The 288358-nt window shown below is 43.3% G+C and overlaps 9 protein-coding genes, 2 long non-coding RNA genes and 2 other non-coding genes across 26 annotated transcripts; 5 read left to right on the forward strand and 8 right to left on the reverse strand.

Moving 5' to 3' along the window:
- Positions 1-8007: 8007 nt before the first annotated feature.
- spag9b (sperm associated antigen 9b) lies at positions 8008-62790 on the reverse strand. Of its 7 annotated transcripts, none has more exons than XM_029764812.1 (30): positions 62167-62790; positions 48578-48698; positions 38413-38483; positions 36416-36507; positions 30885-31029; positions 25662-25730; positions 24303-24906; positions 24008-24095; positions 23603-23739; positions 23204-23261; positions 22826-22978; positions 22649-22709; positions 20869-20999; positions 20563-20619; positions 20203-20206; positions 18699-18880; positions 18379-18511; positions 18174-18269; positions 16500-16667; positions 16166-16337; positions 15834-16043; positions 11862-12030; positions 11650-11778; positions 11418-11566; positions 11127-11275; positions 10829-11000; positions 10478-10591; positions 9980-10153; positions 9771-9908; positions 8008-9460 (listed from the first exon to the last, which is right to left on the reverse strand). In XM_029764812.1, exons 1-30 carry the CDS (start codon positions 62464-62466, stop codon positions 9348-9350), a joined length of 4359 nt encoding a protein of 1452 aa, XP_029620672.1. In that variant the 5' UTR covers positions 62467-62790; the 3' UTR covers positions 8008-9347. The 7 variants fall into 7 exon arrangements, with proteins under 7 accessions (XP_029620672.1, XP_029620671.1, XP_029620674.1 ...); XM_029764811.1 differs by having other exon boundaries at positions 18699-18878; positions 20204-20206; positions 24008-24098; XM_029764814.1 differs by lacking the exon at positions 25662-25730 and having other exon boundaries at positions 24008-24098.
- Positions 62791-64592: 1802 nt separating this feature from the next.
- On the reverse strand, positions 64593-80489 carry LOC115201303 (sn1-specific diacylglycerol lipase beta). Its single transcript, XM_029764820.1, has 15 exons — positions 79750-80489; positions 79116-79267; positions 78713-78887; positions 68537-68804; positions 68317-68439; positions 68090-68217; positions 67762-67888; positions 67552-67635; positions 67389-67466; positions 67202-67282; positions 66991-67118; positions 66808-66876; positions 66264-66336; positions 65904-66151; positions 64593-65760 (listed from the first exon to the last, which is right to left on the reverse strand). Exons 1-15 carry the CDS (start codon positions 79842-79844, stop codon positions 65565-65567), a joined length of 2025 nt encoding a protein of 674 aa, XP_029620680.1. The 5' UTR covers positions 79845-80489; the 3' UTR covers positions 64593-65564.
- Positions 80490-80984: 495 nt separating this feature from the next.
- On the forward strand, positions 80985-86866 carry LOC115201304 (uncharacterized). Its single transcript, XR_003879727.1, has 3 exons — positions 80985-81024; positions 86390-86510; positions 86695-86866. It is a non-coding gene; the product is annotated as an uncharacterized LOC115201304 (long non-coding RNA).
- Positions 86867-87296: 430 nt separating this feature from the next.
- Positions 87297-120350, reverse strand: LOC115201302 (zinc finger protein 14). The gene is made up of 7 exons (XM_029764818.1): positions 120200-120350; positions 94439-94641; positions 94227-94328; positions 93977-94072; positions 91201-91311; positions 90972-91095; positions 87297-90866 (listed from the first exon to the last, which is right to left on the reverse strand). The coding sequence occupies exons 1-7, from the start codon at positions 120225-120227 to the stop codon at positions 88387-88389; spliced, it is 3144 nt and encodes a 1047-aa protein (XP_029620678.1). The 5' UTR covers positions 120228-120350; the 3' UTR covers positions 87297-88386.
- Positions 120351-138826: 18476 nt separating this feature from the next.
- On the forward strand, positions 138827-152430 carry LOC115201305 (zinc finger protein 420). Of its 2 annotated transcripts, XM_029764821.1 has the most exons (7): positions 138827-139028; positions 146236-146438; positions 146549-146650; positions 147191-147286; positions 147422-147532; positions 149237-149360; positions 149478-152430. In XM_029764821.1, the coding sequence occupies exons 1-7, from the start codon at positions 139001-139003 to the stop codon at positions 152210-152212; spliced, it is 3399 nt and encodes a 1132-aa protein (XP_029620681.1). In that variant the 5' UTR covers positions 138827-139000; the 3' UTR covers positions 152213-152430. The 2 variants fall into 2 exon arrangements, with proteins under 2 accessions (XP_029620681.1, XP_029620682.1); XM_029764822.1 differs by lacking the exons at positions 138827-139028; positions 146236-146438; positions 146549-146650 and having other exon boundaries at positions 147199-147290.
- Positions 152431-152991: 561 nt separating this feature from the next.
- LOC115201306 (ER lumen protein-retaining receptor 2) lies at positions 152992-159259 on the reverse strand. The gene is made up of 5 exons (XM_029764823.1): positions 158924-159259; positions 156357-156457; positions 155826-155984; positions 155119-155371; positions 152992-153787 (listed from the first exon to the last, which is right to left on the reverse strand). The coding sequence occupies exons 1-5, from the start codon at positions 159012-159014 to the stop codon at positions 153753-153755; spliced, it is 639 nt and encodes a 212-aa protein (XP_029620683.1). The 5' UTR covers positions 159015-159259; the 3' UTR covers positions 152992-153752.
- A 7475-nt stretch (positions 159260-166734) lies between these two features.
- LOC115201309 (uncharacterized) lies at positions 166735-169113 on the reverse strand. Its single transcript, XR_003879728.1, has 3 exons — positions 168706-169113; positions 167718-167851; positions 166735-167545 (listed from the first exon to the last, which is right to left on the reverse strand). It is a non-coding gene; the product is annotated as an uncharacterized LOC115201309 (long non-coding RNA).
- Positions 169114-177621: 8508 nt separating this feature from the next.
- LOC115201307 (zinc finger protein 888) lies at positions 177622-190858 on the forward strand. 3 transcript variants are annotated; one of them, XM_029764826.1, is made up of 7 exons: positions 177622-177984; positions 186251-186453; positions 186568-186669; positions 186781-186870; positions 187077-187187; positions 187305-187428; positions 187539-190858. In XM_029764826.1, exons 2-7 carry the CDS (start codon positions 186283-186285, stop codon positions 189869-189871), a joined length of 2931 nt encoding a protein of 976 aa, XP_029620686.1. In that variant the 5' UTR covers positions 177622-177984; positions 186251-186282; the 3' UTR covers positions 189872-190858. The 3 variants fall into 3 exon arrangements, with proteins under 3 accessions (XP_029620686.1, XP_029620685.1, XP_029620684.1); XM_029764825.1 differs by lacking the exon at positions 177622-177984 and adding an exon at positions 182952-183213; XM_029764824.1 differs by lacking the exon at positions 177622-177984 and adding an exon at positions 185428-185668.
- A 1884-nt stretch (positions 190859-192742) lies between these two features.
- LOC115201310 (cerebellar degeneration-related protein 2) lies at positions 192743-203550 on the forward strand. Its single transcript, XM_029764827.1, has 6 exons — positions 192743-193233; positions 194234-194346; positions 198205-198353; positions 198616-198786; positions 201195-201420; positions 201595-203550. Exons 1-6 carry the CDS (start codon positions 193152-193154, stop codon positions 202237-202239), a joined length of 1386 nt encoding a protein of 461 aa, XP_029620687.1. The 5' UTR covers positions 192743-193151; the 3' UTR covers positions 202240-203550.
- A 16735-nt stretch (positions 203551-220285) lies between these two features.
- Positions 220286-231273, reverse strand: LOC115201311 (DNA-directed RNA polymerase III subunit RPC5). Its single transcript, XM_029764828.1, has 20 exons — positions 231126-231273; positions 226686-226772; positions 226515-226565; positions 226337-226414; positions 226094-226209; positions 225898-225980; positions 225620-225777; positions 225417-225536; positions 225236-225321; positions 225046-225090; positions 224867-224958; positions 224616-224736; positions 224316-224397; positions 224075-224134; positions 223738-223895; positions 223565-223626; positions 222982-223475; positions 221585-221662; positions 221195-221320; positions 220286-220870 (listed from the first exon to the last, which is right to left on the reverse strand). The coding sequence occupies exons 2-20, from the start codon at positions 226722-226724 to the stop codon at positions 220814-220816; spliced, it is 2106 nt and encodes a 701-aa protein (XP_029620688.1). The 5' UTR covers positions 226725-226772; positions 231126-231273; the 3' UTR covers positions 220286-220813.
- Positions 231274-231507: 234 nt separating this feature from the next.
- On the reverse strand, positions 231508-231589 carry trnal-aag (transfer RNA leucine (anticodon AAG)). The gene has a single exon. It is a non-coding gene; the product is annotated as a tRNA-Leu (tRNA).
- A 12810-nt stretch (positions 231590-244399) lies between these two features.
- On the reverse strand, positions 244400-269065 carry LOC115201312 (eukaryotic elongation factor 2 kinase). Of its 5 annotated transcripts, none has more exons than XM_029764829.1 (19): positions 268594-269065; positions 265112-265390; positions 264364-264435; positions 262684-262784; positions 261428-261488; positions 259760-259797; positions 258584-258755; positions 258345-258494; positions 257021-257153; positions 256750-256877; positions 255084-255315; positions 254697-254764; positions 254513-254590; positions 253863-253937; positions 253295-253429; positions 252994-253182; positions 247288-247412; positions 246922-247100; positions 244400-246776 (listed from the first exon to the last, which is right to left on the reverse strand). In XM_029764829.1, the coding sequence occupies exons 2-19, from the start codon at positions 265358-265360 to the stop codon at positions 246661-246663; spliced, it is 2301 nt and encodes a 766-aa protein (XP_029620689.1). In that variant the 5' UTR covers positions 265361-265390; positions 268594-269065; the 3' UTR covers positions 244400-246660. The 5 variants fall into 5 exon arrangements, with proteins under 5 accessions (XP_029620689.1, XP_029620691.1, XP_029620692.1 ...); XM_029764831.1 differs by lacking the exon at positions 253863-253937 and adding an exon at positions 254145-254204; XM_029764832.1 differs by lacking the exon at positions 264364-264435.
- Positions 269066-284537: 15472 nt separating this feature from the next.
- trnal-uag (transfer RNA leucine (anticodon UAG)) lies at positions 284538-284619 on the forward strand. The gene has a single exon. It is a non-coding gene; the product is annotated as a tRNA-Leu (tRNA).
- The last annotated feature ends 3739 nt before the right edge of the window (positions 284620-288358 follow it).

Raw genomic sequence — 288358 nt, forward strand, 5'->3', positions numbered from 1 at the left:
CTAGCAGCCTTTGGCTCGGAAACAGCCATCGGAAACAGCGTTGCTCCTAACCATGCCTACCTACTCCGATGTGGTTGAATATACAGTCGTTGGTTGATCAAAAGCATCTTATTCACACACAGGTATCATTATCAAACGGTGACCATCTGGCTACTTTTAGGGTTTCGATGGTATTTTTTGGATGGTTTGTATTCTGTTATGAACCATTACCCCCAGCAGTAAACGTAGTTTGACATTCTACTACATATCACCATGAGTGTGCTAAATGCCTCGCTATCTGTGCTCACTGGTTCATTTTAGGAAGTTAACAACTTTCACAACACTGTCTGGGGAAATCCCATGAAGAAAGTTTCAAGGAGTCTTGGTTCACTTTCGGTAAACCTTGTTGTGTTAATAGGCTTAATATGTTGTTCTAACTCACTATGGGTTGCATGTTTCCTCACAATATTGTTTTGAACATTAGTTTTAGGACTGAGCCTTCTACTCAACACCTTCTCAATGAGCACTGATGAAGATTTCATAAAAAGTGCAACACAGTGGCTTGGAAATACAATGACATTTCAAAAGGAGGCTAATAATTAGTAAGAAAACCTTTTGTCATCATTTTGATGTCGCCAGATTGACATTAGATGCAGTATAACGTTAGCTAGCTGGCTAAGATTGAGAGGAGACCACTGGATTTAGCATGGTTAACTATTTTTGATTAACTTTGCTAGCTAATGTCAACATTGCCATTTGTCTAACATAAATTTGACCACATGATAATGATGGCAAAGTTGTTTCTTACTAAATATTTGCCTACTTTAGCAATGTCATGGTTATTCCAGTCCACTATAGTGTAAATCAGACGAAACAGTCATTAGCCTGCCTTCACAGAATGACTGGGTTTATCACATAGAGATAGAGGACTCATCTTTATATCAGTGCCGTTATAGCATCTGTGACAGCACAGGCATCACCACTGAGGCTACAATCCATAGGAATCCCCACCCAGTCTTTGATTACTTTAAAATGACAGAAGCATAGTGGGAACCCTCAATGGTGCTGCCCATGCTAAAACTGCCAAGAGGCCTCTATCATTCAAATCAAATCAAATCCAACGTTGTTGCATGCGCCGAATACAACAACTGTAGACCTTACCATGAAATGCTTACTTACAAGCCCTTACTTACAAACAGTGCAGTTCAAGAAAGAGTTAAGAAAATAATTATCAAATTAACGAAAGTAAAAAAAATGATAAAAAGTGACACAATAAAGTAACATTAAAGAGGCTACATACATTCTCTATGGTTATCACGACTTTTGGGCACCACAATGGCAGAGGGCAGCTAGAGAACATTCATAACAATGGCATGACGCTACCGAGTGACGGAGGTGTGTTTCTCTGTAATCGTGAGGTCATTGCAAACCCTAGATTGCTGATGCTATCTAATGGTCAATGAGAGGCTTTGAAGCCACCGGCTGCCATATTGGTACTCCTCAGAAGGAGCAGTACTCCATAGTAATGAATGGAATATTACATTATTTCAATAAAATGTTTCAATGACAAAATTACATGTTTTCAAGTATGTATTTGTTTTAGTGGGGCAGTAGCATTGGTACTCTACAAAAATACTTTAAGGAATATGTTTTATATATTTGTTGATGTTCAGTTCACATTATATAATTTAAAAGTAAGCATTTAGTGGTAATAGGATATACTTGTCAAAAACGAATGTAGACATTAATAAATTAAATTATATAGCTACCAAAATGTATTTATTTATTGTTTACTATGGAGGAATACCAAAATATACATATATTGGGTCATTGTGACTCAGCAGCACAAGTGGCAAAGCATTCTGAACATTTATTCTCAACTTTTGAAAGAGCTGTTCTGGAACATTTTCTCCTCAAGCGTAATTGTTTGCATGTATTAAATTACATGAAATCGAAGCAATTTATCTTCAAGTTTCCTTATCTGATCATTGAATTTATGCAGATTATGTTTTCATGCTAATTTCCCCTAGTTATATGCTACTGAAAATAGTAGCTGCAAGCATGAAAAACACAAAAACAAACATACCTAAGGTTCTATTATGAATAGTATCTAGCTTCTAGTCTCATTCAATGGTCCTTGTGGTACCTAGAGATCTAAGCAAATTCTTTCCATGATACCTTTTTTACAAATCCCTTGGAACATCTTTGAAGTGATTAATCAAAGACAGCAGATTTGACTGTTACAGCCTTCTGCATAGTTACAGGGTCTGAAATTACACCTCCAGTAGCTCCTCCAACCGCGTGGCTATCTTCTCAGCTACTGTATCAGGGAAAACATGTATTTTTAGAGTTTTAAACTTATTTGCTCAAGGGCAGGGCAGCGTAAAAGACCTTGAAATAAGGACATGACAGCTGAAATTGGATACTGACTTCAGATGTTAGCATTATCTCAAACCACTGAGTCTGTGCAGCTTTGAGTGGCTTTAGGAGCCTCTTTCACAAATATCTGAGTGTATGGAAGAGAGGGTATTCTATTTCACAAACCCAGCAGAAGCAAATGGCAGGCAAACCAAACCTGAATTTCATCTGTCTATGGCATCCATTTTCAGGTCCAAATTTAGGAGTTGGTCAGCAATTGCTGATTCTCCACTACGGCAGAGGAAGGATGTTTTGGACAATGGATTCCATCACCTGACCTCTCCTTTCAAAATGCCCTGTGTATTCTATTCTGAAATGTCTGTGTTGTTGATTCTATTTTATTATTGTCTATTCTAAAAATCGGTTTTGTTCTCTGCCAGACTATGTCTAAGTCTGAGTGTGTGCGTGTGTCTAGGCCGAGGGCGAGCAGCCTGCATTCTGAAGCTCATTCTCCCAGACACCATCTCTAGCAGGCCCTTTGATGTGCTGTGTCAGCGTGCACACACACACACCACACACACACACACACACACACACACACACACACACACACACACACACACACACACACACACACACACACACACACACACACACACACTAGCAAATCCCCTTTGGTGACAGAGCTGGGGAAGGAACACTCAGACATCACAGAGGAGGAAGATAAACACAGAGAGATGGAGAGAATAAGAAAGAGAGAGAGAGAGACTGCAGCTGTGTGTTTGGGTCCAGTGACACCTATGATCTGAAAGACCCGATGATGACTGTGACACCCAGACACAAACTGCACTCAGCAGAGGGACATAGCTAATGATGAATTGATATGGGCCCTATATTATAGGGTAAGAACCCAAGTCTTTCTCTTACTCCGACCAGTGTAATGTTTATGAGAGGGTAATGTGGAGTATTTTCTGTATGATAATGACAATGAGTTATACCTTGTGGTAGAAATCACCATTCAACGGACTCAGCACTCACCTCATTGCACCCATCTGGCCCTGCAATGAAACATATGGGCTGCCAACACAGACACGCATGCATGCACTGCAGCCAATGCAGAAGGATTGTTTCAGGCACCTGAGATTATACCCTTTCCATATAATAGAAAGAGTGATCCCCACAGTGTTATTGGTTGGACCGTAGACAGAGAGGCCTGGGCAGCGGGTGATGGTGTGTACCGAGACATTCTAGTCATTTAGCAGACACACTTATCCAGAGCGACTTATGGTAGTGAGTGCATTCATTTTCGTACTGGTCCCCCGTGGGAATCGAACCCACAACCCTGGTGTTGCAAGCGTCATGGGGCCAAGGCCAAGCCAACCTCCCCTAGAGACACAGGGGAGCAGGGAGAGGGAGGTGTGTATGTTCTACTGATATGGGTGGTGTAAATGTGTGGGCCAGGGGGGCAGCGCAGCAGGCCAAGGATGCGTGACCATTACTATCACCCCCTCCATGTGTCCTGTCCAAAGTCACCATCCATCCTCACACCCTAATATGCACTAACAGAAATGTTATGACATCCTTATTGTCTAGCGGCAAAGTGAAACAATTGTGGCTTTTGCGATAGAGGCACCACATTTCACACATGGCTATAGTGCCATCGCAGATTTAGCAAATTATTGGGGTGGAATGGAACATTAAATCCATGAATAGAACAGTTAAAGCCAATTAGAGCAAAGGGAGAGGTGTTTCTATTGGCTTCTAGCAATGCCCCCATCCAGACGCCACCAGACTGTGGGGCAACACTGACACCTGGTGGCAAGAAAGAAAAGTGAATGTGTTTTCTTCAGTGAAGGATGATCTCTTTTCAGATAGAGCCTGTGCTATTTTTTTATTTATTTTACCTTTATTTAACTAGGCAAGTCAGTTAAGAACAAATTCTTATTTTCAATGACGGCCTAGGAACAGTAGGTTAACTACCTTGTTCAGGGCAGAACGACAGATTTTTACCTTGTCGGCTCAGAGATTCAATCTTGCAACCTTTTGTTTACTAGTCCAACGCTCTAACCACTAGGCTACCTGCCACCCCTCTAGTGCAGTAGGCTAGGCTACAGGGGTGATATTATGGTATGATGTTATATGTAAAAAGTCAATACTTAAACACTGCATTGAAATCAAGGTGTTTCATTGATTACAGGCGCTCTGTCTGGCCTTGCAAGGTTATCATCTATCCAGTTAATGTAGACACACATACAGCAGAAAGATACTATTTCAGGGCAACATGAGACAGAGTTGTGCTAAATGTTGGTTTCTGCCTATCCTAAAGCAATCGATACTGTGGCAGAGCATGAGAGAAGAGAGAGCGAAATAAAGAGGGAGAGAGAGAACGAGAGGGTGTTTCCAGAGGTATTCCTTGACCTTCACCAGGCAGCGCTCCACAGCCATAAAAGAAAACCAACCCTCCATCTCCCTGTAGAGTTAACCTCTGGTCAGTCATTCTCCAGGGTCCTTGCTACTGCTGAACATGGACAATGTATACGAAACGCTTCAGTCTGGTTTTAGACCCCATCATAGCACTGAGACTGCACTTGTGAAGGTGGTAAATGACCTTTTAATGACGTCAGACCGAGGCTCTGCATCTGTCCTCGTGCTCCTAGATCTTAGTGCTGCTTTTGATACCATCGATCACCACATTCTTTTGGAGAGATTGGAAACCCAAATTGGTCTACATGGACAAGTCCTGGCCTGGTTTAGATCTTATCTGTCGGAAAGATATCAGTTTGTCTCTGTGAATGGTTTGTCCTCTGACAAATCAACTGTAAATTTCGGTGTTCCTCAAGGTTGCGTTTTAGGACCATTATTGTTTTCACTATATATTTTACCGCTTGGGGATGTCATTCGAAAACATAATGTTAAATTTCACTGCTATGCGGATGACACACAGCTGTACATTTCAATGAAACATGGTGAAGCCCCAAAATTGCCCTCGCTAGAAGCCTGTGTCTCAGACATAAGGAAGTGGATGGCTGCAAACTTTCTACTTTTAAACTCGGACAAAACAGAGATGCTTGTTCTAGGTCCCAAGAAACAAAGAGATCTTCTGTTCAATCTGACAATTAATCTGGATGGTTGTACAGTCGTCTCAAATAAAACTGTGAAGGACCTCGGCGTTACTCTGGACCCTGATCTCTCTTTTGAAGAACATATCAAGACTGTTTCAAGGACAGCTTTTTTCCATCTACGTAACATTGCAAAAATCAGAAACTTCCTGTTCAAAAATTACGCAGAAAAATTAATCCATGCCTTTGTTACTTGTAGGTTGGACTACTGCAATGCTCTACTTTCCGGCTACCCGGATAAAGCACTAAATAAACTTCAGTTAGTGCTAAATACGGCTGCTAGAATCCTGACTAGAACCAACAAATGTGATCATATTACTCCAGTGCTAGCCTCCCTACACTGGCTTCCTGTTAAGGCAAGGGCTGATTTCAAGGTTTTACTGCTAACCTACAAAGCATTACATGGGCTTGCTCCTACCTATCTTTCCAATTTGGTCCTGCCGTACATACCTACCCGTGCGCTACGGTCACAAGACACGGGCCTCCTAATTGTCCCTAAAATTTCTAAGCAAACAGCTGGAGGCAGGCCTTTCTCCTAAAGATCTCCATTTTTATGGAATGGTCTGCCTACCCATGTGAGAGACGCAGACTCAGTCTCAACCTTTAAGTCTTTACTGAAGACCCATCTCTTCAGTAGGTCCTATGATTAAGTGTAGTCTGGCTCAGGGGTGTGAAGGTGAACGGAAAGGCTGGAGCAACGAACCGCCCTTGCTGTCTCTGCCTGGCCGGTTAACCTCTCTCCACTGGGATTCTCTGCCTCTACCCCTATTACAGGGGCTGAGTCACTGGCTTACTGGTGTTCTTCCATGCCGTCCCTGGGAGGGGTGCGTCACTTGAGTGGGTTGAGTCACTGACGTGGTCTTCCTGTCTGGGTTGGTTATGAAAAAGCCAACTGACACTTACTCTTGTGTTACTGACTTGTTGCACCCTCGACAACTACTATGATTATTATTATTTGACCATGCTGGTCATTTATGAACATTTCAACATCTTGGCCATGTGCTGTTATAATCTCCACCCGGCACAGCCAGAAGAGGACTGGCCACCTCTCATAGCCTGGTTCCTCTCTAGGTTTCTTCCTAGGTTTTGGCCTTTCTAGGGAGTTATTCCTAGCCACCGTGCTTCTACACCTGCATTGCTTGCTGTTTGGGGTTGTAGGCTGGGTTTTTGTACAGCACTTTGAGATATCAGCTGATGTAAGAAGGGCTATATAAATACATTTGATTTGATGTATGCTCTTACCTTTTAAAGAGGTTAATTTTAAGTGCACCTCATGTATTGGAAAGATCCATGTCTGGTAAAGTCAAAGAGCACCTAGGAATGATTTCAATAAGTTGGAAAAAGCCAAATAACGAGAGGACACAAGAGTTTCCCCAAAAAAGTCAGTTTAATTGAATGCTAAAAGAATAAGGCTGAGATGCTGTATCAGTACAAAGGTGATGCATCACGGGGGGGGGGGGGGGGGGGGGGGGGGACACGACTGTGACCTGTTCATCAACCTCCAGGGTAGAGAAGGAAGAAGCTGATCTGTTTTACACATTTCACCTTAGCCGTAATGAAGCATTTTGTAAGGATAAGCTGTTCCTAGATCTCTGCCCAATGACAACTTCTACCCAGAGCACTCAACCTTCCCCTGTGGATGTAGTGCATAGCTCAGTAGCTTCTCTAATTCAACCACTCATGTATTCACCATTCCAATCATTCCAATAACAATCATTGTCAAAATAATAACCAATGTAAAAAAACACTATTTCTAATTTTGCTACCTAAGACCGAATCAAGTCGGTTGCTCACATATATTGTGATATTTCATATTGTACAAAGTTACATTCTGAACTGCAAAAGCTCTTTCATAGAAATAAATACTGAAATGGCTAAACTGCAATATGAGGGGTCTTCTCCTGGAGAGAAAAACACACACTTTCACCCCTCAGGACAGACACCAGCTGCATCTGTTGATGCGCAGACCAGACACCTGCCGCATATGTGAATTGAAACCTTAGCCCCTTTCTAGTGCACTTCTTTTAACTAGCCTGGCCAAAATAGTGTACTAGATGGGGAATCAATGTGTCATTTTAGATGCAACCAGAGACTAAAAGACAAAATGTACAAAAAGTTAATAAAAATAGGCTTAGAGTCTGAAAAGTTCAGTATCATAGTAACCCATGGGAGGAGCCTGTCTGGTCAGAGAACACAGCCACCCTGCCCTCTAGTGTACAAAAGGTAGAAGAAAGAAGTTGTTCCTAGATGCTGATCTAAGGTCAGTGTTGAGTTGTTCCCCTTAATGGTTTATGTTGGGATTTAGAGAAAATAAACTGATCCTAGATCTGTGCCTACGGGTAACATCTACTCTCAGCGTACAAAAGATTCCAGAAGCAGAGAAGCCGGCTATTATACACCAACATCGCTGCTCTTGGAGAGTGCTCTTAGTTCATTTGCAGAGATGACAGCTTAAAAATATATCTCTATTCTATACACCATGATCCTTTGAACAAAGACTATCTGGCAAAATGTTGTTGTATTTACAGAGAGACGGGGCTGAACATGCTGCTACAAGGCCACACATTACACATTTACTTTATTTGGTAACCGGCCATGTAACATTCTTTCACATAGGAATAAATAAATCTGTCACACTTAAAGTCCATAATGTAGTTTTCAATATATTTTCTCAACTTTCAAACATAAGGCAGCCGTTGATTTTTGTAAAGTGTCTGCAAGCTCTAGCTGGTGGGAGGGAGAGAAGAGCAGCGGCCCAGAAACTAAAGACGGAGGCCCTGTTCCAACACTCTTGCAATGCAACACTGCCTTCCTTCCGTGAGGTAATAAATTATTAATCTATATGTATCCATCATCTTTAAATCCTGTCAATCATGACCCCTAGAAAGAAAAGGTGCATTTGGAAAGTATTGAAACAAGGCGATTCTCTGCCCCAGCAGCTATGGACATGATTGATCAGAGATCTGTTAGGTTAGCCTAAGCATAAGCCCAGTCATGAACTGTCTTCCATACAATCAAGAGCCGTGTTCTCACAAAATAAAATCTATCACGCAAGAAGAGCACGCCTGTGTCATTCAGGACACACAGGATTGGCTCACTTTCTGGATTGTCCTGTAATCCCTTCTTTCATATTGGACGATGTGAGACATCAATGGGGTTGATTTGGTTTTGCATTTCAAAACACAACATAACCAATAAACCATCATTATTCTCCTGTGAGCAGGTCTCTTATACAGTATTGTCTCCTCTCCGTCTATATGAAAGAAAGCACAGTGGGGGAGGCCAAAGACACACCCTGCCCCTGCATGGGGCGGCAATGTAGCCTAGTGGTTAGAGCGTTGGACTAGTAACTGAAAGGTTGCAAGACCGAATCCCCGAGCTGACAAGGTACAAATCTGTCATTCTGCCCCTGAACAAGGCAGTTAACCCACTGTTCCTAGGCCGTCATTGAAAATAAAAATGTGTTCTTAACTGACTTGCCTAGTTAAATAAAGGTAAAAAAAAAAAATATTCCAATCACCACACAGTATCTGGACAGAGGGGTTGGACTCTAAGCTTCCAATAGAAAACCAGGTGCAAAATATGATCTAAGAAAATTAAATCACAATTTTTTTTTGTTTTCACTAAAAATCATTCTCGTAATAATAATAATAATAATAATAATAATAATAATAATAGAATCGCGACAGGCTTGTATCAGATTTAAAATACAATACAATCAGTAAAATAAAACATTTAATAAAAAAAAAAGAAAGAAATAATAAAAAAAAAAGAAAGAAAATAAATAAACAAAAATAAACATGCAGAAGAGTGAATCTGATTGGACAGCTTGTTCCTGCTTTAAATAGGCTCCTCATCACCGTGGCATGGTCAGAAGTCAGGGGTTAAAGTTCAGTCCTGGCTGTCCATGACCTGCCAGACGATCAGGTGACTCCTCTCAGCTTTGGCCAGGAACGGCTGCAGCTTCAGAGTGGGCTCGTCCAGTGGCTCTTCAGTGTCGTCACCTACACACGCACACACACAAAGACACACGCACACAAAGACACACGCACACACGCACACACGCACACACACAAAGACACACGCACACACGCACACACACAAAGACACACGCACACACGCACACACACAAAGACACACGCACACACACACACAAAGACACACGCACACACGCACACACACAAAGACACACGCACACAAAGACACACGCACACACACACACACACTTCAACTCATACTAATATCTATGTTTTCATGCCCTGCCATATACTGACTGTACTTGTCAGTCTGATGTGATGGTCCATGCCAACTCACCCATCCTGAAGTCGATGTATCCCTCTCCTCCACTCATCACCAGAACAGACTTGCCCAACTGCTTTTGAGGGTGCTCCTCTGCCCCGTTGTCTCCCCCCGCCTCCGCTGCTCCACCTACACCTGACGGGATCACCTGACCTGGGGGGACCTTCATCAGTTAAAAGGCAGGACGAGGAGGAGAAGAAGAGAGGGAAGAGAAGTGATGTTACCTGGGACAGCGGTGAAGAACTTGACTGCGTCTCGGTGGCCATGGAAACAGAGCTGAGCGTGCGCCATGGAGCAGAAGGGTACGAAGGTTCCAGCCGTCACCTTGTCACTGTTCTCATCACCATACACACGGATCACTCCGCCAGGTTTACCTGGCCCTGCCATCACCTTATTGGCTGGAGAGAGAGATGAATAGTTAAATAGAGAGAGGGTGGATAGATGGAAGGATGGAGAGAGATTTTTCATTAAATAGAGATTGGGAGGGGAAAGAGGATGGAGAGAGATTTTTCATTAAATAGAGATTGGGAGGGGAAAGAGAAGGATGGAGAGAGATGCATCATTAAATAGAGATTGGGAGGGGAAAGAGAAGGATGGAGAGAGATGCATCATTAAATAGAGATTGGGCATAGAGAGGGGGATGGAGAGAGATGCATCATTAAATAGAGATTGGGCATAGAGAGGGGGATGGAGAGTGGGAGAGAGACATTACTTCCCCTTACTGTCAGTGAGAGGTATAGAGATGATGACTCCATTGCCAGTGCCGACCCAAAGACGGTTACAGGACACCATGAGAGCTGTGATCCTGACAAAGGAGAAGCCCAGCTTCCCCGTACCTGAGGGAGACCAACATGAAGAACAACATTAAGAAAAGAGGAATAATGAAGTATGGGTCTGTTTTTCCTGTATGCCGCTTGGGCTTGCTAATGCTGTGAACCCCTGTCCCATATCACTCAAAACTAGCTAACAACAAGGACACAAACACCACAATCAAGTTGCGTTAGAAGCATAGAACGTAGAACACACAATAACTACATCAACTGCAACAGGTGTAAATGGCCTTGGTTCCTCACCCAGCATCTTGCTGACGTAGGGCTCTATGTCAACGTCCTGCAGGTGTTGGTGTGTGTGGGAATGGAACAGTCTCAGAGTAGAGTCCAGTCGGATAGACACCCAGATACCATCTCCTTCCCCCGCCAGCTGTCTCACCTGGCTCTCCTTACGGGGGTGGGCATCAAACGACTTCTACAGTGGAGGAGAGGGATGGAAAAGGAGAGGAGGGTTACAACTATAATCTGTGGGCTGAGTCCGTGTGAGTCCGTGTGTGTGGGTTCTTGTGCGTGCGTGTGTCCATGAACGGGTCAGACGTACCTCTATCTTCATGGCTTTGGGCTGGACCACGTAGATCTTGTTCCTGTAGCCACACCAGACCTTGTCGTGAACCACGGTCATACAGCGGACAGAGTGGTGGGGTCTGCCCAGGTCTAACAGGTGGTAGTTGGTCAGGTCCCACTGACCATCTGGAGAGAGGGAGAGTAAGAGCGGTGTGTAAGCACCAATGTGGGAATCCTTTAAACGGACACAGTCACATAAGAAACTAAGAAAACAAATTAAAAGTCACACAAATGTGTAAGAAAACATATGAAAACACATCAGCCTTACCCACTCCTCTGTGGAAAATAGCCAGTGTTCCATCAGCCAGCGCCACCAACACTCTCCCCTTCACATGGACAATGCCCAGGATAGAGTCCTTCAGCTTTATAGAGTGTAGACACTTCCTCCACTGGGCCACTGACGAGTGCACGTACACACTGGAACACACATTTGACTGATGAGATCAATATGAGATTGATAAACTGATCTGATTGATTGATTAAATCGAACGGCGTCTCACCATCCGTTCTGTGCCCCAAGCCACATGGTGGGTAAAACACTACTCATCTTCTGGGCTTCTTCTCTCATCAGGTCCTGTTCCTCTGGGTTAGGGTTGGAGCTCACACCATCCTTCACCAGATCAGACTCCCTGAGAACAGAAACAGGATGTTAGTGTGTGTGTGTGTGTGTGTGTGTGTGTGTGTGTGTGTGTGTGGTGTGTGTATCCCATACCTCTGTGTGTAGTTGGCTGGCGTCTCCCCAGGACTAGTGCTCTGTACTCCCAGAGGGTCAGTGAAGACATGTTCAGTGTAGACTCCCCTCTGACTTAAGTCATGCTCCGGGTCTGCAGGACCCGCACTGGCCTCTGTAGCTTCAGTAGCCTCCTCTGCTGCCTTGGCGTCTACACAGAGAGGAGAGAAGGAGATACTGTAGGTGTAAGAGCAGAGTATTCACTAGATAATCACGTTTGACTTAGGGAAGGACAGGAGAAGCAAATATTATTGCTTTTTTTGCCATAATCACTGATCTGGTGTATGAAAACCCCCTTTTTGTTACACATTTAACCAGAACCATGCAAAATGCACATTCACTAATAATGACTAACTTCTGGTAGCAGGCGTTAACAATCTCTCAAGCACAGGCCCACCTGCTAGTGAGTAGCCAGCTAATCTTTATATTTAAAATCTAGCTTTACATGGATCTATTTCATTGCTAACAAGGTAGAACAGTTGAGCTGTTACAAATACACCCTCCTGTCCGTCTCCAACTGTTTGAACAACATGGCCTGTTCACTTAGTTAAGGATGTTGAAATCCAGTGGCCTACCTGGATAAGAAGATGCTTATTTCTCAGAATGAGAACGAGTTGCCAATTCCGTATTTAAATGCGTATTTTTATGCTCTTTGCACATTTATAAAAACACAGGCTAGCCAGCTAGCATACGGTCTGGATAATATGCTGCTAGCAGAACATGGTGCCGCGCATGACAGAAACTGAACATTCATTTTCCACTATCACTTTAATGGATACCCCTGTCTTAGTAGGATCTGCTCTGTTCTACATTTTGGGAGTTGAGACATAAAAGGGCATCGTTACAAAGGTTACGTTCTCCTCTATTACGGTAAAATAATGTCTCAATGTGTTTCCATATGAGTTGACTGCTTGTTGTAAGAGGGAGACGATCTTTCCTCATTGTTGTGGTGAGTGGCTGGGGCTTGGTGTCTGGAGCGAAGGATACGAGACCAAAAAGACAAACCCACATTTTTTATTTATTTTTTATTTATTTCACCTTTATTTAACCAGGTAGGCAAGTTGAGAACAAGTTCTCATTTACAATTGCGACCTGGCCAAGATAAAGCAAAGCAGTTCGACAACATACAAAAACACAGAGTTACACATGGAGTAAAACAACATACAATCAATGATGCAGTAGAAAAAAATAAGACTATATACAATGTGAGCAAATGATGTGAGACAATGGAGGTAAAGGCAAAAAAATGCCATGGTGGCAAAGTAAATAAAGTATAGCAAGAAAAACACTGGAATGGTAGATTTGTAGTTTGAAGAAAGTTAAAAGTTAAAATATAAATAATATGGTGCAAAGGAGCAAAATAAATAAAATAAATAAATACAGTAGGGGAAAAGGTAGTAGTTTGGGCTCAATTAAAGATGGGCTATGTACAGGTGCAGAGATCTGTGAGCTGCTCTGACAGCTGGTGCTTAAAGCTAGTGAGGGAGATAAGTGTTTCCAGTTTTAGAGATTTTTGTAGTTCGTTCCAATCATTGGCAGCTGAGAACTGGAAGGAGAGACGACCAAAGGAGGAGTTGGCTTTAGGGGTGACCAGAGAGATATACCTGCTGGAGCGCGTGCTACAGGTGGGTGCTGCTATGGTGACCAGTGAGCGGAGATAAGGGGGGACTTTACCTAGCAGGGTCTTGTAGATGACCTGGAGCCAATGTGTTTGGCGACGATGATGAAGTGAAGGCCAGCCAACGAGAGCATACAGGTCGCAGTGGTGGGTTGTATATGGGGCTTTGGTGACAAAACGGATGGCACTGTGATAGACTGCATCCAGCTTGTTGAGTAGGGTATTGGAGGCTATTTTGTAAATGACATCGCCGAAGTCGAGGATTGGTAGGATGGTCAGTTTTACGAGGGTATGTTTGGCAGCATGAGTGAAGGATGCTTTGTTGCGAAATAGGAAGCCAATTCTAGATTTCACTTTGGATTGGAGATGATTGATGTGAGTCTGGAAGGAGAGTTTACAGTCTAACCAGACACCTAGGTATTTGTAGTTGTCCACAAATTCTAAGTTAGAACCGTCCAGAGAAGTTATGCTGGATGGGCGGGCAGGTGCAGGCAGCGATCGGTTGAAGAGCATGCATTTAGTTTTACTTGTGTTTAGGAGCAGTTGGAGACCACGGAAGGAGAGTTGAATGGCATTGAAGCTCATCTGGAGGGTTGTTAACACAGTGTCCAAAGAAGGGCCAGAAGTATACAGAATGGTGTCGTCTGCGTAGAGGTGGATCAGAGATTCACCAGCAGCAAGAGCGACATCATTTATGTATACAGAGAAAAGAGTTGGCCCAAGAATTGAACCCTGTGGTACCCCCATAGATATGGTACCCCACATCAATCAATCAATCCATCCGTATGTACAGTTGAAGTCAGAAGTTTACATACACTTTAGCCAAATACATTTAAACTCAGTTTCACAATTCCCGACATTTCATCCAAGTAAAAATTCCCTGTCTTAGGTCAGTTAGGATCACCATTTTATTTTAAGAATGTGAAATGTCAGAATAATAATAGAGAGAATGTTTTATTTCAGCTTTTATTTCTTTCATCACATTCTCAGTGGGTCAGAAGTTACCATACTCAATTAGTATTTGGTAGCATTGCCTTTAAATAGTTTAACTTGGGTCAATCGTTTCAGGTAGCCTTCCACAAGCTTCCCACAATAAGTTGGGTGAATTCTGGCCCATTCCTCCTGACAGAGCTGGTGTAACTGAGTCAGGTTTGTAGGCCTCCTTGCTCGCACACGCTTTTTCAGTTCTGCCCACAAATGTTCTATAGGATTGAGGTCAGGGCTTTGTGATGGCCACTCCAATAACTTGACTTTGTTGTCCTTAAGCCATTTTGCCACAATTTTGAAAGAATGTTTGGGGTCATTGTCCATTTGGAAGACACATTTGCGTCCAAGCTTTAACTTCCTGACTGATGTCTTGAGATGTTACTTCAATATATACACATAATTTTCCTACCTCATGATGCCATCTATTTTGTGAAGTGCACCAGTACGATATTTGTCCCCATGTGCAGTTGCAAACCGTAGTCTGGCTTTTTTATGGTGGTTTTGGAGCAGTGGCTTCTTCCTTGCAGAGCGGTCTTTCAGGTTATGTCGATATAGGACTCGTTTTACTGTGGATATAGATACTTTTGTACCTGTTTCCTCCAGCATCTTCACAAGGTCCTTTGCTGTTGTTCTGGGATTGATTTGCACTTTTCGCACCAAAGTACGTTCATCTCTAGGATACAGAATGCATCTCCTTCCTGAGCGGTATGACGGCTGCGTGGTCCCATGGTGTTTATACTTGCATACTATTGTTTGTACAGATGAACGTGATACCTTCAGGCATTTGGAAATTGCTCCCAAGGATGAGCCAGACTTGTGGAGGTCTACATTTGTTTTCTGAGGTCTTGGCTGATGTCTTTTGATTTTCCCATGGATGACAAGCAAAGAGGCACTGAGTTTGAAGGTAGGCCTTGAAATACATCCACAGGTACACCTCCAACTGACTCAAATGATGTCAATTAGCCTATGAGAAGCTTCTAAAGCCATGACATCATTTTCTGGAATTTTCCGAGCTGTTTAAAGGCACAGTCAACTTAGTGTATGTAAACTTCTGACCCACTGGAATTGTGATACAGTGAATTATAAGTGAAATAATCTGTCTGTAAACTTCTGACCCACTGGAATTGTGATACAGTGAATTATAAGTGAAATAATCTGTCTGTAAACAATTATTGGAAAAATTACTTGTGTCATGCACAAAGTAGATGTCCTAACCGACTTGCCAAAACTATAGTTTGTTAACAAGAAATTTGTGGAGTGGTTGAAAAAATGAGTTTTAATGACTCCAACCTAAGTGTATGTAAACTTCCGACTTCAACTGTATGCCTGCGTGCGTGTACTAATCTTACCTGTGTCGGTGTCATTCTCTGCTCCTGCTGTCTGGGGGGTAGCCACTGCCCCCTCTGTAGAGCAGCCAACCACATTGATCCCTGCCAGCACTCCAGCTTCGCCCATTGAGCAACTACTGGTTGTGCTGGCTTGCAGAGTCCCGCCCTCAGCACCCGACCCCGCGTCATGGGGCACCTCCTCCCCTGCCGGATAGTCTGTCTCTCTGGCACCTGACACACACACACCATATATAAACATGTATAAACAAACATGGTATGATTAGCTACAATCAAAACAAAAACCTATTTTGCCTCGTCTTCAGTTTATGTCACACAAACGAACACATGCAGACCTGGCACACTGGCGATGCAGAGGACATGGGAGTTGCAGACAAAGAAATTCTCCAGGACGTTCCCAGGCTGGTTGGCGTCGATGACGATGACCTTAGTGGTGGCCTGAGTACTGGTACAGATCCACACCAGAGAGGACAGCTCCTCCTGGTGGAGCAGCTCCTTCTCCTGCTCCTACACACACACACACACACACAATCAACGGAAAAGGGTGGATGAGTGTGTGTCTTTACTGTACGTACACACGTGTGTCTTATGAGCCTCTGTCTGTCTATTGTATGAGTGCAAGCATGTGTGTGCTGTATGACCATGTGACTGTGTGTGATGTATATGTACCTTTAGGTCCTGGTCCAGTTTGTCCAGACTGCTCTGTGATCCTGTCTTCCTGAGAGGGCTCTCAGGACCAGGGCTGGTCAGGTCATTGTAGAACACACTGGCTCCTACTATAGACCCGCCGTCACGAGTCTTACCCCCCGATAGGTTCACACCCGCAGCACACCACAACTACAGGAGATAAATACACACAGTTAGCAATACGTAACACATACAGTGCATTCAGAAAGTAGTCAGACCCCTTGACTTTTTCCACATTTTGTTACGTTACAGTCTTCTTCTAAAATTGATTACATTTGTTTTTTTCCCCTCAATCTACACACAATACCCTATAATGACAAAGCAAAAACAGATTTAGAAATGTTGGCTAATTTATAAAAAATAAAATATCAAAATGTGCATATGTATTCAGCCCCTTTACTCAGTACTTTGTTGAAGCACCTTCGGCAGCGATTACAGCCTCGAGTCTTCTTGGGTATGACGCTACAAGCTTGGCACACCTGTATTTGGGGAGTTTCTTCCATTCTTCTCTGCAGATCCTCTCAAGCTCTGTCAGGTTGGATGGGGAACGTCGCTGCACAGCTATTTTCAGGTCTCTCCAGAGATGTTCGATCTGGTTCAAGTCCGGGCTCTGGCTGGGACACAAGGACATTCAGAGACTTGTCCCGAAGCCACTCCTGCGTTGTCTTGGCTGTGTGCTTACAGTCGTGGTCCTGTTGGAAGGTGAACCTTCGCCCCAGTCTGAGGTCCTGGATGCTCTGGAGCAGGTTTTTAATCAACGATCTCTCTGTACTTTGCTCCGTTCATCTTTCCCTCGAACCTGACTAGTCTCCCAGTCATTGCCACTGAAAAACATCCCCACAGCCTGATGCTGCCACCACCATGCTTCTGTAGGGATGGTGCCAGGTTTCCTCCAGACGTTATGCTTGACATTCTGGCAAAAGAGTTAAAGCTTGGTTTCATCAGACCAGAGAATCTTGTTTCTCATGGTCTGAGAGTCCTTTAGGTGCCTTTCGGCAAACTCCAAGTGGGCTGTCTTGCATTTTGCTGAGGAGTGGCTTCTGTCTGGCCACTCTACCATAAGTGGAAGGTCTCCCATCTCCACAGAGGAACTCTGGAGCTCTGTCAGAGTGACCATCGGGTTCTTGGTCACCTTCCTGACAAAAGCCCTTCTCCAGCCGTTTGGCCAGGCAGCCAGCTCTAGGAAGAGTCTTGGTGGTTCCAAACTTCTTCCATTTAAGAATGATGGAGGCCACTGTGTTCTTGGGGACCTTCAATGCTGCAGAAATGTTTTGGTACCCTTCCCCAGGTCTGTGCCTCGACACAATACTGTCTCGGAGCTCTACAGCAATTCCTTCGACCTCATGGCTTGGTTTTTGCTCTGACATGCACCGTCAACTGTGGGACCTTATATAGACAGGTGTGTGCCTTTCCAAATCATGTCCAATCAATTGAATTTACCACAGGTGGACTCCAATGAAGTTGTAGAAACCTCAAGGATGATCAATGGAAACAAGATGCACCTGAGCTCAATTTTGAGTCTCATAGCAAAGGGTCTGAATACTTAAGTGAATAAGGTATCGGTTTTATATACGTCAAGGGGTCTGAATACTTTCTGAATGAACTGTATGGAGAGAAATACAAGGTAAGGAAAGGCGCACACACACATACACACACCTTCATGGTAGCATCTTTCTCATCCAGTGGTCGGAGGTAGACAGGTACAGGTAGATTCTTCATCTTGTTCTCTAACGTCTGACCGCCATTGGCCACCTGTAATATAACACAGTGGTCAGCATACCTGGAGTCACTGAACCTTAACGTGCAGCCCTCGTCTAGAAAAGGTCTAATATGAAGTAATGCACAGAGACACTTGTCCTACCTTGAATTTCTGCGGCAGGCTCCACCCGTAGGCCTGCACCCTGCCGTCGTCCTCCTTCTGAACGTGGGCCTTCACCTGTCTGTACTGGGCTCTCTTCTGCTCCCTGCGAGACACCATGTTGCCTGACTCAGACCTGAATTGGGGAAGAAAAAAAAATCCAATCTATTCTGGACATACTATCCAGTGTAGATGGGTAAATGAATTGAAGAATGGATGGTGGCATGGAGGTGGGGCCAAAGGATGATTGAATCCTTGATGCGTGAAAGACTGGCTGGATCATGAGTGAAATGGACAGATGGGTAGACGTCTCCAACACTCACTCCTCATTGAGGAAGTCAAAAGCCTTGCTCTTGTCGCTGGGTAGCTGTTGCAGAGCTGCGCTCCTCTTCTTCACAGAGGGCTGGACCTGGGAGGAGGGGGCGTTGTACTTCACATTCACTGGCGCAGCCTCCGCAGGCTTCTTAGCAGCTCCTCCACTCGAACTGAACAACCGACTGAAACTGGAGGACGGAGGGAGGGATGGAGGGAGAAGGAAGGAGGAGGTGGAAAGAAAGAACACACAGACACATATAGAGGGGCAGACAAAGCAGCAGCAGCAGGGTTTAAGGGATAAATAATGAAATCAAGGTTTGATTATCTCTCCCCCCCCCCCCCAAATCGCACCCATTTGAGTTTCCAAATCACAGCCAAAATCAGAACCATACAGAGCTTGGCAAACTGTCAAAAAGGTCAGAACAATGTTTGTTGTTCCAGTGCCATGATGCAAAGAGACCTTTCTCAATCAGATTGGTTGGATCAGACTACACCGACCTAAAGCAGCGAGCGAGTCTCCACTTTGTGATTTTACAGGGGATGGGAGAGCAGGGAATGCATTGGTTAGTACTGTAATACAAACCAGGCAGTTAGTAATTCAACACACAACACAGTTACAAACTATTTCTGCTTATTCCGGCTCTAGAGATGATGCTTGTTTAGTAACAGAGTGATGAAAAGACTTGGTCCATAAATATCAGGATTCTTTCGGTTGAAGATCAAATAGCTACAGTCCATCAGGTCAAAACATAGATGACTGTATGACCCTCTCCATCTAGCAGAAAGTAGCCTCAAGCGTAAACTCAGTGAAACAGTTTAGAAATCTGTCCAACCACAGATGACATTCTGATTACAGTATCTGACTCTAGAATACAACTATCCATTCCACTACTTATACCCTCTTTCTCCATCCCCATCACCCATCCCAACCACTCCCAACACACCTCCTGCATACAGATAAGACAACAACAACAACATCAGGCAGGATACAACAGAGAGAGGGACCAAAGGAGCAGAGGGCAACAGGAGAGACAGGGGATTTCTTCATAAATAAACATGCATTCAATACACGCAACCCCTCTCCAACAGCTAAATGCTTTACCCCCTGCCCCAAATACAAATTCACCATTAGTCAGATGCATTACACACCATAACCATTCCTGCAGAAACCCTACAGGGGAGCCTAGATCAGGAAATGGCGATTTATAAGACATTTCAGTAAAATATATGTAATATTTGTACTAAGCTGAGGCACACTGATACGCGTGCACGCTCACACACACAAACACACTGTCTTCCATTTGTAGGTGAATAGTTTTAAAGCAGATGAAAAGTGTTGGTTTCCCTTGGGAGATTTCGCTCAATTTGAACTCACTCCAACTTACAACAAAAACAAAATGACACTTCAACTAAAAAGCCATTCCCTGATCAGGCAGGCACTCCCTGGTTTGTTGATTTGTTTGTTAAGAACCAAAATCAGAAAGACCCATTAGCCTGTCAAAGGTTTACCTACACACTGGAGATCAAAACGTGAAAAGAAAGAAAAAAAGGGAAATCAGATTAAATTATCATCAACAATCTTACAGTGGTTTTAGCTACAAGTATGGTATGACAGCTCCTAGATGTGGAGTGTAAAGAGAAAAGGAGAGCATGCAAAAAAGGAGAGATGTTTGGTAAATGGGAAGGATTACATTGAAGGAGTGAAGAAAAGGAGTGATAAAAGGAGAGACGATAGGAAAGGAGAGACGGTAGGAAAGGAGAGACAGTAGGAAAGGAGAGACAGTAGGAAAGGAGAGACAGTAGGAAAGGAGTGACGGTAGGAAAGGAGAGACAGTAGGAAAGGAGAGACGGTAGGAAAGGAGTGAAGCTTACAACTGCCAGATGCTGGATTTCTTCTTGTCTGCGGTGGCTGGATTCTCTCTCGATGCTCTGAGGGGAAGATTACAACACATTTAATGACTTATCACTATTCAGCTGAGACGAAAACGATCTTGTTACTCAACGAGCTAGAATCGCCCAGGAGAGAAAATACAAAAACACAAACTAGAAGGGGTGCATGTTTATCAGTAAGCACATTGTGTGGTTGGAATTCAAAAAGACAAAAACTCTTCAATATGCATAATTTTGATTTGGACTAGCTCAGCTTGTCATATGATTCCTCTCCTCCCTCCTCCCTACCGTATCATCTCTGTCCATCGTACAGCTTCCTGTAGCTCCATCAGTCTCTCCTTGTACTGGTTCCTCTCCATCAGGACTCTGGCCATCTCTACCCTGGTGAACCTCTTCCTCTGGGCCGTGGGAACATCCGCCTGCAAGAAGTGGTATCAGCAACCTCAGACACACACACACCTCAGCAAACACACACACCTACATACAGTTGAAGTCAGAAGTTTACATACACCTTAGCCATAAACATTTCAACTCAGTTTCACAATTCCTGACATTTAATCCTAGTAAAAATTCCCCATTTTAGGTCAGTTAGGATCACCACTTTATTTTAAGAATGTGAAATGTCAGAATAATAGTAGAGAAAATGATTTATTTCAGCACATTCCCAGTGGGTCAGAAGTTTGCATACACTCAATTAGTATTTGGTAGCATTGGCATTAAATAGTTTAACTTGGGTCAAACATTTTGGGTAGCCTTCCACAAGCTTCCCACAATAAGTTGGGTGAATTTTGGCCCATTCCTCCTGACAGAGCCGGTGTAACTGAGTCAGGTTTGTCGGCCTCCTTGCTCACACACGCTTTTTCAGTTCTGCCCACAAATATTCTATGGGATTGAGGTCAGGGCTTTGTGATGGCCACTCCAAAACCTTGACTTTATTGTCCTTAAGCCATTCTGCCACAACTTTGTAAGTATGCTTGGGGTCATTGTCCATTTGGAAGACCCATTTGCGACCAAGCTTTAACTTCCTGACTGATGTCTTGAGATGTTGCTTCAATATATCCCCATAGTTTTCCTACCTCATGATGCCATCTATTTTGTGAAGTGCACCAGACCCTCCTGCAGCAAAGCACCCCCACAACATGATGCTGCCACCCCCGTGCTTCACAGTTGGGATGGTGTTCTTCGGCTTGCAAGCATCCCCTTTTCCCTCCAAACATAACGATGGTCATTATGGCCAAACAGTTCTATTTTTGTTTCATCAGACCAGAGGACATTTCTCCAAAAAGTACGATCTTTGACCCCATGTGCAGTTGCAAACCATAGTCTGGCTTTTTTATGACAGTTTTGGAGCAGTGGCTTCTTCCTTGCTGAACGGCCTTTCAGGTTATGTCGATATAGGACTCGTTTTACTGTGGATATAGATACTTTTGTACCCGTTTCCTCCAGCATCTTCACAAGGTCCTTTGCTGTTGTTCTGGGATTGATTTGCACTTTTCGCACCAAAGTACGTTCATCTCTAGGAGACAGAACGCGTCTCCTTCCTGAGTGGCATGACGGCTGCTTGGTCCCATGGTGTTTATACTTGCGTACTATTGTTTGTACAGATGAATGTGGTACCTCCAGGCATTTGGAAATTGCTCCCAAGGATGAACCAGACTTGGAGGTCTACAATTTTTTTCCTGAGGTCTTGGATGATTTCTTTTGATTATCCCATGATGTCAAGCAAAGAGTCACTGAGTTTGAAAGGTAAGCCAAGACATCATTTCCTGGAATTTTCCAATTTGTTTAAAAGGCACAGTCAACTTAGTGTATGTAAACTTCTGACCCACTGGAATTGTGATACAGTGAATTATAAGTGAAATAATCTGTCTGTAAACAATTGTTGGAAAAATTACTTGTGTCATGCACAAAGTAGATGTCCTAACCGACTTGCCAAAACTATAGTTTGTTAACAAGAAATTCGTGGAGTGGTTGAAAAATGAGTTTATTACCCCAAGCTAAGTGTATGTAAACTTCCGAATTCAACTGTATATCTCAGCAAACACATGCACACACACACAGAACTCACATCTTCCTCATTGTTCTCACTCTTTGTCTTTGTTTTGGCCTCCTCCGCCTCAGCCCGAACCCTACGAGAGAAACACACACACACTAGAGATGAACACACACTGGAGATGCCTGGGGATCCTATATTCATCTAAACAGGGAAAGAAAACAGACAGAGAAAGGTAGGGTAGAGACTGACTTCTTGAGTTCCTCCTCCAGTTCCTTGCTCTTCTCCTCCAGTCTGGTCTTGGCCTGAGTCACAGCCTCCAGCTCTCCTTGCAGCACCTCCTTCTCACACGACAGCTCATCCACACGCGCCATCAGGTCATTCTTCACCAGGTTCAATGCATTTCTGACGAGACGGAGGACAAAGATTAAACGGCATTATCATTAGGACCTACACATACTTCCTCTGGGACCTGGGTGAACTCTCTCTGGTGAAAGCTAAATCCCTCCGTGAACAACAGGTGGCAGTAGTGTGCTGTCTACTGCACAACATCGAACATTGTTGCGCTTGATTAATTCATGTTCCGTTGATTTCGTGAGCATGGACGCAGGTGATTTGAAAACAACTTACTTGGTCTCCAGCAGCTGAGTGTTCTCGTGGATGAGATGCTCCACTTCACGGCCCATACCTTAGGAGGAGAAAAGGAAAAAAAGAGAAGAAATGGAAATTCCTCCTGTCTAAAATGGAATGATATAAACCACATGACACACACAAACTCCTTCAGTCTTACCCAGGAAGTTAAGGTCTGAGACCCATGCTGGCAATGTGACGTGGAAAACAAAACAGATTATCTTGACGATCACCTAACAGCACATGACTCTACGGGGACTCCAACAGGTCAAAACGCAGCTTAAAGAACACTGAACCTACAACCTTATGAAGAGGGAGATCCCACTGTATATTTTAGACATCATTTGGGAGTTTGGGAGCTAAAAGGGGAGAACTAGAGGGAGGGTGGGAGTGTCTTACCCAGTAAGTCGGCCCCCTCGTCCATGTCTGCTATGTCTATTTCCGTGTCGGGTCCTGCCGAGGACAGCTCCGCAAACAAAGACTCAGTGTTCCTGTCGAACGCCATGTTTTCTATACCTACTCCTTTAGTAGGAGTACTGGAGAGGGATGTGAGGAGGGAGAAAGGGATGGGGGAGGAGGGGGGGAAGAGATGGATAGGGGGAGCGAGAGAGGTCATCTGAGTGACCACAGCTACAATACATTCCATCATAAAATACAATTTGTACAGATTTGTTTTATATATCCGGCTCAATAGGACCAAGCTGTTAGGGATTTTCTGTACAGTTTGACACATAAATGGAGATTGAGTGTTCAGGACAGAGATGCAGACATCGAGATAGAAACACTACTTCCTGTTGACTCTACCTGGCGTCTCTGTAGCCGCTAAGGTCCATGTCCAGTTCCGGAGTGGACTCTATGATGGCCTGCACCTCCAATGACTCACTGTTATCATCTGCTGCGTGTGGAGAGGAAAGAGAATAACATGTTAGATTACTGTTCTTGTGGGACATACGGCACGTTGGACATAGTGAATACATTAGCGAGGTCAATGTGATGCCAAACACATTTTTGTTAGGTTTTACAATACAACAAATCCAAGTCCCCAACATAGCCAATCTCCATGTTATCCCAGTTTATGCACTGGAGTTGCAGTACTGACCTGTGCCCGTGAGAGGTCCGGACCCTCCTCTCAGTTCTAAGTTCTGTCTTTCTGGACCCTCCTGACCCTCTGGTACTGTGGTGTTCTTACTGCTGATGTTCTCTGGCTTCCTGTTGCTTCTGTCCAGGTTCCTGTTCAGACCCTTGCCCACTTCTTCAAACTCTTCCTGGAGTGGCGTGCTCACCGATGCCATGGAAACGTCAGACTCGGAAGTAGACATGGGACTGGCCGACATAGACCCACCCCCTTGAGAAGACAGCGGAATGACCAAATTAGAGCCCCCGTTTTGCGTGGACATTGGGGTAACCGACTTTGAGTCCCCTCCTTGAGAAGACATGGGGGTGCCTGATTTAGAGCCACCTTGTTGTGAGGACATTTTGGAACCTCCTTCTTGAGTGGGAGCCCCAAATGGGGTCCCCGAGTTGGAGCCTCCACCATGGCTAGACATGGAGGTCCCTGACTTGGAGCCCCCTTTAGGAGAAATGGGCGTGTTGGACTTGGAGCCCCCTATAGGAGACATGGGGGTCCCCGACTTGGAGCCCCCTTTAGGAGACATAGGCATGTTGGACTTGGAGTCTCCACTGTTCGCATTAGACATCTCATCCTACGGAAGAGAAAGAAGTGGAGGAGGAAGAGGAGGAATAAAAGGAGGAATATAAATGAGATCCTGACAGATGGTCAAGGACACAAGGGCTATATTCTAATAGTCTTAGCTTCTTTCCCTCAAAAAGGAATAAGGATGTTTGAAAAAAGGTTAGCCAATCCAACACAACCACTAAATACCCAGTCAAAATCAACCCTGAACACTCACACATTCACAAGGCAATGGTATAAAGTGCATAAAACAAAACCAATAAAAACACGAAGTCCCCCCAAACCCAGTAAATACAACATCTTCCACTGAAACAAAAGACAAAGCAAAAACCAACCGGAAAAACCACCTCAATTCACATCAAAGTTGTTAGAGCACACAACAAAATCAACAAATATGTTTTAGTCAATTCTACAGCTAAGGCTAGTTGATTAGGTCGAAGTAGAGGGAACGGTCTATGCATTAGTAATCCTAGCAAGCCGACTAACCCTGAAAGTCTGGGTTGCATCTGAAATGGCACCCTACTCCCTATATAGTGCACTACTTTAGGTAAGTAACGCAGTACATAGGGAATAGGGATCATTTTAGATTCAGCCCCACAGTCACACCATTGGCGTCCAGGTGAGTTAGCAGCTTGGGTGGCATACAGCTGGCAGTGAACTGTGTTCTAATGGTGGCACAAAGGCTAGATGAAGCTTTTATGGAGACGACATGGTCAACAACACAGCAACTACAGGCCATAACAACAACAACGCGGTAGTTTGGACCTGGTTCTGTTCAGCCTGCTGATTGGCCGAAAGCCTCTGCCCTCTGCTCTGGGAGTCTGGCGCCCCCAACTGGTTTAGAGAAAAATGACAGTGAAGGTCTGTTTTAGAGCCTTGATCACAACTGGGGGGGGAGAGGGGGGGGGCAGCAGATTTATGTTGAAAAAAGATTATTGCAAATCATGAATTAAGTATAAAGACAGTGGATCAAGTGAAAGGACCGGTGGAGTCAGACGTGTTGGACTGACGGTGACAAATGGGTTAGACGTTCTGATGAGCAGCCACTTCCAGAGGTAGTCTACCCAGGCTTCCTACTGCAGTCAACCATTAAACTGACTGCATTCCATACTTTATATGGCTTTTTAGAATAGCCTCAGAAAAGACCATTGGCAAAACACTGGCTGACATCCACGACACCAGAGTTTCTCATGTTCTGTCCTTCACTCTCCTCTCCTTTATTTTCCCTTCTACCCTTGGGAGTACTCCCCCGCTTTCCCTCGCTGGCGTCATCCTCTCTGCCGTTGCCATAGTATCACCTGTCAGCCTATCAGAGCCTAGCTTCTCTTCTGTCCATCAGACTGATAAAGCTGATGCTTTCCATGACAAAAAACTCTAAGCTCTGCTGACACTGTGTGTCTGTGTACAAACCTGAGACAGAGAGAGATATAATTGGCGGGGGTGAGAGAAAGAGAGAGAGAGAGAAAGTGGGAGGGGGGACTGTAACCGAAAACTATAAATCTTTGGGAAATGTCGAGTCAGAGGCTGTAACACAAAGGCGTCCCTGTGAGTCTGAACTGGGGCTGTGTGTGTGTGTGTGTGTGTGTGTGTGTGTGTGTGTGTGTTAAAAAGTCAGCTTGAGAGATCCACCGTGAAAGTAAGAAAGGGATAGTTTAGTGGGATCAGGGATAGAGAAAGAAAAGAGAGGTTTGATGGAGAGGAGGATTAAGTAGAAAGATGACTTAGTAGCAGCCAGGGCTGAGCTGAAACATCGGCAGTTGAGTTTCATCTACTGGTCTCATATCTTATGTCAAATGTTGTCTTGTAAATTCTGACATGAAGCCCCCTCTTCCTGGTCTCTGAATCATTTCTATCTGGCAACGAGGAGTAAAATATCAAAACAAATGAATATTTAAATCAGCCCAGCATTCATTAATATTCATGACGGAACCTTGCTCGCGGCAACCATGGTGAGGTTCTCGTGTGGCCCCAGCTGAAAGCGTTCCTTTGGTCTGCTCAGACACTGTCCTGTTCCTCTGTTCTCTCCTCTGTTCCCCTCTTCCCCTGCTCCCGGCCCCGAATGGTACCACTTCCATGGGCCCTCAGACACACACAGCCCCTCTGCCCTCCCTCAATGCCTTCTTAAGCATTCCAGGCACACTGATCCAAGTTTACCTCTCAATCGTGCTTTGGTACCACAGACACACTGAATCAAACGTCCTTTTCAATAAGCCTTCCCGTCTGCTGACAGAGTGAACGGTTGAAAGTGTATGTTTCCACACAGACTATCTACTCCGGGCCAAATGACCCGTCTTATGTCACCCTTCAGATTCCTGAGAAACGCTAAGAGGAGGCATGGTGGGTTAGCCCTGCTCAATATGCCTTAACCAACCATGTTGTTCCACCTCCTACATATGCGATGACATCACCTGGTTTAAACGTCTCTAGAGACTATATCTCTCTCATCATTACTCAATGCCAAGGTTTACCTCCAATGTACTCACATCCTACCTTACCACCTTTGTCTGTACACTATGCCTTGAATCTATGCTATCGTGCCCAGAAACCTGCTCCTTTTACTCTCTGTTCCAAACGTGCTAGACGGCCAGTTCGTATAGCCTTTAGCAGTACCCTTATCCTACTTCTCCTCTGTTCCTCTGGTGATGTGGAGGTTAATCCAGGTCCTGCAGTGCCTAGCTCCATTCCCAGGTGCTCTCATTTGTTGACTTCTGTAACCGTAAAAGCCTTGGTTTCATGCATGTTAACATTAGAAGCCTACTCCCTAAGTTTGTTTTACTCACTGCTTTAGCACACTCTGCCAACCCGGATGTCTTAGCCGTGTCTGAATCCTGGTTTAGGAAAACAACCAAAAACCCTGAAATCTCCATCGCTAACTACAACATTTTCCGCCAAGATAGAACTGCCAAAGGGGGCGTTGTTGCAATCTACTGCAAAGATAGTAATACAGAACTCTGCAGGCTATCCAAGTCTGTACCCAAACAATTCGAGCTTCTACTTCTAAAAATTCACCTTTCCAGAAACAAGTCTCTCACTGTTGCCGCTTGCTATAGACCTCCCCCTGCCCCCAGCTGTGCCCTCGATACCATATGTGAATTGATTGCCCCCCATCTATCTTCTGAGCTCGTGCTACTAGATGACCTAAACTGGGACATGCTTAACACCCCGGCCATCCTACAATCTAAGCTTGATGCCCTCAATCTCACACAAATTATCAATGAATCTACCAGGTACAACTCCAAATCCGTAAACACGGGCACCCTCATAGATGTCATCCTAACAAACTCGCCCTCCAAATACACCTCTGCTGTTTTCAATCAAGATCTCAGCGATCACTGCCTCATTGCCTGCATCCGTAATGGGTCTGCGACCAAACGACCACCCCTCATCACTGTCAAACACTCCCTAAAACACTTCCGCGAGCAGGCCTTTCGAATCGACCTGGCCGGGGTATCCTGGAATGACATTGACCTCATCCCATCAGTAGATGATGCCTGGCTATTCTTTAAAAAGTGCCTTCCTCACCATCTTAAATAAGCATGCCCCACTCAAAAAATGTAGAACTAGGAATAGATATAGTCCTTGGTTCACTCCAGACCTGTCTGCCCTTGATCAGCACAAAAAACATCCTGTGGCGTTCTGCATTAGCATCGAACAGCCCCCGTGATATGCAACTTTTCAGGGAAGTTAGGAACAAATATACACAGGCAGTTAGAAAAGCTAAGGCTAGCTTTTTCAAACAGAAATGTGCATCCTGTAGTACTAACTCAAAAAAGTTCTGGGACACTGTAAAGTCCATGGAGAATAAGGGCACCTCCTCCCAGCTGCCCACTGCTCTGAGGCTAGGAAACACTTACCACCGATAAATCCACTATAATTGAGAATTTCTCTACGGCTGGCCATGCTTTCCACCTGGCTACCCCTACCCCGGTCAACTGCCCGGCACCCTCCACAGCAACCCGCCAAAGCCCCCACCATTTCTCCGTCACCCAAATAGCTGATGTTCTGAAAGAGCTGCAAAATCTGGACCCATACAAATCAGCCGGGCTAGACAATCTGGACCCTCTAATTCTAAAATTATCTGCTGAAATTGTTGCAACCCCTATTAATAGCCTGTTCAACCTCTCTTTCGTATCATCTGAGATTCCCAAAGATTGGAAAGCTGCCGCAGTCATCCCCCTCTTCAAAGGGGGTGACACTCTAGACCCAAACTGCTACAGACCTATATCTATCCTACCCCGTCTTTCAAAGGTCTTCGAAAGCCAAGTTAACAAACAGATTACCGACCATTTCGAATCCCACCGTACCTTCTCCGCTATGCAATCTGGTTTCAGAGCGGGTCATGGGTGCACCTCAGCCACGCTCAAGGTCCTAAACGACATCATAACCGCCATCGATGATTGCCTTGCCTGGTTCACCAACTACTTCTCTGATAGAGTTCAGTGTGTCAAATCGGAGGGCCTGTTGTCCGGACCTCTGGCAGTCTCTATGGGTGTGCCACAGGGCTCAATTCTCGGGCCGACTCTCTTCTCTGTATACATCAATGATGTCGCTCTTGCTGCTGGTGATTCTGTGATCCACCTCTACGCAGACGACACCATTCTGTATACTTCTGGCCCCTCTTTGGACAATGTGTTAACTAACCTCCAGACGAGCTTCAATGCCATACAACTCTCCTTCCGTGGCCTCCAACTGCTCTTAAAATGCAGATAGAACTAAATGCATGCTATTCAATCGATCATTGCCCGCACCTGCTCGCCCGTCCAGCATCACTACTCTGGACGGCTCCGACTTAGAATACGTGGACCACTACAAATACCTGGGTGTCTGGTTAGACTGTAAACTCTCCTTCCAGACTCACATTAAGCATCTCCAATCCAAAATTAAATCTAGAATCGGCTTCCTATATCGCAACAAAGCATCCTTCACTCATGCTGCCAAACACACCCTCGTAAAACTGACCATCCTACCGATCCTCGACTTCAGTGATGTCATCTATAAAATAGCCTCCAACAATCTACTCAACAAACTGGATGCAGTCTATCACAGTGCTATTAGTTTTGTCACCAAAGCCCCATACACTACCCACCATTGCGACCTGTACGCTCTCGTTGGTTGGCCCTCGCTTCATACTCATCGCCAAACCCACTGGCTACAGGTTATCTACAAGTCTCTGCTAGGTAAAGCCCCGCCTTATCTCAGCTCACTGGTCACCATAGTAGCACGCACTCCAGCAGGTATATCTCACTGGTCACCCCCAAAGCCAATTCCTCCTTTGGTCACCTTTCCTTCCAGTTCTCTGCTGCCAATGACTGGAACGAACTGCAAAAATCTCTGAAACTGGAGACTCATATCTCCCTCACTAGTTTTAAGTACCAGCTGTCAGAGCAGCTCACAGATCACTGCACATAGCCCATCTGTAAACAGCCCATCTATCTACCTACCTCATCCCCATACTGTATTTATTTATTTATTTATCTTGCTCCTTTGCACCCCAGTATCTCTACTTGCACATTCATCTTCTGCACATCTACCATTCCAGTGTTTTAATTGCTATATTGTAATTACTTCGCCACCATGGCCTATTTATTGCCTTAACTTACCTCATTTGCACTCCCTGTATATAGACTTTTTTTGTTTTCTTTTGTTCTACTGTATTATTGACTGTATGTTTTGTTTATTCCATGTGTAACTCTGTGTTGTTGTATGTGTCAAACTGCTACGCTTTATCTTGGCCAGGTCGCAGTTGTAAATGAGAACTTGTTCTCAACTAGCCTCGCTGGTTAAATAAAGGTGAAAAAAATGTAATAAAAAAAAAAGATCTGAGTGTACGGTTATTCATCTCAGAATGCTGGTCCAGAGTCAAACCACCAAGTTCACTTTGTACTCCCACAGTGAATTCCTGAAAAGTATGTCCAAAACAGTCAGCGAATGTTAGAATAACTTCTGCATCAGTTTAAAGTGACTGGCAGGTGAGGGGTATATTGATACCTTGAGGCTGGTGTTGGAGCGAGCGTGGCTCAAGTCCTTACATCTCCAGGCTTCAGACGGCGTTTCAACAGCTTCCCTCTGCGACTCACTGGTCAAATCATATCCTGGTAATGGGAATAACCCCATTGAGATGGGACGCTCCTTCCTGGATTCAGAAAGATAAAAAGGAGGGTGAGGTGAAATCCACAGAGAAATGTGTGACAGTGTTGGATAGTGTAAGAGTGTGAGGTGTGCCCTGTAACAAAGGATTTCATAATGGAGTCACTGAGCTGATTTATAAGCCTTACAGAGGCTGGTCAATACGTTGTGATTAAAAACGCAAGTCAATACTCCTGCTGCAGGCATGAAAGCTAGCGAACATCATGAAGAAATTTCACACCCAAAACATGGCAACAAAAAAACAAGACATGAATCATTTGAGACTTTGCAAGGAGGCACTACAGCAGTTTCTATTTGGTGCTTTAGTACGAGGGGTGACATCACTCTGGTCTCTCAGTAACCTCTGTGTCTCTATATCAGGCCAGTGACTGAAGAGCTGGTAGATTCCCACAGTGGTGGTTCTTCTTTTCCACACATTACGTCCTTTCTCTAGCTTCCCCTCTAATGACAAAACTAATCCTTCATGCACAGCGTACACACTCACCTGCTAGCTTCCACACGTCCATGCTCTCCCTCAGCACCCACAGTTCTCTGATGACCCAATACATCACACACTTAAGGATTTTCAAAGTCAAAAGTTCCATAGACCCTATAGGTCTCTGAAGTTAACAAATATTCCCTTGCTTTAAGCATCAAACATTATCAGCCTCTGAAGATCAATGGAAGTGGAGCACAATATCAACCCACCCACATCAATAAGGAGCTATCAAAAAGGTACAGTAGGCAGAAACAAAGGCTTCCATGTTGAAAAGAGCAGGCTGTATGGAATGGTAGCAGTCCATAGACAACACAGAGAGTTTCCCATGCCAATAAAGCCCCTTAAATTGAACTGAGAGAAAGAGAGAATAACATTTGTTTATTTCACTTTTGTTTATTATCTACTTCACTTGCTTTGGCATATGTTTCCCATGCCAATAAAGCCCTTAAATTGAAATTGTGGGACAGACAGAGAGCGAGAGAGGGACAGACAGCGAGCGAGATCGAGCGGGACAGAGAGCGCGAGACAGAGAGCGCGAGAGCGGGACAGAGAGGGACCGAGTGAGCGACAGACCGAGGAGCGACGGACAGACAGAGACAGACTGAGCAAGCGACGGACAGACAGACGAACCGAGCGAGCGATGGACAGACAGACAGAGACAGACCGAGGAACCGAGTGAGCGACCGAGCGAGCGACAGACGGACGGACCTAGCGACAGATGGACGGACCTAGCGACAGACGGACGGACCGAGCGACAGACGGACGGAACGAGCGACAGACGGACGGAACGAGCGACAGACCGACAGACGGACCGAGCGACGGACGGGCGGAGCAACGGACAGGCGGACCGAGCGACGGACGGGCGGAGCAACGGACAGGCGGACCGAGCGACGGAATGGCGGAGCAACGGACGGGCGGACCGAGCGACGGACGGGCGAACCGAGCGACGGACGGGCGGACCGAGCGACGGACGGACCGACGGACGGACCGAGCGACGGACGGACCGACGGACCGAGCGACGGACGGACCGACGGACCGAGCGACGGACGGACCGACGGACCGAGCGACGGACGGACCGACCGAGCGACGGGACGGACCGAGCGACGGGACGGACCGAGCGACGGGACGGACCGACGGACCGAGCGACGGACGGACCGACGGACCGAGCGACGGACGGACGGAGCGACAGACGGACGGACCGAGCGACAGACGGACGGAACGAGCGACAGACGGACGGAACGAGCGACAGACGAACCGACAGAGCGACAGACGGACCGAGCGACGGACGGGCGGAGCAACGGACAGGCGGACCGAGCGACGGAATGGCGGAGCAACGGACGGGCGGACCGAGCGACGGACGGGCGAACCGAGCGACGGACGGGCGGACCGAGCGACGGACGGGCGGACCGAGCGACGGACGGGCGGACCGAGCGACGGACGGACCGACGGACGGACCGAGCGACGGACGGACCGAGCGACGGACGGACCGACGGACCGAGCGACGGGACGGACGGACGGACCGAGCGACGGACGGACCGACGGACGGACCGAGCGACGGACGGACCGAGCGACGGACGGACCGACGGACCGAGCGACGGACGGACCGACGGACCGAGCGACGGACGGACGGACCGACGGACGGACGGACCGAGCGACGGACGGACGGACCGAGCGACAGACGGACGGACGGACCGAGCGACAGACGGACGGACGGACCGAGCGACCGACGGACGGACCGAGCGACCGACGGACGGACCGAGCGACGGACGGACCGAGCGACAGACGGACGGACGGACCGAGCGACAGACGGACCGAGCGACAGACGGACGGACGGACCGAGCGACAGACGGACCGAGCGACAGACGGACCGAGCGACAGACGGACCGACTGAGCGACAGACGGACGGACGGACCGAGCGACAGACGGACCGAGCGACAGACGGACGGACGGACCGAGCGACAGACGGACCGAGCGACAGACGGACGGACCGACCGAGCGACAGACGGACGGACGGACCGAGCGACAGACGGACGGACGGACCGAGCGACAGACGGACGGACGGACCGAGCGACAGACGGACGGACCGAGCGACAGACCGAGCGACAGACGGACGGACCGAGCGACAGACCGAGCGACAGACGGACGGACCGAGCGACAGACGGACGGACGGACCGAGCGACAGACGGACGGACCGAGCGACAGTCGGACGGAGGAACGGACCGACAGACGGACGGACCTATCGACAGACGGACGGACCTAGCGACAGACGGACGGACCTAGCGACAGACGGACGGACCTAGCAACAGACGGACCTAGCGACGGACGGACGGACCTAGCGACGGACCGAGCGAGCGACAGATGGACCGAGCGAGCGACAGACGGAGAGAGAGCACAGACTGCACAAGAGGGACAGAGAGAGACAGGGAGAGGCCTCAGAGGTCAAACTTAGGGCAACAATGTTCACTGTCAATGCCTGCCATTTTGACATAAATTGGATGGTAGCTGAACTAAAATCAACTTTTTTTTTAACTCTCAAAGAAATATCCAAAATAACCAAAAATAGCATAAAGCTTTGACAGGTCCCTCTGGTATAGGATATTTTCCCCCCTCAATGGGAACAACTGCATAAATAAAGGATAAATGAAAGCAAATAAGATGTCATGTTATCATGGATATGAGTATTGCTGTGATTTACTGGCTGAGAAGGCTCTTTCTCCTAACCTACTTTCAGCCTGCAGAACCATACTGCCTGGCTGTCTGTCTCCAACACAGCAACAGCATGGTAACCACATGTTAAAAGCATGGCAACTGGGCTTTACCCCAAGGCAAGTAAACAAGCAAGGGGAAGAGGGATGAGACAGAGTCAATCGGAGGGGTAAGCAACCATATAAAATAACAAGTGATTGAAGCAGAGATTGGAAAGAGTGAAGAAAGGAGGAAATGAGAGATGTAGGAGGAGAGGGAAAGAGAAGAGACTGGAGAAGAGGACATGTAGAAGAGAGAAAGGAGGTAAACAAGCACACCCATCCCTTTCACAGAGAGTTACCTGCAGGAGTGGGGGTGACTTACAGTAGGCTGTGATTCATTCTCTCTCACACACACACACACACACACACACACACACACACACACACACACACTACCTGCTGGGTCGTGGCAGGGTGGGCAGGGCAGGGAGGCCAGTGGAGACAGAGTAGTGCACCAGCAGCAGGACAGACAGAGAGACCAGCACGGCAGAGTTAATAACAACGGCGCCCCCAACAAAGCCAAAGACAAACAGCAGCATACACCTCGGGCTCATGACCCCCCCTGAACATGGCCCAGCGCCTCTCACTGCCGGGGCCAGGGGAGGGGGGCGACTGCCAGGTGGTTAAAACACACGCCTCTGGGGCTTTTACAAACTGTCCCTTGGATGACGACGCGAACTAGGAGTATACTCCTCCCTCTGTCGACAAAGTACTCCTCACATACACACTCTGTTGCCGTGTGTTGAAGAGAAGAATGCTCAGGTACAGGAGATCTGGAACTCAGGCTGGAGAGTAGTGTGTGTTCAGACCAGCGGGCCAACGAGTGACGGCCACAGAAACAACAACAGCAGTAATCCCATGAGCAGCAGCAGAGGTGGCAGAGAGAGACAGAGCAGCAGCTGCTACTGTAGAGTGATGCCGGCTTCAGTCAACACAGAGAGGGAGAGAGAGAGAGAGGGTGGACACTGGTCTTGCAGCAGCCTTCTCCTCGCCTCACTTTTCTTGATGTATTGTATCCTCTTTCTGGCAGACGATGCTCTTTCTTTCCTAAACTGCGACACTGATGTCGCTGAGCAGTCTAGAATTGTCCCCGTCACTCTCACCCTCCCTTTCTCTCCCCTCCCCCTATCGGATGCTGAGGCAGCATCAGAGCTGGTAACATATGCCTCCCCTCAGCTCGATGCTGATTGGCTGAGCCATGGAGAGACTGGGAGGAGGAAAACCCTGTGGGAACTGACAGCGTCTGCTGCTACTGAGTGACTGTAGAGGGCTGCTGATACACACACACACACACACACACACACACACACACACACACACACACACACACTTCTGTTAGGAAAAACACAGAAATCACAAATAACTTCCTTGTGAACACAAACGCAAATGCTGTTTAAATCTAAAAAGCTACACAAACTGCTTTGATCTGAAGTACTAGTCAAACTAACAGCACTCTGGACTGTTCAAAATGAAGGTTTGCCTAGCAGGAGACCATGATTACTTTTTACTGCTGTTTCACTCACTAATCTGATCAGTAAAACACTACAGCGCTGAATCACTCATCTCCATCACACAGATTACTGCAGCTGACCACTGACTGCTGCCAAACCTCTGATTTATATACAGCTGATCCCATGGCATAATCCCACTCAATATCTATCCCGATCTCCTCCCCCCACTTCAACTCATATCCCCTAAAAGTTCATCCCCTCCTCCTACCACCGTCCTCTTTTTTCCATCCCTTTCGCCTCCTCTCCTCCCCCCTTTCCCTTGCCTCTGCCCAGCCCCTCATGCCTACCTCACATCTCTCATCTTCTGTCAGGTTTCTGACCTAAAAGGAAATCGTGCCTATGGAGAGCAGAGAGCGCAGGAGTGGCGCCTGCAGTGATGAAGCACTTCACATCAACATACTCTCTCACAAACACACTGAGCCAGGGTGAGGAGCCAACTAAGTGGATGAATGTTAGCGTGCCATACTGTATAATAAAATACAAAAACACCTACACAGTACCCAGGATGAACTGGCCACGAGACACTATTAATACACCATTAAGGAAGCACTGTTATATGAGAGTGTTTGTGTACAACTTCAGATACTGTCCACGCAGTGATCTCCGTATGGGACTTGAATAGTTGTATGATCTTACCGGGATCTGCTTGTGTCTGTAGGCACCTCTTGCACCGCCGCGTGCTGCTGGTGTTTGGTACGTTCCAAGTGCTCCATGTAGCTGTGGATCATCTGCATGGGACATACCACACAGGGAGATGGGGGGGGGGGGTTAGCGTGGACAGGGAGTGGTCCTATTCAAATAATTATTTGAACATGGCCATGATGCCTGCTGTTTCTTAGATGAGGTTTTTTGTGTCGATGTACAGCTGGAACAGACAGCCTCCCGGCCTGTGGGATATTCAGCTGTCACCGTGCGTTTGTGTGAGCTTCTAAAATCACGTTTCCGTCCATATTTAAAATGTCATGGTCTCTACGCAGGCTTGTTTGTTTTGGCGTCTGGGCAGACTTTAGGCAGACTGAGTTGAGGCAACTTGACAACATACTTAATATTGGGGAAATTGCTCCAATCTCCTTAAGCTGACCCAATTCTAACTCCCTCTTTCTCCTTCCCGCTCTCCTGCATCTTGCATTCTCCATCCCTCACCATCCTCATCCCTCCCTCCGTAGTAGTGTGAATTCCCTGAATGTAAGCTAGAAATAGCATCTTGTTTTGGTTCACTGTCGGTCAAACATCAATGGGATCCACTAGTCTGCCGACCTATGTAACATACAAACATACATACATAGTAGCCATTTAGCAGACCCAACCCTCTTAACCGCTAGGCTACCTGCTGCCCAGGCAACCTGCCATCCAGGTGCGTGCGTGTGTGTGTGTCTGTCTGTCTTCAAATCCCTGTTCACCCACGAATGCGTGGCAGCGCATGACTCCAACAGCATCATTCTGTTTGACAAATGTCAAACACTTAACAATACTAGAGTTTGTCTTTTTTTTACCTCCAATTTTGTGATACTCAATTGCGATCTTGTCTCATTGCTGCAACTCCCCAACGTGCTCGGGAGGCGAAGGTCGAGTCATGCATCTGAAACATGACTCGCCAAACCGAGCTTCTTAACACCCGCCCACTTAACCCAGAAGCCAGCTGCACCAATGTATTGGAGGAAACACCGTTCAACTAACGATCAAAGTCAGCCTGCAGGCGCCCGGTCCACCACAAGGAGTCCCTAGAGCGCAATGAGCCAGTAAAGCCCCCCAGGCCAAACCCTCCCCTATCCCGGATGACGCTTGGCCAATTGTGCGCCCCCCCTATGGAACTCCTGGTCATGGCCGGTTATGACACAGCCTGGGATCCAACCCGGGTCTGTAGTGACGCCTCAAGCACTGCGACGCAGTGCCTTAGACTGCTGTGCCACTCGGGAAGCCCTGAGTTTTACTTGATTTCTTCTGAACAAAAATATAAATGCAACATGAAACAATTTTACTGAGTTACAGTACATTTAAAATCAGTCAATTGAAATAAATAAATTAGGGCCTAATCTATGGATTTCACATAACTGGGCAGGGGCACAGGTGCAGAAGCTGGATGTGGAGGTCCTGGGCTGGCTTGGTTACACGTGGTCTTCGGTTGTGAGGGTGGTTGGACGTACTGTCAAATTCTCTAAAACAACGTTGGAGGCGGCTTACGGTAGAGAAATTAATATTAAATTCTCTGTCAACAGCTGTGGTGGCATTGATGCAGTTAGCATGCCAATTGCACTCTCCCTCAAAACATCTGTGGCGTTGTGTTGTGTGACAACACAGCACATTTTAGAGTGGCCTTTTATTGTCCCCAGCACAAGTTACACCTGTGTAATGATCATGCTGTTTAATCAGCTTCTTGATATGCCACACCTGTCAGGTGGATGGATTATCTTTGTAAAGGAGAAATGATCGCTAACAGGAATGTAAACAAATTTGTGCCCAAAATTTGACAGAAATAAGCTTTTGGAAAGTTTCTGGGATTTACTTTTTCAGCTCATGAAACCAACACCTTACATGTTGCGTTTATATTTTTGTTTAGTATAGTTTGCCCAGTAGGCCTACAAAGGAACAGTCCCAACACACACTTAAATACAAAAAAACACTTCCCCCCATACCTCTGTGTGTCTCTGGTGGAGGGCATTGTACTCTTTCTTCAGCTCGGCTTCTCGTTCCTCCAATCTGCCAACTGAAAGAGAAAAGATGTGTGATCTCAGTCAAACAGAACTACATGGTTAATGAGGGGAAAGAACCCTAAAAAACTGTTAAAGGGTCATTCCAAGGGTTGCAAAGCAACCGGTAATTTGCAGAAGTTACAGGAATCTTCAGTAATTTGGGTAATAAACAGAAAATCTATGGCAATCTATTGTAACTTAGTTAATTTATACTTTGAATAACTTTGAAAAAATGTATTTACATTTTTTTTTATCTCTATTGTCCACGAGTTTCTAGTAGATAGACAATATGGTTCAAGAGAAAATTAATGGAAAAAGCATCTAAATCAACAATGGAATTATTTTCAATCACCTCAACTCATCCAACTATTGAATTTTGTTTCCACAACTGCCACCTGTTTGATGCCAAAACATCGACAACAATTACATAGACATAGTAAAATAAAGTGTAATTTTTGGTGGGGGAAATTTGATATTTCATGCTGAAACCCTCATTACAACCAATTGGTATTCACTAAGGTTATGGTTTATATTTAGGATAATGTTTAACAGCTTTGTCACTCAAATGTTTCTATTTTTAAATAACCTTATTTAATGACTTCAGATATTTTACATGTGGTAAGGCCACAGAGGGCCAGAAAATTGCAGACACCTGTGATAATCTGAAGTACCCAAATTTCGGTAGTTTACTGGTAAAATTTCCAGTAATATACCCTCCTTTTGCAACCCTAGTCATTCCATTTTATTTCAAACACTTTTTGACCGCACCCCTTTTGATTTGAACAAAAACTTTTCATACATACAGTGCCTTCAGAAAGTGGAGGCAGTAGCCTAGCAGCTAAAACCCTCTATGGTCGATGTCCTTGCTCCAGCGTAAATTCTTTTTTTTTTTAAATTAAGTTTAAGAGTGATGTTTTTATTTTTTCCATTGGAGGCATCTCAATCCACCGCATCCGCCTATGCAACACTTCCGCATCTGCGGTGAAAGGTAACAAAGCTAGAGCGGTGTTTGTCAGACCATGAGACATCCCGACAAGCAGTCTTCTCACAAAATCGTCTTTAGCGTCTGAACGGTTTGGCCTTCAAACTATGATGACCGCTCTATGGAAAGATGAGACTCACGAACACGCTGGTGTTCTCCGACTCCCACATGCGTATTGGGATTCGTCTGAAGTCGGTGCAGCAGATCTGCCAACTTCTGTCTGTAGCCTTCTGTGTAAAGGTGAGACTCTCACGAACATGTCGGTTGTTTTGCTCTAGGAATGCTCACAGGCCTTACAAGACTCGTCTGAAGGTCCCCAGTCAATTTGTTTTATGGAAGTATGTATATGGAGACTGTTAAGTGACAAAAATAAGGTGTTTAATACAAGTTTAAAAAAAAAAGAGTATCTCAAATATAGGATAGAAACTTCAGAACAGACTATTGTTCCATGTAGTGAATCTGTTATTCAATGTGTTTGTATGGGCTAATAGCAGTAAGGCCAAATATATATATATAAATATATATATATATTTTTTTATACTTCAAGAGTCTTAAAATTCCAAATCAAATAGCAACATGATCCTTGGTATGACCTTCTTAAAACAATTCCATATAGCTTAGTAGATGCACCTTATGTCTAAACGTATTTACAGTGAAATGATCTTGATTGGTGATCTCAACTGGTGTTGGTTAAAGCCGGTGTCTGATGATTAAATTTTTTTGTTGTATTTCTATGAATCTTACCCAGTTGATTAACTCACCCACTCGCCCAAATCTCAAATGTCCAGAGAAATCTACTCTGATTGATTTGATATTCACAAATGTCCACATAAATCATGACAAAAAAACAAAATCCGTAGAATATTTAAGTGACCATTGTGCTGTTGTTGCTGTTAGAAATACTAAGACAAACCCACGCTTTACTCATAAGAGACATTTGAAGAGTTTTTATGAGCAGGCTCTTTCATGATTTGTTTTATTTTGACTGGAGCAAGATTGAGCTCATTCCTGATGTGGAAACTGCCTGGAAATTCATTCATGATATTTTTTTCCAAATAGTAAACAAACATGCTCCATTCCACAGGTTCAGGGTTAAAGTGCAGGATAATCCATGGTTTTCTTCTGAGCTGTCTTGTATTATTCACAAACGTAATCTAGCCTGGGCTAAAGCAAGGAAATCATGTTCTGATGCTGATTGGCTTATTTTTAGGCAGTTAGTTCTATTCTTCTCAGGAAGACCAAGTCTGAATATTTTATGTCTGTTACCACTGATAAACTTAATATCCTTCTAAAACTTTCTAGGGTCATTCAGGTTATGTCTGGAAACCGTAATGTTAATGAATTACCGTCATCTGTTTTGAAGGACTTTGTTGCTGAATATGACAAAACTGAAATGCAGAATTGTTTCAATGAGCACTTTGTATCATCCGGTAGGCTGTTTGATTCAGAGTCCTCTGTCTCTGTACAATCCTGTGTGGATGAACCAGTGAGACTTGGTCAAACGTTTAGCTTTTTGCCATTCTCAGTGAAGGAGATACATAAAGCCCTGAAATCCTTAGATCAGAGAAAGCCTGCAGGTCCTGATTTCCTTGATCCCTGCTTTTTATATCTGGCAGCTGATTTCAGAGCTGAACCACTTACAGTGAGGGGAAAAAAGTATTTGATCCTCTGCTGATTTTGTACGTTTGCCCACTTACAAAGAAATGATCAGTCTATAATTTTAATAGTAGGTTTATTTGAACAGTGAGAGACAGAATAACAAAAAAATCCAGAAAACCGCATGTCAAAAATGTTATAAAATTATTTGCATTTTAATGAGGGAAATAAGTATTTGACCCCTCTGCAAAACATGACTTAGTACGTGGTGGCAAAACCCTTGTTGGCAATTGCAGAGGTCAGACGTTTCTTGTAGTTGGCCACCAGGTTTGCACACATTTCAGGAGGGATTTTGTCCCACTCCTCTTTGCAGATCTTCTCCAAGTCATTAAGGTTTCGAGGCTGACGTTTGGCAACTCGAACCTTCAGCTCCCTCCACAGATTTTCTATGAGATTAAGGTCTGGAGACTGGCTAGGCCACTCCCGGACCTTAACCTCTATGGGCTAGGTGGGACGCTTGCGTCCCACCTACTCAACAGCCAGTGGAATCCCGTGGCGCGATATTCAAATACCTTAGAAATGCTATTACTTCAATTTCTCAAACATATGACTATTTTACACCATTTTAAAAGACAAGACTCTCGTTAATCTAACCACACTGTCCGATTTCAAAAAGGCTTTACAACGAAAGCAAAACATTAGATTATGTCAGCAGAGTACCCAGCCAGAAATAATCAGACACCCATTTTTCAAGCTAGCATATAATGTCACAAAAACCCAGAAGACAGCTAAATGCAGCACTAACCTTTGATGATCTTCATCAGATGACACTCCTAGGACATTATGTTATACAATACATGCATGTTTTGTTCAATCAAGTTCATATTTATATAAAAAAACAGCTTTTTACATTAGCATGTGACTAGCATGTGACTAGCATTCCCACCGAACACTCCGGTGAATTTACTAAATTACTCACGATAAACGTTCACAAAAAACAATTATAGATACAGAACTCCTTTATGCAATCGCTATGTCCGATTTTAAAATAGCTTTTCGGTGAAAGCACATTTTGCAATATTCTGAGTAGATAGCCCGGCCATCACAGGCTAGCTATTTTGACACCCACCAAGTGTGGTACTCACCAAACTCAGAATTACTATTAGAAAAATTGGATTACCTTTCCTGTTCTTCGTCAGAATGCACTCCCAGGACTTCTACTTCAATAACAAATGTAGGTTTGGTCCAAAATAATCCATTGTTATGTTCCAACAGCGACGTTTTGTTAGTGCGTTCAAGACACTATCCCAATGGTAAATAACGGTCACGCGCACGGCGCATTTCGTGACAAAAGATTTCTAAATATTTCATTACCGTACTTCGAAGCATGTCAACCGCTGTTTAAAATCAATTTTTATGCCATTTTTCTCGTAAAAAAGCGATAATATTCCGACCGGGAATCTGCAATTAGGTAAACAGCCGAAAGAAAATACAGCACGGGGTCGAATCGGGCACGCGCCTAATTTCTTTGTCCTCTTATCGGCCACTTGGCAAAGGCGATTATGTGTTTCAGCCTGAGGCTGCCTCGTCATCGTTCAACTTTTTCCCGGGCTCTGAGAGCCTATGGAAGCCGTAGGAAGTGTCACATTACAGCTAAGATCCCCACTCTTCAATAAACAGAGACAAGAAGAACGACTCCTTGTCAGACAGGCCACTTCCTGCATGAAACCTTCTCAGGTTTTTGCCTGCCATATGAGTTCTGTTATACTCACAGACACCATTCAAACAGTTTTAGAAACTTTAGGGTGTTTTCTATCCAAAGCCAATAATTATATGCATATTCTAGTTACTGGGCAGGAGTAGTAACCAGATTAAATCGGGTACGTTTTTTATCCGGCCGTGTAAATACTGCCCCCTAGCCCAAACAGGTTAAAATCAATTTTTATGCGATTTTTCTCGTAAAAAAAGCGATAATATTCCGACCGGGAAACCCTGTTTTCGTTCAAAGACGAAAAAATAAAAACATGGTGTCGTCTCGTGCACGCGCCCCAGTCTCATTGTTCTCAGATCGACCACTATCCAAATGCACTACTGTTTTTCAGCCTGGGCCTGCAAAGGCATCATTCACCGTTCTGCCGCCTTCTGAGAGCCTATGGGAGCGTTAGAAAATGTCACGTTATGCCAGAGATCCCCTGTTTTGGTTAGAGATGATCAAGAAGGCCAAGAAATAGTGCTTCCTGTTTGGAATCTTCTCAGGTTTTGGCCTGCCAAATGAGTTCTGTTATACTCACAGACACCATTCAAACAGTTTTAGAAACTTTAGGGTGTTTTCTATCCAAATCAACCAATTATATGCATATTCTAGTTACTGGGCAGGAGTAGTAATCAGATTAAATCGGGTACGTTTTCTATCCGGCCGTGCAAATACTGCCCCCTATCCCCAACAGGTTAATGTGCTTCTTCTTGAGCCACTCCTTTGTTACCTTGTGTTTTGGGTCGTTGTCATGCTGGAATACCCATCCACGACCCATTTTCAATGCCCTGGCTGAGGGAAGGAGGTTCTCACCCAAGATTTGATGGTACATGTCCCCGCCCATCATCCCTTTGATGCGGTGAAGTTGTCCTGTCCCCTTAGCAGAAAAACACCCCCAAAGCATAATGTTTCCACCTCCATGTTTGAGGGTGGAGATGGTGTTCTTGGGGTCATAGGCAGCATTCCTCCTCCTCCAAACACGACGAGTTGAGTTGATGTCAAAGAGCTCCATTTTGGTCTCATCTGACCACAACACTTTCAACCAGTTGTCCTCTGAGTCATTCAGATGTTCATTGGCAAACTTAAGACGGGCCTGTATATGTATTCTTGAGCAGGGGGACCTTGCGGGCGCTGCAGGATTTCAGTCCTTCACGGCGTAGTGTGTTACCATTTGTTTTCTTGGTGACTATGGTCCCAGCTGCCTTGAGATCATTGACAAGATCCTCCCGTGTAGTTCTGGGCTGATTCCTCACCGTTCTCATGATCATTGCAACTCCACGAGGTGAGATCTTGCATTGACAGTTCTTTTGTGTTTCTTCCATTTGCAAATAATAGCACCAAATGTTGTCACCTTCTCACCAAGCTGCTTGGCGATGGTCTTGTAGCCCATTCCAGCCTTGTGTAGGTCTACAATCTTGTCCCTGACATCCTTGGAGAGCTCTTTGGTTTTGGCAATGGTGGAGAGCTGGGAATCTGATTGATTGATTGATTCTGTGGACAGGTGTCTTTTTTACAGGTAACAAGCTGGGGTTAGGAGCACTCCCTTTAAGTGTGCTACTAATCTCAGCTCGTTACCTGTATAAAAGACACCTGGGAACCAGAAATCTTTCTAATTGAGAGGGGGTCAAATACTTATTTCCCTCATTAAAATGCAAATCAATTTATAACATTTTTGACATGCGTTTTTCTGGATATTTTTGTTGTTATTCAGTCTCTCACTGTTCAAATAAACCTACCATTAAAATTATAGACTGATCCTTTCTTTGTCAGTGGGCAAATGTACAAAATCAGCAGGGGATCAAATACTTTTTTCCCCCCACTGTACATATCTGTTCAATCTAACCCTGGAATGTAATGAAATTCCAAAGATCTAGAAATCAGCATTTGTCCTACCACTTTTAAAAAGGGGGAGATCCAACTCCTAAATAATTTTTGGTCCATCCCAAAGCTGTCACCCCTGGTGAAAATACTTGAAACCCTTGTGAGTGAACAGCTAAAAGAGTTTTTATTTACTAACTTTATTTTATCAATGTACTAAATCGGGCTTCAGGAAGAAGCGTACCACAACTACAGCAGCCATCTCTCACGTCACCCCGCTCCTCCGCTCTCTCCACTGGCTTCCAGTTGAAGCTCGCATCCGCTACAAGACCATGGTGCTTGCCTACGGAGCTGTGAGGGGAACGGCACCTCCATACCTTCAGGCTCTGATCAGGCCCTACACCCAAACAAGGGCACTGCGTTCATCCACCTCTGGCCTGCTGGCCCCCCTACCTCTGAGGAAGCACAGTTCCCGCTCAGCCCAGTCCAAACTGTTCGCTGCTCTGGCACCCCAATGGTGGAACAAGCTCCCTCACGACGCCAGGACAGCAGAGTCAATCACCACCTTCCGGAGACACCTGAAACCCCACCTCTTTAAGGAATACCTGGGATAGGATAAAGTAATCCTTCTAACCCCCCCCCCCCCCCTTAAAAGATTTAGATGCACTATTGTAAAGTGGTTGTTCCACTGGATATCATAAGGTGAATGCACCAATTTGTAAGTCGCTCTGGATAAGAGTGTCTGCTAAATGACTTAAATGTAATGTAAATGAAGGTTTTAAATGATATCACTGAAGCCCTTGACAAAAAACAGCACTGTGTCTCACTTTTTATTGATCTCTCTAAGGCTTTTGATACAGTTGATCATGCTATACTGGAGGCAGAGATTGTCGAGTGTAGGTCCTTCGGAGCATGCAGCTGCATGGTTTGCTAACTAACTGTCTGATAGAACTCAGAGCACTCAATTTGATGAGCTCATGTCTGTTAAATTGTCTATCTGTAATGGTATACCCCAGGGCTCTGTACTTGGTCCCATCTTAACATAAAAAATGTTGACAAATGTGCAACTTCACTTTTATGCTGATGATACTGTTATTTATTGTTGTACCTCGTCTCTCACAAAAGCTTTCCAAAACTTGCAAACTGCTTTTTATACTGTTCAACATACCTTGTCAATTGAAGCTTATCCTCAACACTGACAAAACTAAACTAATGGTGTTTTCTAAAGCAAGAAAGACCTTTGAACCTTTCACCTATTACTACCCGTCAGGGTAATGAGATTGAGATTGTAACCTCATAAAAATCTTGGAATTTTAATTGATGACGGCGTCTTAAATTGCATACTCAAGAACTTACAAAAAAATTGAAGCTGAAGTTGGGATTTTATTTTAGGAATAAGGCCTGTTTTTCTTTTGAAGTCAGAAGGAGGCTAGTATCAGCTACATTTATACCTTAACTAGACTATGGGGCTATTTTACATATGAATGCTTCAGCTCAGTGTTTGAGATCAATTGACACCCTTTACCATGGCGCATTGAGATTTATTTTAAACTGCAAAACCCTCACGCACCACTGCACTTTTATATACCAGGGTTGGCTGGTCTTCTCTAGTCACTCAGGCTCAGTCACTGGTACACTTTTATTTACAAAGCCATTTTGGGTTTAGTACCATTTAATTTGGGCATTTTTATTGTTCAGTAATGTGGTGGGTACTCTCTTCGTTCGCAAGACTTCCTGCTAACTGTTCCAAATGTCTGAACTGAATTTGGTAAAAGGGCTTTTATGTACTCTGCGCCATCGGCTTGGAACGCCTTACAAAATACTTGTAAACTGGAAGAAATTGTCCCGGTTGATGTTTTTAAATCACTGATGAAGGATTTTGAGGCTGATTCCCTGACCTGTCAATGTTTTTAATTTGCTGTTTTATGATTTTGTTATACTCTTGTGAATCCTATGGTTTTTACTAGATTACTTGTAGTTTTTCATGTTGTGTGTCTGAAATTGTGTAACAACTTGGTGCTGCCCATCTTGGCCAGGACACTCTTAAAAACGAGATTTAAAATCTCAATGAGCACTTCCTGGTTAAATAAAGGTTAAAAATAAATAAAAAAAAGCTCCATTCATGGTATTTCTATCCACAACATTCAACGTTTTCGAACTGCACATGGCTGAGGCATCAGATGAGAAACCAGGTACGGTTTAAACTGCTGTCAGTTGTAGTAGCAACGCATGACCACCAGGCGTCATTAGCACACTAGTAAAATACACTGGCTGGCTCAAACACTCAAATATTTTGGGTTATGGGTCACTGAGTAACCATAATCCTATGGAAAACATTAGGAATTCTAAGCCATTTTGTCCAGTCATCACACACACACACACACACACGCCATGTTTAAACTTTAAGATTAAAAAGCACAAGCAGGAACCCAAACACACTAGAAACAGACTTTAGGATCCACTCTATTTGAGTAAAGGATAGGTCTTGAGCCCTGTTACTTATTCCACTCTGTTGGCAACTTGGCTGGCATGGACTGTTCCTAGTGAAAACACCCTGACAACATTCTGTGTGTACACGCAGATGATTGCCCAGCCTAACAATATCCTCTCACAAAGGCAGTGTGTGAGAGACTGAGACACTAACCCAAGCAGGCCTACCATCTGCTCATTGACAATGACCCTTCCAACACAGCATCAGGAGTTAATGTCACTAACTGCCAACACAGTTATCTAATATAATCTGCTACCTCCACATATCTCTATGGTAGCCTGGCTAACACCACCAGACTGTTGTCATTGGACTTTTGGAGTTGGCTTTTAGTAGAATGAGACATACGACAGGGATTTGATTCAGAACAACAGAAAAGAGACTTGTTAGGTCAGGCTTTTAACTCAGACCGTCATAGGTGGTTTAGAGAATGCCTAGGAATTAGCTCAGCTGGCTATTTGTTACCATAACTAATCAGTAAACAATGAGGAACCAACTAGAGAAGGTACAGACTGAAATAACCCTTTAGGAAACCACCTGGTGTTTGTGTGGGCTTTTATTACTATCCTCATGGGTACTAATGCTAAAAAAATAAAACTCCCTCGGGGACACTTCACAGGTCCTCATGAGGACAAAGGTTATTTTTAGCTTAGGGAAAATAGGATTGTGAATGGAAATCAATTTTAGGTCCCCTCAAGGATAGTAAAACGTGTGTATTGGGAAGTACTCTGTTTACGGCTTGCGGTCTATTATAACTGTTCAGTTCATCAGCTACAGTCTACACACACCTGCTGAGCAATCTGGACTATGAGCTAGCCTAGATTTCACATCTAAATGACTCAACAAGAGCATTACTGCTCTGCCTCTCCCTATCTAGTTTAAGGAGAGAGAAGACCGAGAGTGAAAACTGTTCAAGCAGGAAAAAAAAGATGTAGTGAGAGTGGAAGAGAGAAACTGAATAGGAAAGAACAAGAACTGTGGACTTGGCTGTGAGCACTAGTGAATATCAAGTCAGGTGATGCATGTGTGTACTCAGTCAGGGTCAGCGGGCAGACACTCATAAAGTAGCTGCTTAACCCAATCAGAGTCCTGATGGTTCACAGTCAAACACCAACTCAGCAGATCAGAATAAACTGAGTTTGAGGTGTGATGCAAGGATTGCAAAATGAAATTAAAATCTCCATTCAAGACTCCCTTAGACTGCACATACACAGACACCTCCAAACGGTCACCTTTTGAGTTTATTCCTTATGTAATGACCTTCCCACGGTTCGCGAGGTGTGTTTGGTAGCATCGTGTGGGTTGTTTGTTTCTATGGCCTGCAGATACCAGTATAACCCAGTAAATATATTGGTATTCCAGCCCCAAGTGATGTGCACCTTCCTGAGCCCTTCACTTGTAATGCCTTCCTCAGTATTCCTTCCACTAGGGTTCACCCCTCCAGTCCTAGAAGCCATAATGACTGACTCACTCTGGTCCGAGTAGTTCCTGGTCTTGAGCTCCATTTGACGTGTTTGTGACTCCAGCATGACCAGTCGACTCTGAAGGTCCTTCTTCTCCGTCTCCTGACTGTCCTCAAACACCATGTACCTCTACGGAGACAGAAACAGAAAGATATTAAAACACTGAATAACACAACGGCATGTCTCTGTGTGCGTTAAAGGCCCAGTGCTGTCAAAAAACGTGATTGTCCTGTGTTTCATGTACAGGTAACTGCCAAAATAAATGGAAACAACAGTAAATGAGGGATACAAAGTATATTGAAAGCAGGTGCTTCCACACAGGTGTGGTTCCTGAGCTAATTAAGCAAATCACATCTCATCATGCGTAGGGTCATGTATAAAAATACTGGGCAGGCCATTATGTCTACCATGGCCCCATAAGGTGACAATGCCCCACCATCCACAGGGCACAAGTGGATACTGAATGGTTTGATGAGAATGAAAACGGTGTAAACCATATGGCATGGCCGTCTCAGTCACCAGATCTCAACCCAATTCAACACTTATGGGAGATTCTGGAACGGCTCCTGAGACAGCATTTTCCACAACCATCAACAAAACCAGATGATAGTCCCACTAAGCGCAACCCAGATGGGATGGCGTGTCGCTGCAGAATGCGGGGTTAACCATGCTGGTTAAGTGTGCCTTGAATTCTAAATAAATCACTGACAGTGTCACCAGCAAAGCACCCCTACACCATCACACCTCCTCCATGCTTCACGGTGGGAACCACATATGCAGAGATCATCCGTTCACCTACTCTGCATCTCACAAAGACACGGTGGTTGGAACCAAACATCTGAAATTTGGACTCAATAGATCAAAAGAGATTTCCACTGGTCTAATGTCCATTGCTCGTGTTTCTTGGCCCAAGCAAGTGTCTTCTTATTGGTGTCCTTAAGTAGTGGTTTCTTTGCAGCAATTCAACCACGAAGGCCTGATTCACGCAGTCTCTTCTGAACAGTTGATGTTGAGATGTGTCTGTTACTTGAACTCTGTGAGGTACAATCTGAGGTGCAGTTAATTGCTGATTTCTGAGGCTGGTAAGTAATTCAATTATCCTCTGCAACAGTGGTAAGTCTGGGTCTTTCTTTCCTGTGGCGGTCCTTATGAGAGTTTCATCATAGCACATGATGGTTTTAGCGACTGCACTTGAAGAAACTTTCAAAGTTCTTGAAATTTTCCGTATTGACTGACCTTCATGTCTAAGTAATGATGGACTGTAGTTTCTCTCTGCTTACGCCATCCCATCTGGTTTGGGTTTAGCGGGACCACCATCTGTTTTTCAACAGGACAATGACCCAAAACACACCTCCAGGCTGCGTAAGTGCTATTTGACCAAGAAGGAGAGTGATGGAGTGCTCCACAATCACCCAACCTCAACCCAATTGAGATGATTTGGGATGAGTTGGACCGCAGAGTGAAGGATAAGCAGCCAACAAGTGCTGAGCATATGTGGCAACTCCTTCAAGACTGTTGCAAAAGCATTCCTCATGAAGCTGGTTTAGAGAATGCCAAGAGTGTGCAAAGCTGTCAAGGCAAAAAGGTGGCTACTTTGAAGAATCAGAAATATTAAATATATTTTGATTTGTTAAACACTTTTTTTGGTTACTACATGATTCCATATGCTATTTCATAGTGTGTGTCTTAAATATTATTCTAAAATGTAGAAAATTGTAAAAATAAAGAAAAACCCTGGAATGAGTAGGTGTCCAAACTTTGGACTGTGACAAACGCCGGGATGCTGGCCTTCTAGGCAGAGTTGAAAAGAAAAAGCCATATCTCAGAATGGCCAATAAAAATTAAAGAACACAGACACGAGACAGAGTAACTCTGCCTAGAAGGCCAGCATCCCGGAGTTGCCTCTTCACTGTTGATGTTGAGACTGGTGTTTTGTGGGTACTATTTAATGAAGCTGCCATTTGAGGACTTGTGAGGCATCTGTTTCTCAAACTAGACACACTAATGTACTTGTCCTCTTGCTCAGTTGTGCACCGTGGCCTCCCACTCATCTTTCGATTCTGGTTAGAGCCAGTTTGCGCTGTTCTGTGAAGGGAGTAGTACACAGCGTTGCACGAGATCTTCAGTTTCTTGCAATTTCTCACATGGAATAGCCTTCATTTCTCAGAACAAGAATAGACTGACGAGTTTCAGAAGAAAGTTATTTGTTTCTGGCCATTTTGAGCCTGTAATGAAACCCCCAAATGCTGATGCTCCAGATACTCAACCAGTCTAAAGAAGGCCAGTTTTATTGCTTCTTTAAATCAGAACAACAGTTTTCAGCTGTGCTAACATAATTGCAAAAGGGTTTTCTAATGATCAATTAGCCTTTTAAAATGAAACTTGGATTAGCTAACACAACGTGCCATTGGAACACAGGAGTGATGGTTGCTGATAATGGGCCTCTGTACGCCTATGTAGATATTCCATAAAAAAATATGCCGTTTCCAGCTACAATAGTCATTTACAACATTAACAATGTCTACACTTTCTGATCAATTTGATGTTATTTTAATGGACGAAAAAAAGTGTTTTTCTTTCAAAAACAAGGACATTTCAAAGTAACCACAAACTTTTGAACGTAGTACATTATGTTGCTCTTGCCTTTATTTAGGCAGTTACTTGTATATTTCCACACCATGAGGTTGGAATAATACTGTGAAATTGCACAATTATGATAATGTCCTTTTCGTGTAAGAGCTTGTTTGAAAATACTGCCTGAAATTTCAGCCTGTTTTGGTAGGATGGTGTTTTGGCCTGCCTGGTGACATCACCAGGTGGTAAATTAGTTAATAGACCAATAAGGAAGCGTTCCAAACATCTCTCCTAATACGAGCTAGTTTTCACCTCACCACTGAGACAGTCCTAGCAAAATTCTTGCTTGATTTTTGACAATTTTAATTGAAAATGGTCACAGTAAGGTACTCGTTACCCAGAAATGATTTGATATCGAGATTAAAAGAGCTGCATTGGACCTTTAAGTACTTGTAAGAAAGATCATTGACCTCTAGCCAACAGACAGGAGGGTGAGCTGTACGCATGATGTTCATGTGAGATTCCTCCTGTCACCACTTCCTGTGATCCTTAGTGTCACTCACTACTACACAGTGAAAGAGCGAGAGAAGAGATTAATGGGGAGAGACTCTAGGGACAGCTCTAAGGTCTTGCTAACTCATAAAGATGGACTGAGATCAATGGGACAAAACCCACCCGTCTGCCTGTGTGGCTTTCTGCAGCTCCATTGAGCGCGTGTATCAGATCTGAGATCATCATGACGAGTCAGTCCGTCTTCAGTTTCATTCACTGGGTGTCAGACAACAGGTGCGGAGCGCTAACCCCTTGGCGCACATGTGCACACACCCACAGCTTTTGAGTGTGTTTATGCGTTGTACCGACATATCAGTGTCAGGCAGCGAGTCTTATTGTTGTCCGTTAGATCTCAGTAACTTCTTTCAGATCAAAACTCACAACAATTTTCCATGGGAATGAGAGAGAAACACACATCACCTAGCTTATTAGAAACATACAGTAAGAGCTGAACCAGCCGGTGACTGTTAGAGACCTGTTAGAGCAGTGTTGCAGGCTTTCGTCCTAGCCCGGCACTAACACACCTGACACTAGACTGAGTTGAATCTTGTGTTATAACACTAGGCTGGAACTAAAGTTTGCGCTCATTAGCCCGACACACGTAAAACAGTCGTGAGTCTTGTGATCATGGCGCTCAGCCAGCCTGTCGGCTGGGATGAGCAGTCATCTGCTGGTGGAGACTATCACCCGAGACCCTTTCTCCGCCGGAGGCCTACTGGAACTAATAGGCTCTTCTCTACATGAACGCCACTTTCTGTGTGTCAAAGAGCAGATGTAAGCTAGGCCAAAGGCGCTCGGAGAATGTCTATGTGACTTGCTTAATTGCCTACACTGATATAAAGCTAAACGTTTTGGCTGTAGGCGTAGTCAAGGCCCTGTTGAAATGGTTATGAAAACATAAGCCTAGCGAGCGAGAGAGAGAGAGGGATAAAAAAAACTATGAGGGAACGTGGGAAGGTATGAGAAAGGGTCTGAAAGGCAGTAAAGGCACAGACTTCACAGTAAATCTAATAAGAGTATTAAGCTACATGAAGCCTGGACTGAACAAGGGGGCTGGGAGAGGAGGAAGGGGAGGGGGTATTGGGACTTAATCTGTCAACAGCACTAAAGACAAGGCTGAAAATCACACACAGAAATGACTATCATAAAAGCATAATGCCTAACATCCCTCCCTAGAACCTAACTGCCTTCTATTGACACACACACACACACACACACACACACTTTCTTCGTGCTGCTGATCATATGACCCATAGTTGGGTGTTCATATGATAACGAGTAGAACTCTTTCTCTGGTGTGCTATCTGCCTCTTCTCTTCCCTCTCTCCTCTCCTCCTGAACACACATAATGCTCCCTTTGTCCCTTCACACAGACACAGTGCCCCAGTGTATGAACATTCTATTGACAGGGAGTTTTATTAAGTGCACTGCGTCTTCTTTGGGTCTCGCCTGGGTATAACTGGGCAGCTGAGATAGCAAGATGGTTCTGACAAAAAGGGTATGTGTAACGCCCTGGCCATAGAGAGGGGTTTTTTGTTCTTTGTTTTGGTTAGGCCAGGGTGTTACCTTGGGTGGGCGTTCAATGTTCCTTTCTCTATGTTTTTGTATTTCTTTGTTTTGGGCCGTGTGTGGCTCCCAATCAGGCACAGCTGAAGCTCGTTGTTGCTGATTGGGAGTCACACATAAGGAGCATGTTTTTCCTTTGGGTTTTGTGGGTAATTGTTTCTGTTAGTGTTTTGCACCTGACAGGACTGTTTGGCTGTCGGTTTATCTTGTTTTTTTGTATAGTGTTCTTACGTTAATTAAATACTATCATGATGAACACTAACTCTGCTGCACCTTGGTCTACTCTCTCTCATGACAGCCGTTACAATAGGAGATTGATTGGCCAAGATCAGATATCACATACTGAAAGTCACTAAAAAGGGCCATGCATTTGTGGTAAGCAAGATTGTAAGGTTGTCAGTCAGGGTTAGATTTCAAATCAAATGTTATTTGTCACGGGCCGAATACAACAGATGTAGACTTTACCGTGAAAAGCTTACTTACAAGCCCTTAACCAACAATGCGGTTCAATAAATAAATAAAACTAAAGTTAAATGTAATCAATCAAAAAGTAACAATACATTTATGAGGCTATATACAGGGGGTACCAGTACCAAGTGAATGTGCGGGGGTACAGGTTAATCAAGGTAATTGGTAAAGTGACTATGCATAGATAATAAACAGAAAGTAGCAGCAGTGTAAAAACAATGGGGGGGTATTCAACCAGAGAAAGGCAGAAAAGTATGTGTGTCCAAATCACAAATCCCTGTTCACTCACGACTGCATGGCTGTGCATGACTCCAACACTATCATTATGTTTGCAGATGACACAAAGGTGGTAGGCCTGATCACAGACAACGATGAGACAGCCTATAGGGAGGAGGTCAGAGACCTGGGAGTGTAGTGCCAGGACAACAACCTCTCCCTCAACGTCCACAAGACAAAGGAGCTGATCCTGGACTACAGGAAATGGAGGGCCGAGCACACCTCCATTCACATCAACGGGGCTGTAGTGGAGCGGGTCGAGAGCTTCAAGTTCCTCAGTATCCACATCACTAAGGAATTATCATAGTCCACACACACAAACACAATCGTGAAGAGGGTACGACAATGCCTCTTCTCCCTCAGGAGGCTGAAAAGATTTTCCAATGGCCCGCAGATCCTCAAAAAGTTCTACAGCTGCACCATTGAGAGCATGTTGACTGCCTGCATCACCGCTTGGTATGGCAAATGCTTGGCAGCCAACTGCAAGGCGCTGCAGACATTAATACGTGCAGCCCAGTACGTCACTGGGGCCGATCTCTGTGCCATCCAGGGCCTCTGTGCCAGGTGGTGTCAGAGGAAGGCCCTAAAAATCGTCAAAGACTTGAGCCACCCAAATCAGACTGTTCGCTCTGCTACTGCAGGGCAAGCGGTACCAGTGCAACAAGCCTGAAGTCTGGAACCAACAGGATCCTGAACAGCTTCTACCCCCAAGCCATAAGACTGCTAAATAGTTAGTTAAACAGTTAACTACCAGCTACCCGGACTAAGTGCAAAAAGGGTCAATGCACAAACTCTTTTGACTCATCACATACGCTGCTGTTACTGTTTATTAGGGATGCACGATATATCGGAATCGGATGATATTAGCTAAAAATATGGCCCACAATGTCTGCTGTGTGGATCTACTTTGAAGTTTCAAAGGAAGATAACAAAAAGGCCATATGCAACGTTTGTGCTACTATTATTTCCAGAGGGGAGAAAGTGAAATCTTTCAATACCACAAACCTAATTACTCATTTGAAAGTTCATCACCCCCAGACGTTCAGCGACTAAAACTAAGCTCACACTTCCAACAACTAAACAAGTTCAAGTCGAGCAGTCATTTGAAAGAGTAAGACCATTTCAGCGAGACAACTCAAAAGGCAAAATCCATTAACGCCAAGGTAATGGAATTCATTGCCCTTGACAATCAACCATTCTCTGTCGTGGATGTTGTTGGCTTTTGCCGACTGGTCGAGCACCTCGAGCCCCGGCACACACTACCGAGTAGGCGCTATTTTTCAGATGTTGCCCTACCGGAGTTACACAGTATTGTTGAAACGCACATCCATGAGCTACTTGCTATGGGCGTCACTGCTATTAGCTTCACGACTGACATTTGGACCAGCGATGTCAGCCCCATGAGCATGCTGACAACACAGTGGGTCGACGAGGATTTCGTACTGAGGAAAGATGTATTGCATGCTCAAGAATGTGCTGGTTGTCATACCGCCTGCTGCCACTTCAATGGCATTTGAGAACATGTTTGAAACTTGGAAAATCCCCAAGAACAAAGTACACGCTGTGCTACGTGATAATCCACGGAACATGACAAAGGCTTTGGAAGAATGCGGAGTCGCCAGTTTGCCATGCATGGCACACACGCTGCAACTGGCTGTGAACTAAGGTGTTTTGACCCAACGCAGCATATCTGACACAGTGGCAACAGGTAGAAAGATAGTGGGTCATTTGAAACTCACAGCTAGCATACAGCCACTTTCAAGCAATACAGGAGCAGCTTGGAGTGAAAACGAAAAGGCTTAAGCTAGATGTTTCCACCAGATGGAACAGTACTTTTTACATGATGGAGAGCCTGCTGGAACAAAAACGAGTGCTTGGCGGGTACGCAACCGACGAGTTACCTGCAACAATCACTACAAATCAGTGGACTCTCACTGAAAACATGAGCACATATTCCTAGCTCTGTTTGAACAACTGACTCGAGAAATAAGCTCATCAACTGTGCCTGCAGCAGACGTGATACCCTCTGTCATGGCATTGAAACGCCTGCTCAACAGAACTGCAGACAGACCGTGGGGTTAAAACTTACAAAAGTACTCTACTAGAGGCTGTGAACAAGCGATTCAGCGGCCTTCCCTCTGAGCCTCTTTACTGTGTCGCCACCATGCTCGATGCTAGGTACAAGAACCACTACTTCGATGCAGACAAGAAACAGGGTTCACATGAAATGTCACAGACACAGCTGGACAAGATGGAAACGGACACTGCGACAGTGCACACCGAGAAAGAGGACCCACGACAGAAAAGGCCAGACAGAGCTGAAACGTCACTGCTCGACATGTATGATGAAAACCTGGTTGAGAATGAAATGACTGAACAACGAAACAGCACAGCAAGTAAGTGAAAGAAATAGGTTTTGATGATGTTTTACTGGTAATGGGGACATACGTAAATGCCAACAAAATAACTTTTTGGTCAGTGTGTGTGTGTGTGTCAACTATGCTTAAAAGGCCTCTAATTGTGGGGCTAACAGGTTCGGTCTTGATTGAAAATAATGAACCAGGTTCAATAGGGGGCTGTGACAATACCAGTATCGCAATATTTTTTCCTTGGCAAAAATGAACACACGAAGCAGACCGTACTCTTTGTTCCTTTAAAAACCTGCTGTATGTAAAATATTGTGTGCTATAACATGGGAAATAAATCAACATCCGCTTCGCGTTTTGTTTTCTGGGACAAGAACTGGGGATGTAGCCTATTACAGTTGACTCTTGAACCGTGCACTTTAGATGAACGCACCCGACCTCTATTTTCCAGCCCCAATTTAATGACATGCTTTTACGCTTTTAAATTGCTCCTGATAAATGCTGTTTGATAACAGATACCTGGCACAAGAAACAGGGGATTTTTGGTTAGAGCCTGACTGACGTTGGCAGGTATGACACGACTCTCTGACGTCGCCTTCTAAGTTCTGTCATCACCCTGTGACATTATCATTCTGAACCGTGACCCTATGATGTCAGGGGTCAGGAGGAATGGGTGTGAGGAGCATCCTGGCCGTAGAGAGGAACTCACTAAGTCTTGTTTTCCCAGCAACTTCCTGCCTGGCCCTGCCCTCTTCCTCTCCCTGTCTATAGTGTAGAGTCACAGTCCGTCTAGGAAGAGTTCCACTGGGCTCAGCTCTGGGAGAGACCAGTGTTACACTGGACTTACTAGGACTGTTTGTGTCTGGCAGTTGAGTCCCAACAGCATTTAATGGGTTGTCCCAAGAAGTACTTGGGGCGTCTGTCTGCAGTGTTGTTTACAGGCTGAGAACCATCATGTCTTTCTTTATAGTCTAGTAAGCAGGTGTTTGGGTTTTTACAGCCATGAGAATGTGGATTGGATGGTTTTCTAGAGCCTAATGACCAACATGACTGATGTCATTGAGTTAGCCAGGCGTGGGTAAAGCCAATTAAGCATAGTGTTTTCAACCTCAAAGTAAACACCTAGGCCTAACACTGGTGAAGAATCTAACACAGGACAACTGGTTTCTCAACTCTTTTGAACTGTAGAAAATCATTGCACAATCTAAACCGCTGTGAAATATATTTTCCATAATCAAAAATCTAGTATTTTCAGCTGTTTGAAGCTGGTGTACAAAAAAAAGTGAAAAAAAAATAATTTAATAACGAGAAGCATAGAAATAGTGCATATAGAACAGATATACCGCTTCTTAGACTTGTTTTCAATGAGAATGACAGATCTATAACACATTTCTATGTGAATTTTGTCAGGTCGTTCAAAAAGTTACATATTGCAGCTTTAACTACTTATGAAGCTTTATGACCAGACTCTGAGCTCGTCTTTCCACACTCCACTGAACTGCAGCTCTGAGGAGAAAGTCAAGCCTGAGCAGTGTAAAGCAAATTACTTCAGGGAGACACAAACCCGTTAAATCAGTCCCCACCCAGCTCCACCCTACTTTTCAAATCATGACATGTTGAATCAAAACTAGGCCTTGTACTCAATGTACTACATAAGCTCTCATTTTGGTGGCAAGGAAAGCAGTTAGCGCAGGCAATGCCCTTTGACAGGACAAAGTGAAGGATCAGTCAAAGATTCGTAACATTACCACTGTGACCTTCAATTGTTGTCTAAGTGGTGTTATAATGTCCTAGTTAACACGAATTTTTTTAAATGCACACCTCGCTGATGTGAAGGAAGTTGAAAGGGCAGAGCACCTGACACACACAAGCCATAACCAACACTACAACAGAGGTCTCCTAAGCCGTGTTCATATACAGAACTCTCCGGCAGGCTGAGAGAAAGCTAAACATGGCTCAAGTACAGCTTAAAAACACAGATGCAGGACAAGCCTACAGCACTGCTGCTGCTAACAAAGGATCACTTGACCTGTTAACCCATCTTTAGGAGAGGATAGGAGCTTTCACTTTGGCAGTTATGGGAATAACGACATGGGATGGGGGGGGGTGAATCACAACAGCACTAGAACAGTGTGATGAGACAGAGAGAGACAGACATGCAGATAGCCTAGTGCAGCCAAACTCAACGGGCGGAACGCAGGTCAATACAGACCGGACATCACATTTTGTGGACAGCTTTATAAAAAATTTTTTTTTTTTAATGTTTTATTTTTAAATCAACCGGGCGCTGCGGCCTCTAACTCAGCAACCTCTCTCTCGAAGCAACGCCCACCTTTACTAGTGCCACGTCTAAACCAAACGTGTGGTTATATGCAAATACAAGAGGCCACGTCTTAGCCAATCACATCAATCCAAATATCCTCTGTAGAAGCTTGGGAAAAGCAAGCAGAAAGAAACAAAGATTTGACTGAGTCCGCAGCCCTCATGAAAAGTGCCAATGTTAATAAGCACCATTGACAGCAGGCATAGTCATTTGGATCAGACGTATCCCCTGAACACGGAGGTGAGAACAAACAAGATTAACCTACTCAAATTCCAATATGAGAGGTACACCAATGTCCTTGTCAATTCCCTGATAGCCCAACAATGTGCAATGAGTGTTCACTGAGGATAGCTTGGGTTTTGGGAAAACATTTTCAGACGCTGAGATGGTAAAATAATACATTTGCGAAGGTGCTGACACCTTGCTTGAAGGTAAACAAAACGATGAGCTCTGGGAAAAGAACAAACAGATCCCACAGCAATGAGGAGAAGTGAAATATTAGCTGAAGATTTAACTTCACAACTTTCAGGCCATTCAGAAATTCAGCATGCATTTCATTAGCTGTGGACGAACAGATAACACTGACAATAACCAGCTTCTGGTGTTTGTCAGATGTTATAACAAAACAAAGAAGGAATTCTGTGAGGAGCTGTTGGGCTTAACAAATCTAGAAGCACACACACATGGGGAGAGGATATCCATGAGGCCATCAAAGGGATGCTGACAAAAAAGGGGGAGAGATCTGAAGTCAGAGGTCCCATCACCACAGATGGAGCTCCAGCCATGATAGGAAGAGGGAGGGGACTGGTTGCACGTTTGAAAGACGACCACCCTGACCTGACATCATAACAGTGTATTATCCATCAATCTGTCCTGTGTGCCAGTCTGGGAAAAAGAGTATTCTGAAGTCATAACAACGATGATGAAACTGATCAACTTTTTGAGAGCAACAGCATCCCTACCAAACCGCCTGGTACGAGGCATTCTGAGAGGCCAATGCCAGTTGATGACTTACTACTGCACAACAATGTCAAATGGCTCAGCAAAGGCAGGGTTTTGGAATGCTTTTGGGCCTTTCGGGAGGGACTCAAAGCTTTCTCATCAGAGCAAAAGAGTGACAAGGCAACTCAGTTTTTGGAAGATGAGGAGAAGACGAAAACAGTTGCATTTTTGACAGACATTACATCACACCTTAATCAACTGAATGTTAAGCTGCAGGGACGGGACAACACAGTGTGTGATATGATAACAGCAGTCCGGGCTTTCCAGAAGAAATTTGAGCTTTTCAAGAATGATCTCTAGGGAAAATGTGTCCACTTCCCAATCTTCTCGTATAAATGAAGGAAGACAAAGACGTTCCCAACTATGTTGATGTCATCCAGAAGCTGATGGATAACTTCAAGGCTCGCTTTGATGACATCACTGTTGGATGAGAGCTGCTGCTGCTCATCCCCAGAACCCTTTATCGGTCACAAATGTGACAAAGTTGTCAGAAGAAACAAAAACAGATCTTCAGATGGGTAGATGCTGCATCACCGCAAATGGAGTTGATTGAGCTGCAAGAAAATGTGTCTTTGAAGGAGTAGGCTGGTGATTGTGACCCTGTCACTTTCTGGGAAATGATGGCGCCTGCAGCCGATATCCCTGTTCTCAAGAAACTGGCACTATACATCCTGACCATGTTTGGCTCCACATACAGCTGTGAATCAGCCTTCTCCACAATTGTTTTGATTTAACTACGCAAGTCAGTTAAGAACAAATTCTTATTTACAATGACGGCCTACCCCGGCCAAGCCCTAACGACGCAGGGCCAATTGTGCGCTGCCCTATGGAACTCCCAATCACGGCCGGTTGTGATACAGCCTGGAATCAAACCAGGGTCTGTAGTGACACCTCTAGCACTGAGATGCAGGGCCTTAGACCGCTGTGCCTAACTTTTTTTTTTTTTTTAAACAAATACTGCACCAGGCTCACCAATGAACACCTGCACCAGTGTCTCAGAGTTGCTTTCACACCATTTGTGGCAAAGTTCAAAGTATTGGCAGGAGACAAAGTGTAATTTCTCTCATTGATGCAAGGGCAAGGCCCAGAGTGACACACATGAATATTGCATGGCCCACAGTGACATTCTGTGCATTCAGATTACTATTTTCTCTCCTTTGTTCTCCAGAAAACATGCACTTTATTTAATTTATATATTTTTTTATTCAAGGCCCATGTGCACTTTTTACATAGACAATTATGCATCCACCTTTGTTCTTCAGCAATGTTGCACGTGTTTACATTCAAAATAAAGTTGTAATTAATTCAAATACTTAGTCTCATTTAATGTACATTTTATATAACAACATGTTTGCTAAGTCGTAGATGACTATGTTTGTTACTACGTCGTAACACAGCGCCGATAACGGATGAAATCCATCCGGACTTTTGCCACCTAGGAAAATTATGTCACTGGACCTTCTCAAATAGTAGTTGAGTACCCCTGGCCTGGTGGGTGAAAGGCAGGGGGATGGGGGAGAAAGAGAGAGGGGGGAGCGAGAGAGAGGGAATGAAAGAGGGACAGAAAGAGAGTAGTCTCATTGTCTGGAGTGACAGCAGTGTGTGGTGGCAGAACAAACAAACAGGAGAGAGAGAAAAGAGACAAGGTGGCGCTCAAACTTCCAATGACACTCCTGTTTTGGATTTGGGGTTTGGATGGGATGGCCAAATCTCATTTGGCAACTGCTCTTATGGTCGATCTGACTCTACCAAGTCAACCAGACAAATGTTTTTAGCCAGAAAGCTGTACGGCAAAGGTTCAAACTATCTAGAGCAGTGACCTAAAGGGAGTCAGCCGCGACCCACCACTGGGTCCTGACCCATTATTTGAGAAACACTGACAGGTTTGGAATATACTGTCAGCATAATTCCCTTTGGGTGTAGCTCCATTTGTATGCTGACTAATGCATGGCTGCAGGAGTTGGCATCCAGTTTGGACAACGGGCATGAAATTAAGCAAGTTAGTCTACAAAAAAAAAAGTGCATACAAAACCACCCATTAAGCAAATTTCTTTAGTGTCACCAGCCACAATATTAGCAACAGTGTCAAATGAGTAATATGTAACCTTGTCATCAGCTGTTGCAACCAGATGACATATCCTGCTAGCTTCAGAACGCTGTAGCTTTATAGCGTTCTTACCAACATTGACTTTCGGGGTTTAAAGCTAGCAAGCAATCTAGTCCATACATAACTGTTTGCAAGTTCTCACAGGCAATAGGCCCTGCTATGTGCAAATTGACCTCATGGGAATAGTAGCTACATTATTGGGTACAGTCTGTGCTTGTTGTTGAACATTACTTGCGCTTGAACTGTCAAAGCTAGCTTGAGTGGCCTAGCAGTAGCAAGCAGTTTTTCGATCAGTTTCGTGGTCTGTCTGCGAAAGTTGTCTTTCTCTCCCCCTTTCTTTGACAGTCGAAGACTCAAACCCACCTCTTCTGCAGATTTTCTGAGCGATTTCTCCCGTTCATACTGGGTAACAAGTTGTTCGTTGTCTTCTTTTAGGAGCTCCAACTCGACTTCGTGCTCCTGGTTCTCCGCGAACACCGCGTCCAAGTTCTCCAACACCGCGACGACAAGCGGCATGAGTTCTTTCACAACGTCCTCGTCGTACTGACCGATCAACCGTTCAAACTCCCGGTAAATGGAGCTCGCCAGACCCGACACCCGTTCGGACATCATCGCCGAACTACCAGAGTCGTCCTGGTAGAGAACTCCATCGTCCAACTCCATTTTCTTGCCTCCTTTTCTTCTCGCAAACTAACGTTAGCAGGTTAGCCGAGGGAAAAGCTACTTGAGAAAGCCAGCCAGCGGCAAACTGCCTTATCCTTATTTGTGAAGCGAGACCAAATAGTGTCCCTTAAGTATAGCTAACTGAGCTACCGTTAGCTACTTTTTTTTAAAGAGAAAAATAAATTACGTTAAACAAGTTGCGGTCCCTTTCTCCTATGGACGGTTGACTTATAAGGGGGCTTAATAGCAGTCTCTACTTGGCTCCGGTTTTTACAGTTCGTTCTCCTCCCGACTTCCCAACAGATGAGCTTCTGTGTTCTTGTCGATGACTGGCCAGTCACGCTGACGTCACACGCTATAAACGGGCTGGGCGGGATCTAGTGGAGGAAATGTACCGGTAATCCGTTTTAAGTGTTTCATTCAATATCACTGTCCACATCAATATTGTTCATATCTCTAATTTGTCAACTTTATTCAATGTGCCTCATCACTGGACTGTTGCTTTAACTCAACAGGTAGTCTCTAAAAATTGCTTGGGGACTTTGCAAATGTTTAGTAAATAATGTACACTACCTATCAAAAGTTTTAGGACACCTACTCATTCAAGGGTTTTTCTTAATTTTATTTTTTTACCATGTTCTATATTGTAGAATAATAGTGAAGACATTTAAACTATGAAATAACATATATGGAATCATGTAGTAACCAAAAGTGTTAAACAAATCAAAATATATTTTATATTTGAGATTCTTCAAATAGCCACCCTTTGCCTTGATGACAGCTTTGCACACTCTTGGCATTCTTAACCAGCTTCATGAGGTAGTCGCCTGGAATGCAATTCAATTAACAGGTGTGCCTTCTTAAAAGTTAATTTGTGGAATTTATTTCCTTCTTAATGCATTTGAGCCAATCAGTTGTGTTGTGACAAGGTGGGGGGTGGGTATACAGAAGATATAGCTATTTGGTAGAAGACCAAGTCCATATTATGGCAAGAACAACTCAAATAAGCAACAAGAAACGTCAGTCCATCATAACTTTAAGACATGGTCAATCAATACGGAAAATTTCAAGAACTTTGAAAGTTTCTTCAAGTGCAGTCGCAAAAACCATCAAGCACAATGATGAAACTGGCTCTCATGAGGACCGCCACAGGAATGGAAGACCCAGAGTTACCTCTGCTGCAGAATATAAGTTCATTAGAGTTACCAGCCTCAGAAATTGCAGCCCAAATAAATGCTTCACAGAGTTCAAGTAACAGACACATCTCAACATCAACTGTTCAGAGGAGACTGTGTGAATCAGGCCTTCATGGTCGAATTGTTGCAAAGAAACCACTACTAAAAGGACACCAATAAGAAGAGACTTGCTTGGACCAAGAAACATGAGCAATGGACATTAGACCGGTGGAAATTTGTCCTTTGGTCTGATGAGTCCAAATTTCAGATTTTTAGTTCTAACCGGCGTGTCTTCGTGAGACACGGTGTGGGTGAAGATGATCTCCGCATGTGTATTTCCCACTGTAAAGCATGGAGGAGGTGTTATGGTGTTGGGGTGCTTTGCTGGTGATACTGTCAGCATGGCTACCACAGCATTCTGCAGCGATACGCCATCCCATCTGGTTTGGGTTTAGTGGGACTATCATTTGTTTTTCAACAGGACAATGACCCAACACACCTCCAGGCTGTGTAAGGGCTACTTGACCAATGAGAGCGATGGTGTGCTGCATCAGATGACCTGGCCTCCACAATCCCCCAACCAAATTGAGATGGTTTGGAATGAGTTGGACCGCAGAGTGAAGGAAAAGCAGCCAACAACTGCTCAGCATATGTGGGAACTCCTTCAAGACTGTTGGAAAAGCATTCCAGGTGAAGCTGGTTGAGAGAATGCCAAGAGTGTGCAAAGCTGTCATCAAGGCAAAGGGTGGCTATTTGAAGAATCTGAAATATAAAATATTTTGATTTGTTTAACACTTTTTGGTTACAACATGATTTCATGTGTTATTTCATAGTTGTCTTCACTATTATTCTACAATGTAGAAAATAGTAAAAATAAAGAAAAACCCTTGAGTAGGTGTGTACAAACTTTTGACTGGTAGTAAGTAAACCAGCCTCCAAATACAAAAATTACTGCAGTGACTAATGACAAGTTTATTTGTAGGATGAGTCTGTCATCACAAATACACGATTCAAGGTGTAAACCATTACTTTGACTTTCGTTTTTCAATGTTTAATTACCTAAAGTATGTATATGGCATGTTAACAGAACATGTGTTATGAGACTGGAGTCATTTAGGCTACCTCATATCACCTAGAAGTTGTTTTCATGCCAATTAACTCATTTGTTTCATACACTACTCATTTTGCATATATGGGGCAAAACAATCTGGTCAAGCATTGGGAGTATTGGTGAGACTTGTTGATCTGCGATGCATAGGCCAATAGGGCCCTGATTTGAGTAGGTAGAAATGTCCCCTTAACACTGATACAAGGTCAGATATTGCTCTTCGCCCTTATGGTTAGGGTAAGGAGTGGGGGGAGGATCATCTGATCTTAGATCTGTGGTCCAGGACAACTTCTACCTCAAGCAATTTTAGACATTCAACACAAGACAAAGCATAGTTACATAATCAAAAAATAATCTCAAAACCAGCAGCCTAAAAAAAATAAAATCTGAATGTACACTTTTGGAATTACAGTAACACTGCAATGCTATCTAAGTATGTGCACAGAGCACAATGGATGATAAGGACACAATGACAGTTCATGGAATTACTCAAAAGAAGATAGCAATAACCAATGAAATGGCAACAAATGTTTACTACATAAATAAATAATCAAATGACAACCCCCTTTCCAAAGGCCTAATGAGAAAGACAGTCCTGCACAGTCCTTTAATCGAGGAGTCCAATTGTCTTGTCCCTTTGTCGTCGCTGTTGAGTATCCTGGTCATGGAGTAGGGACAAAACAGGGACAGAAACTGGGGGGGGACTTGAGACGGGGGGGGAGAGATGAAACTGGAACCAAAGGACTGGGGACAGCCTTGCAACAGACAGTCAGGCTCGCCCTGTTCAGGTGTGTGTATGTGTGTAGCAGTGTGACTCAGATGACGTTGAGGTGGCTGTTGCTAAGCGATGAGGGGCAGAGGTTGAAGGGCCTGTCCTGTGTCATACTGTGGAGAGATCGGAGTACAGCATCAGGCATGTGGTCGGCGATCATCCTAGGACTGATGAGAACACTCCGGAACGCTGTCTCACTGGACCACTCCGCCCGGTAACGCACCTGGGAAAAACAGGACCTGGAGAAGCGATGAAGGAGGGAAGGAAGAAAAAGTGGAGGACAAAAACTTTGGTCAATGACAAAGGCAAATATGGGTGTAATGTATTTTGTGTGTGTGTGTGTGTGTGTGTGTGTGTGTGTGTGTGTGTGCGCCATACACACCTCCGTGATGGACCATCCTCTGTAATGTGCAGTATACGTCCTGGTAAATAAAGTGGCAGGTGGGCGCAGTGTACTGGCGAGTCCTCGGAAGCCAGGCTATGATAGGATGAGGAGCCACGAATCAGCAGTGTCTCCTCCCCCAGGAGCGGCTGGCTAAGTTCCTCCTCCCGTCTGTCCATCTCAGTAGGGAAGTCATCAGGATCTCCCCCAAACAACTCATACCAACAGCCCTGGAGTAGGATACGGTACTGAGGGAGAGAAACAGAAGTCATCAGAAATAATAAGGGTCCCTCTCCAAAGTTAGGATTCTGCCCAACTTATTTGATTCATAAATTCAATTTTGGATTTGAATTTTCTCACCTTAGGCTTATTGCAATTAGAAACCATTTTTAATATTCTCCTTTTCAAGTCCTCCATGTTGGGATAACTCAACCTGAGAGAGATGGAAGTGGAGGAGAGGAAAAATGAATGAAATCTGTGCTTTCAACAAAACACAGAACAAGCACTTGAACTCTAACTCCGAGAGGAGAGGGAGAGAGAAAAGAGTGAGAGGGCGGGAGAGTTGCTCTCATTTTCTGTGTGCCTGTAATAAGGGGGCAGATCCTAAATATAGCGTCTCCATCGTTCAGAGTCAGGAATAGCCTCTACACCACAGCACTTTCACATGCAGACTCAGAAAGCAGGACTTTCCACTTGAGTTGACACACTGACACATGAATACAACAAGAGTTTCCGAATCCCTATCCTGGTCCACTGTGTGTACTAGTATAATAATGTGTAATACTGAGAAACATTAGTAGAACACAGTTTGTTTCAGGGGAACCATTTGTCTGAGATAAACATGGGAGTACAGAGCACATGACAGGAGGGGGGCATCTCAGTCTAAAGTGGCTCCTCTCCTCACCTTGGCACCAAGTCCTTCCCCAACACCACAGACACCACAAAGTCTTTGGAATATTCCGCCAGGGCTTTACTGCAGAGGGAGCACAAAGGAAAATGAATCTGAATAATACTACGTACATTACACAAAATTAAATCCTCACTTGATGTAATGCTAAGCATGAATTATTTGAATGTGTGTTGGTACCTCATGAGTCCCCCTGGTGGAGAGAAGGCGTAACACTGTAGGCTGGGGAAGGAGCTACGTAATAGAATGGCCAGGAGAGAGGCTGTACCCCCTCCAAGACTGTGGCCTGTGATGACTAGCTTGTACTCCTGAAAACACACACACACAGTTAGCGCTTCTAAGGTTACAACGAATGTACTTTTTCAGAGAGAGGACAGGTAAGGAGGCTTACAGGTGCGATGGTGAAAGCCTGGTTCAGAATGCCATCGTTGAGGAGTTTCTTATAGATGTAGCCGGCTGCCTGAGACATGCCCTGTGAAACACAGAGGTTACAGCTCCTATCTACAAATAAAGAATGTTCTGAGAAATTCATAGAAATGTAAATTCAATAGATGAAGTCATGTGACTATTCTATCCACCTTGTGAGCATAGCATGTTCCTGACACTCCCTCTACTGGGAGGTTCTCACAGTCTGCAGACAGGTCAGTCAGCAAATCCTGCACAGAAATGTACATGAACGAGTGAGTGAGAGATAGAGAGCAATAGATAGATAGGTGGAACAGAGTGATGGAGGAGTCTCACCCGGAGTGACAGTGTTCCTCTGATAGCCACCAGTACTGCCTCTCTCTTATGGTCCAGAGCCACAAAGAATGGAATTTCATAGATCTGGAACACACAGGGTTACATTTCACACAGGGTTACATTTCATCAGTAGAGAATTCAGTACTGGCCAAAGGTAGCAAACTAATGGGGAATAGGATCTCACTTGCGATTTGCCCTGAGTCGAAATACCTGGTTGTGAAAGCTAACGTAGATGAAGTCTCTGTACTGTAGGCCGGTGCTGTGGAGGATGGAGGAGAAATGGCAGCCCATGTTGTCTCCTCCGACAATGTCATACTCAGCAGACTGGGTCTTACAGCTGAAACACAGTAGACGGGCATACAAGTATTTACAGTGCATATGTAGGTATGCTTGTGTTTTTGTTTATGTAGTTAGTTAATGCACTGGTGTCCACTCCTCTAGATATTGCTGTTAACAAAGAGAGGCCAAATTAGTTTCACACCCCGGCTCAAAAATCGAGAAGGATGAGCACGTTAAATTAGAGGTGTAACAATCTTACCAGTCCCCGCTGAGTTTGCAGGCTCCAGTGAGTGGGTTGGAGTAGACATACATGGGCCAGCCATACGCTGCTATAGCAAATTGCATACAGTGGGCTGCCTTCTCCAGCTCTGCCTCAAGATCCTCCGCCTGCAGAGCACACACACAAATTGTAATTGATTCATTTAATGGACGCACTGATTGTTTTTGGACGGATTGACAGACTTTTAGACTGACTCCAGTACTTACGATAGGTGATGAGGGGCTGTGAGGCAGGACTTCGTCTGGATCTCTACACTGCTCCTTCTTATCCTGCTCCTGATGTAGCAGAGCCAGACCCACTGCAATGTCACTGGGAACCAGGTCTGTATCCTAACACACAATGAAAACATGATTAGTTAAAAAAAAAAAAATTGTCTCACACTGACCGACAAGATGTACACAGACACACTCTGTTTCCCTTACTCACCGAGAAGAATCCGCTGACTAGCTGAGCTATGCTGGAGAAGGCAGCTCTGTGGCTCTCATCCTGAGGCAGGCAGCAGCAGAGGAGCCTCAGCCTGCTCTCCCACACCCTGACAGCCACGGAGCGGGCGGTGGACAGGAGCTGGGAACCCTCACTGCTCTCCAGGTCCCTTACCCCTAGCTGCTCCTGGGACGGAGGCCCAGGAAGGCGGCTGCCCAGCGGGTCGAACACAAACAGCACTCCCACCCCTGTGGACAGCAGCAGGATCCAACTGCCATGGAGGGAGATGACAATGTTTCACATAATGTAAACTGCCAATGTACTGTATATTCAGGTAGCATGTAGGCCTATATGGGCGATTCCTCACGAAACTAGAACAAAACAGGACCGTGATGTTTTGGATTCTCACTAAATGTAATCTATAGAAGGGTCCTTTGGAGGAAGGATTGTTGACATACACAGAGTTCTTTCCATGACAAAGACTGACCAGGTGAATCCAGGTGAAAGCTATGCTTGTAGTCCATGCCCGGACGAATTGAGACTGTTCTGGAGGGCAAAAGGCCGTGCAACTAAATATTAGGAAGTGTATTAGAGCGGCGCGCAACTGGCTCAGCGTCGTCCGGTCTAGATGAAAGTTTGGCCGGGGTAGGCCGTCATTCTAAAATAAGAATTTGTTCTTAACTGACTTGACTAATTAAATAAATAAAAATATTTAGAGAAGTCAAATGAATGGGCTGCTGCACAGTCACTATGGGAGCTCTTTCTAGAGCGCCAGGTTAAGTTGTGCATAAGATACTTTTTTAAATCTCTAAATGGTTAAACTAGTAAGAAATCTGTGATTATTGAACAAATCTGTGAGTTTTCATTTGAATTATCTTGCCATATCTAATTAATGTATAGAACACCACTTTCCATGATGTGCTACTATAGTGAACAAGAATTATAAACGCAACAATTTCAAATATTTTACAGAGTTATATTTCATATAAGAAAATCAGTCAAGTGAAATAAAATCATTATGTCCTAATCTATGGATTGAACATGACTGGGAATACAGACATGCATCTGTTGGCCACAGTTAACTTTAAAAAAAAGATAGGGGCGTGGATCAGAAAACCAGTCAGTATCTGGTGTGACCACCATTTGCCTCATGCAGCGCAACATTTCCTTGGAATGTTGTTCCACTCCTCTTCAACGACTGAGAGAAGTTGCTGGTTATTTGTGGAAACTGGAACACGCCGTCATACACGTCAATCCAGAGCATCCCACACATGCTCAATGAGTGACATGTCTGGTGAGTATGTAGGCCATGGAAGAACAGACTTTTTCAGCTTCCAGGAAGTGTGTACAGATCCTTCCGACATGGGGCCCGTGCATTATCATGCTGAAACATGAGGTGATGGCGGCGGATGAATAGCACGACAATGGGTCTCGTCATTTATTGTCCCCAGCAGTAGGTGCACCTGTGTAATGTTCATGCTGTTTAATCAGCTCATTGATATGCCACACCTGTCAGTTGGATGGATTATCTTGGCAAAGGAGAAATGCTCACTAACAGGGATGTAAACAAATGTGTGCACAATATTTGAGAGAAATACACTTTTTGTTTGTATGGAAAATGTCAGGGATATTTTATTTCAGCTCATGAAACATGGGACCAACACTTTACATGATGTGTTTATATTTTTGTTCAGTGTACACAAGCTGACGTTTTGACCACATCGAATTGGAGCGAATTACACATCCCTTTTACCTCAGATTGGTGATGTTAGTGTAAAAGTTTATAGTCAACATGTTGACACAAGATCGATTGCTTAAAACAGATCAATATTTTTGGTTATGTACTGTTGATTTTGTCATATGCACTGGGGGTCGCAGGATATAGAACGCAGATATCAATTTCTTTCTCAAATGGCACGAATAACTCAGGGCGCTCTCTTTACAAAAGCTGCTGGTCACACACACCAATAAACAAATTTAACAGTCCAACTATCCCTTAAATAACAGCCAACCGTTGTCACTGTTGATATCCTATGGCGGGTCGTGATTCGTTGAAGGTAACAGAAGTGGTTTGTTCCCTTTTCAGTGATGGCAGCCTCCCGAAATCAACATCCTCCATTCCAAAATATAAATAGAAGCCTTCTACAAATTCTCATCTAACCAAACGTGTATAGGTTACTCCGTGTGGCCTTTGAATAGTGTTAGTTTAAACAGCACTACACCAAACGTTTGCCTGTTCTTTTGATTTCAGAGTGATATCGATGGAAGTGATTAACAATTTTAAAAAAAATAAGTGTAACACCAAAAATTATCCTCTAACCAGTCATGTACAAATTATTCCCAGATTCTGTGTGTTTTTTAGCTGTGTTAGTTAACAGGACAAGCAACCTCATATCCCCCCTCTCGCACAATTGATTTCAAAGTGATAATCAATAGGATTAATTGACAAAACAGTGTTGCGTTGCCCTTTCTGTTTTGGTGACCCCGTATCCAGAAGTGGAATTTATTTATTTATCTAGGCAAGTCAGTTAAGAACAAATTCTTATTTACAATGATGGCCTAGGAACAGTGGGTTAAACTGCCTTGTTCAAGAGCAAAACGACAGATTTTAACCATGTCAGCTCGGGGATTCAATCTAGCAACCTTTCAGTTACTGGCCCAACACTCTAACCAAAAGCGGAAAGAGTACCCAATTGTCATACTTGAGTAAAAGTAAAGATAGCTTAATAAAAAATTACTCAAGTAAAAGTGAAAGTCACCCAGTAAAATACTACTTAAGTAAAAGTCTGAAAGTATTTGGTTTTAAATATACTTAAGTACCAAAAGTAAATGTAATTGCTAAAATATACTTAAGTATTGAAAGTAAAAGTGTAAATAACTTCCAATTCCCTAGATTAAAAACAGACCTGACGGCACCATTTTCTTATTTGTTCATGTACGGAGAGCTAGGGGCACAACACAATTTACAAATGAAGCATTTGTGTTCAGTGAGTCCGCCAGAGCAGAGGCAGTAGGGATGACCAGGGATGTTCTCTTGATAAGTGTGTGAATTGGACCATTTCCTGTCCTGCTAGCCATTCAAAATGTAACGAGTACTCTTGGGTGTCAGGGAAAATGTATGGAGTAAAAAGTTTATTATTTTCTTTAGGAATGTAGTGAAGTAAAAGTTGTCCAAAATATAAATAGTCAAGTAAAGTACAGATATCCCCAAAAAACTACTTAAGTAGTACTTTAAAGTATTTTTAAACTGCCTGTATCAAAAGGCAACATTTCAAAATGTAACTGACTGTTCTGCAGGTTGTCCTCTAACTAGTGATGTATTTATTTTTTCTTGTGGTAGTTTCAACAGCGCATCCCTCCTAATTGATGAGTGATTTTTGCCATTTGTCAAAACAAAATGATTGTGTCCAGTTTATATGGTGCTCGTTAGAAAAAAATACAAGTAATATGATTACGTGTAGATAGAATACTTTAGGTTTTCAATATAGCACAAACTCTTTCTGAATATTGTTTATTGAGTTGGACACTAAAACTGTGTTTTGACATTGGGCTATTATCAATGTGTCTTGTTAACAGGAAGCAGCAAAAGCATCATTTTCAATTTAAGTTTTAGGAATATAAATAGAACTTTCAACATAAATTTCCAATGGTATTGTACTTAATCTGGTAAAAACTGCTGAATGAGTAAAAACGTCCTGTGGTTGATTTATTTTGATGATATATCATAAAAATCAAAACAGGTTTGCCCTGCCTAAAATATTTGACGATTGTATCTTAAAGCACAATTGAGAAATAATTCATTTAATTTACCCAGGCCTCCTTTAAGACAGGATAATGTTTCATCTGTATGTGCTACAAAGCAAAAATGTGTGTCATGAAGCTTTACCGCTTGCTCTGTAATACGAGTAGTATTTTGATTCCGATAAAAAAATGAATATAAACATGATTATTGAATATATACCATTCTTAGATTGGCACATTTGTAAATATATTGTTTAACATAACATACTCTACGGGCAAAAAGTTCCAGAGTGGGATCTCTACTAGATGTAGAGTTATGATACATTTATAAGCGTTACCATAGCGAATTTTAAAATGGATTCAAATTGGTCGCCCTCTGCTGATGTTTTTTTTTTTTTTATTACTTTTATTTTTTTAATAATAATTTAGGGGGTGGATCAGCTTTAATATTGAGGATAGATTGTTGTATCAATGTAATTGTCTGCATCAATTCCAATCCCCCATATATTTTTTGGGTAAATATATACACTACCGTACACTTAGAAATGTCCTTGTTTTTGAAAGAACAGCACATTTTTTGTCCATTAAAATAACATAACATTAATCCAAAATACAGTGTAGACATTGTTAATGTTGTAAATGACTATTGTAGCTGGAAACGGCTGATTTTTAATGGAATATCTACATGGGGTACAGAGGCCCAAAATGGCCAGAAACAAATAACTTTCTTCTGAAACTTGTCAGTCTATTCTTGTTCTGAGAAATGAAGGCTATTCCATGTGAGAAATTGCCAAGAAACTGAAGATCTAGTACAACGCTGTGTACTACTCCCTTCACAGAACAGCGCAAACTGGCACTAACCAGAATAGAAAGAGTGGGAGGCCCCGGTGCACAAGTGAGCAAGAGGACAAGTACATTAGTGTGTCTAGTTTGAGAAAAAGATGCCTCACAAGTCCTCAACTGGCAGCTTCATTAAATTGTACCCACAAAACACCAGACTCCCTTTTGCTCCTGCCTTCCTATAGGCAGAAACTCAAACAGGATGTACCCGGGATAAGGACTATTCAACGCTGGTCTGACCAATCGGAATCCACGCTTCAAGATTGTTTTGATCACGCGGACTGGCACATGAGGACTAGCCTCAGAGAATAATATTGACGTATTCGCCGATTCGGTGGGTGAGTTTATAAGGAAGTGCACAGGAGATGTTGTACCCACTGACTATTACAACCTACCCTAACCAGAAATCGTGGATAGATGGCAGCGTACGCGCAAAATTGAAAGCGCGAACCACCGCATTTAACCATGGAAAGGTGACTGGGAATATGGCAAATACAAAACAGCGTAGTTATTCCCTCCACAAGGCAATCAAACAAGTGAAATGTCAGTATAGGAGGCAAAGTAGAGTCGCAATTCAACGGCTCAGACACAAGACGTATGTGGCAGGGTCTACAGACAATCACGGACTACAAAAAGAAAACCACCCACGTCACGGACACCGACGTCTTGCTTCCAGACAAACTAAGCACCTTCTTTGCCCGCTTTGAGGATAATATAGTGCCACCAACGCAGCCCGCTACCAAGGACTGTGGGCTCTCCTACTCCGTGGCCGTCGTGAGTAAGACATTTAAACGTGTTAACCCTCGCAAGGCCGCCCCCAGGTGGTGAAGGTAGGAAACATCTCCACTTCGCTGATCCTCAACACTGGGGCCCCACAAGGGTGCATGCTCAGCCCCCTCCTGTACTCCCTGTTCACCCATGACTGCGTGGCCATGCACGCCTCCAACTCAATCATCAAGTTTGCAGATGACACTACAGTGGTAGGCTTGATTACCAACAACGACGAGAGAGCCTTCAGGGAGGTGGTGAGGGCAATCGGAGTGTGGTGTCAGGAAAACAACCTCTCACTCTAAGTCAATAACACAAAGGAGATGATCATGGACTTCAGGAAACAGCAGAGGGAGCAGTCCCCTATCCACATCAACGGGACAGTAGTGGAGAAGGTGGGAAGTTTTAAGTTCCTCGGCGTACACACCACAGACAAACTGAAATGGTCCACCCACACAGACAGACAGTGTGGTGAAGAAGGCGCAACAGCTGAGCACACACCCTTGTGGGGCCCCAGTGTTGAGGATCAGCAAAGTGGAGATGTTGTTTCCTACCGTCATAGGGCGGCGCACAGGGTTTGGCCGGGGTAGGCCGTCATTGTAAATGAGAATTTGTTCTTAACTGACTTGCCAAGGTTAAATCTTTTTTTTATTTTATAATTCAACCTCAGGAGGCTGAAGAAATGTATCACTGCCTGGTACGGCAACTGCTACGACCACAACCGCAGGGCTCTCCAGAGGTGGTGCGGTCTGCAGAACGCATCACTGGGGGCAAATTACCTGCCCTCCAGGACACCTACGGCACCCAATGTCACAGAAAGGTCAAAAAGATCATTAAGGACATCAACCACCCGAGCCACTGCCTGTTCACCCCGCTATCATCCAGAAGGCAAGGTCAGTACAGGTGCATCAAAGCGGGGACCGAGAGACTGAAAAACAGCTTCTATCTCAAGGCCATCAGACTGTTAAACAGCCATCACTAACATAGAGAGGCTGCTGCCTACATACAGACTTGAAATCATTGACCACTTTAATAAATGTTTACATACATTTGAAACCAGAAGTTTACATACACCCTAACCAAATACATTTAAACTCAGTTTTTTACAATTCCTGACATTTAATCCTAGTAAAATGTCCTGTCTTAGGTCAGTTAGGATCACCACTTTATTTTAAGAATGTGAAATGTCAGAATCATAAGAATGATTTATTTCAGCTTTTATTTATTTCATTACACTCCCAGTGGGTCAGAAGTTTACATACACTCAATTAGTATCTGGTAGCATTGCCTTTAAATTGTTTAACTAGGGTCAAACATTTTGGGTAGATGGCCACAAGCTTTCCATAATAAATTGGGTGAATTTTGGAACATTCCTCCTGACAGAGCTGGTGTAACTGAGTCAGGTTTGTAGGCTGCCTTGCTCGCACACCTTTTCAGTTCTGCCCACACATTTTCCATGGTATTGAGGCCAGGGCTTTGTGATGGCCACTCCAATACCTTGACTTTGTTGTCCTTAAGCCATTTTGCCACAACTTTGGAAGTATGCTTGGGGTCATTGTCCATTTGGAAGACCCATTTGCGACCAGGCTTTAACTTCCTGACTGATGTCTTGAGATGTTGCTTCAATATATCCACATAGTTTTCCTTCCTCATGTTGCCATCTATTTTGTGAAGTGACCAGTCCCCCCTGCAACAAAGCACCCCCACAACATGATGCTGCCACCCCCGTGCATCACGGTTGGGATGTTGTTCTTCGGCTTGCAAGCCTCCCCCTTTTTCCTCCGAACATAACGATGGTCATTATGGCCAAACAGTTCTATTTTTGTTTCATCAGACCAGAGGACATTTCTCCAAAAAGTATGATCTTTGACCCCATGTGCAGTTGCAAACCGTAGTCTGGCTTTTTAATGGCTGTTTTGGAGCAGTGGCTTCTTCCTTGCAAAGCGGCCTTTCAGGTTATGTCGATATAGGACTCGTTTTACTGTGGATATAGATACTTTTGTACCCATTTCCTCCAGCATCTTCACAAGGGGCTTTGCTGTTGTTTTGGAATTGATTTGCACTTTTCGCACCAAAGTACGTTCATCTCTAGGAGACAGAATGTGTCTCCTTCCTGAGCAGTATGACGATTGCGTGGTCCCATGGAGTTTATACTTGCGTACTATTGTTTGTACAGATGAACGTGGTACCTTCAGGCGTTTGGAAATTGCTCCCAAGGATGAACAAGACTTGGAAGTCTACAATTTTTTTCCTCAGGTCTTGGCTGATTTTTGATTTTCCCATGATATCAAGCAAAGAGGCACTGAGTTTGAAGGTAGGCCTTGAAATACATCCACAGGTACACCTCCAATTGACTCAAACGATGTCAATTAGCCTATCAGAAGCTTCTAAAGCCATGACATCATTTTCTGGAATTTTCCAAGCTGTTTAAAGGCACAGTCAACTTAGTGTATGTAAACTTCTGACCCATTGGAATTGTGATACAGTGAATTATAAGTGAAATAATCTGTCTGTAAACAATTGCTGGAAAAATTACTGGTGTCATGCACGAAGTAGATGTCCTAACCGACTTGCCAAAACTATAGTTTGTTAACAAGAAATTTGTGGAGTGGTTGAAAAACGAGTTTTAATGACTCCAATCTAAGTGTATGTAAACTTCCGACTTCAACTGTATCTTGCATTACTCATCTCATATGTATATACTGTATTTTATACCATCTACTGCATCTTGCCTATGCTGCTCGGTCATTGCTCATCCATACATTCATAAACTCAGCAAAAAAAGTAACGTCCTCTGTCAACTACGTTTATTTTCAGCAAACTTAACATGTTTAAATATTTGTATGAACATAACAAGATTCAACAACAGACAAACTGAACAAGTTCCACAGACATGTGACTAACAGAAATGGAATAATGTGTCCCTGATCAAAGAGGGGGGGGGGGGGGGGGGGGGGGTCAAAATCAAAAGTAACAGTGAGTATTTGGTTTGGCCACCAGCTGCATTAAGTACTGCAGTGCATCTCCTCCTCATAGACTGCACCAGATTTGCCAGTTCTTGCTGTGAGATGTTACCCCACTCTTCCACCAACATTTCTGGGGGGAATGGCCCTAGCCCTCAATCTCCAATCCAACAGGTCCCAGACCTGAGATCCGTCTCTTTGCTGGCCATGACACAACACTGACATTCACTGAAATCACGCACAGAACGAGCAGTATGGCTGGTGGCATTGTCATGCTGGAGGGTCTGGTCAGGATGAGCCTGCAGGAAGGGTACCACATGAGGGAGGATGTCTTCCCTGTAACGCACAGCGTTGAGATTGCCTGCAATGACAACAAGCTCAGCCCAATGATGCTGTGACACACCGCCCCAGACCATGACGGATCCTCCCCCCTTAAAAATCGATCCCGCTCCAGAGTACAGGCCTCGGTGTAATGCTCATTCCTTCGACAATAAAAGCGAATACGACGATCAACACTGGTGAGACAAAACCGCGACTCGTCAGTGAAGAGCACTTTTTGCCAGTCCTGTCTGGTCCAGTGACGGTGGGTTTGTGCGCATTGGCGATGTTGTTGCCGGTGATGTCTGGTGAGGACCTGCCATACAACAGACCTACAAGCCCTCAGTCCAGCCTCTCTCAGCCTATTGCGGACAGTCTGAGCACTGATGAGGGATTGTGCGTTCCTGGTGTAACTCAGGCAGTTGTTGTTGCCATCCTATACCTGTCCTGCAGGTGTGATGTTTGAATGTACCGATCCTGTGCAGATGTTGTTACACGTGGTCTGCCACTGCGAGGACGATCAGCTGTCCGTCCTGTAGCTCTGTCTTAGACGTCTCACAGTATGGACATTGCAATTTATTGCCCTTGCAATTTATTGCCCTTGCAATTTATTGCCCTGGCTATATCTGCAGTACTCATGCCTCCTTGCAGCATGCCTAAGGCACGTTCACGCAGATGAGCAGGGACCCTGGGCATCTTTCTTCTGGTTTTTGACTCCCATAGTCAGTAGAAAGGCCTCTTTAGTGTCCTAAGTTTTCATAACTGTGACCTTAATTGCCTACCGTCTGTAAGCTGTTAGTGTCTTAACGACCGTTCCACAGGTGCATGTTCATTAATTGTTTATGGTTCATTGAACAAGCATGAGAAACAGTGTTTAAACCCTTTACAATGAAGATCTGTGAAGTTATTTGGATTTTTACGAATTATCTTTGAAAGACAGGGTCCTGAAAATGCGGCGTTTCTTTTTTTGCTAAGTTTATGTATATATTCTTATTCCATTCCTTAGATTTGTGTGTATTAGGTAGTTGTTGTGGAATTGTTTGATTACTTGTTAGATATTGCTTCACTGTTGAACTAGAAGCACAAGCATTTCGCGACACTCGTAATAACATCTGCTAACCATGTGTTGGTGACCAATGAAAATATGATTTGATACATGTAAAAGGAGGGCTGTGATTGCCTACTATACAAATGTCTCTGTATAAAATGGGCCATAAAAACTAGGAGAAATCGCACTTTGATATGCTCGTAGAGTATATTATGTTCAACAATATGAAATATGTTCCTAATCAAAAATTGAATATTTTCAATATTTATGTTTACATTTTTCAATATCCATATATTAATGTAAGGACATTGTTATTGAAATCAAAATATTAATAATACAGAGAAAGTGGTAAAGCTTCATATGACACCAACTTTCCTTTGTAGCACATACAGATGAAACATTATGGAGTCAAAAAAGGTTCCTTCTATGGATTAAATTTCATGAAAATCCCCAAAATCATACCACAGTATACGTACAGGAAAAAACATTCTTCCCACCCACCTGGCGACCACTGCAGCAATGACAGCCCCCACCTCAGCAGGCTCACAGCCCCGGCTGTCATCAGACACCCAGATGGCCCCCAGGATGGCCCAGATCAGCTCAGGGACGTACAGCATCGCCCGCACATACACCAGCACCGGGATGGAGCGTCGCGGGCCCGGGTTAGTGATGGTCCCTGGGGAAACAAAGACCATCAGAGATGTTGACAACGTAAAACTCAGAGTCATGGTGAAGAGGAGGATTATGTCATATGTTATGATAACCAGACCTGTTAATTGCACTGAATATATTACTATAGGTGGTAAACAAAAATAATAACTAGAATATCACAATTCTAAACCCAGTGAATAATACAGTAAATTCCTTTCATCATGTCATAACAGTAAAAGTGTGCAAGGTTCACCTTGAGCGCTGACGTAGACGATGGCACATAAAGACAGGATGATGAAAGCCAACAGGACCAGTAAAACCACCAGGTAGCTGTGTAGAACTCTCCCACCAGAACAGTCAAACTTCCCCTTGTGGAGAGTGTACAGAGCCAGTGTCCCGATCCACCTGTAAGGCAGTGAAGAAATACAGCATGATTGTTTTTAGATCATTAAAAAACATCAAAGCAATACCAGGGGTGTAATCCTTAGTCCAAACACTTGCAAAACAGAACAAGAGTTTCTATTGGACAAATTCCGTTGGGACCCTCCCGTTTCTCTCCTTTTGCTTTTGTTTAACGTTTTGCAACATATTCGGCATAATGAATACACCCCAATAGAGGTCAGTGCAGCAACCTTTACCAGGTTGTGGGTTGGGCACAGCAGGGAGGATAACGTTGTGTTTTTCATGCTTGTATAATAAATGAAAGTGAAATACAAACAATGAGAGAATACAACAAGGTGCTACTGAGTGTGGGATCTATGTAGCTACGACTACTGACAGCTACGTTTACAGCTGTCATTTACTGCACGTGGTATGACATGACAACAGTTATGCATTATCCCTCCATTTGCTTTGAATATCGTTCCATTAAAATTGAGCTCACTTACCATAGAACCCTGACGAACAGCTCAAAAGAACCGGAGAAGACCAGATCGTCGCTTGCGATGCCCCATCGCCGACCAAACGCTATCATTCCAGGCATGACAAATAGCTACACTACAATCACTGTCAGTAACGAGAGAAATAACGTTACCTAGCTAGCTAACTTGACAACGTTCTGATTTGTTATCTTTCGGAGAAGCAATACTACTTTTTTAAGATGGCCATTTCGCAACACCTTCGATTGTGAAATTACTGTTATTGACGTAAAAGGGAAGGTCGTCACTTTGTTGCCATTTGCTTTCGTCGTATTTAGGCTAACGCGCTTTGCTAGCTATTAGCTAGAACCTCTTGGCTAGCTAGCATGTCCCCTCAATAAGAGCCCGTGTATAGCTAAATGACCGCACACTTGTTCACAATCAAATTGTAATGTCACGGATTCGTAAAAAAAAAAAGCTCGATTATTTTGCTTCCTTGAATTCGATTTGCTACGTTAGCTAGCAAGGAGTGGGCTAACGATACCATTGCTATTGCGCACCATCTTCACCGGTCATTTAATTCCTGGAAGCCATCGTCAACAACATAGGTTTACATATTTATCTGAGGAAAATAAAAACTCCCCAATATAATGAATATCGGTAGCAGGCTGCCAGTACAGTACAGAAGCAAACAATGCTGCTCGAAATGTTTTGTTTTCTTCTAGTGATTGTGTCTATTAAAAAAAAATCTGTCGAACGATGTGCTGTGAAAACAAGGTTCCGCTTCTCGTTCGTTATCAGATGCTTCCACTGTTTTGTGGTCTAGGCCAAGACAATTAAAAAAAAATACTTGATTGTAACATTAATTGTTTTAATTATTAAAAAGCCATAATAATATAGAATCAGATCATTGAATATGTTGATTAATCCCATGAACATCTGTATGTGGAAAAACTCCAATCTGTTTTTTCGCCTGCACATACACCAGCACCGGGATGGAGCGCTGGGCCCGGATATTGATGGTCCCTGAGGAAACAAAGACAATCAGAGATGAGTTACATGTAGACGATGTAAAACTCTTTAAATACATTGTGGATAAGAGGGTTGTTATTATGTTATGATAACCAGACCTTTTTAATCGCACTGAATATATTACTATGAGTAGGGGTGCAACTTTCACTGGGAACATGTCCCCCCCACATAATGAAATTGCATTTTTGTTCCCCCCAGTTGTATCATTTGAATGTGATACAAAACGAGGCAACGATGTGCTTTAGGACCATGCGGACGCCTCCAAGTGGTCAGGTAGGCTGTTTGGAGTGTTTATCTGATGGAATAAAAATATATAATAATGTATGCCCCCCCCCCACTTCTAAAACTAAAGTTGCACCCCTGACTATGAGTGGTAACAACAAAATGTGGTAAATGATTTTAGGGCCAATGCAGATGCCAAACAGCTCTCTGTCCTTGTACTCGTCTTTAAGTGCTGTATTCGACACCGTTGACCATGATGTCCTTCTGGACAGATTGGAGAGGTGGCCTCTCCAGTCCAGTTCTAAATTGGTTTAGGAACTATTTAACCAGTTGAAATTTTGTAAACCTTGGTGAACACAACTCAAACAAAATGCATATCACAGGTTAGATTTTGGGTCCGGTACTGTTCAGTTTATATATGTTACCCCTTGGCAGCGCTATCAGAAAGCACAACATTGATTTTCACTGCTACACAGACAATACACAACTTTACATTTCTGTGTCACCAGAGGATTTTATCTCCACGTATAAATAAGACTGTATTAGTGATTTAAATACTTGGATTGCTCATAACTTCCTCCAGCTAAATCAAGACAAGATAAAAGGTACTTATTGTTGGAGCCAATGCACAGGGAGAGAATTTGTGTGACTTTGAGTGAGCAGAACTGCATTGCCACACGCAGTAAATTAATGAAAGCAGAGATTTTTGTTTGCCTAAAGAAATACTTACATGTCAAGACTCAGAAATGACTGCACATTTAAATACTCCACGTCCACACACTGATGTCTTTTCTCCCTCTCACACCAATTAACCAATTTGGTCTCCAAAATCCATTTGCTCTCGCAACAGCTTACTCTAATTTTATAATAGGGGTTAATTCTAGCCAAAGAATATTGCCTGTAGCAGTCTACTATAACACAATTGGTTAGGTTTTTGGACCAATCACAGCTTCACTGCTCTCTAACCAGATTTTTGACCAGAGAGATGAAAGAGTACGGTGAAAGGTGAACAATGGCTGACAAAGAATGGCTAACTAGCTACTGTGGTTTTGTTTTCTATACCGTCTCTGGTTTAACTAAGAACATTGTAGTGAAGTCAAGGATGCCAGGGTTTAGTAAAGGAGGAGGACTTTGAAGACCAGCATGACTGAGTGGCAGATGAGGGTGAGAACAGACAGGAAAGGGGGGGTCAGTGATTGTCTATGACTAGGGTGGCTGGAGTCTTGACAATTTTTAGGGCCTTCCTCTGACATCGCCTGGTATAGAGGTCCTGGATGGCAGGAAGCTTGGCCCCAGTGATGTACTGGGCCGTACGCACTACCCTCTGTAGTGCCTTGCGGTCGGAGGCCAAGCAGTTGCCATACCAGGCAGTGATGCATCCAGTCAGGATTCTCTCGATGGTGCAGCTGTAGAACTTTGAGGATCTGAGGGCCCATGAGGAACTTGAAGCTCTCGACCTGCTCCACTACAGCCCCGCCGATGATAATGGGGGCATGCTCGGCCCTCCTTTTCCTGTAGTCCACAATCCTCTCCTTTGTCTTGATCAGATTGAGGGAGAGGTTGTTGTCCTGGCACCACACAGCCAGCTCTCGGTCCTCCCTATAGGCTGTCTCATCGTTGTCGATGATCAGGCTGACCACTGTTGTGTCATCGGCAAATTTAATGATGGTGTTGGAGTCATGCCTGGCCGTGCAGTCATGAGTGAACAGGGAGTACAGGAGGGGACTGAGCACGCACCCCTGAGGTGCCCTCGTGTTGAGGATTAGCATGGCGAATGTGTTACCTACTTTACCACCTGGGGGCGGCCCATCAGGAAGTCCAGGATCCAGTTGCAGAGGGAGGTGTTTTGTCCCAAGGTCCTTAGCTTAGTGATGAGCTTTGGGGGGGCAATATGGTGTCGAACACTGAGTTGTAGTCAATGAATAGCATTCTCACATTAGGTGTTCCTTTTGTCCAGGTGGGAAAGGGCAGTGTGGAGTGCAATAGAGATTGTACCATCTGTGGATCTGTTGGGGCAGTATGCAAATTGGAGTGGGTCTAGGGTTTCTGGGATAATGGTGTTGCTGTGGACCATGACCAGCCTTTCAAAGCACTTCATGGCTACAGAAGTGAGTGCTACGGGTCAGTAGCCATTTAGGCAGGATATCTTAGTCCCTGTGCCCAAGAACACTATGGTGGTCTGCTTGAAACATGTTGGTATTACAGACTGGGACAGGGAGAGGTTGAAAATGTCAGTGAAGACACTTGCCAGATGGCCAGCGCATGCTCAGAGTACACGTCCTGGTAATCCGTCTGGCCCTGTGGCCTTGTAAATGTTGACCTGTTTGAAGGTCTTACATCGGCTGCGGAGAGCGTGATCACAGTCGTCCGGAACAGGTGATACTCTCATGCATTTTTCAGTGTTACTTGCCTCAAAGCAAGCATAGAAGTAATTTAGCTCGTCTGGTAGGCTCAGGTCACCAGGCAGCTCACGGCTGTGCTTCCATTTGTGGTCTATAATAGTTTGCAAGCCCTGTCACATCCAACGAGCGTCAGAGTCGGTGTAGTACAATTCGATCTTAGTCCTGTATTGACGCTTTACCTGTTTGATGGTTCGCTGGAGGGAATAGCGAGATTTCTTATAAGCCTCCAGGTTAGAGTCCCGCTCCTTGAAAGCGACAGCTCTAGCCTTTAGCTCAGTGCGGATGTTGCCTGTAATCCATGGCTTCTGGTTGAGGTATGTACATACGGTCACTGTGGGACAATGTCATCGATGCACTTATTGATGAAGCCAGTGACTGATGTGGTGTACTCAATGCCATTGGAAGAATCCCGGAACATATTCCAGTCTGTGCTAGCAAGACAGTCCTGTAGCTTAGCATCGGCTTCATCTGACCACTTTTTTATTGACCGAGCCACTAGTGCTTCCTGCTTTAGTTTTTGCTTGTAAGCGGGAATAATGAGGATAGAATTATGGTCAGATTTGCCAAAATGGAGGGCGAGGGAGAGCTTTGTATGCGTCTCTGTGTGTAGAGTAAAGTGGTTTCGAGTTTTTTTACCCCCTCTGGTTGCACATTTAACATGCTGGTAGAAATTAGGTAAAACGCCTCTGGATGAGCATTTTCCTGTTTGCTTACGGCCGTACACAGGTCATTGAGTGTGGTCTTAATACCAGCATCGATTTGTGGTGGTAAATAGACAGCTACGAAGAATATAAATGAAAACTCTTGGTAAATAGTGTGGTCTACAGCTTATCATGAGATACTCTACCTCAGGCGAGCAAAACCTCAAGACTTCTTTAGATATCGTGCACCAGCTGTTGTTTACAAATATACATAGACCGACACTCCTTGTCTTACCAGAGGCTACTGTTCTATCCTTCCGATACAGTGCATAACCCGCCAGCTGTATGTTATGCATGTCATCGTTCAGCCACGACTCGGTGAAACATAAGATACTACAGTTAATGTCTCATTGGTAGGATATACGTGCTTGTAGTTCGTCCATTTTATTATCCAATTATTGTACGTTGGCTAATAGTATAACGACGCAGAGCGAGAGACAGATGCAGACACCGGAGGCAGATGGTTCGAGCCTCTGCTATTTATTGAAAAACTAGGGGCGGGCAAGAGGCAGGTTGAGGACAGGCAGAAGTTCATAAACCAGGTCAGAGTCCAGAAGTTACAGGGTGGCAGGCAGGCTCGAGATCAGGGCAGGCTGAATGGTCAGGCAGGCGGGTACAGTGTCAGGACAGGCAAAGGGTCAGAACCAGGAGGACTAGAAAAACAGAGACTAGGGAAAACCAGGAGCACAGAAAAATACACTGGTTGACTTGACAAAACAAACTGGCAACAGAGGACACCGGTATAAATACACAGGGAATAACAGGAACAAATGGGAGACACCTGGTGGGGGGGAAGAGATATGCACAAGACAGGTGAAACAGATCAGGGTGTGACAATTAGGACCAATGGTAAAGGCAAATTATCCACTCGCTGCCAGATCCTTACCTTTGTCCTTGATATCGCCATCTTTTTCTCCTGTGAATGACAGGGATGAAGGCCAGCATCTCGGAGTCGCTTCTAAACTGTTGACGTTGAGACTGGTGTTTTGCGGGTACTATTTAATGAAGCTGCCAGTTGAGGACTTGTGAAGCTTCTGTTCCTCACACTAGACACTCCTCTTTCTATTCTGGTTAGACACAGTTTGCGCTGTTCTGAAGGGAGTAGTACACAGCGTTGTATGAGATCTTCAGTTTCTTGGCAATTTCTCACATGGAATAGCCTTCATTTCTCAGAACAAGAATAGATTGACGAGTTTCAGAAGAAAGGTCTTTGTTTCTGGCCATTTTGAGCCTGTAATCGAACCCCCAAATGCTGATGCTACAGATACTCAACTACTCTAAAAGGCCAGTTGAATTGCTTCTTTAAATCAGTACAACAGTTTTTAGCTGTGCTAACATAATTACAAAAGGGTTTTCTAATGATCAATTAGCCTTTTAAAAATGATAAACTTGGATTAGCTAACAACGCGCCATTGGAAAACAGGAGTGATGGTTGCTGATAATGGGCATCTGTACGCCTATGTAGATATTTCATAAAAAATCAGCCATTTCCAGCTACAATAGTCATTTACAACATTAACAATGTCTACACTGTATTTCTGATCAATTTGATGTTATTTTAATGTACAATTTTTTTTAAATTTTCTTTCAAAAACAAGGACATTTCTTAGTGACCCCAAACTTTTCAACGGTAGTATACGTTTTCTCAACAACAGGTTATGGTCAATAATATCAAAGGGTACACTGAAATCTAACAGTAGAGCTCCCACAATCTTTTTATTATACATTTTCCAACCAATCTGTCATTTGTGTCAGTGCAGTACCTCACAGGCTACTTTGACACAGAATCTGAGCTCAATTAAAAACGACCTTGACTTGAATCCATCAATAGCCTTTGCTGTGTGGCGACACGTATTGTAGGATACAATGAGGAAATTATAATCCTAAAAATGCTTTTGTTTCACTGACTCAATGTGCAGCTCGCTCTCCAGTGATGGCTGATGCATTTGTGCCAAAAGCCTCTCCCTCTGTTGTTTTACTTTGTATCAGAGCAGAGCGAGATCATGGAAAGTATTTCTGTGAGAGATACAGGGGAGTGGGGTGGTGGGGGGGGGTTGTTTGACAGATTTTAAAGAAAAAAAAATCTGAGCTTCAGCATGTTATCGTGGAATTGCCCTACAGCTCGGCTGAATCCAGTCCCACGTGTGTCATCATTTATTTGGCTAAATTATTATCTAGTTGCCTCTTGATACAGCCATAGCAGTCTTGGACTGTTACCTTGAATGCAACATTAAGATGTTAAAACATGTCAACTCCAATTGAACTCTGTCTGTGACATTTCCTGACATCTTGTTTTCATCCCGCTCACTCCAGTTGTTTTCAGGAGACCAGTCATTGTGTTGAGAGAACAATGTTTGACCAGGTGGAGTCAGGCTTCTACTTCATCGCCCTGGACCAAAACACCAATGAGGCAGAGAACACCAAGTTTGGACCAGTGAGTCACCAACTCATTTTAGGCCTTACACAACTCAGCACATACTGTATGTATTGCTCCACCTTCCTCTAACTCCAGTGCCCTCCTTTTGACCAATATCTATGGATTGTACAAGGACTCTAAATTTGGATTTCAACTCCATATTAAATCTTATTCCATCTCCTGTTTGTTCTGCCCTCAAAAGATTATGTGGATGCCCCACTTGAAGAACCTGGAGATCTTCATTTGATCTGAGGGATGGGGCTGGAGAAATGTAACCACTCAAATTCATAGAGAGCTATGGATACAAGGACTGACCATTGCGTTTCCTTCTAAAACCCCATTGGAGACGACCCTAGGTTCCTCGCCTCAGACCTCCTCCAATGAGTTGAGGAGATGCGAGTAGTGAGGAGTTGAGCAGAGATTAATTGGGACAGTGCTCATGTCATTGTTTTAGGTGGAATTTAACATTTTTTTGTTGTTGATCTGTGACAATGTTCTGCTCGCTCAGTCACACTTGCAAGCTCTCAAGTTTAATTTGCACTCTCAGCTGGCTTGCGTACTCGCAGGACACCTCTGCTCGCTTGATCATATTTATTCTCTGTCGATGGTCAGGCAATGATGTTTCATCTTGCTCACACGCCATTTTGTGCGTGTTCAACTTTTGAATTGGATTTGACACCATAAATGTGATTACTAAAGACCTAGACAGGGATGTGTGCGCATATGTAGCCATAGACGGATTGGTTGTTTAGCAACAAGACCGACTTGTGCGCAATATGGGGCAAAACAGATAGGGTTGGCTTAGAATGTTGACATGAAATGTAGATTACATCTCTAATGTTTATTGAAAGCATTTGCACAATAAGCACTTCTCTCATATCACTACAATTGTTGATTAGCTAGCTAGCTAATTCTAGCCATATTAGCATTGATATGAAATCAGTCAAAACAAGACATGGTATCAATAACAAGATGAAACGAGTCACTTACAACAACCCACATGGCAGTTTGTCATTCTTGCTAGGAATCTAGAATCACAACACGTTGACTTCTGCCCCATGGAAGCACCCACATGGTTTAGCTAACATCGTCACAAAAACAATCTATAGCCCAAAGGCTGGCAGATAGCGATTTTGAGTCGTTTCATCTTATCATCCAAAGGGAATTTATGCAACCAGTACACTCATATTCCGTGGACTGGTTTGTACATAAAACATTCTCCATTCAGGCTGCAAAGGTATGGATTTCCTCATTTACTCGATCTAATGGCGAGAAGGTGAAAAAATAGAATATATGCATACTTTCATTACGAAACTCAATTTCCCACCTGCTAATGCTATTTCCTGACATTGTGTAAACAGAGTGCTGCAACCTGATTGGCTGAATGTGATACACAACATCTGGGACTAGCATTTAGCCACTCTAGCATGGTGGTGGAAAATGGTGTTTAATCAAGAAAGTCTCCATATTTTCACTATTAAATCGAGTTAAGGAAATCTACACCTTTGCAGCCTGAATTGAGAATGTTTTACATACGAACCAGTCCGTGGGGATATAGGTGTAGAGCCGGCTGCATAGATTCCTTTTGGACGGTAAGATGAAACAACTCAAAAATCGCCATTTGCCAGCCTTTTGGCAACAGTAGCTGATGTGAAATGGCTAACCAGGTTGAGACAAGGAGAGAGACTGAAAGAACAGTGTTATTCATACACAAAACCATAAAAGTATTTTATTCTACGTTTCACTTATACTTTTCTCTCATTTGTAGTTATATGAAAAGGGGAAACATTTTATTGACTGGCCACAACAAAAAATTACAAAAATAAAGTGGGAAATGCACTCAGGCCACAATCTTATCAAATGTACATCTTGTTACATTAAAGCACAAGAGGGATTAACATTTCAATAATGATGTACATGATCGTTTATGTACATTCAACAGAGTTTTACGTTCGAAAGCTTTTCCACAGTCCAAGCATTTATAAGGCTTCTCGTTTGAGTGTGTAGACATGTGTCTCTTCAGGGAGTCATGGTAGTTAAAGCTTTTGTCACAGAGGGAACATGAATACGGCTTTTCCCCTGTATGAGTCCGGTAGTGTGTAGTGAGATAATTGGCTTGAACAAAGCCCTTTCCACAGACGTTGCACTTGAATGGCCGCTCTCCAGTATGGTATCTCATGTGTATCCTCAGTTCAGCTCTCGACCTGAAAGCCTTATCACAACTCTTATGATTGCATTTAAAAGGTCTCTCCCCCGTGTGAATCAGATCATGCCTTTTCAATGCATTTGCACAAACAAACTGCTTGCCACAGTATGTACACGGGTAACGCACCCCGCCATGCTTAGTCTTCTCGTGGTTCGCACGGGAATTACTAAGCCTGAAGGGTTTCCCACAATGGCGACACGGGAAACGACACTCTGTGGATTTTTCACCATGGCTATTCTGCATGTGTTGTTTCAGGTCAATGTTGGTACAGAAGGCCTTGCCACACTCCCAGCAGAGACAAGGCCTGTCGTCAGAGTGCCTTTTCTCGTGTTCGACTAGGTCATAATTGTAGATGAATCTCTTTGGACACTGGGAGCACTGTAAGGGGAGGTTCCCGGTGTGAACCATCTCGTGTTTGATGAGGGAATGGAACTTCTTGTAGCTTTTCGGACAGTGGGTGCAGACGAATGGTCCGCTGAACTTATGGACATCCAGATAGTGTGTTCTGAGGTTTGTGAGCATGAAGCTCTCCTCACACATGCTGCACTGAACGGGCCTGTGCCAAAGCTTGTGTCTGGTTAAAGTTTCTAAGTCAGGCAATACCTTCCTGCACCCTGTGCAGTAGAGCGGGCCGTGGATAAGTTTGTGTTTCCTCAGTTTTGATTGGATCGTGAATGTCTTCTCACATTTGTCACACTCAAAACGTATGTTGAAGCTGTCGAGCTCAGCAGCGTCAACTGTCCGAACCTTGCAATAACGTCTGAGATGGACCCTCAAACCTCCGCTGTGTATGAACTTCATCCCACACTGAGGATGAGGGCAGGAGAAAGGGCGCTCACCTGAGTGAGTTCTCATGTGATACTCAAAGGCTCCAGCAGTCACGTATTTACCACAAATACGGCACATATGTTTTGGTTTTTGGAAGGTTTTTCGGTTTGACTTCTTTGCTGTGCTGGAGCACTTTGGTATTTTGATCTGGCTGAGTTCTGGGTCGTAAGATGGGTCCTGGGGAGTACCGGTGGAGGATGAGTCACTGTCCTCAAGTGTTGCCTCAAGAGTAACACCACTGGACGGCTCTGTGTCTTCTCCCTCAGGTGACGCTTTCTGGACTGCTTTCTCTTCTCCGAGTGAATAGTGACGATTCGCAGAGTGAATCTTCATGTGGGTACTCAAGTATCCAATGCGATGCACAATCTTGCCGCACACCTTGCACGTTCTACGGTCTATTGAGGATTGTGCGAATTCTGCCTCACACATAGTAAACGGAGCACTAGTGCCCTCTCCACAGGGAACCTCCTCTTGTTGCCCAGTTCCAAACAGACATGACTTTCTGTGAGTTTGCAAAGTGTACAAGTGCTTGAAAGTCTTCTGACAATTGCGACACTGATAGGTGCGACCGTTCTTATGGGTTTGCATGTGCTTTTTCATGTCTGAAAAGCGGGATAAGACACGTCCACACACTGTGCACATATTGGGGTTTTGGGGTGTTTTAACTCTCTTGCAGGCACGTTTTTTCTGTTCTGAAAATTCAGTTTTGGTTTGCTTCAATTCTCGTGCTAGCAATGTCTTCATCTTGCGCCCCCTGTTTCTTCTCACTGGTTTTAAGGGCGTCAGGTTAGCGGTGTCAATCCTTTGTAGCTCCACTGAGGGCTTGTGAAGCATGGAGGATATGATCGTATCAGATACGTCTATGCTTTTCATTTGTGGAGGGCTAGATGTTCGGTGTTTTTCTCCATCAGGCATGCCACTGGCCTCATTACTGTCTCTTTTGAGCCCTTTGAGTTTATTGGTTTTGACTAACGGCGCCATCTTCCCATCTTCCCCTAAAACCAACACCGTTTCATACACTGGTTCTAACTCTTCAGTCTCAGCAAACTCTGAATTATCCTCTTCCTCATCATTAATAACTGAGGATGCTTTTTCCTTTCTCTTACATTCCACCCTCTCCTCTTCTATTACATCCATACTTGTCCCGGGTTCCATCTCTGTGAACTTTGCCAGTGTTGCAGAGTCCACCTCCAACTCTTTGGTGAATGTATCAATAAAGACGTTCAAGGATGATACGTGTGTTTCTGAATCTGTCTGTTCGGTTGCAATCACCACCCTTTCTACTGGAGGGAGACAGAGAGCTGAGAGAATGCAGTCCCCATCGGAAGAAGACAGAGTATCTAGAAAGGGAAGAGGATAAATGAAATAAACTTTGTATAGTGAAAATGTTTTTGTCCCTACAGAAGAAAAGCCAACATATACACGGGTCCTGTGAAATTGCTTACCATGGTTGTCCAGCTGGCCGAGGTCTCTGTGGTACTGAAGCAGGGTTTTCAGCTGCTGAGGGTGAGATATGGACTCAACACATTCCTCCAGAACAGAGGGGGAGTCGCTGAGCAGCAAGGCAACCTGACACAATGAGGAATACAGAGTTTGAAGGAATATAGGTAGAATTCACAATTGCGTAAGTGTCAAGTCCATGGTTCCTCTATGTAATTGTATTTCCACTAATACCTGTTGGAAGTTTGACACAGGAAGTAGCTTCTCCAGTCTCGAAAGGAATTGCCACATGAGTTTCTGTATGGCTGCATCATAACTGGGACCAAATTCCACAGGAAAAACATCCTAAAAAATTGTTTTTTAAAAATGTTATTATTTCACCTTTATTTAACCAGGTAGGCCAGTTGAGAACAAGTTCTCATTTACAATTGTGACCTGGTCAAGATAAAGCAACGCAGTGCGACAAAAAAACAACAGAGTTGCACATGGGATAAACAAACGTACAGTCAATAACACAACAGAAAAGTATATATACAGTGTGTGCAAATGTAGTAAGATTAGGGAGGTATGGCAATAATAGGCCATAGTGCCGAAATAATTACAATTTAGCAATTAAACACGAGTGATAGATGTGCAAGTAGAGATAATGGGGTGCAAAGGAGCAAAAAATAAATAACATGGGGATGAGGTAGTTGGGTGGGCTTTTTACAGATGGGCTGTGTACAGGTGCAATGATCGGTAAGCTGCTCTGACAGCTGATGCTTAAAGTTAGTGAGGGAGATATGAGTCTTCAGCGTCAGTGATTTTTGCAATTCGTTCCAGTCATTGGCAGCAGAGAACTGGAAAGAAAGGCGGCCAAAGGAGTTGGCTTTGGGGATGACCAGTGAAATAAACCTGCTGGAGCGTGTGCTGCTATGGTGACCAGTGAGCTGAGATAAGGCGGGGCTTTACCGTGCAAAGACTTAGATAACCTGGAGCCAGTGGGTTTGGCGACGAATATGAAGCGAGGGCCAGCCAACGAGAGTGGTGGGTAGTATATGGGTGGGTAGTGGTGGGTAGTATATGGGGCTTTGGTGACGAAACGGATGGCACTGTGATAGAAAATTGGATATAGTCTGAGTAGAGAGTTGGAGGCTATTTTGTAAATGACGTCACCAAAGTCAAGGATCGGTAGGATAGTCAGTTTTACGAGGGTATGTTTGGCAGCATGAGTGAAAGATGCTTTGTTGCGAAATAGGAAGCCGATTCTAGATTTAATTTTGGATTGGAGATGCTTAATGTGAGTCTGGAAGGAGAGTTTACAGTTTAACCAGACACCTAGGTATTTGTAGTTGTCCACATATTCTAAGTCAGAACCATCCAGAGTAATGATGCTAGACGGGCGAGTAGCGATCGGTTGAAGAGCATGCATTTAGTTTTACTTGCATTTAAAAGCAGTTGGAAGCTACAGAAGGAGCGTTGTATGGCATTCAAGCTCGTCTGGAGGTTTGTTAACACAGTGTCCAAAGAAGGGCCAGAAGTATACAGAATGGTGTCGTCTGCGTAGAGGTAGTTCAGAGAATCACCAGGAGCAAGAGCGACATCATGATGTATACAGAGAAAAGAGTCGTCCCAAGAATTGAACCCTGTGGCACCCCCATAGAGACTGCAAGATGTCCGGACAACAGGCCCTCCAATTTGACACACTGAACTCTGAGAAGTAGTTGGTGAACCAGGCGAGGCAGTCGTTTGAGAAACCAAGGCTGTTGAGTCTGCCGATAAGAATGCGGTGATTGACAGAGTCGAAAGCCTTGGTCAGGTCGAGGAATACGGCTGCACAGTATTGTCTTTTGTCGATGGCGGTTATGATATCGTTTAGGACTTGAGTGTGGTTAAGGTGACCAGTTAAGGTTACCAGTTCGTTACCAGATTGCATAGCGGCGAAGGTACGGTGGAATTCGAAATGGTCGGTGATCTGTTTGTTAACTTGTCTTTCGAAGACTTAAGGCAGGGCAGGATGGATATAGGTCTAAAAATTTGGGTCTAGAGTGTCTCCCCCTTTGAGAGGGGGGATGACCGTGGCAGCTTTCCAATCTTTAGGGATCTCAGACGATACGAAAGAGGTTGAACAGGCTAGTAATAGGGGTTGCAACAATTGCGGCGGATACTTTTAGAAAGAGAAGGTCCAGATTGTCTAGCCCAGCTGATTTGTAGGGGTACAGATTTTGCAGCTCTTTCAGAACATCAGCTTTCTGGATTTGGGTGTAGGTGAAATGGGGGAGGCAGGGGGAAAGCATGGCCAGCCGTAGAAAAATGCTTATTGAAATTCTCGATTATCGTAGATTTATCAGTGGTGCCTGTGTTTCCTAGCCTCAGTGCAGTGGGCAGCTGGGAGGAGGTGCTCTTATTCTCAATGGACTTTACAGTGACTGAGAACTTTTTGGAGTTTGTGCTACAGGATGCAAATTTCCATTTGAAAAAGCTAGCCTTTGCTTTCCTAACTGAATGTGTATATTGGTTCCTAACTTCCCTGAAAAGTTGCATATCGCGGAGGCTATTCGATGCTAATGCAGTACGCCACAGGATGTTTTTGTGCTGGTCAAGAGCAGTCAAGTCTGGAGTGAACCATCTGTTCTTAGTTCTACATTTTTTGAATGGGGCATGCTTATTTAAGATGGTGAGGAAAGCACTTTTAAAGAATAATCAGGCATCCTCTACTGATGGAATGAGGTCAATATCCTTCCAGGATACCCGGGCCAGGTCGATTAGAAAGGCCTTCTCGCTGAAGTGTTTTAGGGAGCGTTTGACAGTGATGAGGGGTGGTCGTTTGACTGCGGACCCTCAGTGATCGCTGAGATCCTGGTTGAAGACAGCAGAGGTGTATTTAGAGGGCAGGTTGGTCAGGATGATATCTTTACTCATGAGTAAAGGAATATGAGCTATCTATTAAATAATCTCCTGAGATTTTTCATTTGTGGAAACACACAGCAGTCACATGGAAATGACCCACAACTATTCCATACCCACTGACCTGGAAGAAATGTTCCCTCTCACTTGGGTCTTTCAGAAGGGTTTGAACCAGCCCCAGGAAGTTGGATTCAGATAATCCCACCTCTGCATCAGTCGCCTTAAACACAGAATATAAAATGTTGCCTTAAAATCAGGACATCCTGATAGCTTTTCATTTAGGCTGCATATGTTTTTGACATAATGGATCAGTCATATCAGAAATATTTATGACTGACAGACATTAGCAGATTCTCTGCCCGTGAGGAGCTCACTTGTGTCCCCCAGAGAGGTGTAAGGGTCTGTATCCTGTCCAGGTGTGGCTGAATGGTCTGGAGGTCTGTGAACGGCTTCGAGAGACACAACTCCAGGACCAGCTGAAAGCAGACCAAACCAGTCAGAAAATGTAGAAGGGAAGACATACATGACTAAAAATGTTAATCTCATCTTTCCCCACATGAGCACTAGTTCCGTCCCTCCCTCTCACCCGTGCTCGAAGACCCAGAATAAGTTGGGCCCTCTGACTGTCATTCAGAAGCTCTGGAACCACATCTGTGACCATGGTAACAAACTCCTCCAGCATCCCATAATCCATCACGCGTCTCTGCTGGATTGTTTGCCAGATGGCTGCTGAGACCAAGCGCAGTGGTGGGACCATGAGGCGCAGAGCAGGGAGAGGAAGAGGTGGAACTGAAATAGAGAATTTGGTTTTGATGAGGACAGCAATGCCTTTTGTTACAACTGATTCAGTTACGTTCAGGGGTGAACAATGCAAAAATGGGTGCTAGTGGTAAAAAGAAAATGTGTTTGAGCCAATACTAGCCAGATCGTTCTGACCTGAGATTCAGGCAGTAAATACAAACTTTCAGGTCGGAACGCTCGGCTGCCTAAATGAGGGTAGTGTGGAGCCGGCGCGGGATATGGCTGAGAAAACGTACCTCATCCAGAGATGAAAGATGTCGCTGACCTCCTAATTATCCTATTACCCAAAATGATATATCAAGAAGATTGAAATACTGCTAGTTTTTATTTAAACTGCCTTTGTCCTCATGCTAGGTAGCAGAAGCCACGGCAGCTAATTTGGAATGACACGTTGCGTTGAGCAACAAAGGATAGTCAGACAATCAGGCTCCTTTGTTGTTCAGCACAACGTTATATGTGCCATTCCAAAATGGCTGCTGTGGCTTCTGCTACCTAGCATGAGGATGAAAAAGGCAGTTTAATTCCAAACTAGCAGTATTTCAATCTTCAATTTAGGATAATTAGGAGGACAGCGACATCTTCCATCTCTGGATTGAGGTAAGTTTTCCCAGCAATATCCCGCCCTGCACTGTCCACCTTAACCCTGAGACCCAACATTGGAAAAACAAGTTTCCTAAATCGCATCCTGTATAGGTCCAAAAAAAAAAAAAAAAAGTCAAACATTACATAGTGCATCTCCTTAGACCCAGATGTATCCATTAGTAGTATTTGTTGTGTCAATATATTTGTGGCATCAATAGCCTCAAACATTAGAAACATGTCCACTCGTTAGAGCTGTAACGATTCGCCAATACACATCGATTCCCAATGCAAATGTTTGAGAGTACTGCGTCGGTCCACGGACCCCACAACCAATCCAAATGTAGCCTGCGTCAGTCAGAAAAATGTATTCAAGCGTTACGATCCACTAAAAGGTTTTGCTGACATAAGTTTCCCACCTACCTTACAAAAATACTAAATATTTTGCGACAACTCATGCACCCTTTCCTTCAGTGTCAAACTAAACATATAACGGTGTTGATAGTCAGTGATCTACATATCATTTTGCATGCCGAACAACCCTAGGGAATATCAGTAACATAGTCAAACTGCGCACTATGCCCAACAAAATGGAGACAGCCTGATCATCTGCATGGCACCTTCAGCACTCAAATACTACAATGTTTTGCATTATATTAGGTTTTATTAGTTGACTGACCCATGTCATTTTCTAGATTTTGGGGTGCTTTCAAGACAAATGAGAACTGGGAAAAATACAAGGTCAAATCATGATGTTAGTAATCTTCAGGTCAGAAAGTCTGATCTCTAGAAATATACCAGAGTTGACTTGGAATTCCGAGTCGAATGGCCGACGATTTTTCCCGTCGGAGCAATTTTTTTTTTCTCCCCAGAGTTCGTTGTTTTGAACGCTGCAATTGTTATCTTGGTGCTGTTAAATTGTGTTTTACCAGAATAAAAGTCAGCTACCAGAGACCATTCTCATCTAGCTATAGCCTACCTGCTGAAAAGGAGCTTACAATAGATTTGATTTCAACTGTTCAGGTTCACCATCGACAAGTTTTGCTTTATACAAAAGTGTATACGGTCATTTTTAGATAAACAGGGTAAAGTTGATAATTTCATGATGAGGAATCACTTTTTCAAGGTGCACTGCATGGCCAAAGCGGGAGGTGAAAAGAAGCTCAACTTCCAAACGGTCAAAACCATTTGATTTCAAGATGGGGAGGTGAAATCCAAAGTTGTACTAAACAAATTTTGGGGGGTGTAGATCAACTTTAATAGCACACATAGATTGTAGCTTCCATCATTGTAATTGCATCATTTCCAATCCCCAATATATTTTGTTATAATATACACACACAATACCAGTCGTAAGTTTGGACACACCTACTCATTCAAGGGTTTTTCTTTTTTTATTAAAATGTTCTACATTGTAGAAAAATAGTGAAGACATCAAAACTATGAAATAACACATAAGGAATCATGTAGTAACCAAAACAGTGTTACACAAATAAAAATCTTATATTTCAGATTCTTCAAAGTAGCCACCCTTTGCCTTGAATGCTTCACCTGGAATGCTTTTCCAACAGTTTTGAAGGAGTTCCCACATATGCTGAGCACTTGCTGGCTGCTTTTCCATCACTCTTCGGTCCAACTCATCCCAAACCATCTCAGTTGGGTTGAGGTCAGGTGATTGTGGAGGCCAGGTCATCTGATGCAGCACTCCATCACTCTACTTCTTGGTCAAATAGCCCTTACACAGCTGAAGGTGTGTTTTGGGTCATTGTCCCATTGAAAAACAAATGAAGCCTAAACCAGATGGGATGGCGTATCGCTGCAGAATACTGTAGTAGCAATGCTGGTTAAGTGTGCCTTGAATTCTAAATAAAATCACAGACAGCGTCACCGGCAAAGCGTCCCCACACCATAACACCACCTCCTCCATGCTTCACGGTGGGAACCACATGCAGAAATCATCCGTTAACCTAGTCTGCGTCACACAAACACATGGCGGTTGGAACCAAGAGTCCAAATTTGATATTTATCAGACCAAAAAGACAAAATTCCACCGGTCCTAAGTCCATTGCTCATGTTTCTTGGCCCAAGCAAGTCTCTTCTTATTGGTGTCCTTTAGTAGTGGTTTCTTTGCAACAATTCGACCATGAAGGTCTGATTCACGCAGTCTCCTTTGAACAGTTGATGTTGAAATGTGCCTGTTAATTGAACTCTGAAGCATTTTATTTGGGCTGCAATTTCTGAGGCTGGTAACTCTAATGAACTTATCCTCTGCAGAAGTAACTCTGGGTCTTCCTTTCCTTTTTTGGAATTCATATGGCACAGCTGTCAATTTTTTGGTCCTTAAATGAAGCTGGTATACTTTATAAAAATCACAATTTTTTAAAACTGGTTTTGGTCTTTAATGCAGGACCGACAGACAAGTTCTTTACTTCCTGCCGCTTCCATTTTTGCAGGAATGCTGCAATTAGTTGGTTGTAATTTTGGTAAACATGTCCATATATTTTTTGTTAGCTGCATGTGTGACAATGCCACCAGTCCTATTTATGATATCCCTTACAAAGATTACTTTTTTTTGGTGAAAAACTTAATATAAATTTGTATATTTGAGTTTAACCACAATATATTGTAGTATTATTTGTTCTGTCTTTTCTGGTGGATTAAACTGAAATTGCAACCAACTTTCTATGGCTTGTTTTAAAAAGAGATCATTTCCTTTTCAAATAACTGAAAGTGAGGTTGTAATCTGAATAAAGGGAAAAGAGCCATTCTTGAACATGGGGTGAGACATTCTTACTAAATTTGCTAGAGAACCAGTTTAGATTGAAGAATAACTTTTGTATGACTGAAACCGTCAGTGAGGTCTAATGCTTTAATATTTCATCATGTCTACCCCCCGAATTCACATTAATTATATAAAATGGCCCATTTAATTGTCTGGCCTGCCGTTCCAAATAAGTGAATATTCTTTGCTCATAAAATAATTTTAAAAACAAGTCGCTATGTGTAGGCAAGACCATAAGCAAATAGGTCAACTGGGATATGACTATAGAGTTAATCAGGGTGATTTTTCCACAAATACAGGTATTTTCCTTTTCATGGTAGCAAAGTCTTACCTATTTTTGTTGTAAGATCATTTATTGTAGTAAGATCATTTCTTTCGGGATATGTAGAATACCAATAAAATGGTCTGACTCATGTGGTTAACTACACAGTAATGTAAAAATGTTATTTTTTAGTGGTCCAATACATAATATCATAATTTGGTTGTAAAAAGTATCTAGATCCTCTATTAGAGACTTGTGGAGGGATCCAAATTGTGGATTTAAAAGGCATAAATCAGCGTACAATGACCTTTGTTTTTAAGCCGTTGATATTAATTGTTGGTTCTGATTTTAATAGCTAACATTGATGGCCATAATAAATAGATATGCTGATAGTGAACCTTGTTTTGCTCCTCTTGACAGTTTAATACCTTGAGAAGTAGCCATTAATTACTATTTTACACCTAGGGTTACTATTTCTTTTATCTTTATTTAACTAGTCAGTTAAGAACAAATTCTTATTTCAATGACGGCCTAGGAACAGTGGGTTAACTGCCTTGTTCAAGGGCAGAACGACAGATATGTACCTTGTCAGCTCAGGGATTTGATCTTGCAACCTTTCGGTTACTAGTCCAATGCTCTAACCACTAGGCTACGCTGCCGCCCCATACTAGACGTATGTTTGTTGTTGAACGCTGAAACCTGAACTAAAAGACCTCGGTTTAAAAGCTGACAGTGTTTTTATATACTTTTAATTTATTTTGAATCCTGCGTCTGTTGGGCTAAATTGCTGTGAGCGCCGCAATCGGTCCCGGGATCCTGCCAGATTCCATATACGGGGAGAGGCGCAAAAGCCCAGCTAGCCTAGCTTGCTAGGCGGGCTCAAACGGAGGCCGCTATTGAAAGTTTCCAACGTTGCAGGAGCTGCGTTTACTTTCTTTTGTTCCGAGACAATGTGGACCGCGTTGACTTTCAATGTAGCAACTGCTTGCGGTGGACTACAGGAGCGAAGTAGCTACTCTTAGCAAGCAAGTAGCAAACCTACATAAGCTACTGGGGAACCCACGCCCACCTACTTTTTCTTCCACCCCAGTTTATTGAATCAGACGGCTCATTCATCACAAAGCCCAATGATATTGCAAACTACTTTAATGACTTTTTCATTGGCAAGATAAGAAAACATAGGGATGACATGCCAGCAACAAAACGCTGACACTACACATCCAAGTATATCGGACCAAATTATGAAAGACAAGAATTGTACTTTTGAATTCCGTAAAGTCAGTGTGGAAGAGGTGAAAACATTTGTTGTCTATCAAGAATGACTATCTAGATGGAAAATTACTGAGGATAATAGCAGACGATATTGCCACTCCTATTTGCCACATCTTTAATTTATGCCTACTAGAGAGTGTGTGCCCTCAGGCCTGGAGGGAAGCTAAAGTCATTCCGCTACCCAAGAATAGTAAAGCCCCCTTTACTGGCTCAAATAGCCAACCAATCAACCGGTTACCAACCCTTAGTAAACTTCTGGGGGGGGGGGGGGGGGGGGATTGTGTTTGACCAGATACAATGCTATTTTTCAGTGAACACATTGACCACAGAATTTCAGCATGCTTATAGGGAAGGACACTCAACAAGCACAGCACTTACACAAATGACTGAGGGGACTGTGAAGCAACAAACATTGGCACACACACATATATTTAGTAATGTGGTAGTGGTGGAGTAGAGGCCTGAGGGCACACAGTGTGTTGTGAAATCTGAATGTATTGTAATGTTTTAAATTTGTATAAACTGCCTTAAATTTTGCTGGACCCCAGGAAGAGTAGCTGATGGGGATCCATAATAAATACAAAATACATTAACTTTAACCCATTTCATAAGAGATGCACCAAAATTGAAATATTCCAGACATTTATAAATAAATTCCAGTCATACTTTATCAACAGCCTTTTCAAAAAAAATCAGCTATGAATACAAAGCCAGGTTTCCCAGATTTTTCATAGTGTTCTATTGTTTCCAGTCTATATTAATCTCCAATGTATCATCCATGTAAAAAACCTGTCTGATTAAGATGAATAATATCCAAACAATAGCTTTTTAATTCTATGCGCAATGCATTTTGCTCAAATTTGTAAGAGGCCTCCAATTTTTTCAATGGACTAGATCTTTATATTTACAATTATCTTCAGTTAGTGGAGATAAGCACATTTTTTGTATGTCCCTAAAAGTACTTTGCCTCTCAAAATATATTTGGTGAACCATGGGTGACTCCATTTGTAACAAGTTTCAGTAAATTCTTAATGTTAGTATTTCTAGGTTGATGGAAAAAATTATTTCATGCATTTTCCCCCACATTCCATCGAGTTTGCTTTATTTTGATTATATATATATATATATATATTACACGCGATCTTTCTTGAATAAGTCTCCATTTATTTTTCCTCCAACTTACTCTGTGCCTCTATGGTACAGTTTATTGCTATCTGTACCATGAGTCCTTCAATTTCCTTTTTACAATATGGACTTTTTCTACCTGAATTGCTTTCGTTTTAGATAAGTACTGAATTGCATAGCCTCTAAAGACATTTAAAAAGTGTCCTATACAATAAGGTGATCTGCTGTACCTATGTCTGAAAAAGTCAGTTATAAATTCTTTCCTAATGAACTTGTTTTTAAATCATCCAATAGGCTTTGATGATTACATTTCCAATATCCTCGCCCACGTGGAAATTCTGTAAGAGTAATATATATGGCAATTATTTGATGGTCTGACCGCATTCTGTCCCCCATCAACACTTTTTACTTTTGGTGGCAGCGAGAATGTCAAAGTAAATCAAGATTACTAGCTTGATTGAGCCTCTACCATGTATGCATGCAGGTATGTATGTATACACGCAGGTATGTATACACACACAATCTCACTAGGTCAGGATATTTAAGCCTCCATATATCTACTAGTTCCAATATATCCATGACATTCGTGATTTCCTTAAGTGCATGAGGGTGATAGTTTGTAGAGTGATTTCCTTTACGGTCCATTGAGGCATTTAAAACCGTATTATAATCTCCCACCATAATAGTCTTGTATTGATTGTAGGTTTGAGAGATATATATATTTTCAAAGAAGCGTGGATTTCAGTTGTACAACTGACTAGGTATCCTCCTTTCCCTTTCATCATTATTTGGACCGTATAGATATATTTATTAGGGATCCCATTAGCTGCTGCCAAGGGGTCCAAACACACCAAAGCACACACATTACATATAAAACAAAACACAGTGACCTGTGTTTGTCCTGAATGAGCTAAAGATAACAGTACATGATATAACATCCCTACACCACCACATATTCCACACCACCACCATACAACGTGTCTCTTCACAGTCCCCGTTGTTCCATAAGGTGTATTTTTTCCTGCTTTTTAAATCTGATTCTACTGCTTGCATCAGTTATCTGATGTGGAATAGAGTTCCATGTAGTCATGGCTCTATGTGGTACTGTGCGCCTCCCATAGTCTGTTCTGGACTTGGGGACTGTAAAGAGACCTCTGGTGGCATGTCTTGTGGGGTATGCATGGATGTCCGAGCTGTGTGCCAGTACTTTAAAAAACAGACAGCTTGGTATATTCAGCATGTCAACACCTCTTACGAAAACAAGTAATGAAGTCAATCTTTTCCATTTTGAGCCATTAAGAGATTGGCATGCATGTCAATAATGTTAGCTCTCCGTATACTTTTAAGGGCCAGCTGTGCTGCCCTGTGCTGAGCCAACCAACTTTCCCAAGTCCCTCTTTGTGGCACCTGACCACACGACTGAACAGTAGTCTAGGTGCGACAAAACCAGGGCCTGGAGGACCTGCCTTGTTGATAGTGTTGTTAAGAAGGCATTGCAGAGCTTTATAATGAACAGACTTCTCCCCATTTTAGCTATTGTTGTAAACTCATGGTCAAAATATACTGACACAATCCAGGATTACTCCAAGCAGTTTAGTCACCTCAACTTGCTCAATTTCCACATCATTCATTACGAGACGTAGTTGAGGTTTAGTGAATGATTTGTCCAAAATACAATGCTATTAGTTTTGGAAATATTTAGGACTAAGTTATTCCTTGCAACAAATTCCGAAAATAACTGCAGCTCTTTGTTAAGTGTTGCAGTCATTTCAGTCGGTGTAGTAGCTGACGTGTATAGTGTTGAGTCATCCACATACATAGACACACTGGCCTTACTCAAAGCCAGTGGCATGTCGTTAGTAAAAATTGAAAAAAAGCAAGGGCCTAAACAGCTACCCTGGGGAATTCCTGATTCTACCTGGATTATGTTGTAGAGGCCTCCATTAAAGAGCATTCTCTGTGTTCTGTTAGACAAGTAACTCTTTATAACAGGGGGTGTAAAGCCATATAACATACATTTTTCCAGCAGCAGACTATGATCAATAATGTCAAAAGCTGCACTGAAGTCTAACAAGACAGCCCCCCCAATCATTTTATTAATTTCTCTCAGCCAATCAGCCATTTTTGTAAGTGCTGTGCTTGTTGAGTGGTCTTCCCTATATGCGTGCCGAAAGTCTTTTTTTCCCCCAGAAGTTTACTAAGGGTTGGTAACAGGCTGATTGGTCAGCTATTCGAGTCAGTAAAGGGGGCTTTACTATTCTTGAGTAGGGGAATTACTTTAGCTTCCCCCCAGGCCTGAGGGCACACACTTTCTTGTAGGCGTTGATTTAACATAAGGCAAATAGGAGTGGCAATATCGTCCACTATTAATGAGCCATATCTGTTCATGGTTCAATAACATACTTAAAATCATCCATCTACCTTGCAGATCTGTTTGGACAATTTGCACACTCGGATAAAATTGCTAATTAAGTCACTCCTTTAGAATTTTTTTGCCCATGGGAGAAGTATATTTCGCACCTCACCCGTCCTTTTTCCACGCAACTTCATCTAAAATTGTTGAATGAGTTTCCTGTAAACATACATATTCCTTGTCTTTTAGCGAGGTAAAAACCCAAGTTAGGTTGTCATTCCAGTGTCCCTCCGGATCCCAGGGCCCCCGAGAGACCGGGACACATCCTTTGAAAAGAGCACAGTGCCGCCAAAAGCATTTCCAACGCCCTCACAGCGATTTGTATTATATATTAGTGATGCACCGATAAGATTTTTGGCTGATACTTTCCTTGCAAATAAAGCGATACTGATAAAATAAAAAAATTGCAGCCATTTAAGCATTCTAGTACAGTTAAGTAGTTCACACACACACAGAGCGGTCTAAGGCACTGCATCTCAGTGCAAGAGGCATCACTGCAGTCCTTGGTTCGAATCCAGGCTGTATCACATCCGGCCATGATTGGGAGTCCAATAGGGTGGAGCACAATTGACCCAGCGTTGTCCGGGTTTGGCAATCATTGTAAATAAGAATTAGTTCTTAACGGACTTGCCAAGATACAGTTGAAGTCATAAGTTTACATACACCTTAGCCAAATACATTTAAACTCCGTCTCACAATTCCTGAAATTGAATCCTCGTAAAAATTCCCCGTCATTGTTCAGTTAGGATCACCACTTTATTTTAAGAATGTGAAATGTCAGAATAATAGTAGAGATAATGATTTATTTCAGCTTTTATTTATTTCATCACATTCCCAGTGGGTCAGAAGTAGAGGTCAACCGATTAATCGGAATGGCCGATTAATTAGGGCCGATTTCACGTTTTCATAACAATCGGTATTTTTGGCCACCGATTTGCCGATTATTATTAAAAAATATATATATGTATTTTTTACACACATTTATTTAACTAGGCAAGTCAGATTAAGAACACATTCTTATTTACAATGACGGCCTAGTTCGGGGGGGGATTCATTTTTGCAACCTTCGGTTACCAGTCCAACGCTCTAACCACCTGCCTTACATTGCACTCCACAAGGATTAACAGGCTGACTACCTGTTACGGCGAGGGCAGCAAGAAGCAAAGGTAAGTTGCTAGCTAGCATTAGACTTATAAAAAAACTATCAATCTTAACATAATCACTAGTTAACTACACATGGTTGATGATATTACTAGTTTATCTAACGTGTCCTGCGTTGCATATAAATCGATGCGGTGCCTGTTAATTAAACGGGTGTTGATTTAACAAGCGCATTTGCGAAAAAAGTACTGCCGTTGCACCAATGTACCTAACCATAAACATCAATGCCTAACAGGAATATTTAGACTTAGCCACCCGTTAGATAAAATACGGAACGGTTCCGTATGTCACTGAAAAAAAAAAAAATAATTGTTTGAGATGATAGTTTCCGGATTCGACCATATTAATAACCTAAGGCTCGTATTGCTGTGTGTTTATTATATTATAATTAAGTCTATGATTTGATAGAGCAGTCTGAGCGGTGGTAGGCAGCAGCAGGCTCGTAAGCATTCATTCAAACAGCCCTTCGCTGTGCTTCAAGCATTGCGCTGTTTATGACTTCAACCTGGGTGGGTATAATTTGTGGAACGTTCCAACAGGAATCTATTCCAAAAATTTCGTAAATAAGGTTTCCAAAAAACAACGCATACAAAGTTGTATAGCAGCAAAATAAGATACCGGGTAGGGAGTGGTCTATTTCATTGCGTTTTTCACTCATCATGTTTATTCTGAAAAATGTCTGTCCTCACATGTCCGTTTGCCTATGGACAAACATTAAGAATAAGCTACGTGGTGAGTTGATGCCTATTCGGCAGCTAGTTAGCTAGGTTTGTATGCGTTGCTACTTTGTATGCGTTGTTGGTTGGCAACCTTTTACTTTACGTTTTTTGGAACAGATTCCTGTTGGAACGTTCCACAAATTATACCCACCCCTTCAAGCCTGTCAACTCCCAAGATTAGGCTGGTGTAACCGATGTGAAATGGCTAGCTAGTTAGCCGGGTGCACGCTAATAGCATTTCAAACGTCACTCGCTCTGAGACTTGGAGTAGTTGTTTCCCTTCCTCTGCATGGGTAACGCTGCTTCGAGGGTGGCTGTTGTCGATGTGTTCCTGGTTCGAGCCCAGGTAGGAGCGAGGAGAGGGACGGAAGCTATACTGTTACACTGGCAATACTAAAGTGCTTATAAGAACATCCAATAGTCAAAGGTATATGAAATACAAATCGTATAGAGAGAAATAGTCCTATAATTCCTATAATAACTACAACCTAAAACATCTTACCTGGGAATATTGAAGACTCATGTTAAAAGGAACCACTAGCTTTCATATGTTCCCATGTTCTGAGCAAGGCACTTAAACATTAGCTTTCTTACATGGCACATATTGCACTTTTACTTTCTTCTCCAACACTGTGTTCTTGCATTATTTAAACATGTTTCATTATTTAATTGAGGCTAAATTGATTTTATTGATGTATTATATGAAGTTAAAATAAGTGTTTCTTTAGTATTGTTGTCATTATTACAAAAAATAAAAAAGGCTGATTAAATCGGTATCTGCTTTTTTTTGGGCCCTCCAATAATCGGTATCGGCGTTGAAAAATCATAATCGGTCGACCTCTAGTCAGAAGTTTACATACTCAATTAGTATTTGGTAGCATTGCCTTTAAATTGTTTAACTTGGGTCAAACATTTTGGGTAGCCTTCCACAATAAGTTCGGCCCATTCCTCCTGACAGAGCTGGTGTAACTGAGTCAGGTTTGTAGGCCTGTTTGGGTCTTTGCATGTCAAATAAGCTTGTTTACCAATCAGGACCTGAATGACTGCACGTCACAATTGAACGCGTTCATAAATTTACGTAGTTATTACACAAATCACTCGTATTTCATTGGTCACAATGATTCATTGATACGTATGCTATGATGCTGGTAAAGTGATCTTGTGCACGCACCTACAGTGCTGGTCATAAAAATAAAAAAAAGCGAGCGAGCGAGCTCATGGATGCAAACAATGTTCTTCCCCAAAAACATAGCAAAACGACACGTTTCAGTAGCTATATTTAGCTACTTAACTATATAGCTTGGTGTCATCTAAAATAACCCTAATTCATAAGACAGTTCTTATTTGATTAATGGTGGTCGGACCCATCTGTGAAGCTAGCCATAATAGTGGACTTTGCAGTTAGCCTTCAAAATAAAAGTACGTCATTGACAGTGATGCAAATTAATACAAATAGTAGAACGCCATCATTTAATAGATCATGCTAAACGAGGTTGGAATGTTACATAAAAATCAACAAAAGACAAATGTTAATTTAACAAGTCTGTTGAAATCACACAGGATGTATTATACTTTAGAATTACATTGGGGTCGGGCCTCCCGAGTGGCACAAGGCACTGCATCGTAGTGCTAGCTGTGCCACTAGAGATTCTGGGTTCGAGTCCAGGCTCTGTCGCAGCTGGTCGCGACCGGGAGACCCATGGGGCGGCGCACAAATTGCCCAGCATCGTCCGGGTTTGGCCGGCAGGGATGTCCTTTAACCATCGCGCACTAGCGACTCTAGTGGCGGGCCAGGCGCAGTGCATGCTGGTGTTTCTTCCGGCACATTGGTGCGGCTGGCTTCCGGGTTAAGTGGGCATTGTGTCAAAAAGCAGTTTGGTTGTGTTGTGTTTCAGAGGATGCATTGCTCTTGACCTTCGCCTCTCCCGAGTCCGTAAGGGAGTTTCTCACCCTTTGGCTTTGTAGGACCAACACTGCCAGGCAGACTCAATCTTGACGGGGCAGTGCTTTAGTGGGTCTCTGAATTTCTTTGTTTTGGCTGTGTATATGCTACTTACAGTAGGACCATAAAACATAAGGACTTCTCCTTAGTGTATGGGTCGCTCACGTGGGTGTCTAGGGTATAGGGGTTGGGGACCATTCCATCATGATAGGACAATAACTAAACTACATTTTAAAATGTATATCCCATATCTGCACAAAATGTTAAGAGCTCTCACAAGCCCTGCTCGCAGACACATAAGCTCTGGTATTCGCAACCATTTTCACTCACATAAAATGCTAAAACACACCCCCTACCTTCCATCACAATACACCTGCACATACTGTGCTTTTTATGTCCTGTTTGCAGTGTTCTTATCCCTACCATGTTGATTGAGTACTTTTGTGTTCCAGTTCCTTATACTTGATGTATTATCATTTCTTCTAATGAAATTGTAACTAAATAATTAGTATTCGACTTAATATGTTACAACATTCCTTGAACGGTATAGTGTAGTTGTAGTTTATTCCTTTATCAATTGTTTATTTTGTTTTCCCCATATTTTTTTATTACAATCCCTTCCATGGATAGTATTGGGTGTTCCATTGTTCGACTCCATGGGAACTTTAATATTTAGAATAGGCATGGAGTAGTATGGGTGTCTGAACATTTGGTTATCAATATACAGTTTATCGACTATGAGAGCTACACGTTTCCCTATTAATCTATTCTCCTTGAAGAGTGGATGCAGAACTTTGCACCGTTCTGCAACTTCTTTCAGGAACTGATCATTCATGCCAGTGAGTCATTTACCCAGGGTTTTAACCATTTATTTTAATCTTTAAAGAATGCACATTTGGCAACGATTGGGTGCTCATATCCTGGTCCTAAACGGTGTACACGTTCAGAGTTGGATTTTGTCTACAACATCGTCTGGGATCTGCAGCACTGTAAGAAAGAATTCTTTCACCACGATTTGCGCCTTTTTCTTTGATACCAGTGAGTAACAGATTCTCTCTCATAGATCTTGTCTGTATGTGAAGTAAGGCTTCTCTCAGAAAGAGGTTCTCCTTTTTGAAGTTCATTAACATGTTTCCATCTTATTGACTGTACCTTTTAGCTTGTTTGTTTCCTTCATTGTCGCAGCTTTTGTGTCACTCATCTTGAGGCTCGCCTTCAACTTCTTTATAGCTTTACTGACTAATTCAAGTATGCCCAGTTTATCATCAGATCGGTTTCCACCCTTAGCATTCCGGGTGGTGAAAAAGCATAAATTGTCTGTGTCCGTTGAGTCGCCACATGTTCTTTTGGGGATTGGTTCTCCATGTTTCTCGGTCATGTTTGGTTGGTTTATTTTGGAAGATACAATTCTCTAGCCTTATTTGTTATCCAAATTGAAGGTTATTACACGAGTATGTGGAGTGAAGTGCTAATATTTAGTCAGAGTTTGAATATTACGTTTTTATCTGGAAGCGATCTGCACCGCTGTGTTCAGTCCACTCTTTCCATGGCAGACTAACCAGGTGAAAGCTATGATCCACTTCAAATCAGTGTATATGAAGGGGAGCACACAGGTTAAAGAAGGATTTTTAAGTCTCAAGACAATTGAGACATGGATTGTGCATGTGTGCCATTCAGAGGGTGAATGCGCTTGAAAATATTTAAGAGCCTTTGAACAAAGTATGTTAGTAGGTGCCAGGTGCACCGGTTTGAGTGCGTCAAGAACTGCAATGCTGCTGGGTTTTCCCACACAACAGTTTCCTGGGTATGAAGTACGGTCCACCACCCAAAGGGCATCCAGCCAACTTGACAACTGTGGAAAGCATATAGTCAACAGGTACTAGCATCCCTGTGTAACACTTGACACCTTGTAGAGTCCATGCCAACAAATTTTTATTTATTTAACTAGGCAAGTCAGTTAAGAACAAATTCTTATTTACAATGACGGCCTAGGAACAGGGGCAGAACGAGAGATTTTTACCTTGTCAGCTTGGGGATTCGTTCTAGCAACCTTTCGGTTACTGGCCCAACGCTCTAACCACTAGGCTACCTGCAGCCCCCAATTGAGGCTGTTCTGTGGGCAAAAGGGGGTGCAACTCCATATTAGGATGGTGTCTCTAATGTTTGTATATTCATTAGCTATATCATAGCTATTTTGTAAATGATAAATAGCTGCAAAAATGACAAGTTAATTAGTGGGTGATGGTGATTTCAGAATCAAAGTGAGGGGGACAAAAAAGGCTACATTGCCCCCCCCCCATAATCTGACAGTGGTTGATGCCTAGTCTCCCTTACGGCTCTGATAAGGTGCCTACATGGTATATGCCTAGGTAATTCATTTTGCCCATTCTAACATTCCACCAAACAGTAACTGAATGCCTCTGTCTGCCTGCTTTATAAATGACTCGCTGTCTGTCAGAACTAACCATTTTCTTGAACGGGGAGGTGTACCTAGAAGGTAAAAAATTTAAATTAAATAAAAACTTTTGGAAACTTGCCACTTAGCGTACACCATTTACACACAGAAGTAGGGCTGGGCGATAAATCAATAGAGGGAATTATTTCCTCAATAACAATATAAAACATTAATATTAATTTGATAATGTCGATATAGAATAATTATGTACAGCAGTCCATTTCACCTCTGACGCAGCAGGAACGTGCGGAGAAGTGACAATATGCACGTGGAGAGGTATACGCCCACTAAAAACCACTTAGCGCCTCGAGTGATGGAGTAGCCACTTAAGCCCGAAAAATGAGTGATGTAGGCAAAAACAGTGGCAGTGAGCCATGGAGAAGGAGCAGCTTCCAACAAAGAAATTGATTAAAAAAAAAGGGTTAAACTGTTTCAGTTATTTGGAAGTGGTTTGGCTTTTTGAAGTCCAACAAAGAGCAGAGCAATGTTCGGTGCAAATTGTGCCGTAGACAGGTGGCTACCAAGTCTGAAGCAAAATCACTCTTTGGAACATGCAGAAAGCTTGAACCACGGTATTGATAAAACATCCCTCAAGCACCAGCCAATGTAGGGATGTTTGCCCGAAGCAGTCAACACTGACAGCATTTATGCCCTACGAGCAAACATCGAAAAGACATCACAAATGCTATTATGCATTGCATTGCTAAGGACATGCTACCAATTAGCAGTCAAAGGTTTCAAGAGGCTTATCAATTTAATTGAACCCAGGTACGTGCTCCCTGGCCGCAAACATTTCTCTCTCTCACTGCACTGCCTAAACTCTACGCCAAGTGTAGGGAAAAGGTTGAGGAACAGCACAAGACAGATGACGTATTTTGCTACTACTACCGATCTGTGGTCTAGTTGCACGTCAGAGCCTTATATTAGCCTCACTATCCGCTATATTGACAAAGAGTGGAATCTTCGAAATAAATGCCTTCAAACATCACACTTTCCCGACAACCACACGGGTGAAGCTATAGCAGAGGGGCTCATTGACGCTCTCACCTCCTGGGGACTCAGTCAAACCTGATGGTGAAACAGAGCTCACCCAAACCCATCAAAACGTTGGTCATGGACTATCTGAATGAGAAATATGATGACCTAGCCACAGATGACCTCCTGGACAAAGCCTCGTTGGTCGAACCTCGGTTTAAAACACATTACATCAAAAGGTGGGCCACATAAAAGCAAATGCTGTCTCAGAGATGGTCAATGAGGGACATGAAAACCCAAACCCAGCAAAGGGAGACGTTGCTGCTGCTTCACCTCAACTGCCAGCTAAAAAGAGAGTCACATGGCAGCTTTTACAAAAAGCCATGCTCCACCACCACAGGTCTTACTGAAATCCAGCTGGTAGAAAAGGAACTCAGATGCTACCTTCAGTCTCCTGATGCTGACAGTGAAACCAATCCACTGGACTGGTGGACGATCCACCAAAAACACTTTCCCAAAGTCAGCCACCTGGCAAAGTGCTACCTGTGCATTCCTGCGACCTGCTCCCCCTCAGAGCGGGTTTTTAGCACAGGTGGCAACATAGTGACCTTCCATAGGGCAGCTTTAAAGCCAGAGACCGTAGACAGACTTGTCTTTAAAGCTTGTATCTTGCAAGACAACTACCCCAACTTCAACTGTGATGTGCCATTAGTCTAACAGTTATAATGCATATTGACTTGCACTATTTTTTTTTTTTTTTTCATTTGTTGTTCATAACTTGTAAGGGTTTATAGCTTTAAAAAAAAGTGGAGTTAATGTTATTTGTGAGTTCTACTTCTGACAATGAATAAGAAACATGAAAGCCTTCGGTTTGTTGAGGCAGGCTTGAGTCTTTAGCAGAAATTACCCTTTTAAAACATTGGATTAAAATTGTGAAATTATCATTAAAGCTAGAGACAGTAGACAGACTTGTCTTTCTTGCTTGTAAAACAACTACCCCAACAAACTGATGTGCCATTAGGCCAGTCCTTCTCAAATAGTGGGGCGCGCCCCCCTGGGGGGGCTCGGAGCGATGCCAGGGGGAGCGCGTGACCCCGGGGAACACGCTTTTTTTTGCCCCGTAGTAGTTTTTTTTTTAATCGAACAAGAGCACACAGCACAGAGCAGGAGATATGAAGTGCAGATAACAAACCCTTAAGAGACAACATGGAAAAATATTTAACAGGGATGAAAAGAAAGGCGGAGAGAGACGGAGATAATGAGACAAACGTAAGTCTCCCGAAAGCTAAGACGAGGAAATATGACGAAGCGAATGTAGCGCTTGGCTTCACTGTGACTACGGTGGGAGACGAGGAAAGACCGGTATGTTTACTGTGTCTAAAAATGTTGGCAGCGGACAGCATGAAGCCAAATAAATTAAGGCGTCACTTAAAGACATTACACCCCAATCACGCTGATAAGCCGCTTGAGTTTTTTCATCGAAAACGTGCCGAATATTGTCAACAATCGTCCCGCTTTGTGAATGCTACTTCAGTAAACCAGCGAGCACTGTTAGCATCATATAAGGTGGCGTACCAAATTGCTCAGTGCAAAAACCCCCACTCCATAGCAGAGCTGATACTGCCTGCAGCATTAGACATGGTCTCTGTCAAGCTGGATGACGCAAGTGCTGCAAAAATAAAAACTATCCCTCTGTCCAATGACACTGTCGCCAGACGTATAAATGACATTGCTAACGATATTAAAGAACAGCTGGTAGATAAACTCAAAGACAAACGTTTTGCCTTACAGTTCGATGAAGCAACTGACAGCAACAAAGACTGTTTGTTTATCGCTTATGTACGTTTTGACATGACAAAGTCCCTGTGTGAGGATCTACTTTTTTGTAAATATGTCAGAGACAGAGCCACAGCTGAAGAGCTATTCAAAATGCTGGACTGCTTCCTGACTGAGAATGGGCTAAAGTGGGAGAACTGCATTGGTGTTTGCAGTGATGGTGCACAGACCATGGCAGGGATGAGAAAAGGACTTTGGGCACTCATCAAGAAGGCCTCACCTAATGCTGAGTGGACACACTGTGTTATACACAGAGAAGCACTGGCATCAAGGCACCTTTCCTCTGAATTAAGTAAGGTTATGACTGACATTGTAGGTGTAGTCAATTTTATAAAGACCAGACCACTAAAAACAAGTCTTCTCTGCTATCTGTGAGGAGATGGGAGCTGAACATCAAGCTGTGCTGTTTCACAGTGAAGCAAGGTGGCTGTCACGAGGAAAAGTCTTGTCCCGAGTTTTTGAGCTCAGAGAGCAGATAAGAATGTTTTTGGAGCAGGAGCACAAGTATGACATCACAGAAAAATTTAGTGATGAGAACTTCCTGGCAAAACTGGCCTACCTGAGTGACATATTTGGAAAGCTAAATGAACTAAATCTACAGCTTCAAGGGAAAGATAAACACCTCCCTCAGGTCACAGACAAAATCAGCTCTTTCACTCGAAAGCTTGCAATGTGGGGCAGGCGACTTGATGAAGGAAATACTGATTCATTCGAGAACCTGCATGAATTTCTTGACACTACTGACTATGATGCCACCTCAGTGATTCCATATATTAAGGAGCATATTTCATCACTGATGGGATTCTTTAAAAAGTACTTCCCTGAAAACAGTTCCCAATATGACTGGGTGAGAGATCCTTTCAATGCACCAGCTCCAACTGGTTTCAGCTCTGCAGAGGAGGACCAGTTCATTGATATGACGTCTGACTCCACATTCAGACTGAGGTTCACATCACAGACACTGAGTGAATTCTGGCTGAGTGTAGAGAGGCAGTATCCACTCTTAGGGCAGAGGGCCATGGGCATTCTTCTTCCTTTTGCAACATCTTATCTTTGTGAGACTGGCTTCTCTGCTGTTGCTGCACTGAAGACCAAGTACAGGTCCCAGCTAAACATTGAGCAGGAGCTGAGAGTTGCAGTATCATGCTTCAAACCCCGCTTCGAAAAGCTGTGCTCTGCAAAACGTGCTCATTGTAGCCATTAATCCTGACTTCCTCATTTTGATTTTAAAAAAATCAGCACAAATTGTTTTATTCATTTTTGTTTTATAGGTCAAAATGTTTCATATATTGTGCTCCTGAGTTAATGTTGCTGATCAATTTGAATTTATTATTATTTATTGATTATATTTTATTTTATTTTTCAGTATCAAATGGTCAAAAAATTTTACAGTTTAAATAAGGGTTTAATTTTTTTTTACATTTCAGGCAAATTGATGCACTTGAAGTCTTTTCTGTTACAAACTAAAAAAAACTATGTTAATAAAGTTATTCTTTGTTGTAAGTTGATCTATATTTCTTTCTTTTTTCTATTTCTTTAATGTTAATAAGGATACAATGTTATGCAGAGGTGTACTTATAACAATTTTATAGACAAATGATACTATTTACAGTCGCGGCGGAGAGTTGGGGGGGCGCGAAATGTTTACTTCTTCCTAGGGGGGGCGTAACAGAAAATAATTGAGAAGCACTGCATTAGGCTAACAGTTTTAATGCATATTGACTTGCACTATTTTTATTTCTTTCTCATGACTTGTAAGGGTTTACCTTTTAAACATTTGATTAATATCGTGATAATTATCGTTATCTAATTAAAAATATATATATAAAATCGCCCAGCCCTACACAAAGTCAAGCTCAGACAGATCCAGCTCGGAGGCCCAGCTCATGAGCTCCAGCAGTAGCAGATTGTAAAACTATAAATGGAAAATGAATGTGTTCATGCAACAAATGTTAGAGAACGACTCGATGCGGTTCGATGCACTAATCAGCTTTTTGTTAACCCGCACTCAATTGCTAAAAGCCCATCTATATAAGTAAGTGAAAAACTGAGGCCCCCACCAGACCCTAACCCACGATTATAGAAAATGCGCTGTACGCTACAGTCAGAGATGGAACGATCAGTGATTTTTCTTTTGCCTAATTTAGATACATTTCTGCTTATAATTTCAACAATTGAGTTCTTGACAGAGACCACTGAACAAAACAAGGCTACCCCCAATTCATGTTAATACGTTGAAAAAAATAAGACAAATTGCTGAAACCAATCAGAGTTAAGAACATGAAAGCCAATTATCTCAATCATCTTTTTGTAGATAGAACCTTTGTTCCAAGCTCTCAATTTGTTAGTCAACTGTCTATAATTAGATAAATGCAGCTTCTCTTCTGTCATTACAGGTTGTCCTAGAAGACTAAATGAATCCTTTCGCACCAGGAATAATGTCTTAAAATCAATAGAACAAATGTGTCAATCTAGTTGACGTCGGTAAAGTTGTCATCTCAGCTTCTTTCACAGAGCAAAGACGTTTAGGCACCGGGGAGAGAACGCAATATTCATTTTGTTTTTGAATTAAATAATTATACAACATTTCCAAATTGACATCTGTTTGACCCGTTGTAAGGAAATAGAAATCTGTGAAAATGACCCATCATGTTTCTGATAATATTTAAGTTGATAAGCTGATATTTAATATTTAAGTTCAACTTCTATGACGCTGATAAAGACAGGGACCGTCGGTAGAGGTGCCGACTGCTAATTCGCATTCTCTCAAGATGCTGAAAGAACACTCCACTCCTGTTCCAGTCAAAATGTACACTGAACAAAATTATAAAAACGCATGGTACCAAGCGTTGGTCCCATGTCACATGAGCCGAAATAAAATAGCCCAAACGCTTCAGTCTGGTTTTAGACCCCATCATAGCACTGAGACTGCACTTGTGAAGGTGGTAAATGACCTTTTAATGACGTCAGACCGAGGCTCTGCATCTGTCCTCATGCTCCTAGATCTTAGTGCCGCTTTTGATACCATCGATCACCACATTCTTTTGGAGAGATTGGAAACCCAAATTGGTCTACATGGACAAGTTCTGGCCTGGTTTAGATCTTATCTGTCGGAAAGATATCAGTTTGTCTCTGTGAATGGTTCGTCCTCTGACAAATCAATTGTAAATTTCGGTGTTCCTCAAGGTTCCGTTCTAGGACCACTATTGTTTTCACTATATATTTTACCTCTTGGGGATGTCATTCGAAAACATAATGTTAAATTTCACTGCTATGCGGACGACACACAGCTGTACATTTCAATGAAACATGGTGAAGCCCCAAAATTGCTCTCGCTAGAAGCCTGTGTTTCAGACATAAGGAAGTGGATGGCTGCAAATTTTCTACTTTTAAACTCGGACAAAACAGAGATGCTTGTCCTAGGTCCCAAGAAACAAAGAGATCTTCTGTTGAATCTGACAATTAATCTGGATGGTTGTACAGTCGTCTCAAATAAAACTGTGAAGGACCTCGGCGTTACTCTGGACCCTGATCTCTCTTTTGAAGAACATATCAAGACTGCTTCAAGGACAGCTTTTTTCCATCTACGTAACATTGCAAAAATCAGAAACTTTCTGTCCAAAAATGACGCAGAAAAATTAATCCATGCTTTTGTTACTTCTAGGCTCGACTACTGCAATGCTCTACTTTCCGGCTACCCGGATAAAGCACTAAACAAACTTCAGTTAGTGCTAAATACGGCTGCTAGAATCCTGACTAGAACCAAAAAATTTGATCATATTACTCCAGTGCTAGCTTCCCTACACTGGCTTCCTGTTAAGGCAAGGGCTGATTTCAAGGTTTTACTGCTAACCTACAAAGCATTACATGGGCTTGCTCCTACCTATCTTTCCGATTTGGTCCTGCCGTACATACCTACACGTACGCTACGGTCACAAGACGCAGGCCTCCTAATTGTCCCTAGAATTTCTAAGCAAACGGCTGGAGGTAGGGCTTTCTCCTATAGAGCTCCATTTTTATGGAATGGTCTGCCTACCCATGTGAGAGACGCAGACTCAGTCTCAACCTTTAAGTCTTTACTGAAGACTTATCTCTTCAGTAGGTCCTATGATTAAGTATAGTCTGGCCCAGGAGTGTGAAGGTGAACGGAAAGGCTGGAGCAACGAACCGCCCTTGCTGTCTCTGCCTTGTCGGTTCCCCTCTTCCCACTGGGATTCTCTGCCTCTAACCCTTTTACAGGGGCTGAGTCACTGACTTACTGGTGTTCTTCCATGCCGTCCATGGGAGGGGTGCGTCACTTGAGTAGGTTGAACCACTGACGTGGTCTTCCTGTCTGGGTTGGCGCCCCCCCCTTGGGTTGTGCCGTGGCGGACATCTTTGTGGGCTTTACTCGGCCTTGTCTTCGGACGGTAAGTTGGTGGTTGTAGATATCCCTCTAGTGGTGTGGGGGCTGTGCTTTGGCAAAGTGGGTGGGGTTATATCCTGCCTGTTTGGCCCTGTCCGGGGGTATCATCGGATGGGGCCACAGTGTCTTCTGATCCCTCCTGTCTCAGCCTCCAGTATTTATGCTGCAGTAGTTTATGTGTCGGGGGGCTAGGGTCAGTCTGTTACATCTGGAGTATTCTCTTGTCTTATCCGGTGTCCTGTGTGAATGTAAATATGCTCTCTCTAATTCTCTCTTTCTTTCTTTCTTTCTCTCGGAGGACCTGAGCCCTAGGACTACCTGGCATGATGACTCCTTGCTGTCCCCAGTCCACCTGGCCATGCTGCTGCTCCAGTTTCAACTGTTCTGCCTGCGGCTACGGAACCCTGACCTGTTCACCGGACGTGCTTGTTGCACCCTCGACAATTACTATGATTATTATTATTTGACCATGCTGGTCATTTACGAACATTTTAACATCTTGACCATGTTCTGTTATAATATCCACCCGGCACAGCCAGAAGAGGACTGGCCACCCCTCATAGCCTGGTTCCTCTCTAGGTTTCTTCCTAGGTTTTTGGCCTTTCTCAGGAGTTTTTCCTAGGGAGTTTTTCCCAGCCACCGTGCTTCTTTCACATGCATTGCTTGCTGTTTGGGGTTTTAGGCTGGGTTTCTGTACAGCACTTTGAGATTTCAGCTGATGTACGAAGGGCTATATAAATAAATTTGATTTGATTTGATTTGATTTTGATTTACCAGCCTAATCTCGGGAGTTGATAGGCTTGAAGTCATAAACAGCGCAATGAAGAGCTGCTGGCAAACGAAGTAAAGTGCTGTTTGAATGAATGCTTACGAGCATGCTGCTGCCTACCACCGCTCAGTCAGACTGCTCTATCAAATCATAGACTTCATTATAATATAATAACACAGAAATACGAGCCTTAGGTCATTAATATGGTCAAATCCGGAAACTATCATTTCGACAAAACTTTTATTCTTTCAGTGAAACACGGAACCGTTCCGCAACCTTCAATGTTATGTCATAATTACGTAAAATTCTGGCAAATTAGTTCGCAACGACCCAGGCAGCCCAAACTGCTGCATATACCCTGACTCTGCGTGCAACGAACGCAAGAGAGAAGTGACACAATTTCCCTAGTTTAATATTGCCTGCTAACATGAATTTCTTTTAACTACATATGCAGGTTTTAAAAAATATACTTCTGTGTATTGATTTTAAGAAAAGCATTGATGTTTATGGTTAGGTACGATTGTGCTTATTTTGCAAATGCGCTTTTGTTAAATCACCCGTTTGGTGAAGTAGGCTTTGATTCAATGATAAATTAACAGGCACCGCATCGACTATCGACTATATGCAACGCAAGACAAGCTAGATAAACTAGTAATATCATTAACCATGTGTAGTTAACTAGTGATTATGTTAAGATTGATTGTTTTTTATAAGATACGTTTAATGCTAGCTAGCACCTTACCTTGGCTCCTTGCTGCACTCGCAAAACAGGTAGTCAACCTGCCACACAGTCTCCTCGTGGAGTGCAATGTAATCGGCCATGATCGGTGTCCAAAAATGCCGATTGTTATGAAAACTTGAAATCGGCCCTAATTAAAATCGGCTATTCTGATTAATCGGTCAACCTCTAATCCCTACCACTCGTCTGATATCCCTGGTCCCCTATACAAGCATAGGTTGTAGAAAATCCATGCCATGTACATGTTAAATATGTTTTTATATAGAAAAATATAAATTGAAGAACAAACATTGAGCTAGAGGTAGTTTTGTAAGTGTTGCAAAAAGGCAACATTGGTATTAAAGGGATGTAAAACAGACAGGGCCACATTCATATATTGGATAGGCAGGTTAGATTGTTTCGCTTCCAAATTCTGCAAATGTGGACAAGCAAAAACTTACAGCAACATTGATGCCCCCACTACATACACACACATCAAACGAACATATGTATATATTTTTTAAACAAAATGAGTGGCTTATGAGCTCAGAGTACTGCCATTGACAACCTAACTTCACCACTTTCATGGTGAAGTAGTAAAATCCGAGGTTCTCTCCAAATTAAGCCAGAAAAGACAACCCAAATATTACTAGATGTAAGATAGGTGTCCTCCATACATAGAACATTCACAAAATAGTTTATCCTTTCAAAAAATGTTTTTGATTGCAAAATACACATTAGTTTCTCATTTGAAAAACATTCTTGAATACAAAAATTGGGATTGGTCAAGTTGATCAATTTGGCTATCAGACCAAATGTGACTTAATTTCAGATTTAAATACCATTCATGTTTTCCATCACATGTAAATGCTTTGGATCCATTTTTATGTGATTTTAATAGAATTTCAGGTTCTTAACACACATTTTATCTACCGTTAAAGCCCAAAGTTTACCGTTAAAGCCCAAACATTTCCAGAAAATTGTTCTGCAAACCTAAGAGGCCTATTACATGCATTTCTAATGGGAAATAAAAATTTTAAAAAAAGATTAATACTGCTGTTCATAACCAAGTGGGAAGTCCTAAATACCAGTCGGTTGCAGGGCTCCCGAGTGGCACAGCGGTCTAAGGCACTGCATCTCAGTGCGAGAGGCTTCACTACAGACCCTGGTTCAATTCCAGGCTGTATCACAACAGGCAGTGATTGGGAGTCCCATAGGGCGGCGCACAATTGGCCCAGTGTCGTCCAGGTGAGGGTTTGGCCAGGGTAGGCAGTCATTGAAAATAAGAATTTGTCCTTTACTGACTTAACTAGTTAAATAAATGCAAGTGCTTGGAACTCACTGACTGGCTAATGGCCAACAAGCTGCGTCAACCATAAACTAAAAGTACAGCTATCACACCTGTAAACAAATTATAGTGTTCAAAATCCATTTAATACATAGATTTTTAGAAATAATGTTTTGTTGTTGCATTTAACTGCAGAAAATGCTGTTCAGGTAATTTCCTTAATAGGTGAAGTCAAAGGTCACCATGTGGGAGAAGTCAGAGCTCAGGAAAGATAATTAGTAGTAATTACCAGCTGGAGGGGCGTTAAGGTGGATTTTTCCCTGTTTGTGTTAAATACCTCCTTCCCACTTCACTTGGTTATGAACGCAGGTTTAAAGTTAAATAAATACAATTAAAGGTACGTTTCCCTGCTCAGGCATTACATGCGTCAACCAATGGTTGCATGCTACATCATCAACTGCGCAGTCAGGCAACAGATTGCTGTAACATAATGGTTAGCTGACACGTAAAATACCATTATGGGCGTTGTAAGATCTGGCATGCGTCCGCAACGCCGGGCAAAGGTTCGCGGCCTAACTCTGAGGTTCAGATGTATTTGCTGCCTAAATCAGGTCGGAACAGTCTAGTTCAGCCAATAGTATAATATTGCCAATATATGACTAGCTACCTGTATTTATTTGGTAAGAGAATAAGCTAATAAAAAAAAGCTGTTTGACCCGCACTGTTCCCTAAACTTAGCAAATACAAAAGGAAGTTAACTTAACTGATAACGTTAGCTACAATAGCTAGCTTGTCTGTACTAACTAGCTAGGATCAGAATGATTACAAATTGTACTGCATTTTACCATTTTTTACTGAAATGTGTCCCCTCATCGTGCGATCCAAGCTGCAGTCACGTCTATACTTAAGAACTGGGGTGACGTAAGGTTTATGAAAGTTCTTGAATGTGAAGCGCCAAATATTTTCCTCTTCCTTCCTGGAAGCGGGTCATTGCTAGAAGGGATATAATTTATGTCGACGTGATGTCAAATTCCCGCGAGAGTTTGAAACTTGCCTGCAAAAATTGGGACTTCGAAATGTTCAGAATAATTCCTTATCCTGAACAAAAATACAAACGTAACATGTAAAGTGTTGGTTTCATGAGCTGAAATAGAATATCCCAGACATTTTCCATATGCACAAAAAGCTTATTTTCTCTCAAATTATATGCACAAATGTGTTTACATCCCTGCTAGTGAGCATTTCTCCTTTGCCAAAATAATCCATCCACCTGACAGGTGTGGCAAATCAAGAAGCTGATTTCAACAGCATGATCATTACACAGGTACACCTTGCGCTTGGGACAATATAAGGCCACTCTAAAAATGTGCAACACAATGCCACAGATGTCCGTGCCCAATAATGTTTGTACCCTGTTTTGTGTTGCTACCATGCTGTGTTGCTACCATGCTATGTTGTTGTCTTAGGTCTCTCATTATGTACTGTTGTATGTTTTGTCCTATATTTTTATTTCATTTATTTGTCTTTTTAATCCCATCCCCCATCCCCGCAGGAGGCCTTTTACCTTTTAGAAGGCCATCATTGTAAATAAGAATTTGTTCTTAACTGACTTGCCTAGTAAAATAAAGGTTAAATAAAATCAATAAATAAAGATGTCTCAAGTTTTGAGGGAGTGTGCAATTGGCATGCTGACTGCAGGAATGTCCACCAGAGCTGTTGCCAGATCATTGAATGTTAATTTCTCTACGATAAGCTGCCACCAACGTCGTTTTAGAGAATTTGGCAGTACGTCCAACTGGCCTCACAACCGCAGACTGCGTATATTTCTGTCTGTAATAAAACCCTTTTGTGGGGAAAAACTCATTCTGATTGGCTGAGCCTGGCTCCACAGTGGGTAGCCTTGCTACCAGTTGATAACCATTGCTATGAATGCTAAGAAGCCAACCTTACTGAAGCATATATCACTCGTTGGCCTATCCCTGTGTGCTGGCACACAATCCCCATCAACATGGACACCCCTAGAGTTGACACACACAACTTTATCCACTGAAACTACACAATCCTCTATCCCATGCATCTTCAGCACACTTCCCACATCTTGGAATCTCCCTCCTACAAACTGCTGCCGCATGGCCATAAACGTTGCACCTGAAACAGCACAGTGGATTCGGCACAAAAGCTCTAAAAAGGATGATATATCCTAACATGACTGTCTGGTAAAGACTGACTCAAAAGGACTGTTAGTGACTCCTCTGTTTCACCACGCTCAACGCCGGGTCTGCGTCGCACCAAACGGCAGGCATCACAAACACCAGTAATCTTCAACTTCAATTGCTCCACCTCCACACTTAACACTACCCCAGAAATCACTCATTTTAATGGCGCACTGTTCCTAAGAGCAAAGCAAGAAATAGACATTAACCCAAGTTGCGTAACACAGAGCACCTGCTCCCTCTGGTCAGAAGAAACACAAAATACATACAGTATCACAACAGGTTACCTTCACTGATTCAACTGCACCCAAGTCCTTTCCCACTCACCCTGAAACCACAAATGGATCTGCCAAAAGGCAAGGATAAGCTTTGTCCAAAAATGTCACTGCTACTGGACCAGATCCTTCTATATCATGGCCATTGATGCCAGGCTCAGGTTCTGAGCTCTTCACCACACCTTCACTTAACTCGCCTTCATTCACTTCCATTTCACCTCCAGAACTCGGTCTGGTGCACGGCTCACTCTGTTTGCACTTGACACCAATTTTCTTCAACAGTCCATTTCCATTTTTAGCACTATCTTCCTCAAATTCAAATCCAACCTCTGCTTTCCTCATTCTCTTCGACCTCTTTTCCCTTCCATTCTTCCTCAGAAATCCACCTTTCTTTGTCCCTGTCCCAATACTCCTCTTCTCCCGACTTTGCTTGCGGCCCAGTTGCATCCTGATGTAACTTAATCTCAAAATAGTCTTGCTCACCTCGAAATCTCTCCTCTACTTTGAGCCAGAAGAGATTGACATGCATGTTACATAAATCAAATCGAATTTTATTTGTCACATGCGCCAAATAAAACAGGTGTAGACCTTACAGTGAAATGCTTACTTACAAGCCCTTAACCAACAATGCAGTTTTAAGAAAATACCTAAAAATAAAAAAAAGTAAGAGATTAGAATAAAAAATCATTAAAGAGCAGCAGTAAATAACAATTGTGGCGCTATATACAGGAGGTACCGGTACAGAGTCATTGTCAATGTGCGGGGGAACCAGTGTCGAGGTAATTAATGTAATATGTACATGTAGGTAGAGTCTGGGTAGCCATTTGATTATCTGTTCAAGAGTCTGGGGTAGAAGCTATTTAGGAGCCTCTTTGACCTGGACTTGCCACTCCGGTACCGCTTGCCATGCGGTAGCAGAGAGAACAGTCTATGACTAGGGTGGCTGGAGTATTTGACAATTTTTAGGGCCTTCCTCTGATATCGCCTGGTATAGAGGTCCTGGATGGCAGGAAGCTTGGCCCCAGTGATGTACTGGGCCGTACGCACTACCCTCTGTATTGCCTTTTCAGTCTCCTGAGGGGGAATAGGTTGTCATGCCCTCTTCATGACTGTCTTGGTGTGCTTGGACCATGTTAGTTTGTTGGTGATGTGGACGCCACGGAACTTGAGGCTCTCAACCTGCTCCACTATTGCCCCATTGATGAGAATGGGGCGTACTCAGTCCTCCTTTTCCTGTAGTCCCCAATCATCTCCTTTGTCTTGATCACGTTGAGGGAGAGGTTGTTGTCCTTGCACCACACGGCCAGGTCTCTGACCTCCTCCCTATAGGCTGTCTCGTCGTTGTCAGTGATCAGGCCTACCACTGTTCAGAAAACTTAATGATGGTGTTGGAGTCGTGCCTGTCTGTAGAGTCATGAGTGAACAGGGAGTACAGGAGGGGGCTGAGCATGCAAATCAAATCAAATTTATTTATATAGCCCTTCGTACATCAGCTGAAATCTCAAAGTGCTGTACAGAAACCCAGCCTAAACCCTCAAACAGCAAGCAATGCATGTGAAAGAAGCACGGTAGCTAGGAAAAACTCCCTAGGAAAAATTCCCTAGAAAGGCCAAAAACCTAGGAAGAAACCTAGAGAGGAACCAGGTTATGAGTGGTGGCCAGTCCTCTTCTGGCTGTGCCGGGTGGATATTATAACAGAACATGGTCAAGATGTTAAAATGTTCATAAATGACCAGCATGGTCAAATAATAATAATCATAGTAGTTGTCGAGGGTGCAACAAGCACGTCCGGTGAACAGGTCAGGGTTCCGTAGCCACAGGCAGAACAGTTGAAACTGGAGCAGCAGCATGGCCAGGTGGACTGGGGACAGCAAGGAGTCATCATGCCAGGTAGTCCTGAGGCATGGTCCTAGGGCTCAGGTCCTCCGAGAGAAGAAAGAAAGAAAGAGAGAAAGAAAGAAAGAAAGAAAGAGAGAATTAGAGAGAGCATATTTAAATTCACACAGGACACCGGATAAGACAAGAGAATACTCCAGATGTAACAGACTGACCGTAGCCCCCCGACACATAAACTACTGCAGCATAAATACTGGAGGCTGAGACAGGAGGGATCAGAAGACACTGTGGCCCCATCCGATGATGGGGCCACAGAAAACACAGGTATAAATGCACAGGGGATAATGGGGAAAATGAGCGACACCTGGAGGGGGATGGAGACAAGCACAAGACAGGTGAAACAGATCAGGCTGTGAGACAGTGTTACTCCAAGCAGTTTAGTCTCCTCAACTTGCTCAATTTCCACATTATTGTCACAAGTCAGTTGTGTGGAGGTGAGGATGGAGTCAGGCGCAGGACACAGAACTGAGTAAAAATAACGTAATTTACTCTGAAACAAGAATATACCAAAAATCCACGCAGGGGTAATAACACGAACACAACCGACTAACACAAAACAAGAAACAATCACGCACAAGACATAATGAGAACCAGAGGGTTAAATAGGGAAATAATCATAACATAATGGGAACCAGGTGTGAACAATCAAGACATAACAAATGGAAAAAGAAATGTGGATCGGTGGCAGCTAGAAGTAGGCGAGGCGCAGGGCGAGGTGCAGGGCGATCTGGGTGGAGACGGTGAAATTCCTGCAACAAGGAAGGGTCCAGTATGTCCTCCACCGGCACCCAGCATCTCTCCTCCGGACCGTACCCGTCCTACTCCACGAGATACTGAAGGCCCCTCGCCCGACACCTTGAGTCCATGATGGCTCGCACAGTACACGCCGGGGCCCCCTCGATGTCCAGAGGGGGTGGAGGAACCTCCCGCATCTCAGATTGCTGGAGCGGACCAGCCACCACCGGCCTGAGGAGAGACATATGGAACGAGGGGTTAATACGATAATCGGGGGAAGCTGTAACCTATAACATACCTCGTTCAGTCTCCTCAGGACTTTAAATGGCCCCACAAACCGCGGACCCAGCTTCTGGCAGGGCTGGCGAAGGGGCAGGTTTCGGGTCGAGAGCCAGACCCGGTCACCCGGTGCATATACCGGGGCCTCACTACTGTGGCGGTCGGCGCTCGCCTTCTGTCGCCTGATGGCCCGTTGCAGGCGAACATGGGCAGCGTCCCAGGTTTCCTCCGAGCGCCGAAACCATTTCTCCACCGCAGGTGCCTCGATCTAGCTCTGATTCCACGGTGCCAGAACTGGCTGATAACCTAGTACACACTGAAACGGGGTCAGGCTAGTGGAGGAGTGGCGGAGGGAATTTTGGGCCATCTCTGCCCAGGGGATGAAAGCCGACCACTCCCCCGGCCTGTCCTGGCAATAAGACCGCAGAAACCTACCCACATCCTGGTTAACTCTTTCCACCTGCCCATTACTTTCGGGGTGAAACCCTGAGGTCAGGCTGACCGAGACCCCCAGACGCTCCATGAACGCCCTCCAGACCCTTGATGTGAACTGGGGACCCCGGTCAGACACTATATCCTCAGACACCCCGTAGTGCCGGAAGACGTGTGTAAACAAGGCCTACGCAGTCGGTAGGGCCGTGGGAGACCGGGCAAAGGAATGAGACGGCAGGACTTAGAAAACCGATCCACAACAACCAGAATTGTGGTATTTTCTTGTGAAGGAGGAAGATCCATCAAGAAATCCACTGATAGATGTGACCACAGCCGTTGTGGAACGGGTAGGGGTTGTAATTTCCCTCTCAGCAGGTGTCTAGGTGCCTTGCACTGGGCGCACACCGAGCAGGAGAAAACATACACCCTCACGTCCTTAGCTAAAGTGGGCCACCAGTACTTCCCACTAAGACAGCGCACTGTCCGACCGATACCAGGATGAGCAGAGGAAGGTGACGTATGAGCCCAACAGATCAATCGATCACGAACATCAGACGGAACGTACTTACGTCCAACTGGACACTGGGTGGGAGTAGGCTCCGTACGTAACGCCCGCTCGATGTCCGCGTCAACCTCCCATACCACTGGTGCCACCAGGCAAGAAGCCGGAATTATGGGAGTGGGATCCTTGGACCGCTCCTCTGTGTCATACATTCGAGACAGTGCGTCTGCCTTAGCGTTGTGGGAACCTGGTCTGTAGGATAGAGTGAACACAAAACAAGTGAAAAACATGGCCCACCTTGCCTGGCGGGGATTCATTCTCCTAGCCGCCCGGATGTACTCCAGATTGCGGTGGTCAGTCCAAATGAGAAAAGGGTGTTTAGCCCCCTCAAGCCAATGCCTCCACACCTTCAGAGCCCCGACAACAGCCAACAACTCCCGGTCCCCCACATCATAGTTTCGCTCCACCGGGCTGAGCTTCTTTGAAAAGAACACACAGGGGCGGAGTTTAGGTGGCGTACCCGAGCACTGAGACAGCACAGCACCTATCCCAGCCTCGGACGCGTCCACCTCTACTATGAACGCCAAGGAGGGATCAGGATGAGCCAACACAGGAGCCAAGGTAAACAGAGCCTTCAGGTGATCAAAAGCCTTGTCCGCCCCAGCTGACCACTGCAGTCGCACCGGTCCCCCCTTCAGCAGGGAGCCGCCACCTGACCAAAGCCCCGGATAAAGCTCCGGTAGTAGTTGGCAAACCCTAATAACCACTGCACCTCCTTAACCGTGGTTGGAGTCGGCCAATTACGCACGGCTAAAATGCGGTCATTCTCCATCTCCACCCGACTCGGACAGGTGATACCCTAGGAAGGAGACGGACTGTTGGAAGAACAGACATTTCTTAGCCTTAACGTATAGGTCATGGTCCAACAGTCGACCAAGCACCTTGCGCACCAGAGACACATGCTCGGCGCGTGTAGCGGAGTAGATTAGAATGTCATCTATATACACCACTACACCCTGCCATGCAGGTCCCTGAAAATCTCATCAACAAAGGATTGGAAGACGGATGGAGCATTCATCAACCCGTACGGCATGACGAGGTACTCATAGTGCCCAGAGGTGGTACTAAATGCCGTCTTCCATTCATCCCCCTCCCGGATACGCACCAGGTTGTAAGCACTCCTGAGATCCAATTTGGTGAAAAAGCGCAACCCATGCAATGACTCAGTCACACTGGCTATGAGAGGCAGAGGGTAACTATACTTCACTGTGATCTGATTTAAACCTCTACAGTCAATGCAAGGGCGTAAACCTCCATCCTTCTTCTTCACAAAAAAGAAACTCGAGGAGGCAGGTGAAGTGGAAGGCCGAATGTATCCCTGTCCCATAGATTCGGTGACATATGTTTCCATAACCGCCGTCTCCTCCTGTGACAGAAGATACACGTGACTCCTGGGAAGTGCTGCGTCTACCAGGAGATTTATCGCACAATCCCCCCGTCGATGGGGTGGTAGTTGAGTCACCTTTTTACAGAATCGGCATATTCAGAGGGGATGTGCATGGTGGAGACCTGGTTTGGACTCTCCACCGTAGTTGCACCTATGGAAACACCTTTACACCTCCCTGAACACTGACGTGACCATCCCTTGAGAGCCCTCTGTTGCCACGAAATAGTGGGGTCATGATGGGCCAACCAGGGAAACCCCAACACCACAGGAAACGCAGGAGAATCTATCAGGAAGAGACTAATTCTCTCCTCAAGACCCTCCTGCGTTCTCATACATAGTGGAGCTGTGACCTCCCTAATCAGACCCGACCCTAAAGGACGACTATCTAAGGAATGTACAGGGAAGGGCACATCAACAGGAACAATAGGAATCCCTAATCTACGAGCAAACGAACGATCAATAAAGTTCCCAGCTGCGCCTGAATCTACTACCGCCTTATGCTGGGAATGCAGGGGAAACTCAGGAAATGCTATAGATATATACACATGTGCGCAACAGGAAGCTCTGGGTGAGTTGGGTGCAAACTCCCCTGGGATGATCCACCAGTGCCCTGCCTGTTGCCTCGACTTCCTGGGGGACCTCTCCAGCACCGACCAGCCGTGTGTCCTCTGCGGCCACAGGTAGTGCAGGTAACAGTACTGTACTGTACCCCTACTGTATTTATTTATTTATTTTGCTCTTTTGCACCCCATTATTTCTATTTCTACTTTGCACTTTCTTCCACTGCAAATCTACCATTCCAGTGTTTTACTTGCTATATTGTATTTACTTTGCCACCATGGCCTTTTTTGCCTTTACCTCCCTTATCTCACCTCATTTGCTCACATTGTATATAAACATATTTTTCTACTGTATTATTGACCGTATGTTTGTTTTACTCCATGTGTAACTCTGTGTTGTTGTATGTGTCGAACTGCTTTGCTTTATCTTGGCCAGGTCACAATTGTAAATGAGAACTTGTTCTTAACTTGCCTACCTGGTTAAATAAAGGTGAAATAAAATAAAAACAGTCCCCCCTCCGGTCCCCCTTAGAGCAGCACCTCCGAGCTCCATAGCTGTAGAATCGGAGGTGCTGGGGAATGGAATGGACAGACCCTGATCCGAACGTCCGCGGGTGGCCAACAGGTTGTCCAGCCGGATGGATAAATCCACCAGCTGGTCGAGGGTAAGGGTGGTGTCCCTGCAGGCCAGCTCCTGATGGACGTCCTCGCATAGACTACATCGGTAGTGGTCGATCAGGGCCCTCTCATTCCATCCCACGCTGGCAACCAGGGTCCTGGAGTCCAGTGCGAATTCCTGTGCGCTTCTCATCCCCTGTCTGAGATGGAACAAGCGTTCCCCCGCTGTTCTCCCTTCAGGTGGATGATTGAAGACCGCCCGGAAGCGGCGGGTGAAATCTTCATAGCGGACCAACGTGGCGTCAATACTCCCCCATTTCGCGTTGGCCCACTCAAGCGCCTTCCCAAACAGACAGGAGATGAGGGCGGAGCCAGGTGAACGGTTGCCAGGTAGAGCTACATCTGCAGCAGGAACCCCTGGCACCCGGCAGCCGTCCCATCATAAGCCCTCGGGAGCGAGAGCCGAATCCCACTGGGTCCAGGTGACAGAGGGGTGGACAGCGGTGTGGGCTGTAGTGTGGGTTGGAGTGAGGTTGATGGAGTGGTGGGAAAAAACCCTTTTTCCCATCGCTCCATAGTGAGCAGCACACGATCCATGGCTGTGCCAAGATGTCGAAGCATCATCGAGTGCGGTGGACTGGGTGCACCTGCTGACTCCATAAAAATTGGTGCGTGATTCTGTCACAAGTCAGTTGTGTGGAGGTGAGGATGGAGTCAGGCGCAGGACACAGAACTGAGTAAAAATAATGTAATTTACTCTGAAACAAGAATATACCAAAAATCCACACAGGGATAATAACACTAACACAACTGACTAACACAAAACAAGAAACAATCACGCACAAGACATAATGAGAACCAGAGGGTTAAATAGGGAAATAATCATAATATAATGGGAACCAGGTGTGAACAATCAAGACATAACAAATGGAAAAAGAAACGTGGATCGGTGGCAACTAGAAAGCCGGTGACGACGACCGCCGCCCGAACAAGGAGAGGCACCAACTTCGACGGAAGTCGTGACAATTATACATTACAAGATTCAGTTGAGGTTTATGGTTTTGTGAATGATTGGTCCCAAATACAATGTTTTTTTTAATATTTAGGGCTAACTTATTTCTTGCCACCCATTCTGAAACTGACTGCAGCTCTTTGTTAAGTGTTGCGGTAAGGATGCTGGCGCACAGGGTTCTGGTCAGGCTTCAAACGGATGACATGCTCCAGGACCTTGGTTCTTCCTGGCCTCTGGATACTCGCCAAACAGCTGCTTCAGCTCATCTTGTTTGCCTTTTTCCAGGTGAGCCAGTATGACCTCTGCTCGTCCCTTGCATGCCTCTGTTACCCCCTCCGAATCATCCTCTTCTTCTACTCTGCGGACCAGGAAGGACGTCCCCTTGGAGAGTTCCTTTCCTCTCTTCCCAGGCCTTGAGGAGCTTCACATGGTAGGTTTTCTTCACCTCCGGGTACAGCACCTTGTATGTCAATGGGCCCATCTTCCTTCCGATTAGGTATGGCCCTTGCCACTGCATGAGGAGCTTGCTGGTAGATGAAGGAAGGAGGAGAATGACTTTCTGTCATGGCTCGAACACTCTGTGGAGAGCGTGCTGGTCATACCCTCTCTTCTGGGCCTTCTGGGCTTGCTGAAGGTTCACCCTGGCTTCCTCTCTGTACCTCTCCTGCCTGTCAAACATCTGGAGGACATACTGGACAATCCCCTGTCCCGAAGTAGCTGCCGGGGAACCCTTCCAGCACTTCTTCAGCGGGTCCAGTGGTCCCTGCACTGGCCACCCATAAAAGAGTTAGAATGGCGAGAAACCTGTCAACGTCTGAGGCACCTCCCTGTAAGCAAAAAGCAGAAAGGGTAACCACTTACCCCAGTCTTTGCCCGTGTCAGCCACAAACTTCCTCAGTATGTTGTTGAGCGTTTGATTGAATCTCTCTACGATCCCATCCATTTGGGGATATTAGGGAGTGTTCCTCAAACCTTTAATGCCCAGCTGTGGGTGGAGTTGAACCATCAGTCGCGAGGTGAAGTTTGTCCGCTGGTCTGTCAGGATTTCATCTGGGAATCCTACATGAGAGAAGAGCTGAACAAGAGCACTGATTATTTTTGGAGTGGTTATGGAACGGAGTGGAAAGGCTTCCGGAAACCGGGTGGCATAGTCACAGATCATCAGTATGTACTTGTAACCTACGCTACTCTTCTCCAAGGGTCCAACAGTGTCCATTGCAATTCTCTTGAATGGGGTGGAGATCACTGGCAGTGAACAGAGAGGAGCCCGGTCAGACCTACGGACAGCACTGGTTTTCTGGCATGTGGGGCATGTTTTGCAGTATGTCTGCACATCAATATACATGGAAGGTCAAAAGAAACGGGAGCCTGAAGTAGGTCTTTGTTGCCCTAGATGGCCTGCCCATGGAACTGTATGTGCAACTAGACGGCACCACTAACCTCCTGCTATCTGCTTCTGATCCATGGTAGAGTATGTGGTTGCTTACTGTGTAAATCCCCCCCACATGAAGATTGGCTGTCCCCAGCTAAGGCCTTGACTAACAAACGTTTTAAGGTTGCATCAGACTTCTGAAGTGTAGCAAAATTTTGTGGAACATTCCATTGCACCTCTAACCCAGACACATCACTGACAGGCACAGGAGTCCCCACATACTTCTCAAGACGCCGCTGGCGGCGTTACTTTCTGGGCCCTTTGGTTCCCCCCTCGCACAGACTATCACACAAGTCAAGCAGAGGTTGTAAACCAGCTTTGGCCTGGACACAAGTGACAACTGAGCATGACACATGAACATCAGACTGGCAAACTGACTGCTCATATAACTGACCCCCCATATTTCCATACAGGCACATCCCTCCCCAAAATCATCTCAAAGGGTAGCTTCTCCATTACCCCAACTTTGAGGAGGTACTTCTGGCCCTGTGAGCTCAGCTGTGGGCTGCTGCGATTGGTCACCGTGGACACACTGGATCAGTGTCTGGTGACCGTAATCAATGCCATTACCAGACACATGGCATTTTCTGATCAAAGACAGGGAACTGCGGTGTCAATCATTGCAGTAAGACTTTTACCATTCACTTTTACAGGTACCAAGACCGACCCTTCCCCACTCTGCCTATCCTGAACACCATCCCCCTCTCTGGGCACATAACAGTAACCCGAGAGTTTGGATTTACAAAGTAGACACATTGAAGCTTTGTGCCCTTGCTGCTGACAGTAAAAACAGGTTAGGCCCCTCCCATCAGAGCAAACTGCATGATCCCTTACCTCCCTCCTCCCAGACACATACCCCCCAGAGTTACCTCCACCATCTCTGATGTCCCTTGTGTCTCTGAAACTCCTTGGAGCGGGTGCTGCAGCTCATGGTGGGCCCCTTCACATGCATTAAGGTACTGCAGTGCCAGCTTGTCCGCCATAAGCCAATCCTTGGGCTTGTGCTCTCGGACAAAGGTTTGAGTGTCAAGTGGGAGAACTTGTAGAAGTTGCTCGAGGATGACAACCTCACCAATCTCGTCCAGTGTCTTCTCCTCCGGTCAAACCCATTGTCGGTAGAGGCCCCTGAGGCTGTGGTACGTCTCCTTCGGCGACTCACCCGATGGTGTCGATGCAGCTATGAAGCATTGACGGTAGGTCTCCAGGGAGATGTCGAACTTCACCAGCAGCGTTTCCTTCAGGTCCTTGTAGATGTTGGACAACCCCTCATCCATTGCTGTGTAAGCCTCTAAGGCCTTGCCCGTGAGCAATGGGACAAGCCTGCAGGCCCTCTCTACCTCTGGCCACCGCCACGTCTTGGCCATTCGCTCAAACCTCAGCAGGTAGTTTTCAATGTCCTCCCCCTGCTGATATGCAGGCATCTTCGGCTCCTTCCTCAGGAATGCTGGGGGGTGGACGTTAGCGCTGCTGGACTGATCTCCTGGTGCTGGGGCTGGGGTTGGCCTCCTCACTGCTTGGGGACACTGCTGTGGAGTTGAAGTCCCTGCTGCGTCGATCCTCTGTCGTCCTGGTGTTGGCAGACCCAATCTTGTGCTCTCACTGACGAGTTCCGCTTGGTGAGGAGCTGTGAGGATAGATTGTCGTAGGCCCTGGAACTCCTGCTTGAGGTCTTTGTCCCTCCTCTCCAGGCAGGTGAGAAGTTGTTGGAAAAGGGCTACCATGATTGGGTGTGGTTATGGTCCCCCAACTGCTCCTTCAGTCGGCTGGTCTTTTATGACTGTATCTGGTGGTTCAATCTGCAGCTCAAGCGGTTCTGGTTGTGTTTGGCCCCTTGGTTGGGCTCCTAGTTTCTCATAATTGACCTCTTCTTTACCAGACGATTCCATGCTATTCCACCCCGTTTCAATTTTAGATACCTTTTCTGACAGTTGATGCTGCTGCTGAGAACGCAACCCTGTACGCGTTTCTTTACATCCCTTTTGGAATTCACTGATTTGTGGTGCGCCATCCCAACAGGCTGATTGGTCGGCAGTTTGAGCCAGTAAAGGGTGCTTTGCTATTCTTGGGTAGCGGAATGACTTTTGCTTCCCTCCAGACCTGAGGACACACTTTCCTGTAGGCTTATATTGAAGATGTGGCAATATCGTCTGCTATCATCCTTAGTAATTTTCCATCCAAGTTGTCAGACCCAGGTGTCTTGTCATCGTTGATAGACAACGCTAATTTTTTTACAATGCTTCTTTCATAATTTGGTCAGTTATATATGGATGTGTAGGTTCAGAATTTGTTGTTAGCATGTTTGCTAATCTTGCCAATGATAAAATAATTAAAGTAGTTTGCAATATCAGTGGGTTTTGTGATGAATGAGCCATCTGATTCAATGAATGATGGAGCCGAGTTTGCCTTTTTGCCCAAAATTTTATTTTCCAAAGCTTTTTACCATCATTCATTATATAATTTAGCTTTGTTTCTTATTTTTTTCAGTTTAGTCATACGATTGAGGGAATACAGCTGAGGAGTACAGCTATGACGGGAAGTGACTTTCGTAGCAGGTTAGGAGAGCATTTTAGCTAACCCTAACCCTTTTCCTAACATTAACCTAAGTCTCATAACCTGTCACATTAATTATCCTAACCTGCTGAGTAAGTTCTCCTAACCTACTACGAAAATGTCACTTTCGATCGTAGCTGTATTCCTCCTAGTCAGAACCAGGGGAGATAATAGATTATGGATTTTTGCCCAAGCGAGAAAACCCCTGAGTTCAGAGCGAGAGTGTGATGTCACTTTGACATAAACTGTATCCTGTCTAGCCAACGCCCTGGTAGCGCTCATTGAGCTATATATTAATATTACCTTTTGTCCTCTGCATTGGCTGTGCAGCATTGATGGGGATACGGCCTCTGCAGAAGTCAGGGCATTCATACTTCTGCTTCGCGGAACATTGCAGCAGTGGCAATTTCAGCATGTAAATCTTGGTGAGGCAAACTCCCAACATATTTTGAGGATGCATGCCAGCAAAGCCACTATACAACACAACACTAAACAATACATTAATTGCACTATAACGGTGACAAACGGTGCCCACAAACTGTTAGGACCTACATGAAGCTGTCCCAACAGCAGAGCTTTCTTTTCAGCGCCATGGAGTGGATCGTTACCACCGCTACACCTGGCTATCAGCGGAGCCTTGTCTGGCAGCGAAACAGTTCACTCAGCCTCATTTACTGCCTTTTTAAAAAAAACATAGCTGATATGGCTGACTTGTTTAAACAAATGTGGTTTCTACTGACAATTGAGATGTACAAAATATGGCATAAGGGAACGGCGAGCGGATAAGAGGCAATCCGTAATTTCGATTAAGAAATTAATGAGCGAGCTAGTCAATATAACTATTTGTTCGGCACTTTTGAAATGTACAGCGACAGAATTCAGAACATGGGCCGTTCTTACAGTATTCTCCCTGTAAACCAAGTCAGAACCGTAGGATAAATAAAGGGGGAATATAAGCAGACAATCAAAGCTCTTACAATATTCGATGATGGCATTTCTCTAAAACAGGCTATAGGCTACATGTGCACCACCAAGTCAGAACAGTATGCTAAGTTATGAGGGGGGAAAGGGACTAAATTATTAGGGTGAGGGACATGGGCTACTAACAGCTTACCTCACAACATACAGTTAGTGTTACTTTCTTAGCTACACTATACATATCTCCCTGGCATATTACATCATTTATGTAGCATGTAGCAGCATACAATACTTCTTGTGCTGTGCTCACTTGAACAGGAAGGTGGCGCGGCGGTCCTTCTTGTGGGCAAATTTGTCATCAAACTTTTTCATCAAAGTCTGGCATTCTATGGATTAACTGGGAACTCAGAAAAAAACAAGGTTGCCTCATGACGTCAGTGATCTCCGGTTGGAGCTCTAGAAAGAGGCCAGAGTTTCCGACTTGGAATTCCGAGTTGGATGACCGTTCAAAACATGTTATAACAGTATTATAACAGTCAGAGCTAGTTTTTTTTCCAGAGTTCCCAGTTGTCTTGAACTCACTAAAGTCTGAGGTTTCCCAGTTCAGAGTTTCTAGTTGTTTTGAACGCAGCAGAAGTCATGCTGGATTGACAGCATGGCTGTCAAACTTTTCTGGCCCATGGCATGTGAATGTTTATCCTTTTAAGCTTGGAAAAGAGATCCTTAAACCCAGACTTGGACCACACACCCACTCCACTGACTTGCTTTGCAACGCTTGCAGTTAGCCAATGATTCTTTCCAAACCACTCATTGTTGAATTTGCAATTTCCAAATTGTTGCGTAATATTTATGTCCAAGGATTTGCCAGTAGATTGTCGACTTGATTCCTGAGGATGACTGCTTGTCTTGCTTGCTAGCTAATATTTTGAAAGTATAATGTTGACACGATCAGTCCAATCAAAGCAATTTGACATCATTTTATCTGTGGCAAATTACCTTGATGGGCACTTCTAATGGAAATCTATGGCTTGAATTTTCGAGCTCTCCCTGTGATGTAGTGTCCCAATGAGTGAAAGAACACTGAGACACTAGAGAACATTAGCAACCCCTATGCTCCGTATTTTCCGCTGGCTGCGACAGAAAGCACTGAGCTAGGCTGAAACACCTGCATTTTGGAGCTGCCTTACTCAAGAAAGAGCCCATGTTTGTGGCTTTATTAAGTCAATTATATATATATATATTTTTTACATTGTCTGCAAACTGATATTTATTCTTTTAACTAAACAAGTCAGTTAAGAACAAATTATTGAATTTGTGGGTTAACTGCCTTGTTCAGGGGCAGAACGTGAGATGTTTACCTTGTCAGCTCGGGGATACGGTCTAGCAACCTTTCGGTTACTGGCCCAACGCTCTAACCACTAGGCTACCTGCCGCCCCATGATATGTGACACGTATTAATGCCACATATTTTTTTTTTTTTTTTTTTTAGCTAAATGGGTGGGACTCAGAACAGGTGGGGCCCTTCCCAAACAGGTCACCACTGCAGCGCAGAGCTGTTGAGCAGAGCTGTTTTCAAGGAAGTGAGTTGGCGTTTATACAGGACCTCCCGCCGCCACCTATCAATGATAGTATCGTCATTCAATCATGTCGATGCGGAGCCCTCCACATTCCTACAACATTTGTGAGACTCACAGCGATGCGGTACGGAGCTCAATTTGGCATCTGTATGCATACGGAGCCTCCGAACACATTTTCATATCAAGCATAAATTGGCTTTTAAGGCTAGGGTTTAGGGAACCTACCAGGTACAACCCCAAATCCGTAAACACGGGCACCCTCATAGATATCGTCCTAACTAACTCGCCCTCCAAATACACCTCTGCTGTTTTCAACCAAGATCTCAGCGATTACTGCCTCATTGCCTGCATCCGTAATGGGTCTGCGGTCAAACGATCACCCCGCATCACTGTCAAACGCTCCCTAAAACACTTCTGCGAACAGGCCTTTCTAATTGACCTGGTCTGGGTAACCTGGAATGACATTGACCTCATCCCGTCAGTAGAGGATGCCTGGTTATTCTTTAAAAGTGCCTTCCTCACCATCTTAAATAAGCATGCTCCATTCAAAAAAAATTGAACTAGGAATAGATATAGCACTTGGTTCACTCCAGACCTGTCTGCCCTTGACCAGCACAAAAACATCCTGTGGCGTTCTGCATTAGCATCGAATAGCCCCCGTGATATACAACTTTTTATGGAAGTTAGGAACCAATATACACAGGCAGTTAGGAAAGCTAAGGCTAGCTTTTTCAAACAGAAATTTGCATCCTGTAGTACAAACTCAAAAAAGTTCTGGGACACTGTAAAGTCTATGGAGAATAAGAGCACCTCCTCCCAGCTGCCCACTGCACTGAGGCTAGTAAACACTGTCACTACCGATAAATCCACAATAATTGAGAATTTCAATAAGCATTTTTCTACTGCTGGCCATGCTTTCCACCTGGCTACCCCTACCGCAGTCAACAGCCCTGCGCTCCCCACAGCAACTCGCCCAAACATCCCCCACTTCTCCTTCACCCAAATCCAGATAGCTGATGTTCTGAAAGAGCTGCAAAATCTGGACCCCTACATATCAGCCGGGCTAGACAATCTGGACCCTCTCTTTCTAAAATTATCTGCCGAAATTATTGCAACCCCTATTCCTAGCCTGTTCAACTTCTCTTTCATATCGTCTGATTGGAAAGCTGCCACGGTCATCCCCCTCTTCAAAGGGGGAGACACTCTAGACCCAAACTGCTACAGACCTATATCTATTCTACCCTGCCTGTCTAAGGTCTTTGAAAGCCAAGTTAACAAACAAATTACCGACCATTTCGAATCTCACCATACCTTCTCTGATATGCAATCTGGTTTCAGAGCTGGTCATGGGTGCACCTCAGCCACGCTCAAGGTCCTAAAAGATATCATAACCGCCATCGATAAAAGACATTACTGTGCAGCCGTATTCATTGACCTGGCTAAGGCTTTCGACTCTGTCAATCAAAACATTCTTATTGGCAGACTCCACAGTCTTGGTTTCTCAAATGTTTGCCTCGCTTGGTTCACCAACTACTTCTCTGATAGAGTTCAGTATGTCAAATCGGAGGCCCTGTTGTCCGGACCTCTGGCAGTCTCTATGGGGGTGCCACAGGGTTCAATTCTCGGGCCGACTCTCTTCTCTGTACACATCAATGATGTCGCTCTCGCTGCTGGTGATTCTTTGATCCACCTCTACGCAGACGACACCATTCTGTATACTTCTGGCCCTTCGTTGGACACTGTGTTAACAAACCTCCAGATGAGCTTCAATGCCATACAACTCTCCTTCCGTGGCCTCCAACTGCTCTTAAATGCAAGTAAAACTAAATGCATGCTCTTCAACCGATCGCTGCCCGCACCTGCCTGCCCGTCCAGCATCACTACTCTGGACGGTTCTGACTTAGAATATGTGGACAACTACAAATACCTAGGTGTCTGGTTAGACTGTAAACTCTCCTTCCAGACTCACATTAAACATCTCCAATCCAAAATTAAATCTAGAATCGGCTTCCTATTTCGCAACAAAGCATCCTTCACTCATGCTGCCAAATATACCTTCGTAAACCTGACCATCCTACCGATCCTCGACTTCGGCGATGTCATTTACAAAATAGCCTGCAACACTCTACTCAACAAATTGGATGCAGTCTATCACAGCGCCATCCGTTTTGTCACCGAAGCCCCATATACTACCCACCACTGCGACCTGTATGATCTCGTTGGCTGGCCCTCGCTTCATACTCGTCGCCAAACCCACTGGCTCCAGGTCATCTACAAGTCTCTGCTAGGTAAAGCCCCGCCTTATCTCAGCTCACTGGTCACCATAGCAGCACCCACCCGTAGCACACGCTCCAGCAAGTATATCTCACTGGTCACCCCCAAAGCCAATTCTTCCTTTGGCCGCCTCTCCTTCCAGTTCTCTGCTGCCAATGACTGGAACGAACTGCAAAAATCTCTGAAGCTGGAGACTCTTACCTCCCTCACTAGCTTTAGGCACCAGCTGTCAGAGCAGCTCACAGATCACTGCACCTGTTCATAGCTCATCTGTAAATAGCCCATCCAATCTACCTCATCCCCATACTGTATTTATTTATTTATCTTGCTCCTATGCACCCCAGTATCTCAACTTGCACATTCATCTTCTGCATATCCTACCATTCCAGTGTTTAATTGCTATATTGTAATTACTTTGCCACCATGGCCTATTTATTGCCTTACCTCTTTTATCCTACCTCCTTTGCACATGCTGTATATAGATTTTTCAACTGTATTATTGATTGTATGTCTGTTTATTCCATGTGTAACTCTGTGTTGTTGTATGTGTCGAACTGCTTTGCTTTATCTCGGCCAGGTCGCAGTTGCAAATGAGAACTTGTTCTCAACTAACCTACCTGGTTAAATAAAGGTGAAAAAAGAAGGGAAAAAAAGGGTAGGGACGTCCCAAGGATTCCGGGTAGCACTAACCGTATTATTAGAAATGAAAGCGCTGGTCGGCAGTCCTACTCTAAAATTATTCCGTATGGAATTGATTGCGCTGCTCAAATTTTCCGCTCCAGCGAACTTGTGTCGGAACTATTACACTGTCGAAATTGCTTCCACACGGATGTAAAAGCGAGACATTTCGTATTTTGCAAACTTGGATATTATTAACTCATTATCATACCAAACGTTTTCGGATGTAACTGCAAGGAACACTCAAGATGGAAAGACGCATCCGTGGGGCAAAAGGTAAAAACAATCTTATCTAAGGAAGGTATATAGCTATAGTTAATAGACCGCTGTAGTAACCAGCAACATGGCGAGCTAGCTCGCTAAGTGGCTAACTTCCTGAAACCGAATGTTGATGAACATGAACAAAAAATTCTTATAAACCAACTTTGTCACAAGGTAGGTTCTATTTCGAGGTAGATGTTGTAATAGACGATTCCCCCCCAGCGTGGCTTGAAAATATTGTTCAGATTGTTCAGGCAGTTGTCACAGACTTCAATAGGGTGGAAGAATGTTTTAGATTATTTTTACATTTGTAGCACACAATTTGTCCTTGCAAATTGTGAAGAAATTGGACATTATAGGCCATTTTAGACCTATACATGCCTCCTGTAAGATCCTATGATCCGTGAACAGTAGCTACATGATACAGACATTTTGGTATCATTATACTCACCCCATATTTGGGACCACACTATAATGAGTCTAGATTGTGAAATAATTGTTTACTAAGAACTTATTCAACATATTAATATATCTCAAAAGTACAGCATACTCATCAAATATGTCAAATTTCCAAAGTGTGCTATCTGGTACTTTTGAAAAGATTACCCATTTTATACTTAAAACTGTAACGAATCAGACCTCCTTAAGGATTGCACGTTCAGCAAATCACCAGCAGAGGGAGTTCCCTTTTGAATCCATTTTCCCCATTCACTGTGTTGGCGTTGCTCATATAATTGATTGATCATTACTTAAAACGTAGCAGTGAGCTCACTCTGGAAATGTTATCTACTTATAGAGTGTAGTGTTTTAAACAGTATGTCTAAAAATGAACCAAATCAAAAAGGTACTTTTGATATTTTGTATGTTTAACAAATTTTCACAAATATTTCAGAATGTAGACATACATATTTTAGAGCACACTATAAGGAGTATAATGACAGCAAGATGTCTGTATCATGTACGTTTAACAGATCGTAGGGTTTTACAGGTGGCATGTATAGGCAGAGGCTAATGTTCTCCGCCACTGCAACGGATTTCCATCATATGGATTCTAGAGAGGTCGTTTTTGTGATCCGTGTAGATCCGCAATAAAAATCTCCAGGGGCGCTGGTTTGGAGATGACATAGCCTAATACAGACAGAAGCATGTCTGTTCTACAAAATATATTCCCAAATAAATGTATTCTCCCCAAAAAATAGCTGCTCTGTGCACTGAACTGACATGCATGATTGTTGATGAAACTCTGATGTTAAAATGTAGGTTAAAATGTAGGGAAATAAATAGTCTATAATGCACTGCTCAACTGCTGGCAAAGTAATTCAAAGCCAATATACTTTCACTCAGGATGTAACTTTCCAGTGCTGCTATTTTTGCCATGTAATGTTGTTATTAAAACAAAATCGGACAACCCCATAGTGGAATAGTTTTACCTAGTTGGCTTGTTGTGTGTTCTATGAGAGATAAATATTCCTCTCGAGGCGCATTCTAGTTGCGATCCTAGTAAAAATGTCTTGTCTTAGGTCAGTTAGGATTACCACTTTATTTTAAGAATGTGAAATAATAGTAGAGAGAATTATTTATTTCAGCTTTTATTTCTTTCATCACATTCCTAGTGTGTCAGAAGTTTACATACTCAATTAATATTTGGTAGCATTGCCTTTAAATTGTTTAACTTGGGTCAAATGTTTTGGGTAGCCTTCCACAAGCTTCCCACAATAAGTTGGGTGAATTTTGGCCCATTCCTCCTGACAGAGCTGGTGTAACTGAGTCAGGTTTGTAGGCCTCCTTACTCGCACACGCTTTTTCAGTTCTGCCCACAAATTTTCTATAGGATTGAGGTCAAAGCTTTGTGATGGCCACTCCAATACCTTGACTTTGTTGTCCTTAAGCCATTTTGCCACAACTTTGGAAGTATGCTTGGGGTCATTGTCGATTTGGAAGACCCATTTACGACCAAGCTTTAACTTCCTGACTGATGTTGCTTCAATATATCCACATAATTTTCCTTTTCATGATGCCATCTATTTTGTGAAGTGCACCAGTCCCTCCTGCAGCAAAGCACCCCCACAACATGATGCTGCCACCCCCGTGCTTCACGGTTGGGATGGTGTTCTTTGGCTTGCAGGCCTCCCCCTTTCTCCTCTGAACATAACGATGGTCATTATGGCCAAACAGTTCTATTTTTGTTTCATCAGACCAGAGGACATCCCTCCAAAAAGTACGATCTTTGTCCCCATGTGCAGTTGCAAACTGTAGTCTTTTTTATGGCAGTTTTGGAGCAGTGGCTTCTTCCTTGCTGAGCGGCCTTTCAGGTTATGTCAATATAGGATTCGATTTACTGTGGATATAGATACGTTTTCTCCAGCATCTTCACAAGGTCCTTTGCTGTTGTTCTGGGATTGATTTGCACTTTTCGCACCAAAGTACGTTCATCTCTAGGAGACAGAACACATCTCCTTCCTGAGCGGTATGACAGCTGCGTGGTCCCATGGTGTTTATACTTGTGTACTATTATTTGTACAGATGAATGTGGTACCTTCAGGTGTTTGGAAATTGCTTCCAAGGATGGACCAGACTTGTGGAGGTCTATAATTTTGTTTCTGAGGTCTTGGCTGATTTCTTTTGATTTTCCGATGTCAAGCAAAGCGGCACTGAGTTTGAAGGTAGGCCTTGAAACACAACCACAGGTACACCTCCAATTGACTCAAATGATGCCAATTAGCTTATCAGAAGCTTCTAAAGCCATGACATCAATTTCTGGAATTTTCCAAGCTGTTTAAAGGCACAGTCAACTTAATGTATGTAAACCTCTGACCCACTGGAATTGTGATACAGTGAATTATAAGTGAAATGATCTGTCTGTAAACAACTGTTGGAAACATTACTTGTGTCATTCAGAAAGTAGTTGTCCTAATCGACTTGCCAAAACTATAGTTTGTTAACAAGAAATTTGTGGAGTGGTTGAAAAACGAGTTTTAATGACTCCAACCTAAGTGTATGTAAACGTCCGACTTCAACTGTATGTAGTGGTGTAATAATGTTACATTATGTACTGTTTTATCTTTTGTTTTATGTGTGATGTAAATGCCTTAATGTGTTTGGACCCCAGGAAGAGTAGCAGCTGCCTTGGCAGCAGCTAATGGGGATCCCTAATAAATACAAATCTCCATTTTATAGGCATTATGCTTCATCAGTTGGGCAACAGGTGATAAATAATGTTTATTGCACATCTTATCATATAGACCACGCATAGACTATATGCATCATCCAATATGTTAAAATACGTTGAACATTTTTACCAGTATGTTATTGGGCCCCTTTTAGAGGTGGAAATTCTATTTGAGATGGTGTCAGCATGTCCTTTTAAAAGTCACCAGAACTGAGCCTCTCACTCCAACATACAAATTCTATACAAATTCTCCCCGGATCCCCTCAGCAAGGGGACTGGAATTGGTCAAACTTTTTTACATGAAAGGGGAGGTTAACTTGGCCCCAGACTATCGATCTGAGATCGACGTAAGTTTGTCATTGGATTTTTTTTGTTGCTTTAACCCCAGTGTCGGGACTAAAAGGATTTTATGATTTAAAAAAATAAAAAAATGTTTGTGATACAAATGTAAAAAGCATATGAAACATTATTCTTCCCAATTAAGCTTCTATGTGAGAATTGTTTTGGCAATCGTAAGAGACCCAAAATATTTTCGTGCCACGCTGACGTGGAATCGCCCCTAATCGATGATAACCAAAAAAAAGTGACGTCTGATCGTGACCAATTCTGTAGCAATAAGGTAATTACTAAACAAAGATACTCAATGGCCTCTTTCTTTTTCCAGATAACGTTGTTAGACCTAGCTAGCTAGCAAGCTAATATCTCTTTATATAATTTTCACTAGCGTTTTTTAACCTATTTGATGATATCATTGCCCATATGATTACATGATTTTTAACTAATTGATGTATGGTCAAAAGTTTTAGAACACCTACTCATTCAATGGTTTTTCTTTATTTTTACTATTTTCTTCATTGTAGAATAATAGTGAAGACATCAAAACTTTGAAATAACACATAAGGAATCATGTAGTAACCAAAAAAGTGCTAAACAAATCAAAATAGATTATATTTGAGGTTCTTCAAATAGCCACTCTTTGCCATGATAGCCCTAACTCAGCCTGGAGGTGTGTTGGGTCATTGTCCTGTTGAAAAACAAATGATAGTCCTACTAAGCCTAAACCAGATGGGATGGCGTATTGCTGCAGAATGCTGTGGTAGCCATGCTGTATAAGTGTGCCTTGAATTCTAAATAAATCACAGTGTCACCAGCAAAGCACCCCCGCACCATAACACCTCCTCCTCCATGCTTTACAGTGGGAAATACACATGCGGAGATCATCTGTTCACCCACACAGCGTCTCCCAAAGACATGGCGGTTGGAACCAAAAATCTACAATTTGGACTCCAGACCAAGGGACAAATTTCCACCGGTCTAATGTCTTGTGTTTCTTGGCCCAAGCGAGCCTCTTCTTATTATTGGTGTCCTTTAGTAGTGGTTTCTTTGCAGCAATTCAACCATAAAGGCCTGATTCACACAGTGTCCTTTTAACAGTTGATGATGAGATTAGAGGTCGACCGATTAATCGGAATGGCCGATTTTAATTAGGGCCGATTTCAAGTTTTCATAACAATCTGAAATCGGTATTTTTGGACACCGATTATGGCAGATTTATGTTTTTTTTTTACACCTTTATTTAACTAGGCAAGTCAGTTAAGAACACATTCTTATTTTCAATGACTGCCTAGGAACGGTGGGTTAACGGCCTTGTTCAGGGGCAGAATGACAGATTTTTACTTTGTAAGCTCGAGGATTCATTTTTGCAACCATCCGGTTACTAGTCCAATGCTCTAGCCACCTGCCTTACATTGCACTCCACGAGGAGCCTGCATGGCAGGCTGACTACCTGTTACGCGAGGGCAGCAAGAAGCCAAGGTAAGTTGCTAGCCAGCGTTAAACTTATCATTATAAAAAACAATCAATCTTAACATAATCACTAGTTAACTACACATGGTTGATGATATTACTAGTTTATCTAGCGTGTCCTGCGTTGCATATAATCGATGCGGTGCCTGTTAATTTCTAATCGAATCACAGCCTACTTCGCCAAACGGGTGATGATTTAGCACTGTCGTTGCACCAATGTGTACCTAACCATAAACATCAATGCCTTTCTTTAAAATCAATACACAAGTATATATTTTTAAACCTGCATATTTAGTTAATATTGCCTGCTAACGTGAATTTCTTATAATTAGGGAAATTGTGTCACTTCTCTTGCGTTCTGTGCAAGCAGTCAGGGTATATGCAGCAGTTTGGGCCGCCTGGCTCAAATGCGTTTGATAATGTGTAAAGTCCATTTATTCGTAACAAATACCTTAATTAATTTGCCAGAATTGTACATAATTATGACAACATTGAAGGTTGTACAATGTAACAGCAATATTTAGACTTGCGGATGCCACCCGTTAGATAAAATACGGAACGGTTCCGTATTTCACTGAAAGAATAAACGTTTTGTTTTCGAAATTATCGTTTCCTGATTTGACCATATTAATGACCAAAGGCTCGTATTTCTGTGTGTTATTATTTTATAATGAAGTCTATGATTTGATATTTGATAGAGCAGTTTGGCTGAGCGATGGTAGGCAGCAGCAGGCTCGTAAGCATTCATTCAAACAGCACCTTCGTGCGTTTGCCAGCAGCTCTTCGCTGTACTTCAAGCATTGAGCTGTTTATGACTTCAAGCCTATCAACTCCCGAGATTAGGCTGGTGTAACCGAAGTGAAATGTCTAGCTAGTTAGCGGGTGCGCGCTAATAGCTTTTCAAACGTCACTCGCTCTGAGACTTGGAGTAGTTGTTCCCCTTGCTCTGCAAGGGCCGCGGCTTTTGTGGAGCGATGGGTAACGATGCTTCGAGGATGGCTGTTGTCGATGTGTTCCTGGTTCGAGCCAAGGTAGGGGCGAGGAGAGGGACGGAAGCTATACTGTTACACTGGTAATACTAAAGTGCCTATAAGAACATCCAATAGTCAAAGGTATATGAAATACAAATGGTATAGAGAGAAATAGACCTATAATTCCTATAATAACTACAACCTAAAACTTCTTACCTGGGAATATTGAAGACTCATTTTAAAAGGAACCACCAGCTTTCATATGTTCCCATGTTCTGAGCAAGGCACTTAAACGTTAGCTTTCTTACATGGCACACATTGCACTTTTACTTTCTTCTCCAACACTTTGTTTTTGCATTATTTAAACCAAATTGAACATGTTTCATTATTTATTTGAGGCTAAATAGATTTTATTGATGTATTATATTAAGTCAATTAAGTGTTCATTCAGTATTGTTGTAATTGTCATTATTACAAATTTAAAAAAATTAAACGGCCGATTAATCGGTATCGGCTTTTTTTGGGTCCTCCAATAATCGCTATCGGCGTTGACAAATCATAATCGGTCGACCTCTAGTTGAGATGTCTGTTACCTGAACTCTGAAACATTTATTTGGGCTGAAATTTCTGAGGCTGGTAACTCTCTAATAAACTTATCCTCTGCAGCAAAGGTAACTCTGGGTCTTCCATCCCTGTGGCGGTGCTCATGAGAGCCAGTTTCATCATAGAGCTTGATGGTTTTTACGACTTATTTGAGCTGTTCTTGCCATAATATGGACTTGGTCTTCTACCAAATAGGGCTATCTTCTATATACCCCCCTACCTTGTCACAACACAACTGATTGGCTCAAACGCATTAAGGTAAGAAATTCCACAAATTAACTTTTAAGAAGGCACACCTGTTAATTGAAATACATTCCAGGTGACTACCTCATGAAGTTGGTTGAGAAAATGCTAAGAGTGTGCAAAGCTGTCAAGGTAAAGGATGGCTATTTGAAGAATCTGAAATGTAAAATATATTTTGATTTGTTTGGTTACTACATGATTCCATATGTGTTATTTCATAGTTTTGATGTCTTCACTATTATTCTACAATGTAGAAAATAGTACAAATAAAGAAAAACCCTTGAATGAGTAGATGTTATAAAACTTTTGACTGGTAGTGTGTGTTTAACTCATCGCTCACTAGTCAGTACTCCATTAATTCACTACTTGTTGCTTATCATTCAAACTTCTTTATTACTGTTTTATCGTTTGGTAAATTTCTGTGTTTCAGGTCCCTCTCTTCCTCTCCCCTCTCTGCGGCTAATGATTCCACCACTGCGGCTGGTCTCAGCAGCCATCTGGCAAACAATCCAGCAGAGACACGTGATGGATTATGGGATGCTGGAGGAGTTTGTTACCATGGTCACAGATGTGGTTCCAGAGCTTCTGAATGACAGTCAGAGGGCCCAACTTATTCTGGGTCTTCGAGCACGGGTGAGAGAGAGGGGTGGAGCTAGTGCTCATTATGATGGGAAAGATGGGATATGATCATATTTAGTGTTTGTCTCACGTACATGTCCTGGACTGGTTTGCTCTGCTTTCAGCTGGTCCTGGAGTTGTGTCGCTCGAAGCCGATCACAGACCTCCAGACCATTCAGCCACACCTGGACAGGATACAGACCCTTACACCTCTCTGGGGGACACAGGTGAGCTCCTTAAGGCAGAGCCTCAGCTAATGTCTAAATCGGTCAGTGATAGACATTCATGTATTTCTGATATGATAATGATATATTATGGAAAAAACATATGCAGACTAAATGTAGTGCTGAGCGATTGCTGTTTTTATGTAGTTTGTTAGATTATTGCAAAATAATCACGGTTTTCAGTTTTGAGTATATATCTTTTTTACAATATGTGGGTTGAATGCTGTAACAACACCGAATAAAACAATGAATAAAAGTCCCATGATGGTAGTGACTTCCCATTAACGCTTATCACTTATTAACCATCATTTATTCACATTACTTTACTTCAATAAAATATCTCAGTTGTTGTGTATATTAGGCTACATTTGTTTTATTTGATGACTATTGTTTCATTCCAAGTCATTTCATCCCTATAGAGCTGCTGACTGATAAAATCACTATTTTTCGAAGTACACGAGAACAAAATTAATTCAAATAATTGAACCGAGGTTGGTCAATTAGTTGTTTAAAAACCAAAAATAATAATATTCTGTGTTTAAGGCGACTGATGCAGAGGTAGGATTATCTGAATCCAATTTCCCTAGGCTGGTTCAAACCCTTCTGAAAGACCCAGACGAGAGGGAACATTTCTTCCAGGTCAGTAAGTATTTGGCTATGGAAAAGTTGTGGGTCATTTCCATTATGTGTATTTCCACTGCTGTGTATTTCCAGAAATTCAATAATTCTCTTCTAAGATGTTTTCATAGCTTATTTTCCTTTACTCTGTTTTAGGATGTTTTTCCTGTAGAATTTGGTCCCAGTTATGACGTAGGTATACAGAAACTCATGTGGCAATTTCTTTCGAGACTGGAGAAGCTACTTCCTGTGTCAAACTTCCAACAGGTACTAGTGGAAATACAATTCAATACAGTACCTTCTGAAAGTATTCAGACCCCTTGACTTTTTCAATATTTTCCTTAGTAATCTACACACAATACCCCATAATGACAAAGCGAAAAACAGGTTTTTAGATTATTGTTTTGCAAATGTATTAAAAATAAAAAAAAACGATACCTTATTTACAAAGGTATTCAGACCCTTTTTGCTATGAGACTCAAATTGAGCTCAGGTGCATCCTGTTTCTATTGATCATCCTTGAGATGTTTCTACAACCTCTAACTAGGCAAGTCAGTTAAGAACAAATTCTTATTTACAATGACGGCCTACCCCGGCCAAACCCTCCCCTACCCTCGACGACGCTGGGCCAATTGTACGTCCTATGGGACTCCTGATCACGGCTGGTTAAGATTGAACCCTGGTCAGTAGTGACGCCTCTAGCACAGCTGCCCTACTTGGTCCCCCGCAACTTGATTGGAGTCCACCTGTGGTAAATTCAATTGATTGGACATGATTTGGAAAGGCACACACCTGTCTATATAAGGTCCCACAGTTGTCAGAGCAAAAACCAAGCCATGAGGTTGAAGGAATTGTCTGTAGAGCTCAGAGACAGGATTGTGTCAAGGCACAGATCTGGGGAAGGTTACCAAAACGATTCTGCAGCATTGAAGGTCCCCAAAAACACAGTAGCCTCCATCATTCTTAAATGGAAGAAGTTTGGAACCACCAAGACTCTTCCTAGAGTTGGCCACCAAGAACCCGATGGTCAGTCTGACAGAGCTCTAGAGTTTGTCTGTCGAGATGGGAGAACCTTCCAGAAGGACAACCATCTCTGCAGCACTCCACCAATCAGGCCTTTATGGTAGCGCGGCCAGACGGAAGCCACTCCTCAGTAAAAGGCACATGACAGCCCGCTTGGAGAATGCCAAAAGGCACCTAAAGACTCTGACCATGAGAAACAAGATTCTTTGGTCTGATGAAACCAAGATTGAACTCTGGCCTGAATGCCAAGTGTCACGTCTGGAAGAAACCTGGCACCATCCCTACGGTGAAGCATGGTGGTGGCAGCATCATGCTGTGGGGATGTTTTACAGCTGCAGGGACTGGGAGACAAGTCAGGATCGAGGGAAGGATGAACGGAGCAGAGTACAGCGATTGATGAAAACCTGCTCCAGAGCACTCAGGACCTCAGACTGGGGCGACGGTTCACCTTCCAACAGGACAACAACCCTAAGCACACATCAAAGACTATGCAGGAGTGGCTTCGGGACAAGTCTCAATGTCCTTGAGTGGCCCAGCCAGAGAGGATCTGGACTTCTGAATACCACCACTACCTTGTCACAACAGATTGGCTCAAATGCATTAAGAAGGAAAGAAATTCCACAAATTAACTTTTAAAAAGGCACAACAGTTAATTGAAATGGATTCCAGGTGACAACCTCATGAAGCTGGTTGAGAGAATGCCAAGAGTGTGCGAAGCTGTCAAGGCAAAGGGTGGCTACTTTGAATAATCTGAAATATAAAATATATTTAGATTTGTTTGGTTACTACATGATTCCATATGTTATTTCATAGTTTTGATGTCTTCACTATTGTTCTACAATGTAGAAAATAGTACAAATAAAGAGAAACCCTTGAATGAGTAGGTGTTACAAAACCTTTGACTGGTACTGTATATTCCTTCTAACTCTGTATTCCTTATTGTGTCAGGCTGCCTTGCTGCTCAGCGATGTCCCCTCTGTTCTGGAGGAATGTGTTGAGTCCATATCTCACCCTCAGCAGCTGAAAACCCTGCTTCAGTACCACAGAGATCTCTGCCAGCTGGACAACCATGGTAGGCATCTCCCACAGGACCCATCATTTTCATGCTATATCATGGATTTGTTTTGGGCACCCCATTGCAAATTTAAATCTGTGTGTTGTTTTGGTTCCCTTTTTCCTTCTTTTTCAGACCCTCCATCTTCCACCGATGGGGACTGCATTCGATCAGCTCTCTGTCTTCCTCCTGTGGAAAGGGTGGTAATTACAACAGAGGTGAAAAAAGAAGGAACACGTATGGATGTAAAAGAAAGAGAAGGGGTGGATAGCAGATCAGGGGAATGTGAGAAAAACAAAACATCCTCTGTTAGTGATGATGATGATGATGAGGAGGCAGAGGATGATGCAGAGTTTGCTGACCCAGGGACAGACAAGGTGGAACCAGAGTACGGAACAGTGATGGGTATAGGGGAAGATGGTACAGAGAAGCCTTTAAAACTAATCAAAAAGCAAGAAGAAACCCATTATGAAAAATTCAGAAAAAAGTCCAAACCTGGACAAAAGAGAAGCATAGGCATGTCTAAAGAAATCAGATCCCCCATGATACAAAAGCCCTCGGTGGACCTACAAGGGATTGTCATCGCTAACATGACACAGACCCCCAAATCAAATCAACAGGTCTCAAGAGCCAAAAGGTCCTTGGAGCGTAGAACATGCAAGTTGTGCGGTAAGGTCGTACAGCGTCCTGCAGTCTTGAGGAAACACATGTTGACTCACACTGGTGACTGGTCCTATCAATGTCCCACCTGTAAGAAGATTTACAAGGCCTTGGGAAGCTTCCAGGAACATACTGAAAGATGTGTCTTTCCTATTGAGGAAACACCTGAGGACAGTGAGTCATCCATATCAGTGATGCAATACAAGGGTCTGATGTTGAAGAAAATTTTACCACGTCCGCCAGGACAAAAAGCAGGCCCAAATGAAAAAGAACTAAAACGCATTGTCTGCAAGACATGTCCTGTTTGTGGGAAGACTTTTGCCACAGGTTCGAGCATGAAGCGGCATCAGGTTATCCACACTGAGCCCAAAAAGTGCAGAGTGTGCGAACACATCTTCCCTAACTCTTCCGAGCTGAAGATCCACATGGAGTCCCATCCGAAGAAAGGAATCCAATGTAGTAACTGTGAGAGGACCTTCAAGCACGATTACAGTGTGAAGGCTCATGAAGAGGCTTGTCTTTTTCTGAGTCGTCAACAAGGGGAGCTTGGAGAGAGCTGTGGTCCTCCAGCTATGGGGCAGACAGACCCAGGGCCATCAGGCAGTACACACCAGCAGAGCATGACATGTGAAGCAGGAATCATACAACTCTCTGCAACACTGAGCAAACAGAATTCTGCCTTCACCTACATGCATTCTGTGGAGGGGTCATCAGCGAGAGCAAAAAGGTCCCTGGAGCGTAGGACATGCAAGGTGTGCGGTAAGGTTGTACAGCGTCCTGCAGTTCTGAGGAAACACATGGTGACCCACACTGGTGACTGGCCCTATCGATGTCCCACCTGTAAGAAGATTTACAAGACCTTGAGAAGCTTCCAGGAACATATTGAAAGATGTGTCTTTCCTATTGAGGAAACACCTGAGGACAGTGAGTCATCGTCCTCCACCAATGCAACCAAACACCCATCTTCCACCCCGGAACCAAACGCACCTATAGGATCATCCAAACGCTGTGCAAGGTGTCCTATTTGCCATAAGTTTATATCGGGATACCTGAGATATCACATTCTCTCTCACTCAGATGAGCACCCACACGCTTGCCCTCGTTGTGGGTCGAAATACAAGTTCGACTTTGTATTGAGGAGGCACATGAGACTGTTCTGCAAGGTGAGGAAGGGGGAACCTGTTGAATTAGGGGAAAAGAAAATCCACAAGTGTAATGAATGTGGGAAGGAATTCGGGCTAAAATCCACACTGACGGCACACAAAAGCATCCACAACCCGCTCCGCTGCGCCTATTGCCGAAGGATGTTCCCAGACCAAGAAACGCTTGCAATACACAAGGTAGAGCACAAACCGGTTCAATGCACCATGTGTGAGAAGAGCTTCAATGTGATAAGATACCTCTCCAGACACTACGTGGACGACCATCAGTTCAGCGGGCCGTTCCGCTGCACCTACTGCGAGAGAAGCTATGCCGAGTTATCTGTCTTCATCCGACACGAGAGGACACACACCGGGGATCTTCCATATAAGTGCTCCCACTGTCCCAAGAAGTTCCATTTTGAAACTGCTCTTGTAACACACCAGAGAAAGCACACAGGAGAGAAACCGTGCCTTTGCTGGGAGTGTGGAAAGAGCTTCCAATCCAAGGGGATTCTGAAAACACACATGAATCGTGTTCACACTCCTCAGGTGAAACGTTTCTCTTGTTCCCAGTGTAACAAAGCTTTCAGGGACAAAGGTCAAATGAAGATGCATGAGAATGTATATCACAAAGGGGTGCGTTACCCGTGCTCCTACTGTGGTAAGGGGTTCTACAGCCCTGCCCCATTGGTGAGACACGTATTGATTCACACAGGGGAGAATCCTTATTCCTGCACATATAAGGAATGTACCAGAGTTTTCAAATCTGCATCTGAACTGAGGATACACATGAGATACCATACTGGAGACCGGCCATTCAAGTGCAAGGACTGTGGGAAGGGTTTTGTTCAAGCCCATTATCTCACCATACACCGGCGAAGTCATACTGGGGAGAAACCGTATTCGTGTCTCACCTGCAACAAGTCCTTCAGCACCTCCCATCAGTTGAGCAGACACATGAAAACTCACACAGGGGAGAAGCCTTACCAATGTGCAGATTGCGGGAAAGCTTTCAATCGTAGAGACCGTTTGCGGACTCATCAAGATAAATGCCATCCAGCTTTTTAGTTGAAGTTAAGATCCTTTTGTTCTCAATGTTCTATAAATGCTGATTGTGTTTTGCAATTGTTGTAAATTAACTGCTTATGTAGCCAGTAACAAATGACAGCCTAAACTCACCCTGCCCTAGCAACCTTACCATGCATGTTTTGCATATTTTTTATTTATTTTTTTGCTATGGCTGTAATGGCTTTCTCCTTCTGGGATTAAAGTACCTTCAACACCCACCTCTTACTTCTCATTCAGTCAAGTCAGAGTCAAGTGTTTTCCGTAAAATCTTTATTTGTGGTGGCAACAGCATGCAAAAGAACTCAGTAAAAAAAAAAAAAAAAATGGAATGATCTGCATGTGAGGCCAAATAAGTGAAGGCAGATGTCTGAAAACAATATCTGGTTCCAATTCAACAATGCCCATAGAATCATGTGTCACAAAGATCAACAGATCTCTTCTAAAGTGAGCTCAACAATATGCACATCATGTAGACTAATCTATGGACATTAAGAAACACTACATATGAATCTGCATAAAACATGACTGGTTTCAGGAGCTGATGTCTGCGTTGGTAGCCTACAGTATATTGCCATTGAATGGACTCATTTTGAAATGACACTCGGGTAGTAAAATATAGATACAGGTGATACTCATTTGATGGTGTAAATTTATATGAAGAAAGCCATTTACAGCAATGAAGATAAGGCAGTTTATCAATATTGTATTTCAGTGAAACTCTTTGGGGGTGTAAGTGATAGATTTCAAATAGCTGGTGACAGTTACAGGTCAATTCAAACTTTAAATTGATTAGATTTGTTTAATCTTTTTGGAGGATATTAAATATTGACCAGGGCATGAATGAACAGTAACTGGCTGTCTTTATACAGGAATGTACACTGGGCCAGAAAGCGAAACAAAAACAAAAAGGTTTGCCAGCCAAAGCCAAGGGGATAACACTCCATTACACTTCCCCTCTTTCTGGATTCAGGAAGGGAAAAAAAGTACATTTGAGATTGCAAATACTTTTAAACGGTTTTAGTCAATACTATCCCACCACAAGAAGTCCGCTCCAATATTTTACAGTGCCAAATCCCAGGCAATTTATCTTTTCAGCTCATTCACTAATGTGTCAAATCATCATACAGAGTACACATTTTTATTTAGAAAACTGTTTTCTTCCTTTATACAGAGTAATAAAAAAAGGTCAGGCAAGATGCATCAAACAGAAGTCCGAAGGCTTCAGGATGGCCTTTTCGGGTTTGTTCTGGGTTGCATTCAGCAAGGTGGAGTTAAAAGCATTGCAGATAGAAATATAATTAATAGAGCTGACAATTCCCTAGCTCTATACAATAAATGTCTATCTGAGCACTCTGACATTTGCTCCCTCCTAAACAGGTGTTGCTGATAGTGGTCAAAAAACAGGACAAACTAAGCGGCTCGCTCTCTGTCTCAGGCATCTTACACTGGCGGGGGGAGTAGAGGGGGGGAGTAGAGGGGGGGGCAACTGTGTCATGTGCCACCCCCCCAGCGAGTCTGCCAAATCGGTGATCTTTGGCACTTAGGCTGGCAGACTCAGCTTCTTTCCTTTCAGTACTGAAACAGAGGAGAGATTTTTAGGTTCACCGCACCTGTTAACAGATGACCTTAGCACATTTTGTGACAAATACCAGAGGTTCCTGGTGAGTGTTTACAGTGAAGATGAGGGCAGGTAATTCAAGAATGAACTTAAGACGAGTAGGCGGCCAGTACGTTGCAATAAACTTTAGTGAACTATTAACAGAATACTGACATAAGAATACATATGAGCATCGTGCGCAAGAATTCGAAATGCGTTGCAGTTGTGCATCATGTACAATGATGATCTGCTCCTATATGTAGCCATTTTGTAAATATTTTCTGTTAAAAAGAGTTCACTAAAAGTTTATTGCAACATACAACACCTTCGTCTTTTTTCTTGAGTGTTTACAGTAACAAGGAAACTGTATATACTGGAGTTTAAAGGTCCAATGCAGCCATTTTTATCTCAATATTAAACAATTTTGGGATAACAAGTACCTTACTGGGATTGTTTTCAATTAAAATGGTAAAAAAATAAAAATATCTTCACGAAGGGCAATTTCTCAAGCAGGAATTTTGCTAGGACTGTCTGGGAATGGTCAGTGGGGAGGGGAAAACTGAAAATGTGCCGTTATTGGCAGAGGGGTAACCTGCCACCCAACTTAACATGACCATGCCCGTACCTCCCACAGAAACCACTTCATGTCACTATTCCCCCAACACTTTCCCTGGTGGCCACTTCTTGCGCAACTTATTTTAAGTCACTCAAAAAAAATGGTGTAGGGTGACATTTTACCCCTAGTTACCCTACAATTGACCAGTGTTAGATTTAGCCCCACTATCAGTGAATTGCAGAGCATGCTTAACCATGACCCTGCTAAAAACTCGGTTTAAAAATGGTGAAGTTCACACATTTGTGAGTTGAGAAACAAATAAAGTAGGAATGGAAAGCTGGGATCGCCCTCTTAACAAAGGCCATTAAAGCTGCTGTTTTCCTTGCGATTGCAAGAATTGTTGTGCATTGACTGCTTGTCAGAATACATGTTTCCTTCCTATGGCTCTCGTAACTTGAATGCGCCTCGAGAGGAATATTTATCTTGCATAGAACACACAAGCCAACTAGGTAGAAAGATAAAATATTCTACTACGAGGTTGTCTGATTTTTCTATTCATTACTTGTTTTGTTTGCAGAGGAAAAGTAAATGGAGACCGTTCTAACATCTTCAAAATGTGCCTCGACCAAAATATGTTTTCTTTGGAGTGGTGGCAATTTTGCCGTGGCGCAGTGCAACAGTTAAATGACTGCTGCGGAAACGCTGCACCAAACTTACTTAGTAAATAAGTCAGAAGACTGCAGCTCGACTCACCTTTTGTCACATACAGATAGAAGAAGTCGCAATAGAGGATTGTCTGAACAACACCGGCCACGATGGCGATCATGTCGAAGAATCCCTCGAAGTAGAAGCGCCAGATCCAGTTGATGAGGTAGAGCGCCCGGTACAGGCCCAGGAAGAACAGGTAGTGGGTGGTGATGGTCTCCGCCTCGCCCGTCTTACTGATCATGAAGAGCTGGGGCAAGATGGCCACCGACTCCAGGTAGATTGAGAACGTCCACAGGATCTAGAGGGAGGGGAGATAGTGAGAGGTGGAGTCTGTGGCTGTGTCGTGCGCAGTTCCGAATCCGAAAGCGGTTTGTTTAAATGAAAGTAAATACGATCACATCCGACTTATCGTCTTGACAACATCGCAAATGTCAGAGCATTGATTACCTAGCAAGCCAGCGAAGCAAGGTAAAATATCACAAATGGAGCTAGAAGAACAATTTACTTGTTGAGCATAGCTATAGTCATCAGTCCTGTGTGTTTTCATAGTCATCACTCACTGCTAAGTTCGAAGGTCCCGACATCAGTGTATGCCATCTGCTACAGGGCGTTTTGTTGCGAGAATGCGCACGCATCACTCGAATGTGACATTTGCTTTTAAACCAAAAAATGGCTCTATATCGGTTGCTGTGTAATACGCTGATGCAGTATGCATTCATCTTAATGAGAGACAAGTAGGTGTGTGTCCTTACCTCGAGGGGAGAGAAGTCGTGGTTGACGAGGAACGCCAGCCCTCCTACGGGGACGACCAGGAACTCCACTCTGAAGGTGTCATGGTTACCGTCATAGGTGGCCTTGAACTTAGCGTAGATCAGGTACACGGTGGCGTACGCACAGCCAATGTAGATTACCTGAAACATAATAAAATACACCAATCACTAACTTGATCCCTTCACTGTAACTTGGAAGATGTGTGTATACATCCAATTAGGTTAAGCACACGGCAACCTCAGAAACCGATGAGAAAAGTGAGCAAATTAGCTGCTTGTGTTTTCAACGTACTGGCGGTTTCCATAATTAGAGGTACACACTCTTGATGCACCCACTCATACACCAATGAACCTTGGGTATACAAGGGTGTGTCAACTTAACAGTACTTCAATATTGACTCGTGAGTAGATCTCTCTACTATAGAGAATGGGCAGGGTGTGTTGCTTGAACAAAGATCTCTCAGAGGATTAGCCGGTCACCCTCACGAGATCCATCGTTTGTGTGTCTCTCACCTTCATGGTGGTGTTGTAGAGGGAGATGAAGGAGGTGAGCAGGTCCAGGTAGCGACTGGTGAACACCAAGGCGAACAGGATCTGACTCTTCCCAGAGATACCTGTCAGAGATACAAAAAAAACAACAGGTGTATGAGACGTGAGATGTCGCCCTTCTCTTCCAAACTCACAACAGCCCACCATGAGTACATCTCAAAAGCCCTAAGTGGCTTCTCCTTCGGTCTCATTTCCTTCATCTGAAATGTGAAAGAATTGAGATGTTAGCCTTGCATCCTTCCTTAGTGTAGCCACTGATCTGACTGGACAGGGTTGGTGTGAGGCTATGAAGTTGAATCCTTGCCTTCACCTATCCAGTCAGGTCAGATCAGTGTTACTTCTCAGGGAGGCAGAAAGGAAAGTAGTGTTTTTGAACAGGGACTTTGGTGGCCCCTTGGTAGAAATCTAAACCTGGAAAGCTAATTTTGTCCCATTTCACTGGCTAACCCAGTTATGAGTCTGCAGGTCCTAACTACACAATGTTTTGTGTTCCATCTTACACTTGTCAATGTCATCAACTTCAAGGTACTGCTATGGCAATTCCTGACATTACAGGCATTATGGCTGTGACTTTTTTCACAAGCAGCAACATCAAATTAATACAAGGTGACCTTTGTTTGTGATGCTTGCGTACATTCATTTCTGATTCTAACTGCAGGAATGAAAACATGACAGATCAAATCCACTTAGCATCTGTGATGAGGTAAAAGCTAGTCGGACTCCATACAGGAGAATTGCAAACACACAACCAACTGAGTGTCTGATAAGAAGTAGGCTTAGTACAGCATTATCACATACAAATGCTTAGACCACCTGATGTACAATCCTGGGCTTGCCATGGCAAAAACCTACTCTTTCAGACTGTGCTGAAAGAAGATCCATCCCTCAACCTTCCTATGCCTGAACAATACACAAAGATATTGTATGGCTACGGTCAGTGGCTACAATCTCAGTTATGTTTTGAGAGCTTCTTTCCTTTCTAGCATGGCCAGGTAGTGACAACTGTGATAAAAATCCAAAGGTTTTTATTACAGGTGATCTAAACACAGGCATAGATAGACTTACAGCTGCTCCGCCTCAGAAGGCCAACCTGCAAACACTGGCAAGTGGTAGCACCCACTTGTAGTCAAGAAGCTCACAATACATTAATAACATTGCTAGACTAGAGTATATTAAAGACTGAATTCAACTTCAGTGCTTGCAGTGATGTGATTATGTTTCTAATGACAGGCCCAGTACCTGAGCACAAACTGATTTTTGCCTGACTGGAATGTGTCACAAATCCAATCTCTTGTGTGAGAAGCTACCTGCCTACTGACGTTGTTGATCGTGACAGGTATCAGTGCCTCCTTTGACAACTCAGATAATCTTAAACCTAACCTTCAACCCAAACCAGTTTCAAATCAAATTTTATTTTTCACATGGTTCGTAGGCAACAGGTGTAGACTAACAATGAAATGCTAACTTACAGGTCTATTTCCAACAATGCAGAGTTAAAGATTTGATACATTTAAGTAATGACACAAGGAATAAATACAAAGTGAATAACAAATAAAAATAACATGGCTATATACTGGGAGTACCAGTACCGAGTTCATGTGCAGGGAGGGGTACGAGTTAATTGAGGTACCTATGTACTATACATATATGTAGGGTTAAAGTGACTAGGCAACAGGATAGATAAGACAGTAGCAGCAGCATATGTGGTGAGTGTGAAAGTGTGTTTGTACGGATGCGTGTTGGGGTGTCAGTGTAAGTATGTCAGTGTGTGGGTAGAGCCAGTGCAAAAAAAGGTCAATGCAGGTAGTCATTTGATTAGCTTGTTAGCAGTCTTGTTTAGAAGTCTTATGGCCTTACACAACAGACTGCAACAAGCCTTGTATTCCCAGGGGACATTGGAAATTGACTACTTTAATTCTGTATAAGTTAAAGTAACAAAGTCCTGTATCAGCTGTGCATTTGACAGCAATTTGATTTTTTTAACCATATTATCAGCGTTAAATGACAGCGCTTACCACGTCAAATGACAGACCTGGGTAGCGACGTCGGGGGGGGGGGGGGGGGTGGAATTAGCAGACTAAGCTCAAAGGTTTCTGTACTACAACAGGGATGATGAGGCATGACATACCACACACTGAAAAGCGTTTAGTGGGCCCTGTAAACTGACGTGCGCAGATGTTGACCTGATATCGCTAGCTAGCTAATAAATGAGTGGGGTACTCAACACAAGTCAACTAACGTTACTTAGCAACGGACATTGCATGCTTTTCGTTTGGGTGTATTTGATTTGCTGGACTTTGTCCTTTTCCAACATTGTCCTGTTTACTAGGCCGTGCTAGCATCAATGCTAACAATCTGATTTGATGAAGCCTCAAACTAACGTTAGTTGCCTAGTAGCAGTTAGCTTGTCAACAATAATCCACTGCAAGGAAAAGTTGCTAGTTTAATAGTTAGGTACATTGCACTGGAATTGAGATGGCAATCGGAGATGTATGCAGCTTGCAAATAGTCCAAATGGGAATCTTACTCACCGGCACAGGACCTGGTTTTCCATATTTTTAGCAGTAGGATGATGATGGCTGCTAAATGGGAGAGATCACCAGTGAGTCTGAAAATGTTCATGATTCTGCTGGGTGCTGCAGGCGGCTGTGCCTTCGCTAGAACGAACCTATGCGGGTCAAATCAAATACGACCTTCAAGCCTCCGTTCCTTGCAGGTTTAAAACCTTACAAGAGGGTCTGTCAGGCACCTAAATCGACGTTTTCCTCGGTCTGGATGGGAAAATGGCGAGTAATGCGCGACGTGGACCGGAGACGTGGCCAAGGATAGTCGCGCCCAATGCAAGCTGGGAAAAAATTGACGTTCGCCTAATGAGAGGTTGGACACGCCCGTGAGATCACGGAAATGTATTTTATATTTTCAACTACTATATTTATAAAAACTAACCCAGACTCATTTGAGAATTTGACAGTGGAATATGCAACAACTTTGCAGAAGATATTCATATGAAAGTGAAATAATCACCAGTCAGTCAAATGCACATAATACATGACACACATGTAATATTCATGTATTAACATACTGAATTATAATTGGATGCATTTTACCGCCGTGCTATGATTGGTTAAGACCACCCAGATGGTTAGGTCAGGTCAGTTGATCATGGTTGGAGATACGTGAACATGCAAGTTGTAGCTAGCTAATAAAGAGCTACGTTAAGAAATATCCTGTAGTACTGCATTTTATTATATGTTGATTCCGTTGGTGTAGTATGCAATATAAATGGCTACTTACCTTGAGTTCAAACTACAGAGCATGTATTCAAAAGAAACGCTTAGAATATGTAAAACATTGATATTGCATACTACACCAACTGAATCAACATAGACTCTGAAACAATGATCAACAAAACTTACCCGAAGCATGGCGTAAGTACAAACAGCATGTGGAGCTAATGTTCACGGGTCCTCTGAAGGACAGAGAAGAGGAAAAGTGCAGCTACCTGCTCCTCTGGATCGGTGAAAAAGGGAGAGATATTTACAACACATGGACACTTACCGAGGCTGAATCAAAGGTACTGAAAACATACTACGATCGTTTTGAAGCATATGTTGTGCCGAAGACCAATACGATTTTCGCTATGTACAAATTCCATGAGAAAGTACAGGGAGCTAGCGAGTCTTTTGAACCGTTTGTGACTGAGCTGCGTCTGCTTGTGAAAGACTGTGATTATGCAAACAAGGATGAGATGGTCAGGGACCGTATTGTATTTGGAATACACTCACCGCGAGTGAGAGAGAAACTTTTGAATGTTGGGTCTGAGCTAACGCTGGACAAAGCTATCGACATAGCCAGATCTCACGAGCTAGCACAGGCTCAGATGAAAAGCATTTCGCGCCGCAGCACGAGCGCATCACGTGAACAAGCAGTGCACGCAGTCAGGCAGACATCAAAGCACACCTCCGGTGCCCAGAGAGCGCGTTTCAGAACGGAGAGAGACATAACTCCAAAACAGAGCGACACAGACTCAGAACGCCCCAAAACAAGTGGATATTGTGGATACAAAGTGCATGGCGAACAAGGAAATTGCCCAGCTAAAGGCAAACGGTGTACTAAATGTAGTAAATGGAATCACTTTGCAAAAGTGTGCAGAGCTTACCGTGGAAAAACAGTACACGCAGTGTGTGAAGATGAAATGTCAAACGATGAACTGTTTATTGATTCAGTGACACAGAAAAGTCAAATATCAGAGACAGAGCAAGTCTTTGCTGACATTGAGATAGGAACACAAAGCTAAAGTTCAAACTAGACACTGGTGCAGAAGTAAACATTATTCCTCTGAATAAGTACCACAGCTTGACATCTGAGTGCGAGCTACAGCCCACTATGCCCAGACTAACTGGTTATGGTGGTGAACAGCTCCCAGTAAAAGGCACATGCACTTTCAAATGCAAATACAAGGAAAGTGACATGATGTTGGACTTCTACTTTGTTGACACTAGAGCACCTGCAGTGCTAGGTCTTAAAGCATGTTTAGAGATGGACCTCATCAAGCTAGTTTTATCAATAACAGCACCAGTAGAGACAGGAAATGTACTGGAGGAGTTTGCTGATGTTTTTAAAGGAATAGGATTATTCCCAGGAGAATGTACCATTCACCTTGACCCAGACGCAACCCCTGTGGTCTACCCCCCGAGAAAGATTCCCCTTGCTCTCCGTGCCCGTCTGAAGAAAGAGTTGGAGAGCATGGAGCAATCTGACATAGTCACCAAGGTTACAGAACCGACTGACTGGGTAAACGCGTTAGTGGTGGTAGAGAAATGTTAGGATTGAACTGGCTATTTGTTTGCATAACCTATATAATATAACAGAGAAGCTATGCTACAATATTAAGTATATAAACTATAGATAAGTCAACTGCTAAAGACAATAACTACACCCGGCAACAGGAAGTGCGTCACGAGGCTGGGACCAGCCTGCACGCCAACGATAGGATGAGTAAGTTTAAACCACGCTCATCCTCCCTCTGACAGGCCAGCAGTGAGCGGGAACTATCTCTGTCAGAGTATTTAAGGAAGAACAAAGGATGTGTCGTTCTCTTCTCTGTCTGCCCTGCGTGGTGATACAGTGAGACCGTATATACGAACATCATATTTACCATTCAAGTGTTTGCATTAATTAAAGTACAAAGAAATCAGAAGTTACTCTGTGCTGACTATTTTTGTTCTGATACCAGATTCGAATTGACGCGACCCGACAGAAACCACGCACAGGCAAGCTCCGAGTATGTCTCGACCCAAGAGACTTGAACAAGGCTATCAAACGCCCCCATTACCCTTTACTGACGCTAGATGGCATCACACACAAGCTAGCGGGGGCACACTACTTCAGTGTCATGGACGCTAGATCAGGCTACTAGGCTATCAAGCTCACAGAAGAGTCATCTAAGCTCACAACATTCAACACACCGTTTGGACGCTACAGGTTCTGTCGCCTGCCTTTTGGGATTATCTCAGCCCAAGACGAGTTTCAGCGAAAGATCGACGAAGTGTACGAAGGCCTCGACGGAGTTGTGGCAATTGTGGACGAAATCCTTGTTTATGGTCGAACCAAAGAGGAGCACAACCGAAACCTCTGCGCGATGCTGCAAAGGTCCCGCGAGAGAGGAGTCTGGCTCAACCCCGAGAAGAGCACAGTCGGCGCTTCAGAGGTCAGCTACTTCGGGCATCTTCTCACAGTGAATGGAATCAAGCCAGATCCACAGAAGATCTCAGCCATAAAAGAAATGGAGCCACCAAAGAACCGGGCAGAGCTGGAAACTGCTTGGCATGGTCAACTACTTATCCAAGTTCGCACCAGGCCTCTCCAATGCTAATGCACCCCTGCGTCAACTGCTAAAGCAGTCCAGTGAGTTTCTCTGGGACAAGCAACACGATATTGCTTTCCAGAATGTGAAAGACTTGATCACGAGAGAACCAGGACCAATCCTTGCCTACTACGACCCCAACAAAAAGCTCAGACTCCAAGTGGACGTGTCGAAATATGGACTAGGTGCAGTGCTACTGCAAGAAGGAAAGCCCATCGGCTACGCTTCCAAATCTCTCACAGACTGTGAAATCAACTACGCTCAAATCGAAAAGGAGCTCTATGCCATTTTGTTCGGATGTAAACGTTTCCATCAGTACGTATATGGACGACAAGTCATTGTGGAATCCGACCACAAGCCCCTTGAGTCAATCATGAGGAAACCACTAGCTGCAGCCCCGCCAAGGCTACAGAGAATGATCCTTCAACTACAAAAATACGACTTCACAATCACTCACCGTCCAGGGAAAGACATCCCTGTCGCAGACACACTCTCCAGGAAGTTTCTTACCTACAAGGACAGCAGCCTCAGTGAAGGCATGGACATGCAAGTGCACACTGTGTACAGCCACTTACCAGTTAGTGACACAAAACTGAAGGAGATGCAAGCAGAAACAGAAAAGGACTCACAACTCACACAGCTGAGGAAAGTCATACAGAATGGATGGCCTGAGGAGAGGAGAAAATGCCCTCAGAGCGTCTCAGAATTCTGGAACCATCGTGATGAACTATCACAGATCAACGGAATAATTTTCAAAGGAGAGAAAATCATTATTCCTACGAGTCTCAGAGAAGAGATTTTGACAAAGATCCATGCTGGACACATGGGCATGAAAAAGTGCAAACAGAGCACGGGACATTTTGTTTTGGCCCGGAATGTGCAAACAAATAGAGGACATTGTTGGTAAATGCGCCATCTGTCTTGAACGACGCCCCTCAAACACCAAAGAGCCAATGTTACATCACTGTATCCCAGACCGACCCTGGCAGGTCGTGGCAACCGATCTGTTCACCTGGAACAACGAGGACTACATCGTAACAGTGGACTACTACAGCAGATACTTCGAACTCGACAAGCTTCACAGCACCACATCTGCAGCTGTGATACACACGCTGAAAGCAGCCTTTGTCAGGCATGGCATTGTAGAGACTTTAATATCTGACAATGGGCCCTGTTACAAATCAAATGAGTTTGAATCCTTCACAAAAGCATGGGAGTTCACACGTCACCACAAGCCCACATTACCCTCAAAGTAATGGCCTTGCTGAAGAATCTGTGCAGATTGCTAAATCACTCATGGACAAAGAAAAAGCAGACAAGAGACCCCTACCTCAGTCTCCTTGAATACCGCAACACTCCAGTTGACAACTTCAAATCACCAGCCCAGCTGTTGATGAGCCGCAGACTTCGCTCAATCCTTCCCAGCACCAACCAGCAGCTGCAACCTGAGGTAGTCAGCTACAAGGAAATGCATGAAAAACGTGCACAGAGACAACAACAACAAAAGCGATACTACGACAGGTCAGCTAGACCACTGCCACCACTGATCAACGGAGAGTCAGTTAGAATCCAGGAGCATGGCCTCTGGAAACCAGCAGTCGTCATCCAGCCAGCTGACACTGAACGTTCATATCACGTCCGCACCGCAGAAGGAGCAGTGTACCGCCGCAATCGTCGTCACCTACTGAACACAAAAGAACAACACACTGATGAGATGAACTGTTCCCCTGAAAGAGAACGTGATGGACTAAACACACACACAGCACAACATACACCATACTTACCTGCAACACCACAAGAACTGTTGACTGACACAGAAGCATGCTCAGCATCATATCGCACAAGGTCAGGAAGAGAGGTCAAGCCCAGAGCTGTCCTAGACCTGTGAAATGTCAAAGGGTGTAGGCGGATCGCTGCCCTAAAAGAGTTCCAGACTGTAAACTTGTTATTGAAAGTTCACTTGAAATGCTTTGGTATTGTATTTGTTTGAAATGTTAAAATGTAATTTCTACAGTGAAAGCTGAGTTGCTGAGAATCCCTTGTTTGAAAAGTAACAGTATGTTGGATCATTGTTTCAGAGTCTGTTGATTCAGTTGGTGTAGTATGCAATATAAATGGTTACTTACCTTGAGTTCAAACTACAGACCATGTATTAAAAAGAAATGCTTATAATATGTAAAACATTTTTCTTTTGTTTTAAAAGAAGGGGGATGTAATATTCATATGTGTAAACATACTGAATTATAATTGGATGCATTTTACCACCGTATCATACAGTGCTATGATTGGTTAAGACCACCCAGATGGTTAGGTCATGGTCAGTTGATCATGGTTGGAGATACGTGAACATGCAAGTTGTAGCTAGCTAATAAAGAGCTACGTTAAGAAATATCCTGTAGTACTGCATTTTATTATTTTGTACAAAGCGTGCAAAACAAGACAACACATCAAATATCCTTCATTCAAATGACATCCTAATATGATACTGCATTTACACGTCATCTGAAACGTCTATTGCGCTTTCTAAAAGATACAAAACTTTACTATTGAATATGAAGATCAAGAATGACATGTCGCAGAAAAAAAACATGTATTTGTTGTTGAGGGGATATTATTTTTCAAGTAAAATACACAGTGAGTGTTACATTATTTAAAGTTAACAAGTTTTGCTGCCCATAACACTTCAGATGGGAGGTATTCACTGATAAGGCCTCGTATTGCTATCAATAATCAATCCATATACCAGTGTCGTAACAGAACGATACTGCCCAGTTGAAAATACAACAGGTAGAAAGTGCTTGACTGAATCAATGGAGATCCAACTATTTATATGTACAGTTTCACAATGTGTTATTGCTGGAGAAATTAAGTATCCACCCAGAATAAGACAATACATTTAAAGCAATATACTTCAACAAAGAACAGACACAGACGAATTTGCACAGTGATATGGAAAATTACTGAGGATAATAGCAGACGATATTGCCACTCCTATTTGCCATATCTTAAATTTAAGCCTACAATTTAAGCCTCCAAGCCTGCCCACAGGCTTGGAGGGAAGCAAAAGTTATCCCTCTACCTAAGAATAGTAAAGCCCCCTTTACTGGCTCAAATAGCCAACCAATCAGCCTGTTACCAATCCTTAGTAAACTTTTGGCATTTGTTTGTTTGTTGAACAGATACAGTGCTACTTTCAGCATGCTTATAGGGAAGGACATACAACAAGCACAGCGCTTACATAATTGGCTGATGATTGGCTGAGAGAAATTGATGATAAAAAGATTGTGGGGGCTGTTTTGTTAGACTTCAGTGCGGCTTTTGACATTATCGATCATAGTCTGCTACTAGAACAAATGTATGTTTTAGGGTTTTACATACCCTGCTATATTGTGGATAAAGAGTTACCTGTCTAACATAACAAAGAGGTTGTTCTTTAATGGAAGCCTCTCCAACATAATCCAGGTAGAATCAGGAATTCCCCAGGGCAGCTTTTTTCAATCTTTAAAGCCAGTGTGTCTATGTATGCGGATGACTCAACACTATACACGTCAGCTACTACAGTGACTGAAATGACTGCAACACTTAACAAATAGCTGCAGTTAGTTTCAGAATGAGTGGCAAGGAATAAATTAGTCCTAAATATTTCATAAACTAAAAGCATTGTATTTGACTAATCATTTACTAAACCTCAACTAAATCTTGTAACGAATAATGTGGTAATTGAGCAAGTTGAGGTGACTAAACTTCTTGGAGTAATCCTGAACTGTAAACTGTCATGGTAAAAACGTATTGATACAACAGTAGTTAAGATGGGTAGAAATCTGTTCATAATAAAGCATTGCTCTGCCTTTTTAGCCACACTATCAACAAGGCAGGTCTTACAAGCCCTTGTTTTGTCGCACCTGGACTACTGTTCAGTCGTGTGGTCAGGTGCCACAAAGAGGGAATTGCAATTGGTTCAGAACAGGGCAGCACAGCTGGCCTTTGGATGTACACAGAGAGCTAATGTTAATAATATGCATGTCAATCTCTCCTGGATCAATGAGGAGAAATTGACTTCATCACTACTTGTATTTGTGAGCGCTATTGACATGTTAAATGCACCAAGCTGTCTGTTTGAACTACTGGCACACAGCTCGGACACCAATGCATACCCCACAAGACATGCCAACAGAAGTCTCTTCACAGTCCCCAGGTCCAGAAAAGACTATGGAAGACTCACAGTACTACATAGAGCCACGACTACATGAAACTCTATTACACATCAAGTAACTCATGCAACCAGTAAAATTAGATTTAAAAAACTGATAAAAATACATCTTATGGAAATGCGGGGACTGAAGGAACAAACACAGGCACAGACACATGCATACACACACGATAACATGCACCAAACACACACACGTACACATGGATTTTGTGTTGTAGTTATGTGGTAGTGGAGTGGGGGCCTGAGGGCACACACTTGGTGTGTTGTGAAATCTATTGTGAATGTGTTGTAATGTTTTAAAATTGTATAACAGACTTAATTTTGCTGGAACCCATGAAGAGTAGCAGGTAATGGGGATCCATAATAAATACTAATAGTATATGACATCCTCCTATCTCTCATTTACAGATTTATTACGTGTTTTTATATTCAATGGCAAACATCCATTTTGTGTGTTTCTTTGCTTAGAATGTAGAGGTATGACACATGCTGGTTGGTAAACAGTGGAGCTACCCGAGTTTCAAACCAGGATATAAAAAGATAATTACAGTTTAATAAAATATCATGTTTCAGCTCCACCAGTTAAATAAAAATCCAGCACCCATTCAGGTAGGTGCTTTTAGCAACACGGGTGTATTTACATTAGAGTTGCTTTCAATTATATTGGGTTGCACAAAAACAGTCTGCAGGAAGCCAGAAGTTAAATACGATTCCATTTCAACTGGCAGACAGGACGGTTGGTCATTATGACGGGAGGAATTTGAGTCAAAATATTAGACTTTTAATAATATAATCCTTTAGATATTTTGTCTAAAATGTCTCCGTCATAATGACCAACCATCTTGCCCCCCGGCACAGTATGTTCAAATGGGATTGTATTTAACCTCTGGCTTCCTGCGGACTGTTTTTGTGCAACCCAATACAATTGAAAGCAAGTATGTAAATACACCCGCATTGCTAAAAGCACCTAACAGTAAGATTAAACCTTCTACTGTACACAGATGTTCTCGGGGGCGACGCGGAGCAGCTGCTGAATCTGATTCGCAGAGAACACAAACCGAGACACGACCTAGGAAGCTGGTAGCGAGGGAAAGAAGAATGAGTGAGGGGTGCGGCACCTGGCCAAAATTCATTGAAAAAAGGTGAGAATAGAGAATAAGTGATGGGCATGGAAAGATCCAAGAAAGGAGAAGGGCGTGAGAAAGATGGAGAGAGAGAATGACAGCATTAAAGCGCTGTCTTTACCTACCTGTTGATGGATGTGCGTGACACCAGGGGGCTGAGGACAGTGGCGATGAAGGAGAGGTAGAGCTGGGTGAACATCCAGCCAGACTTCTCTATGCTGCATCTCAGAAAAGCCTCGGTGTCCCGGTCCAGATGGCTCTGCACAAACAGAGATGGATGCAACCTCAGGAGGCTGAAGAAATTTGGCTTGTCACCTAAAACCCTGACAAACTTTTACAGATGCACAGTCGAGAGCATCCTGTCAGGCTGTATTAGAGCCTGGTACGGCAACTCCACCGTCCTCAACCGCAAAGCTCTCCAGTGGGTGGTGCGGTCTGCACAACGCATCACCGGAGGCAAACTACCTGCCCTCCATGACACCTACAGCACTCGATGTCGCAGGAAGGCCAAAAAGATCATCAAGGACATTAATCACCCGAGCCACTGCCTGTTCACACCGCTACCATCCAGAAGGTGAGGTCAGTATAGGTGCATCAAAGCTGGGACCGAGAGACTGAAAAACAGCTTCTATCTCAAGGCCATCAGGCTGCTAAACAGCAATCACTAACTCAGAGAGGCTGCTGCCTACATTGAGACCCAATCACTGGCCACTTTCATAAATGGATCACTAGTCACTTTATACAATGCCACTCTAAATAATGTCACTTTAAGAATATTTACATATCTTACATTACTCATATCACATGTATATACTATATTTTATACCATCTATTGTACCTTGCTTATGCCTCTCGGCCATCGCTCATCCATATACTTACATGTACATATTCTCATTCACCCCTTTAGATTTGTGTATATTAGGTAGTTGTTGGGGATTGTTTGATTACTTGTTAGATATTACTGCACTGCCAGAACTGGAAACACAAGCATTTCGCTACACTCGCATTAACATCTGCTAACCATGTGTATGTGACGAAGTGTGATATCCTCTGACAGTAAATAGCTAGAGTTATTTATTTATTTAAAAGGTAACTCTGTAACTAACTAATTACCTTCTGGGTTTCTTGTCCGGCTTCTTTGCTTTAGCTCACCCATGTTCATGAAAGCGGGCAAGTTGACTGCGCACGTATTTCCCCGTCCACATCTTTCTAGTACGAAGCAGCAAGGCAATGTAGCCCAACACCCACGCCACATAAAGCAATGTGCTCAGCTGCAGATGCCACATAGCGACAATAACGCAACAGAATTGGCAGCTATAATAAAGTGCCTGTGGCAGCCTGGTTGTTGATTGACTGGCCACTAGATATTCAAGTTGTTAAACAGATGTAATATTTAGATGTAATATTAGCTATCCAGCTAGCCAGAGAGTCTCCAATTGTGATATCACACGAAGTGAATACCTTTAGGTCCAAACATAACATTCACACCAACCTGAGGGCGTGGTGAGCTTTTGGAGTCCATATGTTATTTATTCGACATCTCAATCCGTTGTGCAAATATATACTCCGTTTATTAGGTACCGTAATTTCCGGACTATTAAGCGCACCTGAATATAAGCCGCACCCACTGAATTTAAAAAATAAATATATTTTGAACATAAATAAGCCGCACATGTCTATAAGCCGCAGGTGCCTACCGGTACATTGAAACAAATTAACTTTACACAGGCTTTAACGAAACACGGCTTGTAACAAAAATAAATAGGCTTTAACGGAACACGGCTTGTAACAAAAATAAATAGGCTTTAACGAAACACGGCTTGTAACATAAAATAAAAAATTAGCAGTAAGCTTTAGTTGTCTCACGATGCTGTTTCCAACGTCTTATCATCGACTCATTAAGACCAAGCTCCCGTGCAGCAGCTCTATTTTCTTTTCCAACAGCCAGATCAATCGCCTTCAACTTGAAAGCTGCATCACATGCATTTATCCGTGTCTTTGCCATGATGAGAGTGACAAAATGACTACCGTAATCAGAATGATGGGAAGTTTGAGAGCGCTCGATTTAATCTAAACAGTAAACAAAAAAGTTGTTTGACCTTAACCCGTTCGGCAATTTCATTGGTCTAATGAAAGCTTCAGGCCGCCAAATAACTGAGCACGTCACAGAATGTGTTTTTTTGGAGAGAAAAAATTTGAAAGCGGGAAAAATCCATATATTAGCCGCGTCATTGTTTAAGCCGCGGGGTTCAAAGCTGGGAAAAAAGTTGCGGCTTATAGTCCGGGATTTACGGTAAACTCATCTATTACCGGGTCGGAGCCCCCTGCCTCCAGAACAGCCTGAATTTTTAGGGGCATGGTGTTCAATCGTTGCTCAATTGGTATCAAGGGACCTAATGTGTGCCAGGAAAACATTCCCCACACCAGTACACCACCGGCACCAGCCTGTACCGTTGACACCAGGCAGGATGGGTCCATGGACACATGCTGCTTTCGCCAACTCCTAACTCTACCATCAGCATGACGCAACAGAACCGGGATTCGTCGGAACAGGCAATGTTTTTCCACTCCTCAATTGTCCAGTGTTGGTGATGGCGTGCCCACTGGAGCTGCTTCTTGTTCTTGTTTTTAGCTGATAGGAGTAGAACCCTGTGTGGTCGTCTGCTGCAATAGCCCATTGGTGACAAGGAATGACGAGTTGTGCGTTCCGAGATGCCGTTCTGCAAACCACTGTTGGTCTACACCGTTATTCGTCTGTTTGTGGCCCACCTGTTAGCTTGCACGATTCTTGCCATTCTCCTTCGACCTCTCTCATCAATTAGCTGTCAGACAGTAACTGGATGGCTGTCTGCCTGCTTTATTTAGAAAGCCATGGCCACGTGACTCATTGTCTGTAGGAGAGATCAATTTTTGTGAACAGGGTAGCGTACCTAATAAACTTGGTGTATATCTGAATATATATATGGCTCTGACTATGCCTAACTTCCTGCTGCATTGTGAGGGAACTCAACTGTCATCATGTAGCTAGTAGTACATTGGACTCGTTCTATAACGTATAAAAATATATTTTGCGGGTCTGATTGTACGGCAGTGTAATGCATAGATTACGATAGGACCGTATGACATGAAGTCAAACATGAAGTATGAACTTCAGACATATTAGCTAAATCTTTCTATCACAATTTAATAACCAGCAAGATGAAACGACTCAATATCGCCATCTGCCGGCCTTTGGTCTAATAGGCCATGCCATTGTAGGTGCTTATGAATAGTTTTTTGTTCAACAAAGTCAACTTCTGTGTTTTAGGTCCCCCTCTTCCACTCCCATCTCTGTTTGGCCACGCAGTCGTGGTTGAACAGGGAGTACAGGAGGGGACTAAGCACACACCCCTGACGGGCCCCTGTGTTGAGGATCAGCATGGCAGACGTGTTGTTGCCTACCCTTACCACCTGGGGGCGGCCCGTCAGGAAGTCCAGGATCCAGTTGCAAAGGGAGGTGTTTAGTCCCAGGGTCCTTAGCTTAGCGATGAGCTTTGTGGGCACTATGGTGTTGAACGCTGAACTGTAGTCAATGAACAGCATTCTCACATAGGTGCTCCTTTTGTCTAGGTGGGAAAGGGCAGTGTTGAGTGTGATTGACATTGCGTCATCTGTGGATCTGTTGGGGCGGTATGCGAATTGGAGTGGGTCTAGGGCAGGGGTGTACAACCCTGTTCCTGGATAGCTACCTTCCTGTATGTTTTCACTCCAACCACAGTTGTAACTAACCTGGTTCAGCTTATCAACCAGCTAATTATTAGAATTAGGTGTGCTAGATTAGGGTTGGAGTGAAAACATACAGGATGGTTAATCCCCATTAACAGGGTTGGAGACCCCTGGTCTGGGGTATCCGGGAGGATGCTGTTGATGTGAGCCATGACCAGCCTTTCAAAGCACTTCATAGCTACCGATGTGAGTGGTACTCATTTAGGCAGGTTACCTTCGCTTCCTTGGGCACAGGGACTATTGTGGTCTGTTTGAAACATGTACAGTTGAAGTCAGAAGTTTACATACACCTGAGCCAAATACATTTAAACTCAGTTTTTCACAATTCCTGACATTTAATCCTCGTAAAAATTCCCTGTCTTAGGTCAGTTGGGATCACCACTTTATTTTAAGAATGTGAAATGTCAGAATAATAGTAGAGAGAATTATTTATTTCAGCCTTTATTTCTTTCATCACATTCCCAGTGGGTCAGAAGTTTGCATACACTCAATTAGTATTTGGTAGCATTGCCTTTAAATTGTTTAACTTGGATCAAACGTTTCAGGTAGCCTTCCACAAGCTTCCCACAATAAATTGGGTGAATTTTGGCCCATTCCTCCTGACAGAGCTGGTGTAACTGAGTCAGGTTTGTAGGCCTCCTTGCTCACACACGCTTTTTCAGTTATGCCCACATTTTTTCTATAGGATTGAGGTCAGTGCTTTGTGATGGCCACTCCAATACCTTGACTTTGTTGTCCTTAAGCCATTTTGCCACAACTTTGGAAGTATGCTTGGGGTCATTGTCCATTTGGAAGACCATTTGCGACCAAGCTTTAACTTCCTGACTGTTGTCTGGAGATGTTGCTTCAATATATCCACATAATTTTCCTTCATGATTCCATTTATTTTGTGAAGTGCACCAGTCCCTCCTGCAGCAAAGCAGCGCCACAACATGATGCTGCCACCCCTGTCCTTCACGGTTGGTATGATGTTCTTCGGCTTGCAAGCCTCCCCCTTTTTCCTCCAAACATAGCGATGGTCATTATGACCAAACAGTTCTATTTTTGTTTGATCAGACCAGAGGACATTTCTCCAAAAAGTATGATCTTTGTCCCCATGTGCAGTTGCAAACCGTAGTCTGGCTTTTTTATGGCGGTTTTAGAGCAGTGGCTTCTTCCTTGCTGAGCGGCCTTTCAGGTTATGTCGATATAGGACTCATTCACTGTGGATATAGATACTTTTGTACCTGTTTCCTCCAGCATCTTCACAAGGTCCTTTGCTGTTGTTCTAGACTTGCCAAAACTATAGTTTGTTAACAAGACATTTGTGGAGTGGTTGAAAAACGAGTTTTAATGACTCCAACCTAAGTGTATGTAAACTTCTGACTTCAACTGTAGGTATTACAGACTCGGCCAGGGAGAGGTTGAAAATGTGAGTAAAGACACTTGCCAGTTGGTCCGGGCATGCTTTGAGTACACGTCCTGGTAATTCATCTGGCCCCGCAGCTTTGTGAATGTTGACCTCTTTAAAGGTCTTGCTCCCATTGGCTATCGGGAGCGTTATCACACAGTCATCCAGAACAGCTGGTGTTCTCATGCATGCTTCAGTGTTGCTTGCCTCGAAGCAAGCATAAAAAACATTTAGGTCATCTGTTAGGCTCACATCACTGGGTAGCTCGCAGCTGGGTTTCCCTTTGTGGTCCGTAATAGTTTGCAAGCCCTGCCACATCCGACGAGCGTCAGAGCCGGTGTAGTAGGATTCAATCTTTTTGCTTGTTTGACGGTTTGTCTGAGGGCCTAGCAGGATTTCTTATAAGCGTCCGGATTAGTGTCCCACTCCTTGAAAGCGGCAGCTCTAGCCTTTAGCTCATTGCGGATGTTGCCTGTAATCCATGGCTTCTGGTTGGGATATGTACGTACGGTCACTGTGGGGACGACGTTGTCGATGCACTTATTGATGAAGCTGATGACTGAGGTGGTATACTCCTCAATGCCATTTGATGAATACTGGAACATATTCCAGTCTGTGCTAGCAAAACAGTCCTGTTGCGTAGCATCCGTGTCATCTGACAACTTCCGTATTGAGCTAGTTACTGGTACTTCCTGCTTTAGTTTTTGCTTGTAAACAGGAATCAGGAGGATAGAATTATGGTTAGATTTGCCCAATTGAGGGTGGGGGAGATATGTATGCATCTCTGTGTGTGGAGTAAAGGTGGTCTAGAGTTTCTTTCCCTCTGGTTGCACATGTGACATGATGGTAGAAATTAGGTAAAATGGATTTAAGTTTGCCTGCATTCAAGTCCCCGGCCACTAGCAGCACCGCTTCTGGATGAGCATCTTATCATAAGGTACTCTACCTCAGGCGAGCAATACCTCGAGACTTCTATAATTTTAGACATCGCACACCATCTGTTTTTGGCAAATAGACACACACCCCCTCCCCTCGTCTTACCAGACTTAGCTTCTCTGTCCTGCCGGTGCATGGAAAATCCCACCAGCTCTATATTATCCATGTCATCGTTCAGCCACGACTCGGGCCAGTCGTTGGACATGAGTGGAAGGTGGAGAACTCCGGAAGGGGAAAATGGAGTTCCTAAAGAAAGCTAGTACAAGATGGGTGTCAGGGATGGAGCGGCAGTATTATCATAAGGAGATGTGTACTTGGAAAATGGAGAAGGAATGGAGGGAAAAAAAGATGGAGAAGAGGTCTAAGAGAGTGAGGGAAGAAGAGGGTGAGCTTGAGTCGGATAAAAATGGTAGAAAAATGGGAGATGGTTTGTCAAAGAAGAATGGTAGGAAGTGTAAGCAGAGGGAGCTGAAGACAGGAGGAGAAATGGAAGTGAATGAGGGTGAAGTATTGGAGGTGGTAGGTGTGGTAAAGTTGTCAGAGACCGAGGTATGGACCAAGGATCAGGATGAAGAAGAGTCTGACAGTTGGAGTGAAGTTTATGGAAAAATTGGACTCTTGCCTTTTGGCTGATCCATTTGTGGTTTCACGGTGGGTGAAAAAAGAGTTGGGTCATGTGGAATTGGTGAGGGTAACTAGAAGTGGTCTAGTGATAATTGTTTGTGTTTCTGTTGGGCAGAGGAAGAATGCGCTCGAAGTAAAACTAATGGAAAAGTGAATTGTTTCGTTCTCAAGAAAAGGGCACCAATGAAAGGAGTGATAACTGGGGTAACAGTAGATATAAACGTTGACCAGCTGAGGGCAAAGATTCCCGGTGTGTGTGATGCTCGTCGTTTGATGCGACGCTGACAGGGTGGCGAGAGTGGGGAAACAGAAGAGTCATTATCTGTTCTTTTGAGTTTTGAAGTTGAGTCTTTGCCTGACAAATTGAAGTTAGGATATATAAGTTATCCTGTACGAGCGTATGTGCCGAATACATTACGTTGTTACATGTGTCAAGCTTATGGGCATGTGGCAGCAGTGTGTAGGAGGGAGGGTCCAAGGTGTGAGAGATGTGCAGAAGGGCATGAGACAAAGTAATGTGTAGTATTGGGGAAAGTAGTGTAATATGTTAATTGTAGGGGTGCCCATGGAGCTGGGGATCAGAAATGTCCCGTGCGAGAGATGCAGGTTGAGGATTCCAGGGTTAGAGTAGAGCAGAAGTTGTCATATGCTGAGGCAGTGAAGAAAGTAGAGGAAGATGGGTTAAGGGGAAGAGTGGTGAGAGTAGTGGAGATATACCAGTACAGAGGGAAAGGCCAAAAAGTGAAATAAGTTCAGTAAGATTGGATTTTTAGTATTTATAGCAATGGTTATTAATTGCACTGCAGGGATGGATCGGAAGTCTCAGAAAATTGAGGTTGTGGTGGCAGCTGCAGAGAGTTATTTGGGTGTGCGAGACTTGACAGCAGAAGTTACAGGATGTGTTAAGTGGTGATGTCCCATCCTTCAGGGTGATGGCATGAGGTAGGAATAAATCTATTTAATTAGTGGAGTAGGGGGGGTGTTAATTTAAATTTATATCATTTTGAAATTAGTGAGTATAGTGTTAGATGGTAGTGTATTTATGTAGTACATTTTTCTTTTTCAAGTAAAGTATAAGGGAGTTGTACTCCAGTCTAGTAGGTGGCGGTAATGCAACAAATTGGATGCCAACTGCCGTTAAACCTCATAGAAGAAGAAAAGAAGAAGATGAAGAAGCCACAACTCTGTGAAACATAAGATATTACAATTTTTAATGTCCCGTTGGTAGTATAATCTTGATCATAGGTTATCATCCATTTTATTTTCCAATGATTGCACATTGGCCAATAGAATGGATGGCAGTGGGGGTTTCCTCTAGCACCACGGGAAACGCAGGAGAGTCAATGAGGAAGAGACTGATTCTCTCCCTGTGACCCCCCTGCATCACCATAACCAAAGGAGTGCTGGCCTCCCTGATAAAGCCGGACCCTAATGGTCGACTGTCCAACGCGTGAACTGGAAAGGGCTTAACCACTGGATCAATGGGGATCCCTAAACTATGGGCGAATGCTCTGTCGATAAAATTCCCAGCCGCGCCTGAATTGACAAGCGCCTTATGCTGGGAATGCGGGGAAAACTCATGAAAGTTGGCTTGCAAAAACAGGTGGGCAACAGAGGGCTCTGGGTGAGAATGGTGCAAGCTCACCTGGGATGACGCCAGAGCGCTCTGCCTGCTGCCTCGACCCCCAGAGGAACCAACCCGACACCGACCGGCAGTGTGACCTCTGCGGCCACAGATGGTGCACGTGAAGGCCCCCCCTCCGGCCTCCCTGAACGCAGTACCCCCAGCTCCATAGGCACCGGAGCGGTGGTGCTGGGAGATGGAACCGACAGAGCCGCATCTGAACGTCCACGGGTGACCAGCAGGTTATCCAGCCGGATCGACAGGTACACCAGCTGGTCAAAGGTGAGGGTGGTGTCACTGCAGGCCAACTCCCGACAGACATCCTCGCGCAAGCTGCAGCGATAGTGGTCGATCAGGGCCCTGTCCTTCCATCCCGCTCCGGCGACCAGGGTCCGGAAGTCCAGGGTGAACTCCTGGGCGCTCCTCGTCCCCTGCCTCAGGTGGAAGAGACGTTCACCCGCCGCTCTACCCTCGGGTGGGTGGTCAAAGACTGCCCGGAAGCGGCGGGTGAACTCCTCGAAGTGGTCCAGCGCCGCATCTCCTTTTACCCACATGGCGTTAGCCCACTCCAGGGCTTTCCCCAAGAGGCATGAGATGAGGGCGGACACCCTCTCACGTCCCAAAGGAGCCGGGTAGACTGTCCCCAGATACAGGTCCAGCTGCAAACAGCTCAACTGTAGTTTCATCTGTCCACAGAATATTTTGCCAGTAGCGCTGTGGAACATCCAGGCACACTTTTGCAAACTTCAGACGTGCAGCAATGTTTTTTTTGGACAGCAGTGGCTTCCGTGGTGTCCTCCCATGAACACCATTCTTCTCCTTGGGAGTGGACTACCGTGGACTGATGAACATCAAGGCTTTTAGAGATACTTTTGTAACCCTTTCCAGCTTTATGCAAGTCAACAATTCTTAATCTTAGGCCTCTGATATCTCTTTGGTTTGATGCATGGTTCACATCAGGCAAATCTTCTTGTGAATAGCAAACTCAAATTTTGTGAGTGTTTTTTATAGGGCAAGGCAGCTCTAACCAGCATCTCCAATCTCATCTCATTGATTGGACTCAAGGTTAGCTTTTGGAGAAGTCATTAGCCTAGTGGTTCACATACTTTTTCCAACCTACACTGTGAATATTCAAATTCTGTATTCAATATAGACAAGAAAAATACAATTTGTGTGTTATTAGTTTAAGCACACTATGTTTGTCTATTGTTGTGACTTATATGAAGATCAGATCAAATTTGATGACCAATTTATGCAGAAATCCAGATAATTCCAAAGGGTTCACATACCTTTTCTTGCCACTGTATATGTGGATGGACCCTATTGGGAATTTTCCAGTAGATATGTGCACATTATACATCTAGAGTAGTAAGCAGAATCAATACAAGCCATATGTGTCTGGGCCATTAGACGTGCCCTCTGAAGCCATTAATCAATAGGTCATTAGGTTAAGGAAAGCCATATGTGTCTGGGTCATTAGGCTAAGGGAAACCATTAATTGATAGGTCATTAGGCTAAGGGAAGCCATTACCTAGTCCCATGAGGTTCATTGGACGTGCATTAGGAGCATAGCACCATTAGACATGCACCTACATTAGGAGTGTGTGTGTCTGTGTGTCTGTTTATTTTTGTATCATTGCTATGGTTACGCCACCAGAATCTATGCCCTAAGGTCTGTGTCAATACAGAAATTGTAAACCAAGCAGAAATAAGTCCAAGGCAAAAAGATAATGGTGGCTAAATACCCAAGGGGATGAATAATTAACATAAAGAGTGTGTGTGAGATACGGATGAAAACTGTATAAAGAGTGTGTGCCGAGGCTGGAAAGTCAGTTGATCCATGGACCAGCTCAGCTTGTTACTTTGTAATAAAGTCTATTTGAATTCACAAGTTCCGGTATCTGAGAAATATTATTGAGCAAATATTTCCACGACATAAATGGCGAGCTTGCCAGGAGTGGCTACAATGGACCAGTAAATGGTGGAAGTCTCTGTGACTGCAGACGGGTCTTTCTGGACGAATTGCACAGATAGGTGGCTGCCTACGAAAGAGGTAAGCTAAGTTCTTACTTATAGTTAAAGTTTGTGTGATTTGTTTCGAGAGCCTGCCTCAGCAATAGAGACACCAAGTAGGTCTCTCCAAATTTAACGAACTAAAGGATATTACTTCGTTGTTAAAGGAAACAATGCGGCTGATAAGGCGGCAAAAAAGGCATCTAAATGCACCATTCCAATTTTAACAGCCCCAATGGTTATCCTTGAACCCATACCTCAGCCAGATGATATCATTAGGATGCAGGAACGAGCCAGACCTTATGAGAAATCCATGTGGCACCAAAGGGGGGCAACCAAAGATGATAGGGGATGTTGGAGATCTCATGAAGGGACCATAGTGGCACCTACTACATTACTTAATTTGGTTATTGCTGATGCCCATGGTTTGGACCATAGCGCTAGGGGGGGAGTGATAAGAAAGATTAAAAGACAAGGCTACTGGTCACCATACCTACAGACAATGGTGGATGAGGCATTAGCAAAATGTGAGATATGTGCTCAAAACAATGTATGAAAAGGGATAACCACACCCATAGGCCACATACCAGTCCCAGAAGGACCATTCCGACACCTAGTTATGGACTATGTGGATATGATAAAACCAGTAAATGGCAAGAGATACATGCTGGTTATCATAGACAGATTCAGCAGATGGGTAGAAGCAGTACCCTCAGCAGATCAGGGATCGGGAACAGTAATACAATTCTTAAACAGAGAAGTAATACCTAGGTTTGGAATACCAACAGAAATTAGTTCAGACAATAGATCAGCATTTATTCAAAAGACAGTAAAACAGGTAATACAGCAGCTAAGGATTAAACAAAGACTAAGATGCATTTATCATCCCCAGTCACAAGGAATGGTAGAAAGAATAATTGGAACTCTTGAGGCTAAGTTAAATAAAATTTGGGCTCTTGCAAGGCTTAATTGGGTGGATGCACTACTGCTTGCTCTAATGAGGTACCCCATGCAAACTAACAGAAATATGCATCTAACACCGCATGAAATGCTTACGGGTCAACCCATGCCAGTGCCAGATCTAAGACGGCTCTATAAAGGTCCCCCATTAGAACAATTAGAAATGGAGTTAAAAGCATATATGAGACAACTAACTGCCATACATAAAGTTATCTATCTTCAGGAAAAAGGGCAAGAACCTGAACCAGGATCAGAGGTTCCCCCCTGGTAATACCAGGAGATCGGGTCTACATCCGAGTGTTCCGGAGGAAGTGCAACGAGCCAAGGTGAGAGGGTCCCTATGAGGTGGTCTGAGCGACACAAACAGCCATCCAGGTGGAAGGAAGCACCACGTGGTACCATCTAAACCACTGCACCAAAGCTCTGACGGCGATCGAGCGACCATTAAGCCCAGAGGGAACGGAAGGAGAGGATGCTGATACTCAAAGCAGGAGTCCGGAGGGAATGGAAGGAGAGGATGCTAATACACCCTGCATGAGCCTGGAGGAAACAGGAGAAGAGGACTAAGGCGCAACCCCCAATAGTCAACAGATACACTCGCCTGAAGATCCAGAGTGTCCAGGGATGGGGATGAGTTACATGCCTGTTGCTCCTGATGACATACCTACTCTGGCAGATACCCCTGACGGAGGCGCTGTCCAAGGGGACGGAGAAACAACGACAGGAGAATGGGAAGGAGATTTCCCTACCATCGACTTTTCTGCCCTCACATGGTCTCCCTGACAGACAGGGGAAACCAAAACAACTGAAGAGTGGTGAAATGGCCTTGACAGCAACAGCAGCAAACCTAGGAAACATGGTAACAAACCCACTTACAACCATAAAGTATGCCAAAGTAGGGTAAGAAAACAAGTTTCTACTAAATCTCCTTTAGAAAAAAATAGGATTAGCATCCCCATTCCATCCCAAACAATAACGAAAGCAGAAGTTCAGAGGTCCCTCTCAATTAGGAGAACCAGACCTCTACCAGAAATATGACTCTGTGGATGGACCCATCATCAGACGAGGGGAGAAGCCATCTGGGACTTAAAAGGATGTAACCTAAGAATAAACAAAGGAGAAGCTAATTGGCTGATTACCATGGAAAAGCGGGACCAAAAGGAAGGTGAAGAATATATAATAAAAATAGTTAGCACTAAATGGTCTGAAGGGAATAGTGTGACTATCATCCAGATTGACCCCACCCTAGAGTCTCTGACAAGACAGAGAAGGGATACGATTGCAGAAAAAACAACAGCAGTAATGGCTGCAGAAAAAACAACAGCAGTAACGGCTGCAGAAAAAACAACACCAGTAACGGCTGCAGAAAAAACAACAGCAGTAAAGACTGCAGAAAAAACAACAGCAGTAATGGCTGCAGAAAAAACAACAGCAGTAAGGACGACAGCATGAGATGGGGAAGTTTAGAGGCACATGTGAGACCACATGGCACTTAACTAATGACACCAATTGGAATGCAGACACACCAAAAAGGGCTACGTATCAAGCAGCTGGAAGTTGGGTGGGAAAAGTAATTACTCTCGATAGTTGTCAAAATCAAACTCTAGCACTAACATAAATTGCACCATATGAAGAACAGACTGTGGTAGTGGCAGATTTATTCTGGATGTGTGGAGGGAAAAGATTAAGGGCAACACTACCAACAGGATGGACAGGCCTTTGTGCAAGAGTTAGGTTGATTCAACAGATAACTGCCACTGAATGGAATCCTAGTGATGCTAAGCAACAAACTACAAAACAGAGTAAGGACAGAATATAAGTCCCCGAGGTCTATTTAGATGCAATAGGACAACCTAGAGGAATCCCCAAATAATACAAAGCAAGAGATGAGGTTAAGTCAGGATTTTTATCAATATTTCTTTGGATATCACCAAACAGAAACCTAGAATGGATTTACATTTATTATAACCAACAAAGATTAATTAACTATACCGACTCTGCATTGACAGCTTCGGGAGAACAAGTACAGGCCACTAGCAAAAGGACATGGCAGAACAGGCAGGCTTTGAATTGGTTCTTAGCAGAGAAAGGTGGAGTTTGTATAACGTTCGGAGAAGAACGTTGCACCTTCATTCCCAACAACACGGCCCCAGACGGATAATTTAGGGAAGCTATGACCAAACTGAAAGCATAACGGCAAGAAGTAAAGGACAATGCTGGATTTGATACCCACGCTTGGGAATGGTTAGATTTAACTTTGGGAAAATGGGGAGGAGTGTTTACAAAAATTGCCATCATGATAGGTGTTGCACTGGTGGTCATGGGAATCATTTTTTGTTGTGTCTTACCATTGATAAAGTTTCGCCTGGTATAAACTGCAGTAAAACAAATGGCTGTGGGAACGGATGTTTATGTAGTGAATCCTGTGCCTGATGCTCCTGGACAATATACGGATAGATATGGAAAACCATGCAATGCTAAAGGAGGACCATTGGACTGTCCTTTTGGAAATCCAGAATATCTATATGGAGTAAGACCAGGAGGGGGATGGGCTTGCCATGACTATCAGGATCAACAAAGGTTGCTGGGAAATGGACTGGACAGGGATCTTCCTGACCTATACCCAGTCCCGGACTATGGTGGTGATGATTTACCTCCTCATGTGCACAAACCATGCCCCAAAAGAGGGTTGTGCAAATAGTGTAAACTAGATAATCAGAGACTTGGACATTTTCATCATGCTGACCCAATTTTCTATGCTATGTGTCAAAGGGGTGACTGCCCCTTATGTTGGGATAAGGAATGCGTTTAAAGGATACACATAGTATAAAATAATATAATCCTGTACACAGTGTTAAAAGTATATAACCATGTAATCAATGCTAAAAGTATATAACCATGTACTCAATATAACAGTTGCTAAAGGATAAATGATGTTAGACCTGAATATTTGTTCGCCTAGACATATTCATATGTAACATAGGGTGTTCCGGTTACAAGTGTCCACGCACCATGTCCTTAATCATCTAACAGGTTTTTCACTTATGACAAAACAATTGTTAGAGTGGTGTCTGTGAGGGAGGGCCATGGGTTTAGGTGGCATATTGAGAATGATGTTATAAGGATTTATAAGGTTCTAGTTTATTGTCTTTAATGTTTTAATAATTTTTCTTGTATTCTACATAACTGAGATGATCTCGGGCAAGGCAAAGAAATGCATGCACATGCTTTTACACTGTATGTTAAAGGACAATTGACTTGAGGATGGATCTTTTACTTTTTTCTAGCTATATGTTAAAGGAGATGTTTGGTCCTGACTCCCCAGTATGAATGAGAAAGTGAAGCAATGGTTGATAAGGTGAAAGCAACATAGAAGGTGCTTCCCTTCTCACTTGTACTGGAACAAACTTTAAGATTTGGGACTTAGTAAGTCCCAGAGGAGGGATTTTGGGGGAATTTTCCAGTACATATGTGCACATTATATCTAGAGTAGTAAGCAGAATCAATACAAACCATATGTGTCTGGGCCATTAGACGTGCACTCTGAAGCCGTTAATCAATAGGTCATTAGGTTAAGGAAAGCCATTACCTAGTCCCATGAGGTTCATTGGACGTGCATTAGGAGCATAGGGTTGTATTACTAAAAGCACCATTAGACATGCACCTACATTAGGAGTGTGCGTGTCTGTTTATTTTTGTATCATCGCTATGGTTACGCCACCAATAGAATCTATACCCTAAGGTCTGTGCTAATAAGAAAATGTAAACCAAGCAGAAATAAGTGCAAGGCAAAAAGATAATGGTGGCTAAATACCCAAGGGGATGAATAATTAACATAAAGAGTGTGTGTGAGATACGGATGAAAACTGTATAAAGAGTGTGTGCCGAGGCTGGAAAGTCAGTTGATCCATGGACCAGCTCAGCTTGTTACTTTGTAATAAAGTCTATTTGAATTCACAAGTTCCGGTATCTGAGAAATATTATTGAGCAAATATTTCTACGACAACACCAAGGCTGCGTTTCAAACTCATAAAAGACACACCCTCGTCCACATATCCTTGCCTTATGCCCTTGGGGGAATCCCCATCCCCATCTTGGGCGTTGGTCCAAACGATTAGCCAAACAAGGGAAGTTTGCAACGTAAGCCCCTCAGCCCTCGTTTTTTGATCGAGTTTGTGGGTGTACAACTTTGTTCACTTCGGGGCCTGAAACGCCCCATAATTCAATTCGCGATGATTGTACATCCGCTAAGAAAAGTCAGCCGAAACATAAAACCTCAACGTCAATATGGATATGTCAACAAACAAATGTAAGTAAAAACGAATGTAAAAAGGTTAGAAATTGTGCTACTAATGCACATGACGGCACAAACACGTCTCATAAAAGTAATTATGTTTTTGTTTGGTTAGCTTTTGGAAATTGTAGAAATAAAACATTTTCCTTCATTTTTTTATTTAACCTTTATTTAACTAGGCAAGTCAGTTAAGAACAAATCCTTATAAAAAAATGACGGCCTACAGGCTAACGTTAGTTAGCTAATTTATTTGCTAGCTATCATACAATAGGCGTATATTAATAATTATATAGTTAATTTAAGTAGACATGCAATCATTATTGACTGTAGCACATATAAACACCCACAAGCTACTGGTGGCTGAAAACACAAACCTCACGGGATGAACGACTGACAAATTTCCGGGCATAGGCTGTCCATTTAAAAATATTTCCTTTCGACGGTCCAGGCAGCAGCAGACACTTGGCTTCACATGCACCCAATTCACAACAGTTAGCTAACTAAACACTTTATAGTTCCATCTGAAAGAGAATCGCCAAGAATCCAACAGGAGGAGCCCCAGAGGAGATCCGCCCGGTTATCAGCGAAACCAGCCCCAGCCAAGACTGAACCCAAGGCCAAGAAGGAGAAACCAGCAAAGAAAGAGAAGGCTGTGAACGACAAGGAGGAGAAGAAAACTAAGAAGGCAGCAGGGAAGGAGAACGCAGAGGCCGCTGAGGAGAACCACTCTGAGAACGGAGGCGCCAAGACCAACCAGATGGAGAAGGCTCCCGAGGCGGAGAACAAGGAAGCCAGGTCTGAGCAGCAACACTGCCGACCCCTGACCCCTAACCTCTGACCCCAACCCTTCCCCCCAGCCTGCCCCAGTGTTCGTGGTCCCCCTCCAAGGCGTATTGTTAACAGAGGAATATTTTTATCAGTGATTTTATAAGTATACTATCTACTGTCCGTACAGATTTTTAGCACAAAGCAAAGCTGAGTAATATGATGCAGATCTGCAGTGGTCATATCAACAAAGTGTCTGCAGGCAAGATGAACACACTAAAAATTGTTTTAATTAAACAGCATTTCATGATTGTGTAGGAAGCAAAGTGCGTCCCGTCCCATAGTGAGTTGTGTGTTCCTGTGCCCCCCTCTTCCACAGTTGGTTCTCCTAGGGTAATACCTTAGTCCTGGTTTATTAACGGCTCTCCCTGACATTCCCTTGCTTTGTCTAAATGTTCCTGTTTTTACATGAAACATGTTCTAAGCGTGTTGAAAGTGTGTTGTCCAATAAGATAGAGGATCATGAGAAACATTCCGGACAGTGACATGCGTGTGTCTCCTAGGCGACCCTGTAACAGTGACATGCGTGTCTCCTAGGCGACCCTGTAACAGTGACATGCGTGTGTCTCCTAGGCGACCCTGTAACAGTGACATGCGTGTCTCCCCTAGGTGACCACAGCAGTAGTGTATGGCAGCTCTCCATCTTGATGGAGCAGTTCTCTGACTTGTCTGTCCTCTGATGTTCTGGAATTCTCCAATAAAACAAGTCCTGTGAATTTTCCTAAAATAAGAGAAAGAATAAATAAATAAAATGTAAATAAAATGTTTTAAAAATCCTTCCTCCCCCGCCCTGCAAGTGTATACTCGTCAGACGTCATTACACGTCATCAGAAGTGTCCACTTAATTTGAGGGTTGAGGGGATAGGGTGTGTATTTTAAGTGTTTGGAATGATTGCACCCACAGAGGTGCTTTAGTTATAAATGGTGGTGTTCGAAATCCATGATGCATTGTGGGTAAATGGTGACTGACTGATCTACAAATAATAACGAGTTGTTATTTATGATGGTTTGTAGATCAGTCAATCGGCTGCAATGTCAAACAAGCCCGTTTACACGTTTACCGGTACCTCATGTGTTACATTTAAATAGGTCCCCGCAGTACGCACACACAGTGGCACCGAAGATTATTTCATATATTGACAAGATTATCAAGTGACCACTCCAACAGTGGAATTGCATATCCTCAAAAATGGACGGCAGGTGGGAGGAGGCGAGATCAGGCGGGACCATTCTAGCCAATGAGAAGGCAGATACGCGTGTGAACAGCATACACTACTCCGATATAAAGTCATTGTTATCAAAGTTTCCGAAATGCCGCGTGCGTTGCCTTATATCGGTTTATTCGTAACAACCTAACCATTACGAAACGTCTATTCAATCAAATAAGCCTGACGTATCAAATTAGCAATTACATTTTTTGTTATCCAAATTGACCTCCGTACATAAGTGCCTCACTTCCTGGCCTTATTTTTCGTGGACTGATTTTGGGCGGCGTAAATCCTCTCGCTTCGCCTCTTCCTCGCTGGTGACGCCTTCTTATATGCAGTCATTGGGTGGCACACATTGGCAAAAACGATTGGCATTTTCGTGTGTCTAGTGTGACTGCAGTGGAGAGACATGCAAAAACAAATGTCTGGGGGGAAAGGTAACATATGTATAGCTAGCTATGTATAAGATACTAGAGCTAGATAGGGCATAGTTAGCCATACTTAGCTAGCTAGCTAAGTATGGCTAACTTCCTACTGTTTGTGCGGGAACTGGACTCGTTCCAGAACGTCTATAATATGTTTTGCGGGTCTTTTATTTGGAATTATTGAAGTTGTGCAGCATTTCTAAACCTCTCTGATTTCATGCCCGTCCTTTTATTGAATAATGTAGTAGAATAATTAAACTTCCTTGACGTTTTAGATTGCTAGCTAACAAGCTAATTTATTTGCTGGTTTGCAGTCATTTCACTGCTTCTCTAGGCCCTTCCAGAAACAGCCCTACGACCTGTCCCCATTATTTTAGATCCACGCTTTGATCAACTCCCCTAAGCTAATCAAAAGGAAGACTCCGTGACTCCAAGGGAAGGGCTAGGGGTTGTTTCTGGATGGACAAGGTCTTATTACTCACACAAGAATCTTGACAATGACACACATAGTAGTTCCACACGCTAAAGTTTGATGTGTCGTGCAATAATGGGTGCTTGATTTGTGAACAACCTAAGTCAAATTCTCTGTTTCAGGTCCCCCTCTTCCTCTCCCCTCTCTGCGCCTCATGGTCCCACCCCTGCGGCTGGTCTCAGCAGCCATCTGGCAAACGGTCCAGCAGAGACACGTGATGGATTATGGGATGCTGGAGGAGTTTGTTACCATGGTCACAGAGATGGTTCCAGAGCTTCTGAACCTCAGACAGAGGGCCCAACTTATTCTGGGTCTTCGAGCACGGGTGAGAGAGGGGTGGAGCTAGTGCTCATTATTAAGGGGGGAAATATGAGAGATGATCATAATTAGTCATGTTTATGGTCTCAACTATTTCCTGACTGGTTTGCTCTGATTTCAGCTGGTCCTGGAGTTGTGTCGCTCCAAGCCGATCGCTGACCTCCAGACCATTCAGCCACACCTGGACAGGATACAGACCCTCACACCTCTCTGGGGGACACAGGTGAGCTCTTTAGGTCAGAGGCTCAGCAAAGGTTTACGCCAGCCAGTCAGTCAGTCCCACACAACTGATTTGATAATGATCATTATAACAAAAGTGTTTTCTGTCATGCAGACTGATGATGGAGATTTATCTGAATCTAACTTTCTGGGGCTGATTCAAACCGTGCTGAACGACCCAAATGAGATGGAACACTTCTTCCAGGTCAGTGTGGTTTTGGAATAGCTGTGTAGGTATACTTCGACCCAGAAGTGCACACTCGCAATCCTTCTTATTTATAAACAATGTTGACTTTTTTTTTTAAGGCCTCCTTTTATTCTGATTACAGCTGTAGGTGTCCATGTGAGTTGCAGGTGCCAAATGTTCTTATATCAGATATGATTTATTTTATACTAATTTCTTATTCTCAGGATGTTTTTCCTGTGGAATTTGGTCCCAAGTATGATGCAGCAATAGAGAAACTCATGTGTCAGTTTCTTTCAAGACTTGAGAAGCTACTTCCAGTATCAAACTTTCAACAGGTACTGAAATTAGAATAGTACCTTCATCAATTCAGTGAAGGATCACTATTCACAAAGGTTCATTCAGAGTATATTTTGAATCACCCCTAAATCGTATCTATTTTCCTTCCGTGTCAGGCTGCGTCCCTGCTCAGCGATGTCCCCTCTGTTCTGGAGGAATGTGTTGAGTCAGTGTCTCACCCTCAGCAGCTGAAAACCCTGCTTCAGTACCACAGAGACCTCGGCCAGCTGGACAACCATGGTAGACATCTATCACAGGACCCATGTAGATATTGGCCAATCTTCTGTAGGGGACGCTGACATTTATTCACTATTTAACCATTGTCTTTAATTTCTCGCTTCCCTTTCTAGATACTCTGTCTTCTTCCGATGGGGACTGCATTCTCTCAGCTCTCTGTCTCCCTCCAGTAGAAAGGGTGGTGATTGCAACTGAACAGACAGATTCAGAAACACAGACATTATCCTTGAATGTCTTCATGGATACATTCACCAAAGAGTTGGAGGTGGACTCAGCAACACTGACAGAGTACACAGAGATGGAACCCGGGACAAGTATGGATGTAATAAAAAGAGAGAAGAGGGTGGAATGTGAGAAAAACGACAAACAATCAATAGAGTTTGCTGACCCTGTGGAACATGAGGACATGGAGATTCATGATGGTAATGAAGAAGAGAATGTTCTGGGGATTGGACAAGTACAAGATGAGACTGAAGGTATTGTTGAAGAAGTGGACCCCAGGTACGGAACAGTGATGGTTATTGGGGAAGATGGGGTGGCACAGCCTTATGAAGATTTAAGCATCAGAAATCCCAAAATAAAGACTCATAAAGACAGTGGAAGTCATGGAGAGCAAATGAAAAGCATAGACGTATCTGATAAGATCATATCCTCAATGCTTCACAAGCCTTCAGTGGAGCTACAAAGGATTGACACTACTAACCTGATATTGCCATCTAGACCAGTTAGACAAAACAGGGGGCGTAAGATGAAGACATTGCTAGCACGAGAACGGCAACAAACCAAAACAGAACTTTCAGAAGAAAATGCGTTCAAAAAATGCCCAATTTGTGGGAAGACTTTCAGTCGAGGTGCAGACATGAAGCGGCACCAGAAAATCCACACAGGTGAGCGCCCATTTCAGTGTCTCCAGTGTAAGAAACGCTTCCTGTACCATTTTGATCTGAGGAGACATCGGCAAAATGTGTGTAAAGTAGTTGTGTCAGAACCTAAAGGTGAAACATCCAAGCAGCTCAAAGGCAGGTCGAATATGTGTGATAAGAGTTACAAGGACCCGCAAAGCTTGGAGAAACCGAGACTAAAATGTGAAAAAGACTCCAAGAAAAGGCGTAGCAGATCTCCAGCTAGTGATGAGAAGGACACAGTCCAGAAACCTGAGGGAGGAGACACGGAGCCGTCCAGTGGTGTTCCTCTTGTGGCAACACCTGAGGACAGTGACTCATCCTGCACCAGTACTCCCCAGGACCCATCTTACGACCCATCTGGAGAACCTAGCAAGACCGAAAAACACAAACAGTCAAAAGTGTGCTGCATTTGCAAAAAACATTTGCCAAAATCTTACAGCATGAAAGTTCACATGAGATCCCACTCAGATCTGCGCCCTCACAAATGTCCTCATTGTGGACAGACGTTCAAGAACATCTATGATATGAGGAAGCACATTGTAAAGACTGTGTGCAAGGTGCTGCGAGCTGATCCTGAAGAGGCCCAGGCCCAGGTACATGCACTCACCCACAGCCCCCTCCACTGCACTGAGTGCAGCAGGATGTTTGCAGACCCAGTAAAGCTAGACAGGCACAAGCTTTCGCACAAGCCTTTGAAATGCACAATGTGTGAAAACAGCTTCAATGGGGTCAAGCCCCTTAAGAAACACTATCTGGATGCCCATAAATTCAGCGGGCCATTCCTCTGCACCTCCTGTGATAAAAGCTACACTGATTTAGCAGCTCTCATCAGACACGAGAGGACTCACACCGGAGATCTCCCATACCAGTGCTCCCACTGTCCACGGAAGTTCAACTTATCAGCGGTTCTTGTTGAACACGAGAGAATACATACAGGAGAGAAACGATGCCTTTGCTGGGAGTGTGGAAAGGGATTTATCAGCAATGCAAAACTGAAAATGCACATGCTGTGTGTTCACAGAAAACCTGAAGATAAACACTTTTCCTGCTCCCAGTGTGACAAATCTTACGCATTACAAAGGACGTTACAAGTCCATGTGGCGAGACATCATGCTGGGGTGCGTTTCCCGTGCACATACTGCGGTAAGCTGTTTCTGAACATGTCCTCATTGACCAGGCATGATCTGATTCACACTCAGGAGAGGCCTTTTAAATGCACCGAATTGGAGTGCGGCAAAAGTTTCAAATCAAAATCTGAAGTGAAGGTACACATGAGATACCATACTGGGGAGCGGCCATTCAAGTGTAAAGTCTGTGGGAAGGGTTTTACTCAAAACTGTTATCTCACTCAACACATGCGAACTCATACGGGGGAGAAGCCATATCCTTGTTCTGTCTGCGGAAGAAAATTTGATGACTCTAGGAAACGGAAAAGGCACATGATGATTCACACTGGAGAGAAGCCCCACAAATGTTTGAAATGTGAGAAAGCTTTCAGTCGGGCAGACCTTTTGAAAGCACATGACAGGAAAGAACACTGAGCAAGTTCAAGTCAAGGGATTTTTTTTTTTTTTTTTGCTTTGTATTTTTTTCTGTATAGATGTTAGTAATGAAACACTTTGTCCCTCTATGTTGTGAACTTATTCTGGATATTTTCTGAAATATTGTTGTCTTAAAAATTAAGGATCTAAGATACATGATATGTCTGGGAATATGTATCCCTGAGATGCTTTTAGGGACAAGAGTTGGAAATAATGCAAGCTATTAACACTGATGCAATAGATTGGATGGTTATTTAGTCAATGTCTTTTTATCTATCCCCATTCAAATAAAACCATGTGTAGTTTGGTGCAGATCTGTACTCGCCACTGGAGGGAGTTGGTAATCTTTCTCAAGCATCCATTCACACTTCACTCTGAATAAAAGTAGATAGATAGGGCCATGTTTCTGGAACGTACATTGTTTTTGTCAGTCAAAATAAGTTGTGCTTTCTGAAATGTATGGTGAAATGTATATTTTCAGTTTTGTATGTTACATAATTGGACAAAAACATGAGGGCAGCATCTGTTTTATGAACAGTGATTATCAGCAGCATCACATCACAAAGGTGGAGCTCAAAGTTCAAGATGTTCAGGGGTTTTCTAAGATAAGGCTCTAACATTTTCATACTGTCAGATACTAGACTAGTCTATGTGTAGTGCATTCTACAGTGGAAGGGGTTTTCTGCCAGTCATACCCAATAATGTTTCAGTTTTAATAATGGTCCCTATGGCTGCTTTTAGATGGGCAATTCTGATATTTTTTTGGACTAATTGTTCTTTTGACCAATCAGATCAGCTCTGAAAAATATCTGATGTGATTGATAAAAAACCCATTAGTGGAAGAAAGATCAGAATTGGGCTGCCTGTCTAAACGCAGCCTATGAGACCCCTGGGCCTGTTCTCATGCATAGGGCTTAACTTTGTTGTTTCAAGTAAAAAATAAAATGTATTGAATGAGTGTGAATACAAAATATTTTTTAAATAATGCTTTCAGTAGTTAATTTGTATATTTATTATATGTATTTTATGGTCTGTGATAACTGTCTTTAATAGGTATATTCAGAGGTAGGCTATTAAGGTTGGCTGGAGTAGACATCAATGAACGAATCATGTGCATATGCTTTCCCAGACCCTACAAAATGCACATAGCTTAGTACGCCTGTAAAGGAAGACAAGACTATTCATACTCGATAGTACAAGTCATCCAATGGCACACTCTTGGGATGCCTACGTCATTTCAACTTATCAGCAAAGGGAAGTGTGCAGTGCAATAGTAACTGATAGAAAAGAACAGTACAGTATGTTGCCAGGGACTTGTGTAATTGCAAGGTCAAGGGTGCAGCATGTTTTGCAAACATGGAGAAGTCAGAGATAGCCAGACTAGTAAATTGGGCTAAGAAACACAAGTTGGCTATTGGAGAAAGGCCATCAGTGCATGTTCTGCAAACAATACAGTGGATGAAGGAGCAGCATGGGGGTGGTGAACGGAACAGCGGATGAAGGAGCAGCATGGGGGTGGTGAACGGAACAGCGGATGAAGGAGCAGCATGGGGGTGGTGAACGGAACAGCGGATGAAGGAGCAGCATGGGGGTGGTGAACGGAACAGCGGATGAAGGCGCGGCATGAGTGTTGTGAACAGATAGATGTGGTTATGGACAGCGAGGAAGAAAAGCCGAGTGCAGAGGGAAGATTGTGTGTTGAGGAAGAATACAAACCATGGCTCAGAAATGTTACCAGGCGAGAGTGTTGAATATCTCAGAGTCCGAGCCTTACCCCGATGGTCATGCAAAGGATGATCCCTGCCTTTTGGCTGACCCACATGTAGTCTCAGGCTGGGTAGAAGTAACACAAACATAGGCACAGACACATGCATACAAACACATGATAACATACGCACTATACACACACGTACACATGGATTTTGCATTGTAGATATGTGGTAGTGGAGTATGGGCCTGAGGGCACACAGAGTGTTGTGAATTCTGTAATGAATATATTGTAATGTTTTTAAAGTTGTATAACTGCATTAATTTTGCCGGACCCCAGGAAGAGTGCAGCTAATGGGGATCCATAATAAATACAAATACAAAATAAATTGGGTACTGTTAAATCGCTGAAGGTAGCTCGAAGTGATGATTTTCTGTGTTTCTGTGACTTGCTTTGCTCTCCGGAGCAGGGCGCCTTTGAAAGGAGTGATGGCTTGGGTTGTATTAAGTGTTGAGGTGGAGCAACTGAAATTGACCCTGTGGTGAAACTGAGAAGACACTGTCTGTTCTTTTGAGTTTTGAAGCAGAGTTTTTACCTGACAAAGTCATGTTAGGATATGTCAGAAATGCCCAGTGCGAGAGAGACAGGTTAAGGTTGCCAGGGTCAGAGTTGAACAGAAGGTGTCGTATGCTGAGGCAGTGAAGAGAGTAGATGATGATGGGTCAAAAGTGAGTAGTAGGCCTAGGCCAATACAGAGTGATATGAATTTGTGCTTCAGTAAGGTTGGCTTTTTAGCATTCATTGCCATGGTTTTCAATTGTACCGCATAAATGTAATGTAAATCACTGAAAATAGATGTGATGGCAGCTGCAGAGAAGTACTTAGGTGTACGACAGTAGGAAGATGCTAAGGGGAGGAAGGCTCATAATAATGTCTAAAATAAAGTGTTATGACTGGAATGGAGTGAATGGAATGGTATCAAACACATAAAAACCATGTGGTTGATACCATTCACTCCATTCCAGTCATTATTATGAGCCGTCCTCCCCTCAGCAGCCTCCACTGGTGTACTTGAACGAAAGAGTCTGTTGTTATGTTGTATGATCAATTAGGGTCAAAGTAGTGGAATGGGATGGTGTTATACTTTTTTTATATATATATATTGGTATATAGGCGTAGAGATAGTCCCCTTTCCTTTTTTTTAGCATGTAATGTAACGTGATAGACCACACACTATTGCACAGTAGGTGGCAGCATGCACAAACACAATGTGCGAACGCCATGATATCAAAGAAGGAGAAGAAGAATAGACCAGTGCGCGTTTACTGACGTGGTAAACTACGTTGCTGTTGGAGGGGGGTATGTGTGTGGAGTGCGATGCTTAGGCAGTTTCATCATACCGTGGTTGTAGCCGGTGAATAGACATCCGCTTTAGACAGCACCTGCTGATCAGGGGAAACGCATTTGGTGGATTATTATACCTCAAAGGCATGTTGCATTGTCTGCGAAATTAGTATCCTACCTATTCCAATGAAAGCCCATTGATCAGTCGGGGATTCATTGTGGCCGAATATGCTTACAGACATGATTGAGGTGGAAGAATTCGAAATCAAGGAGGATGAACCTTGGTATGACAAGCAGGACCTTGAGCATGGTAAATATTATTATATCCATAATGATGACCGAGACTGGGAAAGCGCGGGTCGACCTGTGCTGTGCGTATCAGTGGCAGGCAGCAATAAACCAGGCAGTGGCCACAATATGACACAGCGTAAGGCAAAATTATTTTCAAGCAGGCGCTGAAACAATGAGCGCCTGGTGCACCGCCACTTTCATATGGCAGGTGTCATGTCACTAGCAAATGTAGTAGCCTACATGCTACGAGACACATTTGGTAGCCTACTGCGGCAAAACACACTGTCGGACTTCGGACAAATATTTAAAGGTAGTTTGAAGCAGAATTTCCATCATTCCATCGCCATGTATTTAGTAACCAACCATTTGAAAAAATGAATCCTTTGTCTTAGATTTTATACACATTTTTAAATGTTCATCTCTGCATATTAAGGTTTTATTCCACGAAATTGCATTGTTTAATATCTATCATTGGTTATCTATTGATGAATGCTGGAATAGAAATAAGGAAACGGAAATGGCTCTAGAAACATATATTCAGTTTTCATGCTCATAAACTCACCCCAATCCTGTACACGAGACAGTCTCACAATGCATGAATTAGGCCAGAGTGATGAAGGTAGATATATATATATTTCTTACCTTTCTGATTGTAAATGCCCTGACTTGGGTCAAATAGCCTACATATCTCCAATATATTTGAGGTGTGTTTGATTTATCCCTTGTTGGGTCGATATTCCATCAGTTCCATTGTAGGCAATTGTTGGCAAACTACTGTAAATCATGGGCAGCACAAGTAGCGTGTATTTGACACACCTACCCAGGTAGGATGTCTGCAAGACAGATGCATGTACCTGACCTTGAGCATTGAGGCACAGACACAGCCATTGATGCACTGTGCACTCTGCAACCTCTTGTCGCACTAATGGCCGCGTCTTTTCCCAAGCCGTTATTTCGTTGGTGACACACAGTGATCATTTATCGATCCTATTCTCTGATCTCTCATTCCTCCCATGTAGACCTGCACCTAGCTGCTGAGCTGGGGAAGACCCTGCTGGACAGGAACAGAGAGCTGGAGCAGGGTCTGCAGCAGATGTACTCCACCAATCAGGAACAGCTACAGGAGATAGAGGTAAGGGTTTAACCAATCAGGTTGTAGCTACAAGGGTAGAGGTAACTGGGTTTGACCAATCAGGAGTCAGCAGACAGACACAGTCCCAAACTATAGCTATAGGCATTTCCCGTAGTGTGTTTAGGTTTTTTTCCATCCCAGCACAAGCACACATGATCCAAGTAATCGAGCACTAGTCTGGATAAGAGTGTCTGCTAAAATGATTCAAATGTAGTTGACACACCTGAGGCCTGTCCGTTAGGCTACAATCTGTTCCTGTTGAAAAGAAGAGATGTTGAAAACAAAAGGATCTCTCCTCAGATTTGTGCTCCTTTAATTCCTTAGTCAAATCAATGTTCCATATTGCCAAAAGTCAGGCTACCATTAACTCCCATTGAAGCTGAAATGAGAGGGTTGGACCCCGATGGACTGATGACTTAATCTCTCGGTTCCACCTGTTGTTTACCATGGGTCCATGTAGGGTAGGACCCTAGAAACACAAAGGTAACAGAATATAATGGGTATTTTATAATGCAGACTTTTCATCTGAAATGGTTTTGTCAAGACAAGGCTACAAAACCTATATTCCAATCCTTGTCTTTCTTTTTCTATACTATAAATCCCCAGGTAATAAGTGTTTACAAAACCATTATCAAACGGTAGTGCACCGATTGGGATCTCTTACTCCTTTGAAACAGCATACCTCAATGCTTTTCACCTTGTTTAGTGAAGTTTCAGAGGACTAGGAAAGATAGACCGCCCATATCAGTTGTCCTCTTAAATGTTTTCAGACATACCTTTGAACCAACATTGCCGCCATTGTATTGTTGTGACTCAAAATAACTTTAGATTAAATAGCCTCTCCATGTTAGAGAATCTATTAGTCCAATTATTGAGTTTGTATTTAAATATCACATTCAGTCTTGGTGTTTTTTTTTGTCTTGTATCAATACTGAATCTATATTGTATGGTCAGCAACCGCCACTCATTTCCAGATGAGCTCTGGATTTAATTTCCCTGAGCAGGGTCAGCTCTGGATGTGCGACTCCTAAATCCTTCCCCGTCTCTGAAACTGCTGACTGAGAGAATTAATCTCTCTAAAGGTGCCATCCATTTCATGACCTGACTGCATGTAGAAACGGCGCAGGAGAAAGCTGATTCTGTGAATTATGTTATCTTGCCTATAATATTATGTTACACTATAGATCATTGCCACAATTTTTCATGATATTAACATACAGAATTCAAGATACTAAGTTATCTAAGTGAATTGCGTTGCAAGATAATTTACAGCTCCTATCTACTGTAGCAGTATTTGTTTTATTGCCAGGATTTATGTTTTTAGTAGGTGTTTTGTGGCTGGTCTTTCTTAATGAGCTGACTAAAGGTTCACAGCGTTCTCCATAGATATTAAACTGTTATTATCTATGGCATTCTTCCTGTTTTACCCTGATAAGATAAACTGTTCTCAAAGGAAAAGAGAGAGAGATGTATAGAGAGAAGCAGAAAACGAAGGGTATAGGGAGAAGCAGAGAAATGATGTGTGAGCAGAGATAGTGTTATGTTATCCCAGCACCATTGTTAGTGTATTTAGCACTTCAGCCTGAATCAACCTGTGTTAATAAGAAGAGCCTGACCTTTACCTTGTGTTGGTGCCTTTCTACATTCCTCAGGAGTCAGCCTCTCGCCAGAAGTGTTACGCTCTAACAGACACTCATTCAGACCACTCAAACGCTATTAAAGACATGCTGCTATCAAAGCAATAATAGTCGCCCAGCCAGGAGGTAGTTGTCATTGATTCTGCCATGTTTGATTGATCTCATTCATGGCTGAACAAGCAACCAAATTAAATAATGTGTATGCCTTGTATGTAGTGGCTTAAAACCAATCGTATTGACTTGAACAAGTACAATGGTGTAATCTCAGTGGTAGAAAAAGTACTCACTTGTCATACTTGAGTAAAAGTAAATATGCCTTAATAGAAAATGACTAAAGTGAAATTCCCCCAGTAAAATACTACTTGAGTAAAAGTCTAAAAGTATCTACACTGAACAGAACTATAAACGCAACATGTAAAGTCTTGGTCCCATGTTGCATGAGCTGAAATAAAAATATGTCAAATGTTCCATACGCACAAAAACAATTATTTCTATAATTTTGGGAACAAGTTTGTTTATATCCCTGTTAGTGAGCATTTCTCCGTTGCAAAAATAATCCATCCACCTGACAGGTGTGGCATATCAAGAAGCTGATTAAACAGCATGATCATTACACAGGTGCGCCTTGTGCTGGGGACAATAAAAGGCCACTCTAAAATGTGCAGTTTTGTCACACAACACAATGCCACAGATGTCTCAAGGTTTGAGTGAGAGTGCAATTGGCATGCTGACTGCAGGAATGTCTACCAGAGCTGTTGCAGAAGTATTTAATGTTAAGTTCTCTACCATAAGCCGCCCCAAACGTTGTTTTAGAGAATTTGGTTGTATGTCCAACCGGCCTCTCAACCGCAGTGGTTTGCTGATGTTAACGTTGTGAACAGAGTGCCCCATGGTGGCGGTGGGGTTATGGTATGGACAGGCATAAGCTACGGACAACGAACACAATTGCATTTTATCGATGGCAGTTTGAATGCACAGAGATACAGTGACTAGATCGTGAGGCCCATTGTCGTGCCATTCATCCTCTGCCATCACCTGCACAGTCCCATTCTAGCAGCATCTCACTGCTGGCTTGCGTCTGAAGCTAAGCAGGGTCGGTCCCTGGATGGGAGATCAGATGCTGTTGGAAGTGGTGTTGGAGGGCCAGTAGGAGGCACCCATTCCTCTGGTCTAAAAGAATATCACAATTCCCTGTGTAGGGTGTCTTTCAGATGGGATGTTAAACAGGTGTCTTGACTCTGTGGTCACTAAAAGATCCCATGGCACTTATTGTAAGAGTAGGGGTGTTAACCCCGGTGGCCTGGCTAAATCCCCAGTCTGGCCCTCATACCATCACGTCACCTAATCATCCCCAGCTTACAATTGTCTCATTCATCCCCCCTCCTCTCCCCTGTAACTATTCCCCAGGTTGTTGCTGTAAATGAGAATGTTCTCAGTCAACTTACCTGGTAAAATTAAGGGTAAAAAATGGTGCAAGGATCTGTACACAATTCCTGGAAGCTGAACATGTCCTAGTTCTTCCATGGCCTGCATACTCACCAGAAATGTCACCCTCTGGATCGATGTGTACACCAATATCCAGCAACTTCTCACAGCCATTGAAGAGGAGTGGGACAACAGGCCACAGTAACAGCCTGATCTACTCTATGCAAAGGAGATATGTGGCGCTGCATGAGGAAAATGGTGGTCACACCAGATACTGACTGGTTTTCTGATCCACGCCCCTATCTTTTTTTTTAAGGTATCTGTGACCAACAGATGCATATCTGTATTCCCAGTCATGTGAAATCCATAGATTAGTGCCTAATTCATTTATTTCAATTGACTGATTTCCTTAAATGAACTGTAACTCAGTAAAATCTTTGAAATTGTTTCATGTTGCATTTTATATTTTTGTTCAGTATAGTTAAAAATGTACGGTGGTGTAAAAAGTACTAAATTGTCATAATTGAGTAAAAGCAAATACTATACATGAAGTTCCTTATATTAAAGCCAACAAGACTCTTTAGGAAAGTAGTGGAGTATAAGTTGTCAAAAATGTCAATAGTAAAGTACAGACACTCCCAAAAACTACTACATAGTACTTGAAAGTATTTTTACTTAAGTACTTTACACCAATGTGTAATCTGGATTCAAAGTAGAAATGAATTGTGAATTTGAAGGTGGCCGGTTATGTGATGATACTGTGTCCTGGTTCTCTCCTCCATCCCCCTCCCTCCAGTACCTGACTAAGCAGGTGGACCTCCTGAGACAGGTGAATGATCAGCATGCTAAGGTGTACGAGCAGTTAGATCAGTCTTCCAGAGAGCAGGAGCAGAGCAACACCCGCCTGGTACAGGACAACAGGACCGCCCAGCACAAGATCCAGGGGTGGGTTGAAACCTGAGGCTGCGTCCCAATTCTTCACCCGTCTGGCACACTTTCTCAAATTAATCTAACAGTGGTGGAAACTCCCTCCAGCCAATGCTTATACCAATCCTATGCATCTAAATCAATGACGGGGTGGAGAATCGGGACACAGCCCGAGTCTTTCTGCAGAGAATACAGATGGAATGGTGAACGACTTGAGTTGGTGAGAGGAGAGCTAAATGTGTGAGGGCAAAAGCAACTTGATTAGTCAGTCTCTCTTCAGGCTCACAGAGATGATCGAGGCTCTGCAGACCCAGGTGGAGGATCTGAAACGTCAGGTAGAGGATCTGAAGACAGCCCCTGCTAATCCCGATGGGAAACCCCTTGCAGAATCATGGCGGCCCTACGGGGTGCAGAGTGTGTCCTGCCTGAATGAGTTGCAACGCACACACAGGTGAGATCACAACACTCATACATGAAATACACACACTCTGCGTTCCCGTTCTGTGAGCATGTGTGACCTACCACTTCGCAACTGAGCCGTTGTTGCTCCTAGACGTATCCACTTCACAATAACAGCACTTACAGTTGACTGGGGCAGCTTTAGCAGGGCAGAAATTTGACAAACTGACTTGTTGGAAAGGTGGCTGCCTATGACTGTGCAATGTTGAAAGTCACTGAGCTCTTCAGTACGGGCCATTCTACTGCCAATGTTTGTCTATGGAGATTGCATGGCTGTGTGCTCGATTTTATACACCTGTCAGCAATGGGTGTGGCTGAAATAGCTGAATCCACTAATTTGAAGGGGTGTCCACATACTGTAGTGTATATACAGTTGAAGTCAGAAGTTTACATACAATGAGGTTGGAGTCATTAAAACTCGTTTTTCAACCACTCCACACATTTCTTGTTAACAAACTATAGTTTTGGCAAGTCGGTTAGGACATCTACTTTGTGCATGACACAAGTAATTTTTCCAACAATTGTTTACAGACCGATTATTTCACTTATAATTCACTGTATCACAATTCCAGTGGGTCAGAAGTTTACATACACACTAAGTTGACTGTGCCTTTAAACAGCTTGGAAAATTCAAAAGTGCAAGATCAATCCCAGAACAACAGCAAAGGACCTGGTGAAGATGCTGGAGGAACAGGTACAAAAGTATCTATACCACAGTAAAACGAGTCCTATATTGACATAACCTGAAAGGCCGCTCAGCAAGGAAGAAGCCACTGCTCCAAAACCGCCATAAAAAAGCCAGACTACGGTTTGCAACTGCACATGGGGACAAAGATCATACTTTTTGGAGAAATGTCCTCTTGTCTGATGAAACAAAAATAGAGCTGTTTGTCCATAATGACCATCGTTATGTTTGGAGGAAAAAGGGGGATGCTTGCAAGCCGAAGAACACCATCCCAACCGTGAAGCACGGGGGTGGCAGCATCATGTTGTGGGGGTGCTTTGCTGCAGGAGGGACTGGTCACTTCACAAAATAGATGGCAACATGAGGAAAGAAAATTAGGTGGATACATTGAAGCAATATCTCAAGACATCAGTCAGGAAGTTAAAGCTTGGTCGCAAATGGGTCTTCCAAATGGACAATGACCCCAAGCATACTTCCAAAGTTGTGGCAAAATGGCTAAAGGACCTGAAAGTCAAGGTATTGGAGTGGCCATCACAAAGCCCTGGCCTCAATCCTATAGAACATTTGTGGGAAGTACTGTGAAGCGTGTGCGTGTTAGAGGCCTACAAACCTGACTCAGTTACACCAGCTCTGTCAGGAGGAAGGGGCCAAAATTCACCCAACTTATTGTGGGAAGCTTGTGGAAGGCTACCCGAAACGTTTGACCTAAGTTAAACAATTTAAAGCCAATGCTACCAAATACTAATTGAGTGTATGTGAACTTCTGACCCACTGGGAATGTGATGAAAGAAATAAAAGGTGAAATAAATCATTCTCTCTACTATTATTCTGACATTTCATATTCTTAAAATAAAGTGATGATCCTAACTGACCTAAGACAGGGAATTTTTACTAGGATTAAATGTCAGGAATTGTAAAAATCTGAGTTTAAATGTATTTGGCTAAGGTGTATGTGAACTTCCAACTTCAACTGTAGATCATTCAGGTCTGCATGGCGTTAAATGGACATGGCACAATGTCAGATTTTTCAAATTGAAAATGTATTAACATTTTATATATTTACAGCATTAATAATTGTTTTTAAGCTGCAGGTAGAAAATGTTCTGTGATAATACGTAGAGAAGATGTAGCCCCACTGAAGTTGCCATTAGTTTGTTCTATTCTGGATGGCCTAAGGCCCTAAGCCCCATTTTTAGGTTGCGTTCATTCAATACCACTATGTTTCAACAAGTCCCTCTTGGCCCTGCCCTAGCATTGCGGTTTGTCTCTCTCTCTCTCGCTCTCCGTACACTGCAGCTGTTGAAGGGGAATAGTGCTACTGCTAGTACTCTAGCCCGATTCCTGCCCTCTGATGCCATAGCAGTTTAGACTGTGTTATTGAGTTAGGGATGGGCTCCTCTCCTTTAATCCAGGCCTAAACTCATAGGTCACTGATAAACACACATGCCAAGCAGATTATAGTACTCTCTCCCTACTGACCTCACTGAGCACTGGTCACAGTTGTCACCCACAGGATTTGATTTAAGGTAATTTTCCACCCGTAAGGCCACTCATCTCTGCCTTCACTAAAGATCACTCCCTGATTAGTCTTATTGGCAGCTTATCAGTGACTTTATTACACTAATTAGGTGTAAGTGCTGGTCTGGACTAGAACAAAAGTTGTTTCCCATCCTTTTTAAAGTTTGATTGGTTAGATTCTCTCTGATCCCTCCAAGGTACTCGAGTGTCGACTCTGGAGACCATTCGGATGACCCCTGGTCTCCCTCTGACGTTTCGTGGCGGGAGGAGGAGCAGGAGTCGCTACGGCGATCGCTCCGCTCCCTACAGACCCAGTTGGCCAATGAACGTGCTCGGAGGGAGGGGGCAGAGCGAGATGCAGACCACCTAGCCAATGAGAATGTGGCACTGGAGCAGCGCCTGGGAATGATGGAGGGGTGCCAGGTGAGGAAGAGAAGCAACACACACACAGAATAATTTGAAGCAGATGTGTGCTTCAAATTCAAATAGTATGTAGGGAAATGGTAAAGTCAAGAGTTCCATGTGACATTACTGAATCCTGTTTCTCTTTCTCTCTTCCGCCTTCTCTATCTGTCCTCTCTCTCTCTCTCTGTCCAGGCCAGACTAGTGGAGCTGGAGTGTGAGGCTGAGGAGCTTCGTCAGCTGTGGAGAGCCAACTACGGCAACAAAGCTTCGAGGTCAAGGGTCAGCCTAGGTATGCTGCCCAATGCCCTCTTCTTCCCCCTGAACGAGGAGAGGGGGATGGGGGAGGATGGAGACAGTGAGGGAGACCTGATGGAGATCAGCTACCGTTCCAAGGTTAAAGGTTGTGATGTCCTAAAGCACTGCAACAGCGAGAAGCAGCTTAGGTCGCTGCGGGGTGAGGGGTCAGACGTATACGAGAGTCATGACCACGAGCGTTCGTGCGTCCGCCATTCGGAGGTGGTGAAGCAGCGTGGGATCTCCCTTCTCAACGAGGTTGACGCTCAGTACAGCGCCCTGCAGGTAAAATATGACGCGCTGCTGCGGCGCTGCCACCAGGGGGAGCCGGACCCGAGCCAGCAGCACAGCCAAAAGGAGGTCCAAAAGCCCAGCGGAGCCCCCTTGGTCCGCCCACGAAGCCCAGCCTCGCTCCGCCAGAGCCAGGAGGATGAACTTCACCAGCCTGAGTACAAGGCCCTGTTCAAGGAGATCTTTACCTGCATCCAGAAAACCAAAGAGGATCTGAGTGAGAACAGGGGAAAGTCTTGGCAGCTGGAGTAGCATTACTTTCGCAAATAAACATAGAAAAATGGGTTTGTGCTAAACAAGCTATTTTTTCCCCCAATTGGAGCTGGGACATACTGTATGTGCAAGCTACTAAGCAAGCAAAGCACCTTAGTCAAAAAATTTGAAAGACTTGTTTAAAAGTTTGCCTGGGAACTGATGTGTTAAATCTGGTAGAAGTGAAGATGAATTGATAACCTTCTCAAAGGGCTCATCGTTATCTATGGACGTTGGCACAGCTAAAGAAAGGCAAGATACACCAGCTCTTATGCATGGAAACAACAGTGCCTAACGTTCAGTCTATTGTACATAATTCTGCCTCAATCTCCCAGGTATACCTGAGCCAGTTGCTTAGCATCTAAGGGCAACTTTACTGTACACTGAGAATCCAAGGACCTCTGGAAACAATTTCTGTGGACTAGCTCTTTTCAATGGTACCTCTATGCACTGTTAAATCAAAAGTTGCATATCCTTTTAAAGTGACTTGTCTGAGCCTGAGGGTCAAAACGGGAAAATTTTACCATCTTTGAGTGCCTAGAAATGCCACTGTTTCCTACTCTTGGTAATGAGTTACCTTGCAAGGCGAGGTGTGAAGGCAATCTGTGAATTTTAAAAAGGGAGAGCTTGTTATCGCTTTTGTTCAATGCAGCTATACAATAATCATCAATGCATCTTCAACTGCAGCTATGAAATGTTTGGTCTAGATCTTTGTCATTATTAAAAGTTTCTGAATATTTGATCATAAAAAAACACCTGATGGTTTTCGGTGATCATGTAAGGTCCAATATGCACTATAATTTCCAGAACTCTCTTTCACAATTGAACTGTATGTCTTCAAAGTGTTTTGCCTGATCCTGAAGGTTAAAAACTAAAGTAATTGGGTACGAAGAATGAGTTGTTAATGAATATTGTAGTAGCTAGTGATAATCTACTGAGGCTATAACGAAACTCGGCTATATACTGTACGGTGCTATGATATTGATGTGCTTTACGAATACAATGACAGACAATGTAGACATTTTAAGTGCTGTTCCGATTCTTTGTCAGAAACTGTCTGGTTAATTGTTTAACTCATGCTATCCTAATTGTTCATGATAGCCACATCCTTAGTTGACATCACTGTAAAATCACATTGTATTGAGATGCACTTAAGACTTGCACAGGGATCGTTGTTCTTTTTTGACACTTTATGTAGCTTGCCACTGTACTGTATAACAAGTGCTATTAGTAGTTCCTGTTCACTGTATTAGATACCAAAATATTGTAAAATGTATGTGTCATCTTTGATAAATGCAAACTCTGAGAGGATTCTGTGTTTCCATTGGTCAGTTATTACAACATGCCTAGTCATGTGGTTTGTCAAGGTGCTATCATCATCCATGCAATTTGAACAAACCAGTTTATACACAAAGGGACATCATCACACTGGTATCACAAGACAGTGAATCAACTCTCACTTCTCATGAAGGGACAGGATGGAGGGCAGAGCACGGTGGGACTCTGTAAGTTGCTGTTTTGGACTGTATCCATGTGTCTTATCCTGTGTGGCTCAGTTGGTAGAGCATGGTGCTTGCAGCACCAGGGTTGTGGTGTTGATTCTCATGGGGGACCAGTACGAACATGTAAGTTGCTCTGGGTAAGAGTGCTGCTAAATTACATTTATTTATTTGTATTTAATAGTCTACATAGTAACAGATTCACTTGCCTTGTTTGGCATTTTACAAAATGGTTGAGTTGGAAGGAAGTAAAAAGTCTGGTGTGTTGGAAATGAGGAGTAAGACAAATTCTGATGGTTAGTATAATCTTTAGTTCCAGGCAATCAGTGCTCAAAATCAGTTTGTTGCAAATGCCAATAGGAATTGTATATTACGATTGTACCTGTACATAATTAGCCTATGTCTTTTGAAAGGATTAAAGTTTGGTAAAGTAGATATAGATATAATTCAATATTTCCTGATCAAGTTTTATTTTATACATGCTAAACACACGTAGCACTAACTGGAACGTAAACAAACCTTTTGCTGAACCTTCCAGTGTATGAATAGATCTGGTTTCTCTGTAAGAAATCAAATGGCATGAAGATGGTGGTGATGAGGAAATATGGTGCTATGTAACAGATTTAAAAAGCTAAGAAACAAATAGAGAAGTTAATAGTATCACTGACATTTTTTTTAACAAATATGATTTCAAGATTCTCTGGAGGACAACTTTTTTGAAACTTTGCCTTCCATTGTTCCACTTTAAGTCAAAACTGCATGTGTTCACTGTACACGGGTGGGTTTCTCAGTCTTTAAATCCGCCTCCAAAATCAGTCTCTCTGGGGAGAGAGAGAGAAGGGGACCACTGACTCTAAAAATGAGTCTCTGGGAAGAGTGAGAAGAGGACCACTGACTCTAATATGTGTCTCTGAGGAATGAATCAGGAGAGACCAGATTCACTTGTACCAAACTGGGTGTCCATGAAGAATGACCAGTCTATGATACTGCCAATATAATTCAAGCATGGAGCCTTCAATGATAAACAAGGTTAAGACATTGGCATTTTCTTAATTACTTTTCTTGGTAGAAACACCATTGCCTTGTAAATATTCATTTTCTGCTTAACCCTTTAGACGTGTGGGAATTGTCCTATATGGATAGGGCCAAATGTAAATGTTTCCAACAGAAGAAATATGAGAAGTTTATGCATAACCATGGTAAAAATTGAATAGGAACATTGGAGATTTTGGGGAATTTATCAGACCAAAGTTGGGGACACAACAGTTCACCTGACACAAGACTGAATCCAAACATTTTCATTTTACATTACTGTACTTTTGGCAGCATTTGTCAATGACTAAATCTAAAAATACTCTGGATACAATCAGTAGCATAAGAATATTCATGAAAAATGTGGGGTAGGTGCAACATAAGACAAAAAAAATGACGGGTTTGAGTGAGAGGTCTAGCTGGTGTCTTCAAGTGACCACACACCTCTCCAAAGTGTGCACAGTTCCTAAGTCATTTCAATGGAGTTTTAGGACTCGAGAAAAGAGCCTTCAACTATAAGGTGCTTTTTTGAGCTCACTGAGCTTTGCCATTAAAGAACTGAAGCAAGCACACTTGTAGTTTTTGTATGGAACACAGCCCTGCATCCCCACCATCACAGAATTACTGTTGATGCAATCCAGAACCGGTCCATTATAAATTGTAAATTGGGTCAGGTGGGCATGATTTGAAAGCTTATTCTATTGCCAACATGACTAGCTATGTTATAAAATACGATCTAACTGTTAAATTAGGATAGTAGTTTTGGTGCACATACAATGGAGTCATGAGTGCATTCAGGTGCGTTTTCCGCACCAAATTGTCTTCACAATATGAGAAACAGGCTCATTCTGTTAAGAACAACTGTAAATGACATGAGTTTAATTATATACAAATGTAAAGTGCACATTTGGACTCATATCGGTGACCAAATCTGCCATTTTCATAGCGTATACGGGTTGTGAGTGTAAAGGGCTACTGGTTGAACTAATGTTCATGTTGTGTTTTTGACAGGGTCCAGCAGGAGAGACTAGAACCCCCTTTACCCAGCTGTGAAGAGTGACCAGTCTATGATACTGCCAATTGAATTTAGTGAAGAACCACCTCAGTCTGATCAAAGGTTAGAGCTTCAGGTCAAATCAAAATTGTATTTATATACAGTACCAGTCAAAAGTTTGGACACACCTACTCATTCAAGAGTTCTTCTTTATTTTTACTATTTTCTGCATTGTAGAATAATAGGGAAGACATCAACACTATGAAATAACACATATGGAATCATGTAGTAACCAAACACTTTTTTATTTCATGGTTTTGATGTCTTCACTATTATTCTACAAAAAAAGTGTTAAACAAATCAAAATATGTTTTATATTTGAGATTCTTCAAAGTAGCCACCCTTTGCCTTGATGACAGTAGCCACCCTTTGTCTCTCAACCAGCTTCATGAGGTAGTCACCTGCAATGCATTCAAATTAAAAGTGAATTTGTGGAATTTCTTTCCTTCTTAATGCGTTTGAGCCAATCAGTTGTGTTGTAACAAGGTAGGGGTGGTATAAAAAAGATAGGGCTATTTGGTAAAATACCAAGTCCATATTATGGCAAGAACAGCTCAAATAAGCAAAAAGAAACAACAGTCCATCATTACTTTAAGACATGAAGGTCAGACAGTCGCAAAAATCAGGATAAGTTCATTAGAGTTACCAGCCTCAGAAATTGCAGCTCAAATAAATGGTTCACAGAGTTCAAGTAACAGACACATCTCAACATCAGCTGTTCAGTGGAGACTGTGTGAATCAGGCCTTCATGGTCGAATTGCTGCAAAGGAACCACTACTAAAGGACACAAATAAGAAGAGACTTGCTTGGGCCAAGAAACATGAGCAATGGACATTAGACCGGTGGAAATCTGTCCTTTGGCCTGATGAGTCCAAATTTGAGATTTTTGGTTCCAACCACTGTGTCTTTGTGAGACGCAGAGTAGGTGAACGGATGATCTCTGCATGTGTGGTTCCCACCGTGAAACATGGCGGAGGAGGTGTGATTTTGTGGGGGTGCTTTGCTGGTGACACTGTCTGTGATTTATTTAGAATTCAAAGCACACTTAAACAGCATGGCTACCACAGCATTCTTCAGCGATATGCCATCGCATCTGGTTTTTACTAAGACTAATGTAAATAGGTCAGTGATTGGATGAAGACCAATATAGCCAGTTGAAATGTTTTCATCACCAGCTCAGTAATAGATCTCGTTTGGTGGCAACAAACAGTGACCGGAGATTAACGTTCTTTTCTAAACATTCTCCTTTGTTTCATTTCCTTGAGCATGATGTCATCACTTTAGTCAAGAATGAGTTGAGGAGGTTCAAGAGACTTCTCCTTAAAGATTACACAGAGTGCATTGGGAGTCAGACAGAGGATGAGGAAATGGTGAATGCCGAAGATGAGAAGCAGGAGAGCAGTGCCAGAGAAGGGGCTCTGAAGATCACGCTGCATGCCCTGAGGAACATGAAGCAGAAGGAGCTTGCTGACACACTGGAGAAAACGAAGAAATCTAGGTCTGGTGGACCGCAGCTAGTTCCTCGTAGGTAGTGATGAGAAATATTGTTTATCTGGAGGGTCTCGTAAAAAATTCAAAGGCTTTAGCCAAGGTCAGATTGTAATAATAGACAAGGGAAGCATTGCTAAATATAAAAGATAAATAATGTAAAAACCCCTAAATGAACATTTATGATTTTTGTCAGTTTTGTTCATTTAGATGAGCTTGTTGTGGATTGCCAAAATAAACTGAAATCTACCCTAAATAAATTTCTGAATTTGTTTGAGGGAATAGCTGGGCAAGGAAACAACACTTTTCAATAAGATCTACACAGAGCTCTACATCACTGAAGGTGGAAGTGGAGAGGTCAATAATGAACATGAGGTAAGACAGATTGAGACGGCATCCAGAAGATCAGCAACAAGAGACTCCAATCTCATTCAATGACATCTTTCAACCCTTACTTGGGCAAGATCAACCTATCAGAACTGTGATGAAAAAGGGAGCGGCTGGCATTGGAAAAACAATCTCTGTGCAGAAACAAAAGCAAATCAGGATGGCCAATTCATATTCTCACTCCCTTTTCAGGAACTTAATTTAATGAAAGGAAGAAACAATTGTTTGATTGAGCTTCTTGATAATTTTATCATGGAGTTGAACAAATCTGGTTTCTCTAGCTTTGACAAGTGCAAAGTGTTGTTTGTCTTTGATGGTCTGGATGAATGTTGACTTCCTTTACACTGTGATATCAGAGTCGACCTCAGTGGATGTGCTGCTGACAACCCTCATCAAGGGGAATCTGCTTCCCTCTGCTCGTCTTTGGATAACTTCCTGTCCTGCAGCAGCCAATCAGATCCCTCATCAATGTGTCGACCAGGTGACAGAGGTGCGTGGGTTCAATGACCCACATAAATAAGTGTACTTTAGGAAAAGAGTCAGCGATGAGAACCTGGCCAACAGAATTATCACACATGTAAAGTCATCAATGAGCCTCTACATCATGTGTCACATACCAGTGTTCTGTTGGATTTCATCCACTGTTCTAGGGATGCTGTTGAGGGAGACAGAGAGTGGAGAGATATCCAAAACCCTTGCTCAAATGTTTACACACTTCCTGGTATTTCAAACCAAACAGAGGAAGTTGAAATATCTTGGAGACCATGACAGGGTTCAGCACAATGATAAGAGGATCCTTCTGTTACTGGGGAAACAGTTTTTTCAACAGCTGGAAAAGGGCAATCTGATCTTCTATGACAAAGACCTGAGAGAGTGTGGCATTGATATCAGAGAAGTGTCAGTCTACTCAGGAGTGTGCCCCCGCACATTGACTCTGTACAGGTCCCTGTATATAGTCTCGCTATTGTTATTTTACTGCTGCTCTTTAATTACTTGTTACTTTTATTTCTTATTCTTATCCATATTTTTTTTAAACTGCATTGTTGGTTAGGGGCTCGTAAGTAAGTATTTCACTGTAAGGTCTACACCTGTTGTATTTGGCACGTGACTAATAAAATTTGATTTCAGTGTGCACACAGATCTTCAGAGAACAGTCTGGACTGCACCAGGAAATGGTGTACTGCTTTGTGCATCTGAGCATCCAAGAGTTGCTTGTTGTTTTATGTGTTTGTCACATTCAAGAACAGAGGAAAAAATCCGCTGGTCAAATGGAACTTGTTTTCCCATATCCCGGGGAAACATCAAGCTTTGATCAACGTACGAAAGAGTGGAGTGGACAAGGCCTTGGAGGGGAAGAATGGACAGCTGGACCTTTTCTAAATCAAATCAAATCAAATCTTATTGGTCACATACACATGGTTAGCAGATGCTAATGCGAGCGTAGCGAAATGCTTGTGCTTCTAGTTCTGACCGTGCAGTAATATTTAACAAGTAATCTAACAGTTTCACAACAACTACCTTATACACACAAGTGTAAAGGAATGAATAAGAATATGTACATATAAATATACGGATGAGCGATGGCCGAACGGCATAGGCAAGATGCAGTAGATGGTATAGAGTACAGTATATACATATGAGATGAGTAATGTAGGGTATGTAAACATTATATAATGTGGCATTGTTTAAAGTGACCAGTGATACATTTATTACATCCAATTTTTAATTACTAAAGTGTCTAGAGATTTGAGTCAGTATGTTGGCAGCAGCCACTCAATGTTAGTGATGGCTGTTTAACAGCCTGATGGCCTTGAGATAGAAGCTGTTTTTCCAGTCTCTCGGTCCCAGCTTTGATGCACCTGTACTGACCTCGCCTTCTGGATGATAGCGGGGTGAACAGGCAGTGGCTCGGGTGGTTGTTGTCCTTAATGATCTTTTTGGCCTTCCTGTGACATCGGGTGGTGTAGGTGTCATGGAGGGGAGGTAGTTTGCCCCCGGTGATGCGTTGTGCAGACTTCACTACCCTCTGGAGAGTCTTACGGTTGTGGGCGGAGCAGTTGCCGTACCAGGCGGTGATACAGCCCGACAGGATGCTCTCGATTGTGCATCTGTAAAAGTTTCAGTGTTTTTGGTGACAAGCCAAATTTCTTCAGCTTCCTGAGGTTGAAAAGGCGCTGCTGCACCTTCTTCACCACGCTGTTTGTGTAGGTGGACCATTTCAGTTTGTACGTGATGTGTACGCCGAGGAACTTAAAACTTTCCACCTTCTCCACTACTGTCCCATCAATGTGGATAAGGGGGTGCTCCCTCTGCTGTTTCCTGAAGTACACAATCATCTCCTTTGTTTTGTTGACGTTGAGTGTGAGGTTATTTTCCTGACACCACACTCTGAGGGCTCTCACCTCCTCCCTGTAGGCCGTCTCGTCGTTGTTGGTAATCAAGCCTACCACTGTAGTGTCGACTGAAAATTTGATGTTTGAGTTGGAGGCGTGCATGACCACGCAGTCCTATTATTTACATGAGTACAAACTGTTTAAATTAATAAAAAATAGAAAACCTTTTAAGATTCATAGTTGAGATTTAGTGCAGTGGCATGATTGTTTGAGCTCACACTGGACCCTAACACAGCACAAACTGCTCTCTCTTTCTGAAGACAACAGAAAGGTGACAGAGGTGAGAGAAGCAGCCCTATGCTCATCACCAAGAAAGATTTGAAACAAGTGCCGTGTAGAGAGGGTCTGTCAGGGATTTGTTACTGGGAGGCAGAGCGGGGAGTGGGTTGGTATAGCTATGACATACAGTAGAAGTTGGAAGTTTACATACACCTTAGCCAAATACATTTAAACTCAGCTTTTCACAATTCCTGATATTTAATCCTAGTAAAAAGTCCCTGTCTTAGGTCAGTTAGGATCACAACTTTATTTTAAGAATGTGAAATGTCAGAATAATAGTAGAGAGAATGATTTCTTTCATCTTTTATTTCTTTCATCACATTCTCAGTGGGTCAGAAGTTACCATACTCAATTAGTATTTGGTAGCATTGCCTTTAAATTGTTAACTTGGGTCAAACGTTTTGGGTAGCCTTCCACAAGCTTCCCACAATAAATTGGGTGAATTTTGGCTCATTCCTCCTGACAGAGTTGGTGTAACTGAGTCAGGTTTGTAGGCCTCCTTGCTCGCACACACTTTTTCAGTTCTGCCCACAAATGTTCTATAGGATTGAGGTCAGGGCTTTGTGATGGCCACTCCAATACCTTGACTTTGTTGTCCTTAAGCCATTTTGCCACAACTTTGGAAGTATGCTTGGGGTCATTGTCCATTTGGAAGACCCATTTGCGACCAGGCTTTAACTTCCTGACTGATGTCTTGAGATATTGCTTCAATATATCCACGTAATTTTCGTCCTCATGATTCCATCTATTTTGTGAAGTGCACCAGTCCCTCCTGCAGCAAAGCACCCCCACAACATGATGCTGCCACCCCTGTGCTTCACGGTTGGGATGGTGTTCTTTGGCTTGCAGGAATCCCCCTTTTTCCTCCAAACATAATGATGGTCATTATGACCAAACAGTTCTATTTTTGTTTCATCAGACCAGAGGACATTTCTCCAAAAAGTACGATCTTTGTCCCCATGTGCAGTTGCAAACTGTAGTCTGGCTTTTTAATGGCGGTTTTGGAGCTGTGACGTCTTCCTTGCTGAGCAGCCTTTCAGGTTATTTCGATATAAGACTTGTTTTACTGTGGATGTAGCTACTTTTGTACCTGTTTCCTCCAGCATCTTCACAAGGTCCTTTGCTGTCGTTCTGGGATTGATTTACACTTTTCACACCAAAGTACATTCATCTCTAGGAGACAGAACGTGTCTCCTTCCTGAGTGGTATGACGGCTAGTGGTCCCATGGTGTTTATACTTGCGTACTATTGGACAAAAGGAACACTTACATGAGAATGCTATTCATTGACTACAGCTCAGCGTTCAACACCATAGTACCCTCAAAGCTCATCACTAAGCTCAGGATTCTGGGACTAAACACCTCCCTCTGCAACTGGATCCTGGACTTCCTGATGGGCCGCCCTCAGGTGGTGAGGGTAGGCAGCAACACATCTGCCACGCTGATCCTCAACACTGGAGCTCCTCAGGGGTGCGTGCTCAGTCCCCTCCTGTACTCCCTGTTCACCCATGACTGCATGGCCAGGCACGACTCCAACACCATCATTAAGTTTGCAGATGACACAACAGTGATAGGCCTGACCACCGACAACAACGAGGCAGCCAAAAGGGAGGAAATCAGAGACCTGGCCGGGTGGTGCCAGAATAACAACCTATCCCTCAACGTTACCAAGACTAAGGAGATCATTGTGGACTACAGGAAAAGGAGGACCGAGCACGCCCCATTCTCATCGACGGGGCTGTAGTGGAGCAGGCTGAGAGCTTCAAGTTCCTTGGTGTCCACATCAACAACAAACTAGAATGGTCCAAACACACCAAGACAGTCGTGAAGAGGGCCCGACAAAGCCTATTCCCCCTCAGGAAACTAAAAAGATTTGGTATGGGTCCTGAGATCCTCAAAAGGTTCTACAGCTGCAACAGAGAGCATCCTGACTGGTTGCATCACCGCCTGGTACGGCAACTGCTCGGCCTCTGACTGCAAGGCACTACAAAGGGTAGTGCGTACGGTCCAGTACATCACTGGGGCTAAGCTGCCTGCCATCCAGGAACTCTACACCAGGCGGTGTCAGAGGAAGGCCCAAAAAATTGTCAAAGACCCCAGCCACCCCAGTCATAGACTGTTCTCTCTACTACCGCATGGCAAGCGGTACCGGAGTCTAGGACAAAAAGGCTTCTCAACCGTTTTTACCCCCAAGCCATAAGACTCCTGAACAGGTAATCAAATGGCTACCCGGACTATTTGCATTGTGTGCCCCCCCACCCCAACCCCTCCTTTTACGCTGCGTCTACTCTCTGTTTATCATATATGCATAGTCACTTTAACTATACATTCATGTACATACTACCTCAATTGGGCCGACCAACCAGTGCTCCCGCACATTAGCTAACCGGGCTATCTGCATTGTGTCCCACCCACCAACCCCTCTTTTACGCTACTGCTACTCTCTGTTCATCATATATGCATAGCCACTTTAACCATATCTACATGTGCATACTACCTCAATCAGCCTGACTAACCGGTGTCTGTATGTAGCCTCGCTACTTTTTATAGCCTCGCTACTGTATATAGCCTGTCTTTTTACTGTTGTTTTATTTCTTTACCTACCTATTGTTCACCTAATACCTTTTTTGCACTATTGGTTAGAGCCTGTAAGTAAGCATTTTACTGTAAGGTCTACACCTGTTGTATTCAGCGCACGTGACAAATAAACGTTGATTTGATTTGTACAGATGAACGCGGTACCTTCAGGTATTTGGAAATTGAACCAGACTTGTGGAGGTCTACAATTTTTTTCTGAGGTCTTGGCTGATTTCTTTTGATTTTCCCATGATGTCAAGCAAAGAGGCACTGAGTTTGAAGGTAGGCCTTGAAATACATTCACAGGTACACCTCCAATTGACTCAAATGATGTCAATTAGCCTATCAGAAGCTTCTAAAGCCATGACATCATCTTCTGGAATTTTCCAAGCTGTTTAAAGGCACAGTCAACTTAGTGTGTGTAAACTTCTGACCCACTGGAATTGTGATACAGTGAATTAACCTGTCTGTAAACAATTGTTGGAAAAATGACTTCTGTCATGCACAAAGTAGATGTCCTAACCGACTTGCCAAAACTATAGTTTGTTAACAAGAAATGTGTGGAGTGGTTGAAAAACGAGTTTGAATGACTTCCGACTTCAACTGTATAAAGGAATCAGCAGAAAAGGAAGGGGTGACGATACCTGGCTAGGTTGCAATGGCAAATCCTGGAGACTGCTGGTTTGCTCTGATGGCAACTACATTGCCTGGAACAATAATGAAAACACTACCTAACAAATCCCCTCCTCCCACTCTTGCAGAATAAGAGTGCATCTGGACTGGTCTGGTGGTACTCTGTCCTTTTACAGTCTCCTCTGATGTACTGAACCACCACACCAAATTCACTGAGCCCCTCTATCCAGGGTTTGGAGTTTGTGAAGGCTCTTCGGTGTCCCTGTAAGACAGAGAACAGCATTCTGTATCCTGGGAGTCCTGAGTCCTCAGGGAAGTCATGCTCCGGTTCAAACACAAACGTGCTTTGCACATTTGCACATAGCATTTTTTTCTTCACATAAAACATGACCTTGTATAAATCAGTTAACCCAGAAGTCAAATCTTGCGTACACGCAGAATCTGCCCACGGGAGATGAGTCCTTGTGTGGGACACATGTACTACACTTCATTCACTGTTGTTTATATGGTAATATGTATGTAATTAACATCTGCTAAATTACCAATGTTTTGTGTAATCTTTCTGATAAATGCAGCATTATGATTTTTTTGTATGTAACATTAACTGTCCTATGATGCTGTTGATAGTAATCAAGGAATAAAATAGATTACCATTGAGTCCACAGATCACTCCTTTAATCTGAGTGATAAGACACCGTTAACTGATGTATTTTACAGTCACTGTAAATGTCAGCTGCAGTGTTCTTGGCAGACAAGTTGATAAGTATTGTACCAGTGGAGGCTGGTGGGAGGGGCTAAACTGGGGTCAGTCCCTGCACCTCTACTGTTCCTCTGACTCACCTTAGACCTCACCACAAAATTGACCTTAGATCAGTCATTCAACTCAAAAGGTCTTTAATTATACAGGTTTAAAAATGGAACTGGCCAGAGTAGACTGAAGGGTAGATGAAAGGGGCTGTGTTCTCTCCACTACAATTCAGTGAATAATTTATCACCACTAAAAGATCCTGTTTCCCTCTGATGTCCTTTGTGTCTCTGCTGTTTCTCATTAAATCACATCAAGACCTGTAAATCAACAGGCATGTAATACTGACATATCAGGCAATCCACTCGTGTGTGTGTGTGACAGTTTATCTCAAGGAGACGAAAATCAGACAATAGGCTTTCCATTATTGCATTTTTTATTGAGCAAAAGAACATACCAATGGAAAAATAACCGATAGCCTATTGAGATCCTTGATCAAATTAATTCACCTGTAAAAACCTGAACATTGCATGGACAGAAAGTTGTGGAATGGTTCAGACGGTTGCACTGATTGTGCAAGTCTTCATGAAATGCCAGATAGCTATTTTCAACATCAACAGTCAGAAAAACATAACTTTGTCTAATTTGACCTCTTTTATACTAATATCAGTGAATACTTAGTTTGTCCTGAATGTCTGCAGAGGCACTTTTAGAGACCTAAGATGCGACACGCAGCAGTAAGCATATCTTAACCAAATCATACCAGGTCCAAACAAAGCAGGGAAATATTTTAACTTGTACTGTGTAAGCTTCCTTTGAATGCACCAACAATTAAATCCACTCATCTCCCAGACATAGTCAATCCTCTTTTCTTCTAAATACTCTAACCGTTAAATAATAGCAAACCAATCTCGGCATTCAATTGTTTTTATTCACATTTTCCATGAGGATCCACTACCAAGTGCATAACTGTCCAGTTTTGAAATATGTCTGTTTCGAATATAAAATGAATTTGTTAAAGTTTCTTTCAAATTCACTTCCACTCGTGGTACAACTTTGGGTTAACAGTTTAAAGGATTTGCTACCAGGCTGCGTCACATCCGGCCGTGATTGGGAGTCCCATAGGGCGGTGCACAATTGGCCCAGCGTCGGAGGGGTTTGGCCGGGGTAGGTCGTCATTGTAAATAAGAATTTGTTCTTAACTGACTTGCCTAGTTAAATGGTTAAATAAAAAAATGTAAGTTTTATTCAGACAGTATTTGCTTGTAAATTATTGCAATAACTTCAACACCAATTCACTCCTGTATTATAATTCACCGCAGTCCTCAGCACACTCTTTTAGTTTACTCACAACAGTAGTTTAATGTGTCTATCTACTCATGTTTATCCAACTATTGATTGATCGCTGTACAACAATCTGTTCTATAGAACAAAACCAACGCGTGCGCAACTGTGGGGCAAAATAGATGGGGGGTTAGCGCCTTAGACTGTTGACATGTCAATTATATTCTCCAAATGTTTATTGAAAACAAATACATTTGCACAATGAGCATTTGTCTCCTCAAATACATCATTAGAGTTGTTGGTTAGCTAGCTTGTGAATTTTTGCCATAATAGCATATAAATGACAGTCAAAACACGACATGGTATCATTAACCTTCTGACGCGTTAGTTCTAAATATTAACAACGGCCTTTACGCGGTACCAGAATTCTACACTGCTGTTCGAGAATTTGATTGCATTTTGTCGCTATTCTCTACACCCTGCATTGTATCAAAACCGCAATGTCTGCTTCATATGTGGTTTTATAAAACGTTAATCCTATAGTAGTAGCAGTGAGTATCTATAGTATTATAATTGTATTGTTATGTATATTACATGTATTATCTGAAAGAGGCTTTGGTATTAGCCTGTCTGCGGGGCTGCGTGTGAGATAGGGCGGGAAACCTGAGACACTAAATCCGGTGTATTTGATACAATAGTGGCATACAACAAGTTAGCGTGGAATGAGCATATATACCTCATCTGCCGACCATGGCTAAGGCCGGCATCCTAAATACTTTCTTCATTTTTAAAAATGACAAATTTATTCTCCCCAGGAAAAACTAGGCTATTGCGGTGGCTACATTTCATCACTATGTCAACGTATTATCACCACTGGACATGTAGCCTACAGATGCCTGCCTCGTCACCAAGCGAGGAAGATATTTCTCAAATGCGGTGAGTATTATGGCTTGGATAGGTTTTAGCCTGGTCAAGGATAATGAGAAGTGTGGTGAACAAAGTCACGTAACAACAAAGTGAGGGAGTTTGTGCAGGCGATCAGATTGAATTGTGCGTGCGGCTAATCAGCTATATTGTATGCAGAGAATTTGGCATGAGTGAAGCGAGGTTGTAGATATTAAGGGTTATCATAAACTATGGAGCTAGACAGGATTAAGCTTTGGTGCCATCTAAGGGGATGAATGTTGTGGGTGGATCAGTTATCATTCTCCTTCCAAAACTTGGTTACATTTATATAAACTTCCAAGTATAGAGTATATTTATAGGTTATAAACTTCTCCTGTTTTTGCCCACTATTTATTGATAAATCCCCCATCATAGTAATATTTCCTCCATATCCCCCCACGATACCTTCCCCCATGCACTGAAAACCCCCCACAAATTAAATGAACGCCCCTCAAACTCCACTAAAATGGTTTCAACCAAATCTGTCAACCCAGTTCGTGCTACGGCTAGGCAGTAGGCTTGTATTTGGGTGATGATCTGTGAGGCGATAAACATTTTTTTTTTGCTTTGTGATTGGTCAAAAACTGTAAACTTGTCAAGTCATGTTCTCTGGTAACAAGCTCATGCAGATTTGTAATATGCTTAAAAGTGGCCAAACTAACATGATATTTTCTGGGCAATGGGTGCAACCATCTTTGACTTTGTTTATTTGCGTCTTATGCCGCGTTCAAAACAACTTGGAACTCAGAAAAATACAAGGTAAAATCATGACATCAGTGATCTTCACGTCAGAAAGTAAAGAGCTTTAGAAAGAGGCCCCGAGTTGTAATTCCGAGTTGGACGACGTTCAAATCTATTTTTCACCAGTGAGAGCTCATTATTTTCAGAGTTCCCAGTGGTTTTCAATACACTGAAGTCAGATATTTCCAATTTCCCAGTTTTGAATGCGGCATTATAGTGAAGTCGCATTCTGGGATTAGGGAGTTCTCACAAAATGTAAAAAAACATGGCTGCTATCATAAAGAATGTAGCTGCTGTTAGCTTAGCTGACACGCATTTATTTTCTAAACATTACATTTGTCTTTTGTGCTCACCAGAGTGAGCTAGTAAACTAGTCTAGCTGTTAGGTCGCCAACTTACGTTTTGTTTTTTTGTCAGCGCAACTTATTTAGACTGGTTTATTGAATGAGTGAGCTGTGGATGTGTTCCGTGTGATGCTTGGATGATGAAGTTCGCATTTATCTTTTACAATAAAAGGTCAAATGGAGGAATAAAGTTTAAGACATGTATTTTCCATCAGTACAAAAAAATATTTAGATGCTGTTCAGACAACAATGGTGTTTAGACGCGTTTGTTGCGTCATACGTTATGTTGCTACTGCTCCAATCACGTATTTGAGATCGTACGCTGCAGGGACCACTCAACATTGATCACAAATACGTGATTGTATGCGTCAACGGGTTAACAAGTTACAAGCTAAAACGAGCCACCCACATAGCAACAATGACAAGTTGCTATCTGATCATTCAGAATCATAACTCACGCCTTCCAGCCACATCGAAGCGCGCATCATTTTCGCAATGTCAGCCAACCCGTCTATAACCCTCAACACGATGCTGGGCTGTCCTCTGTATGGTCTGTATCAGTGACGGGGGAGTGAATATCAAACCAAAGTTATAATTCCTCCACTCTCCCTGAATTAAGTCAAGAAAAGAGTAACGAGAATTTTAAAACTCAAGCGTGGCAATGTGCTACCCTAGTATCACAACTGTCCGGGATAGGGAGTCCCATAGGGCGTGAACAATTGGCCCAGCGTGGTCAGGGTTAGGGGAGAGTTCGGTCGGGTGGGCTTTACTTGGCTTATCGTGCTCGAGCGACTCCTTATTCCTCCGACACAGTGGTGCAGCTGGTTTCCGGGTTAAGCGGACGGGTGTTAAGCGCAGTTTGGCAGGTCATGTTACGGAGGACGCATGACTCGACCTTCACCTCCCAAGCTCGCTGGAGAGTTGCAGCGATGAGACAAGATCGAAATTGTGGATAAAAAAATTAAAACAATTGGTCTATGAACTGCACTCACTTGCTTCCTTAGTGGACACCACCCTCAGTCTAGTAAAATACTTTATTTCAATTTCTTATTTATATTTTTTTAGGTAATTTTCTTAACTGCATTATTGGTTGAGGGCTTGTAAGTAAGCATTTCACTGTAAGGTTGTATTTGAAGCATGTGACAAATACAATTTGATTTGCTTAATTCAAAAACAAAATAATTAAGGATCACTATCAAAATTGTCTAATTCTCAATGGCATAGTACAGTCGTGGCCAAAAGTTTTGAGAATGACACAAATATTAATTTCCACAATGTTTGCTGCTTCAGTGTCTTTAGATATTTGTCAGATGTTACTATGGAATACTGAAGTATAATTACAGGCATTTCATAAATGTCAAAGGCTTTTATTGACAATTACCCGAAGTTGATGCAAAGAGTCAATATTTGCAGTGTTGGCCCTTCTTTTTCAAGACCACTGCAATCCATCAATTAACTTCTGGGCCACATCCTGACTAATGGCAGCCCATTCTTGCATAATCAATGCTTGGAGTTTGTGGGTTTTTGTTTGTCCACCCGCCTCTTGAGGATTGATCACAAGTCCTCAATGGGATTAAGGTCTGAGGAGTTTCTCATGCTGGAAAAGGCATTGTTCATCACCAAACTGTTCCTGGATGGTTGGGAGAAGTTGCTCTCGGAGGATGTGTTGGTATCATTCCTTATTCATGGCTGTGTTCTTAAGCAAAATTGTGAGTGAGCCCACTCCCTTGGCTGAGACTCAACCCCACACATGAATGGTCTCAGGATGCTTTACTGTTGGCATGACAAGACTGATGGTAGCGCTCACCTTGTCTTCTCCGGACAAGCTTTTTTTCTGGATGCCCCAAACAATCGGAAAGGGGATTCAGAGAAAATGACTTTACCCCAGTCCTCAGCAGTCCAATCCCTGGACCTTTTGCAGAATATCAGTCTGTCCCTGATGTTTTTCCTGGAAAGAAGTGGCTTCTTTGTTGCCCTTCTTGACACCAGGCCATCCACCAAAAGTGTTCGCCTCACTGTGCGTGCAGATGCACTCACAGATGCAAGCTCTGTACTGGTGGTCCCCTGACCCCGCAGCTGAATCAACTTTAGGAGACGGTCCTGGCGCTTGCTGGACTTTCTTTCCTGAAGCCTTCTTCACAACATTTGAACCGCTCTCCTTGAAGTTCTTGATGATCCGATAAATGGTTGATTTAGTTGCAATCTTACTGGCAGCAATATCCTTGCCTGTGAAGCCCTTTTTGTGCAAAGCAATGATGTCAGCATGTGTTTCCTTGCAGGTAATCATGGTTGACAGAGGAAGAACAATTATTCCAAGCACCACCCTCCTTTTGAAGCTTCCAGTCTGTTATTCAAACTCAATCAGCATGACAGAGTGATCTCCAGCCTTGTCCTCATCAACACTCACACCTGTGTTAACAAGAGAATAACTGACAAGATGTCAGCTGGTCCTTTTGTGGCAGGGCTGAAATGCAGGGCAAATTATTTTTGGGGATTCAGTTCATTTGCATGGCAAAGAGGGACTTTGCAATTAATTGCAATTCATCTGATCACTCTTCATAACATTTGGAGTATATGGAAATTGCCATCATACAAACAGCAGAGGCAGCAGACTTTGTGAAAATTAATATGTGTCATTCTCAAAACTTTTGGCCACGACTGTAGTGTTCCCCGATCCATTCTTCGAGTACCTCCAGGACTGCACATTTGTGCTCAGACCCTGAACCAGCCCACCAACATTAGTTGGATCAAGTGTACCAGTTCTGGGCTAGAGCAAAAAATAGCAGTTCTGGGGGGTACTAGAGAAACAGATTGGGAAATAATGGCATAGTACATCACCTCCAATTTTTTCAATAGTCTTGGTCATATACATCTCCTCTGCTCCAGCCCTTAGCATGAATATGGAAGGTCTTCTGTCCAACAGATCGGCTCCGTTTTGGCCGAGCTTAGAAGTGACTTCTTTAGCTGCATTAACAACAAGCGTCATGTTCTGACCGGAGCAGATGACAGATATCTCAGTCCTCCAATCCCAGTCCGGAGAGCTGGGGGCAGGAGGGCTACAATTGATTTTTGTGTCTGGCTGTCCCGCCTCCCCGTACAGAGCCCTCCCACTAGGCTCTGGGGGAGTAGGTTTGGTTGGATGATGGTGGCCACAGGGGCATGTCCTCAACGTTGTCAGGACTGTAGGGTACCCTTGAGGTACCACATCCCTCCGAAGCTCACACAGCACTCCTAATAAGACAGGACCAGAGAACATAGGTTTGAGAAACAGATGGTTCTTGAGACAGTTCTGAAGGGGTTCCTAGAGCTTTGCAACTATGTCAACTCTGTACCCACTCAGTTACGCAATGGCAAATCTAGAGCAGGTTCCAGAAACCATTCTTAAGCTTGTTCAAAAGCCTATTATAAAGTTGGTTCCAGAACCCATTCTAAAGCTGGTTCCAGAGCCTATTATAAAGTTGGATCTAACAGCCCATTCTAGAGCCTGTTTCTAAAGCCAGTTTGAGACGATGTTCAACAGCCTGTTCTATAACCATGTTCGGAGACAAGTCATACCTTAAGCAGGCGGTCCACATCGGCCTTGGTAACCTGGTCTCCCATCTCCTGTGTCAGCCTGGTCTGGATCACGTTCCTCCTCACCCGGTAGTTCTTCATGAAGATCTCATACAGGACCTGACGATGCTGAGGGGCAGGACATACAACAAGATCTTGAAATGTAGACAGTAGAATAGAGTCCTTAAACACATCCTGATCTCAAGCTAGAGAAGGCAAACAGCTTAAGACATGATCAATGCATTTCTGCATGACTTCAAAACCATAATACAGGACATACACATACTCCGAGTGATTCAGTGGGTGCAGCAGGAATGTGGAACAAAAAGGGAAAAAAAAACATTTGTACAGACTTGATTAAAATAACCCCACCCTGGCCCCTGTTGTTGTTACCTTGTCAAAGGTCTCTCCTGTCTCCCACACAGCAAACACCTTCTGCTCATCAGCAGCTGCTGTGCTCTGGGCTGGAAACTACAGGGAAGAAAAGAGAGGAAGGAAACAACTATTGAAATTACAAGAAAGACGAGAGGATAAAATAGAAAGAACCAATGAAATGGAGTGAAGAGAAAGACAACTGAAGAAACTACGGGGACAGGAAAGAAACCGCTGCAGTGACCCACACAATCTCATTGCACTTGGATTTATAGACAGAAGAGACCTTTTTTACAACACTTTGGATTATTCCCAATCCCAACAAAACACTGAGGCAATGCACGTCTACAGACAGGCGTGCTGTGTTCATAAAATGACTAAATTGCTCTTGATAAGAGCATCTGCTAAATGACCAAAACAAATAAACCAAATCACTAAATAAACCCTCTCCACTCCCAGTAAGCATTAACCCCTGCTGGGATAGGATGATCGAGGATCTAAAAGTTTTGCCTTCCGTCTGCCTAATGTTTACAGTTAATCTGATCCTAGATCTGTGATGATGGGCAATTTCTATTCAGTAATAGGCTTTGTCCTCTCAGCCAATAACATAAGCTATTTAACAGTGGGCTGGTTTCCTCCACCCCTCCAGGGACTAAAATCCTACCACCTCCTGAGAGAGGAGGATAAGAACCTAATCCAGGTTGAAAGGGGATCTGATACGAGGGAGAAGATGTGCTCCTTATCCATACAATAGGTGTGTCCTGGTATTAATGCTAACAATGTTCACGCAATTGTTTCTCTGATGCGTACTATGGAATTAAGACATAACAATGAGAGCAAAGTTTGAAGAGCCACACCTCATAGGAAAATGTAGGCTTCACCTAAGGTACAGTGCAGGCTGGTTCAATTGAACAGCTAGATTCTATAATCCCACAGCCATCAGGCTCTATTCAGAGTTGAACCTGAGAAGGCCAACCCTCCAGTGCATCACTGCTCTCTACCTACCCACAGGAGCAAAGCTGGTGTGCTGCTACAGGGATAGGTCACATACCAAAACCACCGTTAGTTTGTTATTCTGTTTAGGAAAGGTGATAGCCGCACTCCTGAGGCAAGCGAGAGACCACCATTCAGGAGTAGCAGAGAGCCCAGGCAGGCTAAGTTTCATCTGGCTGGGAGTCTAACACCGATCTCCTTAGTTCAGGGAGAGGATTTTTTTCTTTGGATATCCAGGCTTACTCATCGGTTGGAAGAATAGGCCTGTCTAACTGAAATCCTCCAGTACCACAGGGGGTTGTCAGTTTACGCTTTCCAGTGGAACTAACCCCATCCCCAGCCTTATGTCCTTTTCAAAATCTTAAACCAAGACCAAACCTCATCGGATAGAAATCCTGTAGCAGGGTTAGGGCTCTAATACTCACAGGCACCAGTATCTGTTTGCAGTGGCTCATCAGTATAGTATCCTGTAGCAGGCGGTCTGAAATGGAGTGGAACAGGCTGTCTCCGGGAGGCAGGGAGGCCAGGTGGAGGTTGAACAGCCTCTTGACTTCGCTCAGCGTCAGCACATGCTGCTTCCTGAACATGTTCCACACAAAGTCCCTCAGCTCAGGGGACGGTGAGGGCGTGGGAGTCCCACCGTGCCCGTTATGAGGATTCAAGGCAGCGGAAGTGGCGGCGGCGGATGGGTAACCATTTACCAACCCGTTAGGGAGAGCGGAGGAGGATGTGTCCATGGGTTCGTCTTCACCGTCGCTGACAGGTTCCTCTTTGACTCTGACCCCTGTTCCACCGCTCGGTCCGGCTCCACCCATTCCCTGTCGACGAGCGCTCAGGTCCTTCTGAAGAGAGGGCTGGTTCTGTCGTGCACGCTCATGGGCTGCCTTCAGACGCTGCTCGCCACTCACATGCATAGCTTCTGTAACAGAGAGGCACACAGTTTTCAGCTAGACACACAAATACCTAATGCCAGAGGGACTTTCCTATGAGCACACAATCAGTACACACCTGTTTGTGGGTTCTTTTTGGATACCAGGTCCTCCTTAGAGAAGTTGAAGACCTTCTCCAATCTGCAAACAAAACCACCATGAACAATAAAATCAACCCACAGTCTCTTTCCACATTACCATACCAAGAGAAACAGTGAGTGATAGTGTGTGTTCGCGTATATCGTCTCTTACTTGCTCTGTATCCCCATCCACAGCATGTGCTGCCGCTGGGCCACGTCGGGGTGCTTTTTGATGAAGTCACTGTCGCTTGGCAACAGGAACTCCCATCCACGGTTTATACGAGGCACCGCCATGTGTTCCAGGAAGTCCTTCACGTCCTCCGGCGGGAGCTGAAAATAATAGTTGTGGACAGATATTTAGTAACACCCTCTAGGGCTAACTGTTAGTGTGTTACACCATGTACTTTAAATAAAGTTGTACTTTAAATTGGGTATATCATCTTTGGCCAGGTGAGAGACTATAGGTCTATGTATCAGTAGTAGTATCAACTGTTTAAACAGCTGATTACCTTGATGATGGCTGTGATCTCCTTCCTCATCACTGAGCGCTCCTGAGTGAATCTCCACATCTGAAAAGAGAAACAGGAACAAAAAAAATAGATACTTTTTTCAGTTTTGAATCCTGTTAATTAACATTTCACTATGAAGTCTCTTGAAATTTGAACCTGTGTCGTGTGGTATATTTTACTGTGGACCTGTGCAGGAAGATATGCTATGAGATATGATAGGGATATAAACAGTGCGACTCACCACAAAGTCTCTTCCTCGACACAACACTTCAGCAGGTACACCACTGTGGGGACTACAGCTGTTCTTAGGATACAGCACATCACTGAGGGAAGAAAGAAACTGTTCAATTGGTTTCAGGAACACGACCTGAAATATTTCTGGGACAATATAAATATATTTTTAGTATTCAAGCATAATCTCTGTTCATGAAATCACATATTTAGTTATTGAAAAACTTCACCAGAATTAGAACAACATTTTGATCTGTGAACCTGGTCCCTAGAGCCTAGTGCCTCCACAGTCCTGCTCTGCTGGTCTCACCTCTTGACCACCCAGTTGCCCTGCACCAGTAGCGCCACCTGCTGGATGCAGCGCAGCACTGCAGTGGAGTCTGTCCCAGGGGTCAACAAACCCATCAGGTTGGCAAACGGTATCACTTTGACTAGAGGGGATGAGAGAAATGATGGAAAGAATAAGATGGAGAAAAGCATGTACAAATATTTCAATTCCCGTTGGGGACAATAACGATTTATTGGATTGAAAGTAACAAGGTTAGCAGTTAGTGAGCGTACCGTTCTTCAACAGGGTTTTGACCTGGTCACCTAGCGGCAGGGTCCGGAGCTGGGCCATGGACAGCACGTTACTGGGACCTACGGGCCTCACACTAATACACACACAGGACATCGGTTTCATACCTGAAATGTTACAACATGGAGTAGTACATTACACACTTCATGTTAGTGTTACTTACATCTTCTCCTCTGTGATAGGGGGCATGAGCATTGCCAGGTACTCCCTGAGAGAAGAGAGATGAATAAAGCGAGTGGGAGGAAAGAGACATAAGGGAGGTCACACTAAAGCAGCCTGACAGTCAAAAATCGGTACAAAAATAAAGCAAAAGCAGACACTTTTAAATAGGGACACTATGGGTTAGTACTCACTTTGGTGTTTTTACCAGTTCTGTGTTCTCAGAGCCTCCCATGGCCTGGCAGTACAGGTATTGCCTCTCGTGGTCCGAACGGCCATCCTAAACACACACACATAAAGTAGGTGTTGAATTGGTATTGGCAGTGACTTGGATTAACAGAGGTCACAAAAGAACGCATGAGAACGCCTCATTACGTTGAGGCCGTGGTAGTGCAGGTAGACCCAGGGCTCCTCTGCCTGTTTCTTCTGAAGGAAGTCGTACGACTGGATACGCCGCTGACGAGCCTGGTCCGACTCAGGACGGGAAAACCTCACCTAGAGCGAAGAAACGGAGCTCAACAATTGTTTTAAGAGGATCATTGTGTGTGAACTGTGATTGTAACTGTGTTTCTCCTTACAGTGACGGCCTTGACGTCTTCCTCCGCCTCATCCTGAGAAGAGTCTCCCCCTTCGTTAGCGGCCTCCCTCTCTCTGTGTTTGCTGTCAGCCTTATCCAGATAGGAGAAGCTGGGTCGCATCTGGAGGATACCCTGCAGCGGCGTGATGTGGAGCTCCCCTGGTGACAACACAGGTCAGTGACAAACATTTAGATATTGACACTAACACAAACACAAGCAGGAGCAATGACAGTGCTGATGAGGGCCGATTGGATATGAATGTACAGAAACACAGCTACCTTTCCTGAAGACAGCAGCAGCGTATCTGGAGGTGTTGGTTGTGGACTGGATGGATGTGAATGTCTGTTTGTCCATCATCTTCCTGCAAGGAGATTGATCAATGATCAGTGTCAATTCCCAGCATGCCACATACACAACTGAGACGTAAGGACTAAGAAGTGAACCAGCACAAAGTGTACTAAGTATTGCACTCACACAGAGTAGGTGTTGGAGTCCTCTGAGGTGGTTCCGTCCACATTGAGGGCGATCTGCTCTCCTTTACTTCGACAGTAGTTAGGACTCAGAGTGTTAATGGCCATCTCCAACTCCACCTACAGAGAGACAAATCGTAAGCTGAGAATGTTTTATAATTAACAGGCTGGGGAAGACAGATCAAAAGTTGTAATTTAGGTATCAATGGGAGATGGAAATGTCTTTAACAAGGGAGCCCCATCACACCTTCTGCTGCTTGGGCTTGATCTTGGCAGATAGATGAGTGACATCATCATAGGTCATAGAGGAAGGCCGTACTGGATACTATAAAAGGAGAACAAAATCAAGATAAAGATTAACAAATTATTTTTACCACAAACATATCAAATCGACACAGCTTGATGCCGAATAGATGTAGATTTACCTGGAACAGATATAGCTTGTCCGCAAGGCTTTTAGCTAGGTATACATCAATCTAAAAACACAGAAAGAGAGAAAGCTTGGGTTCATATTCTTTTCATCGTCGCCTTGCCAAGATGATCAAACCTAGGCTTGGGCAGAAACATACTGGTAAATGGGGAACCTAGTCACTCACCTCTTGTATGATGGGGTCATCGTCCTCCTCACTGGCCATAGTGAGGGGAGAGGTCTGGGGGAGACGTCAATGAAGAGCAGCAGACCTCTGGGATGAAAGAAATGCTGAGTGACTGAGACACTCAAACTAACAGAGGCTACTTTCCAATAAATATCAAGGGTCTTATTCTGGTTACATGATCGATGCAAGGGTCTTATTCTGGTTACATGATCGATGCTTGGCTTCCGTTTGACAAAAAGAATCTCACTCTTTTGTCCATAATAATCTCATCATGTAGACTATACATGCAGATACAGTATAGAGCACACGTGCCAATACCAGAGTGGGCACACTTGCTATACAACGCAATGTTTCTTTGAGAAAACAATCAGTAGAGTTGATAATGCGATAAAAACCCATTTAACTTCTTTATTTGGTATGTGGGAATTTAACTCCCAAAGATATTTTTACGTGCACTCATCACACGCAATTAAGTAGCTCAACATGTTATTACTCAAACCTTGTGAAAGTGAGACACGTTTTTCTTTGTCAAAAACCTTCTAAAATGGACAGAGTGCCTTTCAAGGCCTGCACATGAATGAGCAGTTCGGCACGAGACAACCGTTAGACCTAATTACGTGTTTCTGAGCATAAGCTTAGCTAGCCAGATGGAGACCGTGGCGAAGTTGGAGAAAAGTCTTGTGAATTATGACGCAGAAGAATGGCGCTAATATCAATCCTGCGTCTTCAGAATATAGACCTACCGTATACCTACCGTCTCCCGTATATACAGCTAGTACTGGTCCTCGCGAATATAAAACTATGTCATGACCGACCAAAAGAATCCAAATATGTCAGATCTGCAATGAATAACTTCAATCAGACCCCCTCCCACCCATAGAGAGGGAAGGAAAGAACTAGTGGGGATTAACAACTCACATCCTGTTGTAAATCAAGGGAGAAGATTCAGGCCTGTGCTCTCAAAATCTAACAAAGGAATGTGCTTGTCTCAGACTTTTTCCTGCTGAAACTCTAACATGTTCAAAAGTGAATACTGGAACAATATTTCTAATGTAGAACATGGGGAATGGTCAGAGGCAATCTATAGAACAGTAATGTAATTGTGTTTTATTTTGTGATGCCATTAACAATGTTATGAAGGAAATACTGTAACTTGGAAAGTATACCCACTACATAGATTACGTTTCCATACTATGGGTTGTGCATGTAATATGAAAAATTGTGTTTTTGTTAAGAGAGAGATGTTAACTTGTTATGGATAGGGGGCAGTATTTTCACGGCCTGATAAAAAACGTACCCGATTTAATCTGATTATTACTCCTGCACAGAAACTAGAATATGCATATAATTATTAGCTTTGGATAGAAAACACTCCAAAGTTTCTAAAACTGTTTGAATGGTGTCTGTGAGTATAACAGAACTCATTTGGCAGGCCAAAACCTGAGAAGATTCCAAACAGAAAGCGCCCGCTCTGACTATTTCTTGATCATCTCTATCCAAAACAGGGGATCTCTGGCATAACGTGACATTTTCTAACGCTCCCATAGGCTCTCAGAAGGCGCCAGAACTTTGAATGATGACTTTGCAGGCCATGGCTGAAAAACAGTAGCGCATTTGGATAGTGGTCGATCTGAGAACAATGAGACTGGCGTGCGCGTGCACGAGCCGACACCATGTTTTTATTTTTTCGTCTTTGAACGAAAACAGGGTTTCCCGGTCGGAATAATATCGCTTTTTTACGAGAAAAATCGCATAAAAATTGATTTTAACCTCCATGGGCTAGGTGGGACGCAAGCTACTCAACAGCCAGTGTAATCCCGTGGCGCGATATTCAAATACCTTAGAAATGCTATTACTTCAATTTCTCAAACATATGACTATTTTACAGCATTTTAAAGACAAGACTCTCGTTAATCTAACCACACTGTCCGATTTCAAAAAGGCTTTACAACGAAAGCAAAACATTAGATTATGTCAGCAGAGTACCCAGCCAGAAATAAATCTCAATCCTCCCCTGATTCAGAATATAAAATGTTCATTGCATGCTTGGTTCAATAGCTATTGACAAAGAAAAGCAAAATATTTAATAAAAAAACAGTAATGTTCTCGGTGCCGAACCGAACCAGACTTTTAAACTCGCAAGGCCACTGGGCCAGATGGAATTCCAGGGCGTGTTCTCAGTTCATGAGCTGACCAGCTAGCAGGTGTCTTCACAGACATTTTCAATATCTCATTATAACAGTCTGATTGCAACATGTTTCAAGCAGACCACCATAGTCCCTGTTCCTAAGAACTCAAAGGAAACCTGCCTAAATTACTATCGTGCCATGGGACTCAAATCTGGAGCCATGAAACCCCTGGACCCACTCCATTTCGCATACCGCCCCAACAGATCCACAGACGACGCAATCCCTATTGCACTGCTCTCTCCCACCTGGACAAGAGGTATACCTATGTGAGAATGCTGTTCATTGACTACAGCTGAGTGTTAAATACCATAGTCCCTCCAAGCTCGGGACCCTGGGACTTAACATCTCCCTCTGAAACTTGATTCTTTACTTTGATGGGCCACCCTCAGGTGGTGAGGGTAGGTAACAACATCTGCCATGCTGACCCTCAACACTGGAGCCCCTCAGGGGTGCGTGCTTAGTCCCCTCCTGTACTCCATGTTCACCCACGACTGTGTGGCCATGGACAACTCCAACACCAAGTTTGCTGAGATGATGGTGAGACTACAGGGAGGATGTCAGACACAACAACCACTTTCACACTCTCCACAAAAGCTGCTACTACTCTGTTTATTATCTATCCTGTTTGCCTAGTCACTTTTACCCCTACCTACATATTACCTCAACTACCTCGTACCTTCTTGTATATAGCCTTGTTCTTCATTACTTTTTAATAGAGGTCGACCGATTAATCAGAATGGCCGATTAATTAGGGCCGATTTCAAGTTTTCATAACAATCGGAAATCGGTATTTTTGGACGCCGATTTGTAATTTTTTAAAAGTTATTATTATTCTTTTTTTTACACCTTTATTTAACTAGGCAAGTCAGTTAAGAACACATTCTTATTTTCAATGACGGCCTAGGAACGGTGTTCAGGGGCAGAATGACATTCTCTGGCCCAGGTAGGAGCGAGGAGAGGGACGGAAGCTATACTGTCAATACTAAAGTGCCTATAAGAACATCCAATAGTCAAAGGTATATGAAATACAAATCGTAGAGAGAGAAATAGTCCTATAATTCCTATAATAACTACAACCTAAAACTTCTTACCTGGGAATATTGAAGACTCATGTTAAAAGGAACCACCAGCTTTCATATGTTCTCATGTTCTGAGCAAGGAACTTAGTTAGCTTTCTTACATGGCACATATTGCACTTTTACTTTCTTCTCCAACACTTTGTTTTTGCATTATTTAAACCAAATTGAACACATTTCATTATTTATTTGAGGCTAAATTGATTTTATTGATGTATTATATTAAGTTAAAATAAGTGTTCATTCAGTATTGTTGTAATTGTCATTATTACAAAAAAAATAAAAAAATAATCGGCAGTGGCTTTTTTTGGTCCTCCAATAATCGGTATCGAAAAATCATAAATCGGTCGACCTCTACTTTTTAACTCTGCATTGTGGGTCAAGGGTCAATAATTTAGCAGCTCACAGTCAAGTCTACACACCTGTTGGGTTTTGGCGCATGTGACAAGTAACATTTCATTGGGTAAACAATACCTTCCTGTGGATACTTTGTCTCAAATTCCAGCAGCTGAAGGACAAACCCCACAGACAACTGGTAGAGTATGTTTAAATGTATTCAACATTCTGGCTGGTAAGGAACATTTCCCCTATTTTGCAGAGTAACTATATAACGTTACCAATTACGTGTTACAGCCTGATTAATTAGACTACCATCGAGCTAGCTAACGTTAGCCACAGACACACATTATCACCATAAGCAACATAGCTAACTAGCTATGTAGCTAAGTTAAAGGTGTAAGAACTTAGCTAAAATACCTTTATCAGTGTGTAGTTATCGCAATAAAATAGTGGTAGTGGAATTTGCTAACGTTAGCGTACATAGCTTATTTACATTGACACATCATGACAATTCACCTGCTTAAGGCGGCTAACGTTGATAGCTAACTAGCTAGCATATGTGTTAGCGACCTAGTCATTCGACCAAACCCAGTGAGTCAAAACGAATCGCTAAAACCAAAACGAATTCGTGAAAAAACAAGAGTAACGCGGTCCAAAAATCGCAAACTAATTGTGGCTAGTTAGCTAGCTAACATTATCTGTAACGTTAGATATAGCTATTGCTTAGCTATTAATGTACCGAGCAATCAAAATAATTGAAAGTTATTTGCCAGGCCTCGATTGTTTTAAAATAAGTGTTCCCTGGTATATCAATTAAACTGAGGACTAAATCTCACCTGCCCATTTGACCGTTCCCCTCCGTTTATTTCATTCACGTTCACTTTAGGTGAGCTGGCTAAAGTAGCGGTGGCTGTCTGCGAATGCTGCCATGTTGCTTGGCTCTAGAGCTTCACATAGACATGGCTACACGTGGGGAGGAGCTGCTATTTGTGTTCCCACAATGCAAAGCGATAAAACGTTAACTTGTTTTGCCTGTAGATGTCGCAAAAGCTCTTAAAATAAGATGATGTACTTGATGTCATAGTACCGTGTGTGAAATTGAGTAGCATTGCTACGTTTTGTTAATACAGTGTATACATAATTATAGTCTGCCCTGTTCGCGAGTGCCCGCTTGGACTGTCTGAGTACATCACCCGGGATATAAAATGTAAAATATATTGACAGCGGTGGGATTCGAACCCACGCCCCCGAAGAGACTGGAGCCTTAATCCAGCGCCTTAGACCGCTCGGCCACGCTATCATGTAACATGAGCGTGGAAAATAACATAATTAATACACAGATATTGTCGTCTTTAATTGTTTCCAAACAGTGCATCTCCTCTAAATATTGTTAACTAAGCAGTAAGGCCCGAGGGGCTGTGGTACAGTGCCTGGATACAGCCCTTAACCTTGGTATATTGGCCATATACCACAAGCCCGAGGTGACTCGTTGCCATTATAAACTGGTTACCAATGTAATTAGAGCAGTACAAATAACTGTTTCGTCATACCCGTGGTATATGGTCTGTTATAGCACAGACTGGAATATGTTTGGGGATTCATCAGATGGCATTGAGGATTTTACCACATCATCAGTCATCGGCTTCATTAATACGTGCTTTGACAACCTCCTCCCTACAGTGACCATACCAGAGCACAGCGGAGCCGAGCTGGAGAGCGTGCCCAATGTGAATCGAGCGCAGAGCGAGTTTCCCAAAGACTGGAGCTTTGGCCTTCTTGCCCTCTCCAATTTCGCTCCAATACTATTAAACGCGATCACTTTACAAGCTCATGGCATGCCCGGCCCATCATGCATTTACTTGTGTGCTGCTATAGCCACTTGCTTTCCTCTCTAGGTTTCTTCCTGGCCTTTCTATGGAGTTTTTCCTAGCCACCGTGCTTCTACACCTGCATTGCTTGCTGTTTGGGGTTTTAGGCTGGGTTTCTGTACAGCACTTTGAGATATCAGCTGATGTAAGATGGGCTTTATAAATAAATGTGATTTTGATTTGATTTTTGCTTTAGCTACTGTCATGGAGTTTGCTAAATACTTTCATAAAAAAACATAATGATGTACTAATTGCACATGCTAACAGAATGGAACGAGGTGGATAGCTAGCTAAGTGTGTCTGTCACTGTAGCAAAGTATTTATAAACAAAAAAATCTAATCTCTTAAACGTTTAATTCATTTTCGTTATATTATCAATACAATAGGCTATCACTGATATTTTTCCAGATAAGCCTGACATTAAAACTATTTCAAGGAGCTATCCGTTTAGATAGGGTTATTTTGCCTAAATGTTTTTGTTTTGTTGCCAAAAACAAGTCTGCATCCCTGCCCAGCCTGGCAAGAGTGGCCCGAAGGGTGTTTAGCATTCATAGTATGGTTCCATACCCCAGTAGCTCTGCAAACACAGAGACGGTATTCTCCACTGCTGGCCTGCTCTCCAGGCACCATTGCATGAACCTGAAGCCACAGACCCTGGACAAACTCGTGTTTCTAAAAGTAAATTCCAAGGTACTGCAGACTGAGCCTAATAAAGCAATTTTCATTTAAGTTGTATTTAATTCTAAGTCACAGTAATTCACATTTATAGACTATAATGATTTACTACAACGAAATGTTGTTTAAATGCTGAGCACATAACGTTCCTGCCAGCCTAGTGTGTTGCACTTGCATATGCTTCACAATGTATTTATTTGTAGGCTACAGCCTTGAAATAATTGAAATAACAGGCTAATAATATAGCCTAAATTATTCAGTTTAGTTCCTTCTTTTGCTACCTCTCTGGCACCGAACCTATTTAGAGTGTTTATATGATGTTTAATACGAGATGTAGACCATTTGAAATGAGCGCTTCTTACAGTCAGCTTTTCATGTTTATTAAAATCATTTTCATTCAAATCATATGGTTTGGTTTCAATACTTCAAAACCAAATGATAGGTCCAGGTTGTCACAAAAATAGATGGGTGTTTGTTAAATGGGGATTTTAATGAATGAAGCGAATTTGGAGCGACAGTTTTTTTTCTTCCTGTGAGCGATGCAGTTGAGCTGTCAACTCTGCACACATACTCTGGAGCATATGTACATATCCCAACCAGAAACCATGGATTACAGGCAACATCTGCACTGAGCTAAAGGCTAAAGCTGCCGCTTTCAATGCGCTGGACACTAACTGGACGCTTATAAGAAATCGCACGAACCATCAAACAGGCAAAGCATCAATATAGGTCTGAGAACGAATCCAACTACACCTGCTCTGATATTCATTGTATGTGGCAGGGCCTTTACGGATTACAAAGGGAAACTCAGCCACAAGCTGCCCAGTGACACAAGCATACCAGACAAGCTAAATGCCTTCTACGCTCGCTTTGAGGCAAGCTGAACCATTCCTGAAAGCACCAGCTGTTCCGGATGACTGTGTGATCACTCTCTCTGAAGTCAATGTGAGTAAGACCTTCACAACATTCACAAGGCCATAGGGCCAGACGGATAACCAGGAAGCTTACTCAGAGCATATGCTGACCAGCTGGCAAGATTCTTCACTGACATTTTCAACCCCTCCCTGACCCAGTCTGTAATACCTACATGTTTCAAGCAGACCACCATAGTCCCTGTGCCCAAGAACTGCAAGGTAACTTGTCTAAATGACTATCACCCCGTAGCACTCCGTGAAATGCTTTGAAAGGCTGGTCATGGCTCACATCAACGCCAACATCCCAGATACCCTGGACCCACTCCAATTCGCATACTGCCCCAACAGATCCAGTGTACTTTTTACTCCATACATTTTCCCTGACACCCAAAACTACTCGTTACATTTTGAATGCTTAGCAGGACAGAAAATTGTCAAATTCGCACACTTATCAAGAGAACATCCCTGGCCATCCCTACTGCCACTGATCTGGCGGACTCACTAAACACAAATGCTTTGTTTGTAAATTATGTCTCAGTATTTGATTGTGACCCTGGATATCCGTAATAAATAAACAAGAAAATTGTGCCATCTGGTTTGCTTAATATAAGGAATTTTTAATTTGTTAGTACTTTTACTTTTACTTTTGATACTTAAGTATATTTTTACTGAAGTAGTACTTTACTGGGTGAGTTTAACTTTTACTTGAGTCATTTTCTATTAAGGTATCTTTACTTTTACTCAAGTATGAGAATTGGGTACTTTTTCCAACACTGGGAAAGGAGGGACGAGCACGCCACCATTCACATCAAAGGAGCTGTAGTGGAGAGGGTCGAGAGCTTCAAGTTCCTCATGGGCCATCAGATCCTCAAAAAGTTCTACAGCTGCACCATCAAGAGTATCTTGACTGACTGCATCAATGCTTGGTATGACAACTGCTTGGCATCCGACCACAAGGTGCTACAGAGGGTAGTGCGTACGGCCCAGTACATCACTGGGGCTGAGCTCCATGCCATCCAGGACCTCTATACCAGGTGGTGTCAGAGGAAGCCCAAAAATGTTTCAAAGACTCCAGCCACCCAAGCCACAGACTGTTTTCTCTGCTACCTCACGGCAAGCGGTACCAATACACCAAGTCTGAAACCAACAGGATCCTGAACAGCTCCTACTCGCAAGCTGTAAGACTTCTAAACAAGACTGCTATATAGCCAATGAAATGGCTACCCGGACTACCTGCATTGACCCTTTTTTGCACTAACTCTCTTGCACTGACTCTATGCACACGCACTGGACTCTACCCACACACTCACACATACTTACACTGACACCCCAACACACACACACACACACACACACACACACACACACACATACAATGCCTTCAGAAAGTATTCACACTCAGGACTTTTTCCACATTTTGTTGTGTTACAGCCTGAATTTCAAATGGGTTAAATTGAGATGTTGTGTCACTGACCTAAACACAATACCTTTTAAAATCAAAGTGGAATTATGTTTCTGGAAATGTTTACAAATTAATAAAAAATGAATAGCTGAAATGTCTTGAGTCAATAAGTATTCAACCCTTTTGTTATGGCAAGCCTAAATAAGTTCAGGATAAAACATCTCACATAAGTTGCATGGACTCACTCTGTGTGCAATAATAGTGTTTAACATGATTTTTGAACGACTACCTCATCTCTGTACCCCACACATACAATTATCTCTAAGGTCCCTCAGTCAAGCAGTGAATTTCAAACACAGATTCAACCACAAAGACCAGGGAGGTTTTCCAATGCCTCAAAAAGAAGGGCACCTATTGGTAGATGGGTAAAAAACAACAGACATTGAATATCCCTTTGAGCATAGGGAAGTTATTAATTACACTTTGGATGGTGTATGAATACACCCAATCACTACAACTGCACAGGCGTCCTTCTAATTCAGTTGCCTTAAAAGAAGGAAACCGCTCTGGGATTTCACCATGATGCCAATGGTGACTTTAAAACAGTTACAGAGTTATAGCCTCCCGAGTGGCACAGGGGTATAAGGCGTCACTACATACCTGGGTTCGATTCCAGGCTGTGTCACAGCCGGTCGTGACGAGGAGACCCATGAGGCAGCACATAATTGTTCCAGCATCATTCGGATTAGGGGAGGGTTTGGCCTTGTGGCGGGCCGGGCTCCTGCAAGCTGACTTCGGTTGCCATCTGGACAGTGTTTCCTCCGACACATTGGTGCGGCTGGCTTCTGGGTTAAGTGAGCAGTGTGTCAAGAAGCAGTGCAGCTTGGCAGGGAGGATGCATGGCTCTCAACCTTCGCCTCTCCCGAGTCCGTAGTGGAGTTGCAGCGATGGGACAAGACTGTAACTACCAATTGGGGAGATTTTTTTTTAAAGAATAATAATAATAATAATAATAATAAGATAAATAAATACAAATAAAAAAAGTTTAATGGCTGTGGTAGGAGAAAACTGAGGATGGATCAACAAAATTGTAGTTGCTCCACAATTACTAACCTAAATGACAGAGTGAAAAGGAAGCTTTTACAGAATAAAAAAAAATATATATATTCATTTTTGCAATAAGGCACTAAAGTAAAACTGCAAAAAACGTGGCAAAGAAATGATCTTTATCATGAATATTTGGTATTTTTGGTATTTAATTAGGATCCCCATTAGCTGTTGCAAAAGCAGCAGCTACTCTTCCTGGGGTCCATACAAAACAGAATTACATAATACAGAACATCATTAGACAAGAACTGCTCAAGGACAGAACTACATAGATTTTCTTTAAAGACACACATAGCCTACATATCAATGCATACACACAAAATATCTAGGTCAAATAGGGGAGAGGCGTTGTGCCGGGAGGTGTTGCTTTATCTGTTTTTTGAAACCAGGTTTGCCGTTTATTTGAGCAATATAAGATGGAAGGAAGTTCCATGCAATTTCTGCTCTATATAATACTGTATGCTTTCTTGAATTTGTTCTGGATTTGTGTGTCAGAGCTGTGTGTAAGTTGACTATGTAAACAATTTGGGATTTTCAACACATTAATGTTTCTTATAAAAAGAAGAAGTGATGCAGTCAGTCTCTCCTCAACTCTTAGCCAAGAGAGACTGACATACATAGTATTTATATCAGCCCTCTGACTACAATGAAGAGCAAAACGTGCCTCCCTGTTCTGGGACAACTGCAGCTTCACTAGGTCTTTCCCTGCAGCACTGGACTACATAACTGGACAATAATCAAGATTAGACAAAACTAGAACCTGCAGAACTTGATTTTTGGAGTGTGGTGTCAAAAAAGCACAGCATATCTTTATTACGGCCAGACCTCTCCCCATCTTTACAGCCATTGAATCTATAGGTTTTGACCATGACAGTTTACAATCTAAAGTAACGCCAAGTAAGGTCTAGAACTTAAGGAATGATTTGTACCAAATACAATGCTCTTAGTTTTAGAGATGTTTAGGACCAGTTTATTACTGGCAACCCATTCCAAAACAGACTGCAACTCTTTGTTAAGGGTTTCAGTGACTTCTTAGCTGTGGTTGCTGATGCGTATATGGTTGAATCATCAGCATACATGGACACACATGCTTTGTTTAATGCCAGTGGCAGGTCATTGGTAAAAATAGAAAAGAGTAGAGAGCCTAGAGAGCTGCCCTGCGGTACATTTACATCATTTAGCAGACGCTTTTATCCAGAGCGAGTTACAAATTGGTGCATTCACCTTATGATATCCAGTGGAACAACCACTTTACAGTAGTACATCTATATATATATTTTTTTTGGGGGGGGGGGTTAGAAGGATTACTTAATCCTATCCCATGTTTGACATTAGAGAAGCTTCCATTGAGTTCTATTAGATAGATAGCTCTGAATCCACGATATGTGTTATGAAAAGCCATAACACATGTTTTTTCAACAACAGGTTATGGTCAATAATATCAAAGGCTGCACTGAAATCTAACAGTACAGCTTCCACAATCTTCTTATTATCAATTTCTATCAACCAATCATCAGTCATTTGTGTCAGTGCAGTACATGTTGAGTGCCCTTCTCTATAAGCATGCTGAAAGTCTGTTGTTCATTTATTTACACAGAAATATCATTGTATTTGGTCAAACACCATTTTTCCCAACAGTTTGCTTAGAGCTGGCAGAAAGCTTATAGGTCTGCTGTTAGAACCAGTAAAGGCCTGTTTACCACTCTTGGGTAGCGGAATTACTTTGGCTTCCCTCCAGGCTTGAGGACAAAGACTTTCTTCTTGGCTCAGATCAAAAATATGACAGATAGGAGTGGCTATAGAGTCAGCTACCATCCCCAGTAGCTTTCCATCTAAGTTGTCAATGCCAGGAGGTTTGTCATTATTGATCGATAACAAAAATTTTCCCACCTCTCCCACATTAACTTTACAATATTCAAACTTGCAATGCTTTTCTGTTATTATCTGTTTGTTTTTTATGCATGAATACAATTGCTCACTATTCGTTGTTGGCATTTCCTGCCTAAGTTCGCCCACTTTGCCAATGAAATAATAATTAAAATAATTGGCAACAGCAAATGATTTCGGGATGAATAAGCCATCTGATTCGATGAAAGATAGAGTTGAATTTGTCTTTCTGCCCATAATTTCATTTCAAGTACTCCAAAGTTTTATATCATTGATCTTGGCTTCATAATACAGTTTCTTCTTCTTTTTGTTGAGTTTAGTCACATCATTTCTCAATTTGCAGTAAGTAAGCCAGTCAGATGTGCAGCCAGACTTATTAGCCACTCCTTTTTCCCCATCTCTTTCAACCATAGTTTTTCAATTCCTCATCAATCCATGGAGCCTTAGCAGTTCTAACAGTCAGTTTCTTAACAGGTGCATGTTTATCAATAATTGGAAGAAGCAATTTCATAAATTCATCAAGTGCAGTGTCTGAATGCTCCTCATTAATCACATCAGACCAACAAATACTTTTAACATCATCCACATAAGAGTCACAGCAAAATATTTTGTATGATCTCTTATACACTATTTTAGGTCCAGCTGTTGGAACAGCTGCTTTTCCTGGATATAGCCACTATATTGTGATCACTGCTAGGGCTTGGCAGTATACCGTATTTTACTATATACCGATAGTGATACACGGACCGGTTTGGGTTTTTATTTTACCTTCTGTAACGGTATTTGAATGTTTGTTTTGTTAAATGTGATATGCTGTGTGTAATGTCCATTTGTATAGTTTACCCCGCTACTTGAGTCATCCCTCTCTTCTCTCTCTCTCCATGCCGCTTTCCACACAGACCTAGTCCCACCCCTTCACTCAAGGAGCACATTTGTTGTTGCTTGACCACGAGACACTTTCGTTCAGTCTGCATGGCCAATGCAGCACATGCAACAATGTTGATGACAACGATGTTGTTTCCACTTTGATCTTAATATAAATCCACAAGTGTTCTATAATTACCATATTAGTTTGTGTTTCTTACATCTCCAAACAGCTAGTTTGTATTTTCTTAGCAAGTTAAGCTAAATTGTGTTAGCCACTAATGCTTATCGCTAGTTAACTGTATTCTAACTATAGAATTAGAAAAAACATCTATTTCCATGATTCCAAAAGTTCACCCAAGTGTTTTGATCTAAATCGCAATTTCAACATTTGGTTAAAAATAAGGCCTAGTTTTTTTGCCCTTATTGTGGCAGTATGGAAATGATCTCAAATGAGTGCAGGAAATGCAAAAATTGATGGAAATGCAGGAAATGATTTTAGGTTGAAGTTGAATTGAACAGTATAAAACAATCAGAATGGAGAAAGACCCATTGAAATCATTTAGAATGTATGTGTTGACACCCTAAGGTCACGTACCACTCATAAAGCAAATGTAGATCTTTTATCAATATAAAACATAAAATACCGTCATATCGTCCAAAAATTTGAAAAATACCATGATATGATATTTTTGCCATATCGCCCAGCCCTAATCACTGCATCCAATGGGTATGGATACAGCTTTAGAACAAAGTTCTACAGTATTAGTAAAGATGAGATTGATACATGTGGATGATCTTGTTCCTGTAGTGTTTGTAAACACCCTGGTAGATTGATTAATAACCTGAACCAGATTACAGGCACTGGTTACAGTAAGAAGCTTCCTCTTGAGCGGACAGCTTGATGAAAACCAGCCAATATTCAGGTTCCAAAGAAAGTAGACCTCTCTGTTTACATCACATACACTATCAAGCATTTCACACACCACAACACTTCAATAACAATTGACATAAGATCTTCTCTAAGCATTACAGGGATATGGCTCTGAATATATACAGCAACACCTCCCCCATAAGCATTTCTATCTCTTCTATAGATGTTATATCTTTGTATTGCTACTGCTGTATTATCAAATGAATTATCTAAGTGAGTCTCAGAAATGGCTAATATATGAATGTTATCTGATGTTAGCAAGTTATTGATTTCATGAACCTTATTTCTAAGGCTACATATATTCATATGGGCTATTTTCAGCCCTTTTCTTGGTAGCTTATCAGATATAGACATAACACTGAAAAGAGCAAACAAAGCAAGATAAACAATATATTCATTCAGCAGTCCATTAATCAATTGGTGTGTGTGTGTGCTGCGGGGTTGAAGCTACAAACCCATAGGCTCGGCTCTCTCACCCTTCCAGGCTTCTGGGAGGGAGGGTGGACAATGAGCCTGTCATAGTGGATGTAAGCAATGTCCCCACACGCTTTGGCAGCTTTCATGACTGGTATCAGATCTTTCCTCTTCTGGCGCACAGCTTCAGGATAGTCCTTGTTGAGGAAGATATACGTTCCTCTCAAGTTCTTGGCTCTTTCCAGAACAGCTACCTTGTCCTTGAACCTCAGGAACTTGACAACTATCGGCCTGGGCCTATCACCTGGGCCGGTGGTGGGTTTTCCAGTCCTGTGGGCTAGCTCCACCTCAATCTTCCTGTGGTCCATCTTCAATTTCTCAGAGATCGTTTCCCTCACTTTGTCCTCAGACTCCGTCCAGGTCTCATGTGGAGATTCTGCAATTCCATCCACAGCCATGTTGTTCCGTCTTGATTGTCCCTCGAGATAGTCTGATTTATCGGTCATTGTTATCATGGATTCACACACAGAACTGATGTCCTCTCTCAATGACTTACAGGTTGCTGTCATCTTGACATTCTCCTGTTTCAACTCATCGAGCTGACTGCAAACTGTTCTTCAGGTCCTGGACCTCTCTGGTCAGGTCGCCCATTCTTTTATTAGTAGAATCCACAAGTATTTGGACAAAACACTTGAAGCTATTTTCTTGTTGTTGTAACAACTGCTTGTAGGTCTATTTTTGTTCGTTTAAAAGATCCTTCACGTGTGATAGAGAGACACCACTGTCCTCAACGGTACTCCCACCGGCTTTGGTCTTTGTCACGGTAGCTAGCAACGTAGGTTACGCTGTTACTCCTCGCAGTTCCAGACAGGGCAGGTCATGGTGGAGATTCAAAACAAAAACAGCAGGATTCTAGACAGCCACAAACCCAGGACAATCCGCGGTTCCAGCTACAATGGCTAATAGCGTCACGGGTTGCGTTCAAGAAAACCCCGCTAGCTTGATATGCAGCTAGCTAGCAGGTAGGCTAGCTGCGATGCCAAATAGCTCCTCAGACCCGTCCTTGGTCGGCAGGATCACTGGAAAGAGACAACCAGTCCCAGCAACTGATGCCAACTGCGTCATGGGATACAAACTAAGAAGCTAGCTAGCTACCAAGAATACAAAGCGTTATGTTTGGAGCAAATCCAACACAACACATCACTGACTACCACTCATATTTTCAAGCATGGTGGTTGCATCATGTTATGTGTATGCTTGTCATTTAGCAAGGACTAGGGAGTTTTTTTAGGATAAAAAGAAACGGAATAGAGCTAAGCACAGGCAAAATCCTAAAGGAAAACCTGGTTCAGTCTGCTTTCCAACAGACACTGGGAGACAAATTCATCTTTCAGCAGGACAATAACCTAACACAAGGCCAAATATACACTGGAGTTGAAGACGCCATTGAATGTTCTTGAGTGGCCTAGACCCAGTTTTGACTTAAATCGCCTTGAAAATCTATGGCAAGACTTGAAAATGTCTATCTAGCAATAATCAGTAACCAACTTGACAGAGCTTGAAGAATTTTAAAAATAATAAAGTGCAAATATTGTGCAATCCAGGTGTGCAAAGCTCTAAGAGACTTACCCAGAAAGACTCACAGCTGTAATCGCAGCCAAAGATGATTCTAACATGTATTGACTCAGGGGGTTGAATACTTATCAAATCATGTTTTTTTTAAAGATTTTTTCATTATTTTTTTTTTTACAAATGTTAGAATTTTGTGTAGATCGTTGACATTTTGTAAAACATTTAAATTCATTTAAATCCCACTTTGTAACACAACAAAATGTAAGCGGTGTGAATACTTTCTGAAGGCACTAACATAGACACATGCATACTGACGCCACACACACCATACGCTGCTGCTAGTCACTTTACTCCTACCTACAGTATATATATTTTTTTTTTATTTAACCTTTATTTAACTAGGCAAATCAAGAAAAACATTATTACTTACAGTGACGGCCTACTTGTAAAGCCCCCCCCTGGCCAAACCCTCCCATAAACCGGATGACGCAGGGCCAATTGTGCGCCGCCCTATGGGTCTCCCGATCACAGCCGGTTGTGATAGAGCCTGGGACCAAACCTGGGTCTGTAGTGATGCCTCTAGCACTGTGATGCAGTGCCTTAGACCACTGTGCCACTCTGGAAGCCAAAATATATGTACATAGCTACCTCAATTACCTCGTACCGTTGCACATCAACTCAGTACAGGTACTCCTTGCATACAGTGCATTCGGGAAAGTATTCAGACCCCTTCACTTTTTCCACATTTTGTTATGTTACAGCCTTATTCTAAAATGGATTCAATTAATGTTTTTTCTCATGTACACACAATACCCCATAATGACTAAGCAAAAACACATTTTTAGAAATACCTTATTTACATAAGTATTCAGACCCTTTGCTTTGAGATTCAAAATTGAGCTCAGGTGCATCCTGTTACCATTTATCATCCTTGAGATGTTTCTACAACTTGATTGGAGTACACCCATGGTAAATTCAATTGATTGGACATGATTTGGAAAGGCACATACCGGTCTATATAAGGTCCCACAGTTGACAATGAATGTCAGAGCAAAAACCAAGTCATGAGGTCGAAGGAATTGTCTGTAGAACTCCGAGACAGGATTGTGTCGAGGCATAGATATGGGGAAGGGTAATAAAAATCTTCTGCAGCATTGAAGGTCCCCAAGAACACAGTGACCGCCATCATTCTTAAATGGAATAAGTTTGGAACCACCAACTCTTCCTAGAGCTGACTGTCCGGCCAAACTGAGCAATTGGGGGAGAAGGGCCTTGGTCAGGGAGGTGACCAAGAACCTGCTGGTCACTCTGACATAGCTCCAGAATTCCTCTGTGGAGATGGGAGAACCTTCCAGAAGGACAGCCATCTCTTCAGCACTCCACCAATCAAGCCTTTATATATTTTTTATTTAACTAGACAAGTCAGTTAAAAACAAATGAGTATTTACGATGACGGCCTACCCCAGCCAAACCCAGACGATGCTGGGCCAATTGTTTGCCACCCTGTGGGACTGCCAATCACAGCCGGATGTGATACAGCCTGGATTCGAATCAGGGACTGGTAGCCCGATGGTAGAGTGGCCAGACGGAAGCCACTCCTCAGTAAATGTCACATGACAGCCCGCTTGGGGGTTTGCCAAAAGGCACCTAAAGGACAGACCATGAGAAACAAGATTCTCTGGTCTGATGAAACCAAGAATGAATGCCAAGTGTCACGTCTGGAGGAAACCAGGCACCGCTCATCACCTGGCCAATACCAGGGGATGTTTTTCAGCAGCAGGAACTGGGATACTAGTCAGGATGGAGGAAAAGATGAACGGAACAAAGTACAGAGCGATCCTTGATGAAAACCTGCTCCAGAGCACTCAGGACCTCAGACTGAGGGTGAAGGTTCACCTTCCAACAGGACAAGACCCTAAGCGCACAGCCAAGATAACGCAGGAGTGACTTCGGGACAAGTCTCTGAATGTCCTTGAGTGGACCAGCCAGAGCCTGGACTTGAACCCGATTGAACATCTCTGGAGACCTGCAAATAGCTGTGCAGCGACGCTCCCTATCCAACTTGACAGCGCTTGAGAGGATCTGCAGAGAAGAATGGGAGAAACTCCCCAAATACAGGTGCGCCAAGCTTGTAGCGTCAGACCCAAGAAGCCTCGAGGCTATAATTGCCACCAAAGGCGCTCCAGCAAAGTACTGAGTAAAGGGTCTGAATACTTATGTAAATGTAATATTTCAGTTTATTATTAATACATTTGCAAAAATGTCTAAATCTGTCTTTTCTTTGTCATTATGGGGTATTGTGTGTAGATTGGGGGGGAAAAAAACATTTAATCAATTTAAGAATAAGGCTGTAACCTAACAAAATTTGGAAAAGGTGATGGGGTCAGAATACTCGCAGAAGGCACTGTGTGTGTATATATATATATATATATATATATATATATATATATATATATATATATAAAAAAAAACATTTACAATGCAATAAAATCATATTTATTCCAAAGTCTAGAGACATTTACATATAGCTACTTCCATGCAGTCATATACACAAGTATGCAAACAATGCAACAAGTGCCCTCTATTACAAAAGGTGTTAGGCAAAACCAACAAAGTAAACAACATTTGTTCATGAAATGTTTACTTCATGAATCAAACATTAATTAATGTGCTTGCTGAAGGCACGACCACTCTAGATTTCTTAAAATGTAATATGCATTCTTATTATTGGATTTCTTCCACCCGCTCTAGAGCTTAAACGATTTAAGTTTTGAACTCAAAACCAACTTTAAAAACATACAACCAGCCCAAACTTAGATTCCTTGAGAATTTGTATTCATTTTAGAGCATTTATATTTTAGAGCATTTATATATATATTTTTTTACATGATCTCCAATGCATTTAATGGCAATACATGGGCCATTACCTTTGAGTTAATGGCCCTTTTGTTAAAAGTCAAAACGCATCTCCTCTTGAACCGTTTATGGGTCTATTCTCATTGACAAGTATTAAGGAGAATTGAGGGATACTCGAGACATAATCGTAATGTAAACTTGCGCATTTCTCACGTCTCGAACGCTACCTCCGGAGGTCGCGCACGACACTCCGCCGACCGTTGCCCCCCTCTAAGCAGGGCAGTGTAAGCAGAATTGTCTCGTTGAGCCCAACATTTATACAGTAAAAATACTAATAGCAGAGCAATGTTTTTGAAATAGCTGAAATGTATAGACATTTTCATTATATTTGAGAGTTGTTTTGTGTTCACCTTAACTTGCAGTAACAGCCCGTTTCATTTCTGAAATTGTCACCGTATTTTTAAAGGCGTCTGCACGCTTCCCAGCCGAAAACGTTTGGTAGAGTTCGTGCATATATTATGACGACTTTTTGTGACGTTTCGGACTTCGATTAGTTTTTTTTGTTCTCGTTTGTTCGGGCACACATTTCTTTCTAGAGGCAAGCCGAAGTTTGGAGCCTAACGAAGTCTACTGTAGGTCAACAGTAGGGATTTTCATGCAATTTTTTTCATAAACAAATACTGCACCAAACATCCTAGTTAGATGTCAAATTGCAGGTCTAAGATCTCCTAGGCAAAAACATAAAAATGAATGACATTTCTTGAGTTATCTTAGATTAATTCTGACTATTTTGAAGATGTGTATACTTGCTACTTCATCTCAAAATGTACAAACAGTACTATTGGCGGGTTTTCTTTCTGTTTTTCAAGCGAATGTGTTTTAAGGGAGTATGTGAGCACACTCGTTCAGTTTGGCTAGCCGAGTTTGGCTAAGGGCCAGCCGAACTGAAGCACGCCTTAAGAAAGGGATGCTGTACAGTGTCAGGATGCTTAGCTATCAACTCCAACCAGACTTTGAAATCAACTTAGCGTGCTTGCATTCAGATTTTTTATACTATAACCATTTCATATTACCATATATTAACATGGGTTTGAATGAGACCCATGGAATAACGCTACAATAGCAACTTTAAAACATTTAGGCTATCCCAACTTCAATTAATTTGTATAAACTATCATAAACTTCATGAATTCAATGCCAACCGTATGAACACAATGGTAGACACTTCCAATGCTAATTATCTGTAACAATTTCAGCTACAAATATTAACACAACTAGCTTTAACACAATGACTCTAAGTCTATGGGTATCTACTAGCATGCTAGCAGATACACAGACTTTGTCATTGTGCTAATGCTAGTTAGCATTGGCTCACAAAACGACCTCCAACTTCCTTCTTACTGGACACAAAGACATAAAAATGGTATCCACAAGTGCATCTGACTCTGGGGAAGTAGATGAAGGGCCTCAATGAAAAAAATCCTAAAATATCCCTTTAAGCTAGCAAGCACAATTGTTTTTAGGAAATTTACTTTTCTAGTTTGAAATGGCTTATTTTCAGTTAGGTAAATTGCCTCTGAAATGCAACCATATTCATTAGTCCAAAGGGCAATGGGGACAGGAATAGAAAAGGGGAAAAATGTACAAGACAAGGACCAGACATAATTCCCTCTGAAGCACCAAGAAAGATAGCTAGGCCGGAGGACGGCTGCATAAAAGGTCATATACAGATCAAACAATCACACAGCATTTTGGAAATCACACAGTAAATGTGTCTGTAAACTTTAAAACATTAGGGAGGAAAATCCATCACAACATTATCCTGGGTGCCAGCTTGCTTTAGCCGATTCCTTTGGCCTGGCAGTGCCAGCCCGTCTCCTACTCCTCTTCCTCCATCATGCCCCAGGCCTCCTCTGCTTTCATATAGTACTGGTTGGCCAATCGGCCCTTCATCGCCTCCATGGCTGCGTCTGCTGCCTCTGTGAACAGATCACCTGCACAGGAGAGAGCGAGAAAGTGAGTATTTGGTTAGTTACTGTAAGTACAACAAAGGTTAACACACTGAAGGCTCGAGTTAGGACTGTTGGCTAATAGTTCTAGGTTCTAAGCGCAGGTGTGGTTCTCTCTGCTGTATCTTACCTGCTCTCTGTGGGTCTGGGTCCAGGCTGTGGCCCCCCTCCTGGTACATCTCAGCCTCTCTGGCCAGCAGCCGGTAGCAAGGCTCATCCTGCATGCCGTCAAACTCGCCCCCCTCATCATAGTCTGTCATGTTCAGGGCACAGTTGTACCATCTCATCGCCTCCTTCCAGTCCTGGGACCTGAGAACCACAGAGATGGCTTATAATAGTTTTTATAATATCCATTTCACAGTCCTGATCAATTCCAATCTTTCTCAGCCCTCTAGGTAGAAATCGCCATGTAGGCTAATCAATAAATATGGTGCCCTTTTAGACACAGCCCAGCACAAGTTGATACTGTATCTGATATGTTCCACCAGTCTCTGACCTGTCTGGTGAGAGGTTGATGCCGGTGTCGAAGGCCCTGGCCACCAGGATCATGCAGGATCTGTGTCCTGCCTCAGCAGCCTGCAGCAGGAACTTAAAGCCCTTCATACGGCTCCCTGAGTTGTCCTGATGACAAGACAGCAACATATAGCATGTAATAACAGAGAGATTCAAAAAGACACCTCACTAATACACATTGTTACATTACTGCCTTATTCGAAAATGGATGAAAAAAAAATACAAATCCTCAATCTACACACAATACCCCATAATGACAAAGTCATTTATAACTTGATTTGAGCCCACCTGTGGTAAATTCATTTGATTGTACATGATTTAGAAAGGCACACACCCGTCTATAGAAGGTCCCACAGTTGACAGTGCATGTCAGAGCAAAAACCAAGCCATGAGCTCGAAAATAATTGTCCATAGTGCTCTGAGACAGGATTGTGTCGAGGTACAGATCTGGGGAAGGGTACCGAAACATTTCTGCAGCATTGAAGGTCCCCAAGAACACAGTGGCCTAAATCATTGTTAAATGGAATAAGTTTGGAACCACCAAGACTCTTCCTAGCGCTGGCCACCCGGCCAAACTGAGCAATTGGGGGAGAAGGGCCTTTGTCAGGGAGGTGACCAAGAACCCGATGGTCACTCTGACAGAGCTTCAGAGTTCTTCTGTGGAGATGTGAGAACCTTCCAGAAGGACAACCATCTCTGCAGCACTACACCAATCAGGCCTTTATGGTAGTGTGGCCCGATGGAAGCCACTCCTCAGTAAAAAGGCACATGAAGGCCCGCTTGGAGTTTGCCAAAAGGCAAACTCCAAGCGGTGAAGCATGGTCGTGGCAGCATCATGCTGTGGGGATGTTTTTCAACAGAAGTGACTGGGAGACTAGTCAGGATCGAGGGAAAGATTAACAGAGCAAGGTACAGAGATCCTGAATTAAGTCCTGAGCGCTCTGGAGCAGGTTCTCTGACTGGGGTGAAGGTTCACCTTCCAACAGGACAACGACCCTAAGCACAAATCCAAGACAATGCAGGAGTAGATTCAGGACAAGTCTCTGAATGTCTTTGAGTGGCCCAGCCAGAGCCCGGACTTGAACCCAATCAAACATCTTTGAAGAGACCTGAAAATAGCTGTGCAGCGACGCTCCCCATCCAACCTGACAGAGCTTGAGAAGATCTGTAGAGAATAATGGGAGAAACTCCCCAAATACAGATGTGCCAAGCTTGTAGCGTCATACCCAAGAAGATTCTAGGCTGTAATCGCTGCCAAAAGTGCTTCAACAAAGTACGGAGTAAAGGGTCTGAATACTTACGTAAATGTGATATTTCAGTTTTAATTTTTTTATAAATTTGTCATCATGGGGTATCTAATACATTTTTGAATAAGGCTGTAATGTATTTTTTTCAGTCAACGGTTCTGAATACTTTCCGAATGCACTGTAAAAAAAAAACGAACATCTTATGCTTCACGGAGTCGTGGCTGAACGACGACAACATCAACCTAAAGCTGGCTGGTTATACAATGTACCGGAAGGATAGAACAATGGCGCCTGGTAAGACAAGAGGCGGCGGTCTATGTATTTTTGTAAATAACTGGTGCACGATATCTAAGGAAGTCTCAAGCCATTGCTCGCCTGAGGTAGAGTTTCTCATGATAAGCTGTAGACCACACTACCTACCGAGAGAGTTGTATCTGTATTCTTTGTAGCTGTTTGCATACTGCCACAGTCAGAGGCTGGCACTAAGACAGCATTGAATGAGCTGTATTTCCCCATAAGCAAACAAGAAAACGCTCACAAAGAGGCGGCGCTCATAGTAGCTGGGGTCTTTAATCCGTTTTTACCAAATTTTTATCAGCATGTTAAATGTGCAACCAGAGGAAAAATAACTCTGGACCACCTATACTCCACAGAGATGCATACAAAGCTCTCCCTCGCCCTCCATTTGGCAAATCTGACCATAATTATATCCTCCTGATTCCTGCTTACAAGCAAAAATTAAAGCAGGAAGCACCAGTGACTATATCAATAAAAAGGTGGTCAGATGAAGCAGATGCTAAGCTACAGGACTGTTTTGTTAGCACAGACTGGAATATGTTCCGGGATTCCTCCGATGGCATTGAGGAGTACACCACATTAGTCATTGGCTTCATCAATAAGTGCATTGACGACGTCATCCCCACAGTGACTGTACGTACACAACCCAACCAGAAGCCATGGATTACAGGCAGCATCCGCACTGAGCTAAAGGGTAGAGCTGCCACTTTCAAGGAGTGGGACTCGAACCCGGAAGCTTATAAGAAATCCTGCTATGCCCTGCGACGAACCATCAAACAGGCAAAGCATCAATACAGGACTAAGATCGAATTGTACTACACCGGCTCCGACGCTCGTCAGATGTGGCAGGGCCTGCAAACTATTACAGACTACAAAGGGAAGCACAGCTAAGAGCTGCCCAGTGACACGAGCCTACCAGACGAGCTTAACTACTTCTAGCTCGCTTAGAGGCAAATAACACTGAAACATGGATGAGAGCACCAGCTGTTCCGGAAGACTGTGTGATCACGCTCTCCGCAGCCGATGTGAGTAAGATCTTTAAACAGGTCAACATTCACAAGGCCGCAGGGCCAGACAGATTACCAGGACGTGTACTGCGAGCATGCGGTGACCGAAGTGAAGTGTCTTCACTAACATTTTCAACCTATCCCTGTACGAGTCTAATACCAACATGTTTCAAGCAGACCACCATAGTCCCTGTGCCCATGAACAAAGGTAACCTGCCTAAATAACTACCGACCCGTAGCACTCATGTCTGTAGCCATGAAGTGCCTTGAAAGGCTGGTCATGGCTCACATCAACACCCCCATCCCAGAAACCCTAGACCCACTCCAATTTGCATACCGCCCCAACAGAGCCACAGATGATGCAATCTCCATTGCACTCCACACTGCCCTTTCCCACCTGGAAAAAAGGAACACCTATGTGAGAATGCGATTAATTGACTACAGCTCAGCGTTCAACACCATAGTGCCCTCAAAGCTCATCAATGAGCTAAGGACCTGGGACTAAACACCTCCCTCTGCAACTGGATCCTGGACTTCCTGATGGGCCGCCCCCAGGTGGTAAGGGTAGGTAACAACATCTGCTATGCTGATCCTCAACACAGGGGCCCCTCAGGGGTGAGTGCTTAGTCCCCTCCTGTACTCCCTGTTCACTCATGACTGCACGGCCAGGCACGACTCCAACACCATCATTAAATTTGCAGACGACACAACAGTGGTAGGCCTGATCACCGACAACGACGAGACAGCCTATAGGGAGGAGGTCAGAGACCTGGCCGTCTGTTGCCAGGACAACAACCTCTCCCTCAACATGATCAAGACAAAGGAGATGATTCTGGACAACAGGAAAAAGAGGACCGAGCATGCCCCCATTCTCATCGACGGGGCTGCAGTGGAGCAGGTAGAAAACTTCAAGTTCCTTGGTGTCCACATCACCAACAAACTAACATGGTCCAAGCACACCAAGACAGTCGTGAAGGGGGCACAACAAAACCTATTCCCCCTCAGGAGACTGAAAAGATTTGGCATGGGTCCTCAGATCGTCAAAGGTTTCTACAGCTGCACCATCGAGAGCATCCATCGAGCGCATCGGAGGGCCTGTTGTCCGGACCTCTGGCAGTCTCTATGGGTGTACACCACAGGGTTCAATTCTTGGGCCAACTCTTTTCTCTCTCATATATACATACATACATACATACATACATACATACATACATACATATACATACATATACATACATACATACATATACATACATACATATACATACATACATACATACATATACACATATACATATACATACATACATATACATACATATACACATACACACACACACATACATACATATATATACACACACATATACATACATACATATCTCAATGTCACTCTTGCTGCGGATGATTTCCTGATCCACCTCTACGCAGACGACACCATTCTGTAAACTTCTGGCCCTTCTTTGGACACTGTGTTAACTAACCTCCAAACGAACTTCGATGCCATACAACACTCCTTCTGTGGCCTCCAACTGCTCTTAAACGCTAGTAAAACCAAATGCATGCTTTTCAACCGTTCGCTGCCCGCACCCGTCCGCCCGACCAGCATCACTACCCTGGACGGTTCTGACCTAGAATATGTGGACAACTACAAATACCTAGGTGTCTGGCTAGACTGTAAACTCTCCTTCCAGACTCATATTAAACATCTCCAACCCAAAATCAAATCTAGAATCGGCTTTCTATTTCGCAACAAAGCCTCCTTCACTCACACCGCCTAACTTACCCTAGTAAAACTGACTATCCTACCGATCCTCGACTTTGCCGATGTCATCTTCAAAATAGCTTCCAATACTCTACTCAGCAAACTGGATGCAGTCTATCACAGTGTCATCCGTTTTGTTACCAAAGCCCCATATACCACCCACCACTGCGACCTGTATGCTCTAGTCGGCTGGCCCTCGCTACATATTCGTCGCCAGACCCACTGGCTCCAGGTCATCTATAAGTCTATGCTAGGTAAAGCTCCGCCTTATCTCAGCTCACGATAACAACACCCACCCATAGCACGCACTCCAGCAGGTACATCTCACTGGTCATCCCCAAAAGCAAACACCTCCTTTGGCCGCCTTTCCTTCCAGTTCTCTGCTGCCAATGACTGGAACGAATTGCAAAAATCGCTGAAGCTGGAGACTTGTATTTCCATCACTAACTTTAAACATCAGCTATCTAAGCAGCTAACCGATCACTACAGCTGTACATAGTCCATCTGTAAATAGCCTACCCAATCTACCTACCTCATCCCCATATTGTTTTTAATTTACTTCTCTGCTCTTTTGCACACCTGTATCTCTACTTGCACATCATTATCTTCTCTTTTATCACTCCAGTGTTAATCTGCTAAATTGTAATTACTTCGCTACTATGGCCTATTTATTGCCTACCTCCTCACGCCATTTGCACACACTGTATATAGACTCTTTTTTCTATTGTGTTATTGACTGTACGCTTCTTTATTCCATGTGTGTTGTTGTTTGTGTCGCACTGCTTGGCTTTATCTTGGCCAGGTCGCAGTTGTAAATGAGAACTTGTTCTCAACTAGCTTACCTGGTTAAATAAAAATATATCTATAATTTTTTTATATATTTAAATCCTGACCGGTTGCATCACTGCCTGGTATGCCAACTGCTCGGCCTCCGACCACAAGGCACTACAGAGGGTAGTGCGCACGGCCCAGTACATCACCGGGGCCAAGCTTCCTGCCATCCAGCCCCTCTTTTTCCCTTGCGGTGTCAGAATGCAAATGGCTACCCAGACTATTTGCAGTGCCCCCCCCCCCTTCACAACTCTGTTATCATCTATGCATAGTCACTTTAATAACTCTACCTACATATACACACTACCTCAAATAACCGGTGCCCCCGCACATAGACTCTGTATCAGTACCCCCCTGTATAGTCTCGCTATTGTTATTTCACTGCTGCTCTTTAATTACTTGTTAGTTTTATCTCTTATTCTTATCTGAATTTTTTTACACTGCATTGTTGGTTAGGGGCTCGTAATTAAGCATTTCACTGTAAGGTCTACACCGGTTGTATTCGGCGCATGTGACTAATACAATTTGATTTGATTAAATACCTCTAGCTCCATCTCTGACAGTATATGGTGTGGCAGCTGTAGGTAACACTGTCCCAGGGCAACGATAGCCTCTAGTTCCCCACACATGGCGGCTCTCTCCAGGTGGTACATGGCTGAGTCCTGGTCCCACTGCTCCTCCTTGTCACAGAACCGACCAGCCTCGTGGTAATGCACCATCGCCAGGTGCACCTGGGGGAGAGGCCAGAGGAGATAGTGTGTTTTTAGTGTGTGTGTGTGTGTGTGTATATATATGTGTGTGTGTGTGTGTGTGCGTGTGTGTGCATGTGTGCGCGCCACTCACCTTCCCCAGGATGGACTTGCCAATCTTCCTCTCCAGGATCAGCGAGTCAAGTCTCTCCATCTCCACAGCAACACAGGATGGCCGGTGGACATGAGAACGAGACGAGTGGTAGACACTCCATTTATCATCTGTCAGCTGGACACAGACACACAGAGCTTAGGAAAGGACAATGAAGCACTGTATCTATAGTATTGCTTGTTCAAAGTAACAACTCAAGCACTAATGCAAATCATATTTCACACTCCAGGCATGCACTAAGAGACGAAACATGATTCTGGTGAACAGGCAGTTAGACAGATTGATTGGTTAGGTGATTTGATAAGTATTGGGACAGGTAGACATGTTGACATGGACAGGCCAAATAAGGAATTAGACTAAAACACAGGGCTGCTGGTGATTTCTCTGTTGTGTTTCAACAAGTTTGCATTCCCTTTCTTGGGTGCACTCAAACTTTTGCCAATACTAAGCATGTATCGTTAGAAAACAAGCAAGTGTCAAATCAACAGCTGCTCCACACTAGAGGGAGAGGCCTGTGTTAGAGGGCTTCATGCAGAGGGCAGGGAATCACCGGTTGGCTGTTGGGGGTGTTTACGGCAGGACAGTTTAAGTTTGGGTTAGGGGAAGATCTGCTGGGAACCTTTCTCTAGTAAGGAGACAGACAGCAGCAAGAACTCAGTTAGCTTGTGGATGAAGGCATAGATTAGATCGCAGGAACACTACACTAGTGAGCAAGGGGATAGTGGGTGACACAGAGGGATGAGGACAGGATTATTCGATTATGGTGATGGTGGCTTTGTTGATTATGATGATTATGGTGGTGATGAAGATCAGACATCGTTATTTTGTTTACCCGTCTCACACTGTCCTCGTCCGACTCAGAGTAGTATCTGTTGTAGCGGTGGGGACGGGCCTACATGGTGACATCATACAGTATAAAACCTACTGCTAAGAGGCCATAAACAGAGCTAAAGAGAGGGCCAGGTTCACACTAACATAGCTATACAAAGGGTAATAGGTTAACAGCTTTTAATGCTGGTGAGTCAAGAAAGAATCCATGTCATGGTGAGCAAACATGAACAATAACTTGTGTCAGCTATAGATAAACAATACAAGACAAAAGAGGAAGAGTACAAAGTGTTACAGCATTTGACAGTTTCCATAAAACATTTATGATGGACAGGCTCACTAAGACCAAGTGTTGGTGTGGAGAAGATGTACCCCATCTGCATGGTCGGTTGGGTCCCCTTCACTCCTCCTCTCACTTGGGCAACCACTGTCTCCTCCATTCTCTGAGTCCTACAGGAAGAGAAAAAACACAGCCCTCAGTACATGCCAACCAACCATAACTAATGTCATTGTTGTGATCAGAATCATCAGTCATTTCCACAAAGCCTTGACTGACCTTGTGTTCTGGGCTGTGGCTGCGATTGTGTTTCTCCCGTTCATCCATCTCATTTATGAAAGACCAACCTGAGAATGAGAAACCAGACGTTAGATTAAAATGTTTAATGGCTGATCAATTTGATTTAAAAAATAAATATAAAGTAGTTCAACTATATCTCAGAGCACTCTAGCCTAGGGTACCAAATAAAACAGTTTTGAAGTTAGTTTTATGGGGATTTAGGCATGCTATTTGGAACATAATGCTAATGCTGGGCTGAAAATAAGAAAACAAACCCAGATATTGGGTCACTGACTTTACAGGCCCACAGATTACCTTCTAGATCTTCCAAAAAATTTGATACGTTTGTAATTTGGGTGAACCATAACCTCTAAAAACTGTTCTTACCCAGAGGAGACCTGCCCATGGAGCCCATAGAGAAGTGCTGTCCTAGTGGAGAGCCGGGGAAGGCGAGGGGCGAGCAGGGGATGGAGTCACTTATGTCACTCATAGAGTCGTCCCCAGACGAGGTCTCCGACAGGTGGGAGAGAAGTGGGGGCACACGGCCCCCTGATATAGTACGAAAACGAGCGAAACCACACTGTTCCTCACTACCCCTCAGTACCGTCTGGGCTGACTTCTGATTGGAGTAGAGGGTTGAAAATATTGTTAAAAGATTACCATTCTAAATAGCTGCATAAAAGCTGCAAACAGTGACCGAGGTCTTAGCCTGTGGTGAGGTAGTATTCTGTCTGATGTACTGATATCATTTCTGTGGTAATATGACAACTGTGGCTATACCTAGGAGATATGTGATGCTGTGTGTCAGCCACACGCCCTTTGATTCTACTTCAAGATAATTTTACAGTGCATTTGGAAAGTATTCAAACCCCTTGGAGTTTACACATTGTTACGTTACAGGTTTGTTCCAAAAATGTATTGTTTTTGAATACATTTACTCAATGACAAACCAAAAATAGTTTTTTAGAAATGTTTGCAAATTTATTAAAAACTGATGCTATTTTCAGGTCTCTCCAGAGATGCTTGATAAGGTTCAAGTCTGGGCTCTGGCTGGGTCACTCAAGGACATTCAGAGACTTTTTTTTTTAATGTTCATCTTTCCCTCAATCCTGACTAGTCTCCCAGTCCCTGCAGCTGAAAAATATCCCCACAGCATGATGCTGCCACCACCATGCTTCACCGTAGGTATGGTGCCAGGTTTCCTCCAGACATGATGCTTGGCATTCACGCCAAAGAGTTCAAACTTGGTTTCATCAGACCAGAGAATCTTGTTTGTTATGGTCAGAGTCCTTTAGGTGCCTTTTGGCAATCTCCAAGCGGGCTGTCATGTGCCTTTTACTGAGGAGTGGCTATCATCTGGCCACTCTACCGTAAAGGCCTGATTGGTAGAGTGCTGCAGAGATGGTGGTCCTTCTGGAAGGTTCTCCCATCTCCACAGAGGAACTCTGGAGCTCTGTCAGAGTGACCATCGGGTTATTGGTCACCTCCCTGACAAAGGCCCTTCTCCCCCGATTGCTCAGTTTGGCTGGGCGGCCAGCTCTAGGAAGGGTCCTGGTGGTTCCAAACTTATTCCATTTAAGAATGATGGAGGCCACTGTGTTCTTGGGGACCTTCAATGTGCATAAATGTTTTGGTACCCTTCCCCAGACCTGTGCCTCTACACAATCCTGTCTCGGAGCTCTACGGACAATTCCTTTGACCTCATGGCTGGGTTTGTTCTCTGACATGCACTGTCAACTGTGGAACCTTATATAGACAGGTGTGTGCCAATCCAAATCATGTCCAATCAATTGAATTGGCCACAGGTGGACTCCAATCAAGTTGTAGAAACATCTCAAGGATGATCAATGGAAACAGGATGCACCTAAGCTCCATTTCGAGTCTCATAGCAAAGGGTCTGTATACTTATGTAAATAAGGTTAAGGGTATTGTGTGTCGATGAGGAAAACTATTTATTTCATACATTTTAGAATAAGGTTGTAACATAACAAAATGTTGAAAAGGGTAAGGGGCCTGAATACTTTCTGAATGCACTGTATTTCTATGGTCTCACCAGCAGTGTGTTGGTGCAGTCTAGCTGGCTTTTCTCTGCAGTGGAGAGGTCAAAGGGTGTGAGCCCCATACTCTTACATATCTTATTACACAGGTGGGAGTGGAAGAACAGTGCCATGCCCCGCACACCTGTAACACACACACACACACACACACACACACACACGTATGTTGTAATCTATTTGAAAGTATTTCGCTAGGTGGGTCACAATTCAAAATGTCAGTCTACCTCATTGTGTTGCTAACACTGACTGTGTGAGAGAAAGCCGTACCCAGGTTTCCGTCTCCGAAGTCTGTCCCCCTCTCTGTGTGGATCTGAGGGTCCGTGTAGAGGTCCCCCACCCCCTGGATGTCCACCACGATCAGCTGGTGGGCCGAGCGTTCAAACGAGAAGTGACTGAATGCCTGCAGGCAATAAGAAAAAATACTAGGGTTACCGGCAAACGGGGGAAAAATGGCGGCTTATAGATAATTTGGAAAGGTTGCAGGTTACACACAAAGAACAAAGGGGAAAAAAGCATAGATATGGTAAAGAGGTCAATGGAACACAAACCATGAGGGATAGAAGAAGGTAGAAGGCCCACAATGTGGTGTATTTGGCTGTTTTCCCTGCATAACCTTAGAAGAAGTTGTTCCTCTTCAGGTTTAGAGGAAGTGACTGCTAAATGCTAACTACCGCTCATATAAGCTGGTAGTATAGCTAACATCCAGAAATTGGTGTTGGTAGTCAGTCTTTTTTAACAGCAATGCAGTTGATTGGTGACAATGATAAACATGTATTGGGGTTGACATCCAACATGGCCATACTCGTATCCATAAATTGACAGTTGATAGACGGATCGAATGATATTAAATGTTTTAATATGCCTAAGTAGAAAATACCCATCTCCATGCACGTTTATAGACCAAACAAGCTGCAGATTAAACTCTGCGGAGGGGTGTGCATGTCTGACCCGTGTCTGTCCTCAACGTCTTTACCATTTGATTTATGGGCTCCCGAGTGGCGCAGCGGTCTAAGGCACTGCATCTCAGTGCTAGAGGCGTCACTACAGACCCTGCTTCGATCCTGGGCTGTATCACAACCGGCCGTGACTGGGAGTGTCATAGGGCGGCGCACAATTGGCCCAGTGTCGTCTGGGTTTGGCCGGGGTAGGCATTCATTGAAAAGAAGAATTTGCTCTTAACCGACTCGCCTAGTTAAATAAAGGTCAAATATCATAGGAGGCAGCAGCAGTCTGAATGATCAGACCGAAACAGAGAAGTGAAAGTGATCGGGTGAAATTATGAAGCGAGTGGACAGAGAAATACAGCTTCACTCTATCCAATCAGAGCAGCAGGATTAATGTACAGCAAATTAGCCTGTTGAGTTATTTAGACCATGTAGTGCCTCACTTGACTGACTAGAATGAGAAAGATGCATGCTGGCACCCAAGAATTGGCAGGGATAATTTAAAAATAATTATTGAGTTCTATTGACCTCTTTACCGCAATCTAACAATTGATAACAGACAGATGAAGATGCATCTTCGGGTTCTGCAGCTCAGGAGTAATCCATAAAGTTGGATAATACATTTACAGTAGTAACACCCACTGTACCTGTGGAGTGAGCCTGATGTTGTCATCCTTGACGAAGCCAGAGTTGGAGTTGTATTTGATGTACTTCCCCTCTATGTAGTGTTCCAGGTGGTACAGAGGTTTACCTGGACGCTCCATCATCTCAATCACACACATCTGCATGATGTCCACCTGGGGGGAGGGGGGGAATCCACAATCCTATCAATCAATCCATCAATCAACGGGATGACTCATTGGTTAATTAAATGTTTCATCCATACTTGTTTGGGTGGCCTGTGGCGGTTGTACTCTTCTCCCCAGAGTTTGGCCTCCATCTGCAGCCTGACATCCTCAAAGTACACATCCCTGTCCACAGGCTCCATGTAGCGCTTCGTCACATAGTTACACGCACACTTCCAGTTACTACTGTGGGAGAAGTTAGAGAGCTTCTTCCTGCAGAAGGAAAGGAAATATGGAAAAAGAGGCATCAAAGGACAAGAACGGCACTGTACTAAAACGAAAGGAACGTTTAAAAAAGTAAACCCTGAAGAATGTTAGTTGTGTATCAGACTGACAACAAACTAAGATGGTATTACACAACTAAATCCTACAATATTCCTAAGGTTTTGAAATTGTGTATCTCTTGGGCATTGTGTATTTTTGATGATAAACCATTCATGTTTTTTGTGGTTAGAAACAGTGTTTGGGCTTGTTAGTGGGTAAGGGCTTATTTCCTCAATGTGTTGTTTGTGAGAAGGATGTGCTTCTGTGGAAGGCATGGACTGCCAGTGGTGTGATCTAGACATGACGGATGCCTCATTGCCTCCCCCACAATGTTCCCACAGAAAGAAGTAAAATCATAATAAGGTCATAATATTAATAATATTCTCGCTGCCTATAGCTGCAAATGTCAGGCTAGACCAGAGTTATGTACTATATACACAGAGTTCAGCATACTCAGTTTGAGATAAAGATCTCTACTGGGTGCCATGGCAAGTTTAATGGTGATCACATTCCATTCGAAATGTGAATTAGAATGTTGTAGTTATGGAATGTTTGGTTCCATCTGGATATCTATGTATTGCTCTAAGCTGGACTAAATGGGTCTGAGAGCGATATTTGTGGAACGTGAATTGGGGACCTGTGCATCTTGTGCCGTCTTTTCAGACTGTATGGAAAATATGACTAATTATTCTGAACGATTCTGAACAATAATCAAATTAAATCCAAATCAAATTGTATTTGTCACCTTTGCCGAATACAACAGGTGAAGACCTTAACGTGAAATGCTTACTTACAAGCCCTTTACCAACAATGAGGTTCAATAAATAAAATTAAGAAAATATATTTACTAAATAAAGTAAAAAATATAATAACAATAACGAGGCTATATACAGGGGGGTACCGGTACCGAGTCAATGTGCGGGGGTACAGGTTAGATAGTGAGTGAAACTTACGTTCTGAAGCATTCCCTCATGGCCCCACGTCCAAAAGGCTGTGAGAAACAAAAATTACAAATCAATCATTTGAGAAAGTCAATCAATTCACCAAGCTTTTGTAAACTTTCACATTCAAGTAAACAGTGTCACTACACTGAACAAAAATATTTTAAAAAACGCAACATGCAACAATTTCTAAGAGTTACAGTTCATATAAGGAAATCAGTCAATTCAAATAAATGTATTAGGCCCTAATCTATTGGTTTCACATGACTGGAAATACAGATTTGAATCAGTTGGTCACAGATACCTTAAAAAAAATGTACTAAGAGCGTGGATCAGAAAACCAGTCAGTATCTGGTGTGACCACCCTTTTGCCTCATGTACTGCGACATCTCATTCACAGAGTTGATCAGGCTGTTGATTGTGGCCTGTGGAATGTTGTCCGACTCCTCTTCAATGGCTGTGTGAAGTTGCTGTATATTGGCCGGAACTTGAAAACGCTGTTATACACATTGATCCAGAGCATCCCAAACATGCTCAATGGGTGACATGTCTGGTGAGTATACAGGCCATGAAAGAACTGGGACATTTTCAGCTTCATGGAATTGTGTACAGATCCTTGTGACATGGGGCCATGCATTATCATGCTGAAACATGAGGTGATGGCGGCGGATGAATGGCACGACAATGGGCCTCAGTATCATCACGGCATCTCGGAGCATTCAAATTGCCATTGATAAAATGCAATTGTGTTTGTTGTCCATAGCTTATGCTGGACCATACCATAACCACACCGCCAGCATGGGGCACTATGTTCACAACATTGACATCAGCAAACCACTCACCCAACCTACACCATACTGTCTGCCATCTGCCCTGTACAGTTGAAACCGGGATTCAGGCGTGAAGAGCACACTTCTCCAGCGTGCCAGTGGCCATCGAAGGTGGGCATTTGCCCACTAAAAAGTCAGTTACAATGCCAAACTGCAGACAGGTCAAGACCCTGGTGAGGACAACAAGCATTTTGTGGAGAAATTCTTCGGTTGTGCAAACCCACAGTTTCATCAGCTGTCCGGGTGGCTGGTCTCATACAATCCCGCAGGTGAAGAAGCTGGATGTGGAGGTCCTGGGCTGGCGTGGTTACACGTGGTCTGCGGTTGTGACCAGCGGTTGGACGTACTGCCAAATTCTCTAAAACAACGTTGGAGGTGGCTTATGGTAGAAAAATGAACAATCAATTCTCTGGCAACAGCTCTGGTGGACATTCCAGCAGTCAGCATGCCAATTGCACGCTCCCTCAACTTGAGACATCTGTGGCATTGTGTTGTGTGACAAAACTGCACATTTTAGAGTGACCTTTTATTGCCCCCAGCACAAGGTACACCTATGTAATGATCATGCTGTTTAATCAGCTTCTTGATATGCCACACCTGTCAAGTGGAAGGATTATATTGGCAAAGGAGATATGCTCACTGAAAGTGATGTAAACAAATGTGTGAACAAAATTTGAGAGAAATAAACTTTGTGTGTGTATGGAACATTTCTGGGATCTTTTATTTCAGCTCATGAAACCAAAACTTTACATGTTGCATTTCTATTTTTGTTCAGTGTATATTCCACATACATATGTTCTGATCAATAATACAATTATAGATTACTGATGATTTAGGAGCAGAGGCATACCTGGCCAGAAACCTTGATGTGCACTGTGTCTTGAGACCACGCAGCCGTGATAGCATTGTACCTGAGGAAAGATAAAGCAAATAACATTCACCAAACATTAAACAAACATTATTATTCCATTCTAATGGGCCAGAATTCTGGACTTGTGTAACCAATATGGTGATGACTAGAAAGTGTAACTTCTAGTGATCTATGTACACTGAAGGGGTCAGGATTAGGACAGAAAATAGAAACAGAGTACATGGATTTGTTCTGACCAGGACATGAGCTGCTTATCCTCTTGTCTGTGGTAATAGCCTGCTATTCTTGTCAACCAACTGAGTGTGTGTTTACCAACAACAAACTCAACAAATATGCCTGTTTGTACTCTGTTCTGTGGGAATGCCATTATCACTAATATGATATTGACATTACATGTCACAATAAATTAGGGGAACATTTCAAACACGCACACTGATATTGAAAGCTTGGTTTGTCTGAGACTGGGTCAGCCATACACAGATAAGAAGACACACAGCAGACCCAGAGGCTAAGGCTAATATTTACACAGTCCGTCCTGCCCTTCCATGCGTATTTCTCGGCCTAGAACTCTGTGTACCATGGTTGTCATATTGGGCGCATGGGAAAGGGAGATGGCACGATGCCAACAGCTAAGAGACCAGAGAGGCTTATGAAGAGTAAGGTTACAACCGGGTTAAAATAAACCCACGAAAATAAATATGAGAGTGGATCCCAACACCAGACACACCTCTTCCCTAACCTGGCTCAGTCTAGGCAGGGCTTTGTCATACAGTAAGACGTGATTAGTAATACAGATAAACACGTTAGAGAATGCAGAAGTCTAACCCCTATTATCTAAGCGGGGGGTGGGGGCCCTCTAGTTGTTCTCCTGGCTGCACTGCCTGAAGAATTTGGGCGAGTTCCATGTAATCTCAATGCCTGGAAAAATGTTCAACGTCTCAGGAACAACGATATAGCATTGTTCTTAGTTGTGCAGTGTTACTGGAAAGACTGACCCCGGAATGCACCTTTTGGCTTCAAACGAAGTGTTTTGGTGTGTGCAGGCAGCCCTGATATCTGCCACAAGGGAACTTTGTGCACTGGCCAAGAAAACTTGGAAGGGCCGTTGGAAATGAAGTGATATCATGTACTGTACCCTCAGAAAGGGCAGGGGTGCGGGATGGCGTGCATTTGTCAACAACTCTAGTACAGGGTAGGGATCAAGCCCACTGACACACAAACACAGGAATATGTACCTGTATCGTATGCATGGCTCTGTCTTGACTTCCTCCAGGTGAAACTCGGCCCATGGGTCAGGCATGGCCTTGGCCTTCTCTATGGCTCTTTTCCACACCGCCTGGGACAACGGGAAATATGACATATATTTTAGGTAACTATCACATTCACTGTGTAATACAGCTTATGTTAAGGGAAGCTGCAGACACGGGGGATATATACATGAAACAGACAGATACATTGTCTACACACAAACCCAGACAGCAGGATTAAAGCTGGACTCCTTAATGGTGAAACTGCCACGCCAGTTTGCAATATTACAAAAACAAAGAAGTTACTGCAAACAACGAACAGTTTTTTCCCCCTCCGACATCATTTCACGTGCAATAGAACAGCAGAATATGTGCTGCCATTTTTATTTACCACATTGCGTAACGCTTCTCACATCCGGTTCATCAACAAAACAAATACAATAACACTGGTGGTGGGGCAGATACTGCGGATTCCATCTTTAAGTGTCCTGACAGGTAGATTGCTAATCTTTCCGGTTCTGTGGACGTGTTGAGGAACATGCAAATCACTCTTGAATTGATAGAGGAAAACAAAATACAGGCAGAGATATGGCAAACAGACACACACATCAACAGAGGATCATGAGAAGGTTGCTTCAGGAACTTTCATTATAAGAAAAGCGTAATCAATCAGGACATGATTATATGATACAGGGCCAAAAGTATTTTCTGACCAAATATGACCTACTAGAAGATTAAGAAGTCTCACACTAGCTGTCCTATCTGGCAGTCCCCCATGAGCCCTACATTGCACAATAACCAGCTACTAACCACAGCCAGCACTTGGGCCAGGGGTTTTCCCAACCAAAAACTCTGGACTATTGTACTCCACTTTCTCAGAACTAACAGTGGTCCAAGTGGCATTAGCTATTAACGTAAACCTGTTAGTAACCTGAACCTCCCCTACAGTAGCACCCTCCTACTCACAAACATGTGGCATTTTAGGCTGGTGTATATTTAGCCTGAACTATTTACATTGATATATGAAGGTCATGTTTTTATTAACAGGCTGAAGGCCACTGCTGGTTGGTGAGAAACAGACACCAGATATTGCACGTCAGTCCCTGACCACTTGAAGTTTGTGTGTCCCTTCACACGTCCCAATTGATAGTATATACTGTGTCTCTGGTGCAGTTGAACCCTTGTGATGAGAGACACTATCTCCTCACAAAACTGGACCACCAGACATAAGATAGAGTAGTGGTAAACTATGGTACTAAATAAACAGCCTGCCTGGTTGTTGCTTTTCTACTGCACTGGAGCTGAAAATACATTTAGAATAAGACAAACAATACTGTTTGTTTCAACCATTATCATAATGTGCTTACTTGCTGCTTAATACATTTACATTAGCCTAACTCTTCATAAGATTCCTGAGGACTGCTGCATGGATTAGGGGAGATTAAAAATGACAAGTTAGGTGGATTAAGGATCTAGATTTTTGTTTAATAACTAAAGGAAAAAACAAATTTATTGGGTAGGGAAACGATCATGCAAGTACAATGGAAAAAGAAAGGAGGAAGGAATAAATGATTTAAAGAGTAAATGAATGTTAGGAAGGTGAGGAGGAAGGAAACAGTCACTGATGCAAAAGGAGGGTTAAATGAAACAACATGATGATTAACGTACCCGTGCATTGTCAGAAAACGCCCCAAACCCGACAGACTGTTGTGGAGTTTCTTTCTCCGTTTCTGTTTCATTCTATGTGGAGTAGAGATATTAACTGTTTTATATCAGCAACTTAACCATACATGAGCAGCAGAGAAAAATACTGAGTTTAGTTGACTATGTTGTTGAACATTCCATGAAAATGGAATTCTTGGTCTTATTGACAGTAGAACGTGTTTTGGAACTTGGTTCCAACCTTGCAACCCATAAATTCTACATCTCTAACAGTCTTCCCAACTCTGTATGTATAACTATAACTCTGATGAGGAAGGGCTATTAATTCCTTCACATCAAGCCCACTCTACATGCTTGCCTACTGGATCAGAAGGGCAAGGGTCACACTGTGAGAGGGATGTTTACATATGACATCATCATGTGAAGGGAGAGACGCTCTTTGGGTACTTACTGTTCTGAGAGAGAAAGAGCACACAGATGAGAGTAAGCTGAGCTGCTGCTGTCAGCCACAGCAGATGCACACAAACACACACGCAGAGACCGATATAAGGAGAAAGCCCTCTCTCTAAGGCAGAGTTGTTCTGACCACATCCCTAGCAGTGAGAGCAGGGACACCATTTTGCATACTGACAATAGAGCAACAGTACAAAGCAACAAGTCAGCTCTTGTCCTGTCAGCTTTTGCCCAGCACACCATGGCACTTTCAGAATGTACTGAACCGTGTGAATATTGCACCTACACTACTGCTGCTCACCTTGTAGGAGAAGGAGTTTTTGGGGGAGTTGGACAGCTGCTTGCTGTGGACGAGATTCTTTAAATAGCCACAGATGTCTTCGGCCTGGCTGACAGGGTCGTCTGTGATTGGACAGATGTAGTAGTCGTCCTCGTCGCTATCGTAAGCGTCGCTAAGAGATGGGGCCCGTTGATCAGGGGTCCTCTGTTGCAGTGGGTTACGCTGGGCACTGCCCACCTCGTCCATACTGAACATCAGTTCATCCTCCATGTTGACTGGTAGGGGTGTGTGTGATGAGTACTGGGATGGGTTAACACAAGAAAACACACACACACACACACACACACACAGATGTGAATACTAATGTACACACAGAGACAAACCGACAGATGGCTGCTTTTGAGTCAATGACAATCTAGCTAAGTGTGTTTAACTGTGTTCAATCAATCAAATGCAACAATTAAATTGTCCCATGTGGATGATAGTATTACTTTGAATACAGGAACAATTTTGAAAATAACAATATTACAACTATTTTATAACTAAGTCATAATTATTACTACAGGCATTACCATTTTAAAAAATGCAGTAGGACTGTAGGAATGCTCGGTCAGGGTTCACTCAATCACACCTGTCAATTCCATGTCTATCTACGGACTGCAGTTCCTACAAGGTACACCTCCACGCTAAACGATCATTAGGCATTTCACTACATGCCATGCCCACATTTCAATCATTTTGGATAATGGTATAATTAGGGGTACAGTAACATCTTCCATCTTTAGATTGAGGTATGTTTTCCCAAAAATATCCCGAGCCGGTTCAGAATAAAAAAAAACGGCACCACCATAATACACAACTCTAAATACACACCAACCACCTCTGTAGCCAAAATGTCAACATTTACAGGCCTACTTATTTTCTGCAACACACTCTCTCCTGACATTCTTAGCAAGCAAGTGCCAGCTAGGCCTTTTAACTTGACTACTGGAGACAATTGACTTCAGGAAAAGAGAGGCTATCAGCTGATAGCGAATGATGAGGTCTATCTGCTAGCTAGTTATGCTGTTTGTTCGGCTGCTAACAACTGCCTCTAAAATTTTTTTGCCCCATTCTCCGTCTATAAGTGAGAGACAAACATGACAGATACATCTGAAATATAGGCAAATAGGCACTTAAGCAATAATGCCCGAGGGGGTTTGGTATATGGCCAATATACCACGGCTAAGGATTGTTCTTATGCACGACGCAACGCTACAGCCCTTAGCCGGGGAAACTTGGCCATATACCACAAACCCATGAGGTGCCTTATTGCTATTATAAACTGGTTACCAACTAGTCAGAGCAGTAAAAAATAAATGTTTTGTCATACCTGTGGTATACGGCTGTCAGCCAATCAGCATTCAGGGCTCGAACCCCCCCAGTTAATAACAGTATTTAAACTCTCCGCCCAGCACATGCAGCCAGCAGTCATATGACTGCGGATGTAACCGATGTGAAATGGCTAGTTAGTTAGCGGTGGTGCGCGCTAATAGCGTTTCAATCGGTGACGTCACTCTGAGACTTGAAGTAGGGTTTCCCCTTGCGCTGCAAGAGCCGCGGCATTTGGGGCGCGATGGGTAACGATGCTTCGTGGGGTTTCAGTTGTTGATGTGTGCAAGGGTCCCTGGTTCGAGCCCGGGTTGGGGCGAAGAGAGGGACGGAACCTACACTGTTACACGGACATGAGGCGGGGAATATTCATTGGTTCAAGAGTTTACGAAATTAGCTAATTTGATTTGCAATTCGATACATTTAAAATTAAAACATTGAAAATAAAGAAAACATTTAACTCAAAAGTTATTCATAAAATAAAAAATAAAAAAAATCCATGAGCTGCGAGGGCACTTATTTTTAGGAGGGCAAAGGGGCAGGTGCTCGGGCACAGGCCCGGCAGCTGTACATTCCAACCTGAAAGGTTAAAATGTATTTACTGCCTGCCTGAATCTGCCGAATTGAGGTGTTTCCCACTGGGCAGCTGTATCACCGTGCCAGTGTTGTGCCGAAAATCTCCCCCCTGCCAGAGTTTCTCTCCCCCTCGCGTGAACACACTGAATTCTTCATTGCTATGACTTGCTTGCCATTTGAGATTTCTGCTCTTCCCTCGGTTGTCAGTTTTGCCTACATTTCACTGATCTTAGTAGCAGAAAGCATTTTTTATTTTTGTCCTTCAAGGCAGCTGTCAATGATCACGTTAGGCTGCGTTTCATTTTATTATGGAGGTTTGATCGCAGGGGAGGTACTAGTAATGTCTGCAGTTTTCGGTTTAGCTATTTGTTTCAAGTGTATTAGTTTATAAATAAATCTACCAAAATTCATAATCTCTCCCATGTCTTATTCGACTAGTAGTTGTTCTTAACGGTTTATTGCTTGCCTACATTTTACTCCCTCTGTTTAATATAAACACACATATACATTCCTTATTAATTTCGGTTGCCTATTTACTCTGATGTGTGCCACAGAAAGTATTTGACTCGGGTTACAAAATTGGGGAGGGGGGGTTCGGTAAGGCCATTTTCTTGCCTGCCGAACGTTCGACTCCCTTATAATTTCCTTCATTTGGTCACTAGAGTCAAATACTTTCTACAGAACAAATTTAACGTAAGGATAGGCAACCGAAATTAATAAATGAACGTATGTGTGTTATATTAAACAGAGTGAGTAAAATATAGGCAAGCAATAAACAGTTAAGAACAACTACTAGTCGAATAAGACATGGGAGAGATAACGAATGTTGGCAAAGAGATGTATTTATAGACTAATACACTTGAAACAAATAGCCAAACCAAAAACTGCACGTTACTAGTGCCTCCCCGCGATCAAACCGCTAGAAAAAAAAAATCATGAAACGCAGCCTAACGTGATCATTGACAGCTGCCTTGAAGTGACACAATAAAAAACGCTTTCTGCTACTAAGATCAGTGAAATGTAGGCTAAACTGACAACCGAGGGAAGAGCAGAAATCTCAAATAGCAAGCAAGTCATAGCAATGAAGAATTCAGTGTGTGCGCGTTCACGCGAAGGGGGGAGAATCTTGGCAGGTGGATATTTTCGGCACAACGCCGGCTGTAGTTAACGTGGCCAAATATTTTCCTCCAAGTTTTTTTTAAAGTAGCATAGCAGCCTGCACGGAAAGTCTGTTTTTCACAACATCGGTACAGTGTCATTCGCCCCCGCCTATCGAGCACTGCTTTCCCGCAGTTCTGATAACGTTATGGCGTGAGAAGTAGCTTGCTAGTGTAGCCAACCCAACTCTCGCGTGGCACGTATTAGTGTGCAGGCGAGCGTCACGACTCAAATCCCCACACCCCCAGTCTGCTGTACGCTGATACTAGACCCTTCTCGCCAATTGTTAACCACTTGTTAACAATATTATTGTAAAGAGCCAGGTTTATAAAGACATTTGCTGCAGTGCAGTTACGTAACACGTGTGTGCAAAGACAGACAGTACTGCTATTGCTTACCTAATCTGAACGGTGGACAGAGACTACTTGATGAAAATATGCATGCCCTGACAATCCTCCAACCTCCTCTTCGTCTCCTGCGGTTTGTCTGTCTGGCGGTATTTGCAGTTTTCAGGTAGTTGCTAGCTTGACAGCTGTTACTCCAGGTGCATGCCAAATCAGAGGACCGCTGCTGGACTGTGGTGGATTCTGGCCCTTCGAAATTGCCTGAGGATCCAGGGCGAGTCGCGCTTCTCTGTTTTGTTTGTTCCCTGGGCCACGTTCAGTTACCAAACGCTGTCGAACGTTGCACATATAAATATATAGAAGAACAAGACCAAGGATGCATGTTGCATCTATTCATGACATCTCTATCTGAACATTCCAAAACGTTTTTTTTTTGTTGAACGCGCCCTTTGGTCCGCCCGTCCGCCACCATGACTTGTACTCCCTGCACGTATCCTTGCAGTCTAGGACAGCCACAAAGTATTTCTGGGTACACCCATTCTTGTGCAGCTGGCAGCGAGCCAATATAAACTGCAAGTACTGTACACAAATGTACAAGGTTATTTACTAAGATAAAATGTGTTTTATATTTGATATTCGGTGGATTTTCGGTTTTCTCTCGTCAAAAGCTATTGACCCAAGCATATGACTGAAGATGGTACAGTATATTCTGAACAATGGAGAACGATCCACACCTTAGTAATAAATAAATATAAATATAAATCTTCAATAGCTCTTACACAAAGCGTGCCATGACTATGTTAATGATATTTCCTGAATCGGGAGGGTTGACAAAAATCCACAACTTTTTGGGGGGGAAATTAGATTTTTTTCTTTTTCCGGCTTTCAATCTTTTTAATTTTACAGTTCGACAGAGTGGGCGTGTCATAATATCCATAAAACCTAGCAGTAAAACACGAAAATCGTTACAATCGTTTTTCCGCCATTCATTTTTGACATCGTGAATTTTACAAACACTTCAAATATTTCGTACACACACACTCACTAGGCTCCCAGAATAGGTTATATTACATACAAGCAGGGGCGACCCAATAGGTTATATTACATACAAGCAGGGGCGACCCATCATTTTGAGCCCCACCTGTTTAGCTATATATATATATAGTACCAGTCAAAAGATTGTACACACCTACTCATTCAAGGGTTTTTCTTTATTTTACTATTTTCTACATTGTAGAATAATAGTGAAGACATCAAAACTATGAAATAACACATATGGAATCATGTAGTAACCAAAAATGTGTTAAACAAATCAATATATATTTTATATTTCAGATTCTTCAGTAGCCACCATTTGCCTTGATGACAGCTTTGCACACTCTTGGCATTCCCTGTAACGCACAGCGTTGAGATTGCCTGCAATGACAACAAGCTCAGTCCGATGATGCCGTGACACACCGCCCCAGACCATGATGGACCCTCCACCTCCACATCGTTTCCGCTCAGGCCTTGGTGTACAGGCCTTGGTGTAACGCTAATTCCTTCGATGATAAACACGAATCCGACCATCACCCCTGGTGAGACAAAACCGTGACCCGTCAGTGAAGAGCACTTTTCGCCAGTCCTGTCTGGTCCAGCGACGATGGGTTTGTGCCCATAGGCAACGTTGTTGCCGGTGATGTCTGGTGAGGACCTGCCTTACAACAGGCCTACAAGCCCTCAGTCCAGCCTCTCTCAGCCTATTTCGGACAGTCTGAGCACTGCTGGAGGGATTGTGCGTTCCTGGTGTAACTCGGGCAGTTGTGTTTGGATGTACTGATCCTGTCCAGGTGTTGTTACACGTGATCTGCCACTGCGAGGACGATCAGCTGTCCGTCCTGTCTCTCTGTAGCGCTGTCTTTGGCATCTCACAGTACAGACATTGCAATTTATTGCCCTGGCCACATCTGCAGTCCTCATGTCTCCTTGCAGCATGTCTAAGGCACATTTACGCAGATGAGCAGGGACCCTTGGCATCTTTCTTTTGGTGTTTTTCAGAGTCAGTAGAAAGGCCTCTTTAGTGTCCTAAGTTTTCATAACTGTGACCTTAATTGCCTACTGTCTGTAAGCTGTTAGTGTCTTAACGACCGTTCCACAGGTACATGTTCATTAATTGTTTATGGTTCATTAAACAAGCATGGGAAACAGTGTTTAAACCCTTTACAATGAAGATCTGTGAAGTTATTTGGATTCTAACGAATTAACTTTGAAAGACAGGGTCCTGAAAAAGGGATGTTTCTTTTTTTGCTGAGCTAATGTTTTTTGTTGCCTGTTTTGAATGTTATTTTGGCATTAATACGTGTCACATATCAGTATGCAAACAATGTAAAACATGATAAAAATAATCATTGAGTTAATAAAGCCACATACAAACATGGTCTCTTTTTTGCTATCTTGTGTAAGGCAGTTCCAAAATGCAGGCGTTTCAGCCTAACTCAGTGCTTTCTGTGGTGGTGGGGGAGTCAGCAGAAAATACGGAGCGTAGGGGTTGGTAATGTTCTCTAGTTGCGCCGTGATTGGCTCAGTGTTTTCTCACTCATGGGGACACTATGTCACCGCAAAATCTACAGGTAGAGCTAGATAATTCAAGCCCCTTGGGTGCTACCATAGAGTTACATTAGAAGTGCCCATCCAAGAAGGCTCAAGGTCATTGGCAACAGACAAAATGACGTCAATATCTACAGTAGCTTTGATTGGACTGATCATGTCAACATCATACTTTCAAAATCTTAGCTAGCAAGCTAGCAGTCATCATGAATCAAGTAAACAATCTACTGGCAAATCCTTTTTAATCCTTGTCATTTGAAGAGAAATTAAAAAGAGAAATTATAGATAAAATGTATCGGTGCTCGTCGGCCATTGGATATAAACATTACACAACAAGTTGGAAATTGCAAATTCAACAATGAGTGGTTTGGAAGGAATCAGTGCTTAACTGCAAGCATTGCAAAGCAATCACTAGCCTGCTGTTCAGTGGAGTGGTTGTGTGGTCCAAGTCTGGGTTTAAGGGTCTCTTTTCCAAACTTAAAAGGACAAACATTCAACATTGGCCATGCTGTCAATCCAGCATGACCTCTGCAGCGTTCAAAACAACTGGAAACATGGAACTGGGAAATCTCAGACTTCAATGAGTTCAAGACAACTGGGAACTCTGGAAAAAACGAGCTCCAACTGGGAAAATATGTTTTGAATGGTCATCCAACTCAGAATTCCAAGTTGGGAACTCAGGTCTCTTTCTAGAGCTCCAACCTGAAGATCACTAACGTCATGAGTTTCCAGTTGTATTGAAAGCACCATAAATCCCGAGAATGACAAAGTTTGATGAAAAAAGTTGCCCACGAAGGACCGCCGTGCCACCTTCCTTGTCACGACTTCTGCCAAAGTCGAGGCCCCTCCTTGTTCGGGTGGTGCTCGGCGGTCGACGTCACCGGACTTCTAGCCATCACTGATCCATTTTTCATTTTCCATTGGTTTTGTCTTGTTTTCCTACACACCTGGTTCCAATCCCATTCATTACATGTTGTGTATTTAACCCTCTGTTTTCCTTCATGTCCTTGTCCGAGATTGTTTTGTTTGTTAATGGTTTCGTGTATTTTGTATTGGTGAGCTACGGGTATTTTTTTACCCATGTTATTTTTATGTACGTTGGTTTTGGAGTTCGTGTTTGCTTATTATTTATTAAACAACTCCAGTTATACCAAGTTGGTTTCTCCTGCGCCTGACTTCCTTGCCACCCACACACACGACGATGACATTCCTGTCACAAGGTGAGTCCAAACAAGGTGAGTCCAAAAATTGTATACTGCTGCATAAATTAGGTAATATGCCAGGGAGATATGTATACTGTAGCTAAGACATTAATACTAAGTGTATGTTGTGTAGTAAGCTGTTAGTAGCCCATGTGCCTCACCCTATTAATTTGGTCCCTTTTCCCTTCATAATTTAGCCTACTGTTCTGACTTGCGGTTGCACCTGTAGCCTATAGCCTGTTTTAGAGAAATGTCATCGAATATTGTAAGAGCTTTCATTGTCTGCTTATATGCCCCCTTTATTTATCCTACGGTTCTGACTTGGTGTACAGGGAGAATACTGTAAGAACGGCCCATGTTCTGAATTCTGTCGCTGTACATTTCAAAAGTCCTGAACAAATAGTTATATTGACTACGTCCGTCCGAGCTCGCTCATTGTCTTAATCGAAATTAAGGATTGCCTCTTATCCGCTCGTCGTCCCCCTATGCCATAGTTTGTACATCTCAATTGTCAGTAGAAACCAAAACATTTATAAGCAAGTCAGCCATATCAGCTATGTTTTTTTTAAAGACAGTAAATGAGGCTGAGTTAACTGTTTTGCTGCCAGACAAGGCTCCGCTGACAGCCATGTGTAGTGGTTGTAAGGTTTTGGGGCTCCTGTTAGGACAGCTTTATGTAGGCCACCACAGTTTGTGGGCACTGTTTGTCACCGTTATAGTCCAATTAATGCATTGTTTAGTGTTGTGTAATGGCTTTTGCTGGCATGCATATAAAAAAAAGACCTACCACTGACCAAATGTCTCTTTGTTTTCCAGTCTAACATTGTCCATGCACCGGATGGTCTGAAGGATGCACTCCTGTTAGACTGGAAAACAAAGAGACATTTGGTCAGTGGTAGGTCTTTTTCAATGCTGTATCACCATCTTTATCTTGACAGAAAACGCATTGTTTATCATAACACAAACACAGCTTGGACAATGTGACAAGTGGTCCCTCAACACCCAATCTTAAATCATGGGAACCATACACAAACATACTCTGCAGATAAATATACAAATGAATTGTTGTATCACATTTGATGAGTTACTGACCTGTCTGTCCACAGGCTCGATCTGCTGTAGTCTCTACAATTGGACGCTTGCACTCAGATCACACTGGCACAGGATGTCATCACACTGGCACAGGATATCCATGCACCGGATGGTCTGAGGGATGCACTGGTAGGTATTTTTCAATGCTGTATCATCATCTTTATCTGAACAGAAAATGCATTGTTTATCATAACACAAACCCACCTTGGACAACGTGGCAAGTGGTCCCTCAACATGCCTCAAAGTTTGTTCTTGTTTCCCAATCAACAGTCTGGATCTTCCTCTTCTGCCATGGTGGATGAGCTACCTTTTCTGGTAAAAATAGGGACATTTCTCTTTCCCAATGGAAAATGGCAGCTGCAGACCCGACTGTTGTCATTGGGCTTCCGGTTCGCCCATCTGAAAGACCCCCAAAAAATGTTTACCGTCTAGCAAGGTTGATTACTAAAATGATAACATCTGTATTTAAATACTATAATCAACAGACTTGACTATAGTCATTTTAAAATAGACTGGGCTTTGGTCTATCTGCAGATCTAAAATACTACTATGTGGATGGGACATTTCTGCTGGGATGGAGGAATTATCTGAAATGCTCAACTAGATGATCAGGACAGTCTAGAGTACCTTTTGCCGGAAGAGGTGAAGTATTGCAATGAGCTATACGGCTGTACTTATGATTCTAATTCTCAAGAGGAAAGTTAAACCCTCAGCCGTAAGGTCACTGAGGAGGACCAACAGTGGTAAGGGGATATTCTGAAAGGGACTGACATGCAGAGATGGAACATAAGGATTTTGGGCAATGCCCAGCAGACCACAATATCTATTAGCCTGGGTAACATTCTGATCCTACATCTGTGGAATGTGATGTTTGTAAAGGCAAAATTTCCCTGCTGTGTCAGGCTAGTTTGGCACATTTTCTACTAGCCCAGTCTGAAAAGTATTAGCCTCGGGCTAGCTTAATTTACATCCCTGCTGATATTTCTAACTGACTTCACAGGTCATTTGATTAGAAATGTACAACAGATGCACTCGTGGAACAAAACGGTTTCTGTGTTTTGTATGGGGAAAACATTGAGCCCACAAATCCTTTGTGAGCTAGCTAGCCAACTTTAGCTAATGTAGCTAACTAGCCAATCAAAGTGCCTTACTAGCTAGCCCACCAGGTGATATTTAGCTAGCTAGCTAGTTAACATTAGCTCACAGTTTCTGTAGTCAGATTTTTCAAAGTGGTGACATGCTAGCTAACCAACTATCCTTGCCATTGAGCCGGTGTTATGCCGTAAAGCTCCCACCTACCAGAATTCTCCCCCCTTCGCGTGAATGTGCACGCACTCAATTATTCATTGCTGCGACCTGCTTGCTAGTTGAGATTTCTGACCACGTTAGCCTGCGTTTCATTTTATTTTTTATGTCGGTTTGATCGTGGGGAGTTTACAATCTAACCAGACACCTAGGTATTTGTAGTTGTCCACATATTCTAAGTCAGAGCGGTCCAGAGTAGTGATGCTGGACGGGCGGACAAGTGGGGGCAGCGATCGGTTGAAGAGCATGCATTTAGTTTTACTTGTATTTAAGAGCAGTTGGAGGCCACGGAAGGAGAGTTGTATGGCATTGAAGCTCGTCTGGAGGTTAGTTAACAGTGTCCAAAGAAGGGTCAGAAGTATACAGAATGGTGTCGTCTGCGTAGAGGTGGATCAGAGAATCACCAGCAGCAAGAGCGACATCATTGATGTATACAGAGAAAAGAGTCAGCCCAAGAATTGAACCCTGTGGCACCCCCATAGAGACTGCCAGAGGTCCGGACAACAGGCCCTCTGATTTGACACACTGAACTCTGTCTGAGAAGTAGTTGGTGAACCAGGCGAGGCAAACATTTGAGAAACCAAGGCTGTTGAGTCTGCTGATAAGAATGTGGTGATTGACAGAGTCGAAAGCCTTGGCCAGGTTGATGAATACAGCTGCACAGTATTGTCTCTTATCGATGGCGGTTATGATATCATTTAGGACTTTGAGTGTGGCTGAGGTGCACCCATGACCAGCTCGGAAACCAGATTGCATAGCGGAGAAGGTACGGTGGGATTCGAAATGGTCGGTAATCTGTTTGTTAACTTGGCTTTCGAAGACCTTAGAAAGGCAGGGTAGGATAGATATAGGTCTGCAACAGTTTGGGTCTAGAGTGTCTCCCTCTTTGAAGAGGGGCATGACCGCGGCAGCTTTCCAATCTTTGAGGATCTCAGCCGATACGAAAGAGAGGTTGAACAGGCTAGTAATAGGGGTTGCAACAATTGCGGCAGATAATTTTAGAAAGAGAGGGTCCAGATTGTCTAGCCCGGCTGATTTGTAGGGGTCCAGATTTTGCAGCTCTTTTAGAACATCGGCTATCTGGATTTGGGTGAAGGAGAAACGGGAGAGGGTTGGGCAAGATGCTGTGGGTGGTGCAGGTCTGTTGACCGGGGTAGGGGTATCCAGGTGGAAAGTATGGCCAGCCGTAGAAAAATACTTATTGAAATTCTCAAGGCCATCAGACTGCTAAACAGCAATCACTAACTCAAGAGGCTGCTGCCTACATAGAGACTCACTAGTCACTTTAAACAATGCCATTTTAATAATGTTTACATATCTTACATTACTAATCTCATATGTATATACTGCATCTTATACCATCTATTGCATCTTGCCTATGCCGCTCGGCCATCGCTCATCCATATATTTATATGTACATATTCTTATTCCATCCCTTTAGATTTGTGTGTATTTGGTAGTTGTTGGGGAATTGTTAGATTATTTGTTAGATATTACTGCACTGTCGGAACTAGAAGCACAAGCATTTCGCTACACTTGCATTAACATCTGCCAACCAAGTGTATGTGACCAATAAAATTTGATATGATTTGAGATATTGCATTCATTGTCTGTGTGTCAAGTTTACAAACTATCATTTCAAGTTGATCAAAGTTTCATTTTTTTCAACTTCTCAGATGCATTCAGATTCAGTTTTTAAATTCACTTCTCTAAAGTCAGATTCAAAGCCAAAAACATCCTGGTACTTAGCCAGCCAGGAAAAGAACAGGAGAACAGACAGAATGAAATGCTCACTATGGTTAACAGAAGCTTCTGGTGGTTTCTGAAGCTAATGTGGCATGTTGAATTTATTTTCTTCCTATGAAATTTGGCTCTAGCGTTCAAACCGTTTCAGCTATCAACTCCATTCCTGATAGCTAAGACTCTGGAATATGAATGTACCTTCTGTTCCCCTCTATGATGATCACAGTTCACGTTAAACAGGACAAATTGGCCCCCATAAGAATACAGTTGAAAAGCCCTGTCATAGTCCTTCTAAGGATAGCCTGTCCACTCCCTATTTAATCTTGAGACGAACTGGGTTTGAACCAGGTCTCCTACATGTCACAAGACTGTGTTAGCCCACTTAGCTAAAGCCCATATGGATGAATTATGGACGCTAACACAAGTCATCAAGTCTCCAGCAAGGTTACTCATCAAAAGTTACATTTCAACCCCCTTTCACCTCTTACTCAGAGATCACGGCACCAATATAACTGACTGGGTTGGAAATCAGGCCTACTACACAACAACACTTTCTGTGACAAACAGAAGCAGAAGGATCTGTGCACCCCATTTAATGAGAGTGCACCAGAGGTGGTTTGGTGATCAATGTACGTGATGAACAACCTTGCCTGAGACCTGAAGACACGTGACAGTTTGACTGATGGGGTTCTAACCCAGGTCTCCTGTGCGCCAGACAATGTAACTTTTCAGGTCTCAGACAAGTTACTCATCACAAGAGCGAGGTCACCGAACCACCTGTTTTACACTTCACCCCCCTTTGACCTCCTTGAAGAGACGGATCCAAGTCACAGGGCCAATTCCTAGGCTTTAGCTCAACAGGCTAACACAGTCTTAACCCAGTCAGTTACATGTTAACCTTATGACTACCCTTGCCAGAAACTTGAATCTAACACAAACTAACACATGTCAAACTAACAGGTCTTCAGGTCTCAGGCAAGGTTCTTATCACATAAGCATAGATCACCAAACCATGCTCTTTTGATGAGTAACCTTGCTGGATCTTAGTTATTGATGCAGCAGATGGGGATCTGTGAAATTCACTTATCAGCCTGAAGTGTCAACTTTTTAATAGCACGGTGTGTTGGAATGCTTCAGGAGGACAGCCACATGTGTTTTCGCAGAAGTCCTGCGTTCAAATCTCCATATGAGCTGAATCAAGGGGAAGCAGTACTCGCTAAGCAGGCAGCGTGATGTCCTTTACAGTGGTGCCACTGGACTTGGATCTACAGTTGCGCTGGTTCAACCCCTGGGGTTGATGTGGAGTGAGTTTAGGGGGAGAATGTAGCAGATGGGAATCTGTGGAACTCACTCATCAACCTGAAGTGCCCTTGCGTAATTGAAGAGGCCTTGCACAATTGAAGAAGGCCTTCTTCAATAGCATGGTAGGTTGGAGCACTTCACAAGGGTGGTCATGTGTGTGCGAGGCAGAGGTCCTGAGTTCGAGTCTCGGTTTGAGCTGAATCAGGGGGAAGCGGTACTCGCTAAGCAAATCAGTCACCGGCTTCATTAATAAGTGCATCAATGATGTCTTCCCCACATTGACCGTACGTAGATATACCAACCAGAAGCCATGGATTACCGGCAACATACACACTGAGCTAAAGGTTACAGCTGCCGCTTTCAAGGAGTGGAACAAAAATCTGGACACTTATAAGAAATCCCGACAACTGCCCATGTGAGTAAGACCTTTAACATTCACAAGGCCGGTCTATCAAATAATTGGCATACACATTATTCTTACAGAATATTCACGTGGGCAAGGATATTGGACATTTTATCAAAGTCTACTGGATGAGAACTTGTTTTTAACGAAGACAGAAGTACACTATACAGAGCATTCGGAAAGTATTCAGATCCCTTCCCTTTATCCACATTTTGTTCTGTTGCAGCCTTATTTTAAAATGGATTAAATAAAAAAATGATCTCATTAATCTACACACAATACCTCATATTGACAAAGTAAAAACAGAAATACCTTATTTGCATAAGTATTCAAACCCTTTGTTATGAGACTCAACATTGAGCTCAGGTGCATCCTGTTTCCATTGATCATCCTTTAGATGTTTCTACAACTTGATTGGAGTCCACCTGTGGCCAATTCAATTGATTGGACATGATTTGGAAAGGCACACACCTGTTATAAGGTCCCACAGTTTACAGTGCATGTCAGAGCAAAAACCAAGCCATGAGGTCAAAGGAATTGTCTGTAGAGCTCCGAGACAGGATTGGGTCGAGGCACAGATCTGGGGAAGGGTACCAAAATATTTCTGCATCATTGAAGGTCCCCAAGAACACAGTGGCCTCCATCATTCTTAAATGGAAGAAGTTTGGAACCACCAAGACTCTTCCTAGAACTGGCCTTGTGACCAAACTGAGCAATCGAGGGAGAAGGACCTTGGTCAGAGAAGTGACCAATAACCCGATAGTCACTCTGACAGAGTTAATCTCTGCAGCAATACACCAATCAAGCCTTTATGGTAGAGTGGCCAGACGGAAGCTACTTCTCAGTAAAAGGCACATGACAGGCCACTTGGAGTTTGCCAAAAGGCACCTAAAGACTCTCAGACTATGAGAAAAAAGATTCTCTGGTCTGATGAAACCAAGATTGAACTCTTTGGCCTGAATGCCAAGCGTCACATCTGGAGGAAACCTGGCACCATCCCGACTGTGAAGAATGGTGGTGGCAACATCATGCTGTGGGGATGTTTTTCAGTGGCAGGGACTGGAAGACTAGTCAGGATAGAGGGAAAAGGTTCACCTTCCAACAGGACAATGACCCTAAGCACACAGCCAAGACAATACAGGAGTGGCTTTGGGACAAGTCTCTGAATGTCCTTGAGTGGCCAAGCCAGAGCCCGGACTTGAAACCGATTGAACATCTTTGTAGAGACCTGAAAATAGCTGTGCAGCGACGCTCCCCATCAAACCTGACAGAGCTTGAAAGGACCTGCAAAGAAGAATGGGAGAAACTCCCCAAATACAGGTTTGCCAGGCTTGTAGTGTCATACCCATGAAGACTCGAGGCTGTAATCGCTGCCAAAGGTGCTTCAACAAAGTACTGAGTAAAGGGTCTGAATACTTATGTAAATGTCATATTTCAGTTTTAAATGTTTTACCAATTTGCAAAAAATAAAAAATACTGTTTTGCTTTGTCATTATGGGGTATTGTATGTAGATTGATAAGAAATAAAAAAATATTTAATCAATTTTAGAATAAGGCTGCAATGTAACAAAATGTGGAAAAGTCAAGGGGTCTGAATACTTGTCTTGTCCGTTTATTCTGTTTATTGTGGCAGCACCATTTTACTGAGTCAAATGTCTTTACATGCATATATATTTTGTGAATAAAGGTGATTCTGATTTAACTGCCGAAAATTCTGTTATCAAAGTAATTTCCTTAATATGTGAAATGTCACGAATGTTTTAAAACTTTGTGTCCTGCTAAACACGCCTGTGGTCCACCCGTCCACCATGGCAACATACACTCCCTGCACGTATTGCTTACCGTCATTGACAAACACAAAGTATTTCTGGCCAATAGCCAGACCAAATAGAGTTTGGCCACACCCCTTCTTGTGCAGCTGGCAGCTAGCCAATAGAAAACGTAAGTACTGTACACAAGTATATTTATCACCACTCTGTTACCATCTGGCAAACGGTTTTGGAGTATCGGGTCTCGGACCAACAGTCCCGAGACAGCTTCTACCACAAGGCAATCAGACATCAGACTGTTGAACACCTAACTCTAGCTGTCTATCAGCTCAGACCTGCACCTTAGAGACTATTTGCACTGACTCTCCACACATCCATCTCTCTTACACACACACACACGCACACACACACACACACACACACACACACACACACACACACACACACACACACACACACACACACACACACACACACACACACACACAGACAGACACATAAACACACACACACACACACTTACATAAACACACAATCGACACTGCTGTTCTATTTACATACTCATTCAACTGCACGAGGGTCATTCAGTGAAGAGTGCTTTTTGCCTCTTTGATATTTGAAGTAGAAATTGTCTACCAATATTGAATTTTAAAAGCCTGTTTTATGAAATGAAGTGTCCTTTAATATAGAACACATGGAGAATTCAATATGAATTATACTTGCTAAAGTGCCAAGATTCAGAATTTTGACATCCCTCAATGTACCCTCTGTGACTTCTAAGATTTTAACTCACTTAATCCCAACATTTGTCCAAATTTTCACCAGCATTGTAAAGCAATACTTCTTACAAAAACAAGTAGTGATGAAGTCAATCTCTCGTCTACTTTGAGCCATGAGATATTTACATGCATATTATTAATGTTAGCGCTCTGTGTACATTTAAGGGCCAGCTGTGCTGCCCTGTTCTGAGCCAATTGCAATTTTCCTAAACCCTCTTTGTGGCACCTGACAGTAGTCCAGGTGGACAAAACTAGGGCCTGTCGGACCTGACCACACGTCTGGACAGTAGTCCAGGTGGACAAAACTAGGGCCTGTCGGACCTGACCACACGTCTGGACAGTAGTCCAGGTGGGACAAAACTAGGGCCTGTCGGACCTGACCACACGTCTGGACAGTAGTCCAGGTGGACAAAACTAGGGCCTGTCGGACCTGACCACACGTCTGGACAGTAGTCCAGGTGGACAAAACTAGGGCCTGTCGGACCTGACCACACGTCTGGACAGTAGTCCAGGTGGGACAAAACTAGGGCCTGTCGGACCTGACTACACGTCTGGACAGTAGTCCAGGTGGACAAAACTAGGGCCTGTTGGACCTGACCACACGTCTGGACAGTAGTCCAGGTGGACAAAACTAGGGCCTGTCGGACCTGACTACACGTCTGGACAGTAGTCCAGGTGGGACTAAACTAGGGCCTGTCGGACCTGACTACACGTCTGGACAGTAGTCCAGGTGGGACAAAACTAGGGCCTGTCGGACCTGACTACACGTCTGGACAGTAGTCCAGGTGGACAAAACTAGGGCCTGTCGGACCTGACTACACGTCTGGACAGTAGTCCAGGTGCGACAAAACTAGGGCCTGTCGGACCTGACTTGTTGATAGTGTTTTTAATAAGGCAGAGCTGCGCTTTATTATGGACAGACTTCTCCCCATCTTAGCTACTGTTGTATCAACATGTTTTGACCATGACAGTTTACAATCCAGGGTTACTCCAAGCAGTTTAATCACCTCAACTTCCTCAATTTCCACATCATTAATTTCAAGAGTTAGTTGAGGTTTAGGGTTTAGTGAATGATTAGTCCCAAATACAATGCTTTTAGTTTATGAAATATTTAGGGCTAACTTATTTCTTGCCACCCATTCTGAAACTAACTGCAGCTCTTTGTTAAGTGTTGCAGTAATTTAACTCGTTGTAGTAGCTGATCTGTAAAGTGTTGTCATCCGCATACTGTACATAGACACACTGGCTTTACTGAAAGCCAGTGGCATGTCATTAGTAAAGATTGAATAAAATAAGGGGTCTAGACAGCTGCCCTGGGAAATTCCTGATTTTACCTGGATTATGTTGGAGATGCACCCTCTGTGTTCTGTTAGACAGGTAACTCTTTATCCACAATATAGCAGGTGGTGTAAAACCCTAAAACATACATTTGTTCTAGTAGCAGACTATGATCGATAATGTCAAAAGCTGCACTGAAGTCTAACAAAACAGCTCCCACAATCTTTTTATCATACATTTCTCTCAGCCAATCATCAGTCTTTTGTGTAAGTGCCGTGCATGTTTAATGTCCATCCCTATAAGAGTGCTGAAAGTCTGATGTCAATTTGTTTACTGTAAAATAGCATTGTATCTGGTCAAACACATTTTCTTTCAAAAGTTTACTAAGTTGGTAACAGGCTGATTAGTCGGCTATTTGAGCCAGTAAAGGGGGCTTTACCATTCTTGAGTAGGGGAATTACTTTAGCTTCCCCCCAGGCCTGAGGGCACACAGTTTCTTGTAGGCTTAGATTGAAGATATGGAAAATAGGAGTGGCAATATCGTCCACTATTATCCTCAGTATTTGTCCATCCAAGTGGTCAGACCCTGGTGGCTTGTCATTGTTGTAGACAGCTAACAGCTAACACGTATTGGATCAATAATTTGGTCACCTCTCACACACACACTTTTCGGAATCCAAAATTACAATGCTTGTCTTTCATAATTTGGTCAGTTATACTTTTTTAAATTTTAATTTAACCTTTATTTAACTAGGCAAGTCTTGGATGGGTAATGCCAGCGTTTGTTGCTGGCATGTCATGCCTAAGTTTGTTAATCTTGCCAATGAAAAAATCCTTAAAGTAGTTGTCAATATCAGTGGGTTTTGTGATGAATGAGCCATCTGATTCAATGAATGATGGAGCTGTGTTTGCCTTTTTGCCCAAAATTTTATTTAAGGTACTCAAAAGCTTTTTACTATCATTCTTTATATCAGGTCAGCTGGTTCTACTCTATTTGGCAATTTTCTGGTGTTTTGTGGTGGGAAACTGAGAGGGTCAAGCATAACAAGTCGACCCTCTTATTCATAGACAGGCTAGAAATGATAGAACATGTATTTATTTTTTATGAAGCTTGCATTCAATTGCCCCTCCCTGTTGCACACAACAGGCTTCCATTCCCACGTCACCAGCGGATTCATGGCTGATTTAAGCTGACATCGTCAACCCTGTTACATTCAACCCTGTGACTTTATTTCTCACTTAACAGGCACTTACTATAGTCTTTTAAAAAAAAGGTTTAATCTCTTGAGACAGGTAAACATGTTTTTTATGAAGTGGAACGTGCTCTTTATGACAGAATGTTAAAATTAGGGGAAATCAAACGTTTTTTGGGACCAAGTTACACTTCTAAAAAGGCACCCATCTCTTACACACAAGGTCACACACACACACGCAGATTATTGAAATTTCAAATCAAATCAAAGTTTATTTGTCACGTGCGCTGAATACAACAGGTGTAGACCTTACAGTGAAATGCTGAATACAACAGGTGTAGACCTTACAGTGAAATGCTGAATACAACAGGTGTAGACCTTACAGTGAAATGCTGAATACAACAGGTGTAGACCTTACAGTGAAATGCTGAATACAACAGGTGTAGACCTTACAGTGAAATGCTAAATACAACAGGTGTAGACCTTACAGTGAAATGCTGAATACAACAGGTGTAGACCTTACAGTGAAATGCTAAATACAACAGGTGTAGACCTTACAGTGAAATGCTTACTTACAGGCTCTAACCAATAGTGCAAAAAAGGTATTAGGTGACAATTTGCACATCATCCTGTACATTTCTTTATTAGTACATCTATACATGCCCAATTCATATTGTAGTTTATAGTGTAGTCTGTAGTTTTTTGCTTGGTGTTCATTGTGTACATACTGTTTGTGGATTGTGTAAATTCTGCGTCTATATATCCTGTCTCTATATTCTGTATATTGTGTGCATGTTCTTTTTTATTGTGGCAGCACCATTTCAAAGTCACATTTTTTTTACATGCAAATGTATCTGGCGAATAAAGGTGATTCTGATTTAACTTCCGTAAATTATGTTATCCCGGTAAATTACCACCTTCCATCTTGGTTATGAACGCAGTATTAGTGAGCCACGTGGTGAAAGTCAACATTAAAAACAACTGTTAGTGTTAAAAGTGGATCTCAAGTAATTAGCCATAGATGAAAGGGGTTGTTATCACAATATTTGCCTGAAGTTCTCTTCTCTAAGGTTATCTACATTTCAAAAGCCTGCAATGCATGATTCTGCAGCTAGAACTTTCTAGCCCAAGTCTAGCTACAGTAGTTAGCCCCATGAAAGGGTGGGTCCCTGGCGGCAACTAGTTAGCAATCTTCCAGCGAAGTAAACCTACCACCACTGGTGTTATGGACGGCTCCGTCTGTTGTGTTGGTAAGGTAAGGTCACAATTAAGATGTTATTGCGTTTGTAACACCCTACGAAATGTATATATTCAAATCCGTTTCTGTACTCTAAAAGTCTTCGGAAGGTAGCGTGGCCGAGTGGTCTAAGGCGCTGGATTTAGGCTCCAGTCATTTCGATGGCGTGGGTTCGAATCCCACCGCTGCCAAATTGTTTTGATTAAACGTCAGGTCTTAATTATCTCTACACTACACAGAACAATGTATTAGGAGTAGGGCTGTCAAACAATAGACAAAAAATTAAGAGTTAGTTACAGGGTTTGTTGTGATTAATCACAATTCATTTTCTCAAATTGAACTGTATTTTTATTTTTTTTATACAAAAAGCATTAGAAGAATATTGATGTCTAAATTGATAAAGCACACACATCCAAATATCAACTTGTTTTGACATCGCATTGTTGTTTTCATCACTTATGTATTTTGGATGCTTTCAGTGTATTTTGAACGCTTTCAGACAATACGATTAAAACAAATGAGTGCACTAAAATTGACTACAGCTCAGCGTTCCACACCATAGTGCCCTCAAAGCTCATCACTAAGCTAAGGACCCTGGGACTAAACACTTCCCTCTGCAACTGAATCCTGGACTTCCTGATGGGGCGCCCCAAGGTGGTAAGGGTAGGCAACAACCCATATGCCACGCTAATGCTCAACACTGTGGCCCTTCAGGGGTGTGTACTTAGTCCCCTCCTGTACTCCCTGTTCACCCACGACTGCGTAGCCAAGCACGACTCCAACATCATCATTAAGTTTCCTGACGACACAACAGCGGTAGGCCTGATCACCGACAACGACGAGACTGACCTCCTCCCTATAGGCTGAGACCGGGCAGTGTGGTGCCAGGAAAAACAACCTTTCCCTCAATGTGTGCAAGACAAAGGAGCCGATCGTGGACTACAGGAAAAGGAGGGCTGAACAGGCCCCATTACCATCGACGGGGCTGTAGTGGAGCAGGTTGAGAGTTTCAAGTTCCTTGGTGTCCACATCACCAACAAACTAACATGGTCCAAATACATCAAGACAGTTGTGAAGAGGGCACGACAACACCTTTTCCCCCTCAGGAGACTTTAAAGATTCGGCATGGGTCCCCAGATCCTCAAAAAGTTTGGTTGCATCACCACCTGGTATTGCAACTGCTCGGCATCCGACCATAAGGCGCTACAGATGGTAGTGCGTACGGTCCAGTACATCACTGGGGTCAAGCTTCCTGCTATCCAGGACCTATATACTAGGCGGGGTCGGAGTAAGACCCAAAAGATTGTCAAAGACTCCAGTCACCCAAGTCATAGCCTGCCCCTGTCCATTTGTTTTTACACTGCTGCTACTCTCTGTTTATTATCTAAGCATAGTCGCTTTAACCCTACCGACATGTACAAATGACCTCAAATAACCTGTACCCCTGCACATGTTTTTTATTTAACCTTTATTTAACTAGGCAAGTCAGTTAAGAACAAATTCTTATTTACAATGACGGCCTACCAAAAGGCCTCCTGCGGGAGACGGGGATTAAAAATCTATATTTTTTATAGGACAAAACGCATCACAACAAGAGAGACAACACTACATAAAGAGAGACCTAAGACAACACAGCAATGGTAACAACACAACATGGTAGCAGCACAAAACATGGTACATTTATTGGGCACAGACAGCAGAAAGAAGGTAGAGACAACAATACATCACGGAAAGCAGCCACAACTGTCAGTAAAGGTGTTCATGATTGAGTCTTTGAATGAAGAGATTGAGATAAAAACTGTCCAGTTTGAGAGTTTTTGTTGCAGCTCGTTCCAGTCGCTAGCTGCAGCGAACTGAAAAGACGAGCGACCCAGGGATGTGTGTGCTCTGGGGAGAATGTGACTGGCAGAACGGGTGTTGTATGTGGAGGATGAGGCCTGCAGTAAATATCTCAGATAGTGAGGCCAAAGCGGGTTTTATAAATAAGCATCAACCAGTGGGTCTTGCGACGGGTATACAGAGATGACTCGGTACCGGTACCCCCTGTATATAGCCTCGTTATTGTATACAGTCTCGTTACTTTTTTATACGTTTTTTTTAAACTTTAGTTTATTTAGTAAATATTGTCTTAATTCTTTCTTGAACTGCATTGTTGGTTAAGGTCTTGTAAGTAAGCACTTCATGGTAAGGTCTACCACCTGTTGTATTCGGCCCATGTGACAAATACAATTTGATTTGAACTTTGACAGCCCTAATTACGAGTTAGAAAACCTTGGTAATTCAGGTGAACTATAAAACATGTCTGTTGCATAGACTGGTGACTAGTGGTAAACTACAATAGCCATGAGACCTTTACTGCCATCTTGTGGTGTTGCATAGTCATTACAAAGAAGAGTCCACTTAAGGGCATTGTGGACAATTCCATAATTTATTAGTTACAGACTTATTTCTAAGCAGTCTATCTGGAACATTATTTTGTGGTATTTAAATTTGTCTCAAAGGGCTTCCAGTGAATCCCTCTAAATAAGAGATCCATGATCATGGGTGCCCAACCTGCAGCTTGCCATGGCTGGGTCACATCTACAGTTGAAGTCAGAAGTTTACATACACCTTAGTCAAATACATTTAAACACAGTTTTTCACAATTCCTGACATTTTAATCCTAGTAAAAATTCCCTGTCTTAGGTCAGTTAGGATCACCACGTTATTTTAAGAATGTGAAATGTCAGAATAATAGCAGAGAGAATTATTTATTTCAGATGTAATGTTTTTCATCACATTCCCAGTGGGTCAGAAGTTTACATACACTTAATTAGTATTTGGTAGCATTGCCTTTAAATTGTTTAACTTGGGTCAAACGTTTCAGGTAGCCTTCCACAAGCTTCCCACAATAAGTTGGGTGAATTTTGGCCCATTCCTCCTGACAGAGCTGGTGTAACTGAGTCAGGTTTGTAGGCATCCTTGCTCAAACACGCTTTTTCAGTTCTGCCCACACATTTTCTATAGGATTGAGGTCAGGGCTTTGTGATGGCCACTCCAATACCTTGACTTTGTTGTCCTTAAGCCATTTTGCCACAACTTTGTAAGTATGCTTTGGGGTCATTGTCCATTTGGAAGACCCATTTGCGACCAAGCTTTAACTTCCTGACTGATGTCTTGAGATGTTGCTTCAATAAAGCGACAATTTTCATGATGCCATCTATTTTGTGAAGTGCACCAGTCCCTCCTGCAGCAAAGCACCCCACAACATGCTGCTGCCACCCCCGTGCTTCATGGTTGGGATGGTGTTCTTCAGCTTGCAAGCCTCCCCCTTTTTCCTCCAAACATAACGATGGTCATTATGGCCAAACAGTTCTATTTTTGTTTCATCAGACCAGAGGACATTTCTCCAAAAAGTACGATCTTTGTCCCCATGTGCAGTTGCAAACCGTAGTCTGGCTTTTTTATGGCGGTTTTAGAGCAGTGGCTTCTTCCTTGCTGAGCGGCCTTTCAGGTTATGTCGATGTAAGGACTCGTTTTACTGTGGATATGGATCGTTTTGTGCCTGTTTCCTCCAGCATCTTCACAAAGTCCTTTGCTGCTGTTCTGGGATGATTTGCACTTTTCGCACCAAAGTACGTTCATCTCTAGGAGACAGAACGCGTCTCCTTCCTGAGTGGTATGACGGCTGCGTGGTCCCATGGTGTTTATACTTGTGTACTATTGTTTGTACAGATGAACGTGATACCTTGAGGCATTTGGAAATTGCTCCCAAGGATGAACCAGACTTGTGGAGGTCAACAATTTTGTTTTCTGAGGTCTTGGCTGATTTCTTTTGATTTTCCCTATGATGTCAAGCAAAGAGACACTGAGTTTGAAGGTAGGCCTTGAAATACATCCACAGGTACACCTCCAATTTACTCAAATGATGTCAAATAGCTTATCAGAAGC

This window comes from Salmo trutta, chromosome 10 (genome assembly GCF_901001165.1).
Source record: "Salmo trutta chromosome 10, fSalTru1.1, whole genome shotgun sequence".
Taxonomy (NCBI): Eukaryota; Metazoa; Chordata; class Actinopteri; order Salmoniformes; family Salmonidae; genus Salmo; species Salmo trutta.

Bases quoted from the DNA above. Each gene is read 5' to 3' on its own strand.
- spag9b (XM_029764812.1), bottom strand. From the start codon at position 62,466: ATGGAGTTGGACGATGGAGTTCTCTACCAGGACGACTCTGGTAGTTCG. The intron at 24,907-25,661 runs GTCCAAACTACC...TCTCTTCCGTAG, and splicing joins AGCAGGCTGAACAGAACCAG to GATGAGATGTCTAATGCGAA. The intron at 9,909-9,979 runs GTAACATCACTT...AGGTCCCCCCAG, and splicing joins GTTCTTCACCGCTGTCCCAG to GTCAGGTGATCCCGTCAGGT.
- LOC115201303 (XM_029764820.1), bottom strand. From the start codon at position 79,844: ATGCCTGGAATGATAGCGTTTGGTCGGCGATGGGGCATCGCAAGCGAC. The intron at 67,636-67,761 runs GTATTTCGACTC...TGTGTGTTCCAG, and splicing joins ACGTTAGCTTTCACAACCAG to ATCTATGAAATTCCATTCTT. The intron at 67,283-67,388 runs GTGGATAGAATA...TGTGTTTCACAG, and splicing joins GAACATGCTATGCTCACAAG to GGCATGTCTCAGGCAGCCGG.
- LOC115201302 (XM_029764818.1), bottom strand. From the start codon at position 120,227: ATGAGGGGACACATTTCAGTAAAAAATG. The intron at 94,642-120,199 runs GTAAAATGCAGT...TCTCTATTTCAG, and splicing joins ACACATTTCAGTAAAAAATG to TTCCACCTCTTCCTCTCCCT. The intron at 90,867-90,971 runs GTAAGCAATTTC...TTCCCTTTCTAG, and splicing joins CGGCCAGCTGGACAACCATG to ATACTCTGTCTTCTTCCGAT.
- LOC115201305 (XM_029764821.1), top strand. From the start codon at position 139,001: ATGGAAAGACGCATCCGTGGGGCAAAAG. The intron at 146,439-146,548 runs GTGAGAGAGAGG...CTCTGCTTTCAG, and splicing joins TTCTGGGTCTTCGAGCACGG to CTGGTCCTGGAGTTGTGTCG. The intron at 146,651-147,190 runs GTGAGCTCCTTA...TCTGTGTTTAAG, and splicing joins CACCTCTCTGGGGGACACAG to GCGACTGATGCAGAGGTAGG.
- LOC115201306 (XM_029764823.1), bottom strand. From the start codon at position 159,014: ATGAACATTTTCAGACTCACTGGTGATCTCTCCCATTTAGCAGCCATC. The intron at 156,458-158,923 runs GTGAGTAAGATT...TATCTCTGACAG, and splicing joins GAAAACCAGGTCCTGTGCCG to GTATCTCTGGGAAGAGTCAG. The intron at 155,372-155,825 runs GTAAGGACACAC...CCCTCCCTCTAG, and splicing joins ACGACTTCTCTCCCCTCGAG to ATCCTGTGGACGTTCTCAAT.
- LOC115201307 (XM_029764824.1), top strand. From the start codon at position 185,641: ATGCAAAAACAAATGTCTGGGGGGAAAG. The intron at 185,669-186,250 runs GTAACATATGTA...TCTCTGTTTCAG, and splicing joins ACAAATGTCTGGGGGGAAAG to GTCCCCCTCTTCCTCTCCCC. The intron at 187,429-187,538 runs GTAGACATCTAT...TTCCCTTTCTAG, and splicing joins CGGCCAGCTGGACAACCATG to ATACTCTGTCTTCTTCCGAT.
- LOC115201310 (XM_029764827.1), top strand. From the start codon at position 193,152: ATGCTTACAGACATGATTGAGGTGGAAGAATTCGAAATCAAGGAGGAT. The intron at 193,234-194,233 runs GTAAATATTATT...CCTCCCATGTAG, and splicing joins CAAGCAGGACCTTGAGCATG to ACCTGCACCTAGCTGCTGAG. The intron at 201,421-201,594 runs GTGAGGAAGAGA...CTCTCTGTCCAG, and splicing joins GAATGATGGAGGGGTGCCAG to GCCAGACTAGTGGAGCTGGA.
- LOC115201311 (XM_029764828.1), bottom strand. From the start codon at position 226,724: ATGGCCAGTGAGGAGGACGATGACCCCATCATACAAGAG. The intron at 225,091-225,235 runs GTGAGTACTAAC...CTCTTCTCTCAG, and splicing joins GAACTGGTAAAAACACCAAA to GGAGTACCTGGCAATGCTCA. The intron at 224,135-224,315 runs GTGAGTCGCACT...TTCTCTTTTCAG, and splicing joins GTCGAGGAAGAGACTTTGTG to ATGTGGAGATTCACTCAGGA.
- LOC115201312 (XM_029764829.1), bottom strand. From the start codon at position 265,360: ATGGAGGATGAACTGATGTTCAGTATGGACGAGGTGGGCAGTGCCCAG. The intron at 256,878-257,020 runs GTACGGCTTTCT...TGTGTGTTACAG, and splicing joins CTTCGGAGACGGAAACCTGG to GTGTGCGGGGCATGGCACTG. The intron at 247,413-252,993 runs GTATTTAATCAA...TCTTGTCATCAG, and splicing joins TGTCAGAGATGGAGCTAGAG to GACAACTCAGGGAGCCGTAT.